We start from the raw sequence: 281,687 nt of genomic DNA on the forward strand, positions 1-281,687 counted from the left end.
TCCCAAGGTCAGAGGCTGCGGGCCAGTTTCCGGTGAGGAGGAGAGAGACGAGGTGGTAGTTAGTCCCTGGGACCATGACCCACCTGTGTGTAACGGTCTCTTTTCCTGGCCTGGCCTTGCTTCCTGGGACCCTTTGCCTTTCTCTCCAACTGGCCCCTTCTGGGTGCTTCCCTTCGAACCCGCGTTCTCTCCTGGTCACAGCCCAGGCCGCACCCCCACTCCCCAGTCTCTCTGGCCACTCAGATCCTGCAGAGGCAGAGTCGTTTCTTCTCTGCCTGCGGAGTCCCCATTGCTCCGCAGATGTGGGCAGGTAAGGAGGGAAGAAGGAAGTGCAGGGGTGTGTTAGGGCTTGAGGGAGCCTCATGGATCCCTAGCCGAAGTCCACACCTGCCTCTGCCCCTGACTTTTGACCCATGCGAGTCTGAACCTGCCTGGCTGTGCTGAGGTCCTTGCCTCTGTGTCCTGTCCAGGTGGGGTGCTGCGGTGAGGTGGGGTCAGGTGGGTGGGAAATGACCTTCTGGTCTCTAGAGCACTTGGATTATTGGAAGGTTATTTCTTTGTGTAAAAAGCTAGATTTTAAGATTAGTTTTCTATTACATAGCAAAAGCATATTTTGCTTGGAAACAGTGAAGCAACACCAAGAGTTTAGGACGGAAAATCCTGTCTCCTAGCCTAGCTGTCTCAGCCCCAGCCCCACGTTGGCCCTTCCCTGTGTTCTTCTGGCGTTTTCGCTGTCTGTCCCCGAGAGCCACATCGCACCTCCAAATCTGCATCTTCGTAAGCACAAGTGGGCCCAGAGTCTATTTTAAAGAGCCTCACACACCTCCCATTGTCTTTCCAGTTGTCTCCCGGGCTGTGCCCTCAAAGGACGTGAGCGGCTCTAAGTGATCCGGCCGTCAGAGCCAGCCCGAGCCCTGTGGCGCTGCAGGTGGAGCCCCAGGATTACCAGAGCAGCCGGTCAGACCCAGTGCGAGGAGCCAGCTCTGCCGCTCCACGTCCCTGGAAAGTGTGGAGGTGAGTGGACCCCCCCTGGGCACCTCCCCCAGTCACTGCTCACATGACATGACACAGGAGGATGGGAGAGGGCATCTCATCACTGGAAGAGGGGCTATTTGGGGACCTACATTCGGTCTTTAGGTGTCTCTGGGTCTCCCTGTCTGCAGGGCAGTTCTGGCCACGGAACATCCTCCTTCAGAAACGGGGGCCTCGGAGGATCCCCACTTCACCACCCTCTCCTGGCCCTGCAGGAGGAGGAAAGGTTATTTGGCTGAGGGCAGAAAAAGCAGGTGTTGCCACAGCCACGGTCACCTGCGTCCAGCACTTGGACCAAGGCTCACCCTGCACAACTTGGCTGGCTCGTGATGAATGCCTCGAGGGCCCTCACTGAGACTCCTTGAGTTGTGCACCGTGGGAGGCTTTGGGCCTTTGTGTCAGAAAGGACATCCACGGGGCAGAACCTCCCCCTGCGAGTTAATTGTGGCTGACATCCTTCTCTTTCTGTTTTTGCAGAGTCTGAAGTCTGATGAAGAAGCCGAGAGCGCGAAGGAGCCTCAGAATGAATTCTCTGAAGTCCAAGGTAAAGCCTGGCCTTGTGGGGGACCTCAAGGACCTGGCCTTGACAGGGACCTTGGGAGAGGGACCCCAGAGGGATGGGAGCATAGCAGAGGCTCCACTCAAGATGTGGAGACTTTGCAGACAGAAAAGGAAGGTGCTGGGACAGTGAAGTCTGGCTTGTGGGAGCCAGCAGGTGTCCGGAGACCCACTCATCCTACCTGTCCTACGGGCCGTGCTGTTTTCAGAGCCTTGACTTCAGTGTGGATGAGAAGGTGAACCTTTTGGAGCTGACCTGGGCCCTTGGAGAAGGAGGTCATGATGGTGGGCGGGGTCCCCAGCAGGCAGTCTTGGCCTGCTACCCCAGGAGCTGAGCTCCTGCCAGTAAGAGCCCCGCTGCGGAGGGTCGGGGCCGTGGGGTGCGACCTGCCAGGCTGGCCTCCTCGCCCAGGAGGCCTCTCGTCCTCCTGCAGGACGAGAAAGGGTGCTTCCAGCATGGCCACAAAGGACTACATAGCGATTCGGCCAAGAACACGTTCCATTTTAATTGGGTTTGGCTCCAGCTGAGCTGGATATTCAGGCCATCCGTCTGCTGAACCGGTTGGCATAGAGATTGTTATTGTGTTTTTACTGATGCTCTGAAGCTACAGAAAAGGTTGGCAGTAATTCCGGTCTCCATCCTCAAGACTTTGCATCTCGTTAGGTACCCACAGATGAGACCTCTGGCATCAGGCAACTCTGCAGAGGGGCCCAGAGGAAGACTGGGAGGATGAGGAAGGGAGACAAGCTTGGTGCTCTCCAGTGGGAGAAAGAGGCACCGGGATAGGTGGTGGACTGAGCCTCGGGCAGGGTCTGGGGTGACCGGACAGAGACAGGCGTCGCCTCTGCTCTGGGCAACTCCCTGGCACTTTCTCAGGTGCCAGGCTACAGGTGGCAAGGCTGTGACCGGGCAGGATAATGGGTGGCCAGCCTTCATCCCTTCGTGCGTCCAGTCCCAGGGTGGGTGCTGGGGATCCCTGGTTCTGAGGCCCAGCTGCAGGCAAGACGGAGCAAGGATAATTTCCCACCTCTTGTAAGGCCGTCTGGAGAAGTGAAGAGTGCTCACCCCAGGCTCGAACCTCCTGGTTCAGAAACCTGCTAGAAACCCCATTGCAAGCCAGTTGGCTTCTTGCTGTATGTACTTCTGTAAAGCAGACTCAATAACTGCAGAAACCATCCTGGTAGGCGGAGGGTCAGGCTTCCCAGGTGGCCCTAGTGGTAAAGAACCCACTCACCAATGCAAGAGGCATGAGAAATGGGAGTTCGATCCCTTTGTCAGGAAGATCCTCTGGAGGAGGGCATGACAGCCCACTCTAGTATTCCTGCCTGGAGAATCCAATGAACAGAGGAGCCTGGAGGTCTACAGTCCATAGGATTGGATAGAATCGGACACGACTGCAGTGACTTGGCACGCACGCACAGGAGGTGGGTGAGAGCCCAGCGCCAGCCACTGCTCAGCACTCGTAGGCCAGCTGAGTTTGTTCCTTCAGACCAGCTCGCTAGGCCCAGAGCAGTGTCCCCAGTGATCCCTCCCTCCTTCCTGCAGGGCGCAGGTGGAGCAGATGGCCAGGGAGCGAGATAAGGCGAGACAAGACCCGGAGAAAGCTGAGCAGAGGAACCTGGAGTTTGTGAAAGAGACGGACGACCTCCATTCCACCCTGGAACATCTCACGGAGGAGAAGGTCAGGTAGGTCTTGCCGGGGTCCTGGCCCAGGGCGGATGGTGGACACAGGCTGCTGCCAGCTGAGGCCCTGCTGTCTCACCTGAGCCCACAGCAGGAAGCCCGCAGACCAGGCATCACCCATGCAGTGGGCTGAGTGGACTCACGCAGAGTCAGCCCGGGTGGTGGCGGGCAGCCTGACTGCACATGGCCTTCCCCTGCGGCCAGTGTTGCCCTCCCAACGTGCCCACAAGACAACGGTGACTGATTTCAGGCCATAAGGCAGGGAGCTGAGAATGGATTTGCGTTGGTCTCAGCCTGGTTGACCTGATTCTCCCGACCACCCCGAAGGGACTCGGTGAAGTTCTTTCTGCATTGGAGAACCAGAGACTCGTTATCTCCATCCAAGAATCTGGTTGGGGGAAACAAGGCCTCGAGGGCCAGGTAGGTGTTGGGATTTTGCTCCATGAGTAACACAGTATCAGCGGTACACTTTTAGAAATAGCGTTGCTGTTGTATTAGGTTACTCTAACAGAAATGTATTAAGGGATACATGTTCGTTGTAGAAAACTTAGAAAATACACACAGAAGGAAAAATAAAAACAAACATTTCACGTCCACAGATGTTATCACTCCTAACATTTTTCCTGAGTCCTTCGCTTCTTCCTGTCCACGTGGTTGCTTTCAGAGAGGTCTCGTTGCTATAATGTTGCATATGTTTTCTGAGCACCTGTCATGTGGCCCTGGCATATGTTACTGCACCTTTCCCCTTTCAAGAGGGAAGTGATAGGATCAAGTTTGTAAAACTCGCCCCAAGATCTGCAGGCTGTTGATGCTCATCAAACTGTTTCCCTGAGTGACAGCTGCCCTTGTGCCCCAAAGCTCTGCGGTGAGTCTGAGGGAGGCCGAGCCAGTCATATCTGGTTCGGACCACAATTGATTGTGGACCCAGCTAGGCTCTGCCGAAATAAGAGTTTCCACTCATCTTCAGCCTAGATATACTGGGTTTGAGAATCCTGTTAAGCAGCTGTTTTAGTGATGTTGTTGTTTAGTCAGTCATGTCCAAGTCTTTGTGTCCCCATGGACTGCAGCACACAAGTCTTCTCTGTCCTCTACCATTTCCTGGAGTTTGGTCAAACTCATGTCCATTGAATCAGTGATGCCATCCAACCATCTTGTCCTCTGTCATCCCCTTCTCCTCCTGCCTTCCGTCTTTCCCAGCATCAGGGTCTTTTCCAGTGAGTTGGCTCTTGGCATCAGGTGGCCGAAGTGTTGGAGCTTCAGATTCAGCATCAGTTCTTGCAATGAATATTCAGGACTGATTTCCTTTAGTATGGACTGGTTGCATCTCCTTGCTGTCCAAGGGACTCTCAAGCATCTTCTCCAACACCACAGTTCAAAGGCATCAGTTCTTTGGCACTCAGCTTTCTTTATGGTCCAGCTCTTGCATCCTTGCGTGACTCGTGGAAAAACCATAGCTTTGACTAGATGGACCTTTGTCAGCAAAGTGATGTTTCTGCTTCTAATATGCTATCTCGTTTGGTCATAGCTTTACTTACAAGGATCAAGCATCATTTAATTTCACGGCTGCATTCACCATCTGCAGTGATTTTGGAGCGAAAGAAAATAAAGTCTGTCACTGTTTCCATTGTTGCCCTATCTGTTTGTCATTACTGATGGGACTGGATGCCATGGTATTAGTTTTCTGAATGTTGAGTTCTAAGCCAGCTTTTTCACTGTTCTCTTTCACTTTCATCAAGAGGTTCTTTAGATCCTCTTTGCTGTCTGCCATAAAGGTTGTGTCTTCCGCATATCTGAGGTTATTGATATTTTTCCCGGCAATCTTGACTCCATCTTGTGCTTCATCCAGGCTGGCATTTCACATGATATACTCTTGATATAAGTTAAAGAAGCAGGGTGACATTATACAGTGTTGACATACTCCTTTCCCAATTGCAAACCAGTCTAATTGTTTCATATCTAGTTCTCTCTTTTGCTTCTTGAAACCTGCATACAGGTTTCACAGGAGGTAGGTAAGCTGGCTTGGTATTCCCATCTCTCTAAGAACTTTGCACAGTTTGTTGTGGTCTCCACAGTCAGAGGGTTTAGTATAGTCAATGAAGCAGAAGTATATGTTTTTTGTGGAATTCTCCAGCTTTTTCCATGACCCAGTGGATGTTGGCAATGTTGGTTCCTCTACCTTTTCTAAATCCAGCTTGTTCATTTGGAAGTTCTCGGTTCGCATACTGTTGAAGCCTCGCTTGAATGATTTTGAGCATTACTTTGCTAGCATGTGAAATGATTGCAGTTTTGTGGTAGTTCGAACATTCGTTGGGATTGAAACACAGGGAAATAAAATCTGTCAGTAGTTCCACTTTTTCTCCTTCCATTTGCCATGAAGTGATGGGACTCGATGCTGTGATCTTTGTTTTTTGACTGTTTAGTCTCAAGCCAACGTTTCACTCTCCTCTTTGACCATCATCAAGAGGCTCTTTAGTTCCCCTTTGCTTTCTACTGTTAGAGTGGTAACATCTATATATCTGAGGTTGTTGGTATATCTCCCAGCATTTTGGATGAAATACTCTACGTATAAGTTAAATATGCAAGGTGACAATATACAGCCTTGATGTACTCCTTTCCCAATTTTGAACTAGTGTGTTGTTCCATATCCGGTTCTGTTGCTTCTTGACCCACATACAGGTTTTTCAGGAGGCAGGTGAGGTGCTCTGATATTCCCATCTCTTGAAAAATTTTCCACAGTTTCTTGTGATCCACATAGTCAAAGACTTTTAACGTAGTCAATGAAGCAGAAGTAGATGTTTTTCTGGAATTCTCTTCCTTTTTCGATGATCCAGTGAATGTTGGCAATTTGATCTCTAGGTCCTCTGCCTTTTCTAACTCCAGTTTGGACATCTGGAAGTTCTTGGTTTATGTGCTGTTGAAGCCTAGCTTGAAGGATTCTGAGCATTACCTTCCTAACATGTGGAATATGTGCAACTGTGCAATAGTCTGAACATTCTCTGGCATTGCCCTCCTTTGGGATTAAAATGAAAAATGACCTTCTCCAGTCCTGGGGCCATTGCTGAGTTTTCCAAATTTGCTGGCATACTGAGTGCAGCACTTTAACAGCATCATCTTTTAGGATTTTAAATAGCTCAGCTCCACCAGCTTTAGTGATAAAGCTAAGGTTTGGCACTGTTTTCCCTGCTGACTGGAATGGTTGTTGCAAAAGATCTCTGCAGCTTCTGAGGGGAAGGGCCCCCGCCCTGTCTTCTGTCTGCCTTGGGATTCGTTGTGTGCTGGTTTTCCAAGGCTTGTGGTGGAGGCTGGCTTCTCTGCGCCTTCAGTCACCAAGGGCCCTGATGCTGCCTTTATTTACTGGTGCATTTTTTGATGACATGGAGAAGGTTGAATGGCCAAGGGGTGCCAGAGACCCACCCAGAGGTCACCTGCTAGCTTGCCCCATGAGTCGAGGGACCCACTGTCTCCCTTGTCTGTGTGGGGTCACCTCCGCCAGCCCCGACGGGGGCAGTTCATGAGGCCTCCGCTGCCCCACAACACTGCGACTCACCTGTCTGTCAGGTGGGAACAACCAAGTTCCCAATGCCGAGGCTGAGTGCGCTGACGGGAGACCCCGGGGAGGGAGAGGCGCAGGTGGCGCCCCCGGGGAGCCTGATGCACCGTGAGCCGTGTGCCTTGCAGACGCCTGGAGCAGGGCTCCATGGGGAGGCCGAGCCTCCTGCGGTCCGAGGTAGAGGTGGAATGCTTGAAGTTCTGGGAGCGGGCCAAGCGGCAGAGGGCCAGGCTGGAGGAAGACCTGCGGCACCTGCAGGCGGAGGAGACCGGCCTCCGCAAGAATCTGACCCTGACCCTGAAGGTATGGGTTTCACGGTGCTGCGGGGTCCCTCCTCAGGGCGCCCCAGCTGAAAAGAGGGAGGCCACATTGCCCGAAGATCCCTTCTTCACACCCACCCCTTCCTGGGGCAGGACTGAACCCTCCCCGCGGCCCTGGGGGCTTGATGCTAAAGAACGTTTTCTGCAGCCACAGAGAGAGCCCATTGCTCAGCCGAAGCGGACGTGTCCTGGCTTCTCCAGGAGAGTGCAGCCCTCCTCTGCAGCCGTGTGGGCTACAGGATGGGGGCCGCGCCTGCCTTCTGATTGTTTCCTGTGTCTGAGGACACCACCTTCCAGGTTTTCCAGTGATCACGTTAAAAAAGGTAAAAAGAAATAGGTGACATTAATTTTAATAACGTTTTATTTACTCCATTACTTTCGCAGTGTCATCATTTCAACATGTAATCAATATAATCACATTGTAAGTGGGAGATTTTGCATCCCTCTTTGGGAACCTGGTCTTTAAGATCATTGTAGAGTATATGCTGCACACCTCGATCCAGACTGACCACGTCAGAGATGCTCGGTGGCCTGTGTGGTGTCACTGTGCGGCGGGGGGCCGGGGCCCACACACCCGCCGCCCCAGGGCCTCCCTGCAGCTCGCGCGTCCTGGCCTTGCCCTTTGCCCCGGGACAGAGGTGCTCGCTCTGGGGATATTGCGTGTTTGCTCAGGAGTTTCTGAAGGAGGTTCAGTGACCCTAGTAAACATGCGCTTCCTCTAAGATCTGCAGGGCCTGTCCCTTCTCCCACGTGGCCTAGAGCCGTTGTTTAGAGGCTCCTCCTCCCAGGGCGGGTGTGGGCACAGGCCAGGCACTGGCCTCCAGGGAGTTCAGAAAGAACTGACAAGAGCTGCCTGCAGAGGAAACTCAGATTAAAAAATCAAAGAGGAGGGACTGCCCTGGTTACCCAGTGGTTAAGACGGCACTCCCAATGCAGGGGGCACGGGTGTGATCCCTGGTTGGGGAACTAGGATCCTGCAGACTGCATGGCGCAGCCCCCAAGAAAGGAAAATCAGAGAGGGATGTGGGGCCTTGACGCTGCATGTGGTGTTGGCTGCTTTGGCCTCCCCCAGAGGCAGGGTCCCGGGGGAGGAGCCAGCTGGAACTGGCATCGCATGCGGCGTCCTCCAGGTGGGGTGACCACGGCCCACCTGAGGCAGGGGGAGGGGCACGTGGACTCACCATCATGGGCGCACGTGGTGCTCGGCTCGAGGGACCACCTGGGAGAGCGGACTGGGAACGCCGCCCTTCCTGGTCCTGTACAAGACAGGCACCAAGTGGGCTTGTTGAGTTACCGCTCATTCTTTGGGTGGATAAACGAGGCTTGTTACAGACGCGACCCTACCTCTTTTATTTTTCCCTCTGTGCTGTGCAGCTTGCAGGATCTTAGTTCCCTAACCAGGGAGCAAATCCGCATCCCCTGCAGGGAAAGCACTCAGTCCTAACCGCTGCACCGCCAGGAAGGTCCCAGAGACCCTTCCTGTTAAGCCTTATGTCCTCCCAAATCTCCCCTACCCCTTATGAGCATACTCCCCCTACCTCTTGTGGTTTCAGGTGTTAAAAGGTCTCTGTTTTCTCCATTTCTCATTTTCACTGCACTTTTTTCCCCCTGAGTCCCTTCTGTGTATCCGGTGATGGAAGGTGGTGCCAGGCATAAGAAGTTGAGAAATGACTGCTGCTCCTTGTCGCTCCTGGAGCAGTTCGGGTCTAGTGTTGGTGCCCCGTCCTGGACGTCAGGGGCCTGAACTGTTCCCCGGGTGCCGGCCCCGCGCCCCGCTCCTGGGCCTGGTGGCCGCAGTGGCTGGAGGAAGTGTCTGGCTCTGCCCACAGGACCTGCAGGACCGCAACGACGAGCTGCAGGCTTCAGTGTGGGAGCAGCCCAGCGGCCACATGCCCTCTCTGCCGTCTGTCTCGGGCACTTCCTGGGGACAGGCACAGGAGCCCAGTGCTGTCCTAGTGCTCCACCCAGGTCCTGGGCCCGGCGGGCTGTGCTTGTCCTCCCTGCTTCTCCTGACTCACGGCACGCCTTGGCTTGTTGGCCCCACAGCTAACGTCTCGGTTCCAGTCTCAGTGGTGTCTGGATCATTGGACGGGGTTTCCTGGGCACCTGCCACGTGCTGTCACAGCTGGGTCTGCAGCTTGGAGTGAGACAGGTGTTTGCAGCTTTCAGCCCCAGGGGGCTGGACAGAGAAGGCTCCATTCTCTGACATGTGTACCCCTTGTTACAGGCCTGTTCAGATCTTATGTTTCCTCCTGGGTCTGCCTGGGTAGATTGCTTCAAGGCATTTGGACATGGCCGTTTTTCAAAACTTCCGACCAGGCATTTTACTGAATGGTCCTCAGCTTGGATGCCTGGTTAGATGCCTTCTTTATGGGATCATCTTCTTTACTCTGATGTGTGGTGTTCCATGAAACTGTCTTTGGAATACATTTCCTCAGTTTTTGTTTATCTGAAAATGTCTCAGATTCTCTCCCATTTCTGAAGGCCGGGCTTCCTAGGAGCACAGACCTTGATGCGCAGTTGAAGGCTGCCCTCTGCCCTCTGCCCTGGGCAGGCTGCTCTGAGTGAGCATCCATTTTCCATTGCTGCGGTGATGAGTTACCAGGAAGTCAGAGGCTTAAAGCATCACAACTTAGGATTTCACGGTGCTCGAGGCTGAAAATCAGAAGTGGGTACGACTGGGTGGGATTCTTGGTGTTGGCCGCCGCCTTCCTTTCTGGACGCTCTGGAGGAAACCTGCAGGCCTCCCATTCTTGATCCACACCTTCCTCCTCTCACACCAGCAGTGACTGGCTGGTCCTCCTCATGCTCCATCCTGACTCCCAGTCTTCTGCCTGCTCTTCCACAGAGGAGGGCTCTAGTGGACAGTCTAGGACTCTCTTTCCATCTAAGGGCAGTGAACTAGCAGCTTTAATTCTGTTTGTTGCGTTGATTCCCCTTTGCTATCAAATAGCACATTTGCAGCTTCTGGATGCAGACATCTTTTAGAGGCTGTTTTTCTGTCCCCACAGGAGGTGAGCTGAGTTGTGTCCTCTGGTTGCTATTAGCTTCTCCATCTTTTGTGGTTTTTCTTTGGTGTGTTTAGGTGTGTATTACTTTCATTTTAACTTTTATTGAAGTGTTAGATGCACACACAAAAAATGTACATGTGTTTGCAACTGGAAGAATCGTTGATAAATTGGACACATTTATGTCACCAACACCCAGAACATGCCCCCCAGGGTCACTATTCCAAGTCGGGATAGTGCTAACCCCTGGGGAGCTCTGGAGAGCCCCATTTTTTGTTCTCGGTGCTGGTATACCTAAGAATGGAATTGTTGAGTCGTAGGGCATAGATGCGGCTTTCTTTTTACTCTCTGTACTTAGAAATATTACGCCTGTTGAATATCTAGGTTTGTGTCCTATGAAAATCTTTCAGCCATTCTTTGTGAAACATTGCCTCTCCCCTCAGTGGTCTTTCCAGTTGGGTGTATGATATTAGATCTTTTCACTTTTCCTTCTTTTCCTAACCTCTCTTTCATTTCTTCCATCTTCTTTTCTGTATGTGGCACATTCTGGGTACTTATTTCATGTCTCTGTGTTCCAGGTCAGTGATTCTTTCTTCAGCTATATCTAATCTGCCAGTGAGCTTTTATTTTGACATTGGGGTTCTTTTTTTTCATTTTCAAACATTCCATTTGGTCCTGCCTGATCATTTCTGATAGCTTACTGTTGCTTGCTTGTCCATTTTTTATTTCTATCTTTATTTAAGTAAACATTTAATAATATTTATCAGAAGTGTGTGTCTGATAATTCCAATATCTGGGATCTAATTCTGTTGTTTTGGCTTCTTCTGACTCTCATAAGTGGTCCTTTCCCACATTCGTTGTGGTGACCTTTGATTGTGAGCTCATGCTTACATGATGTTCATCTGTGGGAATCCTGAGAGCTGTAGTAGAGGGTTCTCCCTACAGTAAGGATGTGTTTTGCTTTTGTTAAGAAGACTTGGGAACCACTTAATCTGAGATCACTTTAACCTCTTTCAGGGAACCAGCCCACCACATACGGCCCTGGTGTGATTTCTCCACACTGATGTAGGTGTTGGCCTCAGGGTAACCCCATCTTTGGGTTCCTTAATGCTCACAGCTTTGGTTTCAGCATTCAGGTTTTTGTTTAAGGGCCCCTGGAGGTTTCTATAACCTTCTGTGAGGACACCAGATGTTAGATGATCAGCTTTGCACAGGCTCTGGTTGCCTGGTGAATGTGGAGGACTGGGATAAGGCAACCACCATCTTATTTGAGGTCCAGGAAACAGGAACCCCCCAACCCCGGCACCCACGTGCACACACACATCTGCCTTGAATCAATTTTGTTTTCCATCCAGGATCCTGAATGACAGTTCAAAATACAGACCTCATTTGTGCTCACACTCCTCCTTGAAACCCTCCACGTCTTTTAAAATTCCATTGACTTCTATGCCTTCATTTTTCTCTTTAGTTCCTTATGAGAAAAACAAAATCGTACTTATGCTTTGAAGGAGATACTTATGTTTGATATTATAAGAATAATACATTAAACATATGAGATATGTGCTTTGAGTACTTTTAGATTGAGAAAACTAGAAGCTAATGCCAGATAGAGACCTAATGTTTAGGGGAACTTCAGTGTGACCAACATATGTTAAGGATAGATTTTCAGGGCAGCAGGCGTGGGTTTCAAGCTGCCTCCCTGTGAACTTTATTGGTCAGTTGCTCATCTGTTGCACATCAATGGAGTTACCGTCCAGGGAGACTTAAGAGCTTTGGAAGCCTGGGGCTCCAGGCAGACTTAGCCCGGGCAGCCTTGTCAGTACTTGCTTTCCCCTCCTGAAGATTCCACATTGCATCAGATCACCCTCCGTCTGCTGATGCGGGCATCTTTCTAGTTTCCTCCAGTGCTGACCTCAGGGTGTAGGATGGGGGTACTCTCTTCATAGGATTCAGCTTTCTGAGTCCTTGTGTTCCTCAGCTTTGTGCTCGCGGTCCCTGGGGGGATTTCCTTGCAAGAACCTCGTGAGGACTCTCACCCAGCATCTTGCATTGGTGCCAGCTGTGAGCACGCTGACATTTCAGTGAAGGTAAAGAGATGCAGGAACGGGCCAGCTGTAAACACAGAGAACCAAGGGGCTGAATACGCTAGTCAATGGCTCTTTTAGGAGCTAAGAAAGCTTTGTTTTTCTGTAACTTATCTCTTGGGAGATGCAAACCAGAGCAGGTTGACACTGGATACAGGGAAGGAGCTGGCCCCTGTGTGCTGGCAGGGTTCCTCTAGTTTCCAGGCTGGGATCCAATTGACCAGCAGCGGGAACAGTGCAGGACAGTGACAGACCCGTGGCTGTAGGGTACTGAGAGCAGGTGTACACACCAGCCACCATGGTGACCGTGAGCAATGACTGCTCAGTGATACTGTTAACTTTGCTTCTTCAACAGGAAGGAAATTGAGGTTTTAAAGAGAGACAAGGAAAAGACCTGCTCTGAGATGGAAGAGCTCTGCACACAGGTTAAGTATTGACCCCTGGCATGAAACGGATGCCCCCGTCCCTTTTCCATTGTTTTGAAATAATCTCAAACTTACAAAAAGGAAACAGAACATTTTTATGAAAGTTAGCCAGAGTTGCTGGCCCATCAGCCCCGTCACTCTCCAAGTTGGGAAATCAGTGTGGGTATGACGGGTTGAGGCCCTGTCAGCCACAATCAGGACCTCGTGTGGCTTCAGTCTGCCTGTCCTTGTTCTTAGGACCTGGTGCTTTTGAAGGTTATAAGCAGTTGTTTTGGTGTCTAGAACTTCCTTATAATTGGATTCAGATTATGTGGGGATATTCCCTTCTCATTCCATCCTGTCCAGGGATGCAAGCTTTAGTGATGTCCTTAGATTCTTAGTCAGGTTGTGTTGGCCAGGCTTCTTCACAAAGTTACTTTCCCTTGGTAACTACTGAACATTTTATAGGAAATTCCTTTGATAGGATGTGAATGTTCCATTCTTCATCTAACTCTCACCCAGTTGTTCTCCCTGTTTTATTCAATGGGTTATAATATTTTACCATCAGTATTTATTTTCATGCTCCATTGTCCCAGATTTGGCCAATAAGAGGCCCCTCCGGGTGAGTTCTGGGCCCTCCAGACAGGTCCTGGTCATTATTTGAGCACTTCCTTACTTTCTCATGTCCCATGATGTTCCAGGTTTATCTGGTATTTCCCTTGCCCCAACCCTGGAAGCAGCCACTTATCCAAGGAATCCTTTGTGATTTTTAGCTCAGAATTGTACTCGGAGACCAAGATTTGGGTCCTGGGAGTGCTCATTGCTCCTGGGGCATCACTATGTCCAAATGCAGTTAGACATGGAACTAGGGAGTGTATATTTATTATGCTCACATGCATGTGGTTTCAGGTAGATTTATTTATACACCTGTCTACCAAAAAATCATAAATTCAAACTGCAATTCCAATATCACAGGGGTGATTCTAGCTTTCTCTCTTTCTGTATTTATAACTTATTTCTCTAGCAGTGAAAAGCCTGGTCTCCATCATCCTCAGTGGATGGACTTACTGTTTGATCAGTCCCCTTTAGCCTGTATGTGAATGCCCTCCTCACTGTGTTTCAGCATTGCCCATCACACTGGTCTCCCTCTGCCCCATGAATAAATGCTTTCTGCACTTGGTCTCACTTACTGGCTTTCGTACCAAAGCGCACAACTTGGAGGGCTTCCCTTGTGATTCAGCTGGTAAAGAATCCACCTGCTGTGCAGGAGACCTGGGTTTGGTCCCTGGGTTGGGAAGATCCCCTGGAGAAGGGAAAGGCTCCCCACTCCAGTATGCTGGCCTGGAGAATTCCATGAACTATATAGTCCATGGGGTCCCAAAGAGTCGGACACGACTGAGCTGCTTTCACTTCACTTCACACAGCTTGGATGTGTCATTGTTTGTTTGTTTGTTGTTTTTTTTAACATTTTTTAAAAATTGAAAGTATTATTGGTAATTGCAGACTCACATGTGGTTATAAGTGGTTATAAGACATATATTTTAGAGAAATACACTTTGTCCAGTTTCCCCCAGTGGTCACGTTTTGTGTAACTTTAGTATAGTATCTGTGTTAGTTTGCTAGGGCTGCCATAGCAAACCACCACAGACTGAGGGGTTTCTACAACAAAAATTTATTTCCTCACAGTTCTCAGAGTTAGAAGTTCAGGGTCAGGGCAGGGCTGGTTTCTTCTGAGGCCCCTCTGTTTGGTTTGTATACAAGTGTCCTCTCCCGGTCATCCTTCAGATGTGTCTGTGTCATCATCTCTTATTAGGGCACCGTCATACTGGATTCATCCGACCTCGTTTTACCTTCATCAGCTCTTTCAAGACCCCATCTCCAACTGCAGTCCCTCTGTACAGTACTCCAGTGCAGTCTTGGAGGTTTGGGCTTCAGCATGTGAATTGGGGTGTGAGGGGGCGCAAATCAGCCCTTAATGAGCATCACGGTCAAGCTGTTGACATTGAAGCACTCTGTAGGTCTTACTTCCCCAGTTTTTTGGCGGGGAGTGTTATTTTTTCTTGGTAGAAGGCTTCGCTACCCCATGGCATGTGCCATCTCAGTTCCCCAACCAGGGATGGAACCCCGGTGTCCTGCCTCGGAAGGCAGATTCTTAACCACAGGACCACCCGGAAAGGCCACATGCTTCCACAGCTTTACTTCTGTACTCATGTGGGTGTCAGGTCTACACGGTTTTATTCTCTGTGCAGGTTCATGTCTCCACAACCACAGCTGCAGCTCCACAAGGTGCTTCATATTGTTCATTCACAACTACGTCTGCCACCTGTCTTCCTGCCCACGTACCCCAGCCTCAACCCCTGAAAACCACTAACTGTCCTTCATTTCCAAAATTGTCTTTACACAAGTGACACAAAAGGAATCATCTAATGCACGTCTGATTTTATATGAAATTGCCCAGCTGTTATCCAGAGAGGCTAATAACAGTTTATGTTCCCTCCAGCAGTGTATGCTAGGTTCATTTGCCCCACATCCCTGCTGTCACTCTTATTTTAGCCACTCCAGTAGGTGAGTGACCCTGAGTCAGAACAGCTAGAGCGGCCCTAGTTGGTTATCCCCTTCCCCTCGCTGATTCCGGCCTGGTAGAGAAGGAGGTTTCCCTTGAGGGCAGAGAGCAGAACGCTATGTGCACTTCAGAAGAGTCGAGGTCTAGTCTGCTCAGGCTCCGTACAGAATGTCACAAGCAGGCGGCTTAAACTACAGGAGTTTGTTTCCCAAGGTTCTCAAGGCCAGGATCAAGGCGGGGCTGGCTTGGTTCCCATGAGGCCCTTCCACGCTTGTGGGCAGCCCCCTCTCACTGTGTCTCCTTATAAAGTCACTGTCCCATTGGGCTGGGACCCCACCCTGTGAGTACATTTACCCTTAATGACGTGTTAGCAGCCTTGTCTCCAGACAGTGGTGACTTTGTGGGCCCGGTTCTACCCACAGCAGCCACTCTGTTTAGGCCTCCAGCCTTTGACTCCTGGTGAGCTGTGACGCTCTTCGCCTGTTTTTCTTTCTGGTTTCCAGAGCATTGGTTTGCCCTGTGACTTCAGTTCTCTGATGGATCTCGGAAGACTTGTTGACTCTCAGTGACTCCGCTTTTTCTTTGTTCTTGTTGGGAGGGTGGGAGTCTCGACTTTCAAGCTCTTTCCAGGCCAGGGCGGAGATGGTGTTTTGTTTCTCACGGGGGTTTCTGCACGTTCACTGTCAGAACTTAGAAGCGTAGTAGATTTTCACCTGCTGACCTTGTGTCCTTGCTGACTTCCCACTCACTCTGGGAGTGCTTTTGTCGCCTCTGGTTTCTCAGACACCTGCTGTACCCTGGAGAGACCTGCAGTTCCCATCTGCCTCCTCTCACCGCTGCCTGCCTCTCCCCGAGCCTGGCTGATAAGGTGGGAACACCCGCCTTGGGGCAGCAGTGATGCACTCGCCTAGCTGTGCATGAACTCTGCTCCAAGGTGCAGAGGGTTCAGACCCTCAGCCTCCGGAGCAATTGCTAGGGAAAAGCAGAGGAGCAAAACATGGTTTGTGTGAATGTGTGACACACGGTTGGAGATAATGAGCTTGCTGTGTCACCTGTTGGCTGCTGTTTATCCCAGGCCACACCGCCAGCATCCAGCATCCACTGTCTGCCAAGTGGGTGATTTCATCAGTGTGCTGTGTTTAATGACAGTGATCAGACTGTTGAAGAGAATCACGTGCCTCAGGTTTAGCTAGGGTTTTGTTTTTGTTTTTCCTTCAACTTGTGTAAGATAATGCCAAAAATAACCATGGGAGAAAGGAGAAAATTTTGCCAGTTCTCCATAGCAGTGATGGGGTGTGAGTGCTTCTGGCACCCCGCGTTTGGTTCTTGAGGGATATAGATGAGAGTTCATCCTCTGCCAAGTGGCCTGAAAGCCCGTCACTCTGGGGACACTGAGCGAGCGCCTCACCCAGTAGTTGCTGATGGCAACCCCATCCCCAGCTGTGATGACCAAAATGGTCTCCAAAAATTGCCAAGCATCCCCTGGGGAGAAGAGTGTCCTGGTTGGGGACCCCTGGGATGCTGCTGGCTTAAAACCATAGCTTTTCTACCTGTGTTTTCTCCCTTCTTGTTGCAGAGTCAGAAGTGTAGGGATGAACTGTTCCAGCTCAACCACACGGTCCTGCAGCTCGGAGAGGAGGCCTCTACCCACCAGGCCCAAAGCAAGAAGAATCATATCACCATCCAGCTGCTGACACGCAGAGTGGAGGAGGCCGAGCTCCAGCAGGAGCTGCAGGTGAATTGTGGGCGGGGCAAGGAGGGGCAGGCAGCCTGGCCTAAAACAGACCAGGTACAGCCCTGACGTGCCTGGAGGTAAAGCGAGGGGCTTCACAAGCAAGCCTTGAAACGTGTGTAAACGTTAGCAGCTTTTGCAAAGCCTGGTACCTAGAGAAAGTAGCAGAAAGAGATTAAATCCTGATGATAGGAGCCTAAATTGGGATGACCTCTCCAGAGGTCATTCTGGCAAAACATACATCAAGAGTGGTCAAGAACGTTGGTGTGCCCTGACTTCACAATTCTGCTGTGGGAACTTTACCGAGCATTGTGTATGGACTTAGCTGAATGTATTTTCATTGCTCTGGTGTTTATAATAGCACAACAGAATTGGAATCAGCTTGGAGTCCTAAACCGTATTGACTAAGTCAGTAAGTATGGTGCCGCCCTAATAACCACGTTTGAATAGTGTCTAATGCTCTGGACGTTGTAAGAGAGATAGCATGGCCTACGATGTCGTGGTGGCGGCGAGTGTGTGTGTGGCGGAAGGGCCAGGAGATACAGCACGTCGGGTGTGCTGCGATCACGGATGACTTAAATTTTGTAATTCTTGCCTTTCTGAAGTTTCTGCATTAAACACGTATCACGTAGCTAATGTTCTTCTTATACTTGTGAAACCGACATTTGAAAACAGGGTAACGAAATCCAAAAACTTGAACTTGAACTTGACCGCGTGACTCAGGAACGTCAGAGCCTGAGACTGGCCCAGTCACAGCTGAGAGAGGCCCTTGAAAAGAGTCAGGACCAGGTGGGTGTGCACAGGGGTCCCGGGCTGAAAGGGGTCAGCCTCGCCTCTGACCGCCTGCTTGGGACTCGTCTGGCCAAGGGCGTCACGGGGCTGGCTGAGGTCACACGGCTAAGGGGGCGCCCTCCAGGCCCAGGACTCAGTCAGGCCCCGTCCAGGGTCAGGTGGAACACGCGTGACCCGTGTGAAGGGCTGTGCCTGTTTGCTCCCGAGGGCAGGAGTCCATACAGCTCTTCTGGGTGCGCCCTCTGCAGGTGGAGGAGCCAGGGAGCCCGGCAGGTGGGCTCCGAGGCTCAGGCCGTGGGCGGCGGCACAGCCCCCGAGGTGACCAGCTCCTCGCCCCCAGCGGAGCCCTGGTGTGACACGCCTGTGGGTGTGCACCCACTGCCCTGCCCAGCACTTGTCCGGTGCCTGCCAGGCTCAGAGGTGCAGCGGTCGGGAGGCAGGGAGCTTGTGGGCTGGGACACACAGATGTGAGCCGAGCAGGCCCAGGAGGGGTGGCGGTGCCTGTCAGCATGAGGTGCTGGGACGCAGGGCTGGTTCTTCCGAGGAGCTCGAGCAGGAGGAGAGGAGGGAGGTGACGGTGTGACATGGGGTGCGCTTGGAGGGCCAGGGCCTGCAGGGGGAAGGGGCTGTGAGAGAGGGTCTCTAAGCCTCGTGTCTCTCCTCAGCCTGGCACCAGGTTCCCCACCCCTGGACTTAGCTGTGGACACCTGGTGTGAGAGCTCACTTCTCAGGTGGCCTGGGTTGCAGAAGGGTCTGTCTGCATGTGGGACTCCTCTCTGTCCAGGGTCTGAGGAGGGGCTGGCAGACCCCTGTGAGCCCAGCCCCCCACTCTTAGCAGGCACTTTCTCCAAGGTGTCTCTGTGTATAGTGGGCTCCCTTCCCTGTTTGTAGTGCAAAAGGAACCTTGAGAAATTGCCGGACTGGTTTGAGCCTTTGAGGCGAAGACAGTTCCACCCATGGGCAGCAGGGCTGGGCTGCCCGCTGGTGAGGGGGGATGTCCAGCACTCAGACATGGGCTGGGGTGACTGCATAGTGATCATCCGAAGCTCTGACGCTGCGGGGAAGCAGCTACGTCTGGTGGAGGGTGTGTGAGAATCTTCCTCCCCTTTCTTCATCCCAGGAGCGTGGCGGCTGCTCTGCGGGGCCCATGTGTGTGGTGTGCCTCTGCGGTCTGTCCGGGGAAACTGCCCGGGGTGGCCCCTCAGACACGCGGTGACACAGGGCAGTGAGGACAGTGGGGCTGTGGCTCACGGTTTCACCCATGCCCGGGGTGGCCAGTGCCCTCCTGCCTGGCCTGCCCTCAGCAGGGCCCCTGGTGGAGCCGCCACCTCTCCCGTCCACGGGGTCTCAGAGGGCAGTTCTGTGTGCTCCAGACGAGGCCGCCAGAGCCCGTGGTGTAAACGGTGTTTAGATGGCCTCCCAGGAGCTCCGTGCAGGGAAAGCTCTGGACAGCTTGGTGCCAGCGATCCTGTGGGTTCTGTGCCCAGGGAGCAGTGTCCCAGCCCATCCATATCCACGCCCCTCCAGACACTGCAACCACCTCCGGGGCCCTGGCCACAGCCCGTCTCAGGAGTGTGAGCTCTACATTTAGAGGGAGGCTGTGTACGCGGCGGGTGTGGGTCCTGTTATGGAAGGAATTAAACCCAGCGAAGAACCCAGGAGGTAAACAGGACAGAATGACTTGATCCTCCCAGGATCCGGCATGAGGTCACTGGGAGGGCTACAGGCAGGCCTTCCAGGCTCTCAGGGTGCAGAAGCCCCTGAATGGACTTTGTGTTAGTCGCTCCGTCCTGTCCAATTCTTTGTGACCCCATGGACTTTAGCCTGCCAAGCTCCTCTGTCCGTGGGATTCTCCAGGGAAAATTACTGGAGTGGGTTGCCATCCCTTTCTCCAGGGGATGTTCCCAACTCAGGGACCAAATCCACGTATCCTGTGTCTCCTGCATTGCAGGCGGATTTTTTACCATCTGAACTACCAGGAAATAGAATGTCGGCATTAGATAAACAGATTCTTTAGAAATCATGGGCTTTGCTGGATATGCCCTTACCTTGTGGGGTGGCCTTCCAGGTAGAGATGCAGTTTTCTGTGTCTGGTGGTGACCCTGAAGGTCTGGGCAGTCAGCCCACAACTGCTGTGCCTTTTCCCCGGCAGCGGTATGGAGCCACCCAGAGGCTGTTGCTGGCCCGTTCCCAGCTCACGCAGTGGGTGCAGCAGCTGCAGGAGGAGATGGCACAGCGCGTGCCTGCAGGCCGCGTGGCCGAGCTGCAGCAGCTGCTGGAAGGGGAGCAGCGGGCGGCTTGGCGGCTCTAGGAGGAGGCGCAGGTGAGTGGGGACAGGGCTGGGGGGCCAGCTGGGGGTGACGGGGAGGGTGAGTAGGATCTCAGGTGCCAAGGGGAGGATGGACCGACAGCCCTCCTGCCATGTGGGATGTTTGTGGCAGCCCCGGGACCCAACTTCCGCTGGGAACTGGTGGGTGCTGAGTGACTGACCCTAACGTCCCCCAGCCTGTTTTCTTGGCTGAGTGTGTCTGCAGCCAGCCACACACGTGACCTGCTTCCAGGTCTGAAAGGTGGTGATAGAAGGGCCTCAGGAGAGAGAGGGGCAGGGATAGCTCTTCAGGAGCGCAGCTCTTCTCTATCATATAGTTCGTCAGTTTCCTCTCTCATGCCAGGATAACAAAACCTGTCATGCATCCAACATGTCTCTGATTTGTAAGGTTCCCCAAGCTAGCCTGAACGCGTGTGGAGGAATAGGAAGGGAGAGCTGGTGGCGTGGCGTGGCTGCGTGAGACGTGCAGTACACTGTGGCTCTCTCCCCTCTCCAGTTTGAAAAGAGCACACGATCAGATCTGCTGCTCAAGGAGCTCTTTGTGGAAAATGCCCCCCTGACAAGAGCGCTTCAAGTCACTGAGGAGAAGCAACGATGCGCCGAGAAAAAGTCCCGATTCTTGGAAGGAAAAGATAGAGCTCTCAACAAACTACTCAGCAAGATTGCTACAGCATCCCTCGCTGTGTGGACTGCTTTTCTTCCTGGAGTTCATTTTGAAAGAACGTCTTTTAAAGTAAACCAGTGTGACACCGTAACTTACTGTGGCTCGTTGGCAGTACACCCCTGGCTAGATGAGGATTGTCTTTCTGTTTACCCCACAAGCATTTAATGAAGGTCTGTGTGCCAGATGCTGGGGAAACAGGTTGGAAAAGACTACTTTATTTTTTTTAGTGGTGCTTGGATAACTTCCAGAGTTTCCAGGTAACTCTGAATTTTCTTTCAGGAAGTCTGAGAATTATTTCTCCGTCTGGATACTTACTTCTTTTTCTGCTTTCTCATTTTTGTACTGACACATTCTCTCTTGTAAAGGATTCTGTTCGTTGATTAACACTGTGTTTCTTTCTTCTGGCATCAGACCTTGTTTCTCACTTTCGGCATGGAGTTTTCTCACGATCTGCTGAAACTGGTCTTAGATGCGAATGACTGTCTTCTCTTTACTGTTGGCTTTGTTTTGTTCATCATCCAATTGCTGTCAGAGCAACGTGTTTTCACTCTGGAGTTGAGACAATCTCTTCTCTAAGGATTCCTGCTTTCCAAGGTATTCGTTCACTTTGCCTTGTTCATTATGATACATGTGTTCAGTTTCCTGCTTTTGACACTCCGCTTGGTTAAGGTCTCTCTGGACACATTCTAACATCCAAGTCTTTTCTCTAAGATCATCTCTTGTGCGCTGTAGCTTGATTTTTAGCTTATTGAATTTATCCTTCACTATAGAAAGTTGCTGGGAAAGCGCCTTGTTGTTATCTTTCAGGTTTGCCATATCAGACTTCATTTTGTCCTGCAAGCATAACCACTCGTCTTTTGCTCTCTGGAAGGCAAGTTCCAGCTCCACTTGAGTCCCAAGTTATGTTTTAATGATAAGTAGATGCATTTAAAGAGTTGAGAGGCTTTAAGAATAAATGATTCAAGGCTAAAATGTTTCCCATATTGACATCTTTCAAATTGACATGAATAAAAATAAAACTATACCAACAAATATGACACAAAGTTATGACAAGCTACTGAAGCCAAAGTACAACATAGCCTCTGGGAAACCTGCAGTTGACTGTCAAGGTAATCCATGTAACTGAAGCTTAATTTCAAAATGTTCATTTAGGTTTGAGCAGGCTTCATCATGATACGGACATGTGGTAACATAAATATTAAAATTAGTACCTTACAGGTAAAAGCGTAAATTGCTAAATCTGTCTATATAAACAATCTAGAACTGAATTTCTTAATATTTCATGAGACATGATGTCTCGAGTCAAAATAAAGCATTTCTCGGGTCTAATTTTTATTTGCTGGATACAAGGTGTGCTTTTAGCCTGGATTAGAGACCATAGATTCACAGCCTGTGTATTTTTTTATAGTCAACTAGGTTCAACATTTAGCCAGAATCTAGTCAAATTCAAAACTCTGAATTTTCTTTCAGGAAATCTGAGACTTATTTCTCCTTCTGGATACTTACTTCTCTTTCTGCTTTCTTACTTTCGTACTGACACAGTCTCTCTTTTAGATGATTCCGTTCGCTGATTAACTCCTTGTTTCTTTCTTCTAGCATCAGACCTTGTTTCTCACTTTCGGCATGGAGTTTTCTGACGATCTGCTGAAATTGGTCTTGGATGCCAATGACTGTCTTCTCTTTACTGTTGGCTTTGTTTTGCGCATCATCCAGTTGCTGTCGGAGCAACGTGTTTTCACTCTGGAGTTGAGATAATCTCTCCTCTAAGGATTCCTGCTTTCCAAGGTGTTCATTCACTTTGCCTTGTTCATTCTGATACATGTGTTCAGTTTCCTGCTTTTGACACTCTGCTTGGTGAAGGTCTCTCTGGACACGTTCTAATGTCAAGGTCTTTACTCTAAGATCATCTCTTGTGCGCTGCAGCTTGACTTTTAGCTTATTGAATTTACGCTCCACTGTAGAGAGTTGCTGGGAAAGCGCCTTGCTGTTATCTTTTAGGTTAGCCACGTCAGACTCCATTTTGTCCTGCAAGCATAACCACTCGTCTTTTGCTCTCTGGAAGGCAAGTTCCAGGTCTCTTGGTGATGTCTGACCTCGATCGTGATCGTGTGAGGCAGCAGCCAGTTTAGAATGGTAGGATTTCACTTCTGTTTCCAGTCTTTGTTTGCTTTCTTTTTTGTTCTCCAGCTTAGACTTTAGCATCGTATTCTCAGCTGCCAGAACATGAGGCTGGCCTGTATCCTGGGATATAGTCTTTGTTAACATTTCCTCAGTCAGTTTTACTGCCTTTTGAGCATCATCACTCTTTGCTTTGACAATTTCAATGTCCTCAAAATAGTTCTTTTCCTTTTCCAGGTTCTGACTTTTCACTGCATCTATTTCCAGTCTTAGGCTGGCAATTTCTTCCTGCAGAATGTGGTTTTTGCGCTGCAGGTCTTTTACTTCTTCATGACCAGCAGAAGCCTAAGTGAAACAAAGGAGATTTTTAGCTAGTACACAATAAAGTAATATTTCATGATTTCCTCTGAAATGAAAGATTATCCTGTCTATTTATACACTGAAAAGGCTGCACCAAGTGTGTCTCCAACTGGAAAAAATAAGGTTCGCTACAAACCTCAGATTTTATAAAAGCAGAAATGTTCGGATGTTCAAAACTTTAATTGAAGACAATGAATCCATGAAAGTCAAAAGAAATCCCAAGAGACTTTTCAAGAAGCTCAGCCCTGGAGAGACTTTTCTCTGGACTACAATAAACCCAGAAGGCTTAAAATAAAAGATTTCTAGATCTGATTGCACTTAAACATTGCATCTGATGTGGAATATTTATACAATGGAAAATTACTAACTCATAAAAAAGAATGAAATAATGCTATTTGCAGCAGCAGGGATGGACCTAGACATTATCACCCTAAGTGAAGTAAGTCAGACAAAGACAAGTATTATATCATACTGCTTATATGTGGAATCTAAAATGAACTTATTCACAAAACACAAAGACACAGAAAACAAACTTATGGTTACCACAGGGGGAAGGGGACGTAGGGGAAGGGATAAATTAGGAGGTCGGGATTAACATATACACACTAGTAGATATAAAACAACCAACAAAGATCTACTGTACAACATAAGGAACTACACTTAATATTCTGCAAGAAGAATCTGAAAAGGAATATGTGTGTACGTGTGAGTGAGTGTGTATGTGTGTTAGTCACTCACGCATGTCTGACTCTTTGTGGCCCCATGGACTGGAGCCAACCAGGCTCCTCTGTCCATGGCATTTCCCACGCAAGAATACTGGAGTGGGTAGCCATTTCCTTCTCCAGGGGAATCTTCCCAAGCCAAGGATTGAACCCAGGTCTCCTGCACTGCAGGCAGATTCTTTACAGTCTGAGCCAGCAGGGAAGCCCCATTTATGTAATATACACACACATATACAAATACATCTGAATCACTGTGCTGTATACCTGAAACTAATGCAACATTGCAAATCAACTATAATTCAACAAACACCACCACTTGCTAGCTTTATAAACACTGCAAATGACACCTCCTATAGAGCTGCTTCACAGTAAGAGTGTTAACTCTGTATATATTTAAATAGATAAAATTTCGTACGAAAGTTTTCCTTGAGAATATGCTACCTTCTAACACTTTAATAGGCGATTACAAGAATTACACCTATTGACAACTGTACTAAGTACTTCCACAAACATCAATTAACTCATTAGCTATAATGATTCTGGCAAGGGAGAAGTTAAAATTATAAGTAAGCTGCAGGCTTTTCGCCAGGTCCTCTGACTCTACTAGTCCTCTTACATCAAACCACAGTTACTTCTCTAGTACAAACATATAAATACAAAATGAGCCTCCTTTTCCATTCATGGCACATACACTAATGGTAAATGAGGTAAAATTTAGAGAGCTCTTAGAAACCATGAGATGATTTGCTGCTGCGATAAATTTCATTATCTCTCCATAATGTTTAACATAGTAAGATGGGGGAAATACAATGAAAAACACTTAATAACTATCACTAAATATACGTTATGGCATATCTGTCACTGCTTTCAGAAGTTCCTTGTACTGAAATCAGACACTAGAAGAATGACATCCAAAATATGGTCTCTGAACTACCTATACTTTCCTCCTTACCATCAGCAGAAGTGATAAACTAACCTAATGATTGATCAAGGAAGGAAATTCACTACCAAAACCCAGAATAACTATTATTAGTAGCAAGGGCTTTTTTCCCCCTTGGTACGGGGGAGGCACTTTTATAAGTTTATTCTAAAGAAACAACTGTTTTAAGTGTTGAAAAGTGCTTCTGTGCACCCCAATGTTCATCGCAGCACTGTTTATAATAGCCAGGACATGGAAGCAACCTAGATGCCCATCAGCAGATGAATGGATAAGGAAGCTGTGGTACATATACACCGTGGAATATTATTCAGCTGTTAAAAAGAATTCATTTGAATCAGTTCTAATGAGATGGATGAAACTGGAGCCCATTATACAGAGTGAAGTAAGCCAGAAAGATAAAGAACATTACAGTATACTAACATATATACGGAATTTAGAAAGATGGTAACGATGGCCCCATACGCAGGGCAGAAGAAGAGATGCAGAAGTACAGAACAGACTTTTGAACTCTGTGGGCAAAGGTGAGGGTGGGATGTTTCGAAAGAACAGCATGTATATTATCTGTGGTGAAACAGACCACCAGCCCAGGTGGGATGCATGAGTCAAGTGCTCGGGCCTAGTGGGCTGGGAAGACCCAGAGGAATCGGGTGGAGAGGGAGGTGGGATGGGGGACCGGGATGGGGAATACGTGTAAACTCTATGGCTGATTCATATCAATGTATGACAAAACCCACTGAAAAATAAAAAAAAAAAAATTCAGAAAGTTAAAGACAAAAAAAAAAAAAAGAAAGAAAAGTGCTTCTACAATGGACGTCTCAGTTATCTACAAACTGAGAAACTGTAAATGATGTGGAAAGGTCGTTGACAGGGCACTGGTTACAGAAATGACAGTGGAGCCAGGAGCAGACTCTGATTTAGACACTGGAGGTGAGGACGTGCATGCAGTCACAGACACGCTCACCCCAGAGCCGAGGCACTTGGTCAGGTAGCGCAGTCGACGTGGGGAGCACACACAGCCTGCCTGGCCTAAAGCGCAATCAGGTTTCCGGCTCCTTCGAGACAGTCGTGAAAAGTTTGAGATCAATGTCTATGGGAAATAATAAAGGCCTCTCCTTGAACGAGGTCATTGTATGTCCCTACTTGATTGCTGTAGACAAATGGATGTGAATTACAAATAGGACTCTCCCGAGCTCTTCCTGAGAGGTTTTCGTTGAGGGAGATCTGCTGCTAGGACCTCGGGGATGGGACCCGGTCCGTGTCTGAGAGGGACATCGGCTGGGGAGTGAATTCCTCTGCTCTGAGATGCCACTCGACAAATCTGCAGAATGGAGGACAACGAACTTCAAGAGTGTTTGGTTTCAACCAACTGCTGGAAAAAAAAATTCCACGGGGAGCATTCCTGTACCTCTAGAGGACGCCAGTTAACACCAGACCTTGAGGACTCTACTGTGAGGGAGAACCCAGCTGGGAAAGCTGGAGCCAGCTCTGAGCTGTTCAGGGGCAGGTGGACTGGAGGGCTGGACGGCACAGAGGGAGGGGGTCCACGACCCTCAGCCACCTGCCAGATTGCAGGCCAGAGGTAACTTGATGTAAAATTAGGCACAATCTTCCCTCCCCAAGCCCCTTCTCTTCTAGACCTATTCACTCACCAATGGTCCTACAAGGCAGAAGGATCTGTCGCCTGAGGAGAGCGAAGAGCTAAACCTCCAGTTTCTACACCAATCTCAACCCTGTGGTTTCTCAGTAACTATTGTGTGAGCTACTGACATGACCTCTTCCTCGCTCTGATCGAAAAACTGCACCCAACATTTCAGGATTATAGAACTCTTATTTCCAGCCTTGTTACTTGGGCAATTTTGAATTTCTTTGCTTTTGTTTTTAAGAAGTAACCTAAAATTTCCTGTAACACTAAATAAATGGCACAACACTAAATAAGATGGTACTTTTCCAAAAAAGGGGACATTATAAATAATATTGAGAAATAGTCTTGGAAATTTGAAGTTTTCACCACAGATTGCTCTACCTGATTCCAACTGTTTCTCACTGTCTTCAGTTCCATTTCGAGTGCTCAGAGAGTGAATTCTAATTGCTGTTTCATTTCAATTTCTTTACTATGTTTGTCTTCTATTCTTCTTAACTGCTCCCTAATTTTTTCATATGACATATTAGCATTTCTTCTCTTCTCTTCTTGCTTTAAGGAGAATCTGAAAAATTAGAGAGCTCTTCTTAGAAAATCATGGGATTATTCGCTGTTGCTGCAGTAACTTTCATTCCCACTTCACAATGTTTAAAGTAATAAAAATGGGGGAAATGCAATGAAAAACACTTAATAATGATCACTGTTTTCATACACAGGGTTAAGAATCAAATTGCATAAAACTTTGTTTTTCTTTTGTCTTGAGAAAAATGGCTACTTCATACATCTGTGGGTGGGAATGTAAAGTAATATAAACTTTTCGAAGAACAGTTTAGAAATATAGATCACAAGCCTTTTTAAAACTTCTCATACTTTAACCAAATAACACAATATCATTAAAGAAAAATGTATTCAAAATAATTTGAGAAGGCAGAATGAATTTATAGAAAAGATGATCCTTGCAGTATTAAATAGAATATAGAAAGGTGAAAAACAACCGAAAGTCAATTTGGTAAGTAACTAATGGGGATTCCATTATGGTGGACTCCTGTATGGTCATGAAAACAATGATTTGGAAAAATATACATTAAGCTATTAGAAGCATTCACTGTTAAGAACCTGCTATATTATTTCCAAGAATTTCACACGCCACAATACGTTTTCTCTCCTGTAAAATCCAAGAGGATAGGTTAGTCCTTATAACACGCCTACATCTCTGCAGTATTATATGAAACAACAGCTCAAACATTTCTTTAAAAGCGAGATGTACGGTACCTCAAGCTGCTGAGCTCTTGTTCCCACTCTACTTTCTGATGCTCTAACTGTGATTTTACTTCTTTGGTTTCTGACAGCTCGTTTTGTAGCCCACGAACCTTACTTTTCATTTTGTAAATTTTTCCTCTAAGTAGTTCACAGTGACTTCTTTGAAAATCTACTAATCTTTCATAGGAAAAAAATGCATCCCGAATTTTCAACAAGCTACCAAAATCTGCATGATGAAGAAAACAAAGATAGACACACACAAAAAATTATGTGAGTAATTTCTGAATATAAAGAACTGTGCCTTTCACAGTCACTCATCCAGGCGCTGAACAAATATTAAGTGTCTATAAAGCGGAAGACATTATTCTAAGATCTGAAGATAAAATAGACGCCCCTGGCTCTTGTTTAGCTTGAAGTCTAGTACAAGAGAAAGACAAATCAATCAATTATGACGTCAGATAGATACTATAAGAAGAGACAGTTCTATGATAACATAACAGAACTTGACACAGATTGGGTCCAGGAAAGACTTCCCTGGGGCAGAGATGTCACACTGAGACACGAAGGATGAGCAGGAAGTGGTGAGCAGAGGAGGAGGAACAACCCTGTGGACAGGCTCCAGCTGCCATGTGTTTCTAACCAAGACAGAGGGAACAGCTATGGGTTTACCTTCCTCAGTGGAGCAAGCAAAAACAACACCGACAAAATACAGGAAACAATGAATTTCATGACAAAGGGCTTCAGGGAATGAAGGACAATGATCCCGAAACACAGGAGGTTAGCCTAAGGAACGCCCCAGCTAACTGCCTGGAGAGAATTTCCAGGCCCCGACCTGGGGAGAAGGAATGGAAGCTGAGTTCACCGGACTTCCAGAGTGGAGGTGATGAAGCTGAGAGTCTGGGGAAACCAACGCGGGCAGAGATCACAGGTCAGAACCATGGAGAGGAGAGAGCAGAACACAGAAAAACGACCCTGGAGATCTGAGGAGGAGCCCCTCGGGTATTAGGCAGAGGAATGAACAGTGCACATGTGTGGGAAACCACCTGAGACCAGGGAGAGACCATCTGAAAAAACTACAGGAAACTGTGCCTGGTGCTCACTCACTCCCAGGAACTCTATCTATTCTCCTGAGCCAGGCTGGAAAAACTACTTACCAGCAGAATGAACAGGGCAGTCAGCAAGGTCTTGCCTCCAGGGCAGGAAATAATCAGCCCTAGCCCCAGGGCCCCTCTGGATGCACCTAACAAATCATGAGGAGCAAGAGCACAGAACGATCTCTGGAAAACTCTCCATATTTGGAAACTAAATCACACGATCTAAGTTACCCTTGGATCAAAGAGGTAATGAAAAGAGAAAGGACAACGTATTCTGAATTGAAGGAAAACGAAAACGTTAAGACCAGCAGACATTTTAGGGAACTGACGAGCTGATTCTAAAATTCATGTAGAAAGAAGGGTAAAAACTAAAACCAGATGGAACTACACAATTGTGACCTTTAACCAGAAAGCAGCAGCAAAGAGAGGCAACAGCTGGGCTTGAAGCAAGGGGGTAGCATGATGAGACCTGAATGCTTAAAAATAGGCAATAATTACAGTTGCTGTGCAGACTGAGGTTCTGCCAGGTGGAATGGCAGGGAAAGAAGTCCTGAGATTATTTCAGTTACCCTAGGAGGGAAATGATGCTGACCTGACCGTGGATGAAGGCACAGGAAAGAAGAAGCGTCAACAGAAGGTTCAGGGAGTGAGGAGGATCACAGGCCTGTACACTCACCTTCATGTCCTTTCAATGCAAAACATACTTCTGAGACGCACAGCACTGTAACATATCCCTGGCTCTAGAGCAGAACTGACAAGGTGTGCACATATCACTACGCTGTACACAGACAGACTTTCCGTTAACATTTACACTGCGCTCCTACCTTTACACCCCACATCGAGAGGTTCTACTTGCAACGTGGAAATCATAGAGTAAAGCATGTCGCCATCCTCAGAAACAGTCTCAGAAGACTGAGTTAAGTCATCCAGGTCGTTCACGTAATTAATTTGTTCTTTGACCTACACTTAAATAATATTGTTTCACAACACCCTTAAAATATGTATAAAATATACTAAGTGTACAGAGGTGACAAGTCTCTGTATCCAAACAAAAACAGACATTTCTTAAAAGAAGAGATTTTTATCAAAAGGATAACTTTATCAACAGTGTTTCTAGATGATGTGTTCAAAGTAACACATTGTTCAGAGAACACATGTTCTCTCTACAACAAAGGAAGATTCTCTATTTTACCATTATTCCTTTTACAAAGTATCTGCAACAAGGATAATATTCTTGAAAGTTCATTTTTTTTTTTTTTTTTTTTTTACTATACCTTCTTTTCATGCGGTGTTATCCTTGCAGGCCTAAAAGAACAAATGATCCTTTTCAGGCTAATAGTAAATATTCAAAAATACAAACAATACCTAAACTTTTCTGTTTTATATAAACTCTTTGCATTGGCAAGTAATTGTCTATAAAGGATGCAGAAATAAATAAGAGCAGCATTAAAGGACACAGAAAATATGTCAGTAATATTAATAAAGTATTAAAGTTAGATCCAAGGGAAAGGAAAAACATAAAGTTACTTGCGTTGTGTGATAGGAAACAGTATACCAGTGTTTTTTGCACCTGTTCTTTTCAATAAGAACTAACTTTTATGGCAATGTGACCTGTCTAGGAGGTATTCTTCCAGTCCTTCTAAGGAAGAAACCCATTTGAATGACCAAGATACTAGCTTTTTGAGGACATCCTATGCATCATCCATGCATTGTTAGAAGCACCTGATGTGTCTTGCAGGCATTCAGGCCTCACAGTCCTTCTGGGAGATGGGCACACACAGAGGCTGCGGGACGCACCCACGCCCCTCAGCACGTCACCAACCTCCCAGAATTCAACCAGGGAGTCGGCGTCAACACTGCTCTTCCTAAACATGCTGAGAAAGTAAGACTGAAAAGCCTTTGAAGTAATATGATAGCAAATGAATCTATAGTACTATGTCAGGTCTAGCTATAGCTATAAAAAATGATTTCTGAATCTTAAAACATATTTCTCAAAAACTAAAAAGACTTCAGAGGTAGGCAAGACTGGAAATCTACTGTCCTTGAAGTTTTGTTTTTTGCAAAGAAATTCATCAATAGGCATTCATTCAACCATTCTGCTGTTTCTTCATGCATCTGACATACATGTATTGAGCACACAATACGTGTAAATGACACTGTTAGTACAGGAAGCACGGTTTTTGTCATTTAGATCTTTATCATCCAAAAGGAATAACCTGTGAAAGACTGCTAATAATGTTTTTCTATTAAATAGAAACAAAATCTTCCCCTTTTCCCCGGAATCTATAAACAATTATGAAGAGTAATATGATGTGATGTTTCAGAGCACCTTACAAAATCATAGCTACTCACCATGTCACTGTCAACTAGAATCATCAAGGAATGACCATATCCTATTCAGTATAGCCTAAGTGTTTGTAAATTCACAATTATGTAATTTGTGAAAATCTATATATGATAGAATTAACTTAAGCAATCATCTGCATAGTCCATTACATAGGAATTTTACACTTCAGAACCAATGAACAAGCCCTTACCATAAAACTATCCATGAACAGGAGTATTATGTACAATTACGTTACTATAATACTTTAAAGATAATGCCATACAATCAATAAGCTTTCTAGGGTTGGAAATGCAAACAAGACTAAACTGAACAAACACGTCCTCTGCTGGCTCATTTCCAATAGCATACACACTCTAAAAGCTCCCTTCTTAACATAAAACAAGAAACACCTGTGAACTCCAATTCCTCTTCAGCTACCATCCAGTTCTTCACTGCCTGTCCCAATAACATTCCCTATGGAACGTTTACGTGTATTCCCTACAGTCCAGCTTCCAAGGGGGCTCTTTACTGAAATGACGTCCGGCCAGAGGCACTGTCCTCACCGTGACCTTTCAGCAGTGTCCGTCACTAGAGGTGAGCAACCTCTCGTCTTGGCCTGAGCACTGTACAATGCTGCTCTATTTCCAGAAGAACTCAGCGCTAATACTTCTTCCCCTACAAACAAGGAATCTGGAGAAGGTACCTGTCATCACTCTGAGCCACTTCCGTTGAAACGCTGTCATCATTCGCGTGCAGCAGACCACCGGTCAGCGAATCGGTCTTTTCAAATACTGGGGCCATCACGCATCCTCCTGCTGCCCATTTGCCACTGTTCTCTTTCTTTACGTCCCTCCTGTGCACACCGGGGTCGCTGCTTTAAAAGCCCACAGAAAAGCCAGTGTTTTCTAATAATCCAACTGATAAAGAATAAAAACCAATTCTTATAAAATTCCAACTCTTGCCCATCTTAAGTCATTGATTAATTCACAGAATAGTTATGAAGTACTAACCATATGCAAGAAAACAAATTCTTCCTTCAAACACAGATACGTTTATGATACAATATGATATATAAAAGTTGACATATGAAAGTGATAAGTGAAATAAGGAAGGATTTGCAGAAGAAGTGAAGAGAGGAGGTCAGGAGAAACAGAAAAGGGAGAAAATCATTCCACTTGGAGATTCGCATGTGAGCACATACATCAGGCACAGGGCATCTGGAAGGAAGAGCACAGAATACATGGAAGGAAGTAGAGAGATGCATCTGGAAAGACACCGAGAAGAACCTCAAGGGTTACACTGGAAACCCGGATGGAATCCACTGGCTAAGCACCTTGACTCTTACACATGGGAGTCACAAGTAGATTTACACTACATTTTTAATTTTGCTATTAAATATAATAATGGTGAACTTAGGGACTTCCCTGGTCCGGTGCTACCAATAAAGGGGGCAGGGGCTCGATTACTGGTCAGGGGAGATCCCGCATGCCATGGTGCAACTAAACCGTGCTCCACAGCGACTGAAGCCAGCAGCCTAGAGCCCACGCTCAGCATCAAGAGAAGCCACCACAGTGAGAAGCCCGAGCACCGCAGCGGCAAGGACCCAGCGCAGCCAGAAATAGATTAAAAAGAGAGTTCACAGAAAAAGTAACGCTTCAGGCGGTATTTCAAACGACATGAGGCACATATACCATGAAAGAAGAAATCAGGGAAATATTAGGCCAGGGGAGGAGAGTTTACTTTTAAACCACCCGCACGATGCGGTGACAGCAGCAGCATGGCTGAAAGACCCATGCCTCATCGGTTCTCCCGCCACCAACAGCAATCTGGCCTCCATCCATGGACATAACCAAAGTGCTAGGAGAAAAACCTGCCAACCGAGAGGACTCTATCCAGAAAAGTTGTCTTTCAGAAATGAAGGACAAATAAAAACTCTCCCAGACAAAGCAAACCTGATGGCGTTCATCACCACTAGTCCCGCCTCATAAGAAATGCTGAAAGAAGTCCTCAAACGGAAATGAAAGGATGTTCATTAGTGACATAAAATAAATTTAAATATACAACACACTGGTTAAGGCAAGTATGCAGTCAAACCCAGAATACTCTAATATGTAACATGGTGGTATGTTAACAAAGTAACTAGTATTAAGGCTAAAGGAAAAGAGTATTCAAAATAATTATATCCCTAGTAAAATATAAAATTCATAAATCACAATTTAGCTCAAGTTAGAAATTATTTTACAGGAAAATAAGTGACCTGCTGTTAAATATTGATATAGGCTTACCTATAAGAATCTTCATTCTGCATAGCAGGAAACTCCTGATTGCTGTTTCCTCCACTCCTTCTCTGCTCAATCAATCCCCTCTCATCAGCAGCATCGCATATATTGTCTGATACTTCCACTTCACTACTTTTGTGCTTCTTTTCTTCTTCAACCTTTAATGAAAGTTTGACACTAAGAATAATTGCTATGTATTTATTATAAAGATCCTTGTTTTCAATTTTATTATTTGACTCAAGTGTTCACCTTGAATTTAAGTGATAAAAATATTTTTGTGTTCATTTTAATTTTATCACATACAAGTCACTGAAATTTTTGTAAAATCTGCTCCTTTCTATTTGAGGAAAAGAAACAAAATTCCCAAAGTTTCAAAAACGGCTTTCTTAGTAAGATGCAATTATTCATATTCAGTCTTCCCCATCTGACTGGCAGCGACAGAGAAATAAAAAGACAAAGACACAAAATCTGTCCTCTTTAGTCTTTACCACCTGCATTTTCCATTAAACAGCCAGACTTAGAGGAAGTGACACCTTCGCACCTCAGAAAGGAAACATTCTTCTCTCTGCACTAAAGCTATTCTTTCCCCTCTGCCTTTTACAATTCTTTTTTCACTTGGATCTAGGAGATAGCAAAAAAGTGATGGTGTTCAGTAAATTAAATGAACCAGAGTTTACCAAAACACAAGGAGCAGAATGAAACTGAGGAGTTGTTAGTGAGTGTGGAATTCTGCAATATAAGTAATGCTTCCCAATTCCACATTCAATAACCACCAAACCTTACAGCTAGAGGGTATAGAAATAATTACCTAGTATTGCCCCATTATTTGCCAAAAACAGTAATAAAATAAAAAAATGTTCAAGGTTTTGTGTAAGGCCCCTAAACTGGCACTCCCTAGCATTTTATGGCACCAAAAGAGATGATACAATTCTGGAACACTGAATGTGATATATTACCAAATGAATTCATCAGATTAATCAGATAAGTAAAAAGCGTGACATTGGCACAGTAACTCAATGCCTTAGTTGGGGGTAGGGCTCATCTCCCCCCCCCCCTTTTTTTTTAACAGGAGAATACGTGGAGTTTTGTTGTTTTTTTCTTTTTTTGTGTGTGTGTTGTTCAAACTCAGTCAAAGCACCTCTTACACAAAAGAGCACACAAACAATTTTAAAAACCTATTCCTGAAGAAAGAAAAATCTCACAGCATCTAAAAACTCAGTCTTCCCCTTTGTAGATAAACACTTAATTTACACACACACTATCTATGTAAGAAAATCACATATGTCAAAACTTTCCACATTTTAGAAAACAACATACTGGAAATTTCTGTCTCAAAAGAAACATCTGAGAGTGCTGATTAAAGCATATGTGGGAGCACACGTATTTGTTGTTAAAAAGATCCTGATTCCATGCTGGAAATCGAAGTGCCCAGCGACTGCGGAAAGCAGAGAAGATCACACATGCTGAACCACAATGAAGAGCATAGAGGGAACACGTGTTCATGTCCCATCTCTCAGTAAGTGCTTTCTTCCCATTCTATGGAAATACAGCTTATATTTAACCCAACAGAGTTAAAGGGGAAAAGCACCGCAAAACTCTAGCTGATTATACGTCTTAAGCAATTTCCTTGGTGCTTATTCTGCCTCAGAAGACCACATGGTACATAGCTGAAGGAGTTTCCCAGTCCATATGAAAGACTGACAGAGAAGAATTAGATACTAGAATTGATTGAAGGACAAAAGCCATGAAAATAGTTTCCTGAATTCCTATTATTGAGAAAATAATTGATTTCTACACAATTACCTCTTTGAATGACCCTGCTTTATTCATAAGTGGAAAACGAAAATGGACCAGATCATCAAGAAAGAGAAAAACCAAAGCAAGAGAAAATGAACCTCCACCTCTTTTGGAAGTTGAATTTTCTCTTTTTCCAGAGCCAGCAACTCTACTTGTAACATGTCTATTTCATTCTTCAACCTCTGCATATTCTTCTCTATTCATTTACATACACTTCAGATGCGTTGTGACCATTAGGTGGAGAATAGTTCTCATTTTCTAACTCGGGTTCCATGCTTTTATTGTCACTAGCACTGCAATTATCTGCATGCAGTGGCTTCTGGAACCAGTCCTGTATTGCTTTATTTTTCAGATCAGTATTTTAACAACAGCAAGGGGAACGGAAACTTTTATTTGAATTACAAGCCACAGACTAGAATGACATGCCTGTCCCATGTCTAATTTCTGATTAGTGGGATCTTGCCTCATATTTTGTGACATTTGCATATCAATCTCTTGGTCTTTCACTTCGAATGTAACTACCGGCTCCCCTACTTTTTTATTTGCTGTATCATTATAAAAACTCTCCTCAGTTTTCATAAACACATGTTCAATGTCTAGGTGATAATTTTCAAAGTCTACTTTGTTTTCAGGGAAACAAAGCCTTGAAGATGACCGACAAGTCTTTCCAAGGGACCCAGAGTTTACGGACCACGGAAAAATATTTTGGAGACTGGGTTCTTTTTGTTCAGGAAATGCTTGGAATACTAGAGAGACAGATATTCCAAATGCATCTTTTTCCTCACAATCAGGTATATTATTTGTGAGAATAGGAGATATTTCCTTTGGGTTTGCTCCTTCTTTAGGGTTATCACGTAGTGGATCTTCCTCAGGACAAACCGTAATTTGGTATTCCTCACAAAATGTCACTGAACTTCCACTTTAACTCATTTGTGATGGGTTTTAACTTCTCTTTCCATTCTAATTTGCCTTGTTTGATACTCATTTTTTCATACAGTACTACACCAGAAATGGAAATTTACAGTTTTACATACCCATGAATGGTTATTTTCATCTTCATCAAGTTTTTCTTGTTCTTCCTCTGTTATCATTTCCAAGTCTAGTTCTTTTGACAGATCTGCATGTGTAGTTAAAATTACTTAGAATGGTTAGATAAAAGACATAATCCTCATTTAAAACACAGATCTAAGACATTGTATCAAATGACAGATTAAATCAATCTTAACCTTCAGCTGAATATTTACTTCTTTAAGAACTACTTTCAGTGACCTAAAAACTTCAACAAACCATATGGGAAATACCAGATGTCCCCAGATTATAGGCACACAAACAACTCAGAGATTCAGTCACAGATTGATCCAAACATCAGTGAACAAGACAATCAGAAACCAAACAAAATACAGGACAGACACATAAAGTCACCACATCTTCTCTTCTCTACTTCATAACAGAACCTTTTTAACAACATGCCAAGCATCAACTGCAACATTATTCATGGTTTACAAAATTCCTCTTACTTTTTAGCTTTTATCAGTTCCTTCGTCTGAAGTGCTTCCCTCTACTCTTCCGACAAATAACTTTTCATCTTTTAAGGTTCAACCTGCTTTGTGAGGTTGTCTTTGATTACTGCCATCTTTCCCCTGATAAAGAGGCATGCCTTTCCTTGTAGCTACCTTAGCACTTCAAAGATTTTTCTGGTGTATCTTTCTAGATTTTCCTAGTGATAGATATAGATCTGAACTGCAAATTATTTCTTCACATGTCTATCCTCTTGGCTCCTAGACTGCAGAGGATAAGCTCTTAAAAGTCACCTTGGTATATACAGCGTTGTTTGTTTGTTTTTTTTTTTAATTTGTTTTTTTTTTTAATTTATTTTTCTATTGAAGGATAACTGCTTTACAGAATTTTGTTGTTTTCTGTCAAACCTCAACATGAATCAGCCATAGGTATAATATATCTCCCCTTTTGAATCTCCTTCTAATCTCCCCCTCCCATCCCACCCCTCTAGGATGATAAAGAGTCCCCGTGTCTCTTATTCAATAATTATTTCTCGGGTTTCTGCTCAGTACTAGACCCTGGAGTTTAATGAAAAATGTAGAAAAAGGTGTCAGGGATGGCTTTTCCAGAGATAATGCCTGTGCGTAGACTTACACAGGTCACGGGAACAGAGGGCAGGAGAGGGAGAGCATTTAAGGCTGTGGCAAGACCGGGGGAGGAGCACACACCCCACAGGGCAGAGATTTGTCCAAAGCAAAGGGACCGGGGCTGACGCAGACCATGGCATCCGGTCCCACTTCCTGGCAAAGAGATGGGGAAAGAATGGGAAGAGAGACAGACTTTATTTTCTTGGGCTCCAAAATCAGTGCAGATGGTGACTGCAGTCATGAAATTAAAGGACGCCTGTTCCGTGGAAGAAAAGAGATGACAAACTTAGCATATTAAAAAGCAGAGACATTACTTTGCCAACAAAGGTCTGTCTAGACAAAGCTGAGGCTTTTCCAATAGTCATGTATGGATGTGAGAGTTGGACCAAAAAGGAGACCGAGCACCGAAGAACGGATGCTTTCCAACTGTGGTGTTGGAAAAGACTCTTGAGAGTCCTGTGGACTGCAAGGAGATCCAACCAGTCCATCCTAAACAAAATCAGGTCTGAACATTCATTGGAAGGACTGGCGCTGGTGCTGAAGCTCCAGTACTTTGGCCACGGGATTTGAAGAGCTGGCTCATTAGAAAAGACCCGGATGCTGGGAAGTTGAAGTCGGGAGGAGAAGGGAATGATAGAGGATGAGATGGTTGGATGGCATCACTGACTCCATGAACATGAGTTGAGCAAGCGCTGGGAGATGGTAAAAGACAGGGAGCCTGGTGTGTTGCAGTCCATGGGATCGCATAGAATCAGACACAACTGAGCGACTGAACAACAGGGACAAGTGACGAGGACATCAACAGCAGTTCAGAATTCCAGAACAAAAATTCCAGCCTCTGGGTGGCTCCATACCACTGCCGGGGAAAAGGTACAGGGCTTGTGGGCTGACTGCCCAGACATTCAGGGTCACCACCAGACACAGAAAACTGCATCTCTACCTGGAAGGCCACCCCACAAGGTAAGAGCGTGTCCAGGAAAGCTCACGATTTCTAGAGAATCTGTTTATCTGATGCCCACACTCCATTTCCTGGTAGTTCAGACGGTAAAGAATCTGCCTGCAATGCAGGAGACACAGGATACGTGGATTTGGTCCCTGGGTTCGGAAGATCCCCTGGAGGAGGGCATGGCAACCCACTCCAGTAATTTTCCCTGGAGAATCCCATGGACAGAGGAGCTTGGCAGGCTAAAGTCCGTGGGGTCACAAAGAATCGGATAGGACTAAGCGACTAACACAAACTCCATTCAGGGGTGCTTCTGAACCCTGAGAGCCTGGAAGGCCTGCCTGTAGCCCTCCCAGTGACCTCATGCTGGATCCTGGGAGGATCAAGTTATTCTGTCCTGTTTACCTCCTAGGTTCTTCGCTGGGTTTAATTCCTTCCACAACGGGACCCACACCCGCCGCGAACAGCAGCCTCCCTCTAAATGTAGAGCTCACACTCCTGAGACGGAGCTTCACACAAACCATGTTTTGCTCCTCTGCTTTTCCCTAGCAATGTCTCTGGAGGCTGAGGGTCTCAAGCCCTCTGCGCCTCGGAGCAGGGTTCATGCACAGCTAGGCAAGGGCATCACTGTCGCCCCAGGGCAGGTGTTCCCACCTTATCAGCCAGGCTCGGGGAGAGGCAGGCAGCGGTGGGAAGACGCAGATGGGAACTGCAGGTCTCTCCAGGGTACAGCAGGTGTCTGAGAAACCAGAGGCGACAAAAGCACTCCCAGAGTGAGTGGGAACTCAGCAAGGACACCGGTCGGCCGGTGAAAATCTACTACGCTTCTAAGTTCTGACAGTGAACGTGCAGAAACCCACGTGAGAAACAAAACACCGTTTCCGCCCCGGCCTGGAAAGAGCTTGGAAGTCGTCATCCCCACCCCCCCCAACAAGAACAAAGAAAAAGCGGAGTCACTGAGAGTCAACAAGTCTTCCGAGATCCATCAGAGAGCTGAAGTCACAGGGCAAACCAATGTTCTCAAAACCAGAAAGAAAAACAGGCGAAGAGCGTCACAGCTCACCAGGAGTCAAAGGCTGGAGGCGTAAACAGACTGGCTGCTGTGGGTAGAACCGGGCCCACAAAGTCACCACTGTCTGGAGACAAGGCTGCTAACAGGTCATTAAGGGTAAATGTGCTCACAGGGTGGGGTCCCAGCCCAACGGGACAGTGACTTTATAAGGAGACACAGTGAGAGGGGGCTGCCCACAAGCGTGGAAGGGCCTCATGGGAACCAAGCCAGCCCCGCCTTGATCTTGGCCTTGAGAACCTTGGGACAACAAACTCCCGTAGTTTAAGCCGCCTGCTTGTGACATTCTGTATGGAGCCTGAGCAGACTAGACCTCGACTGTTCTGAAGTGCACAGAGCGTTCTGCTCTCTGCCCTCAAGGGAAACCTCCTTCTCTACCAGGCCGGAATCAACAAAGGGAAGGGGATAACCAACTAGGGCCGCTCTAGCTGTTCTGACTCAGGGTCACTCACCTACTGGAGTGGCTAAAATAACAGTGACAACACCCAGTGTGGACAGGGATGTGGGGCAACTAAACCTAGCATACACTGCTGGCGGGAACATAAACTGTTAGTAGCCGCTCTGGATAACAGCTGGGCAATTTCATATAAAATTAGACATGCAACTGCGGTACAGATCAGTAATTGCTCTCCTGGGCATTTATCCTGTGAAATGAAAACCTACATCCACACAAACACCTGCCTAGGAATGTTCATTGCAGCTTCTGTGACAGCCCAAAACTGGAATCAGCCCAGCCATCCTTTCAAAGGGGAGCATTAGGACAAGTTGGTTCTAAATTGGGAAAGGAGTACATCAAGGTTGTATACTGTCACCCTGATTATTTAACTTATATGCAGAGTACATCACGTGAAATGCTGGGCTGGATGAATCACAAGCTGGAATCAAGATTGACGGGAGAAATATTAATAACCTCACATATGCAGATGACACCACCTTCATGGCAGAAAGCAAAGAGGAACTGAAGAGCCTCCTGATGAAACAGAAAGAGGAGAATGAAAAAGTTGGCTTAAAACTCAACATTCAAAAAACTAAGATCATGGCATTCAGTCCCATCACTTCAGGGCAAATAGATGGGGAAACAATGGAAACAGTGACAGACTTTATTTTCTTGGGCTCCAAAATCACTGCAGATGGTGACTGCAGCCATGAAATTAAAAGACGCTTGCTCCTTGGAAGGAAAGCTATACTGGCCTATATATCCATATATCTAGGCCAACCTAGACAGCATATTAAAAAGTGTACAAAGGTCCGTCTAGTCAAAGCTATGGTTTTTCCAGTGGTCATGATGGATGTGAGAGTTGTACCATAAAGAGAGTTGAGCGCTGAAGAATTGATGCTTTTGAACTGTGGTGTTGGAGAAGACTCTTGAGAGACCCTAGGACTGCAAAGAGATCCAATCAGTTCATCCCAAAGGAGATCAGTCCTGGGTGTTCATTGGAGGGACTGATGCTGAAGCTGAAGCTCCAATAGTTTGGCTGCCTGATGCGAAGAATTGACTCATTGGAAAAGACCCTGATGCTGGGAAAGATTGAAGGCAGGAGGAGGGGATGACAGAGGATGAGATGGTTGGATGGCATCACCGACTCAATGGACATGAGTTTGAACAAGCTCTGGGAGTTGATGATGGACAGGGAAGCCTGACGTGCTGCAGTCCACGGGGTTGCAAAGAGTCAGACACGGCTGAGCGACTGAACTGAAGACAAGCTGTGGGACATTAACGCCTTGGAATACCATGCAGCGACAGGAAGAAAGAAACTGTGGACACACGGCAGGGAATCATGCTATGTGAGCAAAGGAAATCCCAAGATCTCATTCTGAATGATTCCTTTTGTGTCACTTGTGTAAAGACACAATTTTGGAAATGATGGACAGTTAGTGGTTTTCAGGGGTTGAGGCTGGGGTAGGTGGGCAGGAAGACAGATGGCAGAAGTAGTTGTGAATAAACAATATGAAGGACCTTGTGGAGCTGTAGCTGTGGTTGTGGAGACATGAACCTGCACAGGGAATAAAACTGTGTAGACCTGACACCCACATGAGTACAGAAGTAAAGCTGTGGAAGCATGTGGCCTTTCCGGGTGGTTAAGAATCTGTCTTCCGAGGCAGGACACTGGGGTTCCATCCCTGGTTGGGGAACTGAGGTGCCACGAGCTGTGGGGCAATGAAACACTCCCCCAAGAAAAAGAAGCCCCCCCAAACTGGGGAAGTAAGACCTACGGAGTGCATCGATGTCAATAGCTTGGCTGTTGACAGTGAGCAACCAGTCACTGCTAGCCTTGGAGGAGGAAGGTGTGGATCAAAAATGGGAGGTCTGCAGGTTTCCTCCCGAGCTTCCAAGAAAGGAAGGCAGCTGCCAACACCGAGATTCCCGCCCAGTCACACCCACTTCTGATTTCCAGGCTCGAACACCGTGAAATCCTAAGTTGTGATGCTTTAAGCCTCTGACTTCCTGGTAACTCATCACCACAGCAATGGAAAATGGATGCTCACTCAGAGCAGCCTGCCCAGGGCAGAGGGCAGAGGGCAGCCTTCAACTGCGCATCAAGGTCTGTGCTCCTAGGAAGACCGGCCTTCAGAAATGGGAGAGAATCTGAGACATTTTCAGATACACAAAAACTCAGGCAATGTCCTCCAAAGACACTTTCACAAAAGACCACACAATAGAGTGAAGAAGCTGGTCTCTAAAGAAAGCATCTAACCAGGCATCCAAGCTGAGAACCATTCAGTAAAATGCCCGGTCGGGAGTTTTGAAAAACAACCATGTGCAAACGCCTTGAAGCAATCTACCAGGACAGACCCAGGAGGAAACATAAGATCTGAACAGGCCTGTAACAAGGGGTACAGATGTCAGAGAATGGAGCCTTCTCCACCCACCCCCTGGGGCTGAAAGCTGCAAACACCTGTCTCAGTCCTGGCTGCAGCCCCAGCTGTGACAGCACGAGGCAGGTGCCCAGGAAACCCCGTCCAATGATCCAGACACCACTGAGATGGGAACCGAGACGTTAGTTGTAGGGTCAATAAGCCAAGGCGTCCCGTGAGTCAGGAGAAGCAAAGAGGACCAGCACAGCCCACTAGGCTTGGGGCGGGGTGGAGGGGCCCGGTGTGGACCACTAGGACAGCACTGGGCTCCTGTGCCTGTCCCCAGGAAGTGCCCAGGACAGACGGCAGAGAGGGTGTGTGGCCGCTGGGCTGCTCCCACACTGAAGGACCCCGAGTGTGCCTGGGGCCTGATGTGGACGCGCAGGTCGACTGGGCCCGAGACCAGCCTTTGATCGCAGCTGCAACAGTAACAGTGGGTCCAGACGTTCACCTGAGGATCCGTGCCACTCGTGAGGCCCAGCACCACCTCCGCTTCATGAAGCAGGGAATTCAAAAGTCAGCCCACCACGACCAAGGCTCCACATCGTTGGGGGATCCCTGAGTCTGAGGCAGAGGCCTAGAGCAGGTCTAGAGGGTGATAAACAGTCCAGATGCCTTGGGGAGAAATGGGGGGGCCTGGGAACAGAGCCTGGGGCTACTGGCCATGCTAATATTTCCTTTCTCAAGCTTGGAGGTGCACTGACATTTATTCCTTGGCTTATCATAAATCCCACGTGATCTGTTTACCGGTGAAGCAACGTGCGATGGTCAGCACGCAGGAAGGTCCTAGGTAGCAGGCAGGAGCTGGTGCCTCACCTGGCCACACCTGCATGTGCGGTGGGCCAGTGTCCTCTGCCCAGACAAGGGACACAACACCTCACGAAGCCTGTCTCCACAGGACGCGGGGAGCTTGCGGGAGTGCTGTGTGGGCGCTCACGGGGCCAAAAGACACAGTGCATGGAGCCCCAACCACAACACAGAGCTGTGCCTGCCTGCAGTCACCCGGGTCATCTCCTGTGTGCTGCTGTGACGCTCCTGGAAAAGCCTTTCTAGAGTCCTGGGCTCCTGAGAGGGAGTGGGTGCCGGCCTGAGCACCAGGGGGGCCGGGGAGGAGGGCCAGGCTGCACACCTGAGTGCTCCCATCACCCGCTCACAAATGACTCCCCACCTCTAGCCTCCCCTCAGGCCTCTCCAGCCCCCAGCTTCCTGGTGGGGCCCAGAGGATGGGCGTGTGGGCCCTTCTCTAGCACAGAAGATCATGCTCCAGTTCTCCAAGCAAACCTTTTCTCTCCTTTGCTCACAAATCTGTTTCTTTCAAGAACGCCACTGACTCTAAAGGCCTTTCCCGTTATTTGGGAGCATTTAGGCCTTTTATCCACCTTCCCAGGGGCCACGAGATGACAGATGAGGGAGACTGTATTTTTTAAAGTCAGACTCTTCGGGACTTGCCTGGCAGTCCAGTGGTGAAAACTCCCTGCATCCACCACAAGGGCACAAGCTCGATCCCTGGTGAGGGAACTAAGATCTCTCAGGCAATGCACACAGTGCGGCACAAAGTAAAGTCAGTACCTTTGTAAAATAACCTGTTCTTTCAGGGCTCACCACTCAGGTAACGAGTACTTGTGACTCTGAGCAATCTGCTCAAATTCAATTTCAGATCCGGGTTCTTGGCAACGAACCCTGGACGTGAGATCCCCAGGCCTGAGCCACTGAAACGCCGTCTCCCGGCCCACCTGCCATGCGTGGCCCCTCTCCAGCTCTGTCCTTCTCTGCAGCTGCTCCCGAAAGCCTCAGATGACCTCCTGTGACTCCGCGTGCAGCGTCGCCAGCTCGGCCTTCTGACCCTGAAGCACGCCAACCTCGAGCTGGAAGCCCTGCTCCAGCTGCCTCCTCTCCTCTGCAAAGGCCCTTTTCATCACCTCCATCTCCCTCTCGTGGTCACTAACCTCAAGAAAGAGGAGGAGTGATGTCCACCGGGGCCCCCAGACACCATTCACTGGATGAGTCAAGCCTGCCGGAGCAGCACCAAAACAGCGGGTGGCCCAGCTTCAACAGGGCGCCGGGGTCTGTGAAAGGCCCCCCACGGCTTGTGTGGCCGCCTGCTTCCATCACTTCGTGTAACCTCCGCTGCAGCCTTGGCGGGAGGCCCTGCAGGTGCGGAAGGGAGGCTGGCGGGCCGGCAAGCAGCTGCAGGAGGAAGGTACGAGGGAACAACACCTCCACGAGGCCTGGAAGGCAAGGCCACAGCAGGAACCCAGGGGCAGGACCGCCCCGTGGCCATGGTGACCCTTGACGAGCCGTGGGCATCATCCCTCCACAAACCCTCCACAATCGAGTAACAGAACAAGAGACACACATTCACCCGAGAAGACAGGCTTGGCCAGGGAGGCCTAGGAGCCCCTGCGTGCTAAGTCGCTTCAGTCGTGTCCAACTCTGTGTGACCCTGTGGTCTGTAGCCCACCAGGCTCCTTTGTCCATGGGATTCTCCAGGGAAGAAGGCTGGAGTGGTTGCCACGCTCGCCTCCAGGGGATCTTCCCGACTCAGGGATCGAACCTGCATCTTTTATGTCTCCTGTCTTGGCAACATATCTTGTCTTCTCCACTAGCGCCACCTGGGGAGCCCCTGGCGCAGGGAAATCCCAGGAACTAAGATCCTGCTCCCAGAATCTGCTTCAGCTGCAACAGAGCCAGGGGCTGACTTCCCAGTGCAGGGCAAACAGGCAGTTCTGGCCTCTGCACCAGCCTCCGGACACGGGGAGGGACTCTGTTCCCTCACGTTATTAGCTATTCCTTCTGTCCCGCCTCCTTCCGAAGGGGGTGGAGTCAGAAAGTCAAGGTCACGCACATTTCCTGCAAACCTCAGTCGCCCTGAACACACTCACTATGGGCACACGTGTGTGCAGACACGTCTCAGCAGCAGGAAGGTCCCCGACTTCTGTGGCCTCCCTCAGTCCCCTCACCTGGGTCTCCAGCTGGATCCTGACTTCTTAGTAATTCTCCTTCAGCTGCTTCAACATGATCTCTGTTTCTGTACTCACTGGGGCGGAATCACCCACGAACGTGATGGTGCCTGAAAATAAGAGGACATGTCCATTGATGTTCTGCCCAGGACACCATGGGATCAAGCATCTTTTAATTTCAAGGCTGTAGTCACCATCTGCAGTGATTTTGGACCCACAGCGTGCCCAGCCCTCCTGGGCCCAGGTGACCCCCACACCATGCATGGTAGGGGGCACACTCAACGCTTGATTTAGAATGTGAGTGTGGCCGCTGCTGGGGTTTCATCCATGCTAGTTGATGGGCTGGAAAGTGAAGGGAGCAGACACATCCTGACTTCTCGCCAGCTCCTTTCAATTCCCAAATTGCTTTCCATGAAAAAGAGTGACAGACTCGAGAACATCTGGCCAAGAGAACCTGGGATAAGCATGTGAGGAAAGAGAGCATCCCATTGCCCTGAAAACAGCAAGCTGCCGCCTGGGTCAGGAGTGGCCCTGGTTGGATGCACAGCCAGCCGGGCCTCCACCACCCACGTGACCTCTGCACCACAGTGCTGCTGTCCTCCTTCTTACAAGGAGCTGATAGATGCCCTGAGGCTGGATGGGGGCGAGGGGAAGAGACACGGCTCCAGCCCCGAGAGCGCTGTGGCTGCTTCGGCCCCAACATGAAGCTCAGGGCTCCCTCCGGTGCTACGACTCAGAGCCTTCCAGCCACCGCACCCGGGGCGCAGCTCCTGGATCTCAATAAGGGCCACACACTCGCAGCTCAGGCACGTCGAGGGATAAAGACCATCGCCCCCTTCCCTGTGGCCACATGGGCCGCTGACACTCATCAAGGAATGAGATCACAGCAGCCACATGCCAACCACCCCTGGCTGAGGAGCAGGGCTGTGGCTCGGGGCTCAGCAGAGTCCACGGCTGCCGGTGCAGGTGAGGGTCTCACTCAGAGGCCAGGTGCACAGAAGACCCACCCCGCTTCCCTCGGAGGCCCCGAGGACAGCTGACGTGGGCTGCCCTTGTCAGAGCCATCACAGGCCGTCTCCCCATCACCCCCAGCCCGTTCTCTGCTCCCCTCCCCAGATGACCCTCCCCAGGGGCATCTCCTTCTGTCCCCCCTGCCTTAGGAGACTCAGAGGAGACATGCCTGCCCTGAGGTCACAGCAAGTTCATCGCAACCTTCGCCACTTACTCTGTCCAAGCAGTAGGACCTTCATCCTCTTCCCTCTCTCTTGGGGCTCTCAGACGCCTTAACCCCTGGCCTCAGATAAGACCCTTCTCCCACACAAGTGATCCGTAGGAGTTGTGACCCCTGTGCAGCGGGCTGGCCCACCACCCCATCCCTGGGGCAGGAGCACGTGACCCACCACCTCCCAACAGACGCACCACCTCCAAGCACCTGGCGCCTACCTGCCGGGCCGTGTCCCAGGGGCAGGTGGCTGTGCCGACTCGGGGCCGACTCTGCCTGCAGGCCCTGCAGGGCGGCCTGCAGCTCATCGCTGTGGTCCTGCAGGTCCTGTGGGCAGAGCCAGACACTTCCTCCAGCCACTGCGGCCACCAGGCCCAGGAGCAGGGCATGGAGCCAGCACCCGGGGAACAGTTCAGGCCCCAGCAGAGCGGGTCCTGACGTCCAGGACGGGGAACCGACATTAGACCCGAACTGCTTCGGGAGCGACAAGGAGCAGGAGTCCTTTCCCAACTTCTTATGCCTGGCACCACCTTCCATCACTGGACACACAGAAGGAACTCAGGGGGAAAAAAGTGCAGTGAAAATGAGAAATGGAGAAAATACAGAGAGCTTTTAACACCTGAAACCACAAGAGGTTGGGCGAGTATGCTCATAAGGGGTAGGGGAGATTTGGGAGGACATGAGGCTTAAGAGGAAGGGTCTCTGGGACCTTCCTGGCGGTGCAGCGGTTAGGACTGAGTGCTTTCCCTCCAGGGGACGCGGGTTTGCTCCCTGGTTAGGTGATCTTTTGCAACAACCATTCCTATCAGTAGGAAAAACAGTGCCAAACCTTAGTTTATCACTAAAGCTAGTGGAGCTGAGCTATTTAAAATCCTAAAAGATGATGCTGTTAAAGTGCTGCACTCAATATGCCAGAAAATTGGAAATGGCCACAGGTCTGGAAAAGGTCGATTTTCATTTTAATCCCAAAGGAGGGCAATGCCAAAGAATGTTCACACTATTGCACAGTTGCACATATTCCACATGTTAGCAAGGTAATGCTCAAAATCCTTCAAGCTAGCCTTCAACAGTACATCAACCAAGAACTTCCAGATGTCCAAACTGGATTTAGAAAAGCCAGAGGACCTAGAGGTCAAATTGCCAACATCCACTGGATCATCAAAAAAGCAAGAGAATTCCAGAAAAACATCTACTTCTGCTTCATTGACTATGGTAAAAGTCTTTGACTATGTGGATCAAAATAAACTGTGGAAAATTTTTCATGAGATGAGAATATCAGACCACCTGACCTGTGTCAGGTGCAGGCGGACAGTTCCACAGGGATGGAAGCAGTAGAAGAAGGATATAGCCAGAAATAAAAGAAATACACAGACCTTTAGAGATTATTTTTCAAGCTATGGAACATGATGAATCAATAAGGAAGAACTATATTTTTCACTATGACCGCTCATGTGTTCACATTTCTCATTAGCTATATGTAAGAAAAAATATTTAAGATAGCAACTGTTATCCAAACAACAGAAAGAGATGCCACTGACTGTTTACCATGTATTTCAGAAATCAATGTCTAAATTTAATTCATACGTTTTGGCAAAATACCTTCTTCTAGTTCTCTAATTATACTCCTGTCCAATTCCTGCTGCATCTGAAATAAGCCAATTATTATTTATGTTTAAGTTAAACAAGAGAATTATCATAGGAATTACATATAATTTACTACATGTGACACTTAAATAATACTTTGAGACTAGACCTAACTTGAAGATTACTTAAGTAGAAAAATCATCACATAAATAGAAGAAAATGAATTCCTACTTATTCTGCTTTTAGATAAGACAATATATATATGGAATTCTATTTAGATTAATCTGATAAAAAGTATAATAAATATCAATCTATCGAATACACATAATTTCAGAGAATTAGGGAATGACCCATAATCCTAGTAATGACCCACAAGATCACTATCTTCTCCCTTAACAGTTCCTGCCCTAAATATGTACTTCCGAGACCTTTATTTGATTTCTAGGTGAGGATCATGTCATATGGAGGAAGTAGTCTGAAGTCGAATGTTAATAAGGAGAACACATCTGCAGTTTTCTTTAAACGTTTCCATTTAGCGAAAACATAGAAAGGTGAGAAAATTATACACAAGAAAACAATGTACCGGCAAGTTTTAATTCTAAAGGTGTTTAGCGAGAAGGATTCTCTCGTAAGTGTTAGTTTGCGAACTATGTCCCATAGAAGGGGAAGGTCCCACGGGGGTCACTCCAGGGGTGAGGAGCAGAGAAGTCACAGCTGCACGGTCTCTGGCCACTCCTTTAGCTAAATGGCTCTATACTTGTCTCTTTCATATAATACCATTCCACTCAGTTTTTTTTTAAAGAAAGGTTGTTTCCTTTGGAAAAAAAAAACACAAATTTTTTTTAAAAGGTATGAGAGTCATTGATTTAGTCAAAGTTCCTAATTCTACAAAAGAAGCAACAAGGCCAATGGACTTCTTACTGAGTCTAGAGTCCTATGCCAGCTCCTTCCTCAGGTTAAGAAAACACATATAGGTTTTTAACTGTAACATCGAGAAAATGAATATGTAAAACCTTGTTACATAGTTCAATAATGCTTGTGGCACTTAATAAATGTTTTAAATTATATGTCTTAAATGCATGAACAAAAATAAATCAATATCAAACTCCTATTTGTAGCAGTCGATATAGTTAATTTGTAAAGCATAAATATCTTTTAAACACAGGACAGGAAACTTGAAAGAGGAAATCTTTAGTTGAATCAAGCAGGCCAAAACTGAAGAGATTTAGTCTTAAAAGGATGTTCGTTTCCTCCAGATAAAACCTGGTTTATTAAAATGAATCAGCAAAATGAGTTATCCACATTTTGAGTTATTTAGGACACAATTTAAAACACAAATAAGATCTCTCTTTACTATTTAGCATACTTCTATCCAAGCTGTCATCATTAGTTGGTATATACAAAAAGCATGAGTGTAATCTCAACTATAATCTAAATCCGGTCAGAAGTTGCAGTTGAACTTCATTTCCTCAGCCTGAAGTTTCAAGGGGTGCACTTATACTCCTACCCTCCTCATGAGAAGCGAGATTTACCCAACGGGTGAGTTTGGGAGAAGGAACTAAGAAGTGCTTGCTTGGTTCCCAATCTCTTCTTTGAAAAGATGTGTGTGCTCACAGCACCGTGAACTTGGGTCTGTGGTAGGCAGCCCGCCCCTGGGATGGGGGTCAAGCCTTCGCTTCCTCCTCTTAGGCCTGTGCGGCAAGTCTCTGACTTGAGATGAAGTGTCTGGAGGCCCGCTGTGACTGCACAGCTAAAGTAAGTCCTCCAGGTTCATGGCTCTCAAGTACTAAGACCCAATGTAGCTCCAGTGCTGTCGAAGAAACCTTAGATTGCTCTATGATGACAAGAAGCCAAATGAGAAAACAGGCTGAGACTGCATTTAACAAGGGCTATTCTTATCTGCACCATAACCATCATGAAAACACCATAAAACCATAAACCCGTGTGCTCTGACTAAAATGGATATTTTAATCACAACGATCACACAATGAAAACTAGCTGCAATTTAGACTCCCCATCATTGCTCTTAGTCATCAATCATCCAGGCGCTGTTGAGATAGAGACAAAAGTGAGCTTCATTTAAAATTTTTTAATGTTTGCTTTAACTACAAATTTAGAAACGTTCTACAATTGCTCAGAAAATATTTTTTAGAAATTTAAGTAACAAGGCTATAAGTAAAATAGCAATTAAAGATGCATTCTTGTGTAAGAAAATGACCAAAATGTTGACTGAAAACTAGAAATTAATCTTCTGATATAGTGCTACAAGTTTGTTTCGTTCATAAAAAGGATTTATCTAGGATTCCTTCAAATACAAAAACATCCATATATTATTAGTGTTTAGGTGCCAGTCATTCACTTATGCTTAGGGGTAGAAAAACTGCAGTGGGTTCAGCGGAGCTTGGAGATGATTATGAACACTTGCCGAGGTGAAATCGATTAGAAAGGAGGTCAAATATCTGAAAGTATATGTTCAGTTACCAGGCAATAAGATTTCATTTCTAAAGTAGAATTTAAATGCAGCTTTTCAAGAAATTTAAGAAGTTAATAAGTATCTTATAAATCTAGGACAAAAGAAACATAAAAATTTTGTCTCCTTGGTTAGCACAGTTAATTATGGCTTTTACTTAGTGCACATAAGTCAAATAAACAGCTCAGAAGTGGAAAATAAGAATCATTCATATTGGAAATCCTAAACCCAAGGAAAAAAAGATAGTAGAACCAAACTTGATCAAGTCAGTCGCCATGCTGTTATTTGAAGGGCATGGAATTGAGGTAGAAAATCCTACGTTTGTTTTTGAAGAAAGATTCATATTGAAGTATTATGGAAATTTCCAACGCAAGGGCGGCTCCAGGACTGGCCTTGTGGTGAGAGTGCTGAGTAAAGAGCTGTTCTGCTGTTTCTCCACCTCAAGTTTGGTGCTCATCTCTGCCAGCCTCCAATTAGTCCTGGGGAAGATGGAAAACACCAGTTTTGTTCACGATTCCCTAAAGGATTTGCATTTTGTAAGCTGCCGCACAATAAATGGAATTCCCATCACACCGTGTGAACGCTGAAAGCAGAGAGCAGACCTGCTATAAACAGTGACAGCTCTGACCTTGTTCTAAAGAAGCTCACGTGTGTCTGGGGCTCCTCAGGTAACAAGTCACAGCTGCGAGAGGAAAGAACGGGCCTCAGAGGGAAAGGGAGGTGGGCTCACAGCGACACCTGCTGCCTCTGAGACACGCCTGCCCCCAGGAAACAGTTCAGGGATGAAGAAACACGCCTCCCACAAAGCCACTTTCAAGCATTTGCTTTCGCCACCCTTGTATAAATGTTTCACTCATGACCTTGGAAAAATTAAGCACTTGGCTCTGAGGAATCACCTAGAGCCACAATCTCGAGCGAGGATGAGAAAGTCAGTGGGTGAGACTGAAAAGGGCTAAAACAGCCCCAGGAACAATTACAAGCATCCCCTGCTTTTCCAAAGTTCATTTTATGTTACTTCACTTTGACGAGGGCCCTACATAGGTACCTGTTTTTCATTAAAAAAAAAAGAAAAGAAAGAAAAAGAAAAAAAAAGTCTGAAGAGGATTTTTGGTTTCATTTAAAAAGGCAAAAAGCTGAAATAGCGTTCAGTGCATGTTTTACAGCGAGAGGCATCGCGCTCCACAAACAGGGAGAGCGGCCCCACCGAGCTCCTTCCCCGGAAGCCACACCTCACACCCCAGCATCAAGTCCCACAGCCGTGAACCCTCTGGGAGCACCTGTGCTTCCCTTGTGCGTACTTATTTTAGGCATCGACTAGCAGAACGTGTCCTCGGGTCCCTGCTCCTTTGCTGTATGCTCTCTGGGCTTATGAAAGGCGTCCTAGGAGTGCTCTGCTTTCAGACGGCACTGCAGGTGGGATCTGCCCCTTCTAGCCTCCACACCCTCCCTCAGTCAGGTCACCATGCCAGCGTCAGCCACTCTGTGAATTACCCTGCCTTTCACCCCTGTGTGAACATGGTCCGATTTCACAAGCATGCTTTTACACAGTGTAGGAAGACGTACCAGGATGTAGTGTCACTAATTTGTCTTAGGGCGCCCCCGTAGCAGTAACTGTCTAGTTAGCTTTCACTGACTACTAATCTCAAGAACCTGGCTCTATAAAAACTAGGCTTCAGAGACAAATTAATGGACTAAATTTATTTTGTGATTCTGTGTTTTGACTTACTTGTCTAGCTTATTTTCCAATGACTTTCTAACTTTTAGTTCTTCGAGGTAGAGTTTCTTATATTTTTCCAAATCTGCTTCAGAAGTTTCCATCTTCAAGGCTTCAGATTCCAGCTCTTTAATTCTGAGTTCCATCTGACTTCTTAAGGACGCAATATGCTCCTCTTGTGCCTGCTTTAAGTTTTCTTGAGATGCTGCTTGTATCTAAGTCAAATTTTAAAAGACATATTTCTTTTGTTAATGATTATAACCTGAATAATTATATTTGTTCCCTTTAGTTTTGAGTCAGTAAGTCAGAGAGCGATTTTAAATGTGAAAAAAAGAAAAGTGAAACTTTAAAATAATCATGGTCAATGTGAAATGAATTAAATCTGAATTATAAAATTAAAGTGGAATCAATGTTATAGTAGTACTTATGTAACCTGATAATTCAAATAATAAAAGGATCAACTTAAAATTTTAAAAACTGAACAAGACAACTTGAGAATAATTCAAGAGGATGGTACCCATTCTAAACCACATTACTTTGTTTCCCTCTCATAGTCTTGTTTTATGCCAATTGGTCTTATAAGTAAAAGGATCCTTTAGTCAGAATCATTCTGAAAGATCAATTTAGTGATAACTGTGATGGAAATTGAAATATTTCTCTCTTCAGAGAGAGACAAGTGCCTCCTTCCTTCCAGAAATCTACAAAACAAACTGCTCTAAGGGAAGTAGAGGAAACACATAAGCTGTATACATCCAATGTAATTTACAATCAGGTGAATTCAAGGATATGACAGATCAACAAATTAACCTGTAAAACCATGTTGACTTCTTTTAATTTCTCTACTAGCTCCTGTCTCGCTCTTTCTTCAATCTCATGTTTATACTGCTCTACTTGACTGTGTTCCGTCATATTCATTTCTATGTGACTTTTGAGGTTCACTATGTTTTGCTTCTGCTTCCTGTTATTCTTCTCTAGCTTTTCACATTTCTTTTGCATTCCTGTCATGAATAATAACTCCTCGCGAAGAACTTGAATTTTTGCATTCATGTGCAGACATTGTGAACATACAGTTTCCAGCTCTGCTGGATGATCATCAATCTGCAAGAATAAAACAAATACCATTCGGTAATGAGGGAAGTGGACTGAACCCGGCCTAACAAAAACCAAGATTCAAATAAATATGATGGTATCTGTATTGTTGAATGTAGCATCAGGCAGGAATTACTCAGAGAATCAAGAAAGAAGTTCAAACCACCAAGAATCACAAAATATATTCTTTTCTGTCATCATCTTTGTCACACAACATTTGCACTTGATTTTACACTCTTTTATTGTTCTATAATAGTACTTTTCTATCATTCCTCCATGGAATGACTGCAAGTCACCCCTTAGTAGAACGTCTCTTACTCCTTCCCCCCCAACATGTCCCATGGTTTTTAAAGAAGTTTGAGGTATACTGTATTGAGTTATCTGAGGCTGAGTTAATAAATGCCTCCCAAAAGAAGACTGTGAAAATAAGGCTGTAATTAATAAATCTTGTAAGTATGGATTTTAATCCATAAGCCTTTTTCTGAACTAGAAATAGTTTTTGCTCTTTTGAATTGCATTCCAAAGAGAAATGATTTGCAAGGCTAAAGATATCCCGTCTCCTAAGAGTTAAGTGAGTTGATCCATACATTTTACTGAACAAGAGAAAAATGCCTCTTTCTTGTAATCCTTTGTTACTTTCCACAGAATAAGAGAATATACCAAAGAAAACACACAAAAAATATTTGCTGGAATTTCAGTGACACAGAGTTGGAAAGAACTTTCATTTAGACAGAATGATTACTTGTTAAGTCGAGGTGAGTGGAGCCGGTGGTTTTCAAACATGTCTACAAATTCTTTGACAATTTTCTTGTGAAATTCCCTCTCCTTAAATATGTGCTGGCCTCAGTAACTGATTCTAGTGGACACAGTCTGGGGGAACTGCTATGTGATCTCTCAAGCTAAATAGCTTCTGACTGGCTCCGTGGGGAAGCCCACACTTAGCATCAGTCAGCACGCTTTGAAGAAGCCCAGGCCACATACTGAGCACATGTCAGTGTCCCCACTGACCACCCCCACCTAACGATCCATCCAAAAGCCAGCTCCAACTGCTGGACATGTGCATGAACAGGTCTTCAGATGACTCTGGTCCCCACCTTAACGACATCCCAGCTGATGACGACTGGAGAAGAAATGAGATGGGCTCACTCACTGAGCCTTGCCCCAACACAGACTTGTGAACAAAGGAAATGCTGTTTTGAGCCACTAGGCTTTGGGTGATCTCTAATAAATTTGTTAGCAATAAATAACTGGCACAGATACGGATATTAAAAATGGGGTTCAGTGCAGTTCACTCAGTCATGCCTGACTCTTTGTGACCCCGTGAACTGCATCACACCAGGATTCCCTGTCCATCACCAACTCCTGGAGCTTGCTCAAACTCATGTCCATCGAGTCAGTGATGCCCAAAAATGAGGTATTGCCATTAAAAAAGAACTAAAACATGTGAGAGTGCTTTTGAACCTGGATGTAGGTGGGACCCGAATGGATACAGAGAAAGAAATGGAAACCCAAAGGGCTTCACGAGTTTGTAAACAGAAGCCTGATGGCCCTTGAAGAGGCTGCCAGTGACAGCTTCTAGGCAAGAGAAGAAAATGACACTGAAACATGGAAGAATGGAGACTCTTGCTATGAACCAGCTGAAAGTAAAATCAGTGAGAAGGATAAGTAAGCTATGAGACCAAAAAAAGCACTATTAAATACAAAGGAACCAGGACTCACTGGGTTCAATATCTGTATCCCCTTTACAGCATCTCCACCTGTCCAATTGTCACATGACGCAAAAAGACAGAAATGGCTGCTTGGCTAAGGTCAAATCTAGGGTGCTATCAAGGAAAACATGGTCTAAATGTAAAACCTGTAGACTGTAAAACCCTACATTCAGTTCAGCTCAGTTCAGATGCTTAGTCGTGTTCGACTCTTTGCGACCCCATGAACCGTAGCATGCCAGGCCTCCCTGTCCATCACCAACTCCCGGAGTCCACCCAAACCCATGTCCATCGAGTCTGTGATGCCATCTAACCATTTGATCTTCTGTCGTCCCCTTCGCCTCCTGTCCTCAATCTTTCCCAGCATCAGGGTCTTTTCAAATGAGTCAACTCTTCGCATGAGGTGGCCAAAGTACTGGAGTTTCAGCTTCAGCATCAGTCCTTCCAATGAACATCGAGGATTGATCTCCTTTAAGATGGACTGGTTGGATATCCTTGCAGTCCAAGGGACTCTCAAGAGTCTTCTCCAACACCACGGTTCAAAAGCATCAATTCTTCGGTGCTCAGCTTTCTTTATAATCCAGCTCTCACATCCATACATGACCACTGGAAAAACCACAGCCTTGACTAGACGCACCTTTGTTGGCAAAGTAATGTCTCTTCTTTTTAATATGCTATCTAGGTTGGTTGTAACTTTCCTTCCAAGGAGTAAGCGTCTTTTAATTTCATTGCTGCAGTCACTATCTACAGTGATTTTGGAGCCCAGAAAAATAAAGTCAGCCACTGTTTCCAGAGTTTCCCCATCTATTTTCCACGAAGTGATGAGACCAGATGCCATGATCTCAGTATTCTGAATGTTGACCCTGGAAAGACTTAAGGTGGTGCCTCAGATTCCTTTAAGGATCTTAAGTGCCTAAGAATTTTAAAGGCATCATCCTGCAAAGCTTCATAGGAAGCCCAAGGTATGATGCTTCCCTCAAAAAAGATTTTTGAGGGTAGCTTTTCCAATGGCATGAACCCTAATTAAATTCACAGGACACCAAAAGCTTTAAAGAGAACCTTGGCAGCAAAAATACCACTAGGTTGCTTGCTTGCCCTAACAGAGACCAAGTGTTAGTCGCCCAGTCACGTCTGACACTTTGTGACCCTGTGGACTATGGGAGAAGGGAAAGGCTACCCACTCCAGGATTCTCGGGCTTCAGCTTGTGAAGTCAGCTGGTAAAGAATCTGCCTGCAATGCGGGAGACCTGGATTCCATCCCCGCACTGGGAAGATCCCCTGGAGAAGGGAAAGGCTACCCACTCCAGGATTCTCGGGCTTCCCGTGTGAGTCAGCTGGTAAAGAATCTGCCTGCAATGCGGGAGACCTGGATTCCATCCCCGCGCTGGGAAGATCCCCTGGAGAAGGGAAAGGCTACCCACTCCAGGATTCTCGGGCTTCCCTTGTGAGTCAGCTGGTAAAGAATCTGCCTGCAATGCGGGAGACCTGGATTCCATCCCCGCGCTGGGAAGATCCCCTGGAGAAGGGAAAGGCTATCCACTCCAGTATTCTGGCCTAGAGAATTCCAACGACTGTATAGTCCATGGGGTCTCAAAGAGTCAGACACAACTGAGCACTTTCACTCCCACTTTCTTCAGGGGATCTTCCCAACCCAGGGATCTTCCCAACCCAGGGATCGAACCTGGGTCTCCTGCATTTCGGGCAGATTCTTTACTGTCTGAGACATCTGGGAAGTCCAACCGAGACCAAGACATACAAAATGAGAAAAGGCCTTGGGATTTTCTCAGAAGTTTGATAAAGAGGAACCTGGCTTAGGAAACATGACTCAGCTACAGACAGAGGTCATTTCCTTTGAAAAGGACAGCACAGAGCTCAGAGTGTGAGCACAGAAATAAAAAAAGAAGTACTATCTCTCGTGGGTTCATGAGTGATGTGCATTTATAGCCAAGACAGTTTATAAAGCTGAGGCCAGTCAGGACAGACTTCAAAATGAATGACTTTCCTTCAAACAGCTTAAAATAATTGCTCATCATCTTGTCATCTTTCTGGAATTTAAACTGCCAATATTTATTTCTTAAAAATAGGGTATTTTACACATAAAATCAACCATCTGATGATGTCCATGTGCAGAGTCATCTCTTGTGTTGTTGGAAAAGGGCGTATGATATGACCAGTGCATTCTCTTGGCAAAACTCTTGCTCTGCTTCATCTTGTACTCCAAGGCCAAACTTGCCAGGTACTCCAGGTATCTCTTGACTTCCTACTTTTGCATTCCAGTCCCCTATGATGAAAAGGACATCTTTTTTTGATGTTAATTCTAGAAGGTCTTGTAGGTCATCATAGAACCACTCAACTTCAGCTTCTTCAGCATTAGTGGCTGGGGCATTGACTTGGATTACCATGATGGTGAATGGTTTGCCTTGGAAACGAACAGAGATCATTCTGTCATTTTTGAGATTGCACCTTAGTACTGCATGTCAGACTCTTTTGTTGACTATGATGGCTACTCCCTTTCTTCTAAGGGATTCTTGCCCACAGTAGTAGATATAATGGTCATCTGAGTTAAATTCATCCATTCCAGTCCATTTTGGCTCACTGATTCCTTAAATGTCAATGTTCACTCTTGCCATCTCCTGTTTGACCACTTCCAATTTACCCTGATTCATAGATGCAACATTCCAGGTTCCTATGCAGTATTGTTCTTTACAGCTTCAGACTCTACTTCTATCACCAGTCATACCCACAACTGGGCGTTGTTTTTGTTTTGGCTCCATCTCTTCATTCTTTCTGGAGTTATTTCTCCACTGATCTCCAGTAGCATATTGGGCACTTATCAACCCAGGGAGTTCATCTTTCAGCGTCCTATCATTTTGCCTTTTCATACAGTTCATGGGGTTCTCAAGGCAAGAATACTCAAGTGGTTTGCCATCCCCTTCTCCAGCAGACCACGCTGTGTCAGAACGCTCCAGCATGACTCTTCCATCTTGGGTGGCCCGACATGGCATAGCTTGTAGTTTCACTGAGTTAGACAAGGTTGTGATCCATGTGATCAGTTTGCTTAGTTTTCTGTGATTGTGGTTTTCATTCTGTCTGCCCTCTGAGGGATAAGGATAGAGGCTTATGGAAGCTTCCTGATGGGAGAGACTGACTGTGGGGTCTTATTCTGATGGGCAGGGCCATACTCAGTAAATCTTTCACCCAAGTTTCTGTTGATGAGTGGGCCTGTGTTCTCTCCCTGTTGTTTGGCCTGAGATCAAACTATGGTAGGGGTAATGGCGGTAATGGCCACCTCTTTCAAAAGGACTTGTTCATGCTCTGCTGTATTCAGTGCCCCTGACCCCCGGCAGGCCACTGTCGACCCACCCCTCTGCAGGAGACGCCTGGACACGCACAGGCAAGTCAGGCGCAGTCTCTCGTGGGGACACTGCTCCTTTCTCCCGGCTCCCAGTGCACACAAGGTTTTCTCTGTGCCCTCCAAGAGTCTGCACTGGTCATAGCAGAACATCTTCTTCCAACAACACAAGAGATGACTCTACACATGGACATCACCAAGTGGGCAATACCAAAGTCTGACTGATTATATTCTTGCAGCCAAAGATGGACAAGCTCTATACAATCAGCAAAACAAAACAAAAAAAGACCGAGAGCTGACTGTGGCTCAGATCATGAACTCCTTATTGCCAAATTCAGACTTAAATTGAACAAAGTACAGAAAATCACTAGACCATTCAGGTATGACCTAAATCAAATTCCTTATGATTATATAGTGGGAGTGACAAACAGATTCAAGAGATTAGATCTGATAGACAGTGCCTGAAGAACTGTGGACGGAGGTTGGTGACACTGTACAGGAGGCAGTGATCAAGACCATCCCCAAGAAAAAGAAATGCAACAAGGCAAAATGGTTGTCTGAGGAGGCCTTACAAATAGCTGAGAAAAAAAGAGAAGCTAAAGGCAGAGGAGAAAAGAAAAGATACAATCATCTGAATGCAGAGTTCTAAAAAATAGCAAGGAGAGATAAGAAAGCCTTCCTCAGCGAACAATGCAAAGAAATAGAGAGAAACAATAGAATGGGAAAGACTAGAGATCTATTCAAGAAAATTAGTGATACCAAGGGAACATTTCATGCAAAGATGGGCACATAAAAGACAGAAACGGTATGGACCTAACGGAAGCAGAAGATATTAAGAAGAGGTGGCAAGAATACACAGAAGAACTAAACAAAAACGATCTTCATGACTCAGATAACCAGTATGGTGTGATCACTCACCTAGAGGCAGACATCCTGGATTGCAAAGTCAAGTGAGCCTTAGGAAGCATCACTAAAAGCTAGTGGAGGTGATGGAATTCCAATTGAGTTATTTCAAATCCTAAAAGATGATGTTTTGAAAGTGGTGCACTCAATATGCCAGCAAATCTGGAAAATTCAGCCATGGCCACAGGACTGGAAAAGGTCAATTTTCATTCCAATCCCAAAGAAAGGCAATGCCAAAGAATGGTCAAACAATTGCACAACTGCACTCATCTCACATGCTAGCAAAGTAATGCTCAAAATTCTCCCAGTGAGGCTTCAACAGTACGTTAAATGAGAACGTCCAGATGTACAAGTTGGATTTAGAAAAGGCAGAGGAACTAGAGGTCAAATTGCCAACATCCATCTGTTGGATCATAGAAAAAGCAAGAGAATTACAGAAAAACATCTACTTCTGATTTACTGACTACGCCAAAGCCTTTGACTATGTGGATCATAACAAACTGTGGAAAATTCTTCAAGAGATGGGAATGCCAGACCACCTTACCTGCTTCCTTAGAAACCTGTCTGTAACTCAAGAAGCAACAATTAGAATCGAACATGGAACAATGAACTGGTTCCAAATTGGGAAAAGAGTACATCAAGGCTGTATATTGTCACCTGCTTATTTGACTTCTATGCAGAATACATCATGCGAAATGCCAGGCTGGAGGAAGTAAAAGCTGGAATCAAGGTATCTGGAAGTAATATAAATAACCTCAGATATGCAGATGACACCACCCTTATGGCAGAAAGTGAAGAGGAACTGAAGAGCTTCTTGATGAAAGGCAAAGAGGAAAGTGAAAAATCTGGTTTAAAACTCAGCATTCAAAAAACAAAGATCATGGCATCCAGTCCCATGACTTCATGGCATATAGATGGGGAAACAATGGAAACAGTGACAGATTTTATTTTCCTGGGCTTCAAAATCACCGCAGATGGTGACTGCAGTCATGAAATTAAAAGACCCTCACTCCTTGGAAGAAAAGCTATGACCAACCCAGACAGTATATTAAAAAGCAGAGACATCACTTTGCCGACAAAGGTCTGTCTAGTCAAAGCTATGGTTTTTCCAGCAGTCATGGATGCATGTGAAAGTTGGACCATCAAGATCGCTGAGCACCGAAGAATTCATTCTTTTGAACTGCGGTGTTGAAGAAGACTCTTGAGAGTCCCTTGGACTGCAAGGAGATCAAACCAGTCCATCCTAAAGGAAATCAGTCCTGAATATTCATTGGAAGGACTGATGCTGAAACTGAAACTCCAATACTCTGGCCACCTCATGTGAAGTGTTGACTCACTGGAAAAGACCCTGATGCTGGGAGGGATTGGGGGCAGGAGGAGAAGGGGACGACAGAAGATAAGATGGCTGGATGGCATCACCGACTCGATGGACATGAGTTTGAATAAACTCCGGGAGTTGGTGAAGGACAGGGAGGCCTGGCGTGCTGCAGTTCATGGGGTCACAAAGAGTTGGACACAACTGAGTGACTGAACTGATGCTATTAGTAGCAAGAAGTATCAGTAAAACACCATAAACTTTTTAATCAATGAGACTTTTCACATTGTCCAAAATATTCTTATATATTACTATTAAAAAAATTAAATTCTTCCTCAGTATGACAGAAATTAAGAGGCTGACTTACCAATCTTTTACTTAAGAGGTTTTTCTGAAGCTGTTCAATTTCGCCCGCTTGCTTTTTGACTGGAGTTTGTAATTCGGCATTTTCAATTTCAAGCCTAAAATGAAGATTTTAAAATAATGATTCTCACACATAGGGTTTCTTGTTTAAAGATTTTTTTCAATGTGGACCGTTTTTAAAGTCTTCATTGATTTACTGCAATATTGCTTCTCTTTTATGTTTTGGTTTTTTGGCTGTGAGGCACGTGGGATCTTAGTTCCCCAACCAGGGAACAAACCCACACCCTCTGCCTTGGAAGGCATAGTTTTAACCACTGGACTGTCACGGAAGTCCTTCACACACAGATTTTTAAAATACCACACTGTTTCTGAACAAACATCTGCAGGTTCAATTATGTAGGCTTTTAGAATTTTGAAAAGTAAATGATTTGGCAACTGTACTGTTTTTCTAGTTGTGTTTTGTAGATAATTGGCTTCCTTGGTGGCTCAGACGGTAAAGAATCTGCCAACAATGTAGGAGACCCAGGTTCGATCCCCGAGTCAGGAAGATCCCCTGGACAAGGAAACGGCAACCCGCTCTAGGATTCTTGCCTGGAGAATTCCATGGACAGAAGAGCCTGGTGGGCTATGGTCCATGGAGTCATAAAGAGTTGGACACGACTCAGTGACTAACACTTTCACTTTTCACTTGTGGATAATGTGCAAAATATGGGAATAATGGGGGAAAATATGCATCTCAAAACAGCTCAAAGCTGAAATGTTACTCAGCTTCACAATGACGTTTTTATTGTCATTACTGATCTAATTCTCATATTATACTGTTTATCTGCTTTATACTTAAGTTGTTTTCTGTGCTGCTTTAAATCATACTTTTGGATGTGATCCTGTGTTTTTTCAGCACATCTCACGGTCTCTCTATGTTGATCCTGTGTTTCTTGAGACTAAAAAGAGAAAAAGGAAAAAAACAACTGCTTAATTACTAATAACCTAGTGAATCTGCCAATGTCAGTTTCGGTCTCTTCCATCTGCATATTGCTTATGGCTGCTTTCCTGCCATACAGCAGAGTTGAGTTGTTACAATAAACACCTTACAGCCCAAAAAGTGAAAATATTTACTGTCTGCCCTTTGTTCGTCACTGCCCTCTCCTTTCGGACTCAAACACAAAATCATTCATGCTCTAAATTAGATTTTCTCAAATAAATACACAAATTTATAAACTGGCCAGATGGGGAAAGACAGAAAATTACCTGACGATGAACATATATACATATATTTTTATTCCAAGCTCCACATCAGCCATCACTTTAAATACCCACATAGGTGAATGACCACGGCTCTTCCAGTGATTATAAAAGCTAGCACTGCTGTTGGTGACAACCAGATGCTTCAGGGACTAGTGTAAGAGGCAGGAACTACATGGGAGCCAGAATGCATGGGCTGTGTTCCAATTGCATCAGTTCTGAGCTGTGAGTCCTGGGGCGAACTACTTAACCCTTCTGTATCTCAGTTTCTCCATCCATAACATGGAGATAGTGGTAGCATCAACCTCAGTGGGATGCTGGGAAGATTAAATTGGGGACTATACATAATGTATTTAGAAGAGGACGTGGCAGATACTAAGAGCTGTTTGTAATCGGCGTTATTACAGTCGCTGTATCTTACCTGGAAACAATTTGATACTTCAGGCAGATGGCATGCCAACGGAAGTGGTCTCCTACACAAGTCACCCTGAAATCCCTCTCCATGCTGCTGCAAGGGGCAGGAAGGGGGAGCACGAGGCCCAGAACACGTGTCCAGTGCTTCAAAACCGTTCACTGACTCCACTAACCAGCTAGTACTCTAGTACTTTTCTCCACTTACAGTAATGTGTAACTTACTTCCTCTCTGTGCTACTCAGTGGACAATGACCACAGGTTAATATGCACATAGCACCTCCTGGACAGAGTGGTGCAGAACTTACATGACCGTCAGAGGAAGAAGGGTGAAGTCACCGCCATGGAAATATTACCCTACTGCTAAATCAAAGTTCTGAGTCAATTCATTCCCACAACTGTTAATGTCTAGCAAGCACTCCGGTGAGACAATTCAGGTTACAAGGTACGGATATCAGTGAGGCTATTCCCAGAGCTTTACAGTTGGCGAAAGGCTAGAAATCTGTAAATCCCACTCTGCCTACATAATGAAGGAAGGCAGATTTACACTTTTCTCCCAGAGTCAGGGAGAAAAATGAGCATTTAATTGAACAATTCTCCTCTATTAGACTAAGCGCTTTCAATTTTACATTGAGTTGCTTAAAGTACATTTTAAGAAAAGTTTTATTATACAAACATATTCAAGAAGAAATAACTGGCATGGGATGAAGTACTCAGTTGTGTCCTAACGATTGTTAAGCTAAACTGTTTTCCATTTATGCAAGACAAGTGCTGTGCATATCAACAAGTATTCCCTGTTAGACCAAGGTATACCCAGATAAGATTCTCCCTCATGAAAAAATTACAACAATGCAAAATTAAGGGCTAGATTGTTCTTCACAGACTACATGACAGGGGTGAAGAGAAAAGGCTCAATGAGAGCTGGACAGTAGGAAAGCTCTGGAGGGGAGGGACTGGGCGCCAGGTCTGAATAAATGGAGGACTACCCCAGAGGAAAAGAAACTGTGAAGACAGAAAGGACAGTCTGAGCAAAGGTCAAGGAAAGGTGAGATCAGCCAGTGAACTCTGAGGACAAAATCCAACCACAGGAAAATAAAAACATGTCCATCCAGAAATGCGTAAACCGATGTTCACAGCAGCATTACTAACAGTCGCAAAGTGGAAACAACTCAAATCTCCATCAACTTATGAATGGATTCATATAGCCACGTAATGTTTATTGTTTGACAGTCAACAGAAATGGAAGAACTGATACGTGCTATAACATGGATGAACCACAAAATGACCTCAAATGAGAAAAGCTAATCCCAAAGGAGCATACTGCATGATTCCATTTATATAAAATACCCAAAACAGGCATGTCTACAGAGACAGATATTAGACTGGGGGTTGCCTGGGACTGAGGGAGATGGCGGGGTCATAGGAGGTAGCTAAGGGATGCGGGGTTTCTTTTGGGGTTGTATAAATGCTCTAAAATTGACTGTGATCACAGGTGACACCTATCTAGACTAAGAGATACTGAACTACACACTTGGAATGGGTGAATTATATGATACATGAATTATATCTCAATAGCTTTTTAAAAATCCAAAGGCACCATCTAGATAATCTTCTTAATTCTCTATTTTTGATGTAGGCATTATACTCCATCTGAGTACCCCATGCTTTTACAATGTATCAAAAATGAAGAGAAGGCAGTGCCTAACTTCAACTGGTTTGTATAATACACTGTCTGCACATTATTCTGAAATGCACAAAATAAATATATACAGAACTGCACAGCCATTCAGAAAAGTGAAGATGAGAAATGATAATTTTCTGGAACATTCCATTAAACATTATCCTCTGATTTTATCTGGCTTGCCTCATCATGGTAATACAGGGATCACGAAATAAAATATTGTTCAATCGAAAAAAAAGTCTCTCCACAGATGTATAGAACAGACTTTTGGACTCTATGGGCGAAGGCGAGGGTGGGATGATCTGAGAGAATAGCATCGAAACATGTATATTATCAAGTGTGAAACAGATCGCCAATACAGGTTGGATGCATGAGACAAGTGCTCGGGGCTGATGCACTGGGATGACCCAGAGGGATGGCATGGGGAGGGAGGTGGGAGGGGGGTTCAGGATGGGGAACACATGTAAATCCATGGCTGATTCATGTCAATGCATGGCAAAAACCACCACAATATTGTAAAGTAATTAGCCTCCAACTAATAAAAATTAAAAAAAAAAGAAAGAAAGAACTCCAAAAAAAAAAAAAAAGAAACATAAGTCTCTCAAGTTGTGTGATGATGCACAATTCTCCACTTTCCTAAAGGTATATAATATACAAAAACAATATATATAATGCAAATGGCAGAATGAAAGTCAGAGTTTAAGAAATGAGTGCACTTAAAGATTAAAAAAATTATAGTAAATTACTAGTAATGCATATAAAAAAGGAAGCTGTCCATGAAAAAGAGAGTCCTAAAACACTTTATCCTATGTATTCACTGTCGACACATTGAATTTCACACATACCTGACTTGTGAGTTGATGTAAGTTCTTTAAATCCCGTGCCTCAACTTCTAACTTGGCATGATAACGTGACATGACCTCCAGGGACAGCTCCGACGCAGACTGCTTTTTGAGGCTATCAGCCAGTTCTTGCCGAAGTTGTCTCACAACTGCCTAATAAGATGCTCTGTCACTGAGTTTATCAAATCACTTTACTATGACGTTGTGTTAGTAATACATAACACCAACATATGGACTTTGAAAACTATCACCACACACAGCAACTCACCTCTGTCCCTCCTCCCTGAATGTGGTTGCAGACCCAGAAGGGCCCCCCACCGGCCTTCCTGATATTAAGTTCCTCAGACGAAGGAGGCAGCCCCACTGTCCACGCCCTGCCCCTCCCGATAAATCTGCAGAGCTCCACCACCTCACGTCCAGAATGAAACAGGTGTGTAGGTGGGACAAGCAGTGGAAAATTCCACCCTGTGGAAACATTTCTCCTCTTTCTTTATTAGAGGCTTCGATTAACATCAGAGATCTTCACATATTCAATTCAGTGCTCAGATCTTTCCAACAGATTCCTATCCCAGCAGTAAAATGAGGCCATTCCCTTGGGGCTTATCTGTCTGATATCTGGTGGTGTGTCTGTGTTAACCCCAGACCCCTAATCTCCCCCTGCTCCCCGCCTCTGCCCTTGGCTGACCACCAGGCCCCCCTGCGGAGCACAGGGGCTCTGCTCAGCGCTCTGCAGTCACCGCCTGGGAGAGGACCTGGGAGAGAACGGATACGTGTGTACCTGCACCACCGGGCCGGGCACCCGAAACTGACGCAGAAGTGTAAACCAACTACACTGCATCACAGAAGAAAAACACAATTTACAAATGAGGTTGCTCCCATGGCCCTCAGGGAGTCTCGATAGCCTGGCCTCCACCTGCCTCTGGACCGCAGCCCCTACAGCCCGCTCCCTGACTCCCTCCATTCCTGCTGCTCTCAAGTCCTGCCACCCTTCATTTTTAGTGGACACGCTTGTATCTAAACGGTAGTAACTGATACTGAATATGAGAACTATGAGTAAATTGTTTGTAAACATATTCTAAGTAAATAGCATAAATAGCAGTGGGAAGATTAAAACAAGAAGAGCTTGGTTAAAGCTCACCACTTGAGTCCCAAATTATGATTTAGTGACAAGTATATTTAAATGACTTGTCAATGAATTCTCAATTTAATGGCAACTCTTTAAAGAGTAGAGAGGTCGTAAGAATAAATGATTCAAGTCTGAAATGTTTTCCAAGTTAATTCAAATTTACATGAATAAAACTAAAGTTATACCAACAAAATGACAGAAAGGTAGGACAAGCTACTGAAGCCAAAGTACTATATATAAGAGATAGCATCTGGGAAACATGGAATTGACTGTCAAGGCAATCCACGTAACTGAAGCTTAATTTCAAAATATTCGGTTTAGGTTTGAACGTTTCTTTTATCTGCTTCATCATGATACTGACATGTGGTTACATAGAGATTAAAATTATTTTCTGAATAGTAAAAGAGTAAATTACTAATACCTGTCTATATTAAAAATTTAGAATTTAATCTCTTAACATTTCATAAGCAACACGATGTCTCTACTCAAAGTGAAGCATCTCTCTCGGGTCTAATTTTTATTTGCTGGATACAAGGTGTGCTTTTTAGTCTGTTTTAGAGACCATAGATTCATAGCCTGTGTATTTTTTATATTCAGCTAGATTCAACATTTAGGCAGAATTAAGAATCACTTTGAATTTTCTTTCAGGAAGTCTGAGAATTATTTCTCCTTCTGGATACTTACTTTTCTTTCTGCTTTCTCATTTTCATACTGACACAGTCTCTCTTCTAAATGATTCAATTTGTTGATTAACTCCTTGTTTCTTTCCTCCAGCATCAGACCTTGTTTCTCATGTTCAGCATGAAGATTTTCCACGATGTGCTGAAACTGGTCTTGGATGCTAATGACTGTCTTCTCTTTACTGTCGGCTCTATTTTGTGCATTATCCAGCTGTTGTCGGAGCAACATGTTTTCACTCTGGAGTTGAGATAACTTCTCCTCTAAGGATTCCTGCTTTCCAAGGTATTCCTTCACTTTGCCTTGTTCGTTCTGATACATGTGTCCAATATACTGCTTTTGACACTCCGCTTGGCGTAAGTCTCTCTGGACACGTTCTAACATCAAAGTCTTTTCTCTGAGATCATATCTCGTCTGATGCAGCTGGATTTTTAGCTTATTGAATTTATTTTCCACTTTAGAAAGTTGCTGGGAAAGCATCTCATTGTCACTTTTCAGCTTAGCCATATCGAACTTCATTGGGTCCTGCAAGCGTAACCTCTTGTCTTTTGCTTTCTGGGAGGCAAGTGACAGGTTTCTTTGTGATATCTGACCTTGATCATGATTGTGTATGGCAGCAGCCAGTCTAGAGTGGTAGGATTCCACTTCTGTTTCTAGTCTTTCTTTGCTTCGCTTTGCGTTCTCCAGCTCAGGGTTTAGCATTGTATTTTCAGCTACCGGAACGTTAAGCTGGCCAGTATGCTGGAATATGGTCTTGGACAATGTTTCCTTGTTCAATTTTATTGTGTCTATTTCCAACCTTGGCATGGCAATTTCATCCTGCATGTGGCTTTTACACAACAGACCTTTTGCTTTTCTACCACTATCAGAAACCTAAGTGAGACAAAAGAGACTTTTAGTTAGTGCTCAATAAAATGACATTTCACCATTTCCTCTGAAATGAAAGACTAACCTGTATGTTTAGACAGTGAAAAGACTGCACCAAGTGGATCTCCAAATGGAAAAAATAAGGTTCGATACAAACCTCAGACCTTATACAAGCAGAAATTCCCAAAGGTTCAAAAATTTAATTGAAGACAATGAATCCATGAAAGGAAAAAGAAACCCCAAGGAACTTTTCAAGAAGCTCAGAACTGGAAAGGGTTTCTCTGAATTACAACAAACCCAGAAAGCTTAAAATAAAAGATTTATAGATCTAACTACACTTAAAAATTGCATCTGATGTGGTATATTTATATAATGGAAAACTACAAAGCCATAAAAAAGAATGAAATAATGCTATTTGCAGCAACAAAGATGGACCTAGGCATGATCACACTAAGTGACGTAAGTCAGACAAAGACAAGTCATACTGCTTATATGTGGAATCTAAAATGAACTTATTCACAAAACAGAGAGAGACCCACCGACGTAGGAAACAAGCTTACTCACCATACGGGAAAGGGGTAGGGGAAAGGATAAATTAGGAGGTTGAGTTTAACATATACCATTATACATAGACAAGTGTATATAAAATAACCAGTAAGGATCTACTGTACAACATAAGGAACTACATTTAATATTCTACAAGAAGAATCTGACAAGGAGTGTGTGTGTGTGTGTGTGTGTGTGTGTGTGTGTGTGTGTGTGTGTGTGTGTGTGTGTGTGTGTGTGTGTGTGTGTGTGTGTCAGTCATTTACGACCCCACAGTCTGTAGCCCGCCAGGCTCCCCTGTCGCAAGAATCCTGGAGTGGGTTGCCATTTCCTCCTCCAGGGGATCTTCCCGACCCAAGGACTGAACCCAGGTCTCCTGCATTGCAGGTGGATTCTTTACAGTCTAAGCCAGCAGGGAAGCCCCATGTACATAATATACACACACATATACATATATGTCTGAATCACTGTGCTGTGTACCTGAAACTGACGCAACATTGTAAATCAACTACAATTCCATAACAATACCACTCGCCACCTTTAAAACACTGCATCTGATAGCTCCTACGCAGCTACTTCAAGTAAGAGCCTTAGCTCGGTACATATTTAAATAGATGAAATTTCATGCAAAAATTGTTTTCTTGAGAATACGCTACCTCTCTAACATTTTAATAGGCAATTGCAAGACTTATACCTATTGACAACTGTACTAAGCACTTCTACAAACATCAATTAACTCATTAGCGATAGTGATTCTGGAAAGGAAGAAGTTAAAACTATGTAAGTAAGCTGCAGGCTTTTCACCAGGTCTTCTGACTCTACTAGTGCTCTTATATCAAACCACAGTCACTTCCCTAGTACAAACATATCAATACAAAATAATCCTGCTATTTCATTCATGGTACATACACTAATGGTAAAAAAGGTAAAATTTAGAGAGCTCTTCTCAGAGAATCATGAGATTGTTTTCTGCTGCAGTAACTTTCATTATCTCTTTATACCGTTTAAAATAGTAAGATGGAGGAATACAATGAGAAACATAATTATCACTAGATGTATACTATGGCATATCTATCACTGTTTTCAAAAGTTCCTTGTACTGAAGGAGGACACTGCACAGAGCAGAGGGTTCGTTTTCTCGGATATACAAGAATGACTTCCAAAGTATGGTCTCTGAACTGCCTGTACTTTTCCTCCTTACCTTCAGTGGAAGTGGTAAATTAACCTAATGACCAAGGAAGGGAAATCACTACTAAATACCAGAACAGCTACTGTCAGTAGCAAGCTCTTTTTTACTTTTTCTTCCTTGGTGGGAGGGGACTTTCATAAGTTTATTCCAAAGAAACAATTTTTTAAGTGTACAAAAGTATTTTTACAACTGATGTCGCAGTTTTTACAATCTGAGAAACTGTAAACGATGTGAAGAGCCGTTGACAGGGCACTGGTTACAGAAACGAGAGTGGAGCCGGGGGCGGACTCTGACTGAGACACCGGAGGTGATGCGGGCGAGGAGGGGCGCACACGCTCCCCCAGAGCACGAGGACATGGTGTGCAGCGCAGTTGACGGGGAGCACACGCGGTCTGCCCGGCCTAAACCGCAGTCAGGGTGCCTGCTCCTTCGAGACAGTCGCAGAAATTTTGAGATTAATTCCTATAGAAAATATTAAAGGCCTCTCCTTGGATGAGGCCATGGTGTGTCCCGACCTGACTGCTGTAGACAAATGGATTTGAATTACAAATAGCACTTTCCCGAGCTCTTCCCGAGAGCTTTTCGTTGTGGGAGATCTGCTGCTAGGACCTCGGGGATGGGACCCGGTGCGTGTCTGAGAGGGACATTGGGTGGGGGAGTGAGTTCCTCTGCTCTGAGATGCCACTCGAGAGCTCTGCAGAAAGAAGGACAATCAACTTCAAGAGTGTCTGGTATCTATCAACTGCTGGAAAAATCCACGGGGAGCATTCCTGCACCTCTCGAGGATGCCAGTTAAACACACGTATCCTTGAGGACTCTACTGTGAGGGAGAACCCAGCTGGGAAAGCTGGAGCCAGCTCTGAGCTGTTCATGGGGCAGGTGGACTGGAGGGCTGACGGGCACAGAGGGAGGGAGGGGGTCCACGACCCTCAGCCACCTGCCAGATGGCAAGGGGGAATTTTTAGAGTAAAGCATGTCGCCACCCTCGGAAGCAGTTTCAGATGACTGAGTTAAGTCATCAAGGTCATTCACGTAATCAATTTGGTCTTTGACCTACACTTAAATAATACTGTTTCACAATGTCCTTAAAATATGTATAAAATATACCAAGTGTACCAACGTGATAAATATCTTAATCAAAGCAAAAGAAGAGGCTTCTTAAAAGAACAGGTTTTTATCAATAGGATAACTTTATCAACAGAGTTTCTAAATTATGTTTTCAAAGTAAATGTCCCTTCAACAAAGGAAGATTTTCTATGTTGCCACTATTCCTTTTACAAACTATTTTTTAGAGGATAATATATTTTTAAGTTAATTTTTTTTTTTTTTTTACTTTACCTTCTTCTTTTCATATGCTGTTTTCCTTGCAGGCCTAAAAAAAAAAAAAAAGATTCTTTTCAGGCTTAAATTTAATAACTCAAAAATATAAACAATACCTAAATTTTTTTTATATAACATCTTTGCATTCACAAGTAATTTCTATAAAAGGATGAAACAATAAAAAAGAGTAGCACTAAAGGACAAAGAAAATATATCTGTAATATTAATAAAACATTAAATTTAGATTAAAGGAAAAGAAAAAACCTAACATTACTTGCGTTATGTGACAGAAGCGGTTTACCAGGGTTTCCTGCAGTTGTCATTTTTAATGAGAACTAACTTTTATGGCAATGAAACCTATCTCGGAAGTATTCCCTAAGTCCTTATAAGAAAGAAACCCATTTTTTATCACCATGATATTAGCTTTTTGAGGGCTTATTATGCGACGGCTATGCATATTATGCATTTTAATCCTCAAGATCATTCTGGGAGAGAGGTAATATATTAGACCCTTTAGATAGGAAGAGATGGAGCAAAGAAAGGCTGAGGAACGTGCCCAGGACCACACAGCAGTTCACCAACAGCCCAGGATTCAAACCCCGGAAACTGGCCTGAACGCTGCTGTTCCAAAATATGCTGAGAACGTGATATTGAAAAGTCTTTTTAAGTAACATGATATCAAATGAACCTATATTATTATTTCAAGTCTAGCTACAACTACAAATGATAATTCTGAATCTTAAAAACGTATTTCTAACAAACAAAAAGACTAGATGTAGGCAATATTGGAAATCTACTTTCAATAAAGATTTGTTTTTTGTAAAGAACTTCACCAATACACATTCATTCAACCATTTTGCTGTTTCTTTATGCATCTGACATACACTTGCTGAGCACATAATATGTGTTAACGACACTTTTAGTACAGGAAGCATGATTTTCGTCATTTAGATCTTTATCATCCAAAGTAATAAACTGTAAAAGATTGTGAATTTTTTCTATTGAAAATAAACAAAATCCTCCCCTTCTTCCTGCAAGCTATAAACAACTATGAAGCTAATATGATGTGATGTTTCAGAGTACCTTACAAAATCATAGCTACCCACGATGATACTATCAATTAGAATCAACAAGGAATGATTAAATCCTATTCAGTATGACCTAAGCATTTGTAAATTCATGATTATATAATTTTTTAAATGTATGTATGATAGAATTAACTTAAGTAATCATCTACATATTTGTTTACATAAGAATATTACACTTCAGAGCCAATGAACAAGCCCTTACCAAAAACTACATATGAACAGGAGTACATTTGTACATAATAATCATGTACAATAATAATAATGTACAATTAATTTATCGTAATAGTTTAAAGATAATGTCATACAATCAATAAGCTTTCTAATATTGGAAATGCAAATAAGATTACACTCAACAGACACTTCCTCCGCTGGCTCATTTTCAAAAGCATACACACTCTACAAGCTCCCCTCTTAACACGAAACAAAAAACTCATTTCAACTCCACACTCCTCTTCAGTTACCATCCAGGTCTCCATTTCTGGCCCAGGAAATATTCCCTACGGAGCTGTTTACGCAGGTTCACTGCAGTCCAGCTTCCAAGTGGACTCTTTACTGAAACAACTTCCAGCCAAAGGCACGGGTCCTCTCCTTAACCTCTCTGCCATGTTCATCCAGTAGAGTTGAGGATTCTCTTCTCTTGGCCCGTATGCTATATTATGCTGCTCTATTTCCAGAAGAAGTATTCAGTGCTAATATTTCTTCCCCTAGAAATAAAGAATCTGTCCATGTTACCTGCTGTCATCTTGATCCACCTTCCTTAAAATGCTGTCATCGTTCACGTGCAGCAGACCTTCAGTCAGTGAATTTGTCTTTTCAAATACTGGTGCAATCACACATTCTTCTGGTGTCCATTTGTCATTGTTCTTTTTCTCTATTTCCTTCCTGGGCACGCCAGGTTCACCACTTGAAAAAATCCACAAAAAAGCCAATGTTTTCAAATAATTTGATTAATAAAGAATAAAAAAACAATTTTTGTAAAATTCCAACTCTTACCCATCTTAAGTCATTGATTAATTCACAAAACAGATATGAAGTACCAACCATATGCAAGAAAACAAATTCTTCCTTCAAACACAGATACACAATTATGATACAATATGATATGGAAGAGCTGACATATGAAAGTGATAAGTGAAATAAGGAAGGCTTTATGGAAGAAGTGAAGAGAGGCGGTCAAAAGGAAGAGAAAAGCGAGAAATCATTCTACTGGGAGATTAGAATGTCAGTACACAGATCAGGTACACGGCATCTGGGTTGCTTCCTAGGAAGCTGGAAGGAAAAGTACAAAACACATGAAAGAAATTAGAGAGATGCATCTGGAAAGACACTGGGAAGAACCTCAAGGGCTACACTGAAAACCTCAAGTCCAAGCACAGTGATTCTTAGACATGGGAGTCATGATTAGATTTACACAATATATAATTCTTTGCTTTTAAAAACAGTAATGTTTAACCTAGGAATTTCCCTGGTACTCCAGTGCTTAGGAGTCTACCTGCTCATGCAGGGGGCACAGGTTCGATCCCTGGTCAGGGAAGACAGCACAGCCTCACGCAGAGCAAGGAGTCCTGTGCTCCACACCCACTGAAGCCAGCGCCCTAGAGCCCACGCTCAGCATCAAGAGAAGCCACCACAGTGAGAAGCCCAAGCACTGCAGCTGCAAGGACCCAGTGCAGCCAAATAAATGACTAAAAAAAAACAACCCACAAAAGAACCTCAAAGGAAAAAGTAACACTTAATTTAGATGGTTTTTAAAATGACATGCTGCACATCCACTGTGAAAGAAGAAATCAAATTTAGTGGGGCGGGCGGTGGGGGGGCAGGGTACTTGTAAACCACCCACATGGTGGGGTGATGTCAGCATCATGGATGAAAGGCAGGCGCCTCGTCAGTTCTCCCGCCACCAACAGCAATCTGGCCTCCATCCATGGACATGCTCAAAGTGCTAGGAGGAGAAAACTGCCAACCGAGAGGACTCGGTCCAGAAAAGTTGTCTTTCAGAAATGAAGGAGAAACAAAAACTTTCCCAGACAAAGCAAACCTGAGGGAGTTCATCACCACTAGTCTCGCCTCATAAGAAATGCTGAAAGAAGTCCTCAAACTGAAATGAAAGGATGTTCATTAGTGACATAAAATAAATTTAAATATACAGCACACTGGTTAAGGCAAGTGTGCAGTCAAATCCAGAATACTCTAATATGTAACATGGTGGTATGTTAACAAAGTAACTATTATTAAGGCTAAAGGATAAGAGCATTCAAAATAACTATACCCCTAGTAAAACATAAAATTCATAAAACACAAACAATAGCTCAAGTTAGAAATCATTTTACCGGAAAATAACAAATGACCTACTGTTAAATACTGATATAGGCTTACCCATCAGGACCTTTATTCTCCATAGCAGGAAACTCCTGCTTGTTATTTCCTCCACTCTTTCTCTGCTGAATCAATCGACTCTCAGCAGCAGCATCGCATATATTGGCTGATACTTCCACTTCACTACTTTTGTGCTTCTTTTCGTCTTCAACCTTTAATGAAAGTTTGACGCTAAGAATAATTGCTATTACTTAATTCTAAAGACTCTGTTTTCAATTTATTACTTGACTGAGCATTTGCCCAGATTTTAAGTGATAAAAATATTTTTGTGCTTACATTAATTTTATCACAAGTCACTGAAAGTTTTGTAAAATGTGCTTCTTTCTGTTTGAGGGAAAGAAACAAAATTCCCAAAATTTCAAGAAAGGCTTTCTTAATAAGATACAATTATTCACAATCAGTCTTCCCCATCTGACTGGCAGAGATAGAGAAATAAAAACACATCACATATGTCCTCTTCAGTTTTTAACCACCTGGATTTTCCATTGAACAGTCAGATGTAGAGGATGTGACACCTTAGTGCCTCAGAAACAGAAAAGAAGCTTTCTTCTTTCTGCACTAAAGCTATTCTTTCCCCACTGCCTTTTCCAATTCTTTTTTCATTTGGATCCAGGAGACAGCAAAATATCTGATGGTGTTCACTGAAATATGTGAACCAAAGTTTACCAAAACACAAGGAGCAGAATGAAACTGAGGAGGTGTTAGTGTGGAATTCTGGAATATAAGGAATGCTTCCCAATCCCACATTCAATAACCATCCAATTTTATAGCTAGAGGGTATACAAATAACTATCTATCTTTGCCCCACTATTTACCAATAACAGCTTTAAAATCAAAAAAGGTTAAATGAGTTGTTCAAAGCCCCTAAAGTGGCATTCCCTAACATTTTATGGCACCAAAAGAGATGATACAATTCTGTCATCTTGAATCTGATAAAATTACCAAATGAATTCCTCAAATGAATCAGGTAAGTTAAAAGCGTGACTTTGGCAAAGTAATTTAATTCGTTAATTGGGGGTAGGGTTCATTCTCCTTTTTCTTTAAAGGAGAATAGCTACTTTTTCCTCTTTATTTGTCTTACACAGAAGAGCAAGCACATTTAAAAACCTACTACTGAAGAAAGAAAAATCTCACAGCATCTCAAACCTCAGTTTTTCCTTTGGAGATAAACACTTGATTATTTTCTCTTTTTTGGTGCTGAGAGTTTATACTATCTATGGGCTTCCCTGGTGGCTCAGATGTTAAAGAATCTGCTTTCAATGCAGGAGACCTGGCTTCGATCCCTGGGTTGGGAAGATCCCGTGGAGAAGGGAACAGCTATCCACTCCAATGATATTGTGGCCTGGAGAAATCCGTGGACAGGGCAGCCTGGCCAGCTACAGTCCATGGGGTCACAAAGAGTCAGACACGACTGACCAACTCTCACACACACACACATACTAGCTATGTGACAAAATCACACATGTCAAAACTTACTACATCTTAGTAAACAACATAGTGAAGCGGTCTCTCTCAAAAGAGACATCTGCGAGTGGTGATTAAAGCATATGTGGGAGCGCATGTATTTGTTATTAAAAACATCCTGAAGTGGCCATGTTGGAAATCTAAGTGCCCAGGGACTGCGGAAAGCAGAGAAGATCACACAGATTCACCCACAATGAAGAGATTAGAGGGAACACGTGTTCATGTCCCTTCTCTCAGTTTCTGCTTTCTTCCCATTCTGTGGAAATACAACTTATATTTAATCCAACGGAGTTAAAAAAAAACCTGCAAAACCCTCGTTGATCATACTCCTTCAACACTTTCCTTGGTGCTTATTCTGGCTCAGAAGGTCACATGGGAAGGAGCTAAATGAGTTTCCCAGTCCATATGCAAGACTGACAGAGACAGAATTAGACTGATTGAAGGACAAAAGCTATGAAAACAGTTTCCTGAATTCCTATTATGTGGAAGGCAGAAATAATCTATTTCTACACAAGTACCTATTTAAATGACCCCACTTTATTCATAAGGAGAAAATCAAAATGGACCAGATCAGCCAGAAAGGGCAAAACCAAAGCAAGAGCAAATGAAACTCTACCTCTTTTGGAAGTTGAATTTTCTCTTTTCCCAAAGCTAACAACACTACTTGTAACATGTCTATTTCATTCTTGAACCTCTGCATATCCTTCTGTGCATTCTTCACTTAGATACACTTTGGATGCTCTGTGACTATTTGGTGGAGGAGAATTCCATTTTCAAATTCGGCTTCCACGCTTTCATCGTCACTAGCACTGCAATTACCTGCATGCAGGAGCTTCTGGAACCAGTCCTGTATTGGTTTGCTTTTCTTTTCAGTATTTTTCATGACAGCAGGAGTACCGTGACTTTTTATTTCAATTATGTGTTTCATCTTACCAGAGCAGACAAGCCACAGACTAGACTGACGTGTCTATCCAATGTCTAATTTCCCATTCATGGGATTTTGCCTCATATTGTCTGATATTTGCATATCAAACTCTTGGTCTTCTTTCACTTCAAATGTAACTACCTGCTCCCTTACTTTTTTATTTTTTGCATCATTATAAAAACTCTCCTCATTTTTGATAAACACATGTTCAATATCTAGTTTATCACTTTCAAGGTCTATTTTATTTTCCCTGAAACAAAGCTTTGAAGATGACTGACAAGCGTATCCCGGGGACCCATAGTTCATGCGACGAAAAACCATTTTCGAGACTGGGTTCTTTTTGTTCAGGACATACTTGGAATTCTAGAGACAGATACTCCAAATGCATCTTTCTCCCCACAATCAGCTATATTATTTGTCATGTTAGGAGGTATTTCCTTTCTTTGCTCCTTCTTTAAGGTGATCATATAGTGGCTCCTCCTTAGGACAGATGATAATTTTGTATTTCTCACAAATTTCACCTAACTTCTGCTTTAAGTCATTTGTGATGGTTCTAACTTCTCTTTCCATTCTAATTTGCCATGTTTGATCCACATTTTTTCATATTTCTCCACACAAGGAGGCCTTGAACATACAGATCTGTCCTGTCTACCACATTCCTTATTCATTTCTGGTTCTTGAGGCAATTTTTGCAGCTGCAAAAGTGGAAGATTAATTGGGTTGATTTGATTTTCAGGTGTCTTTTCTGTCAGGGTACATGTGTGCAAAATAATATAATCCTTAACTAATAGTATGGATAAATAAAAATCAGAAACTCATTAAAATTTTACTGTTAAACTTCTTCATTTATATGTAACTACTCACAAATCACCAGATCACAACTAAGCAGTGAAAAATAACTTGCCTTACCGGAAAATAGGAGAAAAACAGTAACTCACAAACCCAATTTTGTCACTGCTTGACTGAATTAAACAATTCATACACGTGAAATCTACCAAAAATGAATTAGATGATTTTTAATGTTACAAATGCTTCTTCCCTTAAAAATAGTTCACTTCACAATACCGTATATGGGGAGTCCCTACAGCATGCCTGTTAAAGTTTTGGTTTTCTTTTTTAAGGACTAATATCTGGAGAACAGACAAACTTTATATGACCAGGAGCCAAAGTCAATTAACACTAATCAGAAAGAGGAACCAATTCCTAAATTTTAATGTAAATCATATATCATGATAGTGCTGTACATCAGTACATATTGCCTGCTCACATTCAGCTCTGTGTGTGCTAGGTCGTGTCTGACTCTCTGCCACCCCAAGGACTGTAGTCCCCCAGGCTCCTCTGGCCACGGGGATTCTCCAAGCAAGAAGACTTCAGTGGTTGCCACACCCTCCTCAACCCATGCCTTCCCAACCCAGGGATCAAACCCACGTCTCCCACATTGCAGGCGGATTCTTTCTGTCTGAGCCGCCAGGGAAGCCCGACAGCACTGGAGTGGGTGCCCTATCCCTTCTCCAGGGAGATTTCTCGACCCAGGAATTGAAACGGGGTCTCCTGCATTGCAGGCAGATTCTTTACCAGATGAGCTACCCAGGAAGCCCCAACATTCAGTTATATTATGTTCTAATATCCACCAAAGAAAGTGGATAAAGCATTTTTAGTAATATCTACTGATTTCCCACCCTGAAAAGAAATAAATTCGAACGTTATTATTTGTACCCTAAAAACAAAGGTCCAATCTAGAAGGTTCGATTCTCTTAATAGGCAACTGGGTTGATTCTATGACTCCAATCTCTCCCTGAATGTTCATCCCTAAGTCGATTATGCTGAGATCACAGGCAGAATGAATCGTTCATCTTGACGTCAGTGACTGGCGATTTCAATGGAAAACCTTGAGCCACTGGGAATGATTTCTCTTTACATGTATCTAGGTCAGGGGCCGTCATATTGTTCAGAATTTCAACTGCTTAATCTTACGATTCAGTCTTTGATATCACCTTCTTAATCATGTAATGAAGTTATAAAAATGGCAAAAGTAAACAAGTCAGGAAATTTTTTTCCCTCAATTCCAAAGACGAGCTATAAATTATAATAGATTCGAACAGTATTTTAAGTTGTATAATAAAAGTGCTATAAAAACTATTAAATTATTAAGCTATTAAATTAAATTATTATATTAAATAATATAAAAACTACTAAATTAAAAAAATTAAATTATTAAATTATTATCTATCAATTCTAAAAGCCTAATTTTGAAAGCCGATTTTGTTATGGACTCTGTTACACACTGTATTGTGTTGGTAAAGCATAGAAAATGGTATTAAACCAGAAATTTAAATTTCTAGTTTTCCTCACCTGTGAATGGTTATTTTCATTTCCATCAAGTTTTTCTTGTTCTTCCTCCAATATCGCTTCCATGTCTAGTTCTCCTGACAAATCTGCATCTTTAGTTAAAATTACTTAGAAAATTTAGACAAAAAACATAATCTTTATTTAAAACACAGATTTAAAACATTGTACCAAATGACAGCTTAAGTCGAAAATTTATCTTCAGATGAATATTTACTTGTTTAAGAAATACTTCCAATGATCAAAAACTTCAACAAACCATTTGGGAAACACCAGATGTCACCAGGATACAGGCACACAAACACCTCAAAGATTCATTCATGAATTCATCCAAGCATCAGTGAAAAAAACAATCAGAAACCAAACAGAATTTCAAAATACAGGGCAGACATATAAAGTCACAGTATATTCTCTTCTCTACTTCATGACAGTATCTTTTTAACAACATGCCAAGCTTCAACTACATTATTATTCTTAGTTTACAAATTCCTCTTACTTTTTATGCTTTTATCAATTCCTTCAGCTGAAACGCTTCCCTGTGCTCTTCTGACAATTTACTTTTCATCTTTTAAGACTCAACCTGCTTTGTGAAGTTGCCCTTGATTACAGCTATCTTTCCCCAGATAAATAGGTCTCTGTTTCCTTGTAGCTACCTTAGTACTTTGTAGATTTTTCTAGTGTATCTTTATAGACTTCTCTAGCGATCGATATACATCTAAATTGTGAATTCACATCTCTATCCTCTTGGCTTCTAGACTGCAGAGGGCATGCTGTTTAAAATCACCTTAGTATGAATAGTCTTTATTTTTTTTTTTCAATAATTACTTGTCTACCTAGATCTCACAAAGAGTCCCAGAGTTCTAAATATAATCCTGCTATCCACTCTCAGATGTATGCTAAATACTAGCCTAAACAAACTTGCTTCCTCCAAATTCTCTTTGTTATTTATTATACTACTATGGTCAGAGGGAGAATGCAGACACCTTGCTAAGAGGGAGTGTTTGGCTGTAGCTTGCATAAAAGGAGTCAGCACAAGGTAGGTTTCGCCACAAACTCGAATCCGGATCCGTCAGAATGATGGTAAGGCCGTGCCCAGGTGGCGCACGGCTGAGTGCCCTGGGCTTCTGCATTACCTTGTTTGCTTTCTCTGTTTTCTGGCAGCGGAGACTGGCCCGGGTGATGGGGCATGGAATTCCCTACCAGAAACATCGCTGCGTTTTTCATCTTCTCTTTATCTGTTGCGGTCTTCTGTCCGAGTTCTGTGGGTGCTGACTGATTTTTGGTCACCAGTTGGGACACCAACGGACGCCGATCATCAACTTTCAAATGCCCGGCTCTTTGACAAGTCTCACTACTGAGGCTCCAACTAGTCGAATCCCAGTCTGAAAAATGTGAAAACAAAGTCTCCATTTATCAAGATCTGAGGAAGAAACAACTCTGACTACCTCGTACAAAGTCTTTGTTCAGAGAATCAGTTCCACATCCTTCTTCCCCTCAAATTCACTACCCTTCAGAGGTGACTCTATCTTTCATGCCACTGTCATTCATGAAGAGATGTTAACTAGGATGTCTCATTTCTTCTACTTTTCAATTTTCTAGTATTACTTTGACTCACTCAATCTTTATTACATACTCTCTATTTCATAAGAACTTTATTATTATTTTCCTTCAACATACAAATATTTTATTAACAAAATTTATCTCTAATTTATTTTACATTTAATTTTGCATGATGATTTTGTGTATTCTAGAGACCATGGTTTTAAAAACACTTTCAATGAATGGTACTACTTTAATTAATGGTAGAAGCCTAGACAACATATTATAAAGCAAAGACATCACTTTGCTGACAAAGGTCCATAGAGTCAAAGGTCTGGTTTTTTCGGGAGTCACGTGTGAGAGTTGGACCATAAAGAAGATTGAGTGCCGAAGAATTGATGCTTTCAAACTGTGGTGCTGGAGAGACTCTTGAGAGAACCCTGGACAGCACAGAGATCAAACCAGTCAATCCTAAGGGAGATCAACCCTGAATATTCACTGGAAGGACTGATGCTGAAGCTGAAGCTTCAATACTTTGCACATCTGATGTGAACAGCTGGCTCACCGGAAAAGCACCTGATGCTGGGAAAGACTGAGGGCAGGATGAGAAGAGAAGGGCAAGCAGAGAAGGGGGCGGCAGAGGATGAGATGTTTTGGACAGCATCGCTGATTCAATGGACATGAACCTGGGTGAACTCCGGGAGATGGTGAGGAACAGAGAGGCCTGGCTGCAGTCCATGGGGTCACAAAGAATCAGGCACGACTTAGCGACTGAACACCACCACCATCAACAAGTACTTTAATTTCAACGAGATGGTCTTTCCTCGATGTACATATATCTTCAGAACTCATTTTGAAAGCCTTGGAGAAACATCATACCCTGGAGAAGGAAATGGCAACCCACTCCAGTACGCTTGCCTCTTGCCTGGAAAATCTCTTGGACAGAGGATCGTGGCGGGCTACACTCCATGAGGTCGCAGTGGTTGAACACAACTTAGCGACTAAACAAAAACATCATAAACTTATATAAGAAATGATAGCCTTGTGTGTGACTAATTGTTTCCATGTGAAAATAGGTAAGTCTAGGACCACACTGGATCCAAAGAGCACAGAGGGCCATGAGACAGGAATGAATACACCACAAAAAACTAAAACTGCTAGATCTGAATTTCTTAACAGAAGTCAAAGAAACAAGCAAGAAATGTAAAAGTGAAACTTAACCCTGTGTCAACACAAGGGCCCCTTTATCATTTTATATACAGCCACTTCAATGGTTTAAAACAGTGATTCTCAAGTGTCCCCTCAAAATCGCTGAAGTCCAGAGACCCATCGGGTCAGGGGGTACAAGAGGTCAGCACTCTTTTCACAACAACACTAAACGTTACCTCCATTCTCATGCTGTTCTGTGGGCAGTGGCATTCTTCAGAGACACGATATGTGATATCATAACACTAAGGACTAATGGAATTAGCAACTATGATGGTGTGTGCTTGTATTTTAAGTTTTTCTGTTTTATTTTCCAATACAGTGAACAACAAGAAACAAAGTTCCTTGGAATTCTCAATAATTTTGAGAAGTATAAAAGGATCCTAAAGCCAAAAACTTTCAGAATCCCTGTTTTGAAAGATTATGTCTATCGCATCTAAGGTATGATTACTTCTCCTACTCCTAATAATCAAAGACACCACAAACACACACACACACTCAGTCTGCTAATCAAAACATCTGACTGGCCTACATTCATCTGTGTAAGAACACTAAAATGAAATAATTATAAGCTGAAATACAACTGACATATTAGCAAGCGAAGCTTTACTCTAGGGAAAGGTCAGAGTTCAAAAATAAGCATTTTTGGACACTGGAAAAATCTTAGGGTCTAATAATAATTAATCTCTGAGAATTCCTGAGAGTATAGAGATTCCAAACTGAGAATTTAATGGATAACGAAACATATACACAAACATCTTGAGTTCAAGCTTACATTTTAAACATTTCTTATTCATATGCTTGTGAATATCTTTTCTTTTAAAACATGGGTACCAAAAATAACATTTTCCTTATGTATGTCCAATTCTTCAATTAAATTTGCAAAAAGAAGTTAGGAGTACGAAGAGCTAGCATTTCAAATATTTCAGTGTCCGTCTTTCCTGAAGGGACTTCCCTGATGGCTCAATGGTAAAGCATCTGCCTGCAATGCAGGAGCCAGAGTTAAGTGCGTACCGCAAAATTTACCTGAAATAGATGTTTGTGGATCCTTTGTTTCTACTGTTTTATTAGGAACAGAATCTTTCACTCCGACTGTGGGCTGAATGGGTTTGGAAACAAGTTGATTAACAAATAATGTGCATATGATACAATCCACAGTTCATAAATCAAGATAAAAGCATAAACATTTTTACCTTCACATTAGGATATTTCTCAGGAGACTCTAAAAGGCAAAAAGGACATAGAGTTAATCACATGTAAATATGAAAGCCAGCCGTACACTCATGCAGAGTTAGTACCGAGCAGAATCCTCGTGCTCAGCCTTGACACTGAATACATCCGGTTTCAGTGTCTCGCTTTTAGGGAGATGTGAGGACACTGGCAAGACAGACTTATGAATCCATTATAGAGAGTGAAGAAAAACAGGAATACAGGTTTACCAAAACATGCAGTAAGATTTCAAAAGTAACATCATGTTTTCAATGACTTTAGAAAATATTAAAGAGCACACAGACCAACGTGAACATGCTGACTGATGAGGAGAAAATTAATCTTAATCAGAGGAGCAAACCATGACCCCAAGAAGATAAATGTGAAAGCTGATGGTAAAATGCAACAGTATATCTTGAATCCAAGACAAGAGTAACAGTTACACCGTTATACAAGTATTTAACATGCTCTTGAATCTGTCCAGTCATGTAAGAAGTGCACAGTTGGGATGACAGTTCAGCCGAAAATATAATTCATTTCTCATCAGAGAAAGCAATGACCTGACTAGCTCGAATATACACTTGTAGAAAAACGTTTCATAAAAGTATTCATTTTTTTCCACACCCACATGGGCTACTGCTATGCCTGCATGTCTGGGCTCCTCTAGTTCAGCCATCTTAAAGTTTCTCGATCCACTCACGCAAGAAGGCATGTAAGACACACCTACGAAATAATGCCCGAAAGATTTTCAACATTGAAATACAATGATCAAAAAGGAAATAATAAATTTAATTGCCACACAATTATTAGATGTTAAAAATCTTGCATGTTTTAAAATCAGTGTAGTATTTCTTGAAAATACCAATTCTAGCATTTAGGGAATGAACCCTATCAATCTGTTTTGTTTCAAAACTTAGTTTGGTTGGGTACATCATGCTAATGCTTAAAAGGATTTCTACGAAACTGTCAAAAAATCAGTTATCTTCTAAAAAACAAGTCAATCCCTCCATATTCAAATCAATCTAATTTGAATAACAAATACCAGTACAACATACATCTTTGATGTCTATAGCTACTTGGAGTAGCTGGGATTGACCCTACTTCTAGCACCCCCTCCCACTTCCAGGATTTCTGCAGCAATAATGATCTTATCTCTTTTCAGGGTAAATACACTGAAGTCATCTAGAAGGTGTTCTCTCAAGTGCACCATCAACTCCAAACTCACCTCCCTAAGGCCTTCCTTTCCTCCCTTTGTCCTTTCACTAGAGTCTTTCCTCTATGAAGGATAATCTCTGGATCCGTGGCCTTAATTTTCCCCCTTTACATTCTTTCTATGGATCATCCCACCACTTCTTTTGCCTTCTTTGCTTAGCAATGGTATCTTACACCTATAATTGCTACTTCAACTCTTTGCTTTCCGCTGGCTATAGACATGCTCAGAAAGAAAAACAAAATAATGCTCTCCCCTGATCCTGTTATGTCCTGCAATAGCCAGTGCTCTTCTTCCAGATTTCTCTAAAAGCGAGGCTAGACCCTTGCTACTCGGAGAGCTTGTTAGAAATGCAGGATCTCAGACCTCGCGCTCAGCATGTCCACTTCACACAGGGTCCCCAGGCGCCTAATTAAAATTTGAGAAACTGGTCTACACAGTCTGCTTCTACATGACTTCAACTTAACCTATTCTCCTGAAATCTTAGCCTCAACTTCCTCACTCTAACACTTCCCCCCAGACTGAAACTGCATGACAAGCTGGAAACTTTACAGTGGACTCTCTATCAGGCTGTAGGTTCCTTGATCTCTCTATCATGTCCCCCGCTCTCTCCTTTCCAGTTCTCTTATTTTGGCCTATGTGACACCATCCTATAAAGCAGTGACATTTTGTAGGACGTCAATTTGCAAACATTTACAGCTGAGCACCTATGCCCATGTTCCTCCACAAAGGATAACGCACAGCCCCAAATGACTTCGTAACAATGAGGAAAACAGAAAGCAGGGGAAACTTTGCTGCTCTTCTCTGACAAGTTTAGGTGCTGGAAGCTCACTTCACAGTCACCGCCCACGTCAAATACTCCCTTTTCCTGAAGACCTATCTTTCTTACGGCCCCTCCCCCATAGGCCCTTGCTTCCTTTTCCTTCATTTCCTCCCTGTGCCCTCTGCCTCTGTCATCCTCCATTCCCTCTTTCCTCTTATTTCTCAACCTTCCTTTGGCTGTTGAGTATCTTGAAACAGAACCAATAATTTTTTCTTTTGTCCATGTGCCATGTGGAGTCTTAGTTCCCTCACCAGGGATCGAGCCTCCACCCCTGCCCTGGACAGTCTTAATATTTGGACCTCCAAGAAGTCCAGGAACTAATAATTTAGCTCCTTAAACTGGATTCTCAATTTCAACTGTGCCTGACACCTGATAAGATACACAATTTCCCTCCTCTTCTCATCTTTTTCCTCCCTATGCATCTGACAGGTGGGGTGTTTTTTTTTTTTTTTGCCTGTTAGAATATTCCCATTTTAAATCAATGTTCTGTCAAATAACCTTTCTATAAAATAGAGCTCTTACCTTCTGCTTGTCCATTTAATGTATTTTTTCCTCTTTCATCTCCAGATAAATGATCCAGAAACTTCTGTGGAACACTCTCAGAGATACTCTGTTAAAATGAATATTGAGTTCCATGAAGGTTTCCTAATGTCTTCTTAAGAAAATACCCTACTTTTAAAAACTTCCTACATTTAACCCAGTTAAGACAGGTTTTGCCAAGATCTCACAGCTGCCAACTGACAGAACCTGGATGCTGACCTCATACACTGCTGGATCACCAGGCAGTGGCTGCCAGCAATGAAGACATCAGGCCCTTCCTATCTCCTTCCATAGCTGCCACCTTCAAACAGGGCATCGTTACTTTATGTTACCTCAGGTACGGCTGCTACAAAGATGCTCTGCCCTGCTTCTTAAGTTTAGTCGCTCAGTCATGTCCGACTCTTTGCGACCCCATGGACTGTAGCCCGCCTAGCTCCTCCATCCATGGGATTTTCTCGGCAAGAGTACTGGAGTGGATTGCCATTTCCTTCTCCAGGGGATCTTCCCGACCCAGGGATCGAACCTTGCTCTAATACGTTGTAGGCAGACGCTTTACCGTCTGAGCCACCAGGGAAGTCCCCCTGCTACTTAAACAATCCAAAATGGATTGTACTTATTAAAACACTGCTAAAGCAAACTGCTGCTATTACAATCCCACATATTTATTACTATTCCCCATGCTTTTGCTTCTGTTGAAATGTTTCTTTCAGATTAATCTGACAATCCAAAGACAGTAACACTTTCAAGTTTCAAGCACTATCTTTCAAGGTCCAAGTGATAAAAAACCACAATTCAACCTGTTTCTCTCTGACCCTCTCTAGCAGGTTTACAGATGCGTATGTACCAAATAAACATACATTTGGCTGGGAGATTGGGACTGACACATACACGCTACACACTATTGTGTATTAAACAGATAACTGATGAGGACCTGCTGTCTAGCACAGGGAATGCCACTCAATATTCTGCAATGGCCCATATGGGAAAAGAATCTAAAAAACAGGTGATAAACACACACACACACACACACACAAAACAAAGAAACGTGGCCATGGACTGACCACACACACACACACACACACACAACAAAGAAACATGTGGCCATGGACTGACCTCACACACACACACACACACACACACACAAAACAAAGAAACACTGACCTCACACACACACACACACACACACACACACACACACAAAACAAAGAAATATGTGGCCATGCACACGCATGCACACGCACACACACACACACACACAAACAAAGAAACATGTGGCCATGGACTGACCTGAAACAATCTTTCAATATTCAGATAAATGTAACTTCAGAACTCAAACAGATTCCTTACCATCTCTAAGCCTTGGTTTCTGTACTACACTGACTCCATTAGGTGAACCTTGCAAATGAACAAAAGTGTACTATGTGGTAATATTTAGCAGGGAGTGTAGGTTAAAAGAAACAACAAAGTTTTGATGGGGAAATGCAAAGGTTAGAAAGTCACAGCATCTCCTGCTTTCATGTTCTTATTACTCAGGGCTTACATTTCAAAATAGTAACAGAAGACAGTACCTCAGAATCCCAAGGCGATTCTGTATCTTCCTCTTCTCCCAGTCCTACAGCTGACATCATGTCTGTAAAATGCAGTCACAGATACATTAATGAGAACATTCACTACTATGAATTTTAAAGACATATGTAAGTCTATCTCTATCCACAAATACTTCAATAAAATAAACTAGCGGAAAAGAATTTCAGAGGGTTGAAGCATTTTCAGGAATATAAAGTTGGTAGTAGGTAGGACACTTCTGAAGAAAGAGAGCAAAAGAAATGTACTTAAAACAAAATGGATATCGTATTTGGATCCATACCCTTTACATGTTTTTATATTTGCTTTTAAGTATAGAAAAAATTCACAGACATTCACTAACTTACCATGTTTATTATTTTTGTGTGCTCTATCAACAGAAGTCAAATGGTCATGACTTGCTTGTTCTTGGGGAGCCCTTTCAATAATAGAAGTATCACTTTCTTTTTCAACAAGTTCTGGTTTGGGGGCTCCTTCCTATAAAAACAAGACAAAATGAAACCAAAACCCAACTTCAGAAAACATACTCATTCATTTGGTCATTCAGTCCATCAGTAAGACGACAAGCAATCACTGTGTCTAGGACATCCTTTAGGATGTCCCGGGAGGAGTTAGAACTGTAAAGAAAAGTGACTCTGGTGTGTGTCTGGGTGAGGCAGAGACACATGAAAGCAAACAAGAGCAGAAGAGGATCCGTCGGCAGCTCTGCAGCTGAGGGGCAGAGAGTGCAGGACGGGCTCCAAGGGGCGAGGAGGCGGGAGGACCCGCGAAGCACACGGAACGCTGGGACAGGGGCTGTGTCTCAGAGACAGAGCGTGCGGAGCCGGGATGGGAGGGGGGTTCTAGGAAGGGCGGCCCGAACCCACAGATGCGGTGTGCACCAACGTCAACAAGTCATGTGGAAAACAGATCACAGTTACTGGGAACTGTATCGAGAGACAAAACTGGAGCACCAGGTTCACACAGGAAGAAGCAAGTGTCATCTTCTTCCTTCAAGTGACGGGGATCTACTAAACAAGTAAAGGCATTACATCAACACAAAAATATTTTATTTTATTAGGTGCCATGCTTTTATTCAAATGAAAGGGAAAAGACTGCCCTGCACAAGGAAGTATCAAGTTCAATTTGGTTCAGTCCCTCAGTCATGTCCGACTCTTTGTGACCCCATGGACGGCAGTACGCCAGGCCTCCCTGCTCATTGCCAACTCCCAAAGTTTACTCAAACTCATGTCCATTGTGTTGGTGATGCCATCTGACCATCTCATCCTCTGTCGTCCCCTTCTCCTCCTGCTTTCAATCATTCCCAGCATCAGGGTCTTTTCCAATGAGTCAGTTCTTCGCATCAGGTGGTCAAAATTTCAGCTTCAGCATCAGTCCTTCCAATGAATATTCAGGACTGATTTCCTTTAGGATGGACTGGTTGGATCTCCTTGAAGTCCAAGGGACTTGCAAGAGTCTTCTCCGACAACAAAGTTCAAAAGCATCAATTCTTTGGCACTCAGCTGTCTTTATAGTCCAACTTTGACGTCCATACTTGACTACTGGGAAAATCATAGCTTTGACTAGATGGACTTTTGTTGGCAAAGTAATGTCTCTGCTTTTTAATATGCTGCCTAGATTGGTCATAACTTTTCTTCCAAAGAGCAACTGTCTTTTAATTTCATGGCTGCAGCCACCATCTGCAGTGATTTTGGACCCCAAGAAAATACAGTCTGTCACTGTTTCCACTGTTTCCCCATCTATTTCCCATGAAGTGATGGCACCGGATGCCATTATCTTAGGTTTTGGAATGTTGAGTCTTAAGCCAACCTTTTCACTCTCCTCTTTCACTTTCATCAAGAGGCTCTTTAGTTCTTCAATTTCTGCCATAAGCGTGGTGTCCTTTGCATATCTGAGGTTATTGATATTTCTCCCAGTCATCTTGATTCCAGCTTGTGCTTCATCCAGACCAGCGTTCCTCATGATGTACTCTGCACATAAGTGAAATAAGCAGGGTGACAATATATAGCCTTGATGTACTCCTTTCCCTATTTGGATATTTGGCCTTGGAGTAGAGAATGAAGCAGGGCAAAGGCTAACAGAGTTCTGCCAAGAGATCACACTGGTCATAGCAAACACCCGCTTCCAACAACACAAGAGAAGACTCTACGCATGGACATCACCAGATGGTCAATTCCGAAATCAGGTGGACTATATTCTTTGCAGCCAAAGATGGAGAAGTTCTATACAGTCAGCAAAAACAAGACCGGGAGCTGAGTGTGGCACAGCCCATGAACTCCTTATGGCCAAATTCAGACGCAGACTGAAGGAAGCAGCAAACATGACAGTATGTACAGGAGGGCAGTAAAGAGGAAAACAGAAACCAAAAGCCTGTAAGCAAATCTCCACGTGGGCAGTAAGCACACCAGACACTGTGCATCACCCAAAGTGTCCATGAAACTGCAATTAAAAAGCTAATTTGGCGTTAAAAACAGCCAAACAGAAATGGTAACAGTCATTCTAAAACAAACTGCACAGCCAGGAGGAATGAAAAGATTAGCAAGAATATTTTAGAAAGATTACTCTGGCAGCAACATAAAAAAGAACATCAGGGTAGCCAAACTAGAAAAGAATATTTCAAGATTATAGGTGAGACAGTGAGTTATGGTGATAAGATATGAAAACTGATAAGCAGGCAGAAAATACTGAACTTCCTGAGTGACTGGAGCTGGTAATTTCAAGGACGTTTGGAGTCCAGGATCTTTCCTACTGTGGCTGAAATTCAGGGATGCTGTCTACTAGGATGGGGAGGACAGATGAAGGGACAGCTTATAAAGAGTCAGGGATGAGGGAAGCGTCAGGGATAATGCCTTCAGTTTGGGGTATAATAAATTATTTTGAGGCATGCAAGGGACTCAGAAGAAAGGATTTGGGTAAAAACATTTGAATTAGAAAAAGATTAACTTCTTCAGGAAAAACATATACTTTAATTATTTGTAAAAGATACTAACTTGGTATAATTAATGCAAACCTAGGCAGAATTCTGAACTTTTGAAAATAAAACAATACCAGGGGAAGAAAACTATGAGATTAAAATGGTCAATTATGTATTTCAACATGTTTCAAGGATATAAAAATATACTTTTTAAAAAATATGCAAATACTTGTTTCTGACATATTACCATAATAGGCATTTTTAAGTTTAATGAAAAGGTTTAATTGTAAAACACCCATTCAAGATGCTACAAGAAGACTCTGTTTTAAAATTGATCTTAAAAGACAAGTTTTAATTTGTAGAAGAGAAATGTTTATGTGAGGATGGAATTATGAGGCATTTTAAAGTACTACTGTGATGTAAGAAAGAAACAGAAAACCCTACTTGAAAAGATCTCATTCAAAATTGATGGAGAAATCAAAAGGTTTACAGATGAAACAAAAGTTAAGAGGATTTAGCACCACCAAACCAGCCTTACAACAAATACTAAAGGGACCTACAGCCAGTAAACACAAGAGAAAGGAAAGATCTATAAAAACAAACCAGAAACAATTAAGAAAATGTCAACAGGAACATATATATCAATTAGTACTTTAAATGTAAATGGATTCAATGCACCAACCAAAAGATACAGAATAACTGAATGAATACAAAAACAAGAGCCATATATATACTGCCCACAGGAGACCCGCTTCAGACCTAGAGACAAATACAGACAAAGTAAATGAATGGAAAAAGGTATTCCATTTGAATGGTAACCAAAAGAGAGCCAGTGTGGCAATCCTTATTTCACACAAAACAGACTTTAAAATGAAGAATATCATAAGAGACGAAGAAGGACACTACATAATGATCAAAGGGTCAATCCAAGAAGAAGACATAACAATTGGAAATATTTATGCCCCCAACATAGAAAAACCACAATACACAAGGCAAGCAGTAACATGCATAAGAGGGGAATTCAAAAGCAACACAGTCATAGTGGGGGACTTTTAACACCCCACTTACACCAATGGACAGATCATCAAGACAGAGAATCAGGTAAGGTGAAAAGACAGCCCTCAGATTGGGAGAAAATAATAGCAAATGAAGCAACAGACAGAGGATTAATCTCAAAAATATACAAGCAACTCCTGAAGCTCAATTCCAGAAAAATAAATGACCCAATCAAAAAATGGGACAAAGAACTAAACAGACATTTCGCCAAAGAAGACATACAGATGGCTAACACACACATGAAAAGATGCTCAACATCACTCATTATCAGAGAAATGCAAATCAAAACCACAATGAGGTACCATTACACGCCAGTCAGGATGGCTGCTATCCAAAAGTCTACAAGCAATAAATGCTGGAGAGGGTGTGGAGAAAAAGGAACCCTCTTACACTGTTGGTGGGAATGCAAACTAGTACAGACACTATGGAGAACAGTGTGGAGATTTCTTAAAAAACTGGAAATAGAACTGCCATATGACCCAGCAATTCCACTTCTGGGCATGCACACTGAGGAAACTAGATCTGAAAGAGACACGTGCACCCCAATGTTCACTGCAGCACTGTTTATAATAGCCAGGACATGGAAGCAACCCAGATGCCCATCAGCAGATGAATGGATAAGGAAGCTGTGGTACATATACACCATGGAATATTACTCAGCCATTAAAAAGAATTCATTTGAATCAGTTCTAATGAGATGGATGAAACTGGAGCCCATTATACAGAGTGAAGTAAGCCAGAAAGATAAAGATCATTACAGCATACTAACACATATATATGGAATTTAGAAAGATGGTAATGATAACCCTATATGCAAAACAGAAAAAGAGACACAGATGTACAGAACAGACTTTTGGACTCTGTGGGAGAAGACGAGGGTGGGATGTTTCGAGAGAATAGCATGTATATCATCTATAAGGAAACAGATTACCAGCCCAGGTGGGATGCATGAGACAAGTGCTCGGGCCTGGTGCACTGGGAAGACCAGAGGAGAGGTGGAGAGGGAGGTGGGAAGGGGGATCGGGATGGGGAACACATGTAACTCCATGGCTGATTCATGTCAATGTGCAACAGAACCCACTGCAATGTTGTGGAGTATTTAGCCTCCAACTAATAAAAATAAATGAAAAAAAAAAAAAAAAAAAGACAGAGAACCAATAAGGAAACACAAAACTTCAATGAAACATTAGACCCAATGGACCTAGTTGATATCTTCAGGACTATCCATCCAAATGCAGAAGAATACACTTTGTTCTCAACTGCACATGGAACATTCTCCAGGAGAGATCACATCTTGGGCCACAGACCAAGCCTCAGTAAATTTTAAAACATTGAAAATATGTATCACGTATCTTCTCTGACCACAACACTATCAGACTAGATATCAACTACAGGAGAAAAATGGCAAAAAACACAAATTCATGGAGATTAAACAATTCATTACTGAATAATGAAAAGGTTATTGAAGACATAAGCAGGGAAATCAAAAGTTTCCTAGAAATAAATGACAACAAAAACACGATCACCCAAAACCTATGGGATTCAGTAAAAGCACTTCCAAGAGAGAAGTTGATAGCAGCACAATCCTACCTCAAGGACAAGAAAAGCACTGAACAGGCAACACTCTACATTTACAGCAGCTAGAAAAAGAACCAAACCCCCTAAAGTCAGCAGAAGGAAAGAAATCATACAGATCAGAGCAGAAATAAATGAAAAAGAAAATGAAGGCAACAATAGCAAAGATTAATCAGACTAAATACTGGTTCTTTGAGAAGATAAGCAAAATGGACACACCACTAGCCAGACTCATCAAGAACAGAAGGGAGAAAAATCAAACTGACAAGACTAGAAATGAAAAAGGAGAGGTTACAACAGACAACACAGAAATGAAAAGGATCATAAGAGAACGTTATGAGCAACAATACGCTCATAAAAGGGACAACTGAGAGGAAATGGACAGATTCTTAGAAAAGTTCAACCTCCTAAAACTGAATCAGGGAAGAAATAAAAATGACAAACAAGCCAATTACAAACACTGAAATAGAACGTGTTATCCAAAATCTCCCAAAAACAAAAGCCCAGGGCCAGATGGCTTTGCAGGGGAATTTTGTCAAACATTTAGAGAAGAGGTAATGCCTACTTTTCTGAAACTCTTCCAAAAAACTGCAGAGGAAGGAACACTTCCAAACTCATTCTATGAGGCCACAATCACCTTGATACCAAAACCAGGCAGAGACAACACAAAAAAGAAAATTACAGGCCAATATCACTGACAAACACAGATGCAAAAATCCTCATCAAAATACTAGCAAACACAATTCAACAACACATTCAATAGCTCATACACCATGATCAATTCGGGTTTATGCCAGGGATGCAAGGATTCTTCGATATGCACAAACCAATTTCAATGTGATGCACCATCTTAACAAACTAAAAAATAAGAACCATGTGATCATCTCAATAGAGGCAGAAAAAGCCTTTGACACAGTTCAGCACCTGTTTATGACAACAACGCTTCAAAATATGGACACAGGAGGAACCTATGTCAACATAGTAAAGGCCATATAGGATAAACCCACAGCAAACATTATTCTTGATGAGGAAAAATGAAAAGCATTCCCTCTAAGATCAGGAACAAGACAACATTGTCCGTTCTCACTACGATTATTCAGCATGGGTTTGGAAGTCCTAGCTATGGCAATCAGAAGAGAAAGAAATAAAAGGAATCCAGATCTGAAAAGAAGTAAAACTCTCACTTTTGCAAATGACATGATACTACACATAGAAAACCCAAGAGAAACTATTTTCTAGTAAAAAAAATTACTGCAGCTAAACAGTGAATTTAGCAAAGTTGTATGATACAAGGTCAATACACAGAACTCACTTGAATTCCTATACACTAACAATGAAAAATCAGAAAGTGAAATTAAGGAGCCAATCCCATTCACCACTGCAACAAAAAGAATAAAATATCTAGCAATAAACCTACCTAAGGAGACAAAAGACCTGTATACGGAAAATTCTAAGACGCTGAGGAAAGAAAAGAAAGACGACATAAACAGGTGGAGAGATATTCCATATTCCTGGGTAGGAAGAATGAATAGTGTGAAAATGACTATACTACCAAATGCAATCTACAGATTCAGTGTGATCACTGTCAAATGACCAATGGCATTTTTCACAGAACTAGAACAATACATGCAATGGACTATTACTCAGCCATAAAGAGGAACACATCTGAGTCAGCTCTAACAAGGCTGACAAACCTAGAGCCTTCTCTGGAGTGAATCAAGTCAGAAAGAAAAATATAAATATCATATACTATTTGCACATATATGGAATCTACAAAGATTCTGAATCTACAAATGTACTGATCAATTTATTTGCAGGGTAGCAATGGAGAAACAGACATAGAGAACAGACTTAGAGACATGGAGGAGGGGAGGAGGGAGAGGGTGAGATGGATGGAAAGAGTAACATGGAAATATAAAATTTCATGTGTAAAATAGAGAGCCAGTGGGAATTTGCTGTAGGACTCAGGCAGCTCAGAAAGGGACTCTGAGACAATGCAGAAGGGTGGGATGGGGAGGGAGGTGGGACGGGGTTTGGGAGGGAGGGGACACGGGTGTACCCACGGCTGATTCTTGCTGATGTTTGACAGAAATAAACAAAATTCTGGAAAGAGATTATCCTTCAATTAAAGAATAAATACATTTTCTAAAAACCCCATTTGAAAATTTCCTCGTCTTCTTCTTTTCTAACGGCTCTAATTTTCTATCTATGCCTTCTGCAAATGGCAGATAAAGATTGAAGGAACAATCTAGATATTAAAAAAGTAGTAAAGCTATGATTATCCAAGTTGGAGATTTCAAAGTTTTCAAATACATCTATGATTATCAAGCAGGACTCAATATTCACATCAGGAAAAAACAAATGAGCTGAAAAAATCAAGTAACCACAATGACTGAGTTTTAGATATGGAAGAATTCGCATTTTTGTTTAACATGTGTAACAAAGAACTGACATGCTAATTTAACACCTATAAATACTGAAGCTAATAGTTTCTTAAAAATAAATTTCTTAAAAATAAAACTTAACTTAAAAATAACTTCTTAGAAAAAACTCTTAAAATTTTACTCTTTAATAAAATTCTTAAAATGGAATATACTTATTACTATAGATATTTTTGAAAGTAAAAAAATTATCTTTCTGAGACAATTTTACAAACTGTTGGTAATTCTTCTTTCCTTATGATTTTATAACAAGTAGTCTACATAAGAAAAAAATCATGAATTGTGATTTCATTCATTTAATATGTGCAATTGCCCATTACTTGCAGATATTAGGAAAAGATGAATCAGAATCTCTCCGGAGGTGGGGGGGGGGGGAATTTCTACATTTTTTTTCTTTAAGACTGTTGCAACTTAAAATTTTCTTATGTCATGAAGAGAGTTTAAGAATCTCATTTATATAATTATAAATTATAAGTTTAGTAAAAGAGAAGATAAAATGCTTACTTATTTCCTCTTCATTTTCAAAAAGATCCAAAACCTCCACCAAGACTATACCAAACAGCAAGATAAACTAGTTAAGTACATTAAGTATGTATCAAACAGTAAGTTAGTAACCACAAGAAACGGAAGGGCCACAAACTCTTCATTCATAATACAGTTGCTAAGGCCTAAAACAGAGCTCACCTAGAACTCCCTACGAATGAAAGTTTTGCTAGATTAAATAGAAGACACTGCTTCATTCATTTCAAAGTGAGAATTTTTTTAAAAAGAAAAATCACTTCAAATTGAAATGAACTTCCAGAGGGAACTATATTCAATATAGATATATACATATACAAGTGTAACCAAGTCACATTGCTATACACCTGAAACTAACACAGTATTGTAAATGACTACACTTCAATTAAAGAAAAAAAAAACCAAAAACCACCACCAACCTCGAAAACAACAACCAAAAATCCTAAGGATCAAATTTTCTTTCAGTTCTTCATAAAACTCGGCTATATGTCATTCAGAAGAGTCTAACTATTGAGTTTTCACGACCTCACTCTCTCCTAAGTTGAATTTCAAATAATTCATCTCATATTTATAATATAGAGTACCTCATCTGACTTACCCTCACTATGTCTGCTGTGTTTGTAAAATAATCTGTTTTATCTTGACCTTCATTCCACCTCATACTCATCTTATCCTTCTTAAATGAATTCTTCCCCTTCATCGCCCTCCCCATCTTCATATTCATCTAGCTCTTTTTCCTAATTGCTTTGTAATTCTTTTCTTTCTAAATGGCATACTTAGTATGCCAACATTTATAAATCTGAATCATGCAGATATATTGCTCTTACTATCACATCGTTTTGTATCATGACATTGAAGCCTTCCATTTCCATGGTGGAATCCTTTTTGTCATCATAAGGATCAAGGGAATGGTGTGTGGAAAAGAACAGGGGAAAACAAGAGTTAAAAACAACACAACTTACCTTTGCAAGACCAAGGCCTGCTAGAGTCTTGAGTGGTTTTGGAAGAGGATCAGGCCTTGGAAAGGCAGGATGAGGGAAGCCCTGGACTCCGGGTGATGGTTTGGGAAAGGTTTCAAGCACATCTTCAATTTCACTATCAGAATTATTGTTCTCAGAGAAGGTGGTACTCTCCCGTCTCACAATGCCACTTTCTGCTTCTAATACAGTAAAAACGGGAGAGTATATGAGAACCTGTGTAATTTCAAATCAGTGAATAACACCAGGAGGACAGTCTTCAAATAACTTACCGTCTCTCTTGGATTGCTGAAAAGCCTTCAGTAGCTTTGCTAAATTTGGTTTCGGGACATGCTGGAGAAGAAAATAAGAGCTTGAAGCATAACAAGTATCAACTGAATACAAGAATCATAATCCCCCACCCCCCATTACTATATGACCTAACACAAAGAGCACAGGCTCTGGAGTCATTCAGGTGTGGACTCAGATCCCAGTTGGGCCCCTGACTAACCTGCAGGCACACTGAAACCACAATCACAGAAAACTCGCCCATCTGATCCCAGGACCACTGTCTAACTCAATGAAACTGAGCCATGCCGTGTGGGGCCACCCAGGACGGATGGGTCACGGTGGAGACGTCTGACAGTATGCGGTCCACTGGAGAAGGGAATGGCAAGCCACTTCAGTATTCTGGCCTTGAGAACCCCATGAACAGTATGAAAAGGCAAAATGATAGGATACTGAAAGACGAACTCCCCAGGTCGATAGGTGCCCAATATGCTACTGGAGATCAGTGGAGAAATAACTCCAGAAAGGAAGAAGGGATGGAGCCAAAGCAAAACAAGACCCAGTCGCGGATGTGACTGGTGATAGAAGCAAGGTCCGCTGCTGTAAAGAGCAATATTGCATGGGAACCTGGAATGATAGATCCATGAATCAAGGCAAATTGGAAGTGGTCAAAAGGAGACGGCAAGAGTGAATGTTGCCATTCTAGGAATCAGCAAACTAAAATGGACTGGAATGGATGAATTTAACTCAGATGACCATTATATCTACTACTGTGGGCAGGAATCCCTTAGAAGAAATGGAGTAGCCATCATGGTCAACAAAACAGTCCCAAATGCAGAACTTGGATGCAATCTCAAAAATGACAGAATGATCTCTGTTAGTTTCCAAGGCAAACCATTCAATATCACGGTAATCCAAGCCTATGCCCTAACCAGTAACGCTGAAGAAGCTGAAGTTGAATGGTTCTGTGAAGACCGACAAGACCTTTTAGAACTAACTCCCAAAAAAAGACATCCTTTTCATTATACGGGATTGAAATCCAAAAGTATGAAGTCAAGAAACACCTGGAGTAACAGGCAAATTTGGCCTTTGAGGTACAGAATGAAGCAGGGCAAAAGCTAATAGAGTTTTGCCAAGAGAACACACTGGTTATAGCAAACACCCTCTTCCAACAACACAAGAGAAGACTCTACACATGGACATCACCAGATGGTCAACACCGAAATCAGACTGATTATATTCTTTGCAGCCGAAGATGGAGAATCTACACAGTCAGCAAAAACAAGACCAGCAGCTAACTGTGGCTCAGATCATGAACTCCTTATGGCCAAATTCAGACTTAAATTGGAGAAAGTAGGGAAAACCACTAGATCACTCAGGTATCACCTAAATCAAATCCCTTATGACTATACAGTGGAAGTGAGAAATAGACTTAAGGGACTAGGTCTGATAGACAGAGTGCCTGATGAACTATGGACAGGAGACTACTTGTATAGGAGACAGGGATCAAGACCATCCTCACGGAAAAGAAATGCAAAAAGCCAAAATGGTAGTCTGAGGAGACTTTACAAATAGCTATGGAATGAAGACAAGCGAAAAGCAAAGGAGAAAAGGAAAGATATTCCCATTTGAATGCAGCATTCCAAAGAATAGCCAGGAGAGATAAGAAAGCTGTCCTCAGTGATGAATGCAAAGAAATACAGGAAAACAACAGAATGGGAAAGACTAGAGATCTCTTCAAGAACATTAGAGATACCGAGGGAACATTTCATGCAAAGATGGGTTCGATAAAGGACAGAAATGGTATAGACCTAACAGAAGCAGAAGATATTAAGAAGAGGTGGCAAGAATACACAGGAGGACTGTACAAAAAAGATCTTCACGACCCAGATAATCACAATGGTGCGATCTCTCACCTAGAGCCAGACATCCTGGAATGTGAAGTCAAGTGGGCCTTAGAAAGCATCACTACGAACAAAGTCAGTGGAGGTGATGGAATTCCAGTTGAGCTATATCAAACCCTGAAAGATGATGCTGTGAAAGGGCTGCACTCAATATGCCAGCATTTTTGGAAAACTCAGCAGTGGCCACAGGACTGGAAAAGGTCCGTTTTCATTCCAATCCCAAAGAATGATCAAACAACCACACAATTGCACTCATCTCACATGCTAGTAAAGTAATGCCCAAAATTCCCCAAGCCAGGCTTCAGCAATACATGAACGGTGAACTTCCAGATGTTCAAGCTGGTTTTAGAAAAGGCAGAGGAACCAGAGATCAAATTGTCAACATCCACTGGATCATAGAAAAAGCAAGAGAGTTCCAGAAAAGCATCTATTTCTGCTTTATTGACTATGCCAAAGCCTTTGACTGTGTGGATCACAATAAACTGTGGAAAATTCTGACAGAGATGGGAATACCAGACCACCTGACCTGCCTCTTGAGAAACCTACACACAGGTCAGGAAGCAACAGTTAGAACTAGACATGGAACAACAGACTGGTTCCAAATAGGAAAAGGAGTACATCAAGGCTGTATATTGTCACCCTGCTTATTTAACTTAAATGCAGAGTATATCATGAGAAACGCTGGGCTGGAAGAACCACAAGCTGGAATCAAGACTGCTGGAAGAAATATCAATAACGTCAGATATGCACATGACACCACCCTTATGACAGAAAGTGAAGAGGAACTAAAAAGCCTCTTGATGAAAGTGAAAGAGGAGAGTGCAAAAATTGGCTTAAAGCTCAACATTCAGGAAACTAAGATCATGGCATCTGGTCCCATCACTTCATGGGAAATAGATGGGGAAACAGTGGAAACAGGGTCAGACTTTATTTTTGGGGGCTCCAAAATCACTTGAGATGGTGATTGCAGCCATGAAATGAAAAGACGCTTACTCCTTGGAAGGAAAGTTATGACCAACCTAGAAAGCATATATAAAAGCAGAGACATTACTTTGCCAACAAAGGTCCATCTAAGTCACAGCTATGGTTTTTCCAGTGGCCATGTATGGATGTGAGAGTTGGACTGTGAAGAAAGCTGAGCACCGAAAAATTGATGCTTTTGAACTGTGGTGTTGGAGAAGACTCTTGAGAGTCCCTTGGACTGCAAGGAGATCAAACCAGTCCATCCTAAAGGAGATCAGTCCTGGGTTTTCATTGGAAGGATTGATGCTGAAGCTGAAACTCCAATACTTTGGCCACCTCATGAGAAGACTTGACTCACTGGAAAAGACCCTGATGCTGGGAGGGATTGGGGGCAGGAGGAGAGGGGGACGACAGAAGACAAGATGGCTGGATGGCATCACTGACTCGATGGACGTGAGTTTGAGTAAACTCCGGGAGTTGGTGATGGACAGGGAGGCCTGGCGTGCTGCGATTCACCGGGTCACAAAGAGTCAGATACGAATGAGCGACTGAACTGAACCTTCTCATGGGGTAAGCATTATGACAGATGACATCAGAAACCCCAGATGCTCCTCTCCTTACCCCAACTGACTGCTCTACAAATACTATGACACCCACTAGATTATTTTCTCGACCAAAATGTTCTAGAAAAAAAATTTGTCCCTGGTTGTTTAGAGCACTACTGAAAAACTAAGACATTTAAATTAATCGCTATATTCTGAAATTCACTTGCATGATTTCTACATGCATGAATTATCACTTGGGAAGGGAAATACATAAGTTTAGATTTTAGTAGAACCTTATTTGGATAGGTTACAAGTGCAAACAGGATAAGCTACTTCTATTCTGTTTGTTAAACAGCAAAAGACAAATGATTGTTTCAATCTGGCTCCTTCGAAGAAAAAGGGAGAAAAACCAAGAGTAAACCTGTAGAGAAATGATCATGAATGAAAGCCACAAACACAGTAAACAGAAAGCCATAATCAAACATGTTCACAAGAGACAGAGATGGACTGAAAGAACAGACACTGAAGGAAAGTATTCTGCAAAGAAATATTAGGTTAACAGTAAAAAAGAGAGAAAAAGGTGGGGGAGGAAAAGAAAGCAGAGAGAGAGAGACATTCCTAGTCAAGCACAAACTTAAGGAAAAAAAAAATAAGCATAATAAGGTTTGTGGAAAAACACGAACATTTAAAATTTATATACTGTAGATCAATAATATATCAGTATTCTTAAGGATATACTATGAACAAAGCCTCTGTTTTATATGCTTTTATTAATATATAAATTACACATCTATATTGTTCTGCAAATTTTATGAAAATGTCAACATATGTTGTCTATAAAACATATATTTAAGACAGAGGGTTTTGTTCATAATATATCCCTAATATAGTGATCTGTATTACTGTAAAACTTTTTGTTTATAAATACTACCGTATAAGAGTTGAATTTTGCCACTATAAAAAGTGTCATTCGATTAGCTACACACGGTCATCTATCACTACCTGAATGTTGTAAAATATTACTTGAGAGAGAGAAAAATTGATTAAGAAATATTCCTAACTATTCACTGGGAAAAAGAACTGGTAATCAAAATTCTGAGGAGAATGTATGGCTTGAAAAGAAACATTTAATGGAACAGAAGATGGGGCAAAAAAGGTCAAAAATTTTCACCTAAATTTCTCATCTCACAATGAGTGGACACTGAAAAAAACACTGTAACCTTTCACTTTTCACGTATTTCTTATTTATTTCCTTGTTATGCAGGACCCCCTTCCTCAACATAACACAACTGAACTATATTACCTGTAACATTATATAGGATACCGTTTGTCTCTTTATTTATTCACATTCAAAAACTATCAACACGGTTCTTACACTCGAGACCTATGCTACATGCTCCAGGAGATGCACAACTGTTTTCTGAACTCCACTAGCTTACACTGATACGGGGCTATAAGATGAATACTTAAATCACAATAATACAAAATGTCTGAAATCCGAAGTTTTAGAATGTGACACAGGACTTGGGGTAGGTCTTTTTAAAACTACAATAGAAAAAAAAAAAAAAAATCCCAAGCTGCAAATTTTGTCTTATGGTTATTCACAGTCTCTGCTTCTATGAAGGGAAAGTCGCTCAGTCGTGTCCGACTCCCTGCAACGCCATGGGCTCTGCGGTCCATGGGATTCTCCAGGCCAGAACACTGGAGTGGGCAGCTGTTCTCCAGGGGACCTTCCCAACCCAGGGGTCGAAGCCAGGTCTCCACCACTGCAGGCAGATTCTTGACTGTCTGAGTACTGCACTGTGAGTATTGCAAAAGTCATGTCCTTATGGTTTAAAGTTCACAGTAAGACTCTTTATCCTTGACCAAAATTCATAGTTCCTTCATTGTGGGAAAGCTTTTCCAATACAATTTTCCTGTCACTCTGTATTTTCCAGCCCATTGTTTTCTTCACCCCACCTTCATTATTCAGCAAAGTTAAAAAGAAAAAAAAAATCAACCAGTCATATTTCCATAAAATTGTTTGCTCTGAAGAACTTTCCATTATAAACATAAAACAGTGAGAGGGACACCATTGCTGAATTTAAGAGTAAATACTACATGAAGCTAAATTCAGAGTATGGAAACTAATTTCACAAGAGGGCACTTTACCTTGGTTTCAAAATCTAAGACTTCATCATCTGACGGAGGCCATGAGTCAGCACCAGGTTTGCTGCAAAACCTTTAGAGCATAAACATACAACAAAAACGAGTGAGTTCATTTCTTTAAATGAAGAAAAAAAAACCAAGTGAAAGTTTGGCTGTCTATGCAGTAAACGAAGTTTCTTGACAATTAAAATTTGGCATCTGTTTTCAAACATTTTTTTTAAGATATTTTGATGTGGACCATTTTTAAAGTCTTTACTGAACTTGTTGCCATGCTGCTTCTGCCTTGTTCTGGCTCTCTGACCCCGAGGCCTGCGGGACCTCAGCTCCTCTGACTGGAGACTGAACCCACAGCACCGGCACTGGGAGGAGAAGTCTTATTCACCATCTTACCCACTGCTCCCCAGAGAAGGCTCCAAGAAGATGCTGGTTACCTGTTTCTGCTCCCATCTCTCCCAACCTATGACACACCTAGGGAAGCCTCATCCTTAGTTTCCACTAACAAAGACTGACAGCCAATAGATTGGCAGAGCCTGAAAATAATATGTTTTCACCAAGTCCTAATAGCTGAAAATCTAACTGATGGACTGACATAACTTTTGTTTGCCCGAAGTGGAATAAACCTGATGACTCAAAGCAGAAGGATATGCTGTTCCTTCTCCATTGTCTGTCCCTGGTTCAGAGACTAATCTGTGTCCATCAGAAATGGCAGTCTTGGTCCTGCAGCAGGGGAATCACTGATGGAGAAGGCCCCATTCCTCCCTTTACTGTGAAGGGGATACAGGAGTCCCCCGCAATGTCTAAAACTGAAAATGGACACAAGTCAGAGAACAATTTTACATGTTTCACTTATATGCTAGACGGGTACTTCTCAATTTCTGCTGAGGGACACGAGAGTGGATGCTGGAGCCAGGCAGGCCAGCTGTCAAATCACAGGTCAACTCATTTTAACCATGGAATCATGGGTCAATTCATCAACCTCCCCGAACCACAGTTGCCTAATTAACTAAAAGCAGGACACAGTTATTTACAACGCTGCTCTGATGACTCGATGAGGTCACAGATGTTACGCCCATAATGCAGTCTCTAGCCCGGAGTGGAATGCTCAACAAACAGTAGCTTCTCCTCTCTGTGTGTTCTCCTAGTAACACGTACAATTTTTAAAAATCCGTCAAATCCTACCTGCTTAAAGAGTCTTCTTCAGAACTCGTATCTACTATTAAAGAAAAAAGGAAGACACATTTTAAATCAACAAAAGAAAAATACAGACTATTCAAACCTCAAGACTGATGTTTTGTTTAAAAGGATTCCTTTGGGACCACACCTGGAGACCACACTAGAGGGAATAGTGATTGTACTATACTCATGGGCCATTAATGCCTAAGAACCACTCCTCTCCTTTATGATCATCAAAGGCAGAACAGAAAAAAAGAAAGAACTGCTGATACAAGGACCATAATCCTAACCAAACTCTAGGAGACTGACAGAAAATGATACTACACCATTAATAGAATCAGTACTATAAACTGACAATAGCACACTTGAACAGCACAGTACTTCTGGACGTCCATTCCCTGGAGCAGTGAACAGAGCCTACAGGTGTCTTGCTGGGACATAACACAAATTCTCTGGCTCTTCAGTTCAGGATGAAAATGCCCTATCACAAGGAAGCGTGGTCTACAGGCTCTGAACTTCAGAGCGTGGTAAAACATAGGAAACAAAGTCTTCCTGGCCCTCTTTCCAAATGCAAGAGAAGTATGAAAGATGTAGTGATTCCAGATTTAGCAAGGATAATCTCTTGAACGGGGGGTGGGGGAGGGTAAATGGGTCAATTGGGTGGTGAGGATGGGGACTGGACTTGCAGTGGTGAGCATGCTGCAGGGTTCACGGAGGCTGAGCATTTTTAATGCTTTAAATATATATGTGTACATAGTAATAAATGTGAAAAGTATCATCTCTTGAGGCTGTCACCTTCCACTATTCAAGAGTATCTGGACCACCTAGAGCAGGATGGTCCAAACAGTGCTGTGTTCAACTGAGGGCTATCATTACATCAATCCTCCCCATTATATGGCAAAGGTTGAGAGAAATCATGCTTTTTCAGCTTGGAAGGCATTCGTCATCAGACCCTAAGCTGATGAATAAGGGGAGGGAGGGAAGGAGAGAGGAAGCTATGGATTCTGGTGCTGTCGGACAACGTTTCCCGTGCGTCATCATGATCTGATGCTGGAGGGATGACTCACGTGCAGTGACTCCACGGGGAGAGGAGCACTGCAAGCTTGAGCCTGGAGGGCAGGAGCAGTGACTTTCAAATGTTTGCACCCTGTGACATCAGAACAATGCTTAGGACATAAAAGACACTTGAAAGTTATCTTTTTGGTGAACAAATGAACAAATAAATAAGAATGTTTTCTTTGAAAACTCTGTTCAAAAACTATAGAAATTAACCAGGGACAACTCTATTCTATTCTGAGCATACTGAAGACCAAGACCCTGTGTCATCTCTGTATCGCCGCTAACGGGTAAAACCAACCTACAGAAGTTCTTTGGTGGATGTTGTCGCTGTGCAGTCACTGAGCCGTGTCCGCCTCTCTGTGACCCGATGGACTGTAGCTCACCAGGCTCTTCTGTCCATGGGACTCCCCAGGCAAGAATACTGGAGTGGGTTGCCATTTCCTTCTCCAGGAGCTCCTCCCGATCCAGGGCTGGAAGCCGTATCTCTGGCACTGGCAGGCGGATTCCTTACTGCTGAGCCCCTGGGAAGCCCCCTTTGATTAGACAGCGGTGAACTAGGTTTAAAGGAGTTCTCAGAGAGCTTGGACAATGTGCGAGATGCCACATCGGGGGGACACGGTGGTGTTTTTGCCCTTGTGAAGTGCGCTGGTTCTTTTATTAGAATCTGCAGAGTCCCAAGTTGATCTATTTGAAAATCTATTATGATCATCTTTTAAATAATGGCAACAGAACATGCTGTTCTTACAAAACTATACTATCATGACAATTATCCAACACACAGAAGAAAACATCTGGTTCTAATGAAGTCAACCTATCTCACTCTTTTTGGATCTGTGAGGAATAAAATTGGTAATAGAGACCTTGTTGACACAATAGGCAAAATAATCGGTGCTTCTCAACGAGGCATCGCTTTTCTCATCTGTACTATTGGAAGGTATCTTCCGAAAGTAATCTCTTCCTGGTATGCTGCACATTGGTTCAGCACTGCAGTTCTTCTTGTTTATCACTTCTTATCCTACCAGGAACGGACTGTTGAGGCTCCCAGTTTAAACGATGGTAACTTTTTTAATGAGACCGATCACTACACAGTAAGTAATAACTACTCATTCACTAAATGCAAACTATTTGTAAAAATTAAAGCTCCACTTTTATAAGAAGTCAATTTGCTACAATAGGATTACAGATGAAATATATATCATACTAACTTAAACATTTTTTGTAATGTACATAAAAATCTAATACAGGATTTTAGGGGCTGTAATTAAATACATGGAATGCTTTTCAGACAATACTGTCTCTGATGTTAAATTACCTACAATTAACTTCTTTAATAATTCTGAAGACTAGACTATTAAGAAATTCATTTAAAAACACATGCAATCTACACTAATTTTATCATAGTTCTTTCATTATTGAAATTTCCTCACTCCTACTTTATCTATGGTAGAATCACCAAGAGTAATTCATTATTATCAGATGACATACCTGGGTTGCTCTTTTCGGGAGGAGTTTTAGGCCTCTTTTCTTTATATTCAGAGATCAGTTGGCAAATGCTATGTGTTAAAAATGTGATAAACAATATTTTAACACTAATATGAAAAAAAACTACCAAATATGTTAAATTCTTAGATTATTTCAGACAATGTCAGCGATAATATTAAAACTACAATTGTCCCATACATTTCAAGTTTCTAAGTTCTACCAAGTTTTATTTAGCATGTATTTAAAGGAGAAAGAAAAGGAAGATGACGTAGTCATGAACTGAGGGCAACAGAGCTCAGTAGATTAACCAGATTTAGCTTGGCATACGAAAACTCTTTCCAACTCGCAAATCCTAGCTCTGTAACCGACTGCTCTTTGATCCGAGAGAATTGCTTCCCTTGAGTTCAAAGTCATCCTCTACACAACTGGGATCTTACTGCCTTATTTCACAAGGGGATTAAGAGGAGTTAATGAGATAATATATCCCCAGAATGCTTGCAGAAACAGTCAAAGAATGGAATAATTTGCTCTTGAACGTTATTGTTGGAACTACTTTGGAATTCCAAATAAAACCAATGTGTGTTTTCTTATATGTTTAGCATTCAAGGGTTTCAGGGAACTGTTATTAATTATGGTGATTAGTGTTCTCTGTGGTTTGTAATTTAGGGAATCTCAGCTCTTATATAATTTGTACCTAAATTTACTTATAAAATATGAACTCACTACAGGAGGTAACATAATTATCCCCCATTACTGTAGCTAATCACACCAAGCACAGAAAACTAATCACAATCAAGACCTGGCCTGGACCACTACTCTCCCTTCTCTACCTGCTCAAACTCTCAACCAGCAGATCTTTCTGACAATGATGCTTAATCTCCATGTTCATCTCTGATTCACGTGGAAGACATAACCCTACTCTTACAGTGGATACTGGCAAGTCCTAGGCAGGGCTTACCTCTCTGAATTCCTCCGAACTAACTTACTTGAGATTTAAGGAGGTCTGGTGAATGGGTTCCTTGTGAGACAGACTCAGAAAACATTTACAGTTGAGGCAGATAAATCCTTTGGAAGATTTTCATTATTGCAGGAAACAGATCCCATGAGGGGCCAACCCTCCATGTAACCATGGAATCTCAGGCAAGCTGACACCCACTACTCTGGGAAGGATGACAGGGAACCTATGACCTAAGGAAAGGTGCCCCCACAGGATAGAGGCTGCCTGCACCGAACAGAAAACTCTCACTGGTCATGTAACGAATGACAGTTAAAATTCTTTTTGGGGCAGTTTAGTGATCACGGGCGTTTTAATGTGAACACTTACGTATTAAAACCACGAAGAGCAGCATATTCTTCTGCAGTCCTTCCAAAGACATCCTGAGAAAAGACGTCAGCACCTCGCTGAAGGAGAAGACTGACGACACTCACAGACTCATAACTGACAGCAAGGATGAGGGCGGTTCTAAAAGAACAGAGAGACGGCGTCACCCTCAGGAAGCTGAGGGAACTTACAGAAACAGCTCGTTTGGTGTGCTTTACCAAGGTGACATCTTGCCGTTTACACGCTCAAGTGTGCATCCTTGTAAACGACCTCCAAGGCTAAACTGAAGCGACGGAAAAGCAGCCTCCTGCCCCGCTGGGATGGCACGGAGCAGCACTTACTATTTCAAAAGTCCCTGATGGGGACTTCCCTGGTGGACCAGGGGCTGTGACTCCAGGCTCCCAAGGCAGGGGGCCCAGGTTCCATCCCCGGACAGGGACCTTCCTCCCACATGCTGCAACTGAGAGTTCCCACGACTAAGACCCCAGGCAGTCAAATAAATAAATGCTTTTCAAAAATAATATCAAAGTCCTTGATGGACAAGAAACTGTGCTGAGGTCACTTATCTGAGGCAGGTGAGTGTTTAAGGAACGAATCCCCCATTTCCTCCTTAGTCTGATATATTATGCTTCAAAGTCAGCTAGAGGCTGGGTTAAGCAAAGGCTATTTGCTGGTTTAAAACAAAAATATTAACAATAATGGAAATAAAAATAGTCACCGTGGCACTTAATGATGTGGACAAGCATGTGCTCTTCACTAAATGAAATACTATGTATACGCACAGCCACCTTTGAAGGATGCATTACTATTTGCCGTTTTGTACAAGGAAACTTATTTGCTGATGATAAGTAATGTGCCCAAGGTCATAACCCTAATAGGGAGGAAAGCTAGGAGCTGAACCCAGTCTGAATCTAAAGCCCATCATTTTCGTCTGTATCATCCACCTCTGACTTATCTTTGTTGAAGCAACTGTTTATCCAATTAAACCTATCATTCTTCCTTCTACCTTCACTTAAAATGAAAACATCAAAATGTACTAGAAATAAAAAGGGATAAAAACTGATGAGCCCACAGTATCTGGTGACAGTGATTACTAATCACTTTTTGTTGTTGTTTAGTCACTAAACTGTGAAGGACTCTTCTGCAATCTAATAACATCAGTATTTTTCAAAGAAAGTAATTGAAAGCAAAGAGTCACCCAAAAGACAAAATCAAGTCCTTTATGTTTAGTGTGCATTTTTTAAGGAAAAATATATACAAAGTAGAGGTTAAACAATCATTATAAAAGAATTAAGAAATTCGATACTGTCATAAGGTAAACTAAAAAGCAGAATCCATATTGTATAAAGCTAATGAAACTAGTATGAAATCCCTCAGCATCTACAAGATCAACCAGAAAAAAGAACAGGTTGCATATGACATCACTCAATATTATAAAGGAATACGAATCCTGCTATATATCCCTGCTGTATAGTTTTTCACGACTCCCAGTCAGAATAATTGGTTTTCTACCTAACTGATAAAGTGTTGATCACAAATGAAACCTTATTAATTTAATCTTTATCTTGATGTTAGCACCCAAGAACAGCACTAAGGTTTTTAAAAAGAAAAAGAACAACTGTACCTTTTCATCTTATCAACCGCGTGTACATTTGCTTCTTTCTTTACTAAAAATTCCACCATTTGCTGTTTCCTTTCACTTATGGCCAATAATAATGGTGTGAGGTCATCCTGTAAAACAGGAAAAACCATTTCGAATGTACCCAGTTAACCTATTTCTAAATTGAACTGAAAATCATGGAATAGATTCTCTGAACTTAAACATATAATTCAGAAAGCAAATAAACGGGAGTCCCTCCTCCTCAGCCCCGGCGCGCCTTCTATCTCTTCAAGATGCTCCTCCTCCTGGCCTTCCCTGGGCGTCCAGGGGCTAAGATTTGAGCTCCCAAGCAGGGGGTCCAGGTTCCATCCCTGGTCGGGCAACTAGAGTCCACATGCCGAAACTCAAGATCCCACGTGTGACAACTAGACCCAGTGTAGCCAAATACGTCTTTTGAAAAGCTAAAGAATAAAATGCTCCTCTTCTTCCTCTTCCAAAGATGAACCACAGAGTCATTCTCTAAAACTCACTTTCAACATTTACTGGTTCCAAGAATCTTTGCTTCTATCATGGTATTTATCAGGAATATTGTAGTATTTACTTGCTCTATTACTAGTCTCAACACTCCTCCAGAGAGAATCAATTAGCTACTTGATTTAGTAGCTGCATATTTTAGGAACAACGCTGAGGCAGGAATACATCATATTATCTGTGGCATGCATAACCTATGCAAGGATGACCAAGAGTAACCTCATGAGGTTCACAGACATTCCAATGGGAATGTTATCCTCTACATGAACATGCAAAGAGAAAGGTTGTTTTCTTTTCTTCCAAAAAAACCAACTGTGGGCACCATGTTTCTCGGCCTTCTCAGCAAAGTCTCCTGATATTTAATCTTACTCATTCTCCTTTGCTTCTTCCTTACCCCACCCTTAAGTGAAACTGACAGGTCAGCATTAGCTAGATGCTGTTTCAAGCAGAACAACAACGCTTATCTTCAAAGACCTTTCTTGACGGCGCTTATCTTCAAAGACCTTTCTTGACGGCTCTCATGTGATGACCTCCAGGAGGAAGCTTCCTTAATCCCTGAGTTCTGGTCTCTGTCTTGCTTTACGGCTCTTAGTGAAGGATTACAAGATAAGTTACCAATAAATATGCACTCAGCATTTTCTCGGGGAGTTGCTCTTCCGTGAACTCTCCCCACGCTCTCTCTCATAATCCTGTGTGTCTGGGAGACTCATTCAGTGTGAAACCGCCACAACCAACTTAAAAATTCTAATTTGAAAAATTCAATCGCATCCTTAAGAGATTCTTTTAAAATATGGAATCAATTATAGATTAATTAGACTGTCTTTAAAACTTTGAAATAGTTATCAAAATAAACTATAAATCAAGAATTGGAAACTCAGATGCTTATGGAGAGGGAAACCTGGTGACCTAAGTGAAAAAGCCAGGTGAGGCTGGCAAACCCGCAAACACACACCCCATACAGAAGGGGAGGCCTCCACATGCAGATCAAACAGTAGAATGGGCTCAAGGGGGACCAGATTTGGGTCTCTGAGAAGCCTGAAACGCAGACATCTGCATGAGTTTCCTAAATTTTAAATGTTGACTCAGTTTGTGGAATTAGGTAAGCTAAACATAACCAAGGACCACATTTGGTCTGTAGCCCATTTGTGCTTTTACGTTTTGCTGTTTCCAAACAGGTGGGCATAAAGCAAATATTTGTATGTGAAAGTTTTCCTTTCTTGAGTATCATGTGTTTCACAAGAAAAGTGGGTCTCAACATGTAATAAAAATTGCTATTGACTCATAATTTTATTAAAATAAATTTAAAAAACAAGACAAAATTCCCACTTGAAGACTGTTTCCACTGCTTGTTAAAACTACAATCTCTTTCTAGAATTCTCCCAGATTATTAACCAAATGGATAATGAGTTCCTAAGACTGCTGAAACTAAATGATTAAAACAATCCCCATCTGTACTAACTTCATGGGTTTTGATGTTTAAAGCTGTCCTCTCGCTTATGCCAGGACGCAGCAAATCTAACAGACACACTGCAAGAGTCTGTCCTGCTGACACCAAAAGAAGGCTCATGAATTACCGTTACCGCGGTCAGGAAAACCCTGTTGCTAACAAACATCTGTTGACCTAATGACCTGGTTGGTAACAGAAGCTGTAAAATTCTTAAAGGGTCAGACTCTACAGATGAAGTGACTTGGCCATGAGCAAATCTCTAAAGACTCTTGGAGTGTCACTGAATAATTAGTGGTTGGAAGAAAAAGGAGTTATATCACTCAAGCCAATAGATATTGCCAAAAATGTTCCTTTTAACTTCTCAATCACAGAGGCAGAGGAAAAAGTCAGGCTAATATTGTTGCAAAGGAGGGAGCTGACGGAAGTAGATAGCATTGATCAAACTCCAACTCTTCTATAGATTACTTATTGTTGAGATAGGTGCACTAGAAATTATACTTAATCACTCCATAGTTCTTCACCAAGGATCCTATCAGAATCTCAAGGAAATATTTCTAAATACACAAGTCCAGGCCTTCCTCGATTTATTCCATCAAAATCTTCAGGGAACAGCCTAGGTTTGTAAATTTTTTTATAAACTTTCCCAATGGATTGTGGTTTTCACCAGTACAATCTAGCTGAGAATTAGCCCAGCAAACATTCCAGTCTCATCTCTAACCCACATGGCCAATTCCTTCTCTTACTTGAGGATTTGAAGAAAAAAGAAAAGTGTAAGAGGCAAGAGTCATCAAAACAATTAAATTTTCCTGGGTAAATAATGGTAGAACAGGGACTAATAAACACAAAAGGCAACCGGATCTCATTTTTTATAAACCCCTTCCTTTCCATCAAGACCTTCTAGATTGAGAGCAGAGTCTAGACTCTTATCTAACTGGCTCTTTCTGCCAGAATAGGATAATATTTCTGTTCAATATTGGTTCTTCTCTCTTCTTTCCAACTTAATCACCGCCTCTTCACTGCTGATCTGATTTCTGCAGAGTCTTCCTAAAACTGATACCTAGGCAAGTCTCCAACTCATTCAATCTCTTTCTCAAAATAACAACTATTATATCTGAAACTGAAAAGCACCTTACCAAAATATACAAACTGAAGGGGGAAAACAACAAAACCAAAACCTCAGGACTTCTGTGGTGGCCCAGAGGCTGTGTCCCAGCACTCACAGTGTAGGGGTCTGGGTTCGATCCCCGGTCAGGGAACCTGAGTCTGCATGCTGAAACTAAGGCCTAGCACAGCCAAATGCATATTAAAAAAAAAAAAAAAAAAAAAAAAAAAAAACAAACCCTCTTCTTGGCATTTCCCCAACTGCCAAAATTCCAGCCTGATCTGCGTTTTTCACCTGCTCGCTCTTTTTCCTTTCCTCTTAGTCTCTGAAGCCTTGGGCAATGAGAAAGAAATCATTTTTATATAAATCATTTTTTCATATAATTGGAATGTGCTAACAACAGCAACATTTCTATTATGTTGTCAAATGCTTGTTTGAGTTTTAAGACAAAGTCTACTTCTCCAAGGCAAATTTTGCATTACTGTGTCATTTTAGACTAATTAGAAAAAAAAAATTTTTTTTCAGTAAGGGAAAAATACTTGGAAAAAGTTTTACCTTTAACAATTGCTGTTATCACAAATATCTGCCATAAACAAAAAAGAACGCTTTGCTCTCTAATGCTTCTTGAGCAATATCGTGATTTAAAGTGACATCTTAGACAATCAAGTGCTTTCAAAATATTTTCACTCAGGGAAGGCTGGAGCTTCCAAGCAAGGAAAACTGCGCCCAGCTGTGAGAGTGGGGGAGCTCTCTCTGCAGCTCCTGGCGGGGCTGCAGCTGCAGGAGAAAGAGCAGGAGGGACAGCTTCACCATCACCAGCTCCCCACACTCAGCTGCAGCCCCGCCGAGCAGCCCCCCAGGGCTGAGAGTGGGAGACCCGAGCTGTGCACCTGGCGAACCAAGTGGTCACCAGCACAAGTGAACGCCCTGGCTGGTGTCAAACATGACCTGACCCACTTGGCCGGATCTCAGAACAGGGGTCCTGGAGGGCTCAGGGCTCCAGGCCTGCTGCCTCCCCGGCCCACCTGCACCCCCCAGCTCCCCCTGCTGAGCACTGGTTCTCCTTCCTCCTGCCCCCATCCCTCCCCCAGCAGCTGCGCCCATTCCCTGAGCCCCTGGAAGCAGCCACCCACCACATCACTTCACTCTCCCAGGCCTTCAGTGTTTGTAGGACTTGAGCCTACCACCCATTCCTGAGCACGTTCTAGTGGGAAAATCTTCCTTCTGGGGATGAAGGCGGCTGAGAGAGACAGCGCTGCCGTTTCTGCGGGCTCTGACAGGTTCCACCCACCCCCTGACTTGGCTTTGGAGTTGTTTCCATGGTAACAGGGCCTGCTGGACACTACTCAGTCTACCTATTTACATACTATTATCAATAAAACACTACAGTTTAGAAAAATGCTTTGCAAATATTTTGTCAATAGAGTTAGCTGACGATACCTCGTTCCTGGCTTCTATATTGGCGTTGTAGGAAAGCAGCTTTGCTGCCAGTGATGTATTCTGGCAAAGGACCGCGTGGTGGAGCGCGGCGTTGCCACTGGCGTCCCTGACGTTCGGGTCGGCGCCCTGCTCCAGCAGGAGAGTCGCGCACTCCTCCTCTTGGCATTCTACGGCCTGTCAGCGTTGTGCCAAGAAACAAGAGTGTGAGTTCTAGGACTTCACAGTAAATAGCCCACAAGTTCACCAGTTCCCTCTATTTCAACGAGATCAATTCATTGTTAGTCTCAGTAGTTAAATCACAGCCATCTCATGTGGACATGGTTCGCTGCCCCATACCTTTATCAGCGCGGTCTTGTTTTCACTGTCACAGAGGTCAAGCAGGCATTTTCTCTCCAGGAGGAGAGCTACCACCACTAAATGGCCATTGGCACAGGCCAAGTGGAGGGCAGTCCTACAAAAGCAAGACAAGTTCTTAGGAAAATGTGGAGTAACTGTTTCAAAACAAACAACTCTTTCTGTGATTGAAAACACTCAACAGCATAGTACTCGTATCCCTCTAAAACAAATATTTCGTTTTCTTCTGGAGAAAGAGCAGGATATTATTCATTTAGCTCCTCTTGTTGCCGCTACTGCTGCTAAGTCGCTTCAGTGTCCGATTCTGTGCGACCCCATAGATGGCAGCCCACCAGGCTCCCATCCCTGGGATTCTCCAGGCAAGAACACTGGAGTGGGTTCAGCTCCTCTTACACAGTAATGAAAGAACAGTCTACTTGAATAGAATGCGCAAGACCTTGAGATTCAGCTCAACTTGAGCTTACATTTGACTTTGTCACTTATTAGCTGTCGCTCACCCTCTCTGTACCTCAATTTCCTCACCAACAAAATGGAGAGAGTGGAGTGGTTATCTCACAGGACAGCACTGCGATGCTTAAATCAGACCCATGCACAGGGTTTGGAACTGTTCCCGGCACAGATAACAGCTAGTAATTGTTAGATTATATTATCATACTTACTACTATTGCTACTATCTTACAAGGACAACATCTGAATGAAGTCAAAGGACATTACACCTCCTTTGCAGATGTGTTTAGAGGATTGGAGACAACATTGTACTTCGATGATTCTAATATGTTTATTTTCTCACATGTTAACGTCTCTGACATTGGAATATAATTTATAGTTCACAGGCTTTACAACGGTAAATTGTAGCATATTTGTTTGTCCATTTCTTGTCTTTCCGGTTGTCTAATAACCATGAGGGGTTTTCATCTAAGTTTCCTTAGAGATGATGCATATTATATGTTATTATATAATACAGGTGCACAACACAGTGATCCCCAGCTGTGAACGGTTACACTGCATTTAAAGTGACTATAAAATATTAACTATATTTCCCATGTTCGAAAACATATCCTTGTAGCTTGCAGGATTTTAGTTCCCTCACCAGAGATTGAACCCTGGGCCCAGAGCAGTGAGTCTTAACCACTGGACGGCCAGGAAATTCCCAAGATTCCCTTGACTTCTGAAAAGGCTGAAAGTTGTCACGGGATACCAATCCTCACAAAAAACTCTAAGTTAAATTGAAAGTGACAAATTGTTTTTATCTGTGCCACATTCCTATGAGTGCCAGAAAGACAAGCCCTGTCTGCTCATCTGACTTCCCTACAGACAGCTTGCTCTACAGAGATTATCAAATTTGGGGGATTGCTAAATCAACTTGCAGATTTCTGTTTTTCTTCTTTTTGTTTTTTGGTGCCGAAACCCAGGAAACTCCACACTTCTTGCCTTTGAAATCACTCTTAGAAAGGTCCTTGGGGTGGGATATATGTATATTCCCAACCGATTTATGAAGTTGTACAGCAGAAACCAACACAACACTGGAAAGCAATTACCATCTAATTAAAAAAATATTAAGGTTAATAACCAGTACAACTAGAAAAAAAAGGTCTTTGTCAGTATGCAAAAAATGTATAAATAGGAATTTCAATTTTCTTCTGGTACTTTTCTCATCCTGTGTGTTTAAAATTTTTGATCCATACTCCATCTGAAACTTTTTGGTGAGATAAAAAAATCTAGTTACTTTTATCTAAATAGTTACCAGGTTATTTCTACAGCATCTACACATAATTTATCTTTTCTGATAGAAAATGTCATCCAGCAAATTTTGATATCTAAAAGGGCAAATCTTTGCCTACTACACAAAACTTTTAATTTCATCACAACAATTAAAGACAGCATGTGTAACCCAAAATCTTTAAAACCACGATCTGTTTATTTAAACATGGAAAGACCATATACCCTAGGAAAATGTCCTCCTATGCAAGGACACAGCCAGCTTCCTATTTCAAAGCTGTCTTCTAAGGTCCTTCAGCAAGGAACATATACACATAAGCGTACACTGATATAAAAGAGATATTGCACTGTATCTGAAGAATTTTTAACCCAGGAGCTGACCTGTCATGGGGATTATTTTTCTCACTATGCAGTTTTCTGTAATATGTACCATTATGGTATAAAAATGTGTACATTAAAAATAAGATGCCGTCAACATCAAAAGCCTGTCCACTGCCAATATCCATAATGAATGATCAATGGGAAGAAGAGTTTTCATAAATCACATGAGAAAAACAATGTGAGAGCTGGGAGTTCCAGAAGATTTCTTGAGGGCTATAGAACTTGAGAGCTCTTACTCAAGAGGAGATCATGTTAACGCATGCATAACAACGAATGAAGAGGAGGAAGAGGAAGAAGAAAAAAAAAGATGCTATTCATGTTTTATTTCAGTTCTGTGATTACTGACATTCAGTTAAATAACTTTAAAACTGCCAGTAAAGTGCTCTATAAGGGGAATTATTAGCAGGTCCGAAAGTAACTCAGGCTTTTGCAGCCTATCAAGTCTGTGGGGCGCTGGATCCCACAAAGGTGTCTGTGAGCTTTGGAGGGGAGACTCCCAGGAGGGACCCCTGCCAGGCCCTCCCTCCCCGCTTACCTGTTCCTCTTGTCCTTCTCATTCAGGACACTCTCTCCGAGCAACAGGACCTGCCGCACTTTGGCTGCGTTGCCCACGCTGGCAGCCTTGTGGATCTTCCCGAGGTCCTTGTCTCGGATGTGGTACCTGGGCTGGAAGCTGGTTTTATGATGACCTCTGTCTCTCCCCAGGCTGATGGAGGAGCTGAAGGGTGACAGGCCCTTCTTACTCCTGAAGCCAAAAAGCTTCTTCATCGCAGAGCCTACAGACTCCAAACACACCTCAACTCCCCGTCGGCTCTTCGCGGTCCCCTAAACCCAACACGAGCACTAGAGGTAAGCCAGAGCCGTCCCGCCACAACCTCCCAGCTGGGAAGCTCAACGGTTTGGAATCTTGCATCCCAGAATGAGCGTCGCTAAGCGACACCTCTAAACACATTGCCCGTGTGCCAGAATGCCCAGTGTGCATGTGCAAGAACTGGAAATGCATTTTTTGAAAGAAACAAACAATATCAATGAACCCTTACCTAAGGTAAGAAGGAAAGAGAGGAAACTGAAAGAAACAGAAAGGAAAGTGACATTACAACACATACCTTAGAAGTAAAGAAGCATAATCATAAGGGACCATTATTATTGATGAACAATTGCAAACTGGAAAACCTAGATAAATTCTGAAAAACATACAATCTGTCAAGACTAAAACAAGAAAAAGTAGAAAAACTCAACACTCCAATAAGAAATAAGGAGATTCAAATATTATTTAAAAAAAAAAAACCTCCGCAAAGCTAAAAGCTTAGGACCAAATGGATTCAAAGAGCAAATCTACCAGCATTCAAGTAAGAAGTAAAAGTAAGACTATGCAGAAAAAACACTTGACAAAATTCACAACCCATTCATGATTTTAAAAAAATACAATAAAATAGAAATATCCTCAATAAAGGTCATTTATAAAAAGCATGAAAAGTGAAAGTGATAGTCGCTCAGTCGTGTCTGACTCTTTGCTAAGGCATGGACTATACACTAGGCCAGAATATTGGAGTGGGTAGCCTTTCCCTTCTCCAGGGGACCTTTCCAACCCAGAGACAGAACCCAGGTCTCTCGCATCGCAGGCAGATTCTTTACCAGCTGAGCACCAAGCAAGCCCAGGAACACTGGAGTGGGTAGCCGATCCCTTCTCAAGCAGATCTTCCTGACCCAGGAATGGAACCGGGCTCTCCTGCATTGCAGGTGGATTCTTTACCAACTGACCTAACAGGGAAGCTAGCCTACTTGGGGCAAGTGTCTGATAGGAGGAAAAGCAGGGACCAAGAGGCTTGGACCAGAATGGCTGCCATCTTTAGAAACAAGGAACCCCTCTGTCCTGAGACGGACTCACGCTGATGCTTGGCAGAAACCAGCACAGCACTGTAAAAAAACCAAAGCAAACCCTCTCCCTCCACCATGCTGCCCCCTTCACCCGCAGCCTGAACGGTGCTCAGCCCACAAACGAAGACCCTGAAAGAGCTGCCCAGCCCCACGCCCTCCTCCTCGCCACAGCCTAGACTCTGCTCCCGCACTCTGTGGAACTCTTCTCCTCTCTGCCGCCGGAGTGGAGAGGAACGGAAAGCAAAGAGAGGAGCCGAAAGCAAACGGCTCGCCTCCAGGGGAAGGGGGAGAGCTCTCAGCACTGCAGGTCACGGGTGCCAGGTGGTAAGGCTCAGAGAAAGCTGCCAGTGCTGCTACCAGGGCATAAACATCACGTGGTGAGGCCACGAGCTGGATCCTCACTGGAGGGAAGAAGAGCTCAAGACCCTCATCTGTCCCCACAGATGGGAGGAGGCGGGTTGCCGTGCATGCAGCCACGGGCTGTTGTCACTTCCCGGCGGGGAGGGGACTCCTGCCCCGAGTCTGTGTGGCTGACACTGTGCTCTGAGTAAACGTATCCCGGGTGTGGAGAACAGCTGGAGCGCATGTTCAGCCTGCCTCAGCCTGGCTCCCAGGAAAGAGCAAGGAGCTTTTTTCTCTTCCCAGGTAGTGGCTGAGGCTGGGAAGAAGCAGGGAACACACATTGGCTCAAGAGCACACTCTGATCCAAACTCACAGTGTAGTGTAAACCTATCATTTCTGATCCCGCAGGACAGGCAACGGCCAACCTGAAAGGCAGAGAAATTGGCCCAGGTGTGAACCTGGGTGTGTGCCGGGCGGAGAGAGAGGATTCTTTATCATGGACATGGATGGGCCCCGGGTGGGGGTGGGGGCTGTTTTCAGCCCGTGAGTGAGGCTGAGGGATGGGAGAATCATTCTCCGTGATCGAGGCAAGTGCAGCCTGCAACTCCAAGCGGTCCTTGGGCTGCCGTGTCCACATTTGCTCCCTGGTTCCTTTCTGAAGCTGTCAGAGCTCAAGAAATCTGTCTAAAGGGAGCTGGGATGCTGGCGTTCAGACGCTTATTACATAAACTACATTGTAGGAGGAGAGAACCCAAGGGCCTTGTCTGGGCCCTCAGCTTTGAGAAGAGAGATCACAGTCATACGCGGATAAGACAAAGATCGTTTTGAATGACTAATCTGGCTCTGCCCCTAAATGAACCGCAGATATTTCAACCAATTTATTTTCTCCATTTGTCTATGGATCCACGTATCTATCTCCTGTCTCCTGTGATCTCACCCTGCAAATTAGACTGTTTGCCTGGGGAGGGAGAGGGATAGATCATGCCTAGCAAGGCCGTTCCAGCCCCGATCTGGCACTAATATCAACTAATCCCCACAGTGATAAAGAAAAACCAAGGGCTGCAGCAGAAAGAGTCAGATTTGGTGGCAAATCCCAGCTCAAATATCAAGTTTAAACCCTCAGCCTCAATTGTCTCATCCCAGCATCACTTTACGAAGCTGTGGGTGTTGGAGGCCATCACATAGAGTGAAGGGGCATTTTGTTAAGTGTACACGTGGCAGCAATCACTCTTACTAATTTGTGCATTATCACTGCTTCTGCAGAATCAGGGACGTCCTGTCACTAGGTGGAACGCCAGTCTAGAAAGGGTGGACATTAGGTATAATCAAGGCAAGGCTGGGGAGGAAGGAGCGGTCCGGCTGCTCTGGAGAGTGGGCAGGAGGCCAGGAGGCAGTGGGCACCAGGCCCCAGACCCCAGGATGGTGAGTAGAGGAAGGCTAATGATGAAGGTTCTCGACTGAAGAGGAGCAGGACTCAGGCCTAAACAGTTCTGCCTGGACAAGACAAGGTACCAGTGGGCCAGGGCCAAGGAATGTGCTGCTGGGGAGGGGACAGCGGGGAACCCACCTCCCTGCTTCCTCCAGCAGAAGCTGAGCAGCTGCTCCCCTCAGGGAAGGCTAAGTAGCCTCACCAAAGCCACTCTGACAGTAAGTGATGGATCCAAGGTGGAAAACTCAATCGTCTTTCCTACTGTACAGCACGGGCCATTCTGCTCAATGGTATGTGGCAACCTTGGATGGGAAGGGAGTTTGGAATGAACACTGGAGTATGTGTATCTTTTTGAATTATAGTTTTCTCCAGATATACGCCCCAGAGTGAGACTTCTGTATCATACAGTAGTTCTATTGCACTTTCAGCTTTTTAAGGAACTTCCATACTGTTCTCATAGTGGCTGTACCAATTTACAGTCTTCCCACTAAGGTAGGAGGGTTTCCTTTCCTCTATACCCTCTCCAGCCTTTATTATGTGTAGACTTTTGGATGATGGCCATTCTGATCAGTGTGACGTGATACCTCACTGCAGGTCTGTCGTGCATCTCTCCGATAATTTGTGAGGCTGAACATCATTTCATGTGCCTATTGGCAATCTGTATGTCTTTGGAGAGCTGTCTATTACGGTCTTCTGCCCATTTCTATTTTTTATTTTTATTTATTTGTTTTGCCCATTTTTAAACTGGGTTTTCGGTTTTTTATTTTTTTGACACAGAGCTACAAGAGCTATTTGCATATTTTGAAGATTAATCCCTTGTCAGTTGCTTCCTTTGCAAATATTTTATCCTTGTTAGCTTTTTGTTTGGTTTATTGTTTCCTTTGGTGTTGAAAAGCTTTTAAGTATAATTAAGTCCCATGTGTTTATTTTTGTTTTTATTTTCGGTACTCTAAGACATGGATCAAAAAGGATATTTCTGCAATTTATGTCAGAGTGCTTTTTGGCTGTGCCATGGGACTTGTGGGATCTTAGTTCCCTGACCAGGGATCGAACTCAGGCCCACAGCAGTGAAAGTGCCATGTCTTAACCCTTGGACTGCCAAGAGAATTCCCTCAAAGAGTGTTTGGCCTATGTTTTCCTCTAAAAGTTTCCATGTAGGTCTTTGATGCATTCTGAGTATACTTTGCTGTATGGTATCAGACAATGTTCTAATTTCATTCTTTTACGGAGCTGTCCAGATTTCGCAGCTCCACTTATTGAAGAGGGTTTTCCGCACTGTCCATCCTTGCCTCTTTGTCATAGGTTAAGCAACCATAGGTGCACGGAGAGAAGGGTCCACATTATGTTGTTGAGTCCTCCTACCCCAGATCTGAGCTTTCCATCTCTTCCAGCGTTTACGGTTTTTCTCATTCAAGCACGTACAGTAAATGTGCAGGCAGATGGGGGGTAGGGGGCGTGCAGAAGCCTCAGGAGAGCCGCTGCCACCGGGAAGAGGAGAGAGGTTGGCTGCAGCAGAGCAGGGACTGGGCTTCTGTCCAGGACGTCGTACAATGTTCTTACACAGCTGCGTGTCTATGTAATGCATATGAGTGTTTCCTACAGAACTATTTTTCTATATCTTTGAAATGTTTTAGTTTAAAAATATTTAGAAGTTAATCTAAATATTTTAATATTTTAATAGAAAAGGATTTTATTGCAGATACAGTGACTTCATATTACAGTAGGTAATTTTGATCAACCAAATGACCATAATTTATGTATATCTTGAATAGAAAACTATACTTTTTTCCTGTTTTTTTTAAACATATAATACATTTTAGAGTGTGATGACATTTCAGTGAGGAAAAGATTGCATTCACAAGGGATACAATACCATCCTCCCTGAGTCCACAGCCCTAAAACACCACCACTGTCTAGACCTCCCTCGCGGTGGAACAGGCCCTGACAAAAAGGCTTCCTTCCATTATCCCTTATCGCTAGTTGAAAGTCACAGAAAGTGTAGAGTTTCTGGACTGTCTACTTCGACCCACCATCGAGAATGTCAGTGACTAAACCCATAGCACTAACAGTGCCATGGTAAAACTACACAGCCCTGACTTTGCATTTCAATCTCTGTAGCCAAGGTCAGAAGTGCAAGATGAAAATTGCTTTATTTTACCATTTTCCTTGCTGAGAACCCCATAATCTGGTTTGTTTTCAGTAGCAAAATTAGGAATTTAACTCTGGAAGTCACCCAAGGACCACTAAAAAAAAAAAAAAAGTAGTCTTTTCCAACGTGTTTCCCAGGCATTTGGCACACAGACCTTCATTAAATGCTTGTGGGGTAAACAGAATCACAATCCTCATCTATTGAGGGGTATACAGCCAACGAGCCACAATAAGTTACAGTGTCACACTGGTTTACTTTAAAAGACGTTCTTTCAATGAACTCCAGGAAGAAAAGCAGTCTACACAGCGAGGGAAGCTGTAGCAATCTTGCTGAGGAGTTTGCTGAGAGCTCTAACTTTTCCTTCCAAGAATCGGGACTTTTTCTCGGCGCCTCGTTGCTTCTCTTCAGTGACTTGAAGCGCTTTTGTCAGGTGGGCATTTTCCACATAGAGCTCCTTGAGCAGCAGATCAGATCCTGTGCTCTTTCCAAACGGGAGAGGGGAGAGAACCGCAGTGTACGGCACGTCTCACGCAGGCACGCCATGCCACCAGCTCTCCCTTCCTATTCCTCCACACGCGTTCAGGCTAGCTTGGGGAACCTTACAAATCACGGACATGTTGGATGTAATGACAGGTTTTGTGATCCTGGCATGAGAGAGGAAACTGACGAACTATGTGGTAGAGAACATTTAAGCCACCTTTGTACAAACTGGGTACAAGTTTGTACAAATGAAGACAAGAAGACCCAAATCTGGAGACCTCCAAAAGACAACAAGGAAATTGTCAGGAGCACCCAAACTGTTTGGCTTATGTCAGCGGGCTCTGCAGGCCCACCGTGTCAGCAGGACGCGCCGAGGCTCCTTGGTGCCACCCACACGACACCGACAGGGGCTCCAGCGACGGGGACACAGGATACACGCTCAAGATGCAAAGACGCAGGGCTCCCAGCTTTGGGCTTTGAAAGTCCGCGCTGAGTTCACTCACTCAACTAGCTACTGAGCAGCTCTGCGGGCCAAGTGCTGCCCGGCCGCGGCCCTGCTCCCACAGGCACGTGTTCTAACGGGAGGAGCCAGCAGGGCACGCAGGGTCAGCTGGCGTGTTCACAGAGAACCCAGGCGGGGGACACACGGCTGAGCCTGAGGTGAACAGACAGCCCTGAGAGGAGCATGGGGGAGGTGGGGGAGGCTGCCTGGGTAAACCTCCCGGGCAGAGGCCGGCACATGCGGGGGTGATAAGAACGGCCAGGAGGCCCGTGAGGAAGGCAGAGCTGCCAAGTCGGCTGGCCAAGGGCCCGAGGGGAGGGGCCCAGGTCCTGCAGAATCTCGAGGCCACCAGAGAAGCTGCTGTCTACTCTGAGGATGTAGCCCTGGCATGTAGGAGCCTCAAGATTTACCTGGGGTTGAGGTTTTGCCAAGAGTGACTGGGGGGTAGCGGCGTCACCAAGAGCCTGACAGCTGGGAAGGAAAGTGAGGACCTGGGGACAGATGAGGTTGGAGGGCGGCGGTGCCGGCAGAACAGGAGCTACACAGATGGGGAGTGGGGGTCTGGAGTGGGTAGCCTGCACAGAGAGACTAGAACTGGGGACCCGCGGCCCAGGGCGCTCCAGATAAACCACATTTGGTCCCTGTGTAGAGAAGTATTTCCACAGATGCTCACATTTCACTTCCCGGAGCACCAAGCAGACCTCATAGGACAGCAAGGCCTCTCTCTCCCCTCTCTCCCTGCCCTCCTCTCCCCTCCTCAGCACTTCCGCAGGACACAGGGTTCTCTTGGGTCCTGTCTCCCTCATCAGCTACCCGGTCGCCCAAAGGAGGCGTCCATCACTCACCTGCTCCTTCAGCTCACCCACTTTCTCATGGAGGAGCACTTCCATGTTCTTCCAAGTCATCTCCACCTCCTCCACCTGCTCTTCTGTTGTTTCCAGCTGTTTTTCATGTGCTTCCTGAACGAGAGGAGGTTAGAGATCAACACGGTTCACTTTAAAAAGAGTCATCTCAGGCTTATTTACTTGAGAATGGAAATCAGCTGAAGTGCACACAATCTGAGCATCTGCCTAACCTTTCATCCATAGGAACGGATGGTTAGAAATGTCTCAGAAGCCACAAAGCTGCATTTCTCACTGTAGTGTGAGCAGAGAAGAGACTCCTTGTCCTAGGATCTTAATCCTAGATGACTCAAAGGTGAGTTTCCCCAAACATGGTAGCCTTTCTAGTGGATCTCTGACTAAATTTCCTTTGTCAATAATCCGTCCTAGCTTAAATGTCTCTCCAGCACGTGTCTGCATAATGCTATAAGGCTGTTCTTCGTTAGAATTTGTGTTTTACAACTGGCAGATTTTACCCACCTTTCCCATCTTGCACAGATTCCTTCCTCAGGAAGGCACCTGGCCCTCTGCCCCTCCTCACCCTCCCACTGACCCAGGAACTTTGAGGACCCAAATGTGCTTCCCAGGCTCACACTTTGAGGCGCTCCCTCACTGATGCCTCAGAGACTGCTCTGAGGTGGGAACCACTGCCTCCAGAGGTTCAAAGAAATCGAAGCACAGAGGGCCAAATCAATCACTCAGTTAAATCACTCGGCTCAGGTGGTGGAGCCAGGATCCAGTCCCCTGCAGTGCACGCTCTGAGCCACTCTTCTGCTGCCCTCTTAAGGCAGCAACTCTGTTTCTCCATGAGAGGCCGGCACACAGCAGGGCTCCCCAAGTCCGTGCAGTCACTGTGCTGATCTCATGTCCAACCAGCCCCCTACTCCTTGCTGCTTTTGAACACGCCAAGCATAGCCCACCTCAGGACCTCTGCACCTGCGTGCACTCCTGAAGAGCTATCCCTGCCCATCTGTCTGCTGGGGGCCTTCTATCACCACGTTTCAGACCTGGAAGCAGCTCACATGTGTGGCTGACTGCAGACACACTCAGCCAAGAAAACAGGCTGGGGGACTTCACGGTCGGTCGCTCAAGACCCACCAGTTTCCCGCAGAAGCTTGGTACCTTGGCTTCCATAAGCATCCCACTTGGCGGGAGGGCTGTCGGGCCGTCCTCCCGTTGGCACCTGGGCAGCTTGTGGCTAAGTCACCAGAGATCCTACTCACCCTCCCCGTCACCCCCAGCTGGCCCCCCAGCCCTGCCCGACTCACCTGTGCCTCCTCCTAGAGCCGCCAAGCCGCCCGCTGCTCCCCTTCCAGCAACTGCTGCAGCTCGGCCACGCGGCCTGCAGGCACGCGCTGTGCCATCTCCTCCTGCAGCTGCTGCACCCACTGCGCGAGCTGGGAACGGGCCAGCAACAGCCTCTGGGTGGCTCCATACCGCTGCCGGGGAAAAGGTACAGCAGTTGTGGGCTGACTGCCCAGACCTTCAGGGTCACCACCAGACACAGAAAACTGCATCTCTACCTGGTAGGCCACCCCACAAGGTAAGAGCGTGTTCAGGAAAGCTCACGAATTGTGAAGGGTCCAGTTATCCGATGCCCACACTCCATTTCCTAGTAGTTCAGACGTTAAAGAATCTGCCTGCAATGCAGGAGACACAGGATACGTGGATTTGGTCCCTGAGTTCGGAAGATCCCCTGGAGGAGGGCATGGCAACCCACTCCAGTAAATTTCCCTGGAGAATCCAACAGTCAGAGGAGCTTGGCATGCTAAAGTTCATGGGATCACAAAGAATCGGATAGGACTGAGCGACTAACACAAACTCCATTCAGGGGTGCTTCTGAACCCTGAGAGCCTGGAAGGCCTGCCTGTAGCCCTCCCAGTGACCTCAGGCCAGATCCTGGGAGGATCAAGTTATTTTGTCCTGTTTACCTCCTGGGTTCTTCGCTGGGTTTAATTCCTTCCATAACGGGACCCACACCAGCCGCGTACAGCAGCCTCCCTCTAAATGTAGAGCTCACACTCCTGAGACAGAGCTTCACACAAACCATGTTTTGCTCCTCTGCTATTCCCTAGCAATTTCTCTGGAGGCTGAGGGTCTCAAGCCCTCTGCGCCTCGGAGCAGGGTTCATGCACAGCTAGGCAGGGGCATCACTGTCGCCCCAGGGCAGGTGTTCCCACCTTATGAGCCAGGCTCGGGGAGAGGCAGGCAGCGGTGGGAAGATGCAGATGGGAACTGCAGGTCTCTCCACGGTACAGCAGGTGTCTGAGAAACCAGAGGCGACAAAAGCACTCCCAGAGTGAGTGGGAACTCAGCAAGGACACCGGTCGGCCGGTGAAAATCTACTACGCTTCTAAGTTCTGACAGTGAACGTGCAGAAACCCACGTGAGAAACAAAACACCGTTTTCGCCCCGGCCTGGAAAGAGCTTGGAAGTCATCACCCCCACCCTCCCAACAAGAACAAAGAAAAAGTGGAGTCACTGAGAGTCAACAACTCTTCCGAGATCCATTAGAGAGCTGAAGTCACAGGGCAAACCAATGTTCTGAAAACCGGAAAGAAAAACAGGCGAAGAGCGTCACAACTCACCAGGAGTCAAAGGCTGGAGGCCTAAACAGAGTGGTTGCTGTGGGTAGAACCGGGCCCACAAAGTCACCACTGTCTGGAGACAAGGCTGCTAACAGGTCATTAAGGGTAAATGTGCTCACAGGGTGGGGTCCTAGCCCAACGGGACAGTGACTTTATAAGGAGACACAGTGAGAGGGGGCTGCCCACAAGCGTGGAAGGGCCTCATGGGAACCAAGCCAGCCCTGCCTTGATCTTGGCCTTGAGAACCTTGGGAAACAAACTCCTGTAGTTTAAGCCGCCTGCTTGTGACATTCTGTATGGAGCCTGAGCAGACTAGACCTCGACTCTTCTGAAGTGCACAGAGCGTTCTGCTCTCTGCCCTCAAGGGAAACCTCCTTCTCTACCAGGCCGGAATCAGCGAGGGGAAGGGGATAACCAACTAGGGCCGCTCTAGCTGTTCTGACTCAGGGTCACTCACCTACTGGAGTGGCTAAAATAACAGTGACAACACCCAGTGTGGACAGGGATGTGGGGCAACTAAACCTAGCATACACTGCTGGCGGAACATAAACTGTTAGTAGCCACTCTGGATAACAGCTGGGCAATTTCATATAAAATTAGACATGCAACTGCGGTACAGATCAGTAATTGCTCTCCTGGGCATTTATCCTGTGAAATGAAAACCTACATCCACACAAACACCTGCCTAGGAATGTTCATTGCAGCTTCTGTGACAGCCCAAAACTGGAATCAGCCCAGCCATCCTTTCAAAGGGGAGCATTAGGACAAGTTGGTTCTAAATTGGGAAAGGAGAACGTCAAGGTTGTATACTGTCACCCTGATTATTTAACTTGTATGCAGAGTACATCACGTGAAATGCTGGGCTGGATGAATCACAAGCTGGAATCAAGACTGACAGGAGAAATATTAATAACCTCAGATATGCAGATGACACCACCCCCATGGCAGAAAGCAAAGAGGAACTGAAGAGCCTCCTGATGAAACAGAAAGAGGAGAGTGAAAAAGTTGGCTTAAAACTCAAAATTCAAAAAACTAAGATCATGGCATTCAGTCCCATCACTTCATGGCAAATAGATGGGGAAACAATGGAAACAGTGACAGACTTTATTTTCTTGGGCTCCAAAATCACTGCAGATGGTGACTGCAGCCATGAAATTAAAAGACGCTTGCTCCTTGGAAGGAAAGCTATACTGGCCTATATATCCATATATCTAGGCCAATCTAGACAGCATATTAAAAAGTGTACAAAGGTCCGTCTAGTCAAAGCTATGGTTTTTCCAGTGGTCATGATGGATGTGAGAGTTGTACCATAAAGAGAGTTGAGCGCTGAAGAATTGATGCTTTTGAACTGTGGTGTTGGAGAAGACTCTTGAGAGACCCTAGGACTGCAAGGAGATCCAACCAGTCCATCCCAAAGGAGATCAGTCCTGGGAGTTCATTGGAGGGACTGATGCTGAAGCTGAAGCTCCAATAGTTTGGCTGCCTGATGCGAAGAATTGACTCATTGGAAAAGACCCTGATGCTGGGAAAGATTGAAGGCAGGAGGAGGGGATGACAGAGGATGAGATGGTTGGATGGCATCACCGACTCAATGGACATGAGTTTGAACAAGCTCTGGGAGTTGATGATGGACAGGGAAGCCTGACATGCTGCAGTCCACGGGGTTGCAAAGAGTCAGACACGACTGAGCGAATGAACTGAAGACAAGCTATGGGACATTAACGCCTTGGAATACCATCCAGCGACAGGAAGAAAGAAACTGTGGACACACGGCAGGGAATCATGCTATGTGAGCAAAGGAAATCCCAAGATCTCATTCTGAATGATTCCTTTTGTGTCACTTGTGTAAAGACACAATATTGGAAATGAAGGACAGTTAGTGGTTTTCAGGGGTTGAGGCTGGGGTAGGTGGGCAGGAAGACAGGTGGCAGACGTAGTTGTGAATAAACAATATGAAGGACCTTGTGGAGCTGCAGCTGTGGTTGTGGAGACATGAACCTGCACAGGGAATAAAACCATGTAGACCTGACGCCCACATGAGTACAGAAGTAAAGCTGTGGAAGCATGTGGCCTTTCCGGGTGGTTAAGAATCTGCCTTCGTAGGCAGGACACTGGGGTTCCATCCCTGGTTGGGGAACTGAGGTGCCACGAGCCGTGGGGCAATGACACACTCCCCCAAGAAAAAGAAGCCCCCCCCAAAACTGGGGAAGTAAGACCTATGGAGTGCATCGATGTCAATGGCTTGGCTGTTGACAGTGAGCAACCAGTCACTGCTAGCCTTGGAGGAGGAAGGTGTGGATCAAAAATGGGAGGTCTGCAGGTTTCCTCCCGAGCTTCCAAGAAAGGAAGGCAGCTGCCAACACCGAGATTCCCGCCCAGTCACACCCACTTCTGATTTCCAGCCTCGAACACCGTGAAATCCTAAGTTGTGATGCTTTAAGCCTCTGACTTCCTGGTAACTCATCACCACAGCAATGGAAAATGGATGCTCACTCAGAGCAGCCTGCCCAGGGCAGAGGGCAGAGGGCAGCCTTCAACTGCGCATCAAGGTCTGTGCTCCTAGGAAGGCCGGCCTTCAGAAATGGGAGAGAATCTGAGACATTTTCAGATACACAAAAACTGAGGGAATGTCCTCCAAAGACACTTTCACAAAAGACCACACAATAGAGTGAAGAAGATGGTCCCTAAAGAAAGCATCTAACCAGGCATCCAAGCTGAGAACCATTCAGTAAAATGCCTGGTCGGGAGTTTTGACAAACCACCATGTCCAAACGCCTTGAAGCAATCTACCAGGACAGACCCAGGAGGAAACATAAGATCTGAACAGGCCTGTAACAAGGGGTACAGATGTCAGAGAATGGAGCCTTCTCCACCCACCCCCTGGGGCTGAAAGCTGCAAACACCTGTCTCAGTCCTGGCTGCAGCCCCAGCTGTGACAGCACGAGGCAGGTGCCCAGGAAACCCCGTCCAATGATCCAGACACCACTGAGATGGGAACCGAGACGTTAGCTGTGGGGTCAACAAGCCAAGGCGAGCCGTGAGTCAGGAGAAGCAAAGAGGACCAGCACAGCCCACTGGGCCCGGGGTGGGGGCGGGGGGCACGGTGTGAAGCACTAGGACAGCACTGGGCTCCCGTGCCTGTCCCCAGGAAGTGCCCAGGACAGACGGCAGAGAGGGTGTGTGGCCGCTGGGCTGCTCCCACACTGAAGGACCCCGAGTGTGCCTGGGGCCTGATGTGGACGCGCAGGTCCACTGGGCCCGAGACCAGCCTTTGATCGCAACAGTAACAGTGGGTCCAGACGTTCACCTGAGGCTCCGTGCCACTCGTGAGGCCCAGCACCACCTCCACTTCATGGAGCAGGGAATTCAAAAGCCAGCCCACCAGGACCAAGGCTCCCCGTCGTTGGGGGACCCCTGAGTCGGAGGCAGAGGCCTAGAGCAGGTCTAGAGGGTGATAAACAGTCCAGATGCCTTGGGGAGAAATGGGGGGGCCTGGGAACAGAGCCTGGGGCTACTGGCCATGCTAGTATTTCCTTTCTCAAGCTTGGAGGTGCACTGACATTTATTCCTTGGCTTATCATAAATCCCACGTGATCTGTTTACCGGTGAAGCAACATGCGATGGTCAGCACGCAGGCAGGAGCTGGTGCCTCACCTGGCCACACCTGCATGTGCGGTGGGCCGGTGTCCTCTGCCCAGACAAGGGACACAACACCTCACGAAGCCTGTCTCCACAGGACGCGGGGAGCTTGCGGGAGTGCTGTGTGGGCGCTCACGGGGCCAAAACACACAGTGCGTGGAGCACCAACCACAACACAGCTGTGCCTGCCTGCAGTCACCCGGGTCATCTCCTGTGTGCTGCTGTGACGCTCCTGGAAAAGCCCTTCTAGAGTCCTGGGCTCCTGAGAGGGAGTGGGTGCCGGCCTGAGCACCAGGGGGGCCGGGGAGGAGGGCCAGGCTGCACACCTGAGTGCTCCCATCACCCGCTCACAGATGCCTCCCCACCTCTAGCCTCCCCTCAGGCCTCTCCAGCCCCCAGCTTCCTGGTGGCGCCCAGAGGATGGGCGTGTGGGCCCTTCTCTAGCACAGAAGATCATGCTCCAGTTCTCCACATAAACCTTTTCTCTCCTTTGCTCACATATCTGTTTCTTTCAAGAACGCCACTAACTCTAAAGGTCTTTCCCGTTATTTGGGAGCATTTACGCCTTTTATCCACCTCCCCAGGAGCCACGAGATGACAGATGAGGGAGACTGTATTTTTTAAAGTCAGACTCTTCGGGACTTGCCTGGCAGTCCAGTGGTGAAAACTCCCTGCATCCACCACAAGGGCACAAGCTCGATCCCTGGTGAGGGAACTAAGATCTCTCAGGCAATGCACACAGTGCGGCACAAAGTCAAGTCAGTACCTTTGTAAAATAACCTGTTCTTTCAGGGCTCACCACTCGGGTAACGAGTACTTGTGACTCTGAGCAATTTGCTCAAATTCAATTTCAGATCCGGGTTCTTGGCAACGAACCCTGGACGTGAGATCCCCAGGCCTGAGCCGCTGAAGCACCGTCTCCCGGTCCACCTGCCATGCGTGGCCCCTCTCCAGCTCCGTCCTCCTCTGCAGCTGCTCCCGAAGGCCTCAGATGACCTCCTGTGACTCCGCGTGCAGCGTCGCCAGCTTGGCCTTCTGACCCTGAAGCACGCCAACCTCGAGCTGGAAGCCCTGCTCCAGCTGCCTCCTCTCCTCTGCAAAGGCCCTTTTCATCACCTCCATCTCCCTCTCGTGGTCACTAACCTCAAGAGAGAGGAGGAGTGATGTCAACCGGGGCCCCCAGACACCAATCACTTGATGAGTCAAGGCTGCCGGGGCAGCACCAAAACAGCGGGTGGCCCAGCTTCAACAGGGCACCGGGGTCTGTGAAAGGCCCCCCACGGCTTGTGTGGCCACCTGCTTCCATCACTTCGTGTAACCTCCGCTGCAGCCTTGGCGGGAGGCCCTGCAGGTGCGGAAGGGAGGCTGGCGGCCCGGCAAGCAGCTGCAGGAGGAAGGTAGGAGGGAACAACACCTCCACGAGGCCTGGAAGGCAAGGCCACAGCAGGAACCCAGGGGCAGGACCGCCCCGTGGCCATGGTGAACCCTGACGAGCCGTGGGCACCATCCCTCCACAAACCCCCCACAATCGAGTAACAGAGCAAGAGACACACATTCACCTGAGAAGATAGGCTTGGCCAGGGAGGCCTAGGAGCCCCTGCGTGCTAAGTCGCTTCAGTCGTGTCCAACTCTGTGTGACCCTGTGGACTGTAGCCCACCAGGCTCCTTTGTCCATGGGGTTCTCCAGGGAAGAAGGCTGGAGTGGTTGCCACGCTCGCCTCCAGGGGATTTCCCGACTCAGGGATCGAACCTGCATCTTTTATGTCTCCTGTCTTGGCAACATATCTTTTCTTCTCCACTAGCGCCACCTGGGGAGCCCCTGGCGCAGGGAAATCCCAGGAACTAAGATCCTGCTCCCAGAATCTGCTTCAGCTGCAACAGAGCCAGGGGCTGTGACTTCCCAGTGCAGGGCAAACAGGCAGTTCTGGCCTCTGCACAAGCCTCCGGACACGGGGAGGGACTCTGTTCCCTCCCGTTATCAGCTATTCCTTCTGTCCCGTCTCCTTCCGAAGAAGGTGGAGTCAGAAAGTCAAGGTCACGCACATTCCCTGCAAACCTCGTTCGCCCTGAACGCGTTCACTATGGGCACATGTGTGCGCAGACACGTCTCAACAGCAGGAAGTTACCCAACCTCTGTGGCCTCCCTCAGTCCCCTCACCTGGGTCTCCAGCTGGATCCTGAGTTCTTAGTAATGCTCCTTCAGCTGCTTCAACATGATCTCTATTTCTATACTCACTGGGGCGGAATCACCCACGAACGTGATGGTGCCTGAAAATAAGAGGACATGTCCATTGATGTTCAGCCCAGGACACCATGGGATCAAGCATCTTTTAATTTCATGGCTGTAGTCACCATCTGCAGTGATTTTGGACCCACAGCGTGGCCAGCCCTCCTGGGCCCAGGTGACCCACGCCATGCATGGTAGGGGGCACACTCAAGGCTTGATTTAGAATGTGAGTGTGGCCGCTGCTGGGGTTTCATCCATGCTGGTTGATGGGCTGGAAAGTGAAGGGAGCAGACACATCCTGACTTCTCGCCAGCTCCTTTGAATTCCCAAATTGCTTTCCATGAAAAAGAGTGGCAGACTCGAGAACATCCGGCCTAGAGAACTTGGGATAAACATGTGAGGAAAGAGAGCATCCCATCGCCCTGAAAACAGCAAGCTGCCGCCTGGGTCAGGAGTGGCCCTGGTTGGATACACAGCCAGCCGGGCCTCCACCACCCACGTGACCTCTGCACCACAGTGCTGCTGTGCTGACCGCCCTTCCTCCTTAGAAGGGGCTGAGAGACGCTCTGAGGCCAGATGCGGGCGAGGGGAAGAGACACGGCTCCAGCCACGAGAGCGCTGTGGCTGCTTCGGCCCCAACATGAAGCTCAGGGCTCCCTCCGGTGCTACCACTCAGAGCCTTCCAGCCACCGCACCCGGGGCGCAGCTCCTGGATCTCAATAAGGGCCACACACTCGCAGCTCAGGCCCGTCGAGGGATAAAGACCATCACCCCCTTTCCTGTGGCCACATGGGCCGCTGACACTCATCGAGGAATGCGATCACAGCAGCCACATGCCAACCACCCCTGGCTGAGGAGCAGGGCTGTGGCTCGGGGCTCAGCAGAGTCCACGGTTGCAGGTGCAGGTGAGGGTCTCCCTCAGAGGCCAGGTGCACAGAAGACCCACCCCGCTTCCCTCGGAGGCCCCGAGGACAGCTGACTTGGGCTGCCCTTTGTCAGGGCCATCACAGGCCGTCCCCCCATCACCCCCAGCCCGTTCTCTGCTCCCCTCCCCAGATGACCCTCCCCAGGGGCATCTCCTTCCATCCCCCCTGCCTTAGGAGGCTCACAGGGGACATGCCTGCCCTGAGGTCACAGCAAGTTCATCGCAACCTTCGCCACTTACTCTGTCTAAGCAGTAGGACCTTCATCCTCCTCCCTCTCTCTTGGGGCTCTCGGACGCCTTAACCCCTGGCCTCAGATAAGACCCTTCTCCCACACAAATGGTCCGTAGGACTTGTGACCCCTGTGCAGCGGGCTGGCCCACCACCCCATCCCTGGGGCAGGAGCACGTGAACCACCACCTCCCAACAGACGCACCACCTCCAAGCACCCGGCGCCTACCTGCCGGGCCGTGTCCCAGGGGCAGGTGGCTGTGCCGACTCGGGGTGTCTCTGCCTGCAGGCCCTGCAGGGCAGCCTGCAGCTCATCGCTGTGGTCCTGCAGGTCCTGTGGGCAGAGCCAGACACTTCCTCCAGCCACTGCGGCCACCAGGCCCAGGAGCAGGGCATGGAGCCAGCACCCGGGGAACAGTTCAGGCCCCAGCAGAGCGGGTCCTGACGTCCAGGACGGGGAACCGACATTAGACCCGAACTGCTTCGGGAGTGACAAGGAGCAGGAGTCCTTTCCCAGCTTCTTATGCCTGGCACCACCTTCCATCACTGGACACACAGAAGGGACTCAGGGGGAAAAAAGTGCAGTGAAAATGAGAAATGGAGAAAATACAGAGAGCTTTTAACACCTGAAACCACAAAAGGTTGGGCGAGTATGCTCATAAGGGGTAGGGGAGATTTGGGAGGACATGAGGCTTAAGAGGAAGGGTCTCTGTGACCTTCCTGGCGGTGCAGCGGTTAGGACTGAGTGCTTTCCCTCCAGGGGACGTGGGTTTGCTCCCCGGTTAGGTGATCTTTTGCAACAACCATTCCTATCAGTAGGAAAAACAGTGCCAAACCTCAGTTTATCACTAAAGCTAGTGGAGCTGAGCTACTTAAAATCCTAAAAGATGATGCTGTTAAAGCGCTGCACTCAATATGCCAGAAAATTGGAAATGGCCACAGGCCTGGAAAAGGTCGATTTTCATTTTAATCCCAAAGGAGGGCAATGCCAAAGAATGTTCACACTATTGCACAGTTGCACATATTCCACATGTTAGCAAGGTAATGCTCAAAATCCTTCAAGCTAGCCTTCAACAGTACATCAACCAAGAACTTCCAGATGTCCAAACCGGATTTAGAAAAGCCAGAGGACCTAGAGATCAAATTGCCAACATCCACTGGATCATCAAAAAAGCAAGAGAATTCCAGAAAAACATCTACTTCTGCTTCATTGACTATGTTAAAAGTCTTTGACTATGTGGATCACAATAAACTGGAAAATTTTTCAAGAGATGGGAATATCAGACCACCTGACCTGCCTCCTGATATAAGTAGAGTATATCACGCAAAATACCAGGACAAATATCAACAACCTCAGCTATACAGATGATACCACTCTAATGCGAGAAAGCAAAGAGGAACTAAAGAGCCTCTTGATGAGGGTGAAAGAGGAGAGTGAACACTTGGCTTGAGACTCAACATTCAAAAACCTAAGATCGCAGCATTCGGTCCCATCACTTCATGGCAAATAGAAGGAGAAAAAGTGGAAGTACTGACAAATTCTATTTCCCTGTGTTTCAATCCCAAAGAATGTTCGAACTACCACACAACTGCATTCATTTCACATGCTAGCAAAGTAATGCTCAAAATCATTCAAGCTAGGCTTCAACAGTATATGAACCGAGAACTTCCAGATGTACAAGCGGGATTTAGAAAAGGCAGAGGACCTAGAGATCAAATTGCCAACATCCACTGGGTGGCTAGAGAACTCCACAGAAAACATATACTTCTGCTTCACTGACTATACTAAACCCTCTGACTGTGGAGACCACAACAAACTGTGCAAAGTTCTTAGAGAGATGGGAATCCCAAGTCAGCTTACCTGCCTCCTGTGAAAACTGTATGCAGGTTTCAAGAAGCAAAAGAGAGAACTAGATATGAAACAATTAGACTGGTTTGAAATTGGGAAAGGAGTATGTCAACACTGTATATTGTCACTCTGCTTCTTTAACTTATATCAAGAGTACATCATGTGAAATGCCAGGCTGGATGAAGCACGAGATGGAGTCAAGATTGCCGGGAAAAATATCAATAACCTCAGATATGCGGATGACACAACCTTTATGGCAGAAAGGAAAGAGGATCTAAAGAACCTCTTGATGAAAGTGAAAGAGAATAATGAAAAAGCTGGCTTAAAACTCAACATTCAGAAAACTAACACCATGGCATCCGGTCCCATCACTTCATGGCAAACAGAGAGGGCAACAACGGAAAGAGTGACAGACTTTCTTTTCTTTGGCTCCAAAATCACTGCAGATGGTGGATGCAGCCATGAAGTTAAATGATGCTTGATCTTTGTAAGAAAAGCTATGACCAATCTAGACAGCATATTAGAACCAGAGACATCACTTTGCTGACAAAGGTCCATCTAGTCAAACTACGGTTTTTCCACTAGTCATGCAAGGATGCGAGAGCTGGACCATGAAGAAAGCTGAGTGCCAAAGAACTGATGCCTTTGAACTGTGGTGTTGGAGGAGAGATGCGTGAGAGTCCCTTGGACAGCAAGGAGATGCAACCAGTCCATCCTAAAGGAAATCAGTCCTGAATAGTCATTGCAAGGACTGATGCTGAATCTGAAGCTCCAACACTTTGGCCACCTGATGCCAAGAGCCAACTCACTGGAAAAGACCCTGATGCTGGGAAAGACGGAAGGCAGGAGGAGAAGGGGATGACAGAGGACAAGATGGTTGGATGGCATCACTGACTCAATGGACATGAGTTTGACCAAACTCCAGGAAATGGTAGAGGACAGAGAAGCCTTGTGTGCTGCAGTCCATGGGGTCACAAAGACTTGGACATGACTGATTGAACAACAACATCACTAAAACATTTGCTTAACAAGGTTCTCCAACCCAGTATATCTAGGCTGAAGATGAGTGGAAACTCCTATTTCGGCAGAGCCTGGCTGGGTCCACAATCAATTGATTGTGGTCCGAAACCAGAAATGATTGGCTCGGCCTCCCTCAGACTCACTGCAGAGCTTTGGGGCGCAAGGGCAGCTGTCACTCAGGGAAACAGTTTGATGAGTGTGATTAACCTAACAGCCTACAGATCTTGGGGCGAGTTTTACAAGCTTGATCCTATCACCTCCCTCTTGAAAGGGGAAAGGTGCAGTAACATATGCCAGGGCCACATGACAGGTGCTCAGAAAACATATGCAACATCACAGCAACGAGTCCTCTCTGAAAGCAACCACGTGGACAGGAAGAAGCGAAGGACTCAGGAAAAATGATAGGAGTGATAACATCTGTGGACGTCAAATGTTTGTTTTTATTTTTCCTTGTGTGTGTATTTTCTAAGTTTTCTACAACGAACATGTATCCCTTAATACATTTCTGTTAGAGTAACCTAATACAACAGCAACGCTATTTCTAAAAGTGTACCGCTGATACTGTGTTACTCATGGAGCAAAACCCAAACACCTACGTGGCCCTCGAGGCCCTGTTTCCCCCAACCAGATTCTTGGATGGAGATAACGAGTCTCTGGTTCTCCAATGCAGAAAGAACTTCAGCGAGTCCCTTCGGGGTGGTCGGGAGAATCAGGTCAACCAGGCTGAGACCAACGCAAATCCATTCTCAGCTCCCTGCCTTACGGCCTGAAATCAGTCACCGTTGTCTTGTGGGCACGGTGGGAGGGCAGCACTGGCCGCAGGGAAGGCCATGTGCAGTCAGGCTGCCCGCCACCACCCGCCACTGCATGGGTGATGCCTGGTCTGCGGGCTTCCTGCTGTGGGCTCAGGTGAGACAGCAGGGCCTCAGCTGGCAGCAGCCTGTGTCCACCATCCGCCCTGGGCCAGGACCCCGGCAAGACCTACCTGACCTTCTCCTCCGCGAGATGTTCCAGGGTGGAATGGAGGTCATCTGTCTCTTTCACAAACTCCAGGTTCCTCTGCTCAGCTTTCTCTGGGTCTTGTCTCACCTTATCTCGCTCCCTGGCCATCTGCTCCACCTGCGCCCTGCAGGAAGGAGGGAGGGATCACTGGGGACACTGCTCTGGGCCTAGCGAGCTGGTCTGAAGGAACAAACTCAGCTGGCCTAAGAGTGCTGAGCAGTGGCTGGCGCTGGGCTCTCACCCACCTCCTGTGCGTGCGTGCCAAGTCACTGCAGTCGTGTCCGATTCTATCCAATCCTATGGACTGTAGACCTCCAGGCTCCTCTGTTCATTGGATTCTCCAGGCAGGAATACTAGAGTGGGCTGTCATGCCCTCCTCCAGAGGATCTTCCTGACAAAGGGATCGAACTCCCATTTCTCATGCCTCTTGCATTGGTGAGTGGGTTCTTTACCACTAGGGCCACCTGGGAAGCCTGACCCTCCGCCTACCAGGATGGTTTCTGCAGTTATTGGGTCTGTTTTACAGAAGTACATACAGCAAGAAGCCAACTGGCTTGCAATGGGGTTTCTAGCAGGTTTCTGAACCAGGAGGTTCGAGCCTGGGGCGGGCACTCCTCACTTCTCCAGACGGCCTTAGAAGAGGTGGGAAATTATCCTCGCTCCGTCTTGCCTGCAGCTGGGCCTCAGAACCAGGGATCCCCAGCACCCACCCTGGGACTGGACGCACGAAGGGATGAAGGCTGGCCACCCATTATCCTGCCTGGTCACAGCCTTGCCACCTGTAGCCTGGCACCTAAGTGCCAGGGAGTAAGTGCCAGGGAGTTGCCCAGAGCAGAGGTGACGCCTGTCTCTGTCCGGTCACCCCAGGCCCTGCCCGAGGCTCAGTCCACCACCTATCCCGGTGCCTCTTTCTCCCACTGGAGAGCACCAAGCTTGTCTCCCTTCCTCATCCTCCCAGTCTTCCTCTGGGCCCCTCTGCAGAGTTGCCTGATGCCAGAGGTCTCATCTGTGGGTACCTAACGAGATGCAAAGTCTTGAGGATGGAGACCGGAATTACTGCCAACCTTTTCTGTAGCTTCAGAGCATCAGTAAAAACACAATAACAATCTCTATGCCAACCGGTTCAGCAGACGGATGGCCTGAATATTCAACTCAACTGGAGCCAAACCCAATTAAAACGGAACGTATTCTTGGCCGAATCGCTATGTAGTCCTTTGTGGCCATGCTGGAAGCACCCTTTCTCGTCCTGCAGGAGGACGAGAGGCCTCCTGGGCGAGGAGGCCAGCCTGGCAGGTCGCACCCCACGGCCCCGACCCTCCGAAGCGGGGCTCTTACTGGCAGGAGCTCAGCTCCTGGGGGTAGCAGGCAAAGACTGCATGGACCCCGCCCACCATCATGACCTCCTTCTCCAAGGGCCCAGGTCAGCTCCAAAAGGTTCACCTTCTCATCCACACTGAAGTCAAGGCTCTGAAAACAGCACGGCCCATAGGACAGGTAGGATGAGTGGGTCTCCGGACACCTGCTGGCTCCCACAAGCCAGACTTCACTGTCCCAGCACCTTCCTTTTCTGTCTGCAAAGTCTCCACATCTTGAGTGGAGCCTCTGCTATGCTCCCATCCCTCTGGGGTCCCTCTCCCAAGGTCCCTGTCAAGGCCAGGTCCTTGAGGTCCCCCACAAGGCCAGGCTTTACCTTGGACTTCAGAGAATTCATTCTGAGGCTCCTTCGCGCTCTCGGCTTCTTCATCAGACTTGAGACTCTGGAAAAACAGAAAGAGAAGGATGTCAGCCACGATTAACTCGCAGGGGGAGGTTCCCCCCCGTGGATGTCCTTTCTGACACAAAGGCCCAAAGCCTCCAATGGTGCACAACTCATGGAGTCTCAGTGAGGGCCCTCGAGGCATTCATCACGAGCCGGCCAAGTTGTACAGGGTGAGCCTTGGTCCAAGTGCTGGACGCAGGTGACCGTGGCTGTGGCAACACCTGCTTTTTCTGCCCTCAGCCGAATAACCTTTCCTCCTCCTGCAGGGCCAGGGTAGGGTGGTGAAGAGGGGATCCTCCGAGGCCCCCGTTTCTGAAGGAGGATGTTCCGTGGCCAGAACTGCCCTGCAGACAGGGAGACCCAGAGACACCTAAAGACCGAATGTAGGTCCCCAAATAGCCCCTCTTCCAGTGATGAGATGCCCTCTCCCATCCTCCTGTGTCATGTCATGTGAGCAGTGACTGGGGGAGGTGCCCAGGGGGGTCCACCCACCTCCACGCTTTCCAAGGACACGGAGCGGCAGAGCTGGCTCCTCGCACTGGGTCTCATCGGCTGCTCCAGTAAACCTGGGGCTCCACCTGCAGCGCCACAGGGCTCGGGCTGGCTCTGACGGCTGGACCACGTAGAGCCACTCACGTCCTTTGAGGGCACAGCCCGGGAGACAACTGGAAAGAAAATGGGAGGTGTGTGGGGCTCTTTAAAATACAGACTCTGGGCCCACTTGTGCTTACGAAGATGCAGATTCAGAGATGCGAAGTGGCTCTCGGGGACAGACAGCGAAAACGCCAGAAGAACACAGGGAAGGGCCAACGTGGGGCTGGGGCTGAGACAGCTAGGCTGGGAGACAGGATTTTCCGTCCTAAACTCTTGGTGTTGCTTCACTGTTTCCAAGCAAAATATGCTATTGCTATGTGATAGAAAACTAATCTTAAAATCTAGCTTTTTACACAAAGAAATAACCTTCCAATAATCCAAGTGCTCTAGAGACCAGAAGGTCATTTCCCACCCACTTGACCCCACCTCACCACAGTACCCCACCTGGACAGGACACAGAGGCAAGGACCTCAGCACAGCCAGGCAGGCTCAGACTCGCATGGGTCGAAAGTCGGGGGCAGAGGCAGGTGCGGACTTCGACAAGGGATCCATGAGGCTCCCTCAAGCCCTAACACACCCCTGCACTTCCTTCTTCCCTCCTTACCTGCCCACATCTGCGGACCAATGGGGACTCCGCAGGCAGCGAGGAAACGACTCTGCCTCTGCAGGATCTGAGTGGCCAGAGAGACTGGGGAGTGGGGGTGCAGCCTGGGCTGTAACCAGGAGAGAACGCGGGTTCGAAGGGAAGCACCCAGAGGGGGCCAGTTGGAGAGAAAGGCAAAGGGTCCCAGGAAGCAAGGCCAGGCCAAGAAAACAGACCGTTTCACACAGGTGGGTCATGGTCCCAGGGATTAACTACCACCTCGTCTCTCTCCTCCTCACCGGAAACTGGCCCGCAGCCCCTGACCTTGAGAGCATCAGAGGAGGAGGCTGGGTCCAACCAGGCCTCCAGGAGAAACAGTGATGCCAGCAATGCACAGAAACTGAGGACAAGGAAGGAGTCTTGGGAGGAAGATGCCAAGTTCCATGTGACAGAGGACATCTAGGACAGGCTGACCATATTCCTGGACCCTGTGAGGTTATCATGGGCAGGGTCCGGCCCTGTACACTCTCCCCATGTCGGAATTCCTGGGGCTGCTGGAGAACAGGGGGTGTTCCCACTGACAGGGAGCAAACGGAAGGCTTGAGCACCCCAGGAAGGGAGCAGGGGCCTGCATGCAGGCTCCGCACCTGCTCTGGTTTGTCTCCACACAGGCTGTGGCTGGTTTCTGAGCGGGGAGCAGCGGGAAGAGAAAGGCCATGTCAGGTGGGAGTGGGCAACGGGGACACACTCGGGAAACCAGGTGCGTCTGACAGCATGCGGACCTCCGTCTGGGGCTTAGCAACTCGCCTAGCCCCACGTCTACGCCCTTGACCTGAATGGGCTCCTGCCTCTCCTCTCCCAAGATCCCCTGGTCTGCGTCTGGAGGCCCACCTGCCCTTGAAATGGTACCCCTTTCTTCACCGTTTCCGCTGCTCAGCACTTTCCTCAGAGCAATGAGATGCCGAGAAATCACACACATTAGACCAATTCATAAATGTTCTCCCAAAGTGTCACGTTCTCCCTTCACCAGGGGGAAATGCATCTCCAGGAACGTGTCCACGCGACAAATCAGGCCAGGAGGGGGCAGCGTCTCACCACCCACAGAGCACAGAGCTGTGGCCTCTCAGTGGGAACCTCTGGGGGTCACGGCCAGTCCCCAGCCGCTGCCCAGACGGCCGGCAGGCCACAAGGTCAACCGAGTCTTGTGCCTCCTGTGTGTGCACATTTATTCATAGGAGCAGAATGCTCTCAGCACGCAGAGAGGCATAGCCAAGAGATTAAACAAGTAAAAACAAACAAACAACAACAACTTTTTTGGTTACATGTTCTGTGATGGCCTTCACTAAAGGAGGAGAACGACTGAGAAGCAGAATGTTCTTCAAAACCCCAGCCCCAGGGTGCCACACACATTCCCGGGGCATCAAAGCACATGTTTCCAATCGTGGCATGAGTCGCTGGGAAGGACCAGCAGGCAGATTAGAAAGCCGGAGAGAGGGATGCTGTGGATTCGCCGGGGAGGCAGGGATGAAGCCCATGGGGGAGACCGCGAGGGTGGCCCGCATGGGAAGCACACGGCCCCGGAGGGCAGGGGCAGGGCTCCCTGGGCTCTCACAACAGGGGCCGCCCGTGAGCACCAGCCCTGGCTGAGCCTCCTCAGGCAGGCCTATGACTGACCCCCCCACTGACTGGGTAATTGAGGAAAGTCTGAAAATTGAAAGAAGACAAAAACAACACAAAACAAAACGGGGGTTGGCAGAGAAAAGCACCAGTCATGAAGAGGACACAAGTTGAGGACTCACAGGAGTTCCAGCACAGAAAAGGGAGCGATGACACGGGCGTGGCCTTTCTCAGGCACCCTCATGCCCAGGGTCACACGATCACACCCCAAGTCGGGAAAGCCAAGTGGCCTTCTTCTCACCTCAGGGAAGAGAAACCTGAGACAAAGCAACCAATAACCAGGCCCTTCACATCCCAGGGCTGCCGCTGACAAGCTGGCTCCTCACCCTGGTTAGACTCCTCCCCCGGTCAGACTCCACCCCCTTATCAGACTCCACCCCTGTTCTGACTCCGCCCCCGTATCAGACTCCTGCCCCATCAGCCTCCTCTCCCCCAGGTCAGGGCTCCCACGTGGCTCCAGCAGGGGGCTGTGCGACACCAGATTTCAGCCCCAGGGGAGGCCACAAGTGCTTCCCCAAGGGCCTAGCTCCAGACGAGAAAACCTCACCTGAGTAATGGGAACGATCAGCCACAGGATTTCAGGGGTGGGGGGTGCTCGGGGGCTCACTGGAATCCATATGAAAGGTACATAAGCCCCAAACCTCCCAATGGCACCCGCTGCCCCAGTCATGCACCTGCTCCTGACGAAAGACCCTCCCGGGGTGTGGGAGCCGACCAGGGGCCTGAGTGGGGCAGATGCCTCGAACTCCTGCACCGTGGGGGAGGAAGGGACCCGCTGGCCACTGCACTCTCCCTCCCAGCACTCCTCAGATGCAACCTCGACGGGTCATCCAGCCAGAGCACGGCAGGCGCTGCCAGCCAAAGAGTTGGCCCATCTTCTAAGGAGCACATCCGCCATCACCTTCCCGGTGGACCCACAGGCCACACCTCCAAGCGGGCCTCCCTCCAGAATTCTCCCTCCACCTCCTGACAAGTATCAAAGCCCCTCTTCACTTGTTTTGCAATATTGCCTTTGTTCCAAGGGTCCCACTGGAAACCACGATTTTAACAAGTGCCAGGAGCACAGAGCACTATTGTCTTAGACAGGCGGAGGGCTGCCTCAGCTGGTGGCATCCTGCTTGCTCCACCAGCCTCTCAGCCTGGCCAGCACCTTACACCTGCACTGCCCTTGGTATGATCAAATTCTCCCACCTCTCCACACCCACTTTATCTTGTCTACACCCTTCACTGGAAGTTCAGCACTAGATAGGACTTGAGAGTATTTGTGAGATTCTGACTTAAATATGAATTTGGTCTTCCTCCCATCCATTGCACAGCTTCTAAAACCCTAAAATTTCCTAAGTGATGAGAAGCAACCACACCCAAGTTTATGCTGATAAGGTGACTTTGAGAACCACACCTTGAGATGGGCTGGTTGCCAGGGAAACGAAGGATGGGATTCGAGGTTGGAACTTTCAGCCCTACCCCTGACCTCTAGAGAGCTCAAAGGCTGGATGTTGAATTCAATCACTGATGCCCCATCACTGGATCAGTCATGACTGTGGAACGAAACCTCCATAAACCCCAAAAGGACGGCATTCAGAGACCTTCTGGGTTGGTGAACACGAGGAGACCGGGGAAGAGTGAGCCCTGGAGAGGGCGTGGGGCCTCTGAGCCTCTGCCCACAACCCATGCATCTCTCACCCTGAGTTACAGCCTTTGCAATAAACTGCTGATCCAGTAATGGGTTTCCCTGAGCTGCTCTAGCAAATTAATTGAACCTGAGGAGGCCGTGGGCCCCTCCGATCTTTAGCAGTGAGGTCAGAAGCAAAGGAGACAAGCTGGACTTGAGACTGCTCTTTGAAGGCATTGCTGTCTTAGCCTGTGGGGTCTGCAGCTCTGTCCAGGGGGATGATGTCAGAATGGAGGTGAACTGCAGAACTCCCAGCTGGTGTTGCAAAATGGCCTGGTGGGAGGGAAACTACACAGAGCTAGTGACCCGAAGTGCCAGGGTATTCAGAGGACTTTGTGCAGTGCAGTCAAAAACACAAGAGTTTTCCCCTTGCAGTACCATTTCACAAATAAGGAAGCCAAAGAATAAAAAAAACCCAGGTGCTGCAGTCCATGGTCCCAGTCCATGCAGCTGGGGATCATAGACCTGCTGCATTGTTCAGGTACAACATCATATTCCAGAAGACACAGAATCACGGAAGGAGACGTAAAGAAGGCCAAAAAGGCCTCTTACCTGACTCCAAAGACCCAATGTCTTCATCTGAGGAGGCAAGGCCAGCCTGTGATGACAACAGAGTCACAAAACCGTCCTTAAATTCCTCGAAGTTAACCTGTGAATTTGAAAAAAGCGGTCAACACTGCTTTCGACAGGCCACAAACATAACACATTGGCCTTTGGGGTTTTCTCAGATGGAAGATTCTTATGTTGCCTTCGGCACTGAAGACATTTATTTTTTCAAATATTTACTTAAGGTTTTAAAAACCTGAAGGTATAGTGAGGCAATTAAGAGTGAATCATAAGCTCTTCACCGAAAAACACTATTAACAACTCCATAAAAGTAAATTAGATAAGATAGTTAGAAAACAGTGCAGAAAAGAGATGTCTGATGACCACAAACATTAGCACATAAAGAAATATCCATGCCTTCACTACCCACCAAGAAAGAGAACATGCCAGCACCTAGGCTAGTCCTCCACCAAGGTTCCTTTCCTGATTAAATCCCCCACCCCTACACTGGGGGGAAAAAAAAGCTCTGAACAGTCACACATATGTCCTAAGGGTTTCTCTGGAGTACACGAAGCTAAGAATGGGATTGCTGGGTCACAGAATATACATTTATATCCTCTTTGCAAATTGAATCTTTTGTCACTAAACAATGCTGAGCCTCTAGAGTTCACTAATATTTTTCCCCGAGACTAGCTTTCTTATGGAGCTTAAAAGTTTCATTATCAACCAGTTTTACCCTCTGCAGGGACAACACAAAGCACGTCAGATAATTCGTGTCTTTGTTATCATTTATATTAACTCCTCACAAGATATTTTTGTTTTACATAGCCAATGTTCATCTAGAATTATTCAAATATTTGCCACTTTGTTTTTCTTTTCTTCCTTCATTTCCTACCTTCTGCCTGGGATAGGCTTCCATCTATCTGAAATAGATCTTTGAGACTTACGTTTTGCTTAAATATGCTGGTGCTAAGCCCTTTTAGTGTGATTTTCTGAAATGTTTTCATTTCACTTTGATTCTTTCTTCAGCAAAAACATAATTTATTAAAAGAATATTGGAAATGATCCAGATGTACTTAAAGAAAATGGGTAAATAAACTGTGACTCAGTCAGACAATGAAAGACGACAACAGGGGAAACAAAGCACTGGCAGAGACAATGCCTGGACCCTGACCTGCATTCTCTGAATACAGACTGCAGACATGATACTGAGTAAGAGAACCAGAGTATGCACTGAGCATGTGCTGTGTGTATGTCCACCTGTAGGAAGTTCAGAAACAGACAAACAAATCTCTGCTGTTCTCATCAAGACAGTGGCAACTGCTGGAGCCAGAGGGACCCCAGGGGCACCTGAGGAGGGATGCAGGATGCTGGGGCCCAGGGCCGCTTGCAATGCATGTTCACTGAGCTGCACACTTCCCAACTCTTTTCTCTGCCTGTGCTTCACCTGACCTCACACAGAAAGAAATCAACGCAGGAGATACTTGTAGGTCAAAATGTCACCAGTATGTGCTAGAGAAGCAGGCCTGGGGCTCTAGTTCCAAGCATGCTTCCCACACCTGGCACAGAACTTGAATGAGCACATTTCTACTGCTGCCTCTGAACACTAAATGCAGCTGTTGGCTGTGGAACGTCTCTGCCTGGGTTATACACTATCAGAGTTGAAGGTGGACTACTTATAAGTGTGTTTATCTTCTGGCTCCCCACCTAGCATGTGGTCTCACGGCTGACACATTGTAAATACTCAACAAAGGTCTACTGAATGTGTTGGTCTCTATATCCCTTTAAAACTGAGCAGAATTCACCTTCTCAAGGAGACATTCTTTCACCTTTTTTCTTTAAAAAAAAATCTATTTATTTCTTTTTGGCTGTGCTGGGTCTTCGTTGCTGCAGGCTTTCTCTATTTGTGGCGAGTGGGGACTACTCTTCCTTGTGCTGTATGGACTGACCATTCTAGTAGCCCTCACTGGAAGGTGGGCGTGAATTTGCTAAACTGCTAGTATAACAATGTCTGAAACTTCTTTGTTACGATGATGCATCAATTTCATCAGGTGGATCTATTCTTGTTTTTCAATCACAAGTCATGTCCAACTTTTTGTGACCCCATGGACTGCAACACACCAGGCCTCCCCTGTCCCTCACCATCTCCCTGAGTTTTCCAAAGTTCATGTAATATCGGTGATGCCATCCAACCATCTCATTCTCTGTTGTCCTCTTCTCCTCCCTACCCTTAATCTTTCCCAGCATCAGAGTCTTTTCCAATGAGTTGGCTCTTCCCATCAGTGGCCAGAGTACTGGAGCTTCAGCTTCAACATCAGTCCTTCCAATGAATATTCCAGGTTGACTGCCTTTAGGATTCACTGGTTTTATCTCCTTTTCACTCAAAAATCTTCTCCAGCACCACAATTCAAAACCATCAATTCTTTGGCACTTAGCCTTCTTTATGATCCAACTCTTACATCCGTATATGACTGCTGGAAAAACCACTGCTTTGACTATATGGACCTTAACTAATCTCATATTGAAAAGGCTGTGTCCAGACTTTTGCCATGTGGATCAATACTAGAAAGAACATTCTTGCATAGCTTTCATTTCAGAGATATTCTATTGCTTTCATTTTACCTTCCTAGCTTCTAGGTGTGCTCTAGCACATAAAAAGTGCTCAAAAATACTTGTTGAGGGACTTCCCTGGTAGTCCAGTGGCTAAGACTCCAAGCTCCCAATGCAGGGGACACAGCTCCACTGCTGGTCGGGGAACGAGATCTCACACGCTGCATCTAAGAGTTCGAATGCCCCAACTAAAGATCCCTCATGTCGTAGAGAAGACTGCTGCAGCTAAATAAGTAAATATTAAACAACAACAACAACAAAAAAACCTTGACTATGTGGGAGCAGAATGAAATGGCCATTTTCTTTGATTCAATCTCAGATTTTTGTTTCATTGATAATACTTATCAGCTTTCCTTTGAGCCATCAAACAGGAGGGGATTTGGGAATTCTCTGGTGGTCCAGTGGCTAGGACTCTGCACTCTCACAGCCAAGAGCCCAGCTTAAATCCCTGGTTGGGGAACTAAGATCCCACAAGCTGTGTAGTGTTACCGAAAATCAAAAACAGGAGGGAATCTGATGGCTCAGTGTGCTGCTGTTTTATCTGATAGCATGGACTGTGTTTCTGTGTCCTCTCCCATCACAGCTCACAAAAGGACAAAGGGCCAGGATAAAAAACATCAAGGAAACCAGATAACCTGTTCATGATGTTTTAACCAGTGTTGATTTTCACAAATGTGCCTTTTGCTCACCTAACCCTCGAGTACAATTCCAGGTGATATCAAGAAGGGCTAGGACACGAGCGATCAAAATCACACCCGATTTTTTTTTCCTTCTGGCCACACCACGCATGGCATTGGCATCTTAGTTCACCAGCCAGGGATGGAACAAGTTCCCCCTGCACTGGAAGCATGGCGTCTTAACCACTGGACCACGAGGGGAGTTCCCACACCCGAGTCTGAAGTCCATAAAGAAAAAGCAGTAGAGGGAAAGTCAGAGGAAAGCCGGCTGGGGCGGGTGTGTGAGGCAGAGCCCTCCTCACCCCAGGAGCAGCTCTGCTGGCAGCACCGGCCACGCGGGCTCTGGGGGAAGTAACAGGAGGCAGACGCACCTCGAAGCTCCCCGGGGCTAGCAGGGAGGGGTTTTAGGTGGCTCTTCATTTGCTTCTGTCCAAGAACCAATTCAGGAATCTTTCCAGGCCAGTTTTTTTTCTCATTCAAATTGAGACCACTTTTATTGAATTCTGTGGGGGGAAATACTCTTCCATCAAAGGGAAGATGACCAACACAACTATAGGCACTGCTTGTTTGTTTCCAGTTTGTTTTTTTGTGTGTTTTTCCCCAGACTGTGGGATCTTAATTTCCAACCCAGGGACTGAACAGGGCCCCTGGCAGTGAAAGCCCACCAGGGACTTCCCAGGCACTGTTTTAAATGAACGCGTGCACCTCCCTGGGGTCTAGTGGTTAAGAATCCGCCGCCACGTTCAAGTCATGTTCAAATGGAGGAAGAAGTCTGAAGTCGAATGTTAAGACGGAGAACAACACATCTGTGATTTTCTTCAAACTTTCCATTTAAGGAAAAGACAGAAAGGTGAGAAAATTTACACACAAGAAACAGTGTCCCAGCAAGTTTCAATTCTGAAGATGTCTAGCCAGAGGGATTCTCTCCTAAGTGTGAGTTTCCGAACTATATCCCGTAGACGGGGAAGGTCCCACAGGGGTCACTGCAGGGATGGGGAACAGAGAAGTTCCTAACTCTACAAAAGAAGTCACAAAGGCCATGTCCTTCTGACTGAGCCCACAGTCCTAGGCCAGCTACTTTCTCAGATTAAGAAAAAAACACATAGATTTTTAACTATAACATAGACAAAATGAACATGTAAAACCTTGTTATACACTTGATTAATGCTTGTGGTGTGACATGACTTTCGAAGTAAATTATGTGTTTTAAATGCACGAACAAGAATAAATCAATATCAAATTCCTATTTGTCGCAGTCGATACAGCTAATTTAGAAAGCATACATATTTTTTAAACACAGGACAGGGAACTTGAAGGAGAGAATCTTTAGTTGAATCAAGCAGGCCAAACGTGAAGAGATTCAGCCTTAAAAAGATGTTCAGTTCCTCTAGATAAAACCTGGCTTGCTAAAATGACTCAGCAATGAATTATCCACATTTTGGGTTATTGAGGGCAAAATTTAAAACACACAACAGATCTCTCTTTACTGTTTAGCATACTTCTATCCAGACTCTCATCATTAGTTGGTATATACAAAAAGCATGAGTGTAAACTCAACTATAATCTAAATGCAGTCAGAAGTTGCAGTTGAACTTCATTTCCTCAGCCTGAAGTTTCAAGGGGAGCACTTATACTCCTACCCTCCTCATGAGAAGCAAGATTTACCTAACGGGCGAGTTTGGGAGAAGGAACTAAGAAGTGCTTGCCTGGTTCCCAATCTCTTCTTTGAAAAGAATAATGTGCGCACAGCACCATGAACTTGGGTCTGTGGTAGGCAGCCCGCCCCTGGGATTATACCTGTGTGATAATCATCACACACATTGATGATTATCAAGCCTTCGCTTCCTCCTCTTAGGCCTGTGCGGGCAAGTCTCTGACTTGAGATGAAGTGTTTGGAGGCCCGCTGTGACTGCACAGCTAAAGTAAGTCCTCCAGGTTCATGGCTCTCAAGTACTAAGACCCAATGTAGCTCCAGTGCTGTCGAAGAAACCTTAGATTGCTCTATGAGGACAAGAAGCCAAATGGGAAAACAGGTTGAAATTGCATTTAACAAGGGTTGCTTTTCTCTGCATCACCAACATCATGGAAACACCATCAAAACCATAAACTCGTGTGCACTGACTGAAATGGACATTTTAATCACAATGATTTCACAATGAAAACTAGCTGCAATTTAAAGACTTCCCTTCATTGCTATCTCAGGCATCATTCATCCAGGTGATGTCAAGACAGACAAAACTGAGCTTCATTTACGAGTTTTAAATATTCGATTTAACTACAAACTTAGAAACATTCTACAAATGCTCAGCAAGATATGTTTTAGAAATTTAAACCAAAATTCTGTAAGTAAAACAGCAACTAAAGTTGTACTCTTGTACAAGAAAAAAACAAAAAATGTTAACCTAAAACCAGAAATTAATCTTTTGATTATGTATCACAAGTTTGTTTAACTCATAAAAAGGATTTATCTAGGATTCCTTCAAATAAAAAACACCCATATGTGGTTAGTGTTTAGATGCCAGTCACTTATACTTAGGGGTAGAAAAACTGTGGTGGAAGCAGCAGAGCCTGGAAATGATTATGAACCACTGCCAAAGTGAAATCAATTAGAAAGTAAATCAAACATCTGAAAGTACACTTTCGGTTAGTAGACAATAAGCTTTCATTTCTAAAGTAGAATTTCAGTGTAGATTTTTAAGAAATGTAAGAATTAAAGATGTATCTCTTAAAAACAAGATCTAGCGCAAAAAAATCATTAAATGTCTCATTGATTATCACAGTTGATTATGGTTTTACTTAGTGTGCATAACTCAAAAAAAAACAACTCAGAAGTTTACCAAGTTAAAAATAAGGATCATTTATATCAGAAATTTGAAACCCAGTAAAAAAAAATAGAAAAGAACTAACCTTGGTCAAGTAAGTCTCCACGCTGTCATTTGAATGGTGTGGAATTGAGGTAGAAAATCCTACGTTTGCTCCTGAATTAAGATTTGCATTGAACCCTGAAGTAGGATTGAAATTTCCAACAGAACAGGGCTCCAGGACTGGCGTGCTGCTATGATTGCTGAGTAAAGGAAGATCTGTTCTGCTGTTTCTGCACCTCACGTTTCGTGCTGATCTCTGCCAGCCTCTCATTAGTCCTGGGGAAGAAGGAAAGCACTGATGTCATTCATGCTTCCCTAATACTTGAGCTTGTAAGTTGCCATAATTTCCATTACCCTGTGTGAACACTGAAAGCAGAGCAGACCTGCTGGGAACAGTGACAGCTCTGACCTTGTTCTAAAGAAGCACACGTGTGTCTGGGGCTCCTCAGGTGACAAGTCACAGCTGGGAGAGGAGAGAAAGGGCATCAGAGGGAAAGGGAGGTGGGCTCACAGCGACACCTGCTGCCTCTGGGACACGCCTGCCGCCAGCAAACAGCTCAGGGATGAAGAAACACACCTCCCACAAAGCCACGTTCAAGTGCTTCCTCTCACCACCCTTGTACATACGTGTCACTCATGACCTCGGAGAAATTTAGCACTTGGCTCTGAGGAATCACCTCAAGCCACAATCTCAAGGGGAGGATGAGAAAGTCAGTGGGTGAGACTGAAGAGAGCTAAAACAGCCCCAGGAACAAGGACAAGTATCCCCTGCTTTTCCAAAGTTCACCTTACTTTACTTCACTTCTACGATGGGCCTGTGTCAGCACCTCTTTCTGATGGTTCAAAATCAATCAATCAATAAAGACCCAAAGACAAATTCTGGTCTCATATTTAAAATGCCAAAATTCTAAACAGCGTTCAGTGTACGTTTTAGAGGGAGAGGCATGACACTCCCCATGCAGGGAGAGCGGCCCCACCAAGCTCCTTTCCAGGAAGCCACACCCCAGCATCAAGTCCCACAGCCCTGAACCCTCTCTGGGAGCCCCTGTGCTTCCCTTGTGTATGCTTATTTTGGGCATCGACTAGCAGAACGTGCCCTAGGTCCCTGCTCCTTTGCTGTATGCTCTCTGGGCTTATGAAAGGCATCCTAGGAGGGCTCTGCTTTCAGAGGCGGGGAAGCCTGGACTCCGCACTGCAGGTGGGATCTGCCCTTTCCAGCCTCCATACAACCCCTCAGTCAGGTCACCATGCCAGCGGCAGCCACTCTGTGAATTACCCTGCCTTTCACCCCTGTGTGAATGTTCCCTGATTTCACAAGCATGCTTTTACTTAGTGTAGGAAAACTTACCAGGATATCTTATCACTCATTTTTCTTAGGGTGCCCTCTAGCAGTGATTATCTAGTTAGTTCTCACTTCATACTAATCTCAGGAACTGGCTCTATAAAAATTAGGCTTCAGACACAAATTAATGGACTAAATATATTTTCTGTGATTCTGGCTTTTGACTTACTTGTCTAGTTTCTTTTCCAAGGACTTTCTAACTTTTAGTTCCTCTAGGTAGTGTTGCTTATATTTTTCCAACTCTGCTTTATTAGAATCTTGAAAAGTCTTCCTCTTGGATAGTTCAGATCCCAAATCTTTAATTCTGAGTTCCATCTGACTTCTTATGGAAGCAACATGCTCCTCTTGGGACTGCTGTCAATTTTCTTCAGATGCTGCTTGTATCTAAGTCAAATTTAAAAAGATACTTTTGTTAATGATTATAACCTGAATAATATTTGTTCCATTTAGTTTTGAATCAGTAATTCAGACAGCGATTTTAAATGCGAAAATAAGAAAATTGGAACTTGAAAATAATCATCGTCAATGTGACATGAATTAAATCTGAATTATAAAATTAATGTGGACTCAATGTTATAGTAGTTATAGTAGTCTCCTGCATTGCAGGTGGATTCTTTACCAACTGGGCGATCAGGAAAGCCCCTATTAAAACATCACTAAAGCAAACTGCTGTTGTCACAAGCCCATATATTTATCACTACCCCCCCCCCCCATGCTTTTGTGTCTCTTGAAATGTTCCCTGCAGATCAACTTGACAATCCAAACACGGTAATACTTTCAAGTTTCAAGAACTATCTTTTCAAGGCCCAAGGGGTAAAACAGCACAATTCAGCCTCTTTCTCTCTGATCCTCTCTAGCACTTTTACACATACAGGCACAGGTACCAAAGAAACATACACTTGTTGGGAGACTGGGACTCACACACGCCACACTACGCACGATTGTTTCTAAAATAGATAACTAACGAGGACCAACTCTATAGCACAGGGAACTCAACATTCTGTAACAGCCCATGTGGAAAAAGTGTTTTTATAAAGAGCGGATATACATATATACACGTAAGTGATTCACTCTGCTGCACCCCTGACACTAACACAATGTTGTAAACCAACTGTACTCTCTAAACTTCTCCGGAGAAGAACGGAAGGAACAGACACAAACATTTGGCTAGACTGACCTGGCATTATGCAGTCATTTTTAGATAAAAGTCACTTCGGACTTTTAGGGTACGAATATCAGGATATTGTCACTGTCTTCAAATTAAAAACAATAAGCAGCCCGGTGGCGGCAGGACGCACGCACCGGCCAAGCCCACTGCTGGAGCCTCCTAGGTTTCTAAGCCGCCCCCCTCCCCCGGACCCAGGCGGAGGGGGCCGGGGTTCAACCGCCGACTGCCCGCCCTTCGGGCCAGATGGTGACCGCCCGCCCTCCCGGCTCCCAGGGCCCCATTTCCGGCTCACACGCCCCCTTCGCAGCAGGCCCGGCTCACTGCGCCCGGGGCGCCGGCCCGCGTGTCCCACTGACAGAGCCCCTTATCCGGCTCACACGCCCCCCGCCGCGCTCCCCAGGCCCCCGGCCCCGCGCCGGCCCCGCTCGCCGCTCACCAGCTGCCGGCTCACGCTCCCCGCTCACACGCACCCCGCTCCCCGCCGGCCCGGCTCCCGCTCGCACGCTGCCGGTTCACGCTCCCCGCTCACACACACCGTTCTCCCAGGCCCCCGCCGGCCCGGCTCACGCTCCCCGCTCACACGCACCCCTCTCCCCACCCCCCGCCGACCCGGCTCCAGCTCACACTCACCCCTCTGGTCGCTCCCCGCCGGTCCGGCTCGCCGCACACACACGCCGCCCTCGCCCCAGTGCGCCGGGCCGCGCTCCCCGCTCTCACGACCCCCGACGCCTCGCGCACTCCCCGGCCGCACGCCCCCCGCGCAGGCGCACGTCCGGCTCGCCGCCCACACAACCCCCGCCCCCAGGCGCCGGCCGGTGCTCGCCGCTCACACGCCCCCCGAGCGCCGCCGACGCTCTCAGAGGCCCGGCCTAAGTTCTCCGCCTGGTGTCTGCGCCACGTTCTGCGAGAGGCCGTGGAGCCGGCCCTGGACCGCCCCGCGCGACCGACGGAAAGCTGCCTGAGGCGGGGCGCCGTCAGGGCAGAGGCGAGCGGGCGCCTCCTGGGCCGCTGCTCTGGGGCTGCGCAGCCGCGAGCGGATGGCGGGCGTGCCTGTGGCTCCACTCCGTGGCTGTGGGCAGGTCGGTTTCGGCAGCTTCCCGCGCGCGCGTGCGTCGCCGCCACTTCCTCAGCGCCCCCCGCTGCCCCCCGTCCTCGAAGCCGCTGTGCGCGCGGGCTCCGGTGGGCGTCTCGCCCCGGTGACGCGCGGAGAGACCGGGAGACGGGCTGCTGGAGCTCAGGTGAGGGTTACACCGGGGAGGTGGGGACAGCGTAGCCCGGGAGTTAGGGCCGCGCCCTGAGGGCTGCGGTGAGGGTAGCCCCACCGGGGAGCCGGCCCTGCAAGCACCCTCCCCTCCCCGCCGGGGAAGGGCGGGCAGCAACCGGGCTCTGGAGCCTGAGGTTCGCTCTTCACTCACAAGGCATTTCAGAGAAGCCATGGGATTACTCTGTGTTTAGATAGCTGTCGCAGCGCTTATGGCTCACCTGGTCAAGAATCTGCCTGCAATGTGGGAGACCCGGATTCAATCCCTGGGTTGGGAAGATCCCCTGGAGAAGGGAAAGGGATGTTTTGAACATCCAAGAGCACTTGGTCTGACACTTGGGCCATTTAACAGATGGGAAGCTGAGCCGCTGGAATTACGCATCAGGTTAAAGGGCTTGTCTGAACTTGACACTGTTGGAAGCAGAGCCCCAACTTGAATAGTTTTCTTTGGTTACAGTCTGTTATTCTTGCAACTTCAGGCAGTTACCTTATGTAAAAAGTGAGGAGCCCACAGAGGGAGGTTTCCTGGAGCCCTAGAACTCAGAGGGTTGTTGTTCAGTCCATAAGTCATGCCCCGGTCTTTATGGCCGCATGTACTGAGGCACGACACCAGGCTTTTCTGTTCTTCCCTGTCTCTCTGAGTTTGCTCAAATTCATGTCCATTGGGTCAGTGATGTCATCCAACCATCTCACCCTCTGTAGCCCCCTTCTCCTTCGTCATATCGTGAATCTTTCCCAGCATCAGGGTCTTTTCCAGTGAGTCAGGTCTTTACATCAGGTGGCCAAAGTATTGGAGCTTCAGCATCAGCATCAGTCCTTCCAAGGAATATTGAGGGTTGATTTCCTTTAGGATTGACTGGATTGATTTCCTTGCTGTCCAAGGGACTCTCGAGAGTCTTCTCTAACACTACAGTTCAAAAGTATCAATTCTTCAGTGCTCAGCCTTCTTTATGGTCCAACTCTCATATCCGTACATGACTCCTGGAGAAACCATAGCTTTGACTATAGGGACTTTTGTCTGCAAAGTGATATCTCTGCTTTTTAAAACGCTCTCTAGGCTTGTCATAGCTTTTCTTCCAAGGAACCAGGGTCTTTAAATTTCATCGCTGCTGTCACCATCTGCAATGATTTAGGAGCCGAAGAAAATAAATTCTGCCACTGTTTCCATTTTTTCCCCATCTATTTGCCATGAAGTGATGGGACCGGATACCATGATCTTAGTTTTTGAATGCTGAGGTTTAAGCCAGATGTTTGAGAGGGATGGAGACTTTCCAATAAGTCCCCACTAGGGTGGGAAGACTAGATCACACGGGGAGAAAGGAGCGCAAAGGCGCAGACACTGCCCACAGGTGCTGGCTTTTCAGCCTGCGAGTCCAACTGTCTGTTTTGCCCAGACTTGAAGTGTTGGTGTCCCACTTTGGGAAGTGGCAGGGTGGAGGGGGGGAATCAGGGGTGAACTTACAAGTGTAAAGTCACGAGCTTTTCTGGGTCATAGAGGGCGTCGGTGCACCTTTTCCTGCAGTCCTGGCTGCCTTTGGGGGCTGGCCACTGGGAGAGCTGAGCTGGGTTAGACTAAGAATTGGTCTTGATCTGATTGACCCCTCACACCCTGGACCCACACATGCTTTCGAGAATCATGCCTCCGTGGCAGATGGTAGCTGGTTGAGAGCAGGTACTCTGCCGTTTTCATTCCAGAATCCCTCATGGTTAGGTGCTGTGTTTGGCAGATTGGAATGATGCCCTTTGTATCTGCAGAAATGATAACCGTTTGAGTCTTTAGGAAAATTATCTTGAGTTCCCAGGGGCTTACAGCTGGAGGTGGGAGCACAAAATGATGCAATTCCCAGTGTAAATTTTTTTTTTTTCCCCAGTGTAAATTTTAACAATTTAAGTCTTAAAAGTATAAATAAAAATTTAAATCTGAAAACTGCGTTCTATCTTTACAAGTTTATTTCCTACTTGCCTTTTGTATACCTGCTGATCTCCTAATCGTGCAAGAGTTTCAGTTGTCCCTTAAAATAATACTTGTGATAAAAGGAATATTTAATTGAATTCTAGTAAATCAGACTTTTCCATGATATCTTTTTAACCATTTAGTGAAAGAGTAGGTACAAATCACACTTTCATTTTTCATTAGAAATCATTTCAGTGCTCGCTTCGGCAGCACATATACTAAAATTGGAACGATACAGAGAAGATTAGCATGGCCACTGCGCAAGGATGACACGCAAATTCGTGAAGCGTTCCATATTTAAAAAAAAAAAAAAAAAGAAATCATTTCATACATCCAAGCAGCATTAAATAGTGTAATTTTGTAGTTATACCCATAGTGCTAAAGCATTTTTTTTTTTATGGCTCTAACAGTAGATGGGTTATCATTTTGTTTTGAAGTTTTTTGTTGTTGTTGGCTATTGTTGTTATAGTGTTATTAGGCGGTTTTTTTTGGTAAAAATTTTAATTGAAATATAGTTTATTTGCAGTGTTTCAGGTGTAGGAGTTGCTTGTTCACAGACATTGTGTAGCATTTATGAATTTTATAATTCTCATGTTTTTATCCTTCCAAGGGAAGTTTTTTTTTGAAATTTGCCAAAGTAGATAGCAGAAAAACTCCTTTGGCCTCTCTGTCTTCTGTCCTAGCAGTGTGTAGGTTTTTTCTTTTCCCTTTTGGTAGTAACCTTTTAAGATCATTTTCCAATAAATAACAAGTAATTTACATGCTTTTGTCATGTGTTATTACTTCTTTAGACTGTTGGTTTTTTGCCATTAGTTTTATTGTGGTATAATTTGTGTACAACACAATACATATTTTACTAGAGTTTTGACAAATGTATACAATCCTTGTAACCAGCAACCCAACCAAGATGTCTGCCATCCCAAGGACTCCCTTTTCTCTTTTGCAGCACTGGCTACCTCCCACCTGCAGCTTGAGGCAGCCAAGGATTTTCTTTCCCCTACAGATTATATTTGTCTTTTTTTATTGTATTTCTGGAGTCAGCATGCCAGCAATTGCAAACTTTTCTGTACAGGGCCAGTTAGAAGCATACAGTGTGTACTCCTTTCTGTCTGACTTCTCAGTACAGTGTCTTTAAGATTATCCTCAATGACTGTGTTGATTGTGTATTTTGTTAGTAATTCATTCCTTTTTTTTTAATTGTGGTAAACAATACAAAACTTAAATGTTGCCATTTCTAACCATTCTTCTGTGTCCTCTTAGTGGCATTAATTATATTCGCATTGTTGTGCAACCATCACCTCTATTTCCAAAGTTTTTCATAACCCCAAATAAACTCTATAGCTTTTAAGCAGTAACTACCCACTTTTCTCCCCCCTCACCTGGTAGCCTCTAATCTACTTTGTTTCTATGAGTTTGCCCATTCTAGACATTTCAGATAAGTTGCATCATACCATATTTGTCCTTTTGTGTCTGGCTTATTTCACTAAGCAGTGTTTTCAAAGTTCATGTTGTTGTATGTATCAGCACTTTTGTTTTTTGACTTAGCAATATTCCACTGAATTGACATACTTTGTATGAACATAGGTTTTCAGTTCTCTTGAGTGTATACCTAGAAGAGGAATTGCTGGATAATGTGGGAATTCGAAATTTGACTTTTTGTGGACCCACAAGGCTGTTTGCTATAGGGCTGTACCATTTTACATTCCTACCTGCATTGGACAAGGGTTCCAGTTTCTCCCCATCCTCTGCAACACTTGTCATCATAGCCATGTTAGTAGGTGTGGAAGGACTATTGGTTTTTCATAAGGTACATGAGCATAGAGTATTGCTACAAACTTGGTGGGTGAATGAGGGAGTGTAATTTTATATGTTCCAGGAGGATGGACGGAGGCAAATTCTGGAGGAGATGAAAGTTTTATACGAGCAAACCCTACCTGATGTGTAAGTTGGTCAGTTGATATTCTAAAACAGTTTAAGAAATATGATATTGATGTCAGATCATCTTAACATTAATTTTTGGATGTGTTTTCTTTTTTTTAATTCTCTGTGAGCCTGATCATACCCTAGCTATACAGAAGTAGAAGGATTTGTGTTAATGATTGTTATGTCTCCAGGGACCAGATAGTGCTTGGCACATGGTAGGTGTTCAGTAAATTTTCTCATTTGGTATGATTTAAACAGAATTAGGGTGGATCCAAGAGAGATGACACAAGAGCAAGTAAGAGACCTGACGAGTGAAGTGTCTTGTTTCCGCTGCTTGTTTTCATCAGGTGAGGCCTTAGTGGGTTTAAAGGGAGAACAGGCAGTTTGCAAATTTAGCAGGAGTAGCAGCAACTTCCGAAAGCTTGAGTGAAGTGGGCTGGGAACTCGTGCTGCAGAAAACTACAGCTTGGTATGTTAGAGGGTTCTGGAGTTGCGGACTGTTTATAGAGCCAAGCATGGGAGTGGGCACAGAGGAGAATTTGAGCTGAACAACAGACTTCAGGGGACCTGTGATTGGGTGAAGAATAAGATGCAAGACTACTGACTGCTGGAGGAAAAATGAGTTATTGAGAGCTCATCCTGGAGAGAAGTATATCTACAACTTGAGATTTCGTCCCTGGCCTTGTTCGGTAGTGTTTTCATCAGTTAGTTGGGCGCAGAAATCAGTAGCGTGCTGTTAGGGTGTGTGGAGGACACAGAACAGTGGGAACACTTTGCAGTGACTGTTTAAAGATAGATACCGATGAACGAGGAACTGATGTGCGAGAGGTCTGCAGTAAATGTAAGGGAAATGGAAAGTCCTGCACTCAGGTTCCCAAGTTCTTCATTTGTTCATGCAACAGATAGGCACTCAGCAGTTATGAGCTGATAAAGGGCTCAGGTGATTCAGTTGTAAACAGCAGAATCAAGAGGTTTGTCCCCGTGGCCCCCAACAGTGTCATACAGAAAGCACATGTTAAATGCAGGTAAAGCAGGTCAGAGTACGTGCCGTGAAGGAAAACACCACATTGGGGGAGAGAATCATGCACTGAAAACGTTGGTAGATTGAGAAATCCGGGAAATTCTCTCCGAGAGAGAGACTCTTCAGCTGGAACCTGAAGAAGCAGGTTTTAGCGAGGAAGTAACTGTGGGCAGAGAGCATTCTAGTTGCGGGAAACAGCATGTGCAAAGGCCCTGAGTCTTGAAAGAGGGTGACCTGCCCAGGGACCTGGGCATTCCCAAAGGCCAGCGTGGCTGGAACTTAGTGAGCAGGCCGAGGGCGACACCAGGGGAGATTTCTAAGCATGTGGGGCCGGTGGTGGCATGTTTGTGTTCTAAGGACCACCCTGGCGGCCATGTGGATAGTGGATGGTGGACTCGAGAGGGAGGATGGTGGTCATGCAGGTGACAGGAGAGGTGAGCCAGACTAGGGGAAAGAACAGTTTACACACCTGTTTAGGAGGTGACTGAAGAGGCATTGGTTCGGTAAGGGAATGATTTTCCTGTATTCATACCATGGGGAAATTCAGGATCCAAAATTCTGTGCCCTATCCTCCTGATTTGGTTCTGGGCAGGAGAGTCACAATTACCAGTTTCTGGTTAAAATTCTTTGTCAGAAGAAATCTATTCTTATTTAATTGCTCATGTGAAAATGTGACTTTTTTAAAGAAGTTCTTGTGTTCTTAATCAAGAACCTTGGTGTTAAGTTGGGTATATTTTATTTGTGCTATTTCATTATAATCAAAAGAACATTGTAAGCAGTGTGGATAATAAATCTAATGTTTGTAGAGTGGCTGAAGTGTCTAGAGCAGATCTAGAGGACGTGGGACATCTATGTACGTGGTACATGTACATCTCTACATGGTGCAGATCTAGAAGACATGGGACATGTATTTTGCCTCTATTTTCAGGCACATACATTTTGTGTTTATCTGTTTCCTTTTAAAACTCCAAAGTAATTCTGTACATCTGGTTTTGTTTTGTTTCCCTTTTTTTTTTCTTTTCAATTGCGGTTAAGATATACACCAGGTAGCTCAGTGGTAAAGAATCTGCCTGCCTATGCAGGAGATGCATTCCCTGGGTCGGGGAGATCCCCTGGAGAAGGAACTGGCGATGCGCCTCAGTTCTCTTGCCTGGAAAATTCCATGGGCAGCCTGGCAGGCTACAGTCCACGGGGTCAGAAACAGTCTGGGGTCGGACACAACTGAGTGACTGAGCACACATACTGTTGAGTGTATGGGTGTATTCAAGCCATTCATCATGTCATATAGCCATCACCACCACCACCTTCTCCAGAACTCTTCATCTTACAAAACTGTAACACCATGCCCAGTAAACAGTTGTAGATCTGATTGGAAAGGGTGATATTATCTGATATCTAAAGAGATAAATATTTTGTAGGTGAAAACCAAAATTTTTTCCCTCGATTTTCTTTTGGTCACTGGGGCAACTTTCTCTGTGCTCACTGAAGCCCCTGGTCCGCTTTCCTCCTCATCCACTATTGTAATGGAACTGTCAGGATGAGCCAAAGGCTATTATTTCAGTCATCCTTCAAGCTGCAGCTGGGGCTCCATGCTGTTTTCTCACAAGTTTCTGATTGAGCTGGAGTCTCCCTCACTCCTTCTGCCACATTAAATATTTTTTTCTTATACATAGCTAATGAGAAACATAAGTGCATGACCAGTCATAGTGAAAAATATCCTTCTTCCTTATTGATTCATCATGTTCCATAGCTTGAAAAACAATCTTTAAAGGTTTATGTATTTCTTTTTATTTCTTGCTATATCCTTCTACTGCCTCCATCCCTGTGGAACGATCCGCCTGCACCTGACATTATTCTCAGGAAATGTGGCGTTCACCCGCTTCTCAAGCGCCGGTAGCAGTTAAGGCTGGAAACTCAGACTCAAGTAGTCACGGGTGGGCAGTTGTCACTTGGTGGGTGACTAAAATTTCTCTGTCACTGACTTTGTCACCAGTTTATCTTTCACCCTCAGGAAAAGCTCCAAACACCCACATCGGTTTGGGTCCTGCCAAAGTAGCCGGCCTTATCTCCTTACCACCCTCCTCTGCCCTCAGCTCTGCATCTAACCAACCAGACTGTAGGATCCCACAGCTGCGCGTCCTCACCTCCGCTCTTTGTACGTGCTTTCCCCCTCCATCTCCTGTACTTTTTCCTGTCCTCCAGGCATCTGCTTCCATAGCGCCTCCACCAGAAAGCTGGCAGTACTGACACGAAGCTGGCTGTCCCTTCTGAGTGTCCCTGTGCCGTCTTTAAATCTGTTTTGTATTTATGAGTCTGTGTGGAAGTTGCCTGTTTGTCTGTTTTTCCAGTTGAGGGCATATCATTTTCCAGGGTGGACCTGGGTCGCCTTCATCTTATAATTGCAGTCCTTGTCCCAGCACCTTTGCACACAGTTACTGAGTGAACCAATGAAGAATGAGGAAACCAGAAATCTGGTACTCAGCCACACGTGCAACCATGAGCAGGTTATAGAATTGTAATCTTGTATTTCACGTCATGCCACCTATAGATAGATTTCATTTTTTGGAACACTAGGAAAGGTCTCAGGTTTTTTGGTTTTCTTGTTACTTTGTTGTAACTAATACTTAACTCAAGTATTTTAGGTAAAGAACATAATTCTTTCTTTTTCTTTCCAATTGATGCTGAATTTGCATCTGATACCTTTAGAGTGTCTCCTTGAGGATCTGCAGATGGGTCAAATGTGTATGATGATCAAATTTTGAAAACAAAAGCACAGTAAAAACAGATTTTGAAGAAAAAATATATGATTTAGAAAGATAAGCAGTTGTCACCGAAACCACAGGAGAGCCTTTAAGGTTAGAGGTGTCATCTGCTGAAAAGGTCACAGCTGAGAGGAAAAGACATCCATCACATTTGTCAAGGTGAAGGTCACTGGCGGCCTTGGCAGGAACACTCGATGGTGTCTGAAGACACACAGGGTTGAAGAGCTAGAGATGAGAAAGACAGAATTAACACCTTTAAAAGGTGATGGTTCCTGGGACTTCCCTGGCGGTCCAGTGGTTAAGACTCTGAGCTTCCACTGAAAGGGCATACTAGGGGGCTGGAAAAAAAGTTGAGGGTCCCCATCCTCCCTACCTATGTGCAACACAAACTAACTTTTGATTTTCAAAATAAAGTAAAATTAGCATGTGTGATAAAATTCAAGTAAGCCATTTCTAAATTATCTTAAGCACAACAACCTTAATTTATTGCCACTTTTCACTGAAATGACCTTTCCTATTCCTATTGCTGTTGTTCCTCTTGGCTGGCTCTTGAAGTGCGTCGCTGGTTTGTCTGTTAGGTAACCCAGCAGGGTATGGAGACACACATGAGGGGAGAACAGGGGGCAGGATGCGTGAAGAAGGGAGATGTGGGCTTTTTTACTTACTCATTTATTTTTCATGAGGAAGGTCTTTGCAAGTATCTGTATAGTCTACAGATAGATACCCAAAGACTTGGAGGCTAAAAATGAAAGTGATCAGGACTACTCAACGAAACAGCAGGGTGGAAGATGGAGGTGTCCAGAGCACAGGGGGGGCAGCTGAGGGTATGGAGTGACCTCCCGTGTGCTACAGAGACAGAGGTGCCCCCTCTGAATACAGTGGCCGCAGCTGTGTGGGACAGTGGGGCATGAGGTCTGAAGGAAGGGACAGGCATTGACTGCGGGCAGGGCAGGAGCTAAGGATGGACAAGAGGAGGGAAAAGAGAAATGGGGAAGCTGGCGCCTTTGGGTTGGAACCTGAGGCCCCTGATTCAAGCAGCCGGGGGTGAAATTAGATACAGCCTCTCCCTCAGCATCTTCAAGACAGGACTGAGTGGAGGAGGGACCACCGACTTGGGGGACCCTGCTGAGCCTCGTCTGGCCAAGGCCCCTCCCAGAAAGCTCCCACTCCCTGCTCAGGGCCCCCACCCCACGCTGCTCAGACGCCCCCCGGAAGGATGGGAGAGCTGGAATGTTGAAATAGTTCCTACCCAGGCCTGTCTCGGCCTCTGAACTTCCGGCAGCAGCCTGTGGTGGCTCTGGCTTCCTGTGTGAGTATTTGGAAAGGCATAAATCTCTGCTGAAGGTGGGGGCTGACCCTTGGTGGCCGGGGAAGGTGTGCAGAAGGCACAGGTGGCTCCAAGAAGTATAGACATAAGGGCAGAGATGGCAATTGTGTTGGAAGGAGGGGCAGGCCAGGGGACACTCCATTTATTCAGATTAAGTGTTTCCTGGATGGTCTGGGTGAGAGTGAGGAAGTATATGTCCAAAAGCCCTCCACAAGTTTCCCTTTGGTGCCACCCTGGAGAGAACAATTTCCAGAATCCTGGGTTCTGGCCCTGGAGAGACACGCTGGCAGAGCAGGAGTTAATGCCTCCTGGTTTGCCTTCCTATGAGGCCAGAATGTTCCACTCCAGACTGAGGCAGGCAGCTTGGGGGAAAACTGCCTATCACCCAATGAATCAGCCATCACATTGAATTCAGCACCTTCAAAGCCTGAGATCAAGGCCAAGGCTGGGGCTGCAGAGAGTAGTGAGGAGGGAGGGGGAAGCAGGTTGCTAAGAGAGAAGCCTAGTTCCCTCTGTGTGAGTAACAGGAATGGTGATACTGATGACTGGGGTGGGTTGATGACGTACTTGGCACTCTCTGGAATGAGAAGCTAAGGGGAGGGCTTGGCCTGTCCTTCTGTGTCCCCCTGGGGACGAGAGATCACTGCTTTGCAAGGCCAAGCCCCCAGGGTCTCAGGCTGCATTTCCAGGGTGCACAGACAGCCCCCTCGTCTGCTCGCCCAGCCCTCCTCCACCCCTGACCTGATTCCAGCTCTCCCCCACCCTCCCAGTGAGGTCAGGTTGGTGCTGGGGCACTTCCAGGGTGCACAGACAGCCCCCTCGTCTGCTCGCCCCACCTCACTGCCCTCCTCCACCCCTGACCTCATCCCAGCTCTCCCCCACCCTCCCAGTGAGGTCAGGTTGGTGCTGAGGCACTTCCAGGGTTCTGCCTTGCTCAGTACACCCAAATCCAATCGCTGTCAGAGCTGGTGGCCCCTTCCCAGCCACGTGGAAATCAACACCCTCTCTCAGATACAAAGGGCTAGCCTGTTCCACTTGCCTGAAACGGGAGCCAGTTCTGTGGTGCCATCATGCTCTGATGCTCGCCTGAGAACCAGGCTGAGGACAGTCTCCAGATGAGAACACTTCCAAATCCGTGTTTAACTTTCTTCCTCTTGTCCTGTCTGGTTCCCCTCACTCATCTTCTCCCAAGAGCACTCCTTAAATAAATACAATAAGTAAATAATCTCTTAATTAAGATTGATTCATTAATCTTAATTTAATTAATGTCTTGATTAAATTAAGATTTAAAACAAATCTCTTAAATAAGAATCTTAAGTAAGAACCTCTAGAGCTTCCCTGGTGGTCCAGTGGTTAAGAATCCATCTTGCAAAGCAAGGGACACCTCTTCAATCTCTGGTCCCAGATGATTCCATATGCCTCGGGGCCACAACTATTGAGCCTCTTCTCTGAAACCTGCAAGCCGCGCCAGCTACTGAGCCCCGCGCAGCAACAACTGATGCCCATGCACCCTAGACCCCATTCTCCACAACAAGAGAAGCCTCCACAATAATAAGCCTGCACACCGCAACTAGGGAGTAGCCCCCCTCTCTGTGACTACAGAAAGCCCCCACATAGCAACAAGGACCCAGCACAGCAAAAAAAATAGTAATAAAAAATATTTTAAAAAATCTCCACTGCAGATGCTGTTCTAGGGACCCCACCCTATGAGAGCCTCTTGATATTCATAATTAGCATCAGCCACAGTTTATTGCCTCTAAAAATTCAGCTTTACCCAGTACCTGGGTGAGGGAGTGAGTGAAAGTCACTCACTTGGGTCCAATTCTTTGCGACCCCATGGACTGTATAGTCCATGGAATTCTCTAGGCCAGAATACTGGAGTGGGTAGCCTTTCCCTTCTTCAGGGACTCTTGCCAATCTGGGAATCCAACCCAGGTTTCCCACATTGCAAGTGGATTCTTTAACAGTTGAGCCACAAGGGAAGCTCAAGAATACTGGAACGGGTAGCCTATTCCTTCTGCAGATGATCTTCTCCACCCAGGAATCAAACCGGGGTCTCCTGCCTGGCAGGTGATTTCTTTACCAACAGAGCTATCAGGGAAGCCCACACAGTACCTAGAACCTTTTAATACACCCCTTTCTTTTTAAACTGAGAATTAGATTCCGTGGTTTGCACAAAGCACTTTCACCGATACAGTGATTCACACCAAAAATAGTTGCAGCAATCGACACTGAAGGGAATGAGAGTCTGGCGTCCTTAGGGGTGAGATTGGTCATCCTCTCTGGTTGAGTTTGAAGGGAATGAAAATCCTATTAGTAGTAAAGGATGGTATATGGCGAGGACTATTCATTTCTTGATTTTATTTTTTAAAATAATGTAATGAGAACCAGGAGCTAAACTATCATCAGTAAGTAACTTAGGTCTACCATGCACTCCTCTCCCATGCAATACTCATGCCTCCTCCAAGAGGTCACAAATATCTGAGTGTTTTATCACATCTCTTGATGCCTAAATAAGATATTGTTTTGTTTTATTTGCTTTTGGTCTTAGTGAAAAGAGTAGTCTTTTGACACTTGCTTTTCCACTCAAAATTATAATTATGAAGACTAGCCAGGTTGTGGCACAAAAAGGAGGATCATTTTCACTTTTACTGCTGTGTAGTATTCTATGTGCGAATACACCACAAACCATCCATTCTGTGGTCAAAGGGCGTATGAATTGTTCCTTTCTTCCTTCTCTCTTACAGGCAGTGTTACTGGCAACTAGTTTGTTCTCTGTATCTGTGAGTCTGTTCTTTTCTGTTATATTCACTAGTTTGTTGTATTTTTTTAGATCCCACCTATAAGTGATATCACACAATATTTGCCCTTCTCTGTCTGACTTATTTCACTTAGCATAATGCCTTCCAAGTCCATCTGTGTTGCTGCAAAAGGCAACATTTCATTCTTTTTTATGGCTGAGATGGGGTATATATACCACATCTATAAAGTTCTATTTTCTTTACTCATTCATGTGTTGATAGATACTTACGTTGCTTCCGCATCTTTGCAATTATAAATAATGCTGCTGTGAACATTGGGATGTATGTGTCCTTTTTAATTAGTGTTGTTTTGGGGGGAGGGGTATGTACCACGGAGAGGAATTCCTGGTTCATGTGGTAGTTCCGCTTTTAGTCTTTTGAGAAAGCTTCTTACTGTGTTCCACAGTGACTGTACCAATCTACATTCTCACCAACAGTGTACAAGGATTCTCTTTTCTCCACAGCTTCACCAGCATGTTTTATTTATGTTCTTTTTGGTGATAGGCATTCTGACAGGTTTGAGATGCTCTCTCATGGTGGTTTTGACCTGCATCTCCCTGACTGATTAGCGATATTGAGCATCTTTTCACGTGCCTTTTGGCCATCTGTGATTCCTCTTTGGAAAAATGTCTATTCAGGTCTTCTGCCCATTTTTTAATTGGGTTGTTTGATTTTTGTTTTTGATGTCAGATTGTATGAGCTGTTTACATATGTTGAATATTAATCCCTTGCCGATCAAATCATTTGCAAATATTTTCTCCTATTCAGTAGGTCATCTTCATTTTGTCAGTGGTTTCTTATGCTATGCAAAAGCTTTTTTGTTTCTTTAGATCCCATTTGTTTATTTTTGCTTTTATTTCCTTTAAGAGGTGGATCAAAAAAAAAATTGGTGCAATTTATGTCAAAGAGTGCTCTGCCTATGTTTTCCTCTAGGAGTTTTATAGTATGCTGTCTTACAGTTAGCTGTTTAATCCATTTTGAGTGTGTTTTGGTGTATGGTGTTAGAGAATGTTCTGATTTCATTGTTTCATATGTGGCTGTCCAGTTTTCCCAGCAGCACTTACGGACAGATTGTCTCTCCCCAATGCATACTTCTGCCTCCTTTGTGGTGGATTAACTGACCACTCATGTGTGGGGTTAATTCTGGGCTCTCTATCCTGTGCTGTTTATCTGTTTTGTCCATTTTTGTGCCTGCACCGTAACAGTTCTTGACTTTTAAACAATATAAAGTTCTTTCTAAAGATACCTAGTTAACGTACTTTGTCTGAAAAACTGCATTAACTATCACCCTGTTTTCGTATTAAATTATCTGAAAGTTCCTTGTCAGTGTTTTTGTACACAATCAATAGCTTTCAAATCATCATCAGTTACAATAGCATTTTACTCATGAAAAATGACATATGTATTTATACTTCAACTGACTGCTAGAATTTCAACATATAAAGCAAAAGAAATACATTTTCACTGAATTACATCTTAAATAACACTTGCATTTGAAATTGAATATTCAGATATTAATAATCGGTCCAAGTTATGTGGCTACTATTGTTATGTTGACAAGATGTGATAGAAATATACACAGTCGGTCACACACAAGTTCAAGGGTGTCAGAAATGATATTGAACTAGGTTGAAGATGATTGTTTTGGGGTAGTGGCATTTGGGGCAATTAAAAAAACCTTTTTTTTTAGTATGTTCTGCATTGATTTTTATGAGGAACATATGTCTTTTAATGATCATTTATTTAAGAATCTTTCCATAATCATGATATCAAGAATTATTCACAGTTAACCACAGCGAGTATTTTCATGTTACACTGCAATATCAGTGAGATATAGCATAAGACTAAAGCTGCACTTGGCATAAAGATCTGAGTCAGTAACATCTCTCTTAATAGCAGGCAGTCACTTATCGTTTTTCATCTTATTGGCATATAATTTAGATACAGTAATGAGTACAATATCAATTTTAAATACATATATCCCATAGAATCTCCACCCAGATCAAGAATAGAATAAGTCCAGCCTTGCAGAAGACTCTCTCGTGGCTCCTGAAAGTTAGTGCCACTTCCATGGGTGACATCTGCCTTGCCTCTCCCACTGTATTGGTTAGTTATGCCAGTTTTTAACTTCCTATACTTGGAATAGTACAGTATAGCCTCTTGCAACTGATTTCTTTTGGCCAAAATCCTGTGAGGTTCCCCTCTGTGGTGGTGCTGCCCGTACATTGCTCCTTTTTATTGCTGTGTAATATTCATTGTATGGACACATCACAATGTATTTCCCCTTCTACTGCTGCTGGACTTCTGAGTTGTTTCCAGAGTGGGTGATCAGGAAGACAGCTGCTGTGGACACGCTCACCCACGCCTTCTGGTGGACAGAAGCTCTCGTTTCCATTGGGCACATACTCAGGAGGAGACCTGCTGGTCAGGGGTACATGTATGTTTAGTTTTAGGAAATACTGTGGGGGATTTCCAATGTCATTGTACCAGTTGACACTTGCACCAGCAATGTAAGGTTGTTCTGGCTTTTCCTCATCCTTGACTTTAAGATTCATGGTGTTGGGACTGCCCTGGAAGTCCACTGGTTAAGACTCTGCATTCCCAATGCCGAGGGCGAGGGGTTCAACCCCTGGCTGGGCAACGAAAACCCGCATGCTGCAGAGCCAAAAAAAAAAAAAGCCTAGCTGAGTCAATAAAACTTAAATTTTTCATAAAAGCATGCATGATTTTGAAAAGACTGAAAAGTAAGTTTATCATTTTTAAATTTGAGGGGTATATGTGTATAGAAAGTAAAAGACATCTGCTTGTATATCTGATCTTTTAAAAAAATTATTAGAGAATAGTTGATTTAAAATGTTATAATAGTTTTGATCTTAATAAAATAAAAATAATATCTCTAAATTCTGTCTTATGTTAGAGTTAAAATGCATTCAATTAAAGTTTTCAGCTAAAATATAGTTTATGATTTCTTTTGAGGGGAGGGAGAGACTGATAACACCAAGAATTGAAAAACATACGAAGTTTCTGTGACGGTGGGTATTGGCAGTGTTGTACTGGTAACTAGTTGACAACTGGCTCACTAGGAAAGAAAGTGTGATTTGTAGAAGTTGCCAGTTTCTGTGGGATAAATACTGTTACCATGACTGACTCTCACACATTGTTGGTAGGAGTGTAAATTGCTACAACCACTTTATAGAACCATTTGATGAAATCTGTTATAGTTGAATGTGTACAAATGCTGGGAAACAGCAATCCCAACCCTAGGTATGTGTACCAAAATATTTATATTTTCAGGTCATCAAAAACTGAAAAACTAGAGTGAATAAATAGTTGTGTATTCATGCAATGGAATACTATACACCAATAGAAACGAATAAGCGGCTATTACACATAACAACATGAATGAATCTCACACAGACAAAAGCATATAGACTGCATAATTCTAACTATAAAAAGTTCCCCTCCAACTAATAAAAAAAATTAAAAAAATATATACAATTTCCAAGACTCAAAAATAAAATAAAATAAAATAAAACCAACGTATTAAAAAAAAAAAAAAGTTCCAAAAGAAGCAAAACTACTGGGGTGGGGGTGGTTGTCAGAAGTCAGGGTAGTGGTTGCTTTGAGAAGGACAGAGAAGGTAGTGATCAGGAGCATGTTTCCTGGATGTTGACTGTATGGACCGATTGTTTGTGTTCCCCCAAATTTATGTTTAGTTCAGTTCAGTGTTTATGTGTTAAAATGTATGTGTTGAAACCCTAACCCCGAATATGATGGTATTGTTACCGAGTCCAAGCTCACACTGCTCACCACGTGACAGGTGTCCCAAAGAGCCATCTTCCCCGAGTTAGAACTCAGGCTGCTCTTGTACTGAAAGCGTAGGGGATGCGGCTGGTTGTCGCAAGCGTCTGGGTGCTGACCAGACCCCAGAGGGAGTGGGACATCCTTCGGTCTTGTCACCATTCTCCTATACATCTCCAAAAGAGAAAAATTGTCTCTATGTGAATGAAAATTGTATCTTTAATAGTCCAGCCTGGGAGTCCGAGCCCTGAAAAGGAGCTATGATGTGTGTTTCAGGCTGTAGGCGGCATTCCTTTCCAGGGTGCAGAGCCAGCAGGAGTAAGCACAGGAAACAGAGCACAGGGGTTAGAGCTAAAGCCATAGCTCCGATATGGAGTCAGGTGTGTTCTCTGTTACATTATGAGGTGGGGCTTTGGGGAGGTATGTGCGTGGGTTTAGATGAGATCGTGAGGTGAGGCCCCCATAAGGGGACTAGTGTTTTATGAGAAGAAATCAAAAACTTCTCTCTCCGTCGTTCTCTCCCTCTCTCCCTTCGTCCCTCCCCACCATGTGTACACACAGCAAAAATGTGACCTTCTGCAAGCCAGGAAGCCAGCAAGAAGGCTCTCACCAAGAACTGAATCTGCCAGCACCTTGCTCTTGGACGTCCCAGGCTCCAGAGATGTTAGATATAAATGCTTAAAGTTTGAACCTCCCTGTGTATGGTATTTTTTACGGCCTGAACAGTCTAAAACAGTTATGTTTGCAGATGTGTCCAAGTTATAATGGTGTATTAATGAGCAATTTCAAGTAAATTTTATTAAACTAATGGATTGTTCGCACACACAAAACCAAAAAAACACTTAACATCATTATCAGAATAAATTAGCTTTTTCAATATCTCTTAATTCATAGATAAATCTTCCTCTGTTCATAAATGAAACAAATTATACCTTGGCCAGTTAAACACATAAAGACAGTTTTGCCAAGAGCAATTTAGGCTCATATAGAGCAATTCGTTTACATACTTAAGAGAAGCCATTCAAGCAAACAGAATATTTTCTAAATCCCCAGATACTAATTTTTAATTTTTAACCAACTAGCTCTAAATGCAGTTGGATCAAAGACAGTTTTTGACTGGAAACAAAGAGTGTGGTACCCTCTCAGAAGGAGGAAAAGTTAAACACATATTTAAAGACCACTGTATTCACCATTAAGATGAAATCTCTAACTCATCTCCTCTTACATGCCCTTCCCCCCAGACCCTCCTATTTTCTTATTCTGACAAAAATGTACTTTTATTTACTGCGGGTATACTATCTCTTGGTCCTTCTCTTCTTTTACTTTGTTGTTTTTTTTTAATAATGGCATAGCACTTTTTATTTCTTGTTCCCAGTGAATCAAGGGACTAAGTGTAACCAGAGTATTTTTCAGTTTAACTGATATCTAGAATCGCCCAGGCAGACATCCAGTTCTGCTTGGAAAGGTACTGGCGGTGCCTTCTTATTGAAATCACCTTACTTAGTCCACGTCAAGCGAGGGGGAAAGTTCCTATCTCCATAGACTTAGATTTTCTCACATTTTAAATAAAATCCTTGGGTTATTGCCATCAACTATTCCCATATCTTTCTTCTCTAACCATTTCCTGATTTCTGCATGGTGAAGTTAGGCAAAGCTTCATAGCTCCCAACACACACACACACACACACACACACACACACACACACACACATGGTGAAGTTAGGCAAAGCTTCATAGCTCCCAACACACACACACACACACACACACACACACACACACACACACACACACACACACACACACACACATGGTGAAGTTAGGCAAAGCTTCATAGCTCCCAACACACACACACACACACACACACACACACACGGTGAAGTTAGGCAAAGCTTCATAGCTCCCAACACACACACACACACACACACACACACACACACGAGTGTTTCTTATGGGCCTGCTTCCCAAACACTCTGAAGACCACCCCCTTGGTTTAAAAAAACCAACAAAACCAACTTGCCACATCCAGTCTGATATTGTGTAAATTCACAAAGTGTCCACTAGAGAGCACTATAAACCCACCTCTGACGTCAAATTCCCCAAGGGAAACTTCCTCATCCTATCAACCCACTCGCATGCTTTCATCTGGTTATTGCTTATACTAAGCACCTAAGAAGGGTTAGGTGATATGAATAAGGATGTAAGTAGCGCACCTATCTATCTATGCCCCTCGTCTCGCACCCTTGGCCCTAGGGCAGGATAACTCTCACAATGCAGGCATTCTTTCCCTCAAGATGTGTGCAACTGACAGCAGATGTATTATTAGTGACTTACTGATTTGACTTTGCTATATCCCTATCAGTACTTTAGGAAAAGTTGAAAGGTTGAGTCCCGTCTTGGGTCATCATCCAAACAAAGAATTTGTCAACCGTGGCAGTCCTATCTCAGGACCAGGCCAGATTCTATCTAGACTTAGTTCTGCTCATCACCAAGGTCCCTTTCTCCCTCCTACCCCACCCTTCACCCCAGGATCAGTTCTTATTGTTTTCTCTCACCAAGAAAATCACAACCATGCTCTCATTAGCCCACTCACAAAACCAGATGACTAATGCCTAATGCAATTGCTTTATCTTAGAAAAAGAAAAATGAGCAACTGTTTGTAATGAAAATGCTTCTGTGATTGTACCTTATGAACAAATACAATGTTGCTTCTTATTGCACATTTTTAAATAAAACCTGATATATCTAAATACAAACATTCAAGATGGTAGTTGTGAAAGAAGGGTGCATCTTTTTAAGGCAGAGTGTCTTGATGCAATTTTGGGTTTGCAAGTTACTGAACCTCTGGGCATCAGTTTCCTTAACTGCTAAAAGAGGAAAGTAAAAGTTCTACTCCAGAGAGTTGTCATGAAAAATTTTGTCATTGCTGCTGTCTAGTTGCTAAGTTGTGTCTGACTGTTTGTGACCCTATGGACGATAGCCCTCCAGGCTCTTCTGTCCATGGGATTTCCCAGGCAAGAGTACTGGAGTGGGTTGCCATTTCCTTCTCCAGGCGATTTTCCTAGCCCAAGGATCGAACCTTGGTCTCCTGAATTGCAGACAGATACTTTACTGCTGAGCCACCAGGGAAGTCCTCATGGAGGATAGAAGAGTTAGTCTATTTATGTGGTGTTCTGCAAAATGTGGGTGGTCAGGTGACCCAGGCTTAGCCAATCAGAGTCGTTTCTTTGGGATTGATAGGTATTTGTCTCTTTTCCCCAGAAATAACTACACCTGCATGACATGAAGAGACTGGCTGAAACCTGGGACCTGGGGCCCTTTGCTGCAATGTTTACATCTGGACAAACATTCCTGGAGCAACAAAAATACAAAGAAACTATAACGCATGAGAAATAACCACGCACATGCAGTTTGGGCAAATTACGGACAAGACATAAAAAGGCCGGAAACCCAACTGCCACTTCTAAGAGCTGGGAACAAAAGCGGGGGTCAGGAACAAAAGCAGGGTGTTCGGCATGCCGCCTGCACTCAACAGCCCCTAGGGGTGGGCAAGCCATGCAAGCCACCCCTCTGGCCCAAGCCCTGGACACAGCCCTGACTTCACCCCATATATGGGACCACCTTGCCCTCCCTGCCCAGAGAGCCAGCAAGGGAAACTTACTTGTTTTTGTTTTCCCTTGCTGCAGTAGAAACGCCAATAAAGTCCTTGCCTGAATTTCTTGTCTGGCCTCTTATTTTTTATTGAGTAAGGAAGACCAGTACTTTGGTCAACTGATGCGAAGGGGCAACTCGCTGGATAAGACCCTGATGAGGGCAGGAGAAGGGACACCGGAGGATGAGGTAGTTGGATGGCATCACCAACTCAATGGATGAGAGTTTAAGCAAACTGCAGGAGACAGTGAAGGATACAGAAGCCTGACGTGCTGCAATCCGTGGGGTTGAAGAGTCGGACACGACTTAGGGACTGACCCACAAGGAAGGCCTGGTCCCTGGTCCGTAACTATAAGACAGGAGCGCTTTTGGCCATGCGGTTTCCTGAGATGGAAGAAGCCTGTGTGAAGTACACTGTAACGAGAAAGGAAGAGAACATTTGAGTCACTGAATTTAAAGCTGCCCTTGTTCTCTCCAGGCCTGAGTCAGAGAACAACACCTACTCTGTGCCAGGCCCAATTCTAAACACTTGACAAGAGTCAGCTCAGCAATCCCAGCACCGCAGAAGGGTGCCGCCTGGGTGCTCCACGTTAGACATAAGAAGACTCATCCAGAGTCACAGAGGGTAGGAGCTAGGATTTCAGCTTGGCAGTTGGGTTTCAGAGCAGGCCCCCTCACTTAGGTCCTTGTGGACTGTGAAGGAACATGCTGGCTCTACACGCTACGTGCTGATAGCACACCTTCCCTCAGATGTGGCGACCGAAGCTCTCTCCACACACAGCCAAATGTCCATGGAGGGGAGGGACTTACTGCTGTCTCTCGGCTGGCCAAGAACACATTTTGAATCGCTCTGAGTCACCCGATCCTGTGTTAGCCACACACTCAGAAGTCACCCAGCCTGTGTGTCAAGTACGAACAGCCCAACATCCCTCAAACCTGGGCCACCCACAACGCGTTGCCACCGAGACCGTGTGCTGTCTAAGGCCTCACATCACCTACAAGTCTGTGTCTGTGTCTCCAAAGACTTGCTGTCACCCACTGCCCCGTCACTGAGGTCTGTGCAGCCCATTTGCTAGTGGTGTCTGTGCCCCTGTGTCAGCCCCCCAGGGCTTCAGGGAGTCAGGGCCTCAGAGCTCTTCACAAAGACAAGGCGCGGAATACACGTGGAGTCGGGGAGACCAAAACACAGAGGCCCCGGCACAAGGCCAGGCAGGCAGAGGAGTCCCAGAAGCAGAGATTCACAGAGACAGGGACGCAGAGAAGCCTGGCCCCACGGGGCCACAGCTGGTGAGGCTGCATGGGTCACTGGAGACCTATCAAAGCCCTCCCCCGCTCACCTCTGGATTAGACTTAGGGGTGGAGAGGCTCCAGTTCCGAGGGTAAGGAGCTTAGACCCAGCGTGACAGCTAATCGCCTGCAGAAGGCTCTGTCCAGGTCACCGAGCCCTGAGCAGCCCCACCTCGCGCAGACACTCCTCTACTCCTCCCATCAGGTACTCAGTTGACAAGGTCCTATCCCTAATGCGTCTCAACCCAGAAGTGCAGAGGCGAGGGGTCAGCCCAGCCCTGCCTCCCTTCCAGTTCTGCCACCTGAATGCCCTGAGGAGACGCTCACCAGCGTCCAGAGTGCTGGGGTGGTGCGGGCCTGGACAGACAGCCTGGATTTCCTCCTGGACTGTGCTGGCGAGGACCTGGCTGAGACCGCAGAAACTTCCTGCCCTGAGCTGAGAGACACGGTGGGGAGCAGATGGTCCCTGCTGGTCTGGATCTCCCAGTCCTCAGGGCCCCCGGACATGACCATGATGAGAGGAGCAGGCCTATGTTCTGAAGCAATAAAAGACTTGAAAGCAGCCCCACCCCACTCCCATCCTGTCTGGCCTGGTTGCCATGGTGATGCCCCCGTTGCTCCAGAGGCGGCTGCTGGTCCTTGAAGTGGGAGTGGTGGGGGCTGTGGATCCTGAGCTGAAGAGGGCTGGGGTGAGAGGTCAGCACTGTCTGGGAACATTCCTGGCTGTGGCCGGGGGCCGAGAGCCCAAGGCTCCTCTCCATGCCTGCTTCTCTCGGCTCACACTCCGTCTCTACCCACTCCCCTCACCCTCCAGCCCCCACTTCTGCTGCTGCTGCCTAAAAGGTGCCGTTGGAGTCTGAACCCACCCAGATCTCAACTCCAGGAGTGAGGTTCTGGTGCGATGGTGGGTCACAGGGCCCAGGCATACAGCATGCAGTGAGGAGCTCAAGCCTGTTGCCCCAGGTGAGGGCTCAGAGAGACCACTGGAGAGAATGTGGGGGTGAGGTGGGGGTGAAGGCTCCGCATAAAGCTTCTGGAAACAGTTCCGGCAAGACATCATCAGCAGGGCTCAGACATGCTCTCAGCATGGGGGGGTCTCACCGGCCAGGACCCAACATCCTCAGGGCTCGGGTGCGGATCTGTGCTTGTGTCTCCCTTCAGTGCTAATTTATTGCTAAGAACTGAACTGAACTGAATTGTCCAAGTACCAAAATTCAGCTGGGCAACGTTTTGAATGTGTGAATTAAAAGGGCTTTCAAGTCATTTCCATTCCTAGAGGCTTCTTCTAACCTTTCTGAGGTTGAGTTTGCTTCCCTATAAAATGAGAATCATAGTTTCTAGCCTGTAGAATCACTGTGAGGATTAAATGAGAAAATACATATAAAGTTAACACAGTTCTTAACAAATAATTGCTTTTTTCAAAGGGTGTTTAGAAACAGGAGAGACGGGATGAGAAGGAGGGCCAGTAATTACATACAGCCCAGCCAGACATCTGGCCGATGTCACCGCTCCTGGAGGCAGGAGCTCCTGAGGGATCAGTTTTTCTTCTCGTGAAGGAAGACCAGGCCATACAGGGCGAAGGTGACAAGGTGAACATTCCACAAGGGAGAGAAAACGCCACCAGGCTCCCCGTGAAAATGAGGAAAACCTATGACTTCTTTGCATTGTGATCGAAGCAGTAAAAGAAGCTTATTCTCTAATAGTACATTAATAATGACAAGAAAAAATGAAGTCTCCTTTTAAAAAATAATGAGATATAACTAACATATAACACTGTGTACATTTAAGGGGACCACATATTAATTTGATACATCTATATATTGCAATGTGATAGCCATTGTAGCATTAGCTAACGGCTCTATCGCTTTATGTAATCATTATTATTATAGGGACAAATAAGATCTAGTTTCCTAGCAAGTTTTTAAACACAGTTTTGTCCTTTTTTAAGTAAAACTCTAATTCAGTGGTTCTCAAGCTTTTTCATCTTAGGAACCTTTAAGTAATGGAGGACCTTCCTGTATCGCACCTCAAAGGTGTGTGGCTCAGATGGTAAAGAGTCTGCCTGCAATGGAAGAAACCCAGGTTCATCCCCTGGGTCTGGAAGATCCCCTGGAGGAGGGCATGGCATCCCGCTTCAGTATTCTTGCCTAGAGAATCTCGTGGACAGAGAAGCCTGGAAGGCTACAGTCCACTGGGTCGCAGAGTCGGACGTGACTAAGTGATTAACACTTTTTTCACTGTATAGGACAGGGAAATCTGCTTAATGTTATGTGGCAGCCTGGATGGGAGGGGAGTTTGGGGGAGAATGGATACATGTGTATCTATGGCTGAGTCCCTTTGCTGTCCACCTAAATCTATCACAACATTGTTATTGGTCATTCTTAAATATAAAATAGAAAGTTGTTTTTCTTTAAATTGAGGACACAAACGTTTTTGTTTGAGTTTTATCTGTTGATATTCATATTGACTCATACTGATTCTCATACCTACTTTTCTATTCAATCTGTTGCAGTAAATGGTTTTGGTTGCAAGATGTGAAGGAAACTCAGCCTCACAATATATGTAGTTGGGAAAGAGAGAAGTTAACATCCTTTTCGGGCCTCCCAGGTGGCTCAGCAGTAAAGAATCCACCTGCCAATGCAGAAGACACTGGTTGGATCCCTGGGTTGGGAAGATCCCCTGGACAAGGAAATGACAACCCACTTCCGTATTCTTGCCTGGAGAATCCCATGGACAGAGGCGCTTAGAGGGCTACAGTCTAAAAAAGTTCACAAAAGAGTGGAACACGCCTGAGCCACTAAACGACAACTATAGTCTTTTTGTTTGCTGTGGCTATTCCTCTTTGGTACTACACCAAAACTCAACAGATGTCATTTCGTAAACATCAGTGACAGTGTGGAATCGGAAGCTATATCAATGAACCCATTATACTCTATTAAAATCCATTGGTCTGTCTTGATTTTTGCATAATGTTTCTGTCTACAGGGCTTCCTTTGTGGATCCATGATGTATCCCCAAAGCAGAACTTAGTGTATTTGTTGAAGAACTTTAAACACACACGCATGCGTGCACACACACACACAGCCTGCTCCTTAGAGCAGCGGTCCCCAGCCTTTTTGGTACCAGGGATCAGTTTTATAGAAGACAGTTTTTCTGTGGTTGGAGGGGTGGATGGTTCCGGGATGATTCAAGCGCACTACATTTATTGTGCACTTTCTTTCTATTATTCTTATATCAGCTCCACTTGAGATCATCAGGCATTAAATCCCAGAGGGTGGGGACCCTGGCTCTAAGGGGCTCCCAGGAGTGCTTTCTCTTGGTCCGAACAAGGTAACTCTCACTGGTGGCGAGAGCTGCAAGGGAGGGTGGGGGCAAATGCCCCAGAGATTCCGGCTCTCCCCCTGCCTCAGCGGTCAATTCGCTGTTTCCTCTTGGTGATCCTTCCCCAATCGTGAGAGAAGTTTAAAAACATATATATCTGACTAGAGCGGGCAATGCAGTTCTACTGGCACAAATGACATTTGGTCGCAGTACAGTTACATGCGTCAAACACACGTTCAGACGTCTGATAGTAATTGCTGACAGAGGTTTAACATTTTCTTTGTGCTCTTTCTATTTTAATTAATCTGAAAATCAGCTCACTGGGGCTTCCCTGGTGGCTCAGGGGTAAAGAATCTGCTTGCCAATGCAGGAGACACAGGTTCGGTCTCTGGTCTGGGAAGATCCCGCATGAGGAGGAGCAACTAAACCCAGGCACCACAACTATTGTGCCTGGGCTCTAGAACCCGGGAACTGCAACTACTGCAGCCCACACGCCCCAGGCACTTATGGAGCCTGTGCTCCGAAAGAGAAGCCACTGCAGTGAAAAGCCTAAGCACTGCAACTAAAGTGTAGCCCCTGCTTGTTGCAACTAAAGGAAAGCCTGCACAGCAATGAAGACCCAGCACAGCCAAAATAAAAATAAATGATAAAATACAAAACAGCACATTGATGTGGTTGTTACCATAAGCCCCATTTTACAGATGAGGAAATAGGCCGTAGAGATAAGTAACATGTCCCAATCTACCCAGCCACTCAGTGGGGCAGCTGGAAATGATGCTCTCCAGGCACAGCCATGAGACCTCCTAGAGCAGCCCGTCTGGTCTCCCAGGCTTCCAGGTTCTTGACTAGCCCCAAATAAGGCATAGAATGCCTCCTCCTCACCAGCTTCTCAGGAGACCTAGCATGTTGCTAGACTCTTTGACAGAGAGGAATTAATGCCTGTCCTTGAGGAGCAATGTCCTAGAGGCTTAGAGAGTTAAAGATACTTGAGAGCTGGACTCAGCCAACTGGCAGTTTACTCACCTGGCAGAATCTGGTCTATGGGAAAAAGGAGAGAGCCACAATTAGCGAATAAAAACCACCTTTCCTTTTCCTGAAAGTTATATTGGAGAAGGATTCTACTTTTAGAAGATGTAAAATCTAGAATCAAAAGGACCTCTAGAAGCAAAGAATGGATCGATTCTAGTTACTTTGTATTTAAGTGAGTTCTGGAGTGTCCTTGTTTTAAAATGTTATATACATTTTGAAGTTTTATAATAACCAAAGGTAGCTGGTTTTCAGGTCTTAAATGTCTCCAAAAGGAAAAGGCTTGCCTTGAGAGCCTTTCTAGCTTAAAACAATGCTTCAGCAAGCCCTTACTTAGGAATCATGAGCCACCTTGCTCTTTCTCAAATGGTTCCACTCAGAGGTCATTGCTATTTACTCCCTGCCAAATGGCCAGGCTACTCTCAACCCTGCTGCCTCCCAGAATTCATCTCTAGGCAAATTTGCCTTGTGGCCTCTCCCAGTTGATCTGCTTTGTGCTCTTGAGCCCGGGGACAGATCCAGAGGCAGTAACAAACTTAGGCAGTATTTTCCCTTTGGACTGCCAGCCTGACTCAGACCCAGGTGGATGGTGATTCAAGTTGAAACAAACATGGGCTCGTTCCAAGCCTTTGGTTTTGATCTGCAGGGAGACTTTGTAATGTGTGCCAGGGAAAAGCAATTTGAAAAATAATAATAATGTGCAGGGAATTGTTACATAAGACCTAAGACTGCTTTAGGGTCCCTTGGCTGGGCTGTTTGAAATGCTGTATTGTGAGAAGAAAAATGTAAAGCGGAAGAATATTACCACTAAGTTTGGGTATAAAAGCATAGCCTTTTAAATGAGGTTGGAGTTGAAGTGCTCTTTTTAAATGACTTTGAGGCCATCATCTGTCGGCTTCTCAATAAGTCAGCCCAATGGCTGATGTTGGTTTCTCCCAGATGGTGAGCATGCTGGAGGGTGATGAATTACAAAGCCAAGAAGAATCTTCTCATTCTTGTTCTCATCCTCTGGTGAGAAACTATTGCAAGCAGACTCTTTACCAACTGAGTCATCAGGGAAACCCATATGACTGTATAATATAATATAATAATATAAATGATATCCTTTAAAAGACATTGGGTATAAAAGGAGATGTCTTGAGCTCCAAGTTTATTTATGTGCTGTGCTTACTCTCTCAGTCATGACCGACTGTTTGCGATCCCATGGACTGTAGCCCACCAGACTCCTCTATCCATGGGGATTCTCCAGGTGAGAATGCTGGAGTGGGTTGCCATGCCCTCCCCTAGGAGATAGTGCCAATTCAAGGACTGAACCCAGGTCTCCCACATTGCAAGAGGATTCTTTACTGTCTGAGCCACCAGGAAATCCCAAATTGATTTATAGTTTAGGTAAATTTTTGCTTAAGACAACATAGACCCAAATCGACATCAAGGTCATTTATTTCTCCTTTCCCATCATTCAACCAATTTTAATCTATAGAATGAGGTGGATCATTGTAAAAAATTATCCAATCTCATTAAAATTTTATAAAACATGAACTCTTAAAATGATTGCTTCAGTTTTCCATTTATTAACGTAATGCTGATGTATCATTTATAGAAAAGTTACTTATACTCCAGTTTTTCTCTGGTTAAATATTTTTATGATTAACATAAAGCATATTTAATGCTCATAAGTCTAAGAATATGTATAATAACAATCTGCTTAAAATAAACTATCTTTTTCTGCATCCCCGAATTAAAATTTGTCATTAATAAGCAAAATCAATACTTTAGGTATTGAATCTAGGTGGAAGGTGTATGGATATTTCCTGTAAAATTCTTTCAACTTTCCTACATATATGAATTTAAGTAATAAAAAGTTGTCAAAAAAAACTAGACTTACCTGATGTAACCTCTCTAACTTTTTCATTAAAATACCTGAGAAGATACACAAAAGGCCAACAACTGGAAACAGTGCTGGAAACTCAGGGGGAGAGAGAATGCTGTTTGCAGCACTGAAAGACAAGCGCACTATTGTGTCCCTGGGGGAGGGCTGAGGGACACACTCTGGGGCTCTGTGTGCTGCGAATTCTAAACTAAAGCAGCAGGGCTAACAGCAGCGAAGCAAGAGGCATCGATTCACCTCCGCTGCCTGCCCAGAACAAGGAGCTCTCTTGGACTAAAACACCAAAGAAGCATTCAACCACTGACTTGTGCATATGAGTTCTTTTGTGAGCTGGACAGAGCTTTTCCACTGACCCACTCCCAGCCCCACCAGCCGCTCCTTTCTTTCCATATCTATCCAGAAGGTAAAACTTCTGCCAGAGCGCAGGCAGGTAGTAATCTGCTTCAAAATAGCATGAGTTTTTAGAGAATATGGTCAAGAAGAAAGAAAGAGTGAGCCTCAAGGATAACATCTGTGGGGGCTGTGCTCAGCCGACACAGCCCTGACTCTTTGTGACCCCTGGAATGGAACCAGCCAGGCTCCTGTCCATGGAATGTTCCAGGCAAGGATGCTGGAGTAGGCTGCCATTTTCGATTCCAGAGGATCTTCCTAATCCACGAATTTAACCAGCGTTTTCTGCTTCTGGCAGATTCTTTACCACTGTGCCACCTTCCCAAGGTCACCAGAGAGCTGGAGACAAGGGCCAACTCTTTGTTGCAGCTGGAGAACCTGCACTCTGAGAAGAAAAGGCTCTGGTTACCTTAGGGCAAAGGATTGGTGACCATGACTTGGGTTTTAAATTCAAGCTTTTATGCCAAGCAAGTCTAAAGCTACATATTTATTATCCTTTTGATCCCTTCATTTTTTTTAATTGCAAATAATTTTTGACCTACATTCATTCCGGCTATCTGAAGCATGTGAAAATTTTTTTTTCATTTATTTTTATTAGTTGGAGGCTAATTACTTTACCATATTGTAGTGGTTTTTGCCATACATTGACATGAATCAGCCATGCATTTACATGTGTTCCCCATCCTGATCCCTCCCCCCCCCCCCCCCCCACACACACACACTCCAGTCCCCATCCAATCCCTCTGGGTCTTCCCAGTGCACCAGCCCTGAGCACTTGTCCCATGCATCCAACCTGGGCTGGTAATCTGTTTCAGCCTCGGTAGTATACTTGTTTCAATGCTATTCTCTCAGAATATCCCCCCTCCCATTTTGTTTTAAAAGTCTTTCTTCTGCTTGGTATCATTTCCCTACAACCTAAAACCTGTTACTTTTTTTTTTTCTTTGGCAGTGACTGTCTATTGGGAAAGAGTTCTTCAATTGGTACTCTGTAATGTCTTTACCTTCATTTTTAAAGGAGGTTTTCAATGGATATAATAGTTTAGCTTGACAACTTTTTACCCCCCTAATTGCCCTTTCAGGACTAAAGATATGATTCTGGTGTTTTCTGGTCTTCATGATTTCTGAGAGAATTTAGCCTTCGTTCTTACCGTTGTTTCCCTGAAAGTAACAATTTTTCACTATCTGGGTGCTCTTAAGATCTGTTCTTGGTCTTTGCTTTTTAGCAGTTTGATTCTCATATGTCAGGGTTTCCCAGGTGGCATCAGCAGTAAAGAATCTGCCTGCAGGAGACGCAAGGGATTCAGGTTCAATCCCTGGGTCAGGAAGATCCACTGGAGTAGGAAATGGCAACCTGCTCCAGTATTCTTGCCTGGAAAACTCCATGGACAGAGAAGCCTGGTGGGCTACAGTCCAGGAGGCCACAGAGAGTTGGACATGACTGTTCAACAGTCCCACCCCAGCTGTTTTGTATTTATCCTGCTTGGAGTCCACTGAGATTCTTGACTCTGTGTGTTGGTATCACTAATCAACTGAAGAAATTTCTCAACCATTATTTCTTCAGATTTTTCCTGTGCTCCACTGTCGTCTCCTTGGATTTTAATTACAAGTACCGTGTTCAACTACTGCTGCTATTGTCTTGCAGAACTCAGATTCCATGGCTTTTAAACCTCCTTCCCTCCCTTTATTTAATTTTGAATCATTTCAATTGACTTGTCTACAGGCTTCACTAACATTTTTTTTTCCGCTGCTGTGTCCAGTCAGCTAAGTTCACTGAATGATTCTCATATCTGTTATTTTTGTTAACATTTTTAAAACCTCCAGTTCTCTGTGGATTTTGCCCATCTACTTGTGCAATGTCCATTTTCTACCCACTAGAGCCCTTAGCATTTATCATTTATTAGAGTTATGTAATGAACTTCCCTGGTGGCTCAGATGGTAAAGCGTCTGTCTACAATGTGGGAGACGTGGGTTTGACCCCTGGGTCGGGAAGATCCCCAGGAGAAGGAAATGGCAACCCACTCCAGTACTCTTGCCTGGAAATTCTCATGGATGGAGGAGCCTGGTAGGCTGCAGTCCAAGGGGTCGTTAAGAGTTGGACACGACTGAGCGACTTCGCTCGCTAGAGTTATGTAAAGTCCCTGTCTGATAAGCCCAACATCTAGGCCATCTCTGGATTTGCTTTTATTGACTGTTTCTTTTTTCAACCCTAGCTCATATTTTCTTACTTCTTTGAATGTGTCTTAACTTTGGATATTAGACAAGACATTGCACATAAAAGATAAATGCAAAGTTAATAATATTTGTTTCCAGAAGAGTGTGTTTCATCTATTCAACATGGCCCTAAGGTTAGGGGCCTGAATTCCTCTAGCCCGTGTGTGAGTCGCTCACACACTGTGTGAGCATCTTGCATTGCAGGCAGATTCTTTACCCTATGTGCTACTGTCTAACCTGTAGTTGAGCTGAGTATGGACTTTGCTTCAGGTTTGCTACATTCAGGTTACTAGCTTCAAATGTTTAGAGAGAAGAGCTAGCACTTTCCCTTCAGCAGGGCATGGGACCTTGCAGTTCTCTTGTTCTGTAGCCAAGTTACCCAGCTTGTTAAATCATGGGAGATCTCTCTCTGCTCTACAGGCTAGCTGCTAGCTTTTGGGGTCCATGGGAAGTTCTCTTTGTTTTTCATCTATGATTCCCAATCAGGGCTTCAGGAGGTCTCTCTGCAGCCTACCCTCAGGCTTTGGAAGCCTATGCAGTGCTCTCAGTGAGAGACTGGTGTCAGCACTCTGACATCCCTTAGCCATAGGAAGCTGCCAGCCAATGCCTTGCACTGAATGAAACCTTTAGAAGTCTCTCTCAGCTCTTTGCCTGCTCCCAGGCTTTGGCTCAGCACCAGTGTGTATTCAGTGAAAGCCCATGGGATAGAGTTGACAGGATTATGAAGACTTGATCTGTGGATAAGGTTCCTTGGGATTCTAAGCTGTCATGACAACCCATGTGATGCATTAATATAATGGGATACAACTAAAGTCGCCTTCAAGGAAATACTGCACAGACTCTTCCAGATAATTGGAGATAATAGGAGTAAGAATAGGAAAGACTTACTTTGTGAGAGTAGCTTAACTTTGATACTGAAGTCTGACACGGGCAACAGAGTAAAGGACACTCGCATGCAAATCAAAGTGAGTAACATGTAAAAAGGATCATCCATCATCATCAAGAAGGGTTTATATAAAAGATGAAGATATTTTTTAGAATTATTTATGTTTTCATTTCTGGCTTTCCTGGGTCTTCATTGCTGTATGCAGGTTTTCTCTAGTTGCGGCAAGCAGGGGCTACTCTTCTTGCAGTGCATGGGCTTCCCATTGCTGTGGCGTCTCTTGTTGCAGAGCAGGGACTCCGGGAGGCATGGGTTTCAGTAGCTGTGGCTCGTGGGCTTACTTGCTCCACAGTATGTGGAATCTTCCCAGACTAGGGCTCAAACTGATGCCTTCTGCATTGGCAAGCGGATTCTTTCCCACTGAGCCCACCAGGGAAGCCCGAAGATGCAGATTTAACTTTAGAAAACCAATAAATGGAATTAATTAACAAATGAAATAAATCCTATAATCACCTCAACATATCCAGAAAAATGTATCTGATAAAATTCATTTCCATTTACGATGAAAAATTCCCAGCAATTGTGAGTAGAAGGAAAATTATTTGTAGACAACCCAAAATCCTTCCATAAACCTCAGATGTGATGATGAGTCATTGGAAGTTGCCCTTTGAGTTCAAGAAAAGACAAAAATGTTCATTACTATTATTTTCAATTCAGCATTTTAGAAGTGTTCCTAGGCAGAGCATTAAAGCAAGAGAAAGGCACAAAAGTTTGATGACTGGAAAGGAAGAAACAAAACTGGCATACTTCACACATGATGGTTGTGTTTATACATGAAAGAATGTAATTCAGAAATACAATATTAGAGTCAGTAAGAAAGTTTAGCAAGGTAGCTCTACATAAAATCAGGACACAAACTCCAATTGTATTCCTGTAAAGTAGCAAATTCTTAAACTTATGATTTACGATAGCATCAAACAAAAGTCAATTATCCATGAATAAATCAGACTAGGGATATACAAAACCTTTAGAGGAAAAGAAAAAAAAAAATTCAGAGACATTTATCGATTTAAATGGGCTTCCTAGGTGGCACAGTGGTAAAGAATCTGCCTGCCAATACAGGGAATGCAGGAGACAATTGGGTTCAACCTCTTGGTTGGGAAGATCCCCTGGAGTAGGAAATGGCAACCCACTTCAGTATTCTTGCCTGAGGAATTCCATGGACAGAGGAGCCTGGTGGGCTACAGCCCATAGGGTTGCAAAAGAGTTGGATATGACTGAAGCGATTTAGCATGTAGCATGCTTTTTAAGGTGAGTTAGTACAAAAACATTTGACATGGATCTAATCTTACAGGATTGTTCTAACCAATAGTTTCTATTTCTCTGTAAATCTAGAGTTAATGAAAGTGAGGTATAACATGTGTTGTTGAGAAATCATTGCACAACAAAGGAGATCTTAACTCACCCAAACTAGTGGGTTATTTCTCCAGTTTATTTTATACGTGGAATTAACAGTTAACTCTGAGGATAAAATCCAACCACAGGGAAATAAAAGCCTGTCCATCCAGAAGCGTGTAAGTCAGTGCTCACAGCAGCATTTTTCATAGCCGCAAAGTGGAAACAACCCAAATCTCCATCAACGTATGAATGGATAAATGGCTTAGCCACGTACTGTTTCTAGTTTGATCATCAACAGAAACGGAAGAACTGACACGTGCTGTAACATGGATGAACCGCGAAAACATGACATCACATGAGAAAAGCTAACCACAAAGGAGCACACACCGTGTGACTCCACTTACGTGAAATACCCAGAACAGGCACGTCCACACAGACGGATATTATACTGGGGGCTGCCTGGGGCTGAGGGAGAGGAGGGGGCCATAGGTGGTGACTAAGGGATGCAGGGTTTCTTTTGAGGGGTGGTGGAAATGCTCTAAAATTGACTGTGGTCACAGGTGACACCTCTCTAGACTAAGAGATACTGAACTACACACTTGGAATGGGTGAATTATATGATATGTCAATTATATCTCAATAGCTTTTTAAAAAATCCAAAGGCACGATCTAGATGATGCTCTTAATTCTTTATTTTGGATGTACATATGCGGGGAGCGGCTTGAAAGAGCTGACTCTGGGAGCTGCCTTGATTGATTATCAAGGGTCTGTTCAAGGACATAGCTCTCTGTCCCGCCACCCCTCTCCTGGAACCCAAAGTTAATCAGAACACTAGTAAGCCTTGAATGCACACATGATGCAGATACATAAGCCTTTCACGAGCAACCTTAAGATAAATGGGATGCCCTTCTTAACCCTTGATGTTATCAGAGAGTTCTGGTGATTGTTATCTCAAAGTGATGTTTATGGAAAAATATTTTCTCTTCTTAAGATTCTCTTCTTGGTTTAGTATAAATGTAACCCTGAGAAATAAAGAATCATCGCTGACTGCAGCGATCCTCTCGACCCCATCTGTTCTGTGTCTTTATTTCTTAGCCTAAAGGAACGCGCCGTGTTGCTCGCTGAAATCTCCCGGCTGGTCCGGCATACATACTATACTCCATCTGAGGATCTCCTTGCTTTTACAATATATCTCAAATGAAGAAAAGAAAGCAATGCCTAAATTCAACGGGTTTGTATAATACCATTTCCGCAACAAGTTATTCTGAAATTCACAAAATAAATATACACAGAACTCTACAGCCGGTCACCAAAGGGAAGATGAGAAATGATAATTTTCTGGAACCTTCCATTAAACATTATCCTCTGATTTTATCTGGCTTACCTCATCATGGTAATACAGCTATCACTAATATATATATATGTGTGTGTGTGTGTGTGTGTGTCTATATATATATATATATATGTATATATATATATAGTTCAATACAAAAAAAAAGTCTCTCAACTTGTGTGAATAAGGATGCACATTTCTCCACTTTCCTAAGGATAAATAACATAAGTAAAAATATATAATGCAAATCACAGAATGACAGAGTTTAAGAAACGAGTGCATTATAAAGATAATAAAACTGGAGTAAATGACTTGTAATGAAAATACAAAAGAAAACTATGAAAATGAGTGTCCTCAAACGCTTTAACCTACATATTAACTGTCCACACATTCAATTTCATATGTACCTGACTTGGGAGTTGACGTACCTTGCTCTTTATTTATTTATTTTTTTGTAATAAAGTTTTATTAAAGTATAAAGGAGATAGAGAGAGCTTCTGACATAGACATGAGAAGGTGGTCGAAAGAGTACCCCCTTGCTAGTGTTAGCAGTGGAGTTATATACTCTCCAAAGAATCCAAGGAATGTCTGGAGGTTGTAAAGACCTCACCAGACCTACTCCCATAATTTACATTTTAAGATAACAGAATTGGCCAGAAGGTTTAATCCAAAAACTGTCCTCAGGCAGGATACATCCTTGTAAAGACCAGACCTACTCCCATAATTTATGTTTTAGAAAGTGAAAGTGAAGTCGCTCAGTCGTGTCCAACTCTTTGCGACCCCATGGATTGTAGCCCACCAGGCTCCTCCATCCATGGGATTTTCCAGGCGATAGTACTGGACTGGGTTGCCATTTCCTTCTCCAGGGGATCTTCTTGACCCAGGGATTAAACCTGGGTCTCCCGAGTTGTAGACCTATTTTATGTTTATGTCTAATTTATGTTTTAAGATAACAGAATTAGCCAGAAGGTTTAATCAAAGGCTGTCCTCAGGCAAGATACATTATTGTTAAATAATCCTAAAGAATGTAGAGGAAGCCCGGGCCGGGCCGCTGGAGCATGAGGGACCACTCGAATTCCGTTTGGAGTCTTCTTTGAGCTCGTAGAGTAGACATCATGAGCAAAGCACACCCTCCTTGTCCTGAAGGATCCCGGACAAGGCCCCAAGATGAAAGGTTGTTGCTGAATCCCAAAGACGTCCGGGTTCTTGGTCTCCGGAGGAGAAGAATTCAATCCGGGGCCAGAGACGAGGCTGGATCGCTCAGAACGTTTGTGTAATAAAGTTTTATTAAAGTATAAAGGAGATAGAGAAAGCTTCTGACATAGACATCAGAAGGGGGCAGAAAGAGTACCCCATACCTTGCTCTTTAAATCCTGTATCTCATCTTCTAAATTGGCATGGTTGCGTGCCATGACTTCCAGCGCAGCGTCCAACATAGACTGCTTTTTGAGGGTATCAGCCACTTCTTGCCGAAGTGGCAGTCTCACAATTGCCTAATAAGATGCTGTGTCACTGAGTTTATCAAATCACTTTACAATGACGTTGTGTTAATAAGAGATAACTCCCACATATGGACTTTGAAAACTATCACCACACACAGCAACTCACCTCCTTTTCCCTCCTCACTGAATCTGGTTACAGACACAGAAGGGGCCACCCTCCGGCCTTTCTTATATTAAGTCACTCAGACAAAAGATGCAGACCCGCTGTCCACGCCGTGCCCCTCCCAATAAATCTGCAGAGCTTCACCACCCCACAACCAGAAAGAAATGGGTGTGAATGTGCAACAAGTGGTGGAATACGCCACCCTGTAGAACATGTTCCCTCTTTCTTTATTAGAGGCTTTGATTAACTTCAGATATCTTCACATATCCCAACCAGTGCTCAGATCTTTCCAACAGACTCCTATCCCAGCAAAAAAAATTAGGCCATTCCCTTGTGGCTTATCTATTTTATGTCTAGTAGTGTGTCTATGTTAACCCCAAACTCCTAATTTATCCCTCCTCCCCACTTCTGCTCTTGGCTGACCACAAGGGCCTCCTGGGGAGCACAGGGAGCTCTACTCAACATTCTGCAGTCACCCACCTGCGAAAAGGAACTGGAAAAGGATGCATGTGTGTGTAAACTGAATCAATTTGCTGTACGCCTGAAACTAACACAAAACTGTCTATCAACTATGCTCCAATATAAAAGAAAAATCAAATTTAACAAAAGCAGTTGCTCCCATGCCCTCAAGGAGCCTCGTTATCCTGTCCTCCACCTACCTGCCTCTGGACTGCAGCCCCTACAGCCCTCTCCCTGACTCACTCCATTCCTGTTGCCACCCTTCATTTTTATTGGGCAATCTGCTATTCAGATGATAGTAATTGATCCTTAAAATGAGAATTATGAGCAAATTGTTTGTAAACATGTTCTAAGTAAATAGCATAAATAGCAGCGGGAAGATTAAAACAAGGACGAGTTTGGTTAAAGTTCACCACTTGAGTCCCAAATTATGATTTAATGACAAGAATATTTCAATGACTTGTCAATGAATTACCAATTAGTGACAATTCTTTAAAGAGTTGAGAGGCCGTAAGAAGAAATGATTCAAGACTGAAATGTTTTCCAAGTTAATTCAAATTTACATGAATAGAATGAAAATTATACCAACAAGTACGACAAAAAGGTATGACAAGCTACCGAAGCCAAAGTACTATATATAAGTGGTAGCATCCGGGAAACATGGAATTGACTGTCAAGGTAATCCATGTAATGACTGAAGCTTAGTTATGAAATATCCATTTTAGGTTTGAGCATTTCTTTTATCTGCTTCATCATTATACCGATATGCGGTAACATAAAGATTAAAATTATTATCTTAATAGTAAAAGACTAAATTACTAATATCTGTCTATATTAAAAATTTAGAACTTAATCTCTTAACACTTCACCAGCGACACAACATCTCCACTCCAAGTGGAGCATCTCTCGGGTCTAACTTTTATTTGCTGGATATAGAAGGTGTGCTTTTAGGCTTGTTTAGAGACCATATAGTCACAGCCTGTGTATTTTTTCATTCAACTAGATTCACCATTTAGCTAGAATCAAGAATCATTTTGAATTTTCTTTTAGGAAGTCTGAAAATTATTTCTCCTTCTGGATACTTGCTTCTGCTTTCTCATTTTCATACTGACAAATTCTCTCTTTAAATGATTGCATTTGTTGATTAACTCCTATTTCCCGTCTTAGGCTGGCTATTTCATCCTGCAGCACGTGGCTTTTGCATAACAGATCTTTTGCTTTTCTACCACTATCAGGAACCTAAGTGAAACAAAGGAAACTTGTAGTTAGTACTCAATAAAATGACATTTCACTATTTCCTCTGAAATGAAACACTAACCTGTATCTTTCTACAATGAAAAGACTGCAGCAAGTGGCTCTCCAACCAGAAAAATTAAGATTTGATTCAAACCTCAAACTTTATACAAGCAGAAACTCCCTAAGGTTCAAAAACTCAATTGAAGACAAAGAATCCATGAAAGGAAAAAGAAATCCCAAGCGACTTTTCAAGAAGCTCAGAACGGAAAAGGCTTTTCTCTGAACCACAGCAAACCCAGAAGGCTTAAAATAAAGGATCTGTAGCGTTGACTACACTTAAAACTTGCATCCGATATGGAATATTTATACAATGGAAAACTACTAAGCCGTGAAAAAGAACAAAATAATGTTATTTGCATCAACAGAGATGGACCTAGACATTATCACCCAATGTGAGGTAAGCCAGACGAAGACAAATATTATATCATACTGCTTATATGTGGAATCTAAAATGAATTTGTTTACAAAACAGAAAGGGATTCACATCCACGGCTGATTCATGTCAATGTATGACAAAAACCACTACAATACTGTAAAGTAATTAGCCTCCAACTAATAAAAATAAATGGAAAAAAAAAAAGAGAGACTCACAAACATAGAAAACAAACTTATGGTCACCATGGGGGAAAGGAGGGTAGGGGGAGGGAAAAATAAGGTTGGGTTTAACATATACCATTATATACAGTCAAGTGTATGTAAAATAACCAATAAGGATCTACTGTGCAACATTAGGAACTACAATTAACATTCTACTAGAAGAATCTGAAAAGGAATGTGTGTGTGTGTGTGTGTGTGTGTGTGTGTGTGTGTGTGTGTGTTACTCACTCAGTCATGTCCAACTCTTTGCAACCCGACAGACTGTAGCCTGTCAGGCGCCTCTGTCCATGGAATTCCCCAGGCAAGAATACTGGAGACGGCAGCCATTTCCTTCTCCAGGGGGTCTTCCCAACCTAAGGATCCAACCCAGGTCTCCCGCTTTGCACGTGGATTCTTTACTGTCTGAGCCAGCAGGGAACCCCCATTTACATAATATACACACATATATACATATAGGTCTCAATCACTGTGCTATATACCTGAAACTGACACAACATTGTAAATCAACTGTGATTCAATAAACACCACCATTCGCTGCCTTTAAAAACACTGCATCTGATACCTCCTATACAGTTACTTCACAGTAAGAGCCTTAGCTCTCTATATATTTAAATAGATTATATTTTGTACAGAAATTGTTTTCTTGAGACTATGCCACATTTCTAACATTTTAATAGGCAATTACAGACTTCTACCTACTGACAACTGTACTAAGCACTTCTACAAACATCAATTATCTCATTAGCGATAATGATTCTGGAAAGGAAGAAGTTAAAACTATATAAGTAAGCTGCAGGCTTTTCACCAGGTCTTCTGATTCTATTAGGCCTCTTACATCAAACCACAGTTACTTCTCTAGTACAAACATATCAGTACAAAATAATCCACCTATTTCATTCATGGTATATACACTAATGGTAAATAAGGTAAAATTTAGAGAGCTCTTCTTAGAGAATCATGAGGTTACTTTCTGTAGCAATAACTTTCATTCTCTCTTCATACTGTTTAAAATAGTAAGATGGGGGAAATACAATGAAAAACATAATAATTATCACTAAATGTATACTATGGCACATCTATCACTGTTTTCAAAAGTTCTTTGTACGGAAACAGGACACTACACAGAGCAGAGGGTTCATTTTCTCACAAGTACAAGAATGACTTCCAAAGTATGGTCTTTGGACTGCCTATAGTTTTCCTCCTTACCTTCAGTGGAGGTGATAAACTAACCTAATGATCTATCAAGGGAGGGAAATCACTACCAAATACCAGAATATGTGCAAGTAGCAAGAGTTTTTGAGTTTTATTCCCTTGTTGGGAGGGAGACTTCTATAAGTTGATTCTAAAAAAAGACCTTGTTAAAGTGTTGAAAAGTGTTTTTACAACTGATGTTGCAGCTTTTACGAACTGAAAAGCTGTAAATGATGTGAAAAGGCCGTTGACAGGGCACTGGTTACAGAAATGAGAGTGGAGCCAGGAGCAGACTCTGACTGAGACACTGGTGGTGATGCGGGCATGGAGGGACAGACGTGCTCCCCGCAGAGCAGAGGGACTTTGTCGGGTAGGGCAGTCGACGGGGGAGCACACGTGGTCTGCCTGGCCTAGACCACAATCAGGGTCCCAGCTCCTTCGGGACAGTCGCAAAAGATCTGAGATCAGTTCCTATGGAAAATATTAAAGACCTCTCCTTGGATGAGGCCACTGTGTGTCCCTACCTGACTGATGTAGACAAATGGATCTGAACTACACACAGTGCGTTCCTGAGCTCTCCCCGAGAGGTTTCCGTTGTGGGGGATCTGCTGCGAGGACCTCGGGGATGGGTCCCGGTCCGTGTCTGAGAGGGACATTGGCTGGGGAATGAATTCCTTTGTTCTGAGATGCCACTCGAGAACTCAGCAGAATGAAGGACAATCAACTTCAAGAGTGTTTGGTTTCTACCAAATGCTGGAAAAAAATTCTACGGGGAGCATTCCTGCACCTCTCGAGGACGCCAGTTAACACCAGACCTTGAGGACTCTACTGTGAGGGAGAATCCAGCTGGGAAAGCTGGAGCCAGCTCTGCTGTTCTCGGGGCAGGTGGACTGAGGGCTGACGGGCACAGAGGTAGGGGGTCCACGACCCTCACCCACCTGCCAGATTGAAGGCCAGAGGAAACTTGATGTAAAACTAGGCACAATCTTCCCTCCCCATGCCCCTTCTCTTCTAGACCTATTCACTCAAGGCAGAAGGATCTGTCGCCTGAGGCGAGTGGAGAGCTTAACCTCCAGTTTCTACAACAATCTCAACCCTGTGGTTTCTCAATAACCATCCCCATGGAAATGAAATGCAAAAAGGCAATATGGTTATCTGAGGAGGCCTTACAAATAGCTGTGAAACGAAGAGAAGGGAAAAGCAAAGGAGAAAAGGAAAGATATTCCCATTTGAATGCAGAGTTCCAAAGAATAGCCAGAAGAGATAAGAAAGCCTTCCCCAGCGATCAATGCAAACAGGGGAAAACAACAGAATGGGAAAGACTAGAGATCTGTTCAAGAAAATTAGAGATATCAAGGGAACATTTCAGGCAAAGATGGGTTCGATAAAGGACAGAAATGGTATGGACCTAACAGAAGCAGAAGATATTAAGAAGAGGTGGCAAGAATACACAGAAGAACTGTACAAAAAAGATCTTCACGACCCAGATAATCACAATGGTGTGATCACTGACCTAGAGCCAGACATCCTGGAATGTGAAGTCAAGTGGGCCTTAGAAAGCATCACTATGAACAAAGCTAGTGGATGTGATGGAATTCCAGTTGAGCTATTTCAAATCCTCAAAGATGATGCTGTGAAAGTGCTGCACTCAATATGCCAGCAAATTTGGAAGACTCAGCAGTGGTCACAGCATTGGAAAAGGTCAGTTTTCATTCCAATCCCTAAGAAAGGCAATCCCAAAGAATGTTCAAACTATCGCACAGTTGCACTCACCTCACACGCTAGTAAAGTAATGCCCAAAATTCGCCAAGTCAGGCTTCAGCAATACGTGAACCGAGAACTTCCAGATGTTCAAGCTGGTTTTGGAAAAGGCAGAGGAGCCAGAGATCAAATTGCCAATATCCGCTGGATCATCAAAAAAGCAAGATAGTTCCCGAAAAACATCTATTTCTGCTTTATTGACTATGCCAAAGCCGTCGACTGTGTGAATCACAAGAAACTGTGCAAAATTCTGAAGGAGATGGGCATACTAGACCACCTGACCTGCCTCTTGAGAAACCTGTATGCAGGTCAGGAAGCAACAGTTAGAACTGGACAGGGAACAATAGACTGGTTCCAAATAGGGAAAGGAGTACGTCAAGGCTAATTATCACCCTACTTATTTAACTTCTATGCAGAGTACATCATGAGAAACGCTGGGCTGGAAGAAGCATAAGCTGGAATTAAGATTGCCAGGAGAAATATCAATAACCTCAGATATGCAGATGACACCACCCTTATGGCAGAAAGTGAAGAGGAACTAAAAAGGCTGTTGATCAAAGTGCAAGACGACAATAAAAAAGTTGGCTTAAAGCTTAACATTCAGAAAACTAAGATCACGGCATCTGGTCCCATCACCTCATGGGAAATAGATGGGGAGACAGTGGAAACAGTGGCAGACTTTATTTTTGGGGGCTCCAAAATCACTGCAGATGGTGACTGCAGCCATGAAATTAAAAGACACTTATTCCTTGGAAGGAAAGTTATGACCAACCTAGATAGCATATTAAAAAGCTGAGACATTATTTTGCCAACAAAGGTCCGTCTGGTCAAGGCTATGGTTTGTTTCTCCAGTGGTCATGTATGGATGGGAGAGTTGGACTGTGAAGAAAGCTGAGCACCGAAAAATTGATGCTTTGGAACTGTGGTGTTGGAGAAGACTCTTGAGAGTCCCTTGGACTGCAAGGAGATCCAACCAGTCCATCCTAAAGGAGATCAGTCTTTGGTGTTCATTGGAAGGACTGATGCTGAAGCTGAAACTCCAGTACTTTGGCCACCTCATGCGAAGAGTTGACTCATTGGAAAAGACCCTGATGCTTGGAGGGATTGGGGGCAGGAGGAGGAGGGGACGACAGAGGATGAGATGGCTGGATGCATCACCGACTCGATGGGCATGAGTTTGAGTAAACTCCGGGAGTTGGTGATGGACAGGGAGGCCTGGCATGCTGCGATTCACGGGGTCGCAAAGAGTCGGACACGACTGAGCGACTGAACTGAACTGAACTGATTGTGTGAGCTACTGACGTGACCTTCTCCTCCCTCTGATTGAAAAATTGCACCCAGCTTTTCAGGATTATAGAATTCTTATTTCTGGCCTTGTTACTTGCGGGAATTTTGAATTGTTTTGCTTTTAAGAAGTAACTTAAAATTTCCTATAACACCAAACAAAATGACACTAAATAAATGGTACAACACTAAATAAAGTGGTACTTCTCCAAACAAAGGGGATATTATAAATAATATTGATGAAATAGTGTTAGAAATTTGAAATTTTCACCAAAGATTACTCTACCTGATTCCGATTATTTCTCATAGTCCGCAGTTCCATTTTGAGTGCTGGGAGAGTGAGTTCTAGTTGTTGTTTCAACTTCTTTACTATATTTGTCTTCTTTTCTGAGCTGCTCCCTAATTTTTTCATTCAACATATTAGCATTTCTTCTATTCTTTTCTTCTTTCTTTAAAGTGAATCTGAAAAATTTAGAGAGTTCTTCTTAGAAAATCAAGGGATTATTCGCTGCTACTGCAATAATTTGGGTTCCCTCTTCACAATCTTTAAGATAATAAACATGGGGGGAATACAATGAAAAACACTCAATAATGATCACTGTTTTCATGCAGAGGCTTAGGAATAAAATTGCATAAAATTTTGTTTTTATTTGTCTTGAGAAAAATGGCTACTTCATACATCTGTGGGTGGGAACGTAAAGTCATATAAACTTTCTGAAGAATAGCTAAGAAATATAGACCACAGACCTTTCTAAAACTTCTCATACTTTAACCAAGTAAGATAATATTATTAAAGAAAAATGTATTCAAAGTAATTTAAAAGGTAGAAATGAATTTATAGAAAAGACATTCCTTGCAGTATTAAACAGAATATAGAAAAGTGAAAAACAACCGAAAGTCAATTTGGTAAATAACTATTGGGGTCTCCATTATGGTGAACTCCTGTATGGTCATGAAAATGATGATTTGGAAAAATATACATTAAATTATTAGAAGCATTCACTGTTAAGAACCTGCTACATTATTTCCAAGAATTTCACAGTCCACAATATGTTTTCTCCCCTGTAAAATCCAAGAGGATAAGTTAGTCCTTATAACACACCTACATCTCTGTAGTATTAAACGAAGCAACAGTTCAAATATTTCTTTAAAAGCAAGATGTATGGTACCTCAAGCTGCCCAGTTCTCGTTCCCACTCCGCTTTCTGGTGCTCTAACTGTGATTTCACTTCTTCGCTTTCTGACAGCTCTTTTTGTAGCCCACAACCCTTACTTTTTAATTTGTGGGGTGCTCCTCTAAGGAGTTCACAGTGGCTTCTTTGAAAATCTATTAATGTTTCATGGGACAAAGTTGTATCCCGAATTTTCAACTTGCGAACGGAATCTGCATGACAAAGAAAACAAAGATAGAAACAAACAAACAAAAATGTATGTGAGTAAAATTTGAATATAAAGGACTGTGCCTTTCACAGTCACTCATCCAGGCACTGAACAAATATTAAGTGTCTGTAATGGGGAATAGACACTTCACTGGAGCACCCGTGAAGAGAGACCCTGCGTCCAAGGTAAGAGAAACCCAGGTAAGACGGCAGAGAGGGGATCAGGGGGCAGACAGACTGAAACTATAGTCATGGACAACTAGCCAATCTGATCACATGGACCACAGCCTTGTCTAACTCAATGAAACTAAGCCATGCCGTATGGGGCCACCCAAGACGGAAGGGTCATGGTGGAGAGGTCTGAAAGAATGTGGTCCACTGGAGAAGGGAATGGCAAACCACTTCAGTATTCTTGCCTTGAGAATTCCATGAACAGGATGAAAAGGCAAAGAGATAGGACACTGAAAGATGAACTCCCCAGGTCAGCAGGTGTCCCATATGCAACTGGAGATCAGTGGAGAAAGAACTCCAGAAAGAATGAAGGGATGCAGCCAAAGCAAAAATAACCCAGTTGTGAATGGGACTGGTGATAGAAGCAAGATTCAATGCTGTAAAGAGTAATATTGCATGGGAACCTGGAATGTTAGGTTCATGAATCAAGGGAAATTGGAAGTGGTCAAGCAGGAGATGACAAGAGTGAACATCGACATTCTAGGAATCAGAGAACTAAGATGGACTGGAATGGGTGAATTTAACTCAGATGATCATTATATCTACTACTGTGGAAGGAATCCCTTAGAAGAAAAAGAGTAGCCATCATAGTCAACAAAAGAATCCGAAATGGAGTCCTTGGATGCAATCTCAAAAATGACAGAATGATCTCTGCTCGTTTCCAAGACAAACCACTCAATATCACGGTAATTCAAGTCTATGCCCCAACCAGTAACACCAAAGAAGCTGAAATGGAACAGTTCTATGAAGACCTACAAGACCTTCTAGAACTAACACCCAAAAAAGATGTCCTTTTCATTACAGGGGACTGAAATGCAAAAGTAGGAAGTCAAGAAACACCTGGAGTAACAGGCAAATTTGGCCTTGCAGTACAGAAGGAAGCAGGGCAAAGGCTAATAGGTTCTGCCAAGAAAACACACTGGTCATAGCAAACACTCTCTTCTAACAACATAAGAGAAGACTCTACCCATGGACATCACCAGATGGTCGACACCGAAATCAGACTGATTATATGCTTTGCAGCCAAAGATGGAGAAGCTCTATACATTCAGCAGAAACAAGACCGGGAGCTGACTGTGGCTCAGATCATGAACTCCTTATTGCCAAATTCAGACTGAAATGGAAGAAAGTGGAGAAAAACAGTAGACCATTCAGGCATGACCTAAATCAAATCCCTTAGGACTACACAGTGGAAGTGTGAAATGCATTTCAGGGACTAGATCTGATAAACACAGTGCCTGATGAATTATGGATGGAGGTTCGTGACATTCTACAGGAGACAGGGATCAAGACCATCCCCAAAAAGGCAATGCAAAAAAGCAAAATGGCTGTCTGAGGAGGCCTTCCAAATAGCTGGGAAAAGACAGGAAGCAAAAAGCAAAGGAGAAAAGGAAAGATATGCCCAGCTGAATGCAGAGTTCCAAAGTATAGCAAGGAGAGATAAGAAAGCCCTCCTTAGCAATCAATGCAAAGAAATAGAGGAAAACAAGAGAATGGGAAAGACTAGAGATCTCTTCAAGAAAATTAGAGAAACCAAGGGAATATTTCATGCAAAGATGGGCTCAATAAAGGGCAGAAATGGCAGGGACCTAACAGAAGCAGAAGCTGTTAAGAAGATGGCGAGAATACACAGAACTGTACAAAAAAGATCTTCATGACCCAGATAATCACGATGGTGTGATCACTCACCTAGAGCCAGACATCCTGGAATGTGAAGTCAAGTGGGCGTTAGAAAGCATCACTACGAACAAAGCTAGTGTTGGTGATGGAATTCCAGTTGAGCTATTTCAAATCCTCAAAGATGATGCCGTGTAGGTGCTGCACTCAATATGCCAGCAAATATGGAAAGTCCACCAGTGGCCACAGGACTGGAAAAGGTCAGTTTTCATTCCAATCCCAAAGAAAGGCAGTGCCAGAGAATGCTCAAACTACCCCACAATTGCACTCATATGACATGCTAGTAAAGAAATGCTCAAAAGTCTCCAAGCCAGGCTTCGGCAACATGAGAATCGTGAACTTCCAGATGTTCAAGCTGGTTTTAAGAAAAGGCAGAGGAGCCAGAGATCAAATTGCCAACATCCGATGGATCTGAAAAAACATGAGAGTTCCAGAAAAACATCTATTTCTGCTTTATTGACTATGCCAAAGCTTTTGACTGTGTGGATCACAATCAACTGTGCAAAATTCTGAAAGAGATGGGCATACCAGACCATCTGATCTGCCTCTTGAGAAACCTATATGCAGGTCAGGAAGCAACAGTTAGAACTGCACATGGAACAACAGACTGGTTCCAAATAGGAAAAGGGGTATGTCAAGGTTGTATATTGTCACCCTGCCGATTTAACTTATATGCAGAGCACATCATGAGAAACGCTAGGCTGGAAGAAGCACAAACTGGAATCAAGATTGCCAGGAGAAATATCAATAACCTCAGATATGCAGATGACACCACCCTTATGGCAGAAAGTAAAGAAGAAGTAAAGAGCGTCTTGATGAAAGTGAAAGAGGAGAGTGAAAAAGTGGCCTTATAGCTCAGTTTTCAGAAAACTAAGATCATGGCATCCGGTCCCAACACATGAAGTGGGCAAATAGATGGGGAAACAGTGGAAACAGTGTCAGACTTTATTTTTCTGGGCTCCAAAGTCACTGCAGATGGTGACTGCAGCCATGAAATTAAATGACACTTACTCCTTGGAAGGAAAGTTATGACCAACCTAGATAGCATATTAAAAAGCAGAGACATCACTTTGCCAACAAAGGTCCGTCTGGTCAAGGCTATGGTTTTTCCAGTGGTCATGTATGGATGTGAGAGTTGGACTGTGAAGAAAGCTGAGCGCCAAAGAATTGGTGCTTTTGAACTGTGGTGTTGGAGAAGACTCTTGAGAGTCCCTTGGACTGCAAGGAGATCCAACCAGCCCATCATAAAGGAGATCAGTCCTGGGTGTTCATTGGAAGGACTGATGCTGAAGCTGAAACTCCAATACTGTGGCCACCTGATGCGAAGAGTGGACTCATTGGAAAAGACCCCGACGCTGGGAAAGATTGGGGGCAGGAGGAGAAGGGGACGACAGAGGATGAGATGGCTGGATGGCATCATCGACTTGATGGACATGGGTTTGGTTGGACTCTGGGAGTTGGTGATGGACAGGCAGGCCTGGCGTGCTGCGATTCATGGGGTCACAAAGAATCGGACACGACTGAGTGACTGAACTGAATAATGTGGAAGACACTATTCTAAGGTCTGAAGATAAACAGACGCCCCTGGCTCTTGTTTAGCTTGAAGTCTAGTACAAGAGAAAGAAAAATCAAATAATTATGACCTCAGGATAGATACTACCAGAAAAGAGAGTTCTATGAAAACAGAACAGAGCTTGACACAGACTGGGTCCAGGAAACTTTTCCCTGGGGAAGAGATGTCACACTGAGAAATGAAGGATGAGCAGGAAGTGGTAAGCAGAGGAGGAGGAACAACCCTGTGGACAGTCTCCAGCTGCCATATGTCTCTAACCTAGGCAGAGTGAACAGCTACCGATTTACCTTCCTGAGTGGAGCAAGCAAAAACAATACCGGCAAAATACATCAAACAATGGTTTTCATGACAAAGGACTTCAGGGAATGAAGGACAATGATCCCGGAAACACACGAGGTTAGCCTAAGGGACGCCCCAGCTCATTGCCTGGAGAGAATTTCCAGGCCCTGACACAGGGAGAAGGAATGGCAGCTCAGTTCACTGGCCTCCCCAAGTGGAGGTGATGAAGATGAGAATCTGGGGAAACCAACGCGGGCAGAGATCACAGGTCAGAACCGTGGAGAGGAGAGGGTGGAACACAGAACAAAGACCCTGGAGATCTGAGGACGAGTCCCTTGGATATTAAGCAGAGGAACGAACAGTGCACATGTGTGAGAAACCACCTGAGACCAGGGAGAGACCATCTGAAAAGACTACAGGAGACCGTGCCTAGTGCTCGCTCACTCCTAGGAACTCTATCTATTCTCCTGAACCAGCCTGGAAAAACTCCTACGTACCAGCAGAATGAACAGGGCAGTCAGCAAGGTCTTGCCTCCAAGGCAGGAAATAATGAGCCCTAGCCCCAGGGCCCCTCTGGATGCATCGAGCAAATCGTGAGAAGCAAGAGCACAGAAGGATCTCTGGAAAACTCTCAATATTTGGAAAGTAAATCACACGGATCAAAGAGCTAATGAAAAGAGAAAGGACAAAGTATTTTGAACTGAAGGAAAATGAAAATGCTAATACCAGCAGACATTTTAGGGAACTGACAAGCTGATTCTAAAATTCAGTAGAAAGAAGGGTAAAAACTAAAACCAGATGGAACTACACAATTATGACCTTTAACCATACAGCCAAGAGAGGCAACAGTTGGGCTTTAAGCAAGGGGGTAGCATGATGAGACCTGAATGTTTAAAAATCGGCAATAATTACAGTTGCTGTGCAGACCGAGGTTCTGCCAGGTGGAGTGGCAGGGGAAGAAGTCCTGAGATTATTTCAGTTACTCTAGGAGGAAAATGATGCTGACCTGACCGTGGGTGAAGGCACAGGAAAGAAGAAGCATCAACAGAACGTGCAGTGAGTGAGAAGGATCACAGGCCTGTGGCTCAGGGTATACACTCACTTTCATGTCCTTTTAATGCAAAACATACTTCTGAGATGCACAGCACTGTAACATATCTCTGGCTCTAGAGCAGAACTGACAAGGTGTGCATATATCACTACTCTATACACAGACAGGCTTTCTGGTAACATTTACACTGCGGTCCTACCTTTACACCCCACGTCGAGAGGTTCTACTTGCAATGTGGAATTCGTGGAGTAAAGCATGTCGCCATCCTCAGAAACAGTCTCAGACGATTGAGTTAAGTCATCGAGGTCGTTCACGTAATCAATTTGTTCTTTGACCTACATGTAAATAATACTGTTTCACAATGTCCTTAAAATATGTATAAAATATACAAAGTGTACAGAGGTGATAAATCTCTGTATCAAAGCAAAACCAGACATTTCTTAATAGAAGAGAATTGTGTGCCTACCAGGCTCCTCCATCCATGGGATTCTCCAGGCAAGAATACTGGAGTGGGTTGCCATGCCTTCCTTCCCAACTCAGGGATCAAACCCAGGTCTCCCACTGCAGGCCGATTCTTCACCACTCAGCCACAATGAGATAGCACCTCACACCAGTCAGAATGGCCATCATCAAAAAGTCTACAAACAATGAACGGTGGAGAGGGTGTGGAGGCTGCTGGTGGGAAGGTAAATTGATACAACCACTATGGAAGATGGTATGCAGATTCCTTCAGAAACTGGAATAAAACCACCATATGACCCAACAGCAATCCCACTCCCAGGAGTATACCCTGAGGAAACCAAAATGGAAAAGACACATCCACTCTGATTTTCATTGCAGTGCTATTTATGATAGCTAGAACATGGAATCAACTTAGATGGCCATTGACAGATGAATGGATGAAGATGTGGTGGTACATATATACAAAGGAACATTACTCAGCTGTAAAAAGGAACGCATTTGAGTCAGTTCTAATCAGGTGGATGAACCTAGAGTCTATTATACATAGTGAGGTAAGTCAGAAATATCATATACTAATGCATATGTATGGAATCTAGAAAGATAGTACTGATGAATTTATCTGCAGGGCAGCAATGGAGAAACAGACAGAGAAAAGACTTATAGGCACGGGGGAAGGGGAAGAGGGGAGAGGGTGAGATGGATGGAAAGAATAACATGGAAACTTACAATTCCATCTGTAAAACAGATAGCCAATGGGAATTTGCTCTATCACTCTGGGAACTCAAGAGGGGCTCTGCAACAATCTAGAAGGATGGGATGGCGAGGGAGATGGAGGGGGGTTTGGGAGGGAGCGGATGTGGGTGTACCTATGGCTGATTCTTGTTGATGTATGACAGAAAACAACAAAATTCTGGGAAGCAATTATCCTTAGTTAAGAATAAATGAATTTTTTACAACCCTATTTGAACATTCACAAGGTGGACTGTTTCTTTCCCTGTAAACAGTACACTGACGACTCTAATTTCCTATCTATGTCTTCTGGAATGGCAGGTAAAGATGAAAGGAATGATCTAGACATTAAAAAAAAAAAGGAGTAAAATGATGATTATCCACGTTGAAGGTTTAAAAGTTTTCAAATACATTTATGATGATCAAGCAGGACTCAATAATCACACCGGGAAAGGAAGAAGAAACTAAAAAAATCAAGTAACCACAATGACTAACTTTCTGATATGGAAGAATTTACATGTTAGTTTCACAGGTATAACAAAGAATTGACATGGTAATTTAACATCTATAAAGACTGAAATTAATAAAGTTTCTTAAAAATAACATGGGGGGTGGTCCTAAGATGGCAGAGGCACAGTACAGGGAGACCACTTTCTCCCTCACAAATTCATCGAAAGATCATTTGAATGCTGAGCAAACTCCAGAAAACAACTTCTGAATGCTGGCAGAGAACATCAGGCACCCAGAAAGTCAGCCCATTGTCTTCGAAAGGAGGTAGGACAAAATATAAAAGATAAAAAGAGAGACAAAAGAGGTAGGGATAGAGATCCATCCCAGGAAGGGAGTCTTAAAAGAGGAGAAGTTTCCAAACACCAGGAAACACTCTCACCGGCGGGTCTGTGGGGAGATTTGGAATGTCAGAGGGCAACGTAACCAGGAGGAAAAATAAGTAAATAAATAAATAAAACACACAGATTACGTGCCTAACGGCAACTCCCAGTGCTCGCATCCACCACCAGCAAGAGGGGCTGCATTGCTTATGTTGAGGACCAGGCCTGAATGCCCTGAGGGCAATCTGAGGGAACTAACATGAGATAGCAACCTAAACTGTAGGACAGCCAGAGAGAGAGAAAGAGAACTATCCCGCAAAAAGCCCTAAACTAAGGCACTGCCAGGTCCGCTCACAGAACAAAGCACTGAGTGAATACCAGAGGAGAGCTAGCCCACTGCAGACCGGCTCATCCCTCGCCGGAGGCAGGGAGGCAGGAGGCGGGCAGCCAGAGCTGGAAAGGGCAAACTCGGCCCCAGAGAGGCATCCTTTACCAAACTGCAAGCACGCACCGTCACTAACCAAAACTTCTTGGAATTCTGAATGGTTGACATCCGCCGGGTGGGTCGCAGCCAGAGATCAGCTCCCCAGAAGAGACACACGGCACACCAGAGATGGCCACGCCCACTGCCACCCAGGAAACTCAGTGGCTGGGACCGGGGAGGTTGTAAGACGCACCCCCCACCTGGGGAGATGACGCTCACCAAGCACCTGGTCACCTGAGCTGCTCAGACCTGCGAGGGGCACAAAACACAGGCCCAACCGAGTCTGCACCTTTGTGGAGTACACGAGAACCTGAACCTGAGCGGCCTAGACCTGGGAAGTGCACACAATCCAGGGCCCGCCTCAGACAGTTCCCCGGCAGAGCAACCTAGAGCCTGAGAAGTGTAGACTGGGAAAGCGCACACGCCATGAGCGGGGGCAAACCCAGTGCGGCCTAGACACTGTGCGCACTCCCCACACACGCCGGTGATATTTGTTCGCAGGGTTCCTCTGTCCCCAAAGCAGAACTGAACAAGTGAGCCTAAATAAGTGACCACCTTCGCCCCTTGTGTCTGGACATTAGATAATTGAAGAGACCTGCAAACAGAAAAAGCTAAAACAAACAGAGGGAACCGCTTTGGAAATGACAGGTGCAACAGATTAAAACCCTGAAGTTAGCAGCGACTATGTTGGAAGGGGCCAATAGACCTTGAGAGGTATAAGCTGGATAAAGGAACTATGTGAAACTGGACTGACCCCACACTGCCCGCAACAGCTCCAGAGAAATTCCTAGATCTATTTGTACTATTATCAGGTTTTAAATATTTTTTTTTATTTTTAAGTCCTCTATTACTCCTTTAATTTTCATTTTTACAACCTACTGTTACCTTGCCAAAAAAAAAAAGACCCTATTTGAAAAGCAAACTTCATATATATATATTTTATAATTTTCTGTGACTTTGCTTTCTTTTTTTAATATTGTGTTTTTGAGAGTCTAACCTCTACTCTAGATTTTTAATCTTTGCTTTTTGGCATTTGTTATCAATTTTGTACCTTTAAGAACTCAATCTTCAGTACCCATTTTCACTTGGGAGTGTGATTACTGGCTTGATTGCTCTCTCCCCCTTTTGACTCTCCTTTGTCTCCACCAGGTCACCCCTATCTCCGCCCTCTCCTTTCTCTTTTCTACCCAACTCTGTGAATCTCTGTGTGTGTTCTGGGCTGTGCAGAACACTTAGGGAACTGATTAGTGGCTGGATCTGTCTCTCTCCTTTTGATGCCCCCTTTTATCCTCCTGGCCACCTCTGTCTCCTTCCTCCCTCTTCTCTTCTCTGTGCAACTCCGTGAACCTCTCTGAGGGGTCCAGACTGTGGAGAGCACATAGGGAAGTGATTACTGGCTAGCTTGCTCTCTCCCCTTTTGATTCCCCCTCTTCTCCTCCTGGTCACTTCTATCTCCCTCCTCCCTCTTCTCTTCTCCATGGAACTCTGTGAACCTCTCTGGGGATCCCTCAGTGTGGAGAAACTTTTCGTCATTAACCTAGACATTTTATCATCAGTGCTGTATAGATGGAGAAGTCTTGAGGCTACTGTAAGAATAAGACTGAAAACCAGAGGCAGGAGGCTTAAGTCCAAAACCTGAGAACACCAGAGAACCCCTGACTCCTGGCAACATTAATCCAAAAGCCTCATCCAAAAGCCTCCATACCTACACTGAAACCAAGCACCACCCAAGAGCCAACAAGTTCCAGAGCCAAACACAGCACGCAAATTCTCCAGCAACACAGGAACATATCCCTGAGCTTCAATATACAGGCTGTCCAAAGGCACACCAAACACATAGACATCTCAAAACTCACTACTGGACACTTCATTGCACTTCAGAGAGAAGAGATCCAGCTCCCCCCCACCCACCAGAACACCGACGCAAGCTTCCTGAACCAGGAAACCTTGACAAGCCACCTGTCCAACCCCACCCACAGTGAGGAACCTCCACAATAAAGAGGAACCACAAACTGCCAGAATACAGAAAGGCCACCCCAAACACAGCAATCTAAACAAGATGAAAAGGCAGAGAAATACTGAGCAGGTAAGGGAACAGGATAAATGCCCACCAAACCAAACAAAAGAGGAGGAGATAGGGAAGTACCTGAAAAAGAATTCCGAAGAATGATAGTGAAAATGATCCAAAATCTTGAAAACAAAACGGAGTTACAGATAAATAGCCTGGAGACAAGGATTGAGAAGATGCAAGAAATGTTTAACAAGAACCTAGAAGAAATACAAAAGAGTCAGTCAATAATGAATAATGCAATAAATGAGATCAAAAACATCTGGAGGGAACCAACAGTAGAATAGCAGAGGCAGAAGATAGGGTAAGTGAGGTAGAAGATAGAATGGTAGAAATAAATGAGGCAGAGAGAAAAAAAAAATAACTGAAAGAAATGAGGACAACTTCAGGGACCTCTGGGACAATGTTAAACACTCCAACATTCGAATCATAGGAGTCCCAGAAGAAGAAGACAAAAAGAAAGACCATGAGAAAATACTTGAGGAGATAATAATTGAAAACTTCCCTAAAATGGGGAAGGAAATAGTCACCAAAGCCCAAGAGGCCCAGAGGGTCCCAAACAGGATAAATCCAAGGCAAAACACCCCAAGATACAAATTAATCAAATTAACAAAGATCAAACACAAAGAACAAATATTGAAAGCAGCAAGGGAAAAACAACAAACAACACACAAAGCGATCCCCATAAGGATAACAGCTGATCTTTCAATAGGAACTCTTCAGGCCAGAAGGGAATGGCAGGACACACTTAAAGTGCTGAAAGAGAAAAACCTACAAGCCAGATTACTGTAGCCAGCAAGGATCTCATTCAAATACGAAGGAGAAATCAAAAGCTTTACAGACAAGTAAAAGCTGAGAGAATTCAGCACCACCAAACCAGCTCTTCAACATATGCTAGAGGATCTTCTCTAGACAGGAAACACAGAAAGGGTGTATAAGCTCAAACCCAAAACAACAAAGTAAATGACAACAGGATCATACTTATCAATAATTACCTTAAATGTAAATGGGTTGAATGCCCCAACCAAAAGACAAAGACTGGCTGAATGGATACAAAAACAAGACCACTACATATGTTGTCTACAAAAGACCCACCACCTCAAAACAAGGGACACATACAGACTGAAAGTGACGGGCTGGAAAAAGATATTCCACGCAGATAGAGACCAAAAGTAAGCAGGAGTAGCAATACTCATATCAGATAAAATAGTCTTTAAAATAAAGGCTGTGAAAAGAGACAAAGGTGGACACTACATAATGATCAAAGGATCAATCCAGGAAGAAGACATAACAATTATAAATATATATGCACCCAACAGAGGAGCACCACAATATGTAAGGCAAATGCTAACAAGTATGAAAGGGGAAATTAACAATAACACAATAATAGTAGGAGACTTTAATACCTGCACTCACATCTATGGATATTTCAACTAAACAGAAAATTAACAAGGAAACACAAACTTTAAATGACACAATGGACCAGCTAGACCCAACTGATATCTATAGGACATTTCACCCCAAAACAATGAATTTCACCTTTCTCTCAAGTGCACATGGAACCTTCTCCAGGACAAATCACGTCCTGGGTCATAAATCTAGCCTTGGTAAATTTTAAAAAGCTGAAATCATTCCAAGCATCTTTTCTGACCACAATGCAGAAAGATTAGAGGTCCATTAAAGGAGAAAACCTACTAAAAATGCCAATGAATGGAGGCTGAACAACACACTCCTGAAAAACCAATAAATCACAGAAGAAATCAAAAAAGAAATCAAAATATGCATAGACATGAATGAAAACAAAAACACAACAATCTAAACCTTATGGGACCCAGTAAAAGCAATGCTAAGGGGAAGGTTCATAGCAATACAGGCTTACCTCAAGAAACAAGAAAAAAGTCAAATAAATTACCTAACTCTACACCTAAAGCAACTAGAAAAGGAAGAAATGAAGAACCCATGGGTTAGTAGAAGGAAATAAATCTTAAAAATCGGGGCAGAAATAAATGCAAAAGAAACAAAAGAGACCATAGCAGAAATCAACAGAGCTAAAAGCCAGTTCTTTGAGAAGATTTAAAAAAAAAAAAATTGACAAACCATTAGTCACAGTCCTCAAGAAACAAAGGGAGAAAAATCAAATCAACAAAATTAGAAATGAAAATGGAGAGATCACAAAAGACAACACAGAAATACAACGGATCATAGGAGGCGACGATCAGCAACTATATGCCAATAAAATGGACAACTTGGAAGAAATGAACAAATTCGTAGAAAAGTATCTTTCCCAAACTAAACCAGGAAGAAATAGAAAATCATACCAGACCCATCACGAGCACAGAAGTCGAAACTGTAATCAGAAGTCTTCCAGCAAACAAAAGCCCAGGACTAGATGACTTCACAGCTGAATTCTACCAAAAATTTAGAGAAGTGCTAACACCTATCCTACTCAAACTCTTCCAGAAAACTGCAGAAGAACGTAAACTTCCAAACTCATTCTGTGAGGCCACCATCACCCTCATACAAAAACCTGACAAAGATGCCACAGGAAAAGAAAACTACAGGCCAATATCATTGAGGAACGTAGATGCGAAAATCCTTAACAAAATTCTAGCAAACAGAATCCAACAACATATTAAAACGATCATACATCATGGCCAAGTGGGCTTTAACCCAGGGATGCAAGGATTCTTCAATATCCACAAATCAACCAATGTAATACACTACATTAACAAATTGAAAGATAAAAACCATATGAATATCTCAATAGATGCAGAGAAAGACATTGACAAAATTCAACATCCATTTATGATTAAAAAAAAAAAAACCCTCCAGAAATCAGGAATAGAAGGAACATACCTCAACACAATAAAAGTTATATATGACAAACCCATAGGAAACATTATCCTCAATGGTGAGAAATTGAAAGCATTTCGCCTAAAGTCAGGAACAAGACAAGGGTGCCCACTCTCACCACTACTATACAACATACTTTTGGAAGTGTTGGCCACAGCAATCAGAGCAGAAAAAGAAATAAAAGGAATTCAGATAGGAAAAGAGGAAGTAAAACTCTGTTTGCAGATGACATGATCTTCTACATAGAAAACCCTAAAGACTCTACCAGAAAATTCCTAGAGCTAACCAATGCATAAAGTAAAGTTGCAGGATATAAAATTAACACTCAGAAATCCCTTGCATTCCTATATACTAAGAATAAGGAAACAGAAAGAGAAATTAAGGAAACAATTCCATTCACCATTGCAACGAAAAGAATAAAATACTTAGGAATATACCTACCTAAAGAAATAAAAGACCTATATATAGAAAACAATAAAACACTGCTGAAAGAAATCAGAGAGGACACAAATAGGTGGAGAAATATACCATGTTCATGGACTTAAAGAATCAATATAGTGAAAATGAGCACACTAGTCAAAGCAATCTATAGATTCAATGCAATCCCTATCAAGCTACCAACGGTATTTTTCACAGAACTAGAACAAACAATATCACGATTTGTATGCAAATACAAGAAACCTCGAATAGCCAAAGCAATCTTGAGAAAGAAGAATGGAACTGGAGGAGTCAACCTGCCTGACTTCAGGCTATACCACAAAGCTACAGTCATCAAGACAGTATGGTACTGGCACAGAGACAGAATAGATGAATGGAACAAAATAGAAAGCCCAGAGATAAACCCTTGTACCTATGGACACCTTATCGATGACAAAGGAGGCAAGAATATACAATGGAGAAAAGACAATCTCTTTAACAAGTGGTGCTGGGAAAACTGGTCAATCACTTGTAAAAGAATCAAACTACAACACTTTCTAACACCATACACATACATAAACATAAATAAACTCAAAACGGCTTTAAGATCTAAACGTTAAGACCAGAAACTATAAAACTCCTAGAGGAAAACATAGGCAAAACACTCTGACATAAATCATGGCAGGATCCTCTATGCCCCACCTCCCAGAGTAATGAAAATAAAGGCAAAAATAAACAAATGGGACCTAATTAAACTTAAAAGCTTCTGCACAACAAAGGAAACTATACGCAAGGTGAAAAGACAGCCTTCAGAATGGGAGAAAATGAGAGCGAATGAAGCAACTGACAAAGAATTAATCTCAAAAATATACAAGCAGCTCTTGCAGCTCAATTCCAGAAAAATAAACGACCCAATCAGAAAATGGGCCAAAGAAATAAACAGACATTTCTCCAAAGAAGACATACAGATGGCTAACAAACACATGAAAAGATGCTCAACATCACTCATTATCAGAGAAACACAAATCAAAACCACAATGAGGTACCATCTTACTCCAGTCAGAATGGCTACAAACAGTAAATGCTGGAGGGAGTGTGGAGAAAAGGGAACTTTCTTACACTGTTGGTGGGAATGCAAACTAGTACGGCCACTATGGAGAACAGTGTGGAGATTCCTTAAAAATATGGAAATAGAACTGCCATATGACCCAGCAATCCCATTCCTGGGCATACACACTGAGGAAACCAGAAGTGAAAGAGACACGTGTACCCCAGTGTTCATCGCCGCATTGCTTACAATAGCCAGGACGTGGAAGCAACCTAGATGTTCATCAGCAGACGAATGGATAAGAAAGCTGTGGTATATATATACACAATGGAATATTACACAGCCATTAAAAAGAATGCATTTGAATCAGTTCTAATGCAGTGGATGAAACTGGAGCCTATTATACAGAGTGAAGTTAAGTCAGACAGAAAAAAACACCAACTCAGTAATATTAACACATACACAGGGAATTTAGAAAGATGGTAATGATGACCCTATATGTGAGACAGAAAAAAAGACACAGACGTATAGAACAGTCTTTTGGACTCTATGGGAGAAGGCGAGGGTGGGATGATTTGAGAGAACAGCACTGGAACATACATATTATCATATGTGAAACAGATTGCCAGTCCAGGTTGGATGCATGAGACAGGGTGCTCAGGGCTGGTACACTGGGATGACCCTGAGGGATGGGATGGGGAGGGAGTTGGGAGGGGGGTTCAGGATGGGGAACACATTGTACATTCATGGCTGATTCATGTCAACGTATGGCAAAACCACTACAATATTATAAAGTAATTAGCCTCCAGTTAAAATAAAAGATAAATAAATAAAAATAGCAAGGAATGCACATGTTGCCAGAGATATTTTTAAAAGAAAAAATATCCTCCATAGATAATTTTATAAACTCTGGTGGTATTTTTTCTTTCTTTATGATTTTATAATAACAAGTAGTCTAAATAAGAAAAAAGCATAAGTCGTGATTTCATTCACTTAATGTATGTAATTATTTGCTGACATTCAGAAAAAAGAAATCAGAATTTCTTTTTGCAGAGGAAAAAATACAGTTAGTTCTCCAGTTTTTCTTTCAGATTGTTGCAGCTGAAAATTTTCTCATTTAATGAAAAGAGATTAAGAATTTCATTTATAAAATTATAAATTATAATTTTAGTAAAAAGGATAGATAGAATGCTTATTTATTTCCTCTTTATTTTCAGAAAGATCTAAAATACCCACCAAGGTTATAGCAAACAGTTTAAGATAAATTAGGTGAGTACATTTAAGTATATAGTGTCAGACACGAATGAGCGACTGAACTGAACTGAAGTTAGAAACCACAAGAAACAGAAGGGCCAAAAATTCTTAATTCATAATACATCTCCTAAGGCCTAAAACAGGGCCCATCTTGAATTCTCATTAAACGAAAGCTCTGCTAGGTTAAATAGAAGACATTGCTTCATTAATTTCAAAGTGAGATTTTTTTTTCTTTAAAGAGAAATCACTTCAAATTTAAATGGACTTCCAGAGGGAACTATATTAAAAAAACATATATACATACACAAGTATAAACAAATCACGTTACTGTACACCCGAAACTTACACGGCATTTTAAACTGACTACACTTCAATCGAAGGAAAAAGCAAGAACCACCACCACCGTCGAAAACAACCACCAAAAACAATAAGGAACACATTTTCTTTCAGTTCTTCATAAAAATCAGCTATATGCCATTCAAAAGAGTCTGAGCATTGTTTTTTCATGACCTCACTTTCTCTTCTTAAGCTGAATTTGAAATAATGTCTCGCAGAATTATACCACAGAGTTCCTGGTCTGACTTACCCCCACTATTTCTGTTGTGTGTGTAAAATAATCTGTCTCATCTTCACCCTCATTCCATCTTATATTCATCTTGTCCTTCATAAAGGAATTCTTCCCCTTCATCCTCCTCCCCATCTTCATATTCATCTAATTGTTTTTCCTAAGTGCTTTGTAATTCAGTACTTTCATAATGGTATACTTAGTATGCCAATATTTATAAACCTGAATCACGCACATGTATGGCTCTAATAAGAGCCATCACACCATTTTGTACCATGACTTTGAGGGCTTCTATTTCTGTGGTGGGATCCTTTTTGTCTTCATAAGGATCAGGGGAATGGTATGTGAACAAGTACAGGGAAAGAAGAGTTACAAACAGAACCACTTACCTTTGTAGGACCAAGGCCTGCTACAGACTTGAGAAGTTTGGGAACAGGCTCAGGTGATGGGAAGGCAGGCTGACAGATGCCCTCAAACCAGGGTGATGGTTTGGGAAATGTTTCAACCACATCTTCAATGTTCCTATCAGAATTATTGTCCTCAGAGAAAGTGGTACTCTCTGGTCTCAAAATGCCACACTTTGCTTCTACTACAGTGAAAACAGGAGAGAGTACATGAGAACATGTGTCATTTCAAATCAGGGAATAACACCAGAAGGACAGTCTTCGAATAACTTACTGTTTCTGTTGGATTGCTGAGAAGTCTTCATGAGCTTTGTCAACTTTGGTTTCAAGACATGCTGGAGAAGAAAATAAGAGCTTGAAGAATATAACAAGTATCAACCTGAATAAATTTATAACATCCTCCACTCCTCTATGATCTAACACAAAGAGCACAGGTTCTGCAGTCATTCAGATGTGGATTCAAATCCCAGTTCTGCCACTGACTGACCTGCTCATGGGGAAAGGATTATGACAGATGACATCAGAAGCCCCGGATGTTCCTCTCCTTACCCCTAATTGACAGCTATACAAATACGATGACACCCACTAGATTACTTTCTCTACCAAAATGTTCGAGAGTAATAATTTATCCCCAGGAGTTCAGAGCACTACTGAAAAACTAAGACATTTAAATTAATTGTTATATTTTGAAATCTGCTTCCATGATTAATATAAACATGAATTATCACCTGGGAAGGGAAATATGAAAGTTTAGGTTTTAGCAGAACCTTATTTAGATGGGCTAGAACTGTAAACAGGAGAAGCTACTTCTATTCTGTTTGTCAAACAGCTAGAGATATAAAACAGGGGGGAAAAAAATCAGCTGCTTCTATGAAACAGGGAAAAAGCAAGGTTAAACCTGTAGGGCAATGATCATGAATGAAAGCCACAAACACTCTAAATAGACAGCCATAAGCAAACATGTGCACAATAGGGGAAGAGAGAGATGGACTGAAAGAACAGACACTGAAGAAATTTGTTCTGTGAGGAAAAGTTAACAGTAAATATTTTAAAAAAGAAATTAAAAAGGTAGAGGAGAAAGAAGAAAGGAAAAGGTGAGACACTCTTAGTCAAGAACAAACTTCACGGGGGGAAAAAAAAAGGTATAATAAGGTATGCGGAGAAACACATATATTTAGAATTTATATACAATAGATCAGTAATATATCAGTATTCTTAAGGATATACTATGAGCAAAGCCTCTTTTTCATATGATTTTATTAATCTAATTATATGCATCTACACTGTTCTTCAAATTCTATGAAAATATCAACATCAGTTCAGGTCAGTTGCTCAGCTGTGTGTGACTCTTTGCCATCCCATGGACAGCAGCACACCAGGCTTCCCTGTCCATCACCATATTCCCAGAGGTTTTGCAAACTTATGTCCATTGAGTCGGTGCTGCCATCCAACCGGCTCATCCTCTGCCGTCCCCTTCTCCTCCCGCCTTCAAACTTTCCCAGAATTGGTATTTTCCAATGAGTCGGTTCTTCACATTGGATGGCCAAAGTATTGGAGTTTCAGCTTTCTGAATGTTGAGCTGTAAGTCAACTTTTTCACTCTCCTCTTTCACTTTCATCAAGAGGCTCTTTAGTTCTTTAATTTCTGCCACCATGGTGGTGTCATCTGTGTATCTGAGGTTATTGATATTTCTTTTGGTTATCTTGATTCCAGCTTGTGCTTCATCCAGCCCAGCATTTCGTATGATGTACTCGGCATGTAAGTTAAATAAGCAGGGTGGCAATTTACATCCTTGATGTACTCCTTTCCCGATTTGGAACCAGTCTATAGCTCCATATCCAGTTCTAACTGTTGCTTCTTGTCCTGTATAAAGATTTCTTAGGAGGCAGGTCAGCTGGTCTGGTATTCCCATCACTTGAAGAAGTTTCTACACTTTGTTGTGATCCACAGAGTCAAATGGTTTGGCACACTCAATAAAGGATAAGTAGATGCATTTCTGGAACTCACTTGCTGTTTTTATGATCCAGAGGATGTTGACAATTTGATCTCCGGATCCTCTGCCTTTTCTAAATCCAGCTTGAAGATATGAAGTTCATGGTTCATGTAACCTTGAAGCCTGGCTTGGAGAATTTTGAGCATTACTTTCCTAGTGTGTGAGATGAGTGCAATTATGTGGTAGTTTGAACATTCTTTGGCATTGCCTTCCTTTGGGACTGGAAGGAAAACTGAACATTTCCAGTCCCGTGGCCACTGCTGAATTTTCAGATTTGCTGGCATATTGAGTAGAGCACTTTCACAGCATCATCTTTTAGGATTTCAAAGAGCTCAACTGCAATTCCATCACCTCCACTAGCTTTGTTTGCAGTGATGCTTCGTAAGGCCCACTTGACTTCGCATTCCAGAATGTTTGGCTCTAGGTGAGTGATCACACCATCCTGGTTTATCTGGGTCATGAAGACCTTTTTTGTAGAGTTCTGTGTACTCTTATACACCTCATCTTAATGTATTCCGCTTCTGTTAGGTCCATACCATTTCGACCTTTATGGTGCCCATCTTTGCATGAAACGTTCCCATGGTATCTCTAATTTTCTTGAAGAGATCTCTAGTCTTTCCCATTCCATTGTTTCCTCTATTTCTTTGCATTCATCCCTGAGAGAGGCTTTCTTATCTCTCCTTGCTATTCTTTGGAACTCTGCATTCAAATGGGTATATCTTTCCTTTTCTCCTTTGCCTTTTGCTTCTCTTCTATTCTCAGTTATTTGGAAGGCCACCTCAGACAACCATTTTGCCGTTTTGCATTTCTTTGTCTCCAGGATGATCTTGATCACTGCTTCCTGTACAATGTCATGAATCTCCATCCATAGTTCTTCAGGCACTCTGTTTATCAGATCTGATCTCTTGAATCGATTTGCCACTTGCAGTGTCTAATCATAAGAGTAAATACTACATGAAACTAAATTCAGAGCATGAAAACAAATTTCACAACAGAACACTTTACCTTGGTTTTAAAATCTAAGACTTCATTGTTTGATGGAGGCCCTAAATCAACGCCAGGTTCGTTGGGAAACCTTTAAAGCAGAAACATACAATAAAAATGAGTGAGCTCATTACTTGAACAAAAGAAAAAAAAAAAAGTGAAAGTCTCTCTATATATTAAATAAACTTTCTTGACATGAATTAAATTTGGCCTGTTTTAAAACAGCTTTTTTTTTTTTAATTTTTAAAAAATTTTTTGATGTGGACCACTTTTAAAGTCTTTACTGAATTAGTGCCAATGGTGCTTCTATTTTATGTTTTGGCTGTCTGACCCCAAGGCATGTGAGATCTTTAGCTTCCCTGACTGAGTATCGAACCCACACTGCCTACACTGGAAGATGTCTTCGTAACCATCTTAACCATTGCACCCCCAGGGAAGTCTCCAAAAAAGTTTTTCATTACCTATTTCTGCTTCCTTGTCTCCCAATCTATGAAATATCTAGTTAACACTCATTCTTAGTTTCCATAACAGAGAGTGACAGCCAATATATCGGCAGAGCCTAAAAATAATTTGTTTTCACCAAAAGTTCTAACAGCTGAACTGAAAATCCAATTGATGGACTGAAATAACTCTTGCTTGCCCAAATTGGAATAAACCTGATGACTTAAAACAAAGCGGAAGAATAGGCTTTGCCTTCTCCATTGTCTGTTCAAGGCTCAGAGACGAATCTGAGTTGGTCCAAAAGGGGAGTCTTGGTCCATCAGCAGAGATACCACTTATTGAGATGGCACCACTTCGCTCCTTTACTCGAAGAGGGAGTACGGGGAGTTTCCCCACAACGTCGAAACTTAAAATGTACACAAGTCAAAGGACTAATTTATATCTTTAACTTATATGCTACACGGGTACTTCTCAGTCTCTGCCGAGGGCCATGGGAGTGGACGTGGGAGCCACGAAGGCCAGCTGTCAAGTCACAGGTCAACTCATTTTAACCAGGGTCAATTCATTAACCTCCTGAAACCACAGTTGCCTAATTAAGTACAAGTAGGACACGGCTACTTTACAAAGCTGCTGTGGTGACTCTATGAGGTCACAAATGTTAAGCACATAATGCAGTGTCTAACCCAGAGTAGAACACTCAACAAACATTAGTTTCTCTTATTCCATGTTCCCTTAGTTAAACATATAATTTAAAACATCCATAAAATCTTACCTCCTTGAAGAGTCCTCTTCAGAACTCTCATCCGCTATTAAAGAAAAATCAAGACACATTTTAAATCAACAGAAGAAAAATACAGAATATTAAAACCTCAAGACTGATGCTTTGTTTAAAAGTGTTCCTTTCAAACCACACCTGGAGGCCACACTAGAGGAAGGGAACAGTGGTTGTACTATTCTCATAGGCTCACCTAAGAATGCCTAAGAACCACTACTCCCCTTTATAGTCATCAAATGCAAAACAAAAAAACAAAGAAAGAACTGCTGTTTACAATGACCATAATCCTAACCAAACTCCAGGAGACTGACAGACAATGATACTATACCAGTAACAGAATCAGTACTATAAGCTGACAATAGCACACGTAAATAGCACAGTATTTCTGGACTTCCATTGCCTGGAGCACTGAACAGAGACTAGAGGTGTCTTGCTGGGACATGACAACTCCTCTGGCTCTTCAGTTCAGAATGAAAACACCCTATCACAGGGAAGCTTGGTCCACAGGCACTGAACTTCAGAGTGTGGTAAAGCATAGGAAACAAAGTCGTCTCTTCCTGGCCCTCTTTCCAAAGGCAAGAGAAGTATGAAAGAAGTACTCATTCCAGGCTTAGAAAGGATTATCTCTTGAAAGGGAGGTGGGGGAGGGCAAACGGGTAAAGGGCATCAACTTGGTGCTGAGAGTGGGGACTATTCTTGTAGACTTGTAGTGGTGAGACTGCAGTAGGTTACACAGAAGTTGAACTTTTAAAAAAATTTCCATATATATATACACATACACAGACACACACACACACACACACACACACACAGACACTAATATGTCTAAAAAGAATCTCTTGAGACTGTCTCCTTCTATTGCTCAAGCGTATCTGGACCACATAGAGCAGGATGGTTCAAAGAGTGCTGTGTACTAGTGAGGGCTATCATTATATCAATCCGTCCCATTATATGGCAAATGTTTACAGAAATCATGCTTTTTCAGCTTGGAAGGCATATGTCATCACATCCTAAGCTGACGAACAAGGGGAGGGAGGGAAGAATGGAGGGAGCCACGGACTCTGGTTCTGCTAAACAACATTTCCCAGGGGTTGTCATGATTTGATGCTGGAGGGATGACTCACATGCAGTGACTCCACGGGGAAAGGAGCACTGCAAGCTTGAGTCTGGAGAGCAGGGGCAGTGAATTTTAACTGTTTTCACTCTGTGACATCAGAACAATGCTTAGGACACAAAAGACACTTGAAAGTTATCTGTTTAGTGAAAAAATGAGCAAATAAAAAGCATGTTTTCTTTGAAAATTTTGTTTAGAAAAATACAGAAATTAACCAGAGAAAACTCTATGCTATTCTGAGCGTACTGAAGACCAAGACACTCTCATCTCTGTATCTCCTCTGACTAATGTACTAAACCAACCTACAGTTCTTTGATAGATGTTTTTGTTGTTCGGTCACCAAGTCCTGTCTGACTCTTGTGGCCCCATGGACTACAGCTCACCAGGCTCTTCTGTCCATGGAATTTCCCAGGCAAGCGTACTGGAGTGCGTTGCCGTTTCCCTCTCCAGCGAATCTTCCCGACACAGGGATCAAACCATATCTCCTGCATTGGCAGGTGGATTCTTTACTACTGAGCCACCTGGGAAGCCCCCTTTGATTAGACAGAGGTCTACTCAGTCAAAGGTATCCTCGGATACCCTGTACAACGTGCTAGATGCCACATGCAATGGACCTAATGCTGTTTTTGTTAATGCAAAGTGTTTCTGTGCTTTTATTAGACCCTGCAGAGTCCCAAGTCCATCTATTTGGAGATCTATTATGATAATTTTTTAACTGATGGCAAGAAAGCATCTTGTTCTTGCAAAACTATACTGTCATGACAATTGGCCAACACACAAAAGAAAACATCTGGTCCTAATGAAGTCAATCTGTCTCACTCTCTTTGGATCTGGAAGGAATGAAGTTGGTAAGCTACACCTGCTTGGTACAAAAATAGGCAAAATAACTGGTTCTCAACCAGGCATTGCTTTTCTGCCTTCGGTACTATTGGTAAGTATTTTTCAGAAATAATCTCTCACTACTATGCTGCACACTGGCTCAGCTTTGCAGTTCTTATTGTTTATCATTTCTTATCCTACCAGGAAGGGATTATTCAGGTTCCCAGTTTTAATGATGGTAACTATTTTAGTGAGACTAATCACTACACAGTAACTACTAATTATTCATTCACTAAATGCAATCCATTTCTATAAATGAAAGTTCACTTTCATAAGAAGTCCAATCTGCTATGACTATAGATGAAATATACATCATACTCACTTAATTTTTTTTTTCTGATTTACACAAAGATCTAATATAGGACTTTAGGGGCCATATTAAATAGATGGATTTCTTTTCAGACAATACTGTCTTTGATGTTAAATCACCTACAATTAACTTCTTAATCACTTCTGAATACTAGAGTATTAAGAAAGTAATTTAAAAAATAAAATACATATGCAATTTATGCTAATCTTTCATAGTTCTTTCATTATTGAAACTTCTTCACTCCTACTTTATCTATGGTAGAATCACCAAAAGTAATTTGGTATCAGATGACGTACCTGGGTTGCTCTTTTCAGGAGAAGTTTTAGGTTTCTTTTCTTTATATTCAGAAATCAGATGGCGAAAGCTATGTATTAAAAATGTGATACGTAATATTTTAACACTGATATGAAAAACAACTACCAAATTCTTGGATCATTTCAGACAATGTCAGAGATAATATCAAAACGTCAATTGTCCCATACATTTCAAGTTTCTAAGTTCTATACGCTTTTATTTAGCATGCAGTAAAGGAGAAAGTAAAGGTATACTGTCACCCTGCTTATTTAACCTCTATGCAGAGTACATCATGAGAAATGCTGAGCTGGATGAAGCACAAGCTGGAATCAAGGTTGCTGAGAGAAACATCAATAACCTCAGATATGCAGATGACACCAGCCTTATGGCAGAAAGTGAAGAAGTACTAAAGAGCCTCTTGAGGAAAGTGAGACAGGAGAGTGAAAAAGTTGCCTTAAAACTCAACATTCAGAAAACTAAGATCATGGCATCCGGTCACATGACTTCATGGCAAATAGATGGGAAAACAGTGGAAAGAGTGGCTGACTTTGTTTTCTTGGGGGCTCCAAAATCACTGCAGATGGTGATTGCAGTCATGAAATTAAAAGATGCTTACTCCTTGGAAGGAAAGTTATGACCAACCTAGACAGTATATTAAAAAGCAGAGACATTACTTTGCCAACAAAGGTCCGTCTAGTCAAGGCTATGGCTCTTCCAGTGGTCATGTATGGATGTGAGAGTTCGACTGTAAAGAACAGCATCGAAACATGTATATTATCAAGTGTGAAACAGATCGCCAGTCCAGGTTGGATGCATGAGACAAGTGCTCGGGGCTGGTACACTGGGATGACCCAGAGGGATGGGATGGGGAGGGAGGTGGGAGGGGGGTTCAGGATGGGGAACACGTGTAAATCCATGGCTGATTCATGTCAATGTATGGCAGAAACCACTACAATATTTTATAGTAATTAGCCTCCAACGAATAAAAATAAATGAAAAAAGAAAGAAAGAAAGAAAGCTGAGCACCGAAGAATTGATGCTTTTGAACCATGGTGTTGGAGAAGACTCTTGAGAGTCCCTTGGACTGCAAGGAGATCCAACCAGTGCATCCTAGAGGAAATCAGTCCAGGGTGTTCATTGGAAGGACTGATGTTGAAGCTGAAACCCCAATATTTTGGCCACCTGATGCGAAGAGCTGACTCATCTGATAAGACCCTGATGTTGGGAAAGATTGAAGGCAGGAGGAGAACGGGATGACAGAGGATGAGATGGCCGGATGGCATACCGATTCAATGGACATGAGTTTGGGTAAACTCCGGGAAGTTGATGATGGACAGGGAGGCCTGGTGTGCTGTGGTTCATGGGGTCCCAAACAGTCAGACACAACTGAGTGACTGAACTGAACTGAAAGGAGAAAGAAAAGGAAGATGAAGTAGTCATGAACTCGGGGTGTGCAGAGCTCCAATAATTAACTAGATTTAGCTTGGCATACAGAAAATCTCTCGAGCTTGCAAATCCTAGCTCTATAACCAACTGCTCTTTGTTCCTGGAGGAGTTGCTTCTCTTCAGTTCAAAGTCTTCCTCTACACAACTTGGATCTTACTGCCTGATTTCACAAGAGGACTGACAGGATTTAAAGAGAAAATAGACCCCCAAAATGCGTGTACAAACAGTCAAAGAATGGAATAATTTGTGCTTGAACTACTTTGGAATTCCAAGTAAAACCCAATGTGTGTTTCTTCATACATTTAACATTCAAGTGCTGCATGAAACTGTTATGAATTCTGGTGATTAGCTGTTCTTCGTGATCTATAATTTAGGGAATCTCAGCTCTTATATAATGTGTACCTAAATTTATTTATAACATAGGAACTCACTACATGAGAGAACATAATAATCCCCCATTATTACTGCAACTAATTACACCAAGAACAGAAAACTAATCACAATCAAGACCTGGCCTGGACCGCTACTCTTCCTCCTCTACCTACTCAAACTCTGAGCCAGCAGATCTTTCCGACAATGATGTTTAATCTCCATGTTCCTCTCCAATTCACTTGGAAGACATATCCCTACTCTTACAGTGGATACTGGCAAGTTCTAGACAGGGCTTACCTCTCTGAATTCTTACTTGAGATTCTTACTTAATTGAACTATCTTACTTGAGATTTAGGGATTTCTGCTGAATGAGTTCCTTATGGGGCAGATTCTGAAAACATTTAAGGCAGAGGCAGATAGGAATCCATTGGAAGATTTTCTTTATTATAGGAAACAGATCCCATATGGGGCCAAGCATAATTAGGGAATCTCGGGCAAGCTGGCACCCAGTACTCTGGGAAGGATGACAGGGAACCTGAGGAAAGGTGCCCCCACACCTTCAAGACAGAAAGCTGCCTTGAGATTCAAGGCTAGATACAAAGGAAATAGGGAAGTCTGCTCAATCCCTGCAGGAGCACTTGACCCTCGCTGACAGCCTAAAATGGTCCCCACTGACATCTGCTAGCAGAAAAGATAAATAAGAGCCTCAACAGCACCTCATCATGAAGATCTAGGCTTACACGTGGGCTCCACATAAGGTCTCTGAGTGAGGGGGAAGCTAGGAGGCCCAGCTGCCCGAACTGGGTGCTGGTGCTTTGTTTGCAACTGTGACTGAGCGACAAGCTTACATATGAGAACAAAGGTGCTCTCACTCTGAAGTCGACGTGTGCGTCACCTTAGAGGCTGGGAACCTGGACCCACGGGGGCGGCCTGGGAGCAAAGGTCAATCGTGAGCCCACTGCACGATGAGTTTCTTTGTTTTTCCTTTTAAAATGTTTTATTATAGGTCCTTATAGAGCCACATCCAGACTCCAGATCCAGCTGCCAAGCAGACCCCGTCAAGCCCAGCTGGGGCAGCAGTGCTGCAGCAGCAGAATCAAGGCAAGCAACAGGGTGATGGGAAAGCACTCTTTCCTCCCCTCCAAGTGACTTGTGGAAGAGGACTGTCTCGTTCATCTTAGGGAATCCGCCGGGTTCTTGGAAAATTCAAGGGGAAGCCTATAGAGAGGCAAGTCCTCGAGGGAAAACACAGGATTTGCCACGGAACTAAATATATCAAGACCCAAAGAACTAGTTAGAAATATCACAACTGTGACACTGTTCATGCCCCATACCGAGAGGTCACACTTGGAATGAAATGGCTAATGTCAAGCTTTCTAAGGATCAAGGTCGACATGTCCTGAGATAAAGCACCCCAAACCCACAGCCAAGAGAAACTAACTGGCCTTTGCTTGGCTTTCAGCTCTTGAGGGGGAACATTTCACCACCATTCTCCAAACTGCCTACACCAAACTGCAACTCTCACTGGTCACGTAACAAGTAACAGTTAAAATTATATTTGGCTGTAGTTTAGTGAGAACTGGCATTTTAATGTGAACACTTACATATTAAAACTACTAACAGCAGCATATTCTTCTGCGGTCCATCCACAAACATCTTCAGATAAGATGTCAACCCCTTGCTGAAGAAGAAGTCTGACTATTTCTGGTGATTCATGCTTGATAGCAAGCATGAGGGCTGTTCTAAAACAACAGAGAGATGACTTCAGCCTCAGGAAGTTGAGTCAATTTACTTAAACAGTGAATCTGATATGCTTTACCAAGTGAACGCCTTGCCCTTCCATGAAGAATTGACCATTTACAGGCTCAAGGGTTAATCTTTGTAAATCACCTCCAAGGCTAAAATGAAGGGACGGAAAAGAAACCTCCTGTCCCATTGGGATGCCAGGTAGCAGCACTTACTATTTCAAAAGTCCCTAATGGGGACTTCCCCGGTGGGTCACGGAAAAGACTCCAGGCTCCCAATGCAGGGGGCCCAGGTTCCATCCCTGGTCAGGGAACTTGATCCCACGTGCTGCAACTAAGAGTTCCCACAACTAGGACCCCATGCAGCCAAATAAATAAATAAATAAATGTATTTTTAGAATACTAATAAAGTCCTCAGTGGACAAGAAACGATGCTGAGGTCACTTATCTGAGGCACGTAAGTGAACTATTTAAGGGATGAATCCCCCATTTTCTCCTTAGTCTGATATATTTGGCTTCAAAGTCAGCTAGAGGTTGGATTAAGAAAAGGCTACTTGCAGGTTTAAATCAAAAATATTGATAATAATGGGAATAAAAGTAGTCATGGTGGCAGTTAATGATGTGGACAAGCATGTGCTAGGCACTGAAAATGAAATACTATATATAAAATCTTTCTCACACACAGGCACCTTTGAAAGATGCACTACTATTTGTCTTGCATATCAGGAAACTTATTTGCTGATGATAAGTAACCCTAATCTGTAGGAAACCTAGGAATTGAACCTAGTCTGAATCTAAAGCTCATCATTTTCATCTGTATCATCCACCTCTGACTTGGCTTTGTTAAAGGAACTGTTTATCCAATCAAATCTATCTTTCTTCCTTCTACCTGCATTAAAAATGAAAATATCAAAATGTACTAAAATGAGAAACGATAAAAATTCATGAGCCCACAGGATCTGGTGACAGTGAGTAATAATCACCTTTTTGTGGCTGTTGTTATTTAGTTGCTATGTTGTGTCTGACTCTTTTGCAACCTAATAACATCAGCATTCTTCAAAGAAAGTAATTTAAAGCAATGAGTTATCCAAAAGACGAAATCGAGTCTTTTAGGTTTACTATTCATCTTTTAAAAGTATATACATACAAAGTAGAGGTTAAAGAATTTAAAGAATTAAGAAACTCAATACTGTCATGAGTTAAACTAAAAAGCAGAATCCATATTTCATAAAGTCAATAAAACTAATTTGAAATCCCTCAGCTATTCCAAGATTGACAAAACAAACAAAAAACAGGTTGCATATGACATCAGTCAATATTATAAAGGAATATGAATCCTGCTATATATTTCTGCTATATAGTGTTCATGATTCCCAGTGAGAATAATTGATTTTCTACCTATGTGATGATGTGTTGATCACAAATGAATCCTCTTATTCATTTAATCTTGATATTACCATCCTAGAACAGCACTGAGGGTTTTAAAAAGAAAAAGAACAATGGTACCGTTTCATCTTGTCAACCGCACGTACACTTGCTTCTTTGTCTATTAAAAACTCCACCATTTCTCCTCTCCTTTCACGTACAGCAAGTAACACTGGTGTGAGGCCATCCTGTAAAACAGGGAAAACCATTTCTAATGTACACAGTTAACCTATTTCTAAGCTGACATTAAAATCGTGCAATAGACTCTCACAACTTAAAAATACAATGCAGAAAGTAAATGAAAAAGTGGCCCTCCTCCTCATCGCCCTGTGCACCTTCTTCCTCTTTAACATGCTCCTCCTCTGGGCCTTCCCTGGTGGTCCAGTGGCTAAGAGTCAAGCTCCCAATGCAGGGGGTGCCGGTATCATTTAGCTACTGTATCAACTGCGCATTTTAGGAACAATGCTGAGGCAGAAAAATCTAATACTATCTGTAGCATGCATAACCCATCCAAGGATGACCATGAGTAAACTCAAAAGGTTTTCAGACTTGCCAATGGGAATACTATTCTCTACATGAACATGCAAAGAGAGAAACTTTTTTTTTTCTTTCAAAAAATCAACTGTGGGAACCCTGTTTTACTGCTTTCTCAGAAATGTCTCCTGGAATTGAATCTTACTCATTCTCTCTTCCTTGGTTATGACTCTTTCCACTGCCGTTCCTTAAGTCAGACGTTCTGGCCGACAGGTCAGCATGAGCTAGATGCTAACTCCATGCAGAATGAGCGCCCTCCCCACCTTATCTTCAAAGACCCTTCTTGATGACTCTCACGTGATCACCTCCAGACCACCAGGAGGAAGCTTCCAATATCCCAGAGTTCTGGTGTCTCTCTCGCTGTCCTGCTCTTAGTTAGACTGCAGCATAAAACTACCAATAACCACACGCCCAGCATTTCCTGCAGGAGCTGCTCCTCCACGAGCTCTCCCTGCGCTGTCTCTTATAACCCTGTGTGTTTGTGAGAGTCATTCAGTGCGAAACCACCACAATGAACTTAAAAATTCTAATTTGAAAGTTTCAATCCCATTCTTAATAGATTTTTTAAAATATGAAATCAATTAGAGATTAGACTGTCTTTAAAACCTTCAAGTATTTATCAAAATAAACTATCAATCAAAAGTTGGAAACTCAAGTGCTTATGGATGGAAAGCTGATGACCTGAGTAAGTGAAAAAGGCAGGTGAGACCGGTAACCCCCAAACACACGTCCCACACAGAAGGGGTGGCCTCTGCATGCAGATCAAACAGTAGGATGGGCTCAAGGGGGCCCAGATTTGGTCCTTGGAGAAGCCTGAACTTCTGCACGAGCAGAAATGTTGAAATGTTGACTCAATGTGTGGAGGTAAACTAAACATACCCAAGGGCCATATTTGGTCTATTGCCCACTTTTGGTTTTATGTTTGCTGTTTCCAAACAGGTGGGTAGAAAGCAAATATTTCTTTGTGAAACCTTTCCTTTCTTTAGTATCATATGTTTCACAAAAAAGTGGGTCCCAACATGTAGTAAATAAGCCTACTGAGACTCATAATTCAATTAAACATAAATTCTTTTAAAAAGACTCATACATCACAGTCAAGAATGCTTCCACTGCCTGTTGAAACTACAAGCTATCTCTAGAATTCTTCTAGATTGTTAACCAAACGTAGAATGAGTTCCTAAGCCCGCTGAAACTAAGTGCTTAAAACAATTCCCCTCTCTACTGTTACTAACTTTACGGGTTTTAAAGCTCTCCTCTGCTTATGCCAGGGATCAGCAATTCTAACAGACACACTGCAACAGTCTGTCCTGCAGCTGACAGCAAAAAAGGCTCACTGAGTTACTATTACTGCACTCAGGAAAACCCTGTTGGTGACAAACATCTGTTGACCTAATGACCTGGATGATAAGAGAAGGTGTAAAATCCTTAAAGGGTCAGACTCTACAGATGAAGTGACTACGTCATGAGCAAATCTCTAAAGACTCGAGGAATGTCACTGAATGATGAGTGGTTGGAAGGAAAAGGAGTTATCGTTCCAGCCCATAGATATTGCCAAAGGTACTCCTTTTAACGTCTCAAACACAGGGGCAGAGAAAAAGTCAGGCTAGTGTTGTTGGAAAGGAGGGAGCTGATGGAAGTAGCTAGCACTGATCAAACTCCAACGCTTCTAGAGACTACTTTCTTTTGTGAAGGGTGCATTTAGAAATTACATGTGTTCACTCCATAGTTATTCATCAAGGACTGGATCAGAATCTCAAGGGAATAGTTCTAAACACACACGTCCAGGTGTTCCTCGATTTACTCAGTCAAAATCTTCAGGGAACAGCCTAGGCTTGCACATTTTTTTTTTTTTTAAACTTGTCTTTACTGAATTTGTTACAATATTGCTTATGTTGTTTATGTCCTGGTTTCTTGGCCGTGGGGCATATGGGATCTTTGCTCCCCGATCAGGGATCGAACCTGCATCCTCCACATTGGAAGGCAATGTGTTAACCACTGGACCAGCAGGGAAGTCCCGGCTTGTACATTTTTTAAATAAGTTTTCCCAAATAACTGTGGTTCACCAGCAGAATATAGCTGAGACTTAGTGCAGAAACCACTCCAGTCTCATCTCTTACTCACAGAGCCAATTCCTTCTCTTACGTGAGGGTGTGAATAATAAAGAAAAGTGTAAGAGGTAAGAGTCATCAAAACTGCAATGTTGTAGATTTCCCTGGGTAAACAGTAGTAGAACAGGGACTAGTAAACCCAAAAGGCAACTTGATCTCATTATTTATAAACCCCTTCCTTCCCATCAAGACATTCTAGATGGGAGATCAGAGTCTAGACTCTTATCTAAGTGGATGGTTCTGGTTCTGCCAGAATAGGATAATATATCAGTTAATTATTTGTTCTTCTCTCTTAATTCCCACTTAATTGCCACCTGTTCACTGCCAGTCTGCTTTGCTCAGAGTCTTCTTAAAACTGGCACCTAGGCAAGTTTACAATTCACTCACAGTCTTTCTCGAAATAACAATTATTATCCCTGAAAATCACAGAAATATATAAACTGACAGGAATAAAAAGCACAAACTAAAATCTAGGGACTTCCGTGGTTGTCCCGTGGCTGGGTCTCAGTGCTCCCAGTAAAGGGGGCCTGGGTTTGACCCCTGGTCGGGACACTAGATCCTATATGCTGAAACTAAGCCCAGCACAGAGAAATAAATAAATATTAAAATAAATAGATCCTCTTCTTGGCATTTCCCAACTGCCAAAATTCTGGCCTACTTGCACTTTTCACTTGCTCGCTCCTTTTCCTTTCCTTCCCCCTCTTGAGATTTGGGCAGTGACAGAGAAACCATGCTTATCTAAATCATTTTTCATAAAATGGGAATCTGTCAACAGCAGCAAGATTTCTATTGTGTTGTAAAATGCTTTCGTTATGCTTGAATTTTAAGACAAAGTCTACTGAGGCAAATTTTGCTTTACTGTGTTATTTTAGACTGATTCAAAAAAAGAAAACAAAGTTAAGTGGGGGAAAATATTTGGAAAATGTTTTACCTTTAAGAAGTACAGTGTTAGCATAAATCCCGGCCATAAACACATAAAGGAACGCTTTACTATCTAATGCTTGAGAAATATCATGATTTAAAGTGAAATCTTAGACAATTTGCTTCCTTCAAAATACTTTCACTCAGGGAAGACTGGAGCTTCCAAACATGGAAACCTGAGCCCACCTGTTAGAGTGGGGGCAGGTCCTGGCGGGGCTGCAGAGGCTGGACTTCACGAGCTTCCTGAAGAAAGACCAGGAGGGGCAGCTCCCCAGGCACAGCCGCGACCCTGCCGAGCAGCTCTCCGGGGACTGAGCGTGGAGGACCCCGAGGTGCACCTGGTGAACCAAGGGGTCACCAGCCAAGTGAACGCCCTTGCTGGGTGTCAAACAACACCTGACCTGCCTAGTTGGATCTCAGAACCAGGGTTCCTGGAGAGTGCAGGGCTCCAGGACTGCTGCCTCCCAGGCCCACTTGCACTCACCCAGCTCCATGACGGGCACTGGGTCTCCTTCCTCCTCTGCCCACCCCCAGCGGCACACATTCCCTGAGCCCCTGTAAACAGCCAGTCCCCACATCACTTCCCTTCCCAGAGGCCTTCATTTCCTGTGGGTTCGGAGCCTACCACCCACTCCCACGCACGTTCTCATGGGAAAACCTTCCTTCTGGGGTAGACGGGTGGCTGGCAGACAGAGCTCTGTCTTTTCTGGGGTCACCGACTTTTTTCACCCCCACCCCCTGACTCAGGTTTAGAATTGTTTCCATGGTAACAGGGCCTCTTGGGCACTATTCAGTTTACCTATTTACATACTGTTGTAAATAAAACACTTGTAGATTAAAAAAATATACTGCACAAACATTTGGTCAATAAAGTTAGCTGACGATACCTTGTTCCTGGCTTCAATATGGGCGTTGTTGGAAAGCAGCTTTGCTGCGAGTGATGTATTCTGGCAAAGGACAGCGTGGTGGAGCGCGGCGTTGCCACAGGCATCCGTGACATTCGGGTCGGCGCCGTGCTCCAGCAGGAGAGTCGCGCAGTCCTCCTCTTGGCATTCTATGGCCTGTCAGCGTTGTGCCAAGAAACAAGAGTGTGAGTACTAGGAATTCACAGTAAACAGTCCACAAGCTCCACCAGTTCCCTCTATTTCAGTGAGACAAATTCACTTTTGGTCTCAGTAAATCACATCCATCTCATGTGGACACGGTTCGCTGCCCCATACCTTCATCAGCGCCGTCCTGTTTTCATTGTCACAGAGGTTAAGCAGGCATTTTCTCTTCAGGAGGAGAGCTACCACCGCTGGATGGCCATTGGCACAGGCCAAATGGAGCGCAGTCCTACAAAAGCAGGAGCAGTTTTTAGGAAACTGTAGTGTCACTGTTTCAAAACAATCGTTCATTCATGTGATTGAAAACACGCAATAGCATGGTACTCCTATCGCTCTAAAACAAATATTTTGTTTTCTTCTGGAAAAAGAGCAGCATATATTAGCTTTAGCTCCTCTTACACAATATGAAAGAGCAATCTACTTGAATAGAACGCACGAGACCTTGAGATTCAGCTCAACTTGGGTTTGAATTTGACTTTCACTCTGTCCCTTATTAGCTGTCACTCAATCTCTTTGTGCCTCAAGTTCCTCATCAACAAAATGGAGAGAGAGTAGTCGTTATCTCACAGGACACCGCTGCGATGCTTAAATGAGATCCATGCACAGGTAACAGCTGGTAATTGTTAGATTACAATATCAAAGTTACTACTATTGCTACTATCTTACAAGGACAACATCTGAATGAAGTCAAAGGATATTACAACTCCTTTGCAGATATGTTTTGAGGATTAGAGACAACATTGTACTTTGATGATTCCAATATGCTTAGATTCTCACATGTTAACGTCTCTGACATTGGAATGTAATTTATAATTCACAGGCTTTACAACTGTAAATTGTAGCATTTTTGTTTGTTCATTTCTCATTTTTCGTGTTGGTCTAATTACCATGAGGTGTTTTCGTCTAAGTTTCTTTAGAGATGATGCCTGTTATATATTATTCTATAATAAAGGTCACAACACAGTGATCCCCAACTGTGAACGGCTACACTGCATTTAAACTGACTATAAAATATTAGCTATATTCCCCATGTTGGACAATATATCCTTGTAGCTTGCAGGATTTTAGTTCCCTCACCAGAGATCGAACCCTGGGCCCAGAGCAGTGAGTCTTAACCACTGGATGGCCAGGAAATTCCCAAGATTCCCTTGACTTCTGAAAAGGCTGAAAGTTGCCACAGGATACCAATCCTCACAAATAAATTGAAAGTGACAAATTATTTTTACCTCTTCCACATTCCTATGAGTGCCAGAAAGATAAACCCTGTCTGTTCACCCGACTTCCCTACAGAGAGCTTGCTCTACAGAGATTTTTTAATTTGGGGGGTTGCTAAATCAACTTTCAGATTTTTTTTTTTGTTTTTTGTTTTTTTTTTTTTTTGGTGTGGAAACCCAGGAAACTCCAGAGTGTTTGCCTTTGAAATCATTCTTAGAAAAGTCTCTGGGGTGGGATATGTGTATACTTACAACTGATTTATGATGTTGTACAGCAGAAACCAAGACAACACTGTAAAGCAATTACCATCTAATTAAAAAGATATGAAGGTTAGTAACCAGTAGAACAAGGAAAAAAAGGTGATTGTCAGTACACAAAAAATGTACCAATAGGAATTTCAGTTTTCTTCTGGTACTTTTCTCACCCTGTGTATTTCAAATGTTTGATCCATACTCCATCTGAAACTTTTTGGTGAGATAAAAATCTAGTTACTTTTCTCTTCATAGTTACCAGGTTATTTCTCTACCATCTACACATAATTTATCTTTATTAATAGAAAACGTCATCAAGCAAATTTTGAAAATCAGAAAGGGCAAATCTTTGCCTACTATACAAAACTTTCAATTTCATCACAATTAAAGACAGCATGTGTAACGCAAAATCTTTAAAACCACGGTCTGTTTATTTAGTTTAAACATGGAAAGACCATATATCCTAAGAAAACGTCTTCCTATTTAAGAACACATTCAGCTTCCGACTTCAAAGCTGTCTTCTAAGGTCCTTCAGCAAGGAACATATACACATGAGTGTACAGTGATATAAAATGGATATTGCATTGTATCTGAAGAATTTTTAACCCAGAAGCTGACCTGTCATGGGGATTATTTTTCTCACTATGCAGTTTTCTGTAATATGTAACATTATGGTATAAAAATGTGTACATTAAAAATAAGATGCCGACAACCTCAAAAGTCTGTCCACTGCCAATATCCACAATGGACGATCCATGGGAAGAAGAGTTTTCATAAATCACATGAGAAAAACAATGTGAAAGCCAGGGAGTTCCAGAAGATTTCTTGAGGGCTATAGAACTTGAGAGCTCTTACTCATGAGTACACCATGTTAACGCATGCATAACAACAAATGAAAAGGAGGAGGAAGAAGAGGAAAAATAGATGCTATTCTTTTTTTTTTACATTCGTGATGTGCTTAACACAGTACCTGACACAGACTAAGATTTTAAGAAGCTAATTCATTGAGCATGGTGGGGCTTTAGTCACTAAGTCGTGTCTGACTCTTGCAACCTCATGGACTGTAACCACCAGGCTCCTCTGTTCATGGGATATTCTAGTCAAGAATACTGGAGTGGATTGCAAGTCCCTTCTCCAGGGGATCCTTCCGACCCAGGAATTGAACCCATGTCTCCTACATTGCAGGTGAATTCTTTACTGACTGAGCTACAAGGGATAGGATCATTCTGGAATTCTATTAATAGTAAGCTAAAGAAAATAGAGCAGAAAGCCTCTTCACTAGAAGAGGCAGAATGGTGTAGGGGTTAAAGACATGGGCTTTGGACCTATGGGCTTACATCCCAGTCCTACCACTTCAGCCTTTCAACCTTGAACAGACGACCTGAACTTTCAAACCCTCAGTATCGCCATCGTTGAAATGGGGCAATGGTCTCCATCTCTGAGGCTGCTGAGGACTCACACTTGTGTCATTTGCCCGGGGCTTGGTACCTAGCCTCCTTGAATGTGAGTGGCTTTCACTGTCATGGAGACAGAGCAGCAGCACTGACTGCATCCTAGTGGATGCCAAGCACACAGCGGGTCTCCTTTTACAGCAGCCAAGCTGAGGCTGAGGGGTAGCAGGCACAGGGTAACGTGGATAGAGGTCACTGCCTACAGGACAGCTTATGGGCTCTGAGGTGACACCCCCGAGGCCGAGGCCCCATCACTGAACTGGCTGTGTAGAATCAGGCAGTCACTTCACTTCTCTGGACTTTTGTGTCCTACTCTGTCACTGCCCAAGCTGTGTGGAGTATGAAATGAGACACCACACATAAAATACTTGGCCCAGGGCCTAAGGATGGTGGTCATGGTCATGCTTTTCCCTGTTGCCCTTACCACAGCTCTTCCTACCCCTTCTCACCATGTTCTGCCCAGCGCTTTAGTCCTGGGCCGCTGCTGTGGAGCATCTGGGCAAATTTGCTTTCCCTTCTCCAAGTCCTGGGCTCAGTTCTGGGCTCAATGCCAGTCTGTACCAGCCTCAAGACACTGCCCATTGCAGCATTCCCTCGCATCTCTGTTGCTTCAGGTCTCAGTTCACAATCAGAGATTCCTTCCATATACCCATGTTACCCACTTTACAGTAGGGAAATGGGCCCAGAGAGGGCACAGTTCTCCCTTACAGACACACAGCAGAGTGCATTCCTGGATGGGTTGCGAAACTGAGGTCTTTCACTGTCTCTTCTGGGAAGCCTGGATGTGGATCCCACAGTGCACTGCTGGGCCAGGGCCAGGTCAGCACCATTTACAGAAAATACCAGGCATACCACGTCTGCCAGTCCACCCCTCCTTACCCACGCACTGCCGCTCTTCACTAGATTCCCTCTCCAATGGGCGTTATGCAGGGCTTGGGGGTCACAGAGTACACAATAGGACAGTCACACATTATCAAGCCTTCAAGGAGGCCAGGCCCACCCCACCCCTTCACACAGCACCCTTTCTTCGGGACCCCATCCTCAATTCCACCCCTCTTCTGCCGTTGTTAAAGCCCCTCCCTATAATTCAAGCCCTTGCATAGACTATGGGTCCCTTCCCCGCCTCCACGGATACACTCTAGCCACACGCCTTTCCTCTCCTTGTCGGCTCCTCTCTGGCCACTGTCCTCTATCGTCGCGCTCCAACCCCTAACCCCGCCTCCGGACTGACCACACCCCCTTGACAAACAGCCCCGCCCTCACCATCAGGCCCGCCTCTCAGTTGAAACTCAGGTTCCCTCTGGCCTCCCCATTGCGTCCCTCCTCTCTGATACCGCCCCTTGCCCCGCCTCTCCCGACTGCGGCCTTTGGGGCTCCCTCAGGCCAGTGAACCGGGAGACCCACTAAACTCTTCCCTGGGTCTCAGCGAGCCGCCCTCGCGTTCACTTACAGGGGAGATGCCTGTGAGGGCCCCGCCTGGGCGCCTGTGCCTGCTATTCATGTTTTAGTTCAGTTCTGTGATTACTGACATTCAGTTAAATAACTTTAAAACGGCCAGTAAAGTGCTCTATAAGGGGAATTATAAGCGGGTCCGAAACCAGCTACGGCTTTTGCAGCCTATCAAGTCTGCGGGGTGCTGGATCCCAGGAAGGTGTCCAAGAGCCTTGGAGGGGAGACTCCCAGGAGGGACCCCTGCCAGGCCCTTCCTCCCCGCTTACCTGTTCATCTTGTCCTTGTCATTCAGGCCACTCTACCCGAGCAACAGGACCTGCTGCACTTTGGCTGCGTTGCCCACGCTGGCAGCCTTGTGGATCTTCCCGAGGTCCTTGTCTCGGATGCGGTACCCCGGCTGAAAGGTGATTCTATGACTGCCGTCTCTCCCCGGGCTGATGGAGGAGCCGAAGGGCGAGATGCCCTTCTTACTCCTGAAGCCCAAAGTCTTCATCGCAGAGCCTACAGACTCCAAACACACCTCACCTCCCCCTCGGCTCTTCACAGGCCCCTAAACCCAACAGGAGCACTAGAGGTAAGCCAGAGCCGTCCCGCCACAACCTCCCAGCTGGGAAGCTCAACGGTTTAGAATCTTGCATCCCAGAATGATCGTTGCTAAGCAACCATCGTTGCTAAGCAACACGTTGCTAAGCAATGTGTTCACCTCTAAACACACTGCCTGTGTGCCAGAATGCCCAGGGTGCATGTGCAAGAACTGGAAGTGCCTTTTTTGAAAGAAACAAATAATATCAATAAAGCCTACCTAAGGTAAGAAGAAATGAGACGAAACTGAAATAAACACAGAAAGGAAAGCGACATTACAACAGATACCTCCGAAGTAAAGAAGCATAATCATAAGGGACTATTATTATTGATGAACAATTACAAACTGGAAAACTTAGAAGAAACAGATAAATTCTGAGAAACATACATGGTGTCAAGACTAAAACAAGAAAGAATACAAAAGTAGAAAACTCAAAACTCCAGTAACAAATAAGGAGATTCAAACATTAAAAAAAAAACAAAACTCCCCAAAGTTAAAAGTTTACGATCAAATGGATTCAAGCTCAATTCTACCAACATTCAAGTAAGAATTAAAAGTAAGACTATGCATAAAAAGACTTGACAAAATTCAAAATCCATTTATGATAAAAAATATTCAATAAAATAGAAATTACTCAATACAATAAAGGCCATTTATAAAAAGCATGAAAAGTGAAAGTGATGGTCACTCAGTCGTGTCTGACTCTCTGCTATGCCATGGACTATACAGTCCATGGAATTCCCTAGGCCAGAATACTGGAGTAGGTAGCCTTTCCCTTCACCAGGGGACCTTCCCAATCCAGAGATAGAACCCAGGTCTCTCGCAATGCAGGCAGATTCTTTACCAGCTAAGCACCAAGAATCCCAAGAATACTGGAGTGGGTAGCTGATCCCTTCTCCTGTGGATCTTCCTGACCCAGGAATCAAACCAGGCTCTCCTGCATTGCAGGTGGATTCTTTACCAACTGAGCTAACAGGGAAGCTAGTCTCGCTTGGGAAAACAGCGTCTGATAGGAGGAAAAGCAGGGACCAAGAGGCTTTGACCAGGATGGCTGCCATCTTTAAAAACAAAGAAGCCCTCTGTCCTGAGACTGACTCACGCTGATGCTTGGCAGAAACCAGTACAGCACTGTAAAGCAACACCCTTCAGTTCAAAGTACATTAAACAAAAAACCCTCTCCCTCCACCATGCTGCCCCCTTCACCTGCAGCCTGAACGGTGCTCAACCCAGAACCAAACACCCTGAAGGAGCTGCCCAGCCCCACGCTCTCCTCCTCGCCACAGCCTGGATTCTGCTCCCTCACTCTGTGGAACTGTTCTCCTCTCTGCCACCGGAGTCGAGAGGAGCCGAAATCAAACGGCTCGCCTCCAGGGGAAGGGGGAGAGCTCTCAGCACTTCAGGTCACGGGTGCCAGGTGGTAAGGCTCAGAGAAAGCTGCCAGTGCTGTTACCAGGGCATAAACATCACGTGGTGAGGCCACGAGCTGGATCCTCACTGGACGGAAGAAGAGCTCAAGACCCTCAGTCACGTGTCTGTCCTCACAGATGGGGTGCATGCAGTCACGGGCTGTCGTCACTTCCCCACGGTGAGGGGACTCCTATCCTGTGTCTGTGCGGCGGACACTGTGCTCTGATTAAACGTAACCTGGGTGTGGAGAACAGCTGGAGCGCGTGTTCAACCTGCCTCAGCCTCGCTCCCAGGAAAGAGCAATGAGTTTTTTTCTCTTCCCAGCTAGTTGCTGAGGCTGGGAAGAAGCAGGGAACACGCATTGGCTCAAGAACACATTCTGATCCAAACTCACAGTTTAATGTAAACCTATCATTTCTGATCCTGCAGGACAGGCAACAGTTTAGCCGCTCAGCCATGTCCAAGTCTCTGAGAACCCATGAATCGCAGCACGCCAGGCCTCCCTGTCCATCACCAACTCCCAGAGTTTACTCAAACTCATGTCCACTGAGTCGGCGATGCCATCCAACCATCTCATCCTCTGTCGTCCCCTCCTCCTCCTCCTGCCCCCAATCCCTCCCAGCATCAGGGTCTTTTTCAAACAGTCAACTCTTCGCATGAGGTGGCCAAAGTACTGGAGTTTCAGCTTCAGCATCAGTCCTTCCAAGAAACACCCAGGACTGACCGCCTTTAGGATGAACTGGTTGGATCTCCTTGCAGTCCAAGGGACTCTCAAGAGTCTTCTCCAACACCACAGTTCAAAACCATCAATTTTTTGGCGCTCAGCTTTCTTCACAGTCCAACTTCACAGTCCAACATCCATACATGACCACTGGAAAAGCCATAGCCTTGACTAGCTGGACCTCTCTTGGCAAAGTAATGTCTTTGATTTTAATATACTATCTATGTTGGTCATAACTTTCCTTCCAAGCAGTGAATGTCATTTAATTTCATGGCTGCAGTCACCACCTGCAGTGATTTTGGAACCCAATAAAATAAAGTCTGCCACTGTTTCCACTGTTTCTCCATCTATTTCCCATGAAGTGATGGGACAAGATGCCATTATCTTAGTTTTCTGAATGTTGAGCTTTAAGCCAACTTTTTCATTCTTCTCTTTCACTTTCATCAACAGGCTTTTTAGTTCCTCTTCACTTTCTGCCATAAGGGTGGTGTCATCTGCATATCTGAGGTTATTGATAATTCTCCCGGCATTCCAGCTTGTGCTTCTTCCAGCCCAGCGTTTCTCATGATGCACTCTGCATATACGGTAAATAAGCAGGGTGACAATATACAGCCTTGACGTACTCCTTTTCCTGTCTGGAACCAGTCTGTTGGTACATGTCCAGTTCTAACTATTGCTTCCTGACCTGCATATAGGTTTCTCAAGAGGCAGGGCAGATGGTCTGCTATTCCCGTCTCTTTCAGAATTTTCCACAGTTGATTGTGATCCACACAGTCAAAGGCTTTGGCATAGTCAATAAAGCAGAAATAGATGTTTTTCGGGAACTCTCTTGCTTTTTCTATGATCCAGCAGATGTTGGCAACTTGATCTTTGCTTCCTCTGCCTTTTCCAAAACTAGTTTGAACATCTGGAAGTTCACGGCTCACGTATTGCTGAAGTCCGGCTTTGAGAATTTTGAGCGTTACTTTACTAGTGTGTGATGAGTGCAGTGTGCAGTAGTTTGAACATTCTTTGGCATTGCCTTGCTTGGGGATCGGAATGAAAACTGACCTTTTCCAGTCCTGTGGCCACTGCTGAGTCTTCCAAATTTGCTGGCATGTTGAGTGCAGCACTTTTTTCACAGCGTCATCTTTCAGGATTTGAAACAGCTCAACTGGAACTCCATCACCTCCACTAGCTTTGTTCATAGTGATGCTTTCTAAGGCCCACCTGACTTCACATTCCAGGATGTCTGGCTCCAGGTGAGAGATCACACCATCGTGATTATCTGGGTCGTGAAGATCTTTTTTGTACAGTCCTTCTGTGTATTCTTGCCACCTCTTCTTAATATCTTCTGCTTCTGTTAGGACCATACCATTTATCGAACCCATCTTTGCATGAAATGTTCCCTTGGTATCTCTAATTTTCTTGAAGAGATCTCAAGTCTTTTCCATTCTGTTATTTTCCTCTATTTCTTTGCATTGATAGCTCAGGAAAGTTTTCTTATCTCTCCTTGCTATTCTTTAGAACTCTGCATTCAAATGCGAATATCTTTCCTTTTCTCCTTTGCTTTTCACTTCTCACTTTTCACAGCAATTTGTAAGGCCTCCTCAGACAGCCATTTTGCTTTTTTGCATTTCTTTCCTATGGGGATGGTCTTGATCCCTGTCTCCTGTACAATGTCATGAACCTCCATCCATAGTTCATCAGGCACTCTGTCTATCAGATCAAGTCCCTTAAATCTATTTCTCACTTCCACTGTATAATCCTAAGAAACATGATTTAGGTCATACCTGAATGGTCTAGTGCTTTTCCCAACTTTCTTCAATTTAAGTCTGAATTTGGCAATAAGGAGTTCATGATCTGACCCACAGTCAGCTCCCGGTCTTGTGTTTGCTGACTGAGAGGAGCTACCTCACGTCCGAGGTCAGGGAAGGCGACTGAGAGGAGAAACCCCACGTCCAAGGAGCGGCAGCTGCGTTGGCACAGAAGGGCCGAGACGAGCTACTCCACGTTCAAGGGCAGGAGGGGCAGCCATGAGGAGAAACTCCTCCTCCAAGGCAAGGAGCAGCGGCTGCACTTTGTTGGAGCAGCCATGAAGAGACACCGCACGGCCAAGGTACAAAACACCCAAGACAGACAGTAGGTGTTGCGAGAGGGCATCAGAGGGCCAACACGCTGAAACCATAGTCACAGAGAACTAGCCCATCTGATCACATGGACCACAGCCTTGTCTAACGCAATAAAACTAAGCCATGCCACATGGGGCCTCCCAAGACAGACGGGTCATGGTGGAGAGGTCTGACAGAATGTGGTCCACTGGAGAAGGGAATGGCAAACCACCTCAGTATTCTTGCCTTGAGAACCCCATGAACAGTATGAAAAGGCAAAACGATAGGATACTGAAAGAGGAACTCCCCAGGTCAGTAGGTGCCCAACATGCTACTGGAGATCAGTGGAGAAATAACTCCAGAAAGAATGAAGGGATGGAGCCAAAGCAAAAACAATACCCAGGTGAGGATGTGACCGAATAGAAGCAAGGTCCGATGCTGCAAAGAGCAATATTGCATAGGATAATTCATTAGGTCCATGAATCAAGGCAAATTGGAAGTGGTCAAACAGGAGATGGCAAGAGTGAACGTCAACATTATAGGGATCAGCAAACTAAAATGGACAGGAATGGGTGAATTTAACTCAGATGACCATTATATCTACTACTGTGGGCAGGAATCCCTTAGAAGAAATGGAGTAGACTTGTCATGGTCAACAAGAGTCTGAGATGCAGTATTGGATGTCGTCTCAAAAATGACAGAATGATCTCTGTTCGTTTCCAAGGCAGACCATTCAATACCATGGTGATCCAAGCCTATGCCCCAACCAGTAATGCTGAAGAAGCTGAAGTCGAATGGTTCTATGAAGACCTACAAGACCTTTTAGAACTAACACCCAAAAAAGTTGTCCTTTTCATTCTAGGGGACTGGAATGCAAAAGTAGGAAATCAAGAAACACCTGGAGTAACAGGCAAATTTGGCCTTGGAGTATGGAATGAAGCAGGGCAAAAGCTAATAAAAGTTTTGCCAAGAGAACACACTGGTCATAGCAAACACCCTCTTCCAACAACACAAGAGAAGACGCTACACATGGACATCACCAGATGGTCAACACTGAAATCAGAGGACAGGCAACAGCCAACCTGAAAGGTGGTGAAATTGGCCCAGGTCTGAACCTGGGTGTGTGCTGGGCGGAGAGAGAGGATTCTTTATCATGGGCAGGGATGGGCCCTGGGGCTGTTTTCAGCCTGCGAATGAGGCTGAGGAATGGGAGAATAATTTCTCCAGGATCCAGGCAAGTGCAGCCTGCAGCTCCAAGCAGTGCTTGGGCTCTGTGTCCACATCTGCTCCCTGGTTAATTTCTGAAGCTGTCAGAGCACAAGAAATCTGTCTAAAGGAAAGTGGGGTGCTGGCGTTCAGATGCTTAAATAAACCACATCTGTAGGAGTGCAGAACCCAAAGGCCATGTCTGGGCCCTCAGCATTGAGAAGAGAGATCGTAGTAGTATGTGGATAAGGCAAAGCTCGGGATGCTGGAATCCTTTTGAATTATTACTCTGGCTCTGCCCCAAAATGAGCCTCATATATTTCAACCAATTTATTTTCTCCATTTGTCTATGGATCCATGTATCTATCTCCTGTCTACTGTGATCTCACCCTGCAAATTAGACTGTTTGCCTGGGGAGGAAGAGGGATAGGTCACACCCAGCAAGGCTGTTCTAGCACTCATCTGGCACTAATATCAACTAACCCCCACAGTGATAAAGAAAAACCAAGGGCTGCAGCAGAAAGAGTTAGATTTCGGTGGCAGGCAGGTTGTGCGTGTGCAAATCCCAGCTCAAATATTAAGTTTAAACCCTCAGCCTCAATTGACTCATCCCAGCATCACTTTATGAAGCTGTGGGTGTTGGAGGTTATCACATAGAGTGAAGGGGCATTTTGTTAAGTGTACATATGGCAGCAATCACTACTCTTATTAATTTGTACATTATCACTGTTTCTGCAGAATCAGGGACGTGCCGTCACTAGGTGGAACGCTAGTCTAGTAAGGGTGGACATTAGGTATTAATCAAGGCAAGGCTGGAGAGACAGGAGCGGTCCGGCTCCTCTGGAGAGTGGGCAGGAGGCCAGGAGGCAGTGGGCACCAGGCCCCAGACCCCAGGATGGTGAGTTGAGGAAGGCTAATGATGAAGGTTCTCGACTGAAGAGGAGCAGGACTCAGGCCTAAACAGTTCTGCCTGGACAAGACAAGGTACCAGTGGGCCAGGGCCAAGGAATGTGCTGCTGGGCAGGGGACAGCGGGGAACCCACCTCCCTGGTTCTTCCAGCAGAAGCTGAGCAGCTGCTCCCCTCAGGGAAGGCTAAGTAGCCTCACCAAAGCCACTCTGACAGTAAGTGATGGATCCAAGGTGGAAAACTCAATCGTCTTTCCTACTGTACAGCACGGGCCATTCTGCTCAATGGTATGTGGCAACCTTGGATGGGAAGCGAGTTTGGAATGAACACTGGAGTATGTGTATCTTTTTGAATTAGTTTTCCCCAGATATATGCCCCAGAGTGGGACTTCTGCATCATACAGTAGTTCTATTGCATTTTCACCTTTTTAAGGAACTTCCATACTGTTCTCCATAGTGGCTGTACCAATTTACAGTTTTACCACTAATGTAGGAGGGTTTCCTTTTCTCTATATCCTCTCCAGCTTTTATGATTTGTAGACTTTTGGATGATGGCCATTCTGACCAGTGTGATGTGATACCTCATTGCAGGTCTCTCGTGCATTTCTCTGATAATTTGTGATGCTGAACATCATTTCATATGCCTACTGGAAATCTGCATGTATTCTATGGAGAACTGTCTATTACAGTCTTCTGTTCATTTCTATTTTGTATTTTTATTTATTTGTTTTGCCCATTTTTAAATTGGGTTTCTGGTTATTTTAATTTTCTTGACATAGAGTTACATGAGCTATTTGTATATTTTGGAGATTAATCCCTTGTCAGTTGCTTCCTTTGCAAATATTTTTTCCCTCTCTGTTAGTTTTTTGTTTGGTTTATTGTTTCCTTTGGTGTGCAGAAGTTTTTAAGTATAACTGAGTCCCATGTGTTTATTTTTGCTTTTATTTTCGGTACTCTAAGACATGGATCAAAAAGGATATTTCTGCAATTTATGTCAGAGTGCTTTTTTTTTGGCTGTGCCATGCAACTTGTGGGATCTTAGTTCCCTGACCAGGGATCGAACTCAGGCCCACAGCAGTGAAAGTGCCAAGTCTTAACCCTTGGACTGCCAGAGAATTCCCTCAAAGAGTTTTGGCCTATGTTTTCCTCCAAAAGTTTCCATGTATGTCTTTCATGCATTTCAAGTATACTTTTGTGTATGATATCAGACAATGTTCTAATTTCATTCTTTTACGCAGCTGTCCAGATTTCCCAGCATCACTTATTGAAGAGGGTTTTCCACACTGTCCATCCTGCCTCTTTGTCATAGGTTAAGCAACCACAGGTGCATGGAGAGAACAGTCCACATCATGTTGTTGAGTCCTCCTACCCCAGACCTGAGCTTTCCATCTCTTCCAGCGTTTACGGTTTTTCTCATTCAAGCACGTACAGTAAATGTGCAGGCAGATGGGGGGTAGGGGGCGTGCAGCAGCCTCAGGAGAGCCGCTGCCACCAGGAAGAGGAAAGAGGTTGGCTGCAGCAGAACAGGGACTGGGCTTCTGTCCAGGAGGTCGTAACAATGTTCTTACACAGCTGCGTGTCTATGTAATGCATATGAATGTTTCCTACAGAACTATTTTTCTATAACAAGAAAGCTCTTTGCCCACAGTTACTTCCTCGCTAAAACCCATGTCTTCAGGCTCCAGCTGAAGAGTCTCTTCCTCGGAGAGAATTTCCCAGATTTCTCAATCTACCAATATTTTGAGTGCATGACACTCTCTCCAAGTGTGGTGTTTTCCTTCAGGGACCGTACTCTGACCCACATTACCTGCATTGAACATCTGCCTTCTGCGTGACACTGTTGGGGGCCACGGGGTCAAACCTCTTGATTCTGCTGTTTACAACGGAAACACCAGAGCCCTTTATCAGCTCATAACTGCTAAGTGCATATCTGTTGCATGAACAAATGAAGGACCTGGGAACCTGAGTGCAGGACTTTCCATTTCCCTTACATTTACTGCAGACCTCTCGCACATCAGTTCCTCGTTCATCAGCATCTATCCTTAAACACAGTCACTGCAAAGTGTTCCTACTGTTCTGTGTACTCCACACACCCTAACAGCACGCTACTGATTTCTGCGCCCAACTAACTGATGAAAACACTACCGAACAAGGCCAGGGATGAAATCTCAAGTTGCAGACATACTTCTCTGCAGGATGAGCTCTCAATAACTCATTTTTCCTCCAGCAGTCAGTAGTCTTGGGTCTTATTCTTCACCCAATCACAGGTCCTCTGAAGTCTGTGAAGTCTCTGTGCCCACTCCCATGCTTGGCTCTATAAACAGTCCGCAGCTCCAGAACCCTCTAGCCTACCAAGCTGTAGTGTTCTGCAGCACGAGTTCCCAGCCCACTTCACTCAAGCTTTCGAAGTCACTGCTACTCCTGCTAAATTTGCAAACTGCCTGTTCTTCCTTTAAACCCACTAAGGCCTCACCTGATGAAAACAAGCAGCGGAAACAAGACACTTCACTCGTCAGGTCTCTTACTTGCTCTTGTGTCATCTCTCTTGGATCCACCCTAATTCCGTTCAAGTCATACCAGTCAAACAAGAAGTATTTATTGAACCCCTACCATGTGCCAAGCAGTATTTGGTTCCTGGAGACATAACAATCATTAACACAAATCCTTCTACTTCTGTATAGCTAGGGTATGATCAGGCTCACAGAGAATTAAAAAAAAGAAAACATATCTAAAAACTAATGTTAAGATGATCTGACATCAATATCATATTTCTTAAACTGTTTTAGAATATCAACTGACCAACTTACATATCAGGTAGGGTTTGCTCGCATAAAACGTTCATCTCCTCCAGAATTTGCCTCCGTCCTTCCTCCTGGAACATATAAAATTACACTCCCTCATTCACCCACCAAGTTTGTAGCAATACTCTATGCTCATGTACCTTATGAAAAACCAATAGTCCTTCCACACCTCCTAACATGGCTATAATGACAAGTGTTGTAGAGGATGGGGAGAAACTGGAATCCTTGTCCAATGCAGGTAGGAATGCAAAATGGTACAGCCCTGTAGAAAAAGTCTTGTGGGTCCACAAAAGTCAAATTTCGAATTCCCACACTATCCAGCAATTCCTCTTCTAGGTATACACTCAAGAGAACTGAACACCTATGTTCATACAAAGTATGTCTATTCAATGGAATATTGCTCAGTCCAAAAAAAAAAAAAAATGTGCTGATACATACAACAACATGAACTTTGAAAACACTGCTTAGTGAAATAAGCCAGACACAAAAGGACAAATATGGTATGATGCAAATTATCTGAAATGTCTAGGATAGGCAAACTCATAGAAACAAAGTAGATTAGAGGCTACCAGGCTGAGGGGGTAGAAGAGTGGGTAGTTACTGCTTAAAAGCTATAGAGTTCATTTAGGGTTATGAGAAAGCTTTGGAAATAGAGGTGATGGTTGCACAACAATGTGAATAGAATTAATGCCACTGAAGTGGACACAGAAGAATGGTTAGAAATGGCAACATTTAAGTTTTGCATCGTTAACCACAATTAAAAACAATAAAAAGGGATGACTTACTAACAAAATACACAATCAACACAGTCATTGAGGATAATCTTAAAGACACCGTAGTGAGAAGTCAGACAGAAAGGAGTACACACTGTATGTTCTAACTGGCCCTGCACAGAAAAGTTTGCAATTGCTGGCATGCTGACTCCAGAAATACAATAAAAAAGACAAATATAATCTATAGGGGAAAGAAAATCCTTGGCTGCCTCAGGCTGCAGGTGGGAGGTAGCCAGTGCTGCAAAAGAGAAAAGGGAGTCCTTGGGATGGCAGACATCTTGGTTGGGTTGCTGATTACAAGGATTGTATACATTTGTCAAAACTCTAGTAAAATATGTACTGTGTTGTACATAAATTATACCTCAATAAAACTAATGACCAAAAGCTAATAGTCTACAGACGTAATAACACATGACAAAAGCAGGTAAAATACTCATTATCGGAAAAGGATCTTAAAAGGTTACTACCCACCACCCCCCCAAAAAACCCTACACACTGCTAGGATAGAAAACAGAAAGGTCAAAGGAGTTTTTCTGCTATCTACTTTGGCAAATTTCTAAAAAAACTTCCCTTGGAAGGATAAAAACAGGAGAATTATAAAATTCATAAATGCTACACAATGTCTGTCAACCATCAACACCTACACCTGAAATACTGTAAATAAACTATATTTCAAATAAAAATTTTACCAAAAAAAAAAAAAAACCACCCAATAATGCTGTGACAATGACAAGCAAAAGAAAAAAAAAATCTCGAAACAAAACCACGATAAGCAACCCATTTACTGTTATCGAGCCAAAATAAACGCATTAGCAAAAAAAAAAAAGCTTTAGCACTACGGGTATAACTGCAAAATTACACTATTTAATGCAGCTTCAATGTAAGAAATGATTTCTAATGAAAAATGAAAGCTTGCCTTCTACCGACTCTTTCATCAACTGGATGAAAAGAAATCATGGAAAAGTCTGCTTTACTAGAATTCAATTAAATATTCCTTTTATCACAAATATTATTTTATCGGACAGCTGAAACTCTTGCACGATTAGATCAGCAGGTATACAAAAGACAAGTATGAAATAAACTTGTAAAGATACAACCGAGTTGCCAGATCTGAATTTTTATTTATTTTTTTAAGATTTAAACTGTTAAAATTCACACTGGGAATTGCATCATTTTGTGCTCCCACCACCAGCTGTAAGCCCCTGGGAACTCAAGATAATTTTCCTAAAGACTCAAATGGTTATCAGTTCTGCAGACACAAAGGGCATCATTCCAATCTGCCAAACACAGCACCTAACCATAAGAAATTCTGGAATGAAAAAGGCAGAGTCCTTGCTCTCAACCAGCTACCATCTGCTGCCACGGAGGCATGATTCTTGAAAGCATGTGTGGGTCCAGGGTGTGAGGGGTCAATCAGATCAAGACCAATTCTTAGTCTAAGCCGGCTCAGCTCTCCCAGTGGCCAGCCCCCAAAGTCAGCCAGGGCTGCAAGAAAAGGTGCACTGATGCCCTCTAAGACCCAGAAAAGCCAGTGATTTTACACTTGTAAGTTCACCCTTGATTTCCCCCCCTCCACCCTGCCACTTCCCAAAGTGGGACACCAACACTTCAAGTCTGAGCAAAACAGACAGTTGGACTCACAGGCTGAAAAGCCAGCACCTGTGGGCAGTGTCTGCGCCTTTGCGCTCCTTTCTCCCTGTGTGATCTAGTCTTCCCACCCTAGTGGGGAGTTACTAGAAAGCCTCCACCTCTCTCAAACATCTGGCTTAAAACTCAGCATTCAAAAACTAAGATCATGGTATCCAGTCCCATCACTTCACGGCAAATAGATGGGGGAAAAATGAAAACAGTGGCAGAATTTATTTTCTTGGGCTCCTAATAATTGTGGATGGTGACAGCAGCGATGAAATTGAAAGACCCTGGCTCCTTGGAAGAAAAGCTATGACACGCCTAGAGAGCGTTTTAAAAAGCAGAGATATCACTTTGCAGACAAAAGTCCCTATAGTCAAAGCTATGATTTCTCCAGGAGTCATGTACGGATATGAGAGTTGGACCATAATGGCTGAGCACCGAAGAATTGATGCTTTTGTTAGAGAAGACTCTTGAGAGTCCCTTGGACAGCAAGGAAATCAATCCAGCCAATCCTAAAGGAAATCAACCCTGAATATCCCTTGGAAGGACTGATGCTGATGCTGAAGCTCCAATACTTTGGCCACCTGACGTAAAGACCTGACTCATTGGAAAAGACCCTGATGCTGGGAAAGATTCACGATATGACGAAGGAGAAGGGGGCTACAGAGGGTGAGATGGTTGGATGACATCACTGACCCAATGGACATGAATTTGAGCAAACTCAGAGAGACAGGGAAGAACAGGGAAGCCTGGCGTCGTGCCTCAGTACATTCGGCCATAAAGACTGGGGCATGACTTAGGGACTGAACAACCACCCCTCTGAGTTCTACGTCTCCAGGGAACCTCCCACTGTGGTCTCCTAACTTTGCAGATAAGGTAGCTGCCTGAAGTTGCAAGAATAACAGACTGCAACCGAAGAAGACTGTTCGAGTTGGGGCTCTGCTTCCAACAGCTGCAAGTTCAGACAAGCCCTTTAACCTGATGCGTAATTCCAGTGGCTCGGCTTCCCCCTCTGTTAAATGGCCCAAGTGTCAGACTAAGTGCTCTTGGATGTTCAAAACAAGACTCACCTTACCCAAAGGCTCTTCCTGCTGACTGCCAGATGTTTACTCTGCTACCTGAGAGAAGCCTCCAGAGACGCGGTCCCTCCCCTCCTCGGCTACTCCTCTCACCTCCACCCCTGTCCTTGTACCTACAAGACCTGTCGTCTCAGGACACGGTGTTCAGCGACCCCCGACCGGGCTGTTGGCCACATCCATCTCTCCTGCTGTCTATTCTAACCCACTGAGAACCAGTCTTTCTTCTATCCGATCCGTTCCCCAAAGTGCTACGTGGTGGTTTCGTCCCTAAATCGTGTCCGACTCTTGCAAGCCTCTAGACCGCCAGGTTCCTCTCTCCATGGGATTCTCCTGGCAGGAATACTGGAGTGCGTAGCCATTTCCTTTTCCAGAGGAGCTTCCCAACCAAAGAATCGAACCCGGGTCTCCTGCACTGCAGGCAGATTCTTTACCGACTGAGCTATGAGGGAAGCCCAGTCATCCGTGGGGAAGCACCTTAATTAGTGAAGTGAAAGTTGCTCACTCTGACTTGTTGCAAAGTCTGACTCTTTGGGACAGTCCATGCCAGAATAGTGGAGTGAGTAGCCTTTCCCTTCTCCAGGGGATCTTCCCAACCCAGGGATTGAATCCGGGTCTCCCACATTGCAGGCAGATTCTTGACCAGGTGAGCCATAAGCGCTGCGACAGCTATCTAAACACAGAGTAATCCCATGGCTTCTCTGAAATGCCTTGTGAGTGAAGAGCGAACCTCAGGCTCCAGAGCCCGGTTGCTGCCCGCCCTTCCCCGGCGGGGAGGGGAGGGTGCTTGCAGGGCCGGCTCCCCGGTGGGGCTACCCTCACCGCAGCCCTCAGGGCGCGGCCCTAACTCCCGGGCTACGCTGTCCCCACCTCCCCGGTGTAACTCTCACCTGAGCTCCAGCAGCCCGTCTCCCGGTCTCTCCGCGCGTCACCGGGGCGAGACGCCCACCGGAGCCCGCGCGCACAGCGGCTTCGAGGACGGGGGGCAGCGGGGGGCGCTGAGGAAGTGGCGGCGACGCACGCGCGCGCGGGAAGCTGCCGAAACCGACCTGCCCACAGCCACGGAGTGGAGCCACAGGCACACCCGCCATCCGCTCGCGGCTGCGCAGCCCCAGAGCAGCGGCCCAGGAGGCGCCCGCTCGCCTCTGCCCTGACGGCGCCCCGCCTCAGGCAGCCTTCCGTCGGTCGCGCGGGGCGGTCCAGGGCCGGCTCCACGGCCTCTCGCAGAACGTGGCGCAGACACCAGGCGGAGAACTTAGGCCGGGCCTCTGAGAGCGTCGGCGGCGCTCGGGGGGCGTGTGAGCGGCGAGCACCTGCCGGCGCCTGGGGGCGGGGGTTGTGTGGGCGGCGAGCCGGCCGTGCGCCTGCGCGGGGGGCGTGCGGCCGGGGAGTGCGTGAGGCGTCGGGGGTCGTGAGAGCGGGGAGCGCGGCCCGGCGCACTGGGGCGAGGGCGGCGTGTGTGCGGCGAGCCGGACCGGCGGGGAGCGACCAGAGGGGTGAGTGTGAGCTGGAGCCGGGTCGGCGGGGGGTGGGGAGAGGGGTGCGTGAGCCGGGCCGGCGGGGGCCTGGGAGAACGGTGTGTGTGAGCGGGGAGTGTGAGCAGGCAGCGTGTGAGCTGCGAGGCGGGCCGGCGTAGGGTGGGGAGAGGGGCGCGTGTGAGCGGGGAGCGTGAGCCGGCAGCGTGTGAGCGGCGAGGCGGGCCGGCGGGGGCGGGGGGCGTGTGAGCGGGGAGCTTGAGCCGGCAGAGTGTGAGCGGCGTGCCGGGCCGGCGGGGAGCGCCCGGAGGGGGGCGTGTGAGCGGGGAGCGTGAGCCGGCAGCGTGTGAGCGGCGAGGCGGGCCGGCGGGGCCGGGGGGCGTGTGAGCGGGGAGCTTGAGCCGGCAGCGTGTGAGCGGCGTGCCGGGCCGGCGGGGAGCGCCCGGAGGGGTGCGTGTGAGCGGGGAGTGTGAGCAGGCAGCGTGTGAGCTGCGAGCCGGGCCGGCGTAGGGTGGGGAGAGGGGTGCGTGTGAGCGGGGAGCGTGAGCCGGGCCGGCGGGGGCCTGGGAGAACGGTGTGTGTGAGCGGGGAGCGTGAGCAGGCAGCGTGTGAGCTGCGAGCCGGGCCGGCGTAGGGTGGGGAGAGGGGCGCGTGTGAGCGGGGAGCGCGAGCTGGGAGCGTGAGCCGGCAGCGTGTGAGCGGCGTGCCGGGCCGGCGGAGAGCGCCCGGAGGGGGGGCGTGTGAGCGGGGAGCGCGAGCCGGCAGCGTGTGAGCGGCGAGGCGGGCCGGCGGGGGGCGGGGGGCGTGTGAGCGGGGAGCTTGAGCCGGCAGCGTGTGAGCGGCGTGCCGGGCCGGCGGGGAGCGCCCGGAGAGGGGCGTGTGAGCGGGGAGCGTGAGCCGGCAGCGTGTGAGCGGCGTGCCGGGCCGGCGGGGAGCGCCCGGAGGGGGGCGTGTGAGCGGGGAGCGTGAGCCGGCAGCGTGTGAGCGGCGTGCCGGGCCGGCGGGGAGCGCCCGGAGGGGGGCGTGTGAGCGGGGAGCGTGAGCCGGCAGCGTGTGAGCGGCGTGCCGGGCCGGCGGGGAGCGCCCGGAGGGGGGCGTGTGAGCGGGGAGCTTGAGCCGGCAGCGTGTGAGCGGCGTGCCGGGCCGGCGGGGAGCGCCCGGAGGGGGGCGTGTGAGCGGGGAGCTTGAGCCGGCAGTGTGTGAGCGGGAGCGGGGCCGGCGGGGAGAGAGGCCCGTGTGCGCGGGAAGCGTGTGTCGGCAGCCTGTGAGCGGCGAGGCGGGCCTGGGCGGGGCGAGGGGCGTGTGAGCCGGATAAGGGGTTCTGTCAGTAGCAGGCCGGCGCCCCGGGGCGCTGTGATCCGGGCCTTCAGCGAAGGGGGCGTGTGAGCCGGAATTGGGGCCCTGGGAGCCGGGAGGGCAGGCGGTCACCATCTGGCCTGAGGGGCGGGCAGCTGGAGGTCGAACCCCGGCCCCCTCCGCGTGGGTCCGGCGGGGCGCCTGGAGAAAGCTATGAGGCTCCAGCGGTGGGCTTGGCCGGTGCGTCCGTCCTGCCGCCACCGGGCTGCTTATTGTTTTTTGATTTGAAGGCAGTGACAATATCCTGATTTTCCTACCCTACACTTTGGATTTCGAGTCTAAAAATGACTGCATAATGCCAGGTCAGTCTATAGCCAAATGTTTGTGTCTGTTCCTTCCGTTCTTCTCAGGAGAAGAAGTTTAGAGAGTAGAGTTGGTTTACAATATTGTGTTAGTGTCAAGGGTGCAGCAAAGTGAATCACTTACGTGTATATATGTATATCCGCTCTTTATAAAAACACTTTTTCCACATGGGCTGTTACAGAATGTTGAGTTCCCTGTGCTATAGAGTTGGTCCTCGTTAGTTATCTATTTTAGAAACAATCGTGCGTAGTGTGGCGTGTGTGAGTCCCAGTCTCCCAACAAGTGTATGTTTCTTTGGTACCTGTGCATGTATGTGTAAAAGTGCTAGAGAGGATCAGAGAGAAAGAGGCTGAATTGTGCTGTTTTACCCCTTGGGCCTTGAAAAGATAGTTCTTGAAACTTGAAAGTATTACCGTGTTTGGATTGTCAAGTTGATCTGCAGGGAACATTTCAAGAGACAGGAAAGCATGGAGTGGGGGTGGGGGGGTAGTGATAAATATATGGGCTTATGACAACAGCAGTTTGCTTTAGTGATGTTTTAATATGGGCTTCCCTGATCGCCCAGTTGGTAAAGAATCTGCCTGCAATGCAGGAAACTACTATAACTACTATAACATTGAGTCCACATTAATTTTATAATTCAGATTTAATTCATGTCACATTGACGGTGATTATTTTCAAGTTCCGATTTTCTGATTTTCGCATTTAAAATTGCCGTCTGAATTACTGATTCAAAACTAAATGGAACAAATATTATTCAGGTTATAATCATTAACAAAAGTATCTTTTTAAATTTGACTTAGATACAAGCAGCATCTGAAGAAAATTGACAGCAGTCCCAAGAGGAGCCTATTGCTTCCTTAAGAAGTCAGATGGAACTCAGAATTAAAGACTTGGGATCTGAACTCTCCAAGATGCAATCTTTTGAAGATTCTAATAAAGCAAAGTTGGAAAAATATAAGCAACACTACCTAGAGGAACTAAAAGTTAGAAAGTCCTTGGAAAAGAAACTAGACAAGTAAGTCAAAAGCCAGAATCACAGAAAATATATTTAGTCCATTAATTTGTGTCTGAAGCCTAATTTTTATAGAGCCAGTTCCTGAGATTAGTAGGAAGTGAAAACTAACTAGATAATCACTGCTAGAGGGCACCCTAAGAAAAATGAGTAATAAGATATCCTGGTAAGTTTTCCTAAGTTTGTCCTGCTTGATTCTACTTAAGATTCTCTCCTTCAAGTTCCCTGTCCTCTGTTTAAAAAATATGTATGTTTTCTAAATTAACTATATCGACTGTGACAAATAGGAATTTGATATTGATTTATTCTTGTTCATGAATTGAAAACACATAATTTACTTTGAAAGTCATGTCACACAAGCATTATTGCACTGGATAACAAGGTTTTACATGTTCATTTTGTCTATATTATAGTTTAAAATCTATGTGTTTTTTTCTTAATCTGAGAAAGTAGCTGTCCTAGGATTCGGGACTCAGTCAGAAGGACATGGCCTTTGTGACTTCTTTTGTAGAATTAGGAACTTTGACTAAATCAATGACTCTCATACCTTACAAAAAGATTCTTTTTTTTCCCAAAGAAAGGAACCTTTCTTTTAAAAAAGAAAACTCCTGCAGGGAACCGTGTAACATAAAACGGAGACAAGCATAGAGCCTTGTAGCTGAAGAGCGGCCAGAGGCCCCGCAGCTGTGACTTCTCTGTTCCCCATCCCTGCAGTGACCCCTGTGGGACCTTCCCCGTCTATGGGATATAGTTCGGAAACTCACACTTAGGAGAGAATCCCTCTGGCTAAACATCTTCAGAATTGAAACTTGCTGGGACACTGTTTCTTGTGTGTAAATTTTCTCACCTTTCTGTCTTTTCCTTAAATGGAAAGTTTGAAGAAAATCACAGATGTGTTGTTCTCCTTCTTAACATTCGACTTCAGACTTCTTCCTCCATTTGAACGTGACTTGAACGTGGCGGCGGATTCTTAACCACTAGACCCCGGAGGTGCACGCGTTCATTTAAAACAGTGCCTGGGAACTCCCTGGTGGGCCCATCACTAGGTATTTGGGCTTTCACTGCCAGGGGCCCTGTTCAGTCCCTGGTTTGGAAATTAAGATCCCACAGTCTGGGGAAAAACACACAAAAAAACAAACTGGAAACAAAAAAGCAGTGCCTATAGTTGTGTTGGTCATCTTCCCTTTGAAGGAAGAGTATCTTTCCCCCCACAGAATTCAATAAAAGTGGTCTCATTTTGAATGAGAAAAAAAAATCTAGCCTGGAAAGATTCCTGAATTGGTTCTTGGGCAGAAACAAATGAAGAGCCACCTAAAACCCCTCCCTGCTGGCCCCAGGGAGCTTTGAGGTGCGTCTGCCTCCTGTTACTTCCCCCAGAGCCCGCGTGGCCGGTGCTGCCAGCAGAGCTGCTCCTGGGGTGAGGAGGGCTCTGCCTCACACACCCGCCCAAGCCGGCTTTCCTCTGACTTTCCCTCTACTGCTTTTTCTTTATGGACTTCAGACTCGGGTGTGGGAACTCCCCTCGTGGTCCAGTGGTTAAGTCACCATGCTTCCACTGCAGGGGGAACTTGTTCTATCCCTGGCTGGTGAACTAAGATGCCAATGCCATGCGTGGTGTGGCCAGAAAAAAAAAAATCGGGTGTGATTTTGATCGCTCATGTCATAGCCCCTCTTGATATCACCTGGAATTTTATTTGAGGGCTAGGTAAGTAAAAGGCACATTTGTGAAAATCAGCACTGGTTAAAACAGCATAAACAGGTTATCTGGTTTCCTTGATGTTTTTTATCCTGGCCCTTTGTCCTTTTGTGAGCTGTGATGGGAGAGGACACACAAACACAGTCAAATGGTATCAGTTAAAACAGCAGCGCACTCAGCCATCAGATTCCCTCCTGTTTTTTTGTTTTTTGTTTTTTGTTTTGCCGTTAACTCTACACAGCTTGTGGGATCTTAGTTCCCCAACCCGGGATTGAAGCTGGGCTCTTGGCTGTGAGAGTGCAGAGTACTAGCCACTGGACCACCAGAGAATTCCCAAATCCCCACCTGTTTGATGGCTCAAAGGAAAGCTGATAAGTATTATCAAAGACACAAAAGAAATCTGAGATTGGATCAAACAAAATGGCCATTTCATTCTGCTCCCATGTAGTCAAGGTTTTTGTTGTTGTTGTTGTTTTCTAATATTTACTTATTTAGCTTCAGCAGCCTTCCCTGCAACATGCGGGATCTTTAGTTGGGGCATTCGAACTCTTAGCTGTGGCATGTGAGATCTCGTTCCGTGACCAGCAGTGAAGCTGGGTCCCCTGCATTGGGAGCTTGGAGTCTTAGCCACTGGACTACCAGGGAAGTCCCTCAACAAGTATTTTTGAGCACTTATTATATGCTAGACCACATGTAGAAGCTCAGAAGGTAAAATGAAAGCAATAGAATATCTCTGTGAAATGAAAGCTATGCAAGAATATTGATCCACATGGCAAAAGTCTGGACACAGGCTTTTCAATATGAGATTAGTTAAGGTCCATATAGTCAAAGCAGTGGTTTTTCCAGCAGTCATGTATGGATGTGAGAGTTGGATCATAAAGAAGGCTAAGTGCCAAAGAATTGATGGTTTTGAATTGTGGTGCTGAAGAAGATTTTTGAGTCAAAAGGAGATCAAACCAGTCAATCCTAAAGGAAATCAACCTGGAGTAGTCACTGGAAGGACTGATGCTGAAGCTGAAGCTCCAATACTCTGGCCACTGATGGGAAGAGCCAGCTCATTGGAAAAGACTCTGATGCTGGGAAAGATTAAGGGTAGGGAGGAGAAGGGGACAACAGAGAATGAGATGGTTGGATGGCATCACCGATATGACATGAACTTTGGAAAACTCTGGGAGATGGTGCGGGACAGGGGAGGCCTGGTGTGTTGCAGTTCATGGGGTTGCCAAAAGTTGGACAGGACTTATGACTGAACAACAATAAATTAATAGATCCACCGGATGAAATTGATGCATCATCGTAACAAAGAAGTTTGAGACATCGTCATACTAGCAGTTTAGCAGATTCACGCCCACCTTCCAGTGAGGGCTACTAGAATGGTCAGTCCATACAGCACAAGGAAGAGTAGTCCCCACTCGCCACAAATAGAGAAAGCCTGCAGCAACGAAGACCCAGCACAGCCAAAAAGAGATAGATTTTTTTTTTTAAAGAAAATAGGTAACAACTAAAAAAAAAAAAAAAAAGGTGAAAGAATGTCCCCTTGAGAAGGTGAATTCTGCTCAGTTTTGAAGGATATAGAGACCAGCACATCCAGTAGACATTTGTTGAGTATTTACAATGTGTCAGCCGTGAGACCACATGCTAGGTGGGGAGCCAGAAGATAAACACACTTGTAAGTAGTCCACCTTCAACTCTGATAGTGTATAACCCAGGCAGAGACGTTCCACAGCCAACAGCTGCATTTAGTGTTCAGAGGCAGCAGTAGAAATGTGGTCATTCAAGTTCTGTGCCAGGTGTGGGAAGCATGCTTGGAACTAGAGCCCCAGGCCTGCTTCTCTAGCACATACTGGTGACATTTTGACCTACAAGTATCCCTGCGTTGATTTCTTTCTGTGTGAGGTCAGGTGAAGCACAGGCAGAGAAAAGAGTTGGGAAGTGTGCAGCTCAGTGAACATGCATTGCAAGCGGCCCTGGGCCCCAGCATCCTGCATCCCTCCTCAGGTGCCCCTGGGGTCCCTCTGGCTCCAGCAGTTGCCACTGTCTTGATGAGAACAGCAGAGATTTGTTTGCCTGTTTCTGAACTTCCTACAGGTGGACATACACACAGCACATGCTCAGCGCATACTCTGGTTCTCTTACTCAGTATCATGTCTGCAGTCTGTATTCAGAGAGTGCAGGTCAGGGTCCAGGCATTGTCTCTGCCAGTGCTTTTGTTTCCCCTGTTGTCGTCTTTCATTGTCTGACTGAGTCACAGTTTATTTACCCATTTTCTTTAAGTACATCTGGATCATTTCCAATATTCTTTTAATAAATTATGTTTTTGCTGAAAAAAGAATCAAAGTGAAATGAAAATGTTTTAGACAGTCACACTAAAAGAACTTAACACCAGCATACTTAAGCAAAACGTAAGTCTCAAAGATCTATTTCAGATAGATGGAAACGTATCCCAGGCAGAAGGTAGGAAATGAAGGAAGAAAGGAAAAACAAAGTGGCAAATATTTGAATAATTTTAAATGAGCCTTGGCTATATAAAACAAAAATAATTTGTAAGGAGTTCAAATAAATGATAACCAGGCACAGATTATCAGACAGGCTTTGTGTTGTCCCTGAAGAGGGTGAAACTGGTTGATGTGAAACTTTTAAGCTCCATAAGAAAGCTAGTCTCTAGGGTAAAGAGCATTAGTGAACTGAAGCGGGTCAGCATTGTATAGTGACAGAAGGTTCAATTTTCCAAGAGGATATAAATGTATATTCTGTGACCCAGCAATCCCATTCTTTGGTGCGTATACTCCAGAGAAACTCTTAGGACATATGTGTGAGTGTTCAGAGCTTTTTTTCCCCCCGGTGTAGGGGCGAGGGATTTAATCAGGAAAGGAACCTTGGTGGAGGACTAGCCTAGGTGCTGGCATGTTCTCTTTCTTGGTGGGTAGTGAAGGCATGGATATTCCTTTATGTGCTAATGTTTGTGATCATCAGATGCCTCTTTTCTGCACTGTTTTCTAACTATGCTATCTAATTTCCTTTTATGGAGTTCTTGATAGTGTTTTTTTGGTGAATGGCTTATGATTCACTCTTAATTGCCTCACTATATCTTCAGGATTTTAAAACCTTAAGTAAATATTTGAAGAAATAAATGTCGTCAGTGCTGAAGGCAATATAAGAATCTTCCATCTGAGAAAACCCCAAAGGCCAATGCGTTATCTATGTGGCCTGTCGAAAGCAATGTTGACCACTTTTCTCAAATTCACAGGTTAACTTCGAGGAATTAAGGACGGTTTTGTGGCTGTGTTGTCATCACAGGCTGGTCTTGCCTCCTCAGATGAAGACAGTGGGTCTTTGGAGTCAGGTAAGAGGCCTTCATGGCCTTCTTTACTTCTCTTTGTGTGATTCTGTGACTTCTGTAATATGATGTTGTACCTGAACAATGCAGCAGGTCTATGATCCCCAGCCGCATGGACTGGGACTATGGACTGCTGCACCTGGCTTTTTTTCTTCTTTGGCTTCCTTATTTGTGAAATGGTTCTGCAAGGGGAAAACTCTCGTGTTTTCGTCTGCACTGCACAAAATCCTCTGAATACCCTGGCACTTCTGGTCACTAGATCTCTGTCGTTTCCCCCACACCAGGCCATTTTGCAACACCATCTGGGAGTTCTGCAGTTCAACTCCATTCTGACACCTTGCCCCTGGACACAGCTGCAGACCCCACAGGCTAAGACAGCAATGCCTTCAAACAACAATCTCAAGTCCAGCTTGTCCGCTTTGCTTCTGACCCACTGCTAAAGATCAGAGGTGCCCACGGCCTCCTCAGGTTCAATTAATTTGCTAGAGCAGCTCAGAGAAACCCATTACTGGATCAGCAGTTTATTGCAAAGGATGTAACTCACGGTGAGAGGTGCATGGGCTGTGGGCAGAGGCTAGAGCCCCCACGCCCTCTCCAGGGCTCATTCTTCCCCAGTCTCCCCGTGTTCACCAACCCAGAAAGTCTCTGAATGCCATCCTTTTGGGGTTTATGGAGGTTTCGTTCCACAGTCATGACTGATCCAATGATGGGGCATCAGTGATTGAATTCAACATCCAGCCTTTGAGCTCTCTAGAAGTCAGGGGTAGGGCTGAAAGTTCCAACCTCGAATCTCATCCTTGGTTTCCCTGGCAACCAGCCCATCTCAAGGTGTGGTTCTCTTTTTTTTTTTTTTTTTTTTAATATTATTTTATTAGTTGGAGGCCAGTCACTTTACAACATTTCAGTGGGTTTTGTCATACATTGACATGAATCAGCCATATAGTTACACGTATTCCCCATCCCGATTCCCCCTGCCACCTCCCTCCCCACCCGACTCCTCAGGGTCCTCCCAGTGCACCAGGCCCGAGCACCTGACTCATGCATCCCACCTGGGCTGGTGGTCCGTTCCACCATAGATAGTATACATGCTGTTCTTTCAAAACATCCCACCCTCACGTTCTCCCCCAGAGTTCAAAAGTCTGTTCTGTACTTCTGTGTCTCTTTTTCTGTTTTGCATATAGGGTTATCGCCACCATCTATCTAAATTCCGTATACATGTGTTAGTATACTGTAATGTTCTTTATCTTTCTGGCTTACTTCACTCTGTATAATGGGCTCCAGTTTCATCCATCTCATTAGAACTGATTCAAATGGATTCTTTTTAACGGCTGAGTAATATTCCATGGTGTATATGTACCACAGCTTCCTTATCCATTCATCTGTTGATGGGCATCTGGGTTGCTTCCATGTCCTGGCTATTATAAACAGTGCTGCGATGAACATTGGGGTGCACGTGTCTCTTTCAGATCTGGATTCCTCAGTGTGTATGCCTAGAAGTGGTATTGCTGGGTCATATGGCAGTTCTATTTCCAGTCTTTTAAGAAATCTCCACACTGTTTTCCATAGTGGCTGTACTAGTTTGCATTCCCACCAACAGTGTAAGAGGGTTCCCTTTTCTCCACACCCTCTCCAGCATTTATTGCTTGTAGACTTTTGGATAGCAGCCATCCTGACTGGCGTGTAATGGTACCTCATTGTGGTTTTGATTTGCATTTCTCTGATGATGAGTGATGTTGAGCATCTTTTCATGTGTTTGTTAGCCATCTGTATGTCTTCTTTGGAGAAATGTCTGTTTAGTTCTTTGGCCCATTTTTTGATTGGGTCATTTATTTTTCTGGAATTGAGCTTCAGGAGTTGCTTGTATATTTTTGAGATTAATCCTTTGTCTGTTTCCTCATTTGTTATTGTTTTCTCCCAATCTGAGGGCTGTCTTTTCACCTTACTTATAGTTTCCTTTGTTGTGCAAAAGCTTTTAATTTTCATTAGGTCCCATTTGTTTATTTTTGCTTTTATTTCCAATATTCTGGGAGGTGGGTCATAGAAGATCTTGCTGTGATTTATGTCGGAGAGTGTTTTGCCTATGTTCTCCTCTAGGAGTTTTATAGTTTCTGGTCTTACATTTAGATCTTTAATCCATTTTGAGTTTATTTTTGTGTATGGTGTTAGAAAGTGTTCTAGTTTCATTCTTTTACAAGTGGTTGACCAGTTTTCCCAGCACCACTTGTTAAAGAGATTGTCTTTTTTCCATTGTATATCCTTGCCTCCTTTGTCAAAGATGAGGTGTCCATAGGTTCGTGGATTTATCTCTGGGCTTTCTATTCTGTTCCATTGATCTATATTTCTGTCTTTGTGCCAGTACCATACTGTCTTGATGACTGTGGCTTTGTAGTATAGTCTGAAGTCAGGCAGGTTGATTCCTCCAGTTCCATTCTTCTTTCTCAAGATTACTTTGGCTATTTGAGGTTTTTTGTATTTCCATACAAATTGTGAAATTATTTGTTTTAGTTCTGTGAAAAAAACCGTTGGTAGCTTGATAGGGATTGCATTGAATCTATAGATTGCTTTGGGTAGAATAGCCATTTTGACAATATTGATTCTTCCAATCCATGAACACGGTATGTTTCTCCATCTGTTTGTGTCCTCTTTGATTTCTTTCATCAGTGTTTTATAGTTTTCTATGTATAGGTCTTTTGTTTCTTTAGGTAGATACACTCCTAAGTATTTTATTCTTTTTGTTGCAATGGTGAATGGTATTGTTTCCTTAATTTCTCTTTCTGTTTTTTCATTGTTAGTGTATAGGAATGCAAGGGATTTCTGTGTGTTAATTTTATATCCTGCAACTTTACTATATTCATTGATTAGCTCTAGTAATTTTCTGGAAGAGTCTTTAGGGTTTTCTATGTAGAGGATCATGTCATCTGCAAACAGCGAGAGTTTCACTTCTTCTTTTCCTATCTGGATTCCTTTTACGTCTTTTTCTGCTCTGATTGCTGTGGCCAAAACTTCCAACACTATGTTGAATAGTAGTGGTGAGAGTGGGCATCCTTGTCTTGTTCCTGATTTCAGAGGAAATGCTTTCAATTTTTCACCATTGAGGGTGATGCTTGCTGTGGGTTTGTCATATATAGCTTTTATTATGTTGAGGTATGTTCCTTCTATTCCTGCTTTCTGGAGAGTTTTAATCATAAATGAGTGTTGAATTTTGTCAAAGGCTTTCTCTGCATCTATTGAGATAATCATATGGTTTTTATCTTTCAATTTGTTAATGTGGTGTATTACGTTGATTGATTTGCGGATATTAAAGAATCCTTGCATTCCTGGGATAAAGCCCACTTGGTCATGGTGTATGATTTTTTTAATATGTTGTTGGATTCTGTTTGCTAGAATTTTGTTAAGGATTTTTGCATCTATGTTCATCAGTGATATTGGCCTGTAGTTTTCTTTTTTTGTGGCATCTTTGTCTGGTTTTGGAATTAGGGTGATGGTGGCCTCATAGAATGAGTTTGGAAGTTTACCTTCTTCTGCAATTTTCTGGAAGAGTTTGAGTAAGATGGGTGTTAGCTCTTCTCTAAATTTTTGGTAGAATTCAGCTGTGAAGCCATCTGGTCCTGGGCTTTTGTTTGCTGGAAGATTTTTGATTACAGTTTCGATTTCCTTGCTTGTGATGACTCTGTTAAGATCTTCTATTTCTTCCTGGTTCAGTTTTGGAAAGTTATACTTTTCTAAGAATTTGTCCATTTCATCCAAGTTGTCCATTTTATTGGCATAGAGCTGCTGGTAGTAGTCTCTTATGATCCTTTGTATTTCAGTGTTGTCTGTTGTGATCTCACCCTTTTCATTTCTTATTTTGTTAATTTGGTTCTTCTCTCTTTGTTTCTTAATGAGTCTTGCTAATGGTTTGTCAATTTTGTTTATTTTTTCAAAAAACCAGCTTTTAGCTTTGTTGATTTTTGCTATGGTCTCTTTAGTTTCTTTCGCATTTATTTCTGCCCTAATTTTTAAGATTTCTTTCCTTCTGCTAACCCCGGGGTTTCTTCATTTCTTCCTTCTCTAATTGCTTTAGGTGTAGAGTTAGGTTATTTATTTGGCTTTTTTCTTGTTTCTTGATGTGTGCCTGTAATGCTATGAACCTTCCCCTTAGCACTGCTTTTACAGTGTCCCATAGGTTTTGGGTTGTTGTGTTTTCATTTTCATTTATTTCTATACATACTTTGATTTCTTTTTTGATTTCTTCTATGATTTGTTGGTTATTCAGAAGCGTGTTATTTAGCCTCCATATGTTAGAATTTTTAACAATTTTTTTCCTGTAATTGAGATCTAATCTTACTGCACTGTGGTCAGAAAAGATGACTGGAATGATTTCAATTTTTTTGAATTTTCCAAGACCAGATTTATGGCCCAGGATGTGATCTATTCTGGAGAAGGTTCCGTGTGCACTTGAGAAAAAGGTGAAGTTGATTGTTTTGGGGTGAAATGTCCTATAGATATCAATTAGGTCTAGCTGGTCCATTGTATCATTTAAGGTTTGTGTTTCCTTGTTGATTTTCTGTTTAGTTGATCTATCCATGGTTGTGAGTGGGGTATTAAAGTCTCCCACTATTATTGTGTTAGTATTAATTTCCTCTTTCATACTCGTTAGTGTTTGCCGTACATATTGCGGTGCTCCTATGTTGGGTGCATATATATTTATAATTGTTATATCTTCTTCTTGGATTGATCCTTTGATCATTATGTAGTGTCCTTCTTTGTCTCTTTTCACATCCTTTATTTGGAAGTCTATTTTATCTGATATGAGTATTGCGACTCCTGCTTTCTTTTGGTCTCCGTTTGCGTGAAATATTTTTTTCCAGCCCTTCACTTTCAGTCTGTATGTGTCCCTTGTTTTGAGGTGGGTCTCTTGTAGACAGCATATATAGGGGTCTTGTTTTTGTATCCATTCAGCCAATCTTTGTCTTTTGGTTGGGGCATTCAACCCATTTACATTTAAGGTAATTATTGATAGGTGTGGTCCCGTTGTCATTTACTTTGTTGTTTTGGGTTCACGTTTATACAACCTTTCTGCATTTCCTGTCTAGAGAAGATCCTTTAGCATTTGTTGAAGAGCTGGTTTGGTGGTGCTGAATTCTCTCAGCTTTTGCTTGTCTGTAAAGCTTTTGAATTCTCCTTCATATCTGAACGAGATCCTTGCTGGGTACAGTAATCTAGGTTGTAGGTTATTCTCTTTCATTACTTTCAGTATGTCCTGCCATTCCCTTCTGGCCTGGAGGGTTTCTATTGATAGATCAGCTGTTATCCTTATAGGAATCCCTTTGTGTGTTATTTGTTGTTTCTCCCTTGCTGCTTTTAGTATTTGTTCTTTGTGTTTGATCTTTGTTAATTTGATTAATATGTGTCTTGGGGTGTTTCGCCTTGGGTTTATCCTGTTTGGGACTCTCTGGGTTTCTTGGACTTGGGTGGCTATTTCCTTCCCCATTTTAGGGAAGTTCTCAGCTATTATCTCCTCGAGTATTTTCTCATGGCCTTTCTTTTTGTCTTCTTCTTCTGGGACTCCTATGATTCGAATGTTGGGGCGTTTCACATTGTCCCAGAGGTCCCTGAGGTTGTCCTCATTTCTTTTGATCCTTTTTTCTTTTTTCCTCTCTGCTTCATTTATTTCCACCATTTTATCTTCTACCTCACTTATCCTATCTTCTGTCTCCATTATTCTACTCTTGGTTCCCTCCAGAGTGTTTTTGATCTCATTCATTGCATTATTCATTTTTAATTGACTCTTTTTAATTTCTTCTAGATCTTTATTAAACATTTCTTGCATCTTTTCAATCTTTGTCTCCAGGCTATTTATCTGTACCTCCATTTTGCTTTCAAGATTTTGGATCATTTTTATTATCATTATTCTAAATTCTTTTTCAGGTAGATTCCCTATCTCCTCCTCTTTTGTTTGACTTGGTGGGTTTTTTTCATGTTCCTTTACCTGTTGGGTATTTCTCTGCCTTTTCATCTTGTTTAGATTGCTGTGTCTGGAGTGGGCTTTCTGTATTCTGCAGGTCTGTGGTTCCTTTTATTGTGGAGGTTTTACCCAGTGGGTGGGGTTAGACGATTGGCTTGTCAAGGTTTCCTGATTAGCGAAGCTTGCGTCAGTGTTCTGGTGTGCGGATCTTGATTTCTTCTCTTTGGATAGCAATGGAGTGCCCAGTAATGAGTTTTGAGATGGGTCTATGTGTTAGGTGTGACCTTGGGCTGTCTGTATGTTGACGTTCAGGGCAATGTTCCTGCGTTGCTGGAGAATTTGCGTGGTATGTCGTGCTCTAAAACTTATTGGCTCCTGGGTGGTGGTTGGTTTCGGTGCGGTATGGAGGCTTTTGTACGGTCACTTATTACTTAAAGATCCATGTAGTCAGGAGTTTTCTGGTGTTCTCAGGTTTTGGGCTTAAGTCTCTTGCTTCTGGATTTCAGTTTTATTCTTCCTGTAGTCTCAGGACTTCTCCAACTATACAGCACTGATAATAAAACTTCTATGTTAATGGTGGAAAGTTTCTCCCCCGTTAGGGATACCCAGAGAGGTTCACAGAGTTACATGAGGAAGAGGAGAGGGAGGAGGGAGATAGAGATGAGCAGGAGGAGAAAGAGGGGGACTCAAGAGGAGAGAGACAGATCTACGAAGTTGTCTGATCCCAGAGTGTTCTCCGTAGCCCAGACACCCACAAAGATTCACAGAATTGGATTGGGAAGAGAAGGGGAAAGGAGGAAATAGAGGTGTTCTGAGGTAGAAAACAGAGTCAAGATTGGGAGAGAATAATCAACACATTCGTGAATAAAAATGGGAGCTGAATATTGGATTCTTAAATGTTCACAATTTATATCATATACTGAAAAACAAAAATTAAAAATCTAGAGTAGAGGTTAGACTCTTAAAAATACTATATTAAAAACAAAAACCAAAACACACAAAAGAAATTTTAGAAATATATATGAAGTTTGGTATAAAAATAGGGCTGCTCTTCTTTTTTTTTTTTTTTTTCCCTTTCTTCTGTAAGGTTATAGTGGATTGAAAATGAAAATTAAGGCGTAGTAAAAGGAGTGCTAGAGGGCTTTAAAAGAAATAAGAGAAAAAGAAAAAGAAAATAGAAGAGAAGAAGAAAAAAGAACAGAAAAAAAGAAGAAAAAGAAAAAAGAAAGAGAAAAAAAAAATTGTTTTGCCTAATTAAAAAAAATCGTAAAAATCTATGAAAGTTAAGGAGTAATGGGGGAGTAATAAGGAATTTTTAAAGGAAAATAAAAGAGAACCAAGAAAAAAGAAAAAAAAATTTTTTTTTTTTTTCCTTACTTAAAAAAAAAAAAAGAGAAAAGAAAAGAAAAAGAAAAAATATATCTAGGAATTTCTCTGGAGCTGTTGCGGTCAGTGTGGGTTCGGCTCAGCTTCAGATAGCTCCTCGTTCCAGCTTACACTTCTCGATATCTACAGGCCCTTCCGGTGTAGTCAGTCGGTGGTTTCTTCAGGGATTTTAATCTGTTGCACCAGTCCCTTCTGAAGCGGTTCCCTTTATTTGGGTTCTGTTGCCGGTCTCTCTTCCGCGCCTAATTTCCGCCCTGACACAGGGGGCGGAGGTGGATTCTTATTTAGGTAGCTAGTTCCGTCGCGCTGCGGGGAGGGGCTGTGCGGGGAGGGGCCGTGCGGGGAGGGGCCGGCGCTCCCAGGAGAGGCTTGCGCTCTTTTCTCGGTCTGCGCTGCTCAGACTCCAGGCTTTTCTGTCTGAAGCGCGCGCCACGCTGCGCGCGGCTCCAGCCCTCGGGCGATTCACAAAAGCGCAGCACACAAAGCTGGGCCCGCGCTCCGGCCCCACGCCGCCCGAGCGGCCCAGGCAGCCAGGCGCTTGACGGGCGCTCTCTCCCCGGGTGCGGCGCGTCTTCTGCCCCGCGCGGTCCCAGTCTCAGTCCCCGCCGGCGCCAGTCGGGCATGCGCGCCCTCTGCCCTCCGCGTCCCCAGCCCCAGTTCCCGCCCGCGCCGGTCGGGCGCCCGCCCCCTCCGTCTCGCCGCGACCCTCCCGGCGGACTTCGGTCGCCCAGAATCTCGGTCCCTTTGTTCTGCGAACGGCCGGTAGTGTGTTCGGGCCGGTTAGTTTTCTCTCTCTCTTTGCTCTCCCACAGTTCAAGCTGGCAACTCACAAAAGCTCCCTCCGATTGTCCTCAGGGCGCTCAGGCCCGGACCCTGCCCCAAGTAATGCCGCCTGCTCCTCTCCGTTCCGCCCCCACTTGCTGGTGGCGGATGCGGGCGTCTGGGGTACTTTTCTGCTGGGAGTTGCTTTTAGGCTCGTAATCTGTGGGTTTTATTTATTCTATCCCTCCCAGTCAGATTCAAACTCTTGAGATTCCAACACTTCCCCCAGGCCCGCCAGTGCGAGGGTTTCCCGGTGTCTGGGAACGTCCTCTATTAAGTCCCTTCCCGGGACGGATCTCCGTCCTTAGCTCTTTTGTTTCGCTTTTTATCTTTTATATTTTGTCCTACCTCCTTTCGAAGACAATGGGCTGCTTTTCTGGGCGCCTGATGACCTCAGCTAGCGATCAGAAGTTGTTTTGTGAAGTTTGCTCTGCGTTCAGTTATTTTTTTGATGAATTTCTAGGAGAGAAAGTGGTCTCTCCGTCCTACTCCTCCGCCATCTTGGCTCCTCTCTTCAAGGTGTGGTTCTCAAAGTCACCTTATCAGCATAAACTTGGGTGTGGTTGCTCTCATTACTTAGGAAATTTGACGGTTTTAGAAGCTGTGCAATGGATGGGAGGAAGACCAAATTCATATTTAAGTCACAGTCTCACACTTGTCAAGTACTATCTAGTGCTGAAATTACAGTGAACGGTGTAGACAAGATAAAGTGGGTGTGGAGAGGTGGGAGAATTTGTTCTTCCCAAGGGCGCTGCAGGTGTAAGGTGCTGGCCAGGCTGGGAGGCTGGTGGAGCAAGCAGGATGCCACCAGCTGAGGCAGCTCTCCGCCTGTCTAAGACAATAGTGCTCTGTGCTCTTGGGACTTGTTAAAATCCTGGTTTCCAGTGGGATCCGTGGCACAAAGGTAAGATTTCAAAACAAGTGAAGAGGGTCTGTGATACTTGTCAGAAGGTGGAGGGAGAATTCTGGAGGGAGGCCTGCTTTGAGGTGTGGCCTGTGGGTCCAGTGGGAAGGTGATGGCGGACGTGCTCCTTAGAAGATGGGCCAACTCCTTGGCTGGCAGCGCCTGCCGTGCTCTGGCCGGATGACCTGTCGAGGCTGCATGTGAGGAGTACTGGGAGGGAGAGTGCAGTGGCCAGCGGGTCCCTTCCTCCCCCACGGTGCAGGAGTTCGAGGCATCTGCCCCACACAGGGCTCTGGTCGGCTCCAGATCCCGGGAGCTGCCTTGCTCAGGAGCAGGTGCATGACTGGGGCAGCGGGTGCCATTGGAAGGTTTGGGGCTTGTGTGCCTTTCATGTAGATTCCAGTGAGCCCCCCAGCAACCCCTACCCCTGAAATCCTGTGGCTGATCGTTCCCATTACTCAGGTGAGGTTTTCTCGTCTGGAGCTAGGCCCTTGGGGAAGCACTTGTGGCCTCCCCTGGGGCTGAAATCTGTTGGTGTCCCACAGCCTGCTGCTGGAGCCACGTGGGAGCTGTGACCTGGGGGAGAGGAGGCTGATGGGGCAGGAGTCTGATAAGGGGGCGGAGTCAGAACAGGGGTGGAGTCTGATAAGGGGGTGGAGTCTGCCCAAGGGAGGAGCCTGATACAGTGGTGGAGTCTGACCAGGGGGAGGAGCCTGACGGGGGAGTTGTCTGATAAGGGGTTGGGGCGTGACAGGGTGGGGTGCGGGCTCAGAGGGAGTCTGCCCAGAGGAGGAGTGTGACCAGGGTGAGGAGCCAGCTTGTCAGCTGGCCTCCCTGGGACCTGAAGGGTCCGGTCATTGGTTGCTTTGTCTCAGGTTTCTCTTCCCCGAGGTGGGAAGAAGGCCACTTGGCTTTCCCGACTTGGGGTGTGATCGTGTGACCCTGGGCATGAAGGTGCGTGAGAAAGGCCACGCCCGTGTCATTGCTCCCTTTTCTGTGCTGGAACTCCTGTGAGTCCTCAACTTGTGTCCTCTTCGTGACTGGTGCTTTTCTCTGCCAACCCCCGTTTCGTTTTGTGTTGTTTTTCTCTTCTTTCAATTTTCAGACTTTGCTCAATTACCCAGTCAGTGGGCGGGTCAGTCATAGGCCTGCCTGAGGAGGCTCGGACAGGGCTGGTGCTCACGGGCGGCCCCTGTTGTGAGAGCCCAGGGAGCCCTGCCCCCGCCCTCCGGGGCTGTGTGCTTCCCATGCGGGCCACCCTCCCGGTCTCCCCCATGGACTTCATCCCTGCCTCCCCGGCCAATCCACAGCATCCCACTCTCCGGCTTTCTAATCTGCCTGCTGGTCCTTCCCAGCGACTCATGCCACGATTGGAAACACACGCTTTGATGCTCCAGGAAGGTGCATGGCACCTGGGGCCAAATGGCTGGGGTTTTGAAGAACATTTCTGCTTCTCAGTCGTTCTGCTCCTTCAGTGAAGGCCATCACACAACACGTAACCAAAAAAGGTTTTTTTTTTAATTTTTGCTTGTTTAATCTTTTGGCCATGCCTCTCTGCGTGCTGAGAGCATTCTGCTCCTATGAATAAATATGCACACACAGGAGGCACAAGGCTCGGTTGACCTTGTGGCCTGCCGGCCGTCTGGGCAGCGGGTGGGGACTGGCCGTGACCCCCAGAGGTTCCCACTGAGAGGCCACAGCTCTGTGCTCTGTGGGTGGTGAGACGCTGCCCCCTCCTGGCCTGATTTGTCACGTGGACACGTTCCTGGAGACTCATTTCCCCCTGGAGGAGGGAGGACTTGACACTTTGGGAGAACATTTATGAATTGGTCCTAATGTGTGTGATTTCTGGGCGTCTCGTTGCTCTGGGGAAAGTGCTGAGCAGCGGAAACGGTGAAGAAAGGGGTACCATTTCAAGGGGATGTGGGCCTCCAGACACAAACCAGGGGGTCTCAGGAGGGTAGAGGCAGGAGCCCATTCAGGGCAAGGGTGTAGACGTGGTGCTGGGTCACGACCTCCAGTGAGCGGCGAGTTGCTGAGCCCCAGGTGGGGCTCCGCATGCTGTCAGGCACACCTGGTTTCCCGAGTGTGTCCCTGCTGCCCACTCCCAACTGCCATGGCCTTTCTCTTCCCGCCGTTCCCCGCTCAGAAACCAGCCACAGCCTGTGTGTGGACAGAAACCAGAGCAGGTGGAGAACCTGCATGCAGGCCCCTGCTCCCTTCCTGGGGTGCTCAAGCCTTCTGTTTGCTCCCTGTCAGTGGGAATACTCCCTCTTCTCCAGCCGCCCCAGGAGTTCCCACGTGGGGAGAGTGTACAGGGCCGGACCCTGCCCATGATAACCTCACAGGGTCCGGGAACATGGTCATCCTGCCCTAGATGTCCTCTGTGACATGGAACTCAGCATCTTCTTCCCAAGACTCCTGCCTTGTCCTCAGTTTCTGTGCGTCTCTGGCATCACTGTTTCTCCTGAAGGACCAGTTGGACCCAGCCTCCTCCTCTGATGCTCCCAAGGTCAGGGGCTGCGGGCCAGTTTCCGGTGAGGAGGAGAGAGACGAGGTGGTAGTTAGTCCCTGGGACCATGACCCACCTGTGTGCAACGGTCTCTTTTCCTGGCCTGGCCTTGCTTCCTGGGACCCTTTGCCTTTCTCTCCAACTGGCCCCTTCTGGGTGCTTCCCTTCGAACCCGCGTTCTCTCCTGGTCACAGCCCAGGCCGCACCTCCACTCCCCAGTCTCTCTGGCCACTCAGATTCCTGCAGAGGCAGAGTTGTTTCTTCTCTGCTTGCAGAGTCCCCATTGCTCCGCAGATGCGGGCAGGTAAGGAGGGAAGAAGGAAGTGCAGGGGTGTAATAGGGCTTGAGGGAGCCTCATGGATCCCTAGTCGACGTCCGCACCTGCCTCTGCCCCCGACTTTCGACCCATGCGAGTCTGAGCCTGCCTGGCTGTGCTGAGGTCGTTGCCTTCTGTGTCCTGTCCAGGTGGGGTGCTGTAGTGAGGTGGGGTCAGGCGGGTGGGAAATGACCTTCTGGTCTTTAGAGAACTTGGATTGTTGTGAGGTTATTTCTTTGTATAGAAATCTAGATTTTTGAATTAGTTTTCTATCACATAGCAAAAGCATATTTTGCTTGGAAACACTGAAGCAACACCGAGCGTTTAGGATGGAAAGTCCTGTCTCCCAGCCTAGCTGTCTCGGCCCCGGCCCCACGTTGGCCCTTCCCTGTGTTCTTCTGACATTTTCTCTGTCTGTCCCCGAGAGCCACATCGCATCTGTGAATCTGCATCTTCGTAAGCACAAGTGGGCCCAGAGTCTATTTTAAAGAGCCCCACACACCTCCCATTGTCTTTCCAGTTGTCTCCCGGGCTGTGCCCTCAAAGGACGTGAGCGGCTCTAAGTGGTCCGGCCGTCGGAGCCAGCCCGAGCCCTGTGGCGCTGCAGGTGGAGCCCCAGGTTTACTGGAGCAGCCGGTCAGACCCAGTGTGAGGAGCCAGCTCTGCCGCTCGCCGTCCCTGGAAAGCGTGGAGGTGGGTGGACCCCCCTGGGCACCTCCCCCAGTCACTGCTCACATGACATGACACAGGAGGATGGGAGAGGGCATCTCATCACTGGAAGAGTGGCTATTTGGGGACCTACATCGGTCTTTAGGTGTCTCTGGGTCTCCCTGTCTGCAGGGCAGTTCTGGCCACGCAACATCCTCCTTCAGAAACGGGGGCCTCGGAGGATCCCTTCTTCACCACCACCCTCCCCTGGCCCTGCAGGAGAAGGAAAGGTTATTCGGCTGAGGGCAGAAAAAGCAGGTGTTGCCACAGCCACGGTCACCGGCGTCCAGCACTTGAACCAAGGTTCACCCTGCAGAACTTGGCCGGCTCGTGATGGATGCCTCCAGGGCCCTCACTGAGACTCCTTGAGCTGTCCACCGTGGGAGCCTTCGGGCTTTTCTGTCAGAAAGGACATCCACGGGTTAATGGTGGCTGACATCCTTCTCTTTCTGTTTTTCCAGAGTCTCAAGTCTGATGAAGAAGCCGAGAGCGCGAAGGAGCCTCAGAATGAATTCTCTGAAGTGCAAGGTAAAGCCTGGCCTTGTGGGGGACCTCAAGGACCTGGCCTTGACAGGGACCTTGGGAGAGGGACCCCAGAGGGATGGGAGCATAGCAGAGGCTCCACTCAAGATGTGGAGACTTTGCAGACAGAAAAGGAAGGTGCTGGGACAGTGAAGTCTGGCCTGTGGGAGCCAGCAGGTGTCCGGAGACCCACTCATCCTACCTGTCCTATGGGCCGTGCTGTTTTCAGAGCCTTGACTTCAGTGTGGACGAGAAGGTGAACCTTTTGGAGCTGACCTGGGCCCTTGGAGAAGGAGGTCATGATGGTGGGCGGGGTCCCCAGCAGGCAGTCTTGGCCTGCTACCCCCAGGAGCTGAGCTTCTGCCAGTAAGAGCCCCGCTGCGGAGGGTCGGGGCCGTGGGGTGCGACCTGCCAGGCTGGCCTCCTCGCCCAGGAGGCCTCTCGTCCTCCTGCAGGACGAGAAAGGGTGCTTCCAGCATGGCCACAAAGGACTACATAGCGATTCGGCCAAGAACACGTTCCGTTTTAATTGGGTTTGGCTCCAGCTGAGCTGGATATTCAGGCCATCCGTCTGCTGAACCGGTTGGCATAGAGATTGTTATTGTGTTTTTACTGATGCTCTGAAGCTACAGAAAAGGTTGGCAGTAATTCCGGTCTCCATCCTCAAGACTTTACATCTCGTTAGGTACCCACAGATGAGACCTCTGGCATCAGGCAACTCTGCAGAGGGGCCCAGAGGAAGACTGCTTTGGGAGGATGAGGAAGGGAAACAAGCTTGGTGCTTCTCCAGTGGGAGAAACAGGCACCAGGATAGGTGGTGGACTGAGCCTCGGGCAGGGCCTGGGGTGACCGGACAGAGACAGGCGTCGCCTCTGCTCTGGGCAACTCCCTGGCACTTACTCAGGTGCCAGGCTACAGGTGGCAAGGCTGTGACAAGGCAGGATAATGGGTGGCCAGCCTTCATCCCTTCATGCGTCCAGTCCCAGGGTGGGTGCTGGGGATCCCTGGTTCTGAGGCCCAGCTGCAGGCAAGACGGAGCGAGGATAATTTCCCACCTCTTCTAAGGCCGTCTGGAGAAGTGAGGAGTGCCCGCCCCAGGCTCGAACCTCCTGGTTCAGAAACCTGCTAGAAACCCCATTGCAAGCCAGTTGGCTTCTTGCTGTATGTACTTCTGTAAAACAGACTCAATAACTGCAGAAACCATCCTGGTAGGCGGAGGGTCAGGCTTCCCAGGTGGCCCTAGTGGTAAAGAACCCACTCACCAATGCAAGAGGCATGAGAAATGGGAGTTCGATCCCTTTGTCAGGAAGATCCTCTGGAGGAGGGCATGACAGCCCACTCTAGTATTCCTGCCTGGAGAATCCAATGAACAGAGGAGCCTGGAGGTCTACAGTCCATAGGATTGGATAGAATCGGACACGACTGCAGTGACTTGGCACGCACGCACAGGAGGTGGGTGAGAGCCCAGCGCCAGCCACTGCTCAGCACTCGTAGGCCAGCTGAGTTTGTTCCTTCAGACCAGCTCGCTAGGCCCAGAGCAGTGTCCCCAGTGATCCCTCCCTCCTTCCTGCAGGGCGCAGGTGGAGCAGATGGCCAGGGAGCGAGATAAGGCGAGACAAGACCCAGAGAAAGCTGAGCAGAGGAACCTGGAGTTTGTGAAAGAGACAGATGACCTCCATTCCACCCTGGAACATCTCGCGGAGGAGAAGGTCAGGTAGGTCTTGCCGGGGTCCTGGCCCAGGGCGGATGGTGGACACAGGCTGCTGCCAGCTGAGGCCCTGCTGTCTCACCTGAGCCCACAGCAGGAAGCCCGCAGACCAGGCATCACCCATGCAGTGGCGGGTGGTGGCGGGCAGCCTGATTGCACATGGCCTTCCCCTGCGGCCACTGCTGCCCTCCCAACGTGCCCACAAGACAACGGTGACTGATTTCAGGCCATAAGGCAGGGAGCTGAGAATGGATTTGCATTGGTCTCAGCCTGGATGACCTGATTCTCCCGACCACCCCGAAGGGACTCGCTGAAGTTCTTTCTGCATTGGAGAACCAGAGACTCGTTATCTCCATCCAAGAATCTGGTTGGGGGAAACAAGGCCTCAAGGGCCACGTAGGTGTTTGGGTTTTGCTCCATGAGTAACACAGTATCAGCGGTACACTTTTAGAAATAGCATTGCTGTTGTATTAGGTTACTCTAACAGAAATGTATTAAGGGATACATGTTTGTTGTAGAAAACTTAGAAAATACACACACAAGGAAAAATAAAAACAAACATTTGACGTCCACAGATGTTATCACTCCTATCATTTTTCCTGAGTCCTTCGCTTCTTCCTGTCCACGTGGTTGCTTTCAGAGAGGACTCGTTGCTGTGATGTTGCATATGTTTTCTGAGCACCTGTCATGTGGCCCTGGCATATGTTACTGCACCTTTCCCCTTTCAAGAGGGAAGTGATAGGATCAAGTTTGTAAAACTCGCCCCAAGATCTGCAGGCTGTTAGGTTAATCACACTCATCAAACTGTTTCCCTGAGTGACAGCTGCCCTTGCGCCCCAAAGCTCTGCAGTCAGTCTGAGGGAGGCCGAGCCAATCATTTCTGGTTTTGGACCACAATCAATTGATTGTGGACCCAGCCAGGCTCTGCCGAAATAGGAGTTTCCACTCATCTTCAGCCTAGATATACTGGGTTGGAGAATCTTGTTAAGCAAATGTTTTAGTGATGTTGTTCAATCAGTCATGTCCAAGTCTTTGTGACCCCATGGACTGCATCACACATGGCTTCTCTTTCCTCTACCATTTCCTGGAGTTTGGTCAAACTCATGTCCATTGAGTCAGTGATGCCATCCAACCATCTTGTCCTCTGTCATCCCCTTCTCCTCCTGCCTTCCGTCTTTCCCAGCATCAGGGTCTTTTCCAGTGAGTTGGCTCTTGGCATCAGGTGGCCAAAGTGTTGGAGCTTCAGATTCAGCATCAGTCCTTGCAATGACTATTCAGGACTGATTTCCTTTAGGATGGACTGGTTGCATCTCCTTACTGTCCAAGGGACTCTCACGCATCTCTCCTCCAACACCACAGTTCAAAGGCATCAGTTCTTTGGCACTCAGCTTTCTTCATGGTCCAGCTCTCGCATCCTTGCATGACTAGTGGAAAAACCGTAGTTTGACTAGATGGACCTTTGTCAGCAAAGTGATGTCTCTGGTTCTAATATGCTGTCTAGATTGGTCATAGCTTTTCTTACAAAGATCAAGCATCATTTAACTTCATGGCTGCATCCACCATCTGCAGTGATTTTGGAGCCAAAGAAAAGAAAGTCTGTCACTCTTTCCGTTGTTGCCCTCTCTGTTTGCCATGAAGTGATGGGACAGGATGCCATGGTATTAGTTTTCTGAATGTTGAGTTTTAAGCCAGCTTTTTCATTATTCTCTTTCCCTTTCATCAAGAGGTTCTTTAGATCCTCTTTCCTTTCTGCCATAAAGGTTGTGTCATCCGCATATCTGAGGTTATTGATATTTTTCCCGGCAATCTTGACTCCATCTCGTGTTTCATCCAGCCTGGCATTTCACATGATGTACTCTTGATATAAGTTAAAGAAGCAGAGTGACAATATACAGTGTTGACATACTCCTTTCCCAATTTCAAACCAGTCTAATTGTTTCATATCTAGTTCTCTCTTTTGCTTCTTGAAACCTGCATACAGTTTTCACAGGAGGCAGGTAAGCTGACTTGGTATTCCCATCTCTCTAAGAACTTTGCACAGTTGGTTGTGGTCTGCACAGTCAGAGGGTTTAGTATAGTCAATGAAGCAGAAGTATATGTTTTCTGTGGAATTCTCTAGCCACCCAGTGGATGCTGGCAATTTGATCTCTAGGTCCTCTGCCTTTTCTAAATCCCGCTAGTACGTCTGGAAGTTCTCGGTTCATATACTGTTGAAGCCTAGCTTGAATGATTTTGAGCATTACTTTGCTAGCATGTGAAATGAATGCAGTTGTGTGGTAGTTCGAGCATTCTTTGGGATTGAAACACAGGGAAATAGAATTTGTCAGTACTTCCACTTTTTCTCCTTCTATTTGCCATGAAGTGATGGGACCGGATGCTGCGATCTTATGTTTTTGAATGTTGAGTTTCAAGCCAAGTTTTCATTCTCCTCTTTCACCCTCATCAAGAGGCTCTTTAGCTCCTCTTTGCTTTCTCGCATTAGAGTGGTATCATCTGTATAGCTGAGGTTGTTGATATTTGTCCTGGTATTTTGCGTGATATACTCTACTTATATCAGGAGGCAAGTCAGGTGGTCTGATATTCCCATCTCTTGAAAAATTTTCCAGTTTATTGTGATCCACATAGTCAAAGACTTTTAACATAGTCAATGAAGCAGAAATAGATGTTTTTCTGGAATTCTCTTGCTTTTTGGATGATCCAGTGGATGTTGGCAATTTGATCTCTAGGTCCTCTGGCTTTTCTAAATCCAGTTTGGACATCTGGAAGTTCTTGGTTGATGTACTGTTGAAGGCTAGCTTGAAGGATTTTAAGCATTACCTTGCTAACATGTGGAATATGGGCAACTGTGCAATAGTGTGAACATTCTTTGGCATTGCCCTCCTTTGGGATTAAAATGAAAATCGACCTTTTCCAGGCCTGTGGCCATTTCCAATTTTCTGGCATATTGAGTGCAGCGCTTTAACAGCATCATCTTTTAGGATTTTAAATAGCTCAGCTCCACTAGCTTTAGTGATAAACTGAGGTTTGGCACTGTTTTTCCTACTGATAGGAATGGTTGTTGCAAAAGATCACCTAACCAGGGAGCAAACCCGCGTCCCCTGGAGGGAAAGCACTCAGTCCTAACCGCTGCACCGCCAGGAAGGTCCCAGAGACCCTTCCTCTTAAGCCTCATGTCCTCCCAAATCTCCCCTACCCCTTATGAGCATACTCGCCCAACCTCTTGTGGTTTCAGGTGTTAAAAGCTCTCTGTATTTTCTCCATTTCTCATTTTCACTGCACTTTTTTCCCCCTGAGTCCCTTCTGTGTGTCCAGTGATGGAAGGTGGTGCCAGGCATAAGAAGATGGGAAAGGACTCCTGCTCCTTGTCGCTCCCGAAGCAGTTCGGGTCTAATGTCGGTTCCCCATCCTGGACGTCAGGACCCGCTCTGCTGGGGCCTGAACTGTTCCCCGGGTGCTGGCTCCATGCCCTGCTCCTGGGCCTGGTGGCCGCAGTGGCTGGAGGAAGTGTCTGGCTCTGCCCACAGGACCTGCAGGACCACAGCGATGAGCTGCAGGCTGCCCTGCAGGGCCTGCAGGCAGAGACGGCCCCGAGTCGGCACAGCCACCTGCCCCTGGGACACGGCCCGGCAGGTAGGCGCCGGGTGCTTGGAGGTGGTGCGTCTGTTGGGAGGTGGTGGGTCACGTGCTCCTGCCCCAGGGATGGGGTGGTGGGCCAGCCCGCTGCGCAGGGGTCACAACTCCTAGGACCATTTGTGTGGGAGAAGGGTCTTATCTGAGGCCAGGGGTTAAGGCGTCCCAGAGCCCCAAGAGAGAGGGAAGAGGATGAAGGTCCTACTGCTTGGACAGAGTAAGTGGCGAAGGTTGCGATGAACTTGCTGTGACCTCAGGGCAGGCATGTCCCCTGTGAGCCTCCTAAGGCAGGGAGGATGGAAGGAGATGCCCCTGGGGAGGGTCATCTGGGGAGGGGAGCAGAGAACGGGCTGGGGGTGATGGGGGGACGGCCTGTGATGGCTCTGACAAAGGGCAGCCCACGTCAGCTGTCCTCGGGGCCTCCGAGGGAAGCGGGGTGGGTCTTCTGTGAACCTGGCCTCTGAGGGAGACCCTCACCTGCACCTGCAGCCGTGGACTCTGCTGAGCCCCGAGCCACAGCCCTGCTCCTCAGCCAGGGGTGGTTGGCGTGTGGCTGCTGTGATCTCATTCCTCGATGAGTGTCAGCGGCCCATGTGGCCACAGGGAAGGGGGCGATGGTCTTTATCCCTCGACGTGCCTGAGCTGCGAGTGTGTGGCCCTTATTGAGATCCAGGAGCTGCGCCCCGGGTGCGGTGGCTGGAAGGCTCTGAGTCGTAGCACCGGAGGGAGCCCTGAGCTTCATGTTGGGGCCGAAGCAGCCACAGCGCTCTCGTGGCTGGAGCCGTGTCTCTTCCCCTCGCCCCCATCTGGCCTCAGAGCGTCTCTCAGCCCCTTCTAAGGAGGAAGGGCGGTCAGCACAGCAGCACTGTGGTGCAGGGGTCACGTGGGTGGTGGAGGCCCGGCTGGCTGTGTATCCAACCAGGGCCACTCCTGACCCAGGCGGCAGCTTGCTGTTTTCAGGGCGATGGGATGCTCTCTTTCCTCACATGTTTATCCCAAGTTCTGTAGGCCGGATGTTCTCGAGTCTGCCACTCTTTTTCATGGAAAGCAATTTGGGAATTGAAAGGAGCAGGCGAGAAGTCAGGATGTGTCTGCTCCCTTCACTTTCCAGCCCATCAACCAGCATGGATGAAACCCCAGCAGCGGCCACACTCACATTCTAAATCAAGCCTTGAGTGTGCCCCCTACCATGCATGGCGTGGGTCACCTGGGCCCAGGAGGGCTGGCCACGCTGTGGGTCCAAAATCACTGCAGATGGTGACTACAGCCATGAAATTAAAAGATGCTTGATCCCATGGTGTCCTGGGCAGAACATCAATGGACATGTCCTCTTATTTTCAGGCACCATCACGTTCGTGGGTGATTCCGCCCCAGTGAGTATAGAAATAGAGATCATGTTGAAGCAGCTGAAGGAGCATTAGTAAGAACTCAGGATCCAGCTGGAGACCCAGGTGAGGGGACTGAGGGAGGCCACAGAGGTTGGGTAACTTCCTGCTGTTGAGACGTGTCTGCGCACACATGTGCCCATAGTGAACGCGTTCAGGGCGAACGAGGTTTGCAGGGAATGTGCGTGACCTTGACTTTCTGACTCCACCTTCTTCGGAAGGAGACGGGACAGAAGGAATAGCTAATAACGGGAGGGAACAGAGTCCCTCCCCGTGTCCGGAGGCTTGTGCAGAGGCCAGAACTGCCTGTTTGCCCTGCACTGGGAAGTCACAGCCCCTGACTCTGTTGCAGCTGAAGCAGATTCTGGGAGCAGGATCTTAGTTCCTGGGATTTCCCTGCGCCAGGGGCTCCCCAGGTGGCGCTAGTGGAGAAGACAAGATATGTTGCCAAGACAGGAGACATAAAAGATGCAGGTTCGATCCCTGAGTCGGGAAATCCCCTGGAGGCGAGCGTGGCAACCACTCCAGCCTTCTTCCCTGGAGAATCCCATGGAGAAAGGAGCCTGGTGGGCTACAGTCCACAGGGTCACACAGAGTTGGACACGACTGAAGCGACTTAGCACGCAGGGGCTCCTAGGCCTCCCTGGCCAAGCCTATCTTCTCAGGTGAATGTGTGTCTCTTGCTCTGTTACTCGATTGTGGGGGGTTTGTGGAGGGATGGTGCCCACGGCTCGTCAGGGTTCACCATGGCCACGGGGCGGTCCTGCCCCTGGGTTCCTGCTGTGGCCTTGCCTTCCAGGCCTCGTGGAGGTGTTGTTCCCTCCTACCTTCCTCCTGCAGCTGCTTGCCGGGCCGCCAGCCTCCCTTCCGCACCTGCAGGGCCTCCCGCCAAGGCTGCAGCGGAGGTTACAGGAAGTGACGGAAGCAGGCGGCCACACAAGCCGTAGGGGGCCTTTCACAGACCCCGGCGCCCTGTTGAAGCTGGGCCACCCGCTGTTTTGGTGCTGCCCCGGCAGCCTTGACTCATCAAGTGATTGGTGTCTGGGGGCCCCGGTCGACATCACTCCTCCTCTCTCTTGAGGTTAGTGACCACGAGAGGGAGATGGAGGTGATGAAAAGGGCCTTTGCAGAGGAGAGGAGGCAGCTGGAGCAGGGCTTCCAGCTCGAGGTTGGCGTGCTTCAGGGTCAGAAGGCCAAGCTGGCGACGGTGCACGCGGAGTCACAGGAGGTCATCTGAGGCCTTCGGGAGCAGCTGCAGAGGAGGGCGGAGCTGGAGAGAGGCCACGCATGGCAGGTGGGCCGGGAGACGGTGCTTCAGCGGCTCAGGCCTGGGGATCTCACGTCCAGGGTTCGTTGCCAAGAACCCGGATCTGAAATTGAATTTGAGCAGATTGCTCAGAGTCACAAGTACTCGTTACCCGAGTGGTGAGCCCTGAAAGAACAGGTTATTTTACAAAGGTACTGACTTTACTTTGTGCCGCACTGTGTGCATTGCCTCAGAGATCTTAGTTCCCTCACCAGGGATCGAGCTTGTGCCCTTGTGGTGGATGCAGGGAGTTTTCACCACTGGACTGCCAGGCAAGTCCCGAAGAGTCTGACTTTAAAAAATACAGTCTCCCTCATCTGTCATCTTGTGGCTCCTGGGGTGGTGGATAAAAGGCCTAAACGCTCCCAAATAACGGGAAAGGCCTTTAGAGTTAGTGGCGTTCTTGAAAGAAACAGATTTGTGAACAGCGGAGAGAAAAGGTTTGCTTGGAGAACTGGAGCATGATCTTCTGTGCTAGAGAAGGGCCCACACGCCCATCCTCTGGGCGCCACCAGGAAGCTGGGGGCTGGAGAGGCCTGAGGGGAGGCTAGAGGTGGGGAGTCATTTGTGAGCGGGTGATGGGAGCACTCAGGTGTGCAGCCTGGCCCTCCTCCCCGGCCCCCCTGGTGCTCAGGCCGGCACCCACTCCCTCTCAGGAGCCCAGGACTCTAGAAGGGCTTTTCCAGGAGCGTCACAGCAGCACACAGGAGATGACCCGGGTGACTGCAGGCAGGCACAGCTGTGTTGTGGTTGGGGCTCCATGCACTGTGTGTTTTGGCCCCGTGAGCGCCCACACAGCACTCCCGCAAGCTCCCCGCGTCCTGTAGAGACAGGCTTCGTGAGGTGTTGTGTCCCTTGTCTGGGCAGAGGACACTGGCCCACCGCACATGCAGGTGTGGCCAGGTGAGGCACCAGCTCCTGCCTGCTACCTAGGACCTGCCTGCGTGCTGACCATCGCACGTTGCTTCACCGGTAAACAGATCACGTGGGATTTATGATAAGCCAAGGAATAAATGTCAGAGCATCTCCAAGCTTGAGAAAGGAAATATTAGCATGGCCAGTAGCCCCAGGCTCTGTTCCCAGGCCCCCCCATTTCTCCCCAAGGCATCTGGACTGTTTATCACCCTCTAGACCTGCTCTAGGCCTCTGTCTCAGACTCAGGGGTCCCCCAACGACGTGGAGCCTTGGTCGTGGTGGGCTGGCTTTTGAATTCCCTGCTCCATGAAGCGGAGGTGGTGCTGGGCCTCACGAGTGGCACGGAGCCTCAGGTGAACGTCTGGACCCACTGTTACTGTTGCGGCTGCGATCAAAGGCTGGTCTCGGGCCCAGTGGACCTGCGCGTCCACATCAGGCCCCAGGCACACTCGGGGGCCTTCAGTGTGGGAGCAGCCCAGCGGCCACACACCCTCTCTGCCGTCTGTCTCGGGCACTTCCTGGGGACAGGCACAGGAGCCCAGTGCTGTCCTAGTGCTCCACACCGGGCACCCCCCCCCCACCCCGGGCCCAGTGGGCTGTGCTGGTCCTCTTTGCTTCTCCTGACTCACGGCTCGCCTTGGCTTGTTGACCCCACAGCTAACGTCTCGGTTCCCATCTCAGTGGTGTCTGGATCATTGGACGGGGTTTCCTGGGCACCAGCCACGTGCTGTCACAGCTGGGGCTGCAGCCGGGACTGAGACAGGTGTTTGCAGCTTTCAGCCCCAGGGGGTGGGTGGAGAAGGCTCCATTCTCTGACATCTGTACCCCTTGTTACAGGCCTGTTCAGATCTTATGTTTCCTCCTGGGTCTGTCCTGGTAGATTGCTTCAAGGCGTTTGGACATGGTGGTTTTTCAAAACTCCCGACCAGGCATTTTACTGAATGGTTCTCAGCTTGGATGCCTGGTTAGATGCTTTCTTTAGGGACCATCTTCTTCACTCTATTGTGTGGTCTTTCGTGAAAGTGTCTTTGGAGGACATTGCCTCAGTTTTTGTGTATCTGAAAATGTCTCAGATTCTCTCCCATTTCTGAAGGCCGGTCTTCCTAGGAGCACAGACCTTGATGCGCAGTTGAAGGCTGCCCTCTGCCCTCTGCCCTGGGCAGGCTGCTCTGAGTGAGCATCCATTTTCCATTGCTGCAGTGATGAGTTACCAGGAAGTCAGCGGCTTAAAGCATCACAACTTAGGATTTCACGGTGTTCGAGGCTGGAAATCAGAAGTGGGTGTGACTGGGCGGGAATCTCGGTGTTGGCAGCTGCCTTCCTTTCTTGGAAGCTCGGGAGGAAACCTGCACTCCTCCCATTTTTGATCCACACCTTCCTCCTCCAAGGCTAGCAGTGACTGGCTGCTCACTGTCAACAGCCAAGCTATTGACATCGATGCACTCCGTAGGTCTTACTTCCCCAGTTTTGGGGGGGGGGGGCTTCTTTTTCTTGGGGGAGTGTTTCATTGCCCCACAGCTTGTGGCACCTCAGTTCCCCAACCAGGGATGGAACCCCAGTGTCCTGCCTCGGAAGACAGATTCTTAACCACCCGGAAAGACCACATGCTTCCACAGCTTTACTTCTGTACTCAAGTGGGTGTCAGGTCTACACAGTTTTATTCCCTGTGCAGGTTCATTTCTCCACAACCACAGCTGCAGCTCCACAAGGTCCTTCATATTGTTTATTCACAACTACGTCTGCCACCTGTCTTCCTGCCCACCTACCCCAGCCTCAACCCCTGAAAACCACTAACTGTCCTTCATTTCCAAAATTGTGTCTTTACACAAGTGACACAAAAGGAATCATTCAGAATGAGATCTTGGGATTTCCTTTCCTCACATAGCATGATTCCCTGCCGTGTGTCCACAGTTTCTTTCTTCCTGTCGCTGCATGGTATTCCAAGGCGTTAATGTCCCACAGCTTGTCTTCAGTTCAGTCGCTCAGCCGTGTCTGACTCTTTGCAACCCCGTGGACTGCAGCACGTCAGGCTTCCCTGTCCATCATCAACTCCCAGAGCTTGTTCAAAATCATGTCCATTGAGTCGGTGATGCCATCCAACCATCTCATCCTCTGTCATCCCCTCCTCCTGCCTTCAATCTTTCCCAGCATCAGGGTCTTTTCCAATGAGTCAATTCTTCGCACCAGGCAGCCAAACTATTGGAGCTTCAGCTTCAGCATCAGTCCCTCCAATGAACACCCAGGACTGATCTCCTTTGGGATGGACTGGTTGGATCTCCTTGCAGTCCTAGGGTCTCTCAAGAGTCTTCTCCAGCATCACAGTTCAAAAGCATCAATTCTTCAGCGCTCAACTCTCTTTATGGTACAACTCTCACATCCATCATGACCACTGGAAAAACCATAGCTTTGACTAGATGGACCTTTGTACACTTTTTAATATGCTGTCTAGGTTGGCCTAGATATATGAATATATAGGCCAGTATAGCTTTCCTTCCCAGGAGCAAGCGTCTTTTAATTTCATGGCTGCAGTCACCATCTGCAGTGATTTTGGAGCCCAAGAAAATAAAGTCTGTCACTGTTTCCATTGTTTCCCCATCTATTTGCCCTGAAGTGATGGGACTGAATGCCATGATCTTAGTTTTTTGAATATTGAGTTTTAAGCCAACTTTTTCACTCTCTTCTTTCTGTTTCATCAGGAGGCTCTTCAGTTCCTCTTTGCTTTCTGCCATGGGGGTGGTGTCATCTGCATATCTGAGGTTATTAATATTTCTCCCGTCAGTCTTGATTCCAGCTTGTGATTCATCCAGCCCAGCATTTCACGTGATGTACTCTGCATACAAGTTAAATAATCAGGGTGACAGTATACAACCTTGACGTTCTCCTTTCCCAATTTAGAACCAACTTGTCCTAATGCTCCCCTTTGAAAGGATGGCTGGGCTGATTCCAGTTTTGGGCTGTCACAGAAGCTGCAATGAACATTCCTAGGCAGGTGTTTGTGTGGATGTAGGTTTTCATTTCACAGGATAAATGCCCAGGAGAGCAATTACTGATCTGTACCGCAGTTGCATGTCTAATTTTATATGAAATTGCCCAGCTGTTATCCAGAGCGGCTACTAACAGTTTATGTTCCGCCAGCAGTGTATGCTAGGTTTAGTTGCCCCACATCCCTGTCCACACTGGGTGTTGTCACTGTTATTTTAGCCACTCCAGTAGGTGAGTGACCCTGAGTCAGAACAGCTAGAGCGGCCCTAGTTGGTTATCCCCTTCCCCTTGTTGATTCCGGCCTGGTAGAGAAGGAGGTTTCCCTTGAGGGCAGAGAGCAGAACGCTCTGTGCACTTCAGAAGAGTCGAGGTCTAGTCTGCTCAGGCTCCATACAGAATGTCACAAGCAGGCGGCTTAAACTACAGGAGTTTGTTTCCCAAGGTTCTCAAGGCCAAGATCAAGGCGGGGCTGGCTTGGTTCCCATGAGGCCCTTCCACGCTTGTGGGCAGCCCCCTCTCACTGTGTCTCCTTATAAAGTCACTGTCCCATTGGGCTGGGACCCCACCCTGTGAGCACATTTACCCTTAATGACCTGTTAGCAGCCTTGTCTCCAGACAGTGGTGACTTTGTGGGCCTGGTTCTACCCACAGCAGCCAGTCTGTTTAGGCCTCCAGCCTTTGACTCCTGGTGAGTTGTGACGCTCTTCGCCTGTTTTTCTTTCCGGTTTTCAGAACATTGGTTTGCCCTGTGACTTCAGCTCTCTAATGGATCTCGGAAGAGTTGTTGACTCTCAGTGACTCCGCTTTTTCTTTGTTCTTGTTGGGAGGGTGGGGGTGACGAATTTCCAAGCTCTTTCCAGGCCAGGGCGGAAACGGTGTTTTGTTTCTCACGTGGGTTTCTGCACGTTCACTGTCAGAACTTAGAAGCGTAGTAGATTTTCACCGGCCGACCGGTGTCCTTGCTGAGTTCCCACTCACTCTGGGAGTGCTTTTGTCGCCTCTGGTTTCTCAG

General features: G+C 45.1%; 7 protein-coding genes and 1 non-coding gene across 23 annotated transcripts; 3 read left to right on the forward strand and 5 right to left on the reverse strand.

Moving 5' to 3' along the window:
• The first annotated feature begins 2,786 nt into the window (after positions 1-2,786).
• LOC136159100 (ninein-like protein) lies at positions 2,787-23,505 on the forward strand. Of its 9 annotated transcripts, none has more exons than XR_010661400.1 (4): positions 3,498-3,694; positions 6,953-7,127; positions 7,293-7,467; positions 16,780-22,432. XR_010661400.1 is itself a non-coding variant. In XM_065920926.1 (4 exons), exons 1-3 carry the CDS (start codon positions 16,543-16,545, stop codon positions 20,036-20,038), a joined length of 669 nt encoding a protein of 222 aa, XP_065776998.1. In that variant the 5' UTR covers positions 15,491-16,542; the 3' UTR covers positions 20,039-20,050; positions 20,553-22,432. The 9 variants fall into 9 exon arrangements, 4 of the variants coding, with proteins under 4 accessions (XP_065776996.1, XP_065776998.1, XP_065776997.1 ...); XM_065920926.1 differs by lacking the exons at positions 3,498-3,694; positions 6,953-7,127; positions 7,293-7,467 and having other exon boundaries at positions 15,491-16,938; positions 17,611-17,724; positions 19,880-20,050; positions 20,553-22,432; XR_010661399.1 differs by lacking the exons at positions 3,498-3,694; positions 6,953-7,127; positions 7,293-7,467 and adding exons at positions 2,787-3,015; positions 3,137-3,277.
• LOC136159106 (ninein-like protein) lies at positions 23,051-152,224 on the reverse strand. Of its 3 annotated transcripts, XM_065920935.1 has the most exons (16): positions 151,709-152,224; positions 150,241-150,473; positions 144,053-144,149; positions 139,467-139,639; positions 138,906-138,972; positions 137,199-137,339; positions 46,671-46,776; positions 45,228-45,337; positions 36,290-36,372; positions 33,465-33,616; positions 31,883-32,053; positions 30,128-30,158; positions 29,678-29,813; positions 27,772-27,985; positions 26,884-27,064; positions 23,051-23,183 (listed from the first exon to the last, which is right to left on the reverse strand). In XM_065920935.1, exons 2-6 carry the CDS (start codon positions 150,466-150,468, stop codon positions 137,299-137,301), a joined length of 606 nt encoding a protein of 201 aa, XP_065777007.1. In that variant the 5' UTR covers positions 150,469-150,473; positions 151,709-152,224; the 3' UTR covers positions 23,051-23,183; positions 26,884-27,064; positions 27,772-27,985; positions 29,678-29,813; positions 30,128-30,158; positions 31,883-32,053; positions 33,465-33,616; positions 36,290-36,372; positions 45,228-45,337; positions 46,671-46,776; positions 137,199-137,298. The 3 variants fall into 3 exon arrangements, with proteins under 3 accessions (XP_065777007.1, XP_065777009.1, XP_065777008.1); XM_065920937.1 differs by lacking the exons at positions 23,051-23,183; positions 26,884-27,064; positions 27,772-27,985; ... (5 more) ...; positions 45,228-45,337; positions 46,671-46,776 and adding exons at positions 133,807-133,908; positions 137,461-137,606; XM_065920936.1 differs by lacking the exons at positions 23,051-23,183; positions 26,884-27,064; positions 27,772-27,985; ... (5 more) ...; positions 45,228-45,337; positions 46,671-46,776 and adding an exon at positions 133,807-133,908.
• Positions 50,103-53,354, reverse strand: LOC136159104 (ankyrin repeat domain-containing protein 26-like). Its single transcript, XM_065920933.1, has 3 exons — positions 53,025-53,354; positions 52,230-52,432; positions 50,103-50,982 (listed from the first exon to the last, which is right to left on the reverse strand). The coding sequence occupies exons 1-3, from the start codon at positions 53,337-53,339 to the stop codon at positions 50,856-50,858; spliced, it is 645 nt and encodes a 214-aa protein (XP_065777005.1). The 5' UTR covers positions 53,340-53,354; the 3' UTR covers positions 50,103-50,855.
• On the reverse strand, positions 60,960-132,190 carry LOC136159094 (ankyrin repeat domain-containing protein 7-like). 4 transcript variants are annotated; one of them, XM_065920908.1, is made up of 16 exons: positions 132,122-132,190; positions 125,005-125,175; positions 123,701-123,814; positions 117,116-117,141; positions 116,611-116,793; positions 113,958-114,072; positions 113,622-113,795; positions 109,126-109,232; positions 107,505-107,642; positions 106,184-106,251; positions 103,646-103,679; positions 102,470-102,539; positions 96,912-96,972; positions 96,625-96,821; positions 74,312-74,463; positions 67,568-67,798 (listed from the first exon to the last, which is right to left on the reverse strand). In XM_065920908.1, the coding sequence occupies exons 3-16, from the start codon at positions 123,758-123,760 to the stop codon at positions 67,714-67,716; spliced, it is 1,470 nt and encodes a 489-aa protein (XP_065776980.1). In that variant the 5' UTR covers positions 123,761-123,814; positions 125,005-125,175; positions 132,122-132,190; the 3' UTR covers positions 67,568-67,713. The 4 variants fall into 4 exon arrangements, 3 of the variants coding, with proteins under 3 accessions (XP_065776979.1, XP_065776981.1, XP_065776980.1); XM_065920907.1 differs by lacking the exons at positions 96,625-96,821; positions 96,912-96,972; positions 102,470-102,539; ... (9 more) ...; positions 125,005-125,175; positions 132,122-132,190 and adding exons at positions 60,960-61,043; positions 65,125-65,274; positions 70,866-70,899; positions 72,668-72,838; positions 79,053-79,637 and having other exon boundaries at positions 66,932-67,798; XM_065920909.1 differs by lacking the exons at positions 96,625-96,821; positions 96,912-96,972; positions 102,470-102,539; ... (9 more) ...; positions 125,005-125,175; positions 132,122-132,190 and adding exons at positions 60,960-61,043; positions 70,866-70,899; positions 72,668-72,838; positions 79,053-79,640 and having other exon boundaries at positions 66,932-67,798.
• A 726-nt stretch (positions 152,225-152,950) lies between the features above and the next one.
• Positions 152,951-177,433, forward strand: LOC136157101 (serine/arginine repetitive matrix protein 1-like). The gene is made up of 3 exons (XM_065919133.1): positions 152,951-153,052; positions 153,108-153,945; positions 177,005-177,433. Exons 1-3 carry the CDS (start codon positions 152,951-152,953, stop codon positions 177,028-177,030), a joined length of 966 nt encoding a protein of 321 aa, XP_065775205.1. The 3' UTR covers positions 177,031-177,433.
• LOC136162038 (U6 spliceosomal RNA) lies at positions 156,117-156,223 on the forward strand. The gene has a single exon (XR_010661890.1). It is a non-coding gene; the product is annotated as a U6 spliceosomal RNA (small nuclear RNA).
• Positions 173,490-229,078, reverse strand: LOC136159096 (POTE ankyrin domain family member A-like). Of its 3 annotated transcripts, none has more exons than XM_065920914.1 (13): positions 229,000-229,078; positions 228,667-228,840; positions 224,298-224,404; positions 222,651-222,788; positions 219,231-219,298; positions 216,629-216,662; positions 215,437-215,506; positions 212,713-212,773; positions 212,424-212,623; positions 201,524-201,659; positions 196,408-196,518; positions 195,422-195,597; positions 173,490-173,619 (listed from the first exon to the last, which is right to left on the reverse strand). In XM_065920914.1, exons 1-12 carry the CDS (start codon positions 229,003-229,005, stop codon positions 195,587-195,589), a joined length of 1,116 nt encoding a protein of 371 aa, XP_065776986.1. In that variant the 5' UTR covers positions 229,006-229,078; the 3' UTR covers positions 173,490-173,619; positions 195,422-195,586. The 3 variants fall into 3 exon arrangements, with proteins under 3 accessions (XP_065776986.1, XP_065776984.1, XP_065776985.1); XM_065920912.1 differs by having other exon boundaries at positions 196,305-196,518; XM_065920913.1 differs by lacking the exons at positions 228,667-228,840; positions 229,000-229,078 and adding an exon at positions 227,966-228,001 and having other exon boundaries at positions 196,305-196,518.
• Positions 229,079-242,812: 13,734 nt separating this feature from the next.
• LOC136157102 (basic proline-rich protein-like) lies at positions 242,813-267,058 on the reverse strand. The gene is made up of 3 exons (XM_065919134.1): positions 267,038-267,058; positions 247,341-249,207; positions 242,813-243,040 (listed from the first exon to the last, which is right to left on the reverse strand). Exons 1-3 carry the CDS (start codon positions 267,056-267,058, stop codon positions 242,979-242,981), a joined length of 1,950 nt encoding a protein of 649 aa, XP_065775206.1. The 3' UTR covers positions 242,813-242,978.
• Positions 267,059-281,687: the final 14,629 nt, after the last annotated feature.

This window comes from Muntiacus reevesi, chromosome 2, assembly GCF_963930625.1.
Source record: "Muntiacus reevesi chromosome 2, mMunRee1.1, whole genome shotgun sequence".
Classification (NCBI taxonomy): Eukaryota; Metazoa; Chordata; class Mammalia; order Artiodactyla; family Cervidae; genus Muntiacus; species Muntiacus reevesi.

Coding starts and splice junctions, on each gene's coding strand:
- LOC136159100 (XM_065920923.1), top strand. CDS start 16,543: ATGAGAGTTCATCCTCTGCCAAGTGGCCTGAAAGCCCGTCACTCTGGG. Junction 16,939..17,610: donor AGCTCCAGCAGGAGCTGCAG/GTGAATTGTGGG, acceptor ATTTGAAAACAG/GGTAACGAAATCCAAAAACT.
- LOC136159104 (XM_065920933.1), bottom strand. CDS start 53,339: ATGGTATTTGTTTTATTCTTGCAGATTGATGATCATCCAGCAGAGCTG. Junction 52,433..53,024: donor AAGTCAACATGGTTTTACAG/GTTAATTTGTTG, acceptor AATTTGACTTAG/ATACAAGCAGCATCTCAAGA. Junction 50,983..52,229: donor TTGGAAAATAAGCTAGACAA/GTAAGTCAAAAC, acceptor CATCTTCCCCAG/GACTAATTGGAGGCTGGCAG.
- LOC136159094 (XM_065920908.1), bottom strand. CDS start 123,760: ATGACTTGGAAGAACATGGAAGTGCTCCTCCATGAGAAAGTGGGTGAG. Junction 106,252..107,504: donor GCTCTTCGTGGTTTTAATAC/GTAAGTGTTCAC, acceptor TTTAACACATAG/CATTTGCCAACTGATCTCTG. Junction 67,799..74,311: donor GAGAATAAAGGTCCTGATGG/GTAAGCCTATAT, acceptor TGTCTCACTTAG/GTTTCTGATAGTGGTAGAAA.
- LOC136159106 (XM_065920935.1), bottom strand. CDS start 150,468: ATGAGAGGCTGGCAGAGATCAGCACGAAACGTGAGGTGCAGAAACAGC. Junction 144,150..150,240: donor TGGAGACTTACTTGACCAAG/GTTAGTTCTTTT, acceptor TCAAATTCACAG/GTTAACTTCGAGGAATTTAA. Junction 139,640..144,052: donor CATTGGGTCTTTGGAGTCAG/GTAAGAGGCCTT, acceptor TTTTCTTTCCAG/TTGTCTCCCGGGCTGTGCCC.
- LOC136157101 (XM_065919133.1), top strand. CDS start 152,951: ATGGTGACCGCCCGCCCTCCCGGCTCCCAGGGCCCCATTTCCGGCTCA. Junction 153,053..153,107: donor CCCGGGGCGCCGGCCCGCGT/GTCCCACTGACA, acceptor CGCGCTCCCCAG/GCCCCCGGCCCCGCGCCGGC. Junction 153,946..177,004: donor GACGGGCTGCTGGAGCTCAG/GTGAGGGTTACA, acceptor AATCTGTTGCAG/TAAATGGTTTTGGTTGCAAG.
- LOC136159096 (XM_065920912.1), bottom strand. Junction 222,789..224,297: donor GCGGTTGACAAGATGAAACG/GTACCATTGTTC, acceptor CTGTTGTTTTAG/AACAGCCCTCATGCTTGCTA. Junction 196,519..201,523: donor TCTCGACGTGGGGTGTAAAG/GTAGGACCGCAG, acceptor TTTGTCATGCAG/ATTCCGTTCGCAAGTTGAAA.
- LOC136157102 (XM_065919134.1), bottom strand. CDS start 267,058: ATGACCATGTTCCCGGACCCT. Junction 249,208..267,037: donor TGACCATGTTCCCGGACCCT/GTGAGGTTATCA, acceptor CGCCCCGCCCAG/GCCCGCCTCGCCGCTCACAG. Junction 243,041..247,340: donor GACGGGCTGCTGGAGCTCAG/GTGAGAGTTACA, acceptor TATATGTTCCAG/GAGGAAGGACGGAGGCAAAT.